Raw genomic sequence first — 228,501 nt, forward strand, 5'->3', positions numbered from 1 at the left:
TCATACAAACACATACCATGCGTACTTTGCAAACTACCTGGATATCTTCTAGACTTTCAATAGCTTTACTGTGCCATTTACTCAGAGATTTAGTTTTGGGTGCCTCTATAATGAGTGACATCGGCAATCATCAAGTTAAAAAAAAAACAAGTGAACCAAGTATTTTATCTTATAGTCAATCTATCCTGGTTAGTTCTATCTGGTCAGAAAGAAATCGAAATGTTCAAGATTGTCTTTGGCAAACATGAAGACATCTAACATAAAATAACTATATCAATAATAAGCTATTTTTATATGCAATTTGATATTAAAAGTGAAGATTATTTGGCCCTCTCCTTGCCCCCTCCAAAGCTACCCATTCGAAAACATACTAGAGAGAAAGAGGAAAACTTCCATTTTCAACTAAGATTTATATAATATGTGGACATTTCCTACCTATATAATTTTTAAAAATTTTTAATTGCAATAAAATTCCTGTCATGTTTCATGTAAGCAGGAATGAATTTAGAAACGAGCTACTACATAAAGGAGAAGCAATGTAAACAAGCTAACCTACACTATGTGAGGTAGTTGGTGCTGCTTTCCAAATTAATATACCAGGAACTAGAGAAGATCCAGGACTTGCGTAGGACAACATGAGAGAGCAGACGAAGAGTCAGGGAGCCCATTAGCTCGACTCAGTCCACCCACCAATCGGCAAAGTATATTCTCAGTGCCAGGGCCTTGACCCAGTGCCCACTCCCTCCCTGTCCACATGATTAAATTCATCTGCAGTCTAACGGGAACCCATTAAACATTATACATATGTATTGTCCTTGACAACTAAAAAAAAGGATACTGACATACTTAACAAAAATGTGGTCTTGATTCACATGCTCAGGAAATTCAAAACTCTGGTAGAAAAATGACAAGCCTGACTCTATACTACAGCAAAAAGGTGGTTTTTTCTTCAGCAGTCTAATTGCCAAAAAAACAATATTTTTTATTTAGATGAGTGTCTGACTACAAACTCTATTAAAACTACTTCAAAGGCTTCTCATTCCACCTAACAATAACAAACATGCTACAAAATATTCACTTACTAAACCTGCCTTCTCCTGTAAGAATCTCGCCTTATCTTCCTCCAGGAAAACCTGAGCCACAGTTACTCAGACACATCTTCAGAGATTCAGAAGCAGACAGCAAATGCAGCCTGAACTCCCAGGCCATTTTTCCCTTGTAGAATACTTTCCAGAACTCATACAGTTTTCAGTTTCTTTAAATACAGCTTTTGGTCTTTGTAGGTATAAAAACTGTCACATCTCTTACTACATTCTGAAATTTAGGCTAGAAAAAAAATTTGGTCCCCAAACTTAGTTTTTTAAGTGAAAATTCTTCTTCCAACAGAGTTCATAATCCAGGTTAATTATATGACATAGGTAGGAAGTGATCTCCATCTTCTCTAGGCTTCTGGTCAGTTTCAAAATACAAGTTTTGATTAAAGTTCTTCCCTTCCGTAAAAAAAAAGAAAAAAGAAAGAAAGAAAAGAATTAATGGAAAAGGCAAGGATGCCCTAAAATGCACTTTTGTTGTAATACATCACCAAGCTATGTTCCTAAGATCACCAACACTTTCTATTTTCTTTCTTGGCAGGGAAGTTGTCCTGTGCTTTGCTGAATTAAAAAAACAAACAAGACAAACAAAAACAAGAAAAGAAACTCCACTCTGTCAAGACCATGTCATGCTTTTATGAATTCTAAATCAAGCCTACTAACATTTTCTTGGGCTACTCATAGACGAAAATGCTGAGACTAAGTGAAATTGAAAATGTCATATGGACTGCATACCTAACATTTTTTCAATGCTGTCTTCCCTCAGTGAACATCCTTCTTAGGGTTACAGTGTCTGTGTGGACTTTCTTTTGTTTCACTGGATCTTCTTGTTTAAATCTTCTTTATTACATGGATTTATTTATTTATTTTATTTTTTGTATATTTCAATGGCAGTTACCATAAGGAACTGTAGCATGTAGTTAATCTGTGTGTCCCTAATTAGGCTCTCCTGAATCCTTTCTTTGGATGTCTTAGTCTAGGTGAAATGCATTTTTAATTTGGGGAACACATTCAAGCAGGTGGCTCTAAGGGGCTTAGAAAGAGTCTTAGGAAACATCACTCATGTTCTTTCTATTGGATAACACTGAAATGAAGCCACAGGTCATCTGCTGGCTGGAGATGCAGGGAGGAGTAGGAGACCTGGTCTTCAAAAGGCAGACTCCCAGTATTACTGCTCTAACAGCATTCAGCAAGGTTGACAGCACCTCCCATGGACCAAGTCAGATGTTCAGAGATTTTTAAAGGAGTCTCCACCATGTACTTGGAATTTAAAAAGCATCTTCTTCAGGGGCGCCTGGGTGGCTCAGTCGTTAAGCATCTGCCTTCGGCTCAGGTCATGATCCCAGTGTGCTGGGATCGAGCCCTGCGTCAGGCTCCCTGCTCCGCACGGAGTCTGCTTCTCCCTCTCCCACTCCCCCTGCTTGTGTTCCCTCTCTCGCTGTGTCTCTCTCTGTCAAATAAATAAATAAAATCTTAAAAAAAAAAAAAAAAAAAAGCATCTTCTTCAGTTTCCTTAGGTTCCAATTAATCAGAGAAGAACCATGAGTGAGGGGCTGCCTATCGGAACAAAGGGATTCAGAGCAATGGGGCAGTGGCTCCCATCAGAGCCATGTGTGATCATGACCCTTCATCAATTTCTTCTGCAAGCATGCAGGAATTGCTCTGGTTTTTCTCTTCTAAAAGCCAGGTGAAGATATCTGGTGTCAGTGGAACCCATCCATGATGAAGTACCTTTTTGAGGGCAGCAGGACCAAATATCAAAGCCAAATTATATCTCACCCAATATACTCAATTAATGTCCATAATGGTCTCTTTACAAGATAGTTTATTTTTGTAACCTAAGTCTGGTTATGGATTCTGGGGAACAAAGAAAAATAGTTACAGACACTTGCCCAAAATGCATGCTGAGAAAAGCAAATGGAAAGAGAGTGAAATGTAAGATGAACTTGATAAAGGCAAGAGATACACCTTAATGAGATTTGTGTAATTCAAAGCATACTGACAAGTGTCTACAAAGATGGAAATGGAAGGATACATCAAAATATGTGAGGATTTATGGCTCAAGTGCTTTTCATAGGAACTGTCTATGAAAAAGATTGTATAGCATTAATCATAGGTGATAACTGTGGTGAAAGAGAGAAAATATGGCACAGTCCAGGAATCTCTAGGCCAGAACAGATAGTGTCTTAGTTTTAAATCTTCTTTGCCATTTGCTATCATTATGGTCTTAAGTCCCTTCGTCTCTCTGAGGTTTCCTCTCCTCATTTATAAAATATACAGGGGCGCCTGGGTGGCTCAGTCGGTTAAGCATCTGCCTTCAGCTCAGGTCATGATCCCGGGGTCCTGGGATTGAGCCCCATATTGGGTTCCCTGCTGAGCGGGGAGTCTGCTTCTCCCTCTGCCCCTCCCCCATCTCATGTGCGCTCTCTCCCTCCCTCCCTGCCTCCCTCTCTCTCTCAAATAAACCAATAAAATCTTTTTTAAAATTTAAATACAAAACATTCAACTTAAAAAGCCATTATGAAGAATAAATGAAGTAATCTGTGTGGAAGCATATGAACTGTAAAGAACTCAACAAACATTGGTTATCACCAGAACCCATGCCATGTGGACGGGAATTATGTACTCACGCTAGTGCTTCTACTCTAAGGCACCCTGTTAGGAACCTGAGGAGGAGGCTGTAGCAAAAGCTTACATTTGATGTTCTCTCACAAAAGCTACAAATTCAGGATCACTGGCATACAGCTCCAATATTCTCATTCTTTCTTGAATTTCCTTAGAAAAGAAAAAGAGACCATACATTGTATTAGAAAAACCTTCTGGGCTATTCAGGGGAGAGCTATAGGAAAGAATGGCCTTTTCAGAGAAATGGGAGGTTTGGATATTGCAGGAATCACTCTGAAAAACCCAGACATATATTCCTAAGGAAGGGAGGGAGGAGAGAGAAAGCATTTGCTAATAATGGAAAAAGAAACCACTAGGTGGAAAATGAGGTACAGCTCAGAATTATATACCTTCTGCGTACCACATTGCCTGGGAGATATCATGAGGAAAAAAAAACTGATAATGAAATATTTTTCATCCTTTCTTGAAGCCCATGTACATGCACGTGCATGCATGTGTGCATGCACACACACACGCGTGCACACACGAGTGCACACACACGCATGCACACACGCGTGCACACACACACACACCAGCAGCAGCAGCAGAGCAGCAACAAAAAAAGCAAAGTCTCCTACCTCACTGGAAAGCTCACTGTTCTCATACATTTGCCTGATTTCTTCCCTGCTCAGACCACCAATCATCTCTCCACCTGCAGAACTAGAGAAGGGGTGCTGAGGATAGGGTTTCTCATGCTGCTTGGGTCCGGCCACATGGCTTTCATACACAGGATTGTATTTAATAGCATTTTCAATGGATGCAAGGCTGTCGGGCTGCCTGCTGGAGTCACAAAAAAAAAAAAAGTATGGTTGGTTCAGGTTCTTCAGATGCTCAACTACTTAGAAGACTGTTTACCTGCAGCAAGATTTCTGTTGGGCAAGAAAAAGAGGTGGACTGGATACAAATGTGGGAAGGTGACTATGAAAAATCCAGATCAGGTGTTATCATGATCATCTCCCCAACTACATGGCAAGTACACTATGGAATTACTGTTTCATGTCTCATTCATCTTTATTTGCCCCACAATGATTATCAATAAATGTTGATGGGGAAATATGTCTGTCAATAGATAGTATTTCATTAAATGAATATGGCTCTATCATTCCCAGAGTATGCAAATCAAAATCAGTATGTAACCGTGTAACCGCACAGAGAATCTGATAGAAAATATATAGGGAGACCTCGGTGAAATTCAATTCAGATCTACAAATATTTACTGAGCATTGATTACATGCCTAGGATTATCCTCGATGCTGATGACACAAAGAGTTTGTTGGAACCCTGAATGAGATTACACTCTAATGCAAAGTCAGAGTCAATAAAAAGTGTAAGAACAATGATGAAAGTATATCCTGGGTGCTGTAGGACCTAGGAGAGGTGACTCCTTAGCCACGCCAGAGGGTGAGGGAAGGTAACCTGAACCCGAAGCATAGCTCTTATAGACTCTAGAAGCACAGAAGCAGAGTACAAACAGGGATCACAAACACATAATAACTAAAAAGTCTTTGAATCCCTAGCCTACTAAGTTGAGCAGGTTTTATTTCCCCCATTAATGAAGCTACTAAACAGAGAACCAGATTTCAGTTCTTGTCAGATTCTTACCCAGATTTAAAATCTAGCTAATTACAGGGCACCTGGATGGCTCAGTCATTTGAGTCTCTGACCCTTGGTTTCAGCTCAGGTCATGATCTCATGGGTGGTGAGATCAAGCCCCACAGCGGTCTCTGTGCTCAGCGGGGAGTCTGTTTAAGGATTCTCTCCCTCTGCTCCTCTACCCAGTCACACACGCGTGCATGCACGTTCTCTCTCAAATAAATAAATAAATCTTTTTTTAAAAATAAATAAATAAATAAATTGAAATCTGGCTAATTACACTGGAATGAGCCAAAAGGGACAAATTAACAGATCTGGTCCTTACACAAGGGCCTCACCTCATGTCCATCATACTTCTAACCATTCCCCATCACAAAACAAGCATTTTGACCACATTCAACGATGCCATTCCTTCAGTGTGCCCATTGAGATTCATGGATGCCTCCCTGACTTTGCTCATGCTCATTCAATTAGCCACCCCCAGAGCAAACATCTACTCTTGTGTCCAGCTAAATATTATAACCATCATTAAAACTTCTAAGACTCTCTTCCCAGGCAAAACAAATTTATCACTCATCTTATTCATACTGCTGCTTATGTTTGTTTCCAATCTGACATCCTTTAAGGACAGGGACCATGTTTTTATTCAACTTTATAGCTCTCCCCCACCCAGATCCTTATCCAATATTTGGGATATAATAAGTACAAAATAAATGAGTAAAAGGAACACTTTATTCCATTACAGAGCAATTTTTCTTATTTACCTGATGGGCCTCTCTATTTCTCTCCTAACATAATGAGCCTGAAGAGTCCTGACAAGGAAGAAGACAAGAGCCGAAGAGATGAGGACAAGTCCAACCACGGAGGCAATGGTGATGCCTATGACCAAGGGCTCAGACACAAACTCCTCACAGTGTTCACCTCGGTACCACCAGTTCTCACCCACCCGGCATCTGTAATGAGAAGTGACAAAGTCTAAAAACAGAATCACTGTGTTGAAAACAACAGTGGCAGAACCTTCAGCGGGACTGGGGAAAGGTAGCATAATACATGCTGACCAAGTGAAGCTTCAGTAAAGAAGTGAACATAGAGGGGCGCCTGGGTGGCTCAGTTAAGCGTCTGCCTTCAGCTCAGGTCATGATCCCAGGGTCCTGGGATCGAGTCCGCATCAGGCTCTCTGCTCAGTGGGGAACCTGCTTCTCCCTCTCCCTCTGCCTACTTGTGATCTCTCTCTGTCTGTCAAATAAATAAAATCTTTAAAAATAATAATAATAATTTTTTAAAAAAAAGAAGTGAACATAACAGGTTCAATGATCACACAATTTAAGGTTGTGATTAGTGCCTGGTACAGACCCAGTAGGTCCTCCCTGACTATTTGTAAATGACTACATAAAAGACTGACTAGACTTAAAGTGTTCTATTTAACTTCCTTATTTATAATTAACAAAAAAACAGACCTAGGAAGGAAATTGACTGAGATCACACAATTAGTCAGCAACAGATCTGGGTCTAGAACCCAGGTCTCCAGACTCCTAGTGTCCTTTCACCACACTGCATAGATGTTCCCTACCCCCCAGGCTCCAGACTTGTGCAAAAGTGTCTTCAATTCCAACAGCAGCAAGGAAATGACTGCTTTTCAAAATATTATTAATTTCTCTGAAAATCAAAAGACTATTTTTCTTCCAAGTTTTCTAGCTGAACTTTATACTTTTTCACACAGAAGAGTCTGGATCATTCCCCCCTATATCCTCTGTGTCTGGCATCTATAACATTTGCCCATCTTGACATTCATAAACCATCCTCTTATTCATTTTTCTCTGCTTATTCTCAGCATTCTCTCCTTTTACACCCACGTGACTAGTTATTGTGTGGTTCAGAAGTTGATTTGTTCTGTTTTGTTCAAGGAAAATGAGCAGGGGAAAATGGTTAGGCTACCTGAATCTGCTCATCTGTCTAATGGAGTTTCTTTGGTTCTGCCTTGTTAAAAAATGGATCTTAGGTACTTAAAATATATTTGTCACAATTTCAAAGACTTTAAATACTTGCTTTTCTTTATTTTCGAACACTCAGTAGGACCAAGGGAAAGCCACAGGCATTAAGAACATATCCAAGTAGACAACAAAGTTTCAGTGTGAAGTATTACTCTTAGCCTAAACCTAATTTGAGCACCAATTGCCTTATCATCACCACTAAGAACCAACACAAAGATCTCCACCTACTCTAATTAAGACACATTTAAATAATGTTTTTCTTACAGCATCTTGAAAGTATAAAATAAAATAACCAATTGAACTGGATATAATTCAGCTCTATTAATTGACCCAGTCTTCACATGAGAACTAGATGGTATCCATCTATTGCCTAGATATAACTTCTATAATAAATTTTTCTGTGATTATCCTAAAGTCATAGGTGTAGACCCATCTTCTTCCGAGGAAGTATTTATAACATTGGGAAACCAAAATCTCTAACTACAACATACCTACAAATGGCCCCATGTCCAGGCATAATGTCACATTTTCCATCATTCAAGCAGAAGTCAGGCTGTAGGTCACAGAGACTCTGACAGGGTAGTTCTTCCACACTCAAGTACCCAGGGTAGCATCTGCACTCTGCTTCTCCAGTCCAAGGGTTGACTAAACACTCAGAAAATTCATTGCATGCCTGAAACTTGCAAGGGTTGGCTTGATCACCTAAAACATAAAAACAAAACAAAACAAAACAAGACAAAAACCTAGAGAATCATACAAGAAAAGGCAAAACATAGGAACTGGGGTGCATGAAGCCCCTCCAGAAACACTTCCCCCACCTTCAAAGTACCAAGGGACAGCCCCCTTCCTGAACCATAAAATACACCATCACCACTTGGATTGAAGAGCTTTTGTCAAATCTCTCTGAAACCCAGAGCCAAAGCACAAAACCCAATGACCTGGGTAAGCTTTTTCATTTAGGGAGCATTTAGACACTTTAAAACCCATGCCATGTAATCGTCAATCTAAATTCAACACAGTTTTCATGTACTATTCATTTGCACCAACCCTAACCTACTATAGGCTACCTCTGTTCTATACATGAAGGTAAATGCCTTATCCCACAGTGAGAACAAATAGGAGACAGAGTCCAGAGAACTGATAGGAGCCTCAGGAGTGGGTATAACACAATCAGAGCAGCTAAGAACATGTGAGATTTGTGGAAGGCAATGTTAGAAAAATAAATCGGCCCTGTACCTCCTCAGGCTATTCCTAATAATATTTTGACTTCAGTAACTTTATTTTTCTTTGATTAGGTAAGAAAAAAATAAAAATTTTAAATAATTAGGATAATAACCAGTCAAAAATGATATAAGACATTGACCATGATGGGTCTTTCATCCCACTTGGTTCCACTATATGTTGTTCACTGGCGAATGGCAATCTGTGAATGGCAAATGATGACATAGATATGAAAGACAGATGAAATAGGTGGAAATAATCCATAGACTCATCTAGATGAAAAAGCATGATGTTCAGCCAAAAGGCTAAGGGGAGTTAAAAAGAAAAAAATAAAGAGTCTCTTTCCAGAGAATCTAATATGGTTTTGAGAATCACTGATTTCCTTGCTACTCTGGAGATTAAAAATACTTTGCACAAAGGCTTTAAGGCAAGAAAAGTTTCTTGAATCTGAGGAAGTAAAAACAAGCTAATCTGACTACAATATGATGAGCAAAGAAGTTAGTTTCATTGGATGACACTGGGGGGGAAATAGGGACCAGACCTTGTGGCTGTTGAACCAGGAAGCCAACTGAAGTATTTCAAGCAGGAAAGTGAAATAATCTGATGTTTTAGGCAGAGCACCCTGGCTGCTGTCTGGGAGAGGGGTAGCGGAGAGGTAGTAGGGAAACTGGTTCAAATGAGGGGTGATGAATGCTTGGCCTAGACTAGCAGCAGTGGAAAAAGAGAAGTACACAGATTTGAGATATATTTAGAATATTCAGAATCAACATAAGTTTGGGGGTAATGGAAACAGGTATCAGAATGGACTTCCCAGGTTTCTGACTTAATTAGCTGAGTGGACATGGCTTTAATTTCTCAAGATGGTGAAGCTGACAGAAGGATTAGATTTAGTTAAAAGAGGGGGAGATATGGAAAACAAGAGCTCATTCTTAGATATCTTAAGTTTGATATACATAGGATACATCCAAATTGAGATCATCAAATACATAGTTAGATTTTGATTCTGGAGCTCAGAAGATTTGCATATAAAAAATGTGGAGAATTACTGACATTTACATAAGACTTACAATAATGGAAATGGGTAAAACAGATTAGGAAAATAATATAGAAGGAAAGAGAGTCCAAAATCATTTGGACTTGGCAACTTAAGAGATGCAGCCAGAGCAGATCCAGTGGATAAGTAAAAGAGAGAGCTAGAGCTAGATGGAATAGGTAGAAAAGGGAATGGGAGGTGAACAAGATAATGCGTGTGAACAACCCTTTTAAAAAGAGAATGATATTGATGTCCTATGAAGAGATCATTTAATAATTAGCAAGATGTGGAGATTTTGCCTGACATAGTACCCTTTTTCCTTCAAGTAATTAATTCACCTTGACTCAGTATAGAAGAAAATACACAAGAATATTCACTGGATTCCACTAAGAAACCATCATAGTATTCAATACCATTACCTGATTCCACATCAAGGGAGTATTTATCAATAGCCAAGTTCATGGTCTGGTAGGCAGTGGTGCAAAAGTCTTCCAGAATCATGTATACAGCATTGTTGACATTAGGAGGGACAGACTTCACGAACTTCATTCGGCTGTTTACCACAATACTGCCATTTCTAAAGTTCAGGATTTCTAAATTCTGGAACCCTGTGAGATTTGACTGGAGATAGGGAACCAGCTACAATAATGAAAAGTAGTCAGTTTATTTACAAGGTTTTGCATTTTGTTCAAAATATACCAACCCCCACCCAAAAAAAACAAGGATGAGCCCCTCCCCCATTTTTCCAAACTGTATTCTATTTACATTATTTAAACTGTTAATCAATAAAAGTATAAATTTTGAATTATTTGAGAGTCAAGAGATTTTCATGGTGATATTTAGGAACCCATGGAACTCAGACAGTTTTAGATAGCCAGGGAGTTTATTCTCTCTGTTTCACTAAAGAATCACAACAGTGAAGGTATCATAAGTACCTACCAAAACACTGGTCTCACAGTAACATGTGAAAAGAAATTTTAAACTTGTTTCAGTCCCATAATTGATGGAATACAATCTTCAGTATCTAAGTTAGTACATCACCCTCATACCATATTTGTGTTTTCCATTTCTTATATCTATCTGTCTTATTGTTTTCCTACCAAAGCTAGGCCATGACACTATTTGTAAATGAAATGTCCACAACAGACCACATTTTCATTGGCTCAGATCTTACGTGTTTAGGGGAAAGAGGGTTAGTTCATACATGATTATTCACTGATGCCCATGTTTCACTTCTAGTGCTTACCAGTTCCAAAAATCTTTGCTCCAGTGCTTTATATTCCAAAGAGTTTTTATTAAACAGATCTTCTGAAAACAGCATGTTTGTCACTCGGAGGCTGAAGAAAACCAACAAAGCTCCTGCAGTCTGGGTATGACTCAAGTCACCTCCTTCCGTGGGCTGCACCACAATAGCCCTCTCTGTGGAGTGAACATTTGTAGACATTTCCACATAACTACCAACCTTGCCATTTTCCTCCGGGATTAGCTCAGGCTGATTGAAATCTGTGCCTGTCCAGTCCAGTTCTAATGAAATATCCTGAACACCCATAATTACTTCATCCTCTAGCAGGGTGGAGCTTGTGGTTGGAGACAATTTGGTAGACTGTGTCATGGAAGATTTCAACCAGAGCTTGTCAGTACTCTGTGGTGTACTTGCCAATGTGTCTCTAGACAATTTCCCTAGGGAAGAAGTTCCTGCCCAAAATACCTCTGATTCTGGCAATATGGTCCCCAAATGTTGCATATCTGGCTTCATTACTGAAACCTCGTTGTCAAACCATTCGTGCTTGGATGACTCTGTAGTTTGTTCCATATCCTCCTTTAGAAATGGTAGCTCTGGTTTATCAGTAGAAGCAGAGATTGCTATAGATGTCAGTAGAAGAGGTGCATTGGTAACTGAGTAATAATCTATGTCAGGTACCTCTGATATTTCCTTGGAGAGAATTAGAGATGCAGATTGAGTTGTGGTCTCTGCAAAGATGGGCATAGTAGGTCCACCAATGAGCTCTTCCTCTGCAAACTTTGTGGATCTATCAAAATGCCCATATTTTAAATAGTCAATACTTTGCCCTGTAGAATCTATTTTGTCATCTATAACTAATTTCTCATCTATACCCTCAGTTGGCGAAAGCGACTCCTGATCTTCAAGCCATGACTTAGACAGTGGTTCAGAACTCTTCTCTAATGAAGTCTCACTCCATGGCCAAGTAATCTGATCTACCTTTTGCCCAGACCCTGAACCTAAACCACTCTCATATATAAACTCTTTTTCTATGGATGTGTCTGGCATCAGAGTGTTCACTTCTAATTGGTCTTTGACTTTGGAGGCCAAAGAGTCCAAGCCAGAAGGTATAGTTACTTCTTTAGCAAGAAGATCTACAGTGACAGATGAGGTCAGATATGGTGAGGATGTCAAAGACACTCCAGAGTCTTCCACAGATGGTATTGTTTCCTTTGGCACCGGGTGAGTGAATGGACTTGAAGGCAATTGATGAACAGAAAGAAAATCTTCTGACCCTTCAACTTTGATTAATCCTAAAAATAAAGTTTTCCATTAATTAATCTACAGAGTTGTCAAAATGTATTCCTAGTCCTCCTAATAAAGCCAGCTACTTATGTTTTTTCTCATTAAGTTAGGAGATACAGTTGCTGATTTTTACTCTGATAAATTAGCAAGCAAGAACTCATTATGTTTTTGTGATATGGTACAACCACTCATGAATATACCCCTCTTCCCTGAGGATAATAAGATCTCAGCTATTGAACTAATTCATCTTCAAACACTTGATTTTTTCATTCCATGGAAATAAAGAACTGTTGGTAACCATATTGACAACAAAGACTGAATCTAGTGGAAACTAAGGGAGGAAATTTTGTCTTTGAATTCCCATTTCCTAATTATGTTTATTGCCCATCATCCTTCAAATTCACCCAATGTTTAAAATCTTGGACTCATTATTTATATCTTTGTTCAACTTCCTCTTTCACTATATACTCCATTCATAAGTCACATTGACTTTTCCTTTCCTCCACAACATCTAAATCATCTACTTGATTTTCATTTCTTAATCTCTGCTGTAGCTACCCTAGTTCAGTTCTCCCTTTCTCAAGCCTAACGCAAGCTAAAATCTCTATACTTGGCCCCCACAATCAATCCTATTAAAAGCTACTATAATAATCTTCTTTGATGTTATCACTATAATATTCAAGTAAATAAAGTAGTTCTTCAATAGTAATTTAATTATGTATTCTTTAATAGGATGTTCAAAATATCTATTAATTGATCCCCATCCCAGCCCACCAAGTTCATTTCTTATTATTTACCTATTTGGAATCTCCATTCCAATGAATTAAATCTGACCATTCCCTCTCTCACATGGCTTTCTCAAGACGTTTCCTCCTAATAGATGCTACCATGCTTTTCTATTAACCCTAGTCTTTCTCTCTTCAAAACCCTGTCATCTGATACAATAAAGTAAAAAAGTATGAAAAGTAATTAGAATCCCTTACCATCTTCTAGTATGTGAGATCCAGAAGTCTTTTCCTTAGAAACCACAGGCAAGCCAGTCTGAAGCACTGCTGGGGTGACAGAATGAAGAGTCAAGCTGCTAACGTCTAAAACCTCTGGGGAAGAACTGAGGCCCACCTTCGAGGGAAAGGCTAATTTGAGTGTAGACACTAAATCACCCAAAGGGCTTTCTGACCAGAGTTCCCTGCCAGTGGTTGAGGGAGGACCAGAGCTGAAATCAAGTGGTGAAATACTGCTGGTGGTAGATTCATCTGCTGAGGGCCATTCAGCTTGAACGGTATTATCCTGGGGGGAAAAAAAGGCTAAATCATATCATACATAAAAGAAACACATAAAAAATGATTTCAAATATCACCTATGTATACACATTCCTGGATTTTCTAGGGACACAGAGACAATGTAATATTGGTGGGGAAGAGGGTGGGAACATGGGCTCTAGAAACAAACAGAGCTCTCATCAAATCCCTATTCAACCCATATACTAGTTTAAAAATCTAGAGAAAAGTCATGTACCTCTTGAATCGCATCTGTAAATTGGGGAGAGATGAGATAATATATTCAAAAGATTCTTTGTGGGAAAAAACTTATCTTGTTTTAGACAGTCCCTTATTCTGTCTTATTAGCTTAAATACTCTAAATACATAATTACTAATATCTATAATTTGATGTCAAAGACCTAAGCACATTGCCCCAGCAGGAAAGAACAATTAGCAATTTATTAATCATTCTGAAAGGTATTTAAGTACTTAAGGTTTTTCCTTTTGGTAAGAAATGTCACCACATCAAAATATGGTCTGGCTACCTCAAAGGAATAGCAACATCTATGAAATGGCATCACACTTACAAAATACAATTTTCTCTTTCTAGTGACTTTTTACTAATATAGTAATATAGTACTAATCCTACCTTAAAATTTAACTTCAGGAATAGAAAAGTAGACAGAAACACAATCCTTGAACATGCTAATTATTTAATCATATGAAGACAAGTCTACACAAAAAAGTTTAGTGGTGATCCTAATAGGTAAAATGGCCATGGAATTTGGTGAGAGTTTATATACTTCAATCTATGTTGAGTTATAAGTAACAAAAAATAAAAAGTGCCATATGTAAAGAAGAAATTCATAAAATATTTCCTGGGTGAAAACTGAAAAAGGAAAATAGAAAAGAACAATCATTCTTTACCTTAATAGCATTAAAACCACATGGAAGCTTTTTAAAAACACCAATGTCCAAGCCTCACACCCCAGAGATCCTCTTAATTGCTTGTGGGTAGGACCCAGACATGGTACTTTTAAAATACCCCCATAGAGGATACAGGCTGATCGTGTTCTGCCTATAGTATTACAGGCTGGGTTTCTAAAATACTTCTTTAGTTGTTGAATTGTTATATTTTCTGTTAGGTAGACCCTTTAAGAAATCTCCTGGTGTTGGGTCTAAGATGTCGACATAGGAAAATACTGAACACACCTCCTCCTACTGACACAACAAATCTACAGCTACATATGGAATAATTTCCTCTGAAAAAAATCTTAAAAACTAGATGAACAGCATCTCCACAACAAAAAATAAAAGAGCCACACTGATTTTGGTAGGAGAGGCAGAGATATGCTCTCACCAAAAACCCCACCCAAAGAGTTGCAATCCACAATCAGAATGAAATCTCAAAAACATGGAACTCTTCCCTGAGGAGCAAGGAGTTTGTGCCCCACATTAGGCACCTCAACCCTTGGATCTGGCACCTGAGAGACCAGCCCCTAAAACATAAAACCATCAGGGATTATGTCCAGAACTGTAGGGAATGGAGAACCTGCCCTTAAAGGACTTACTTACAGACTTGCTTGCCCTAGGACCCAGTGCAAAAGCAGCAATATGTTTGTTCGTTTGTTTCAGAGAGAGTTTTTGATCTTTTTTTTAATTGAAGTATAGTTAACAAACAATATTATGTTAGTTTTAGGTGTAAAACATAGTGATTCTACAACTCTATACATTATGCTATGTTCACAAGTGTAGCTACCATATGTCACCACACAATGCTATTAAAATATCATTAACTATATTCCCTATACTGTACCTTTCATCCTCATGACTTATTCATTCCATAGCTGGAAGCCTTCCTTCTCTCTGATAACCACCCATAGCCCTACCATCCTCCCCTCTGATAGCTACCAGTTTGTTCTCTGTATTTATGGGTCTGTTTCTGTTTTTTTGTTGTTGTTGTTTATTTATTCATTTGCATGTGTGTGTATGTGTCCATTTAGATTCCACATAAAGTGAAATCACATGGTATTTGTCTTTCTCTGTCTGACTTACTTCACTTAGCATAATACCCTTTAGGTCCAACCATGTTGTTGCAAACGGCAAGATCTCACTCTTTTTATGCTGAATAATATTCTGCAGCATATATATACACCACATCTTTTTATTCATCTTTTGATGGACACTTAGGTTGCCTCCATATCTTGGCTATTGGAAATAATGCTTCTATAAACATGGGGGTGCATATATCTTTTTGAATTAGTGTTTTCATTTTCTTTGAGTAAATACCCAGTAGTGGATTTTATGGTATTAAAAGCAGAAGTTTGAAAAGTGCCTAGATGATATGTGAAGGAGACACACTAACCCTAAAGCGAATGCCAAAAAGGAAGGAACTTGTTAGGGCTTTCTCTAAAGACAGAAGCACTGGTAGATATAATTTTTGCAATTTCACTCTACCTACCAATGCTGGTGCTGGTGAGTGCCATTTTGGCAATCTCCCCCTCCAACCTGCTAGCACATGTGGGGCTCTCATTCCACATCACAGCACATCACAGCCAGCCAGGCAAGCACCACCCCACACCCCATGCCACAGCCAAGCCATAGCCAGCCAGCCAAGTGCCACATCCTCCCCAACCCCCCATCCCTGCCAAAAATATATCTCAGCCTGGGCAAGAACCCCACCCAACCACTCCCACTACAGCTCAGCCACACCACAGTCAGAGGGTGCACACAGCCCACACAGGGGAAACCCAGAGAGCACCTGGCTCTGGTGGCCAGAGGGGGATTGTGTTTCTGGCCCCCATGGGTCATCCCCTACATAAGACCACTCCAACAAGACTCATATAGGGGAGGTAGTTGTTTCATCTAATGCATAGAAACAAACACAAAGTGGGCGCCTGGGTGGCTCAGTCGTTAAGCGGCTGCCTTCGGCTCAGGTCATGATCCCGGAGTCCTGGGATCGAGTCCCACATCAGGCTCCCTGCTCAGCGGGAAGCCTGCTTCTCCCTCTCCCACTCCCCCTGCTTGTGTTCCTGCTCTCGCTGTCTCTGTCAAATAAATAAATAAAATCTTTAAAAAAAAAAAAAAAAAAAGAAACAAACACAAAGAATCAGATAAAATGAGGAGGTAGAGGAATATGTTCCGAATGAAAGAACAAGACAAAACCTCAGAAAAAGATCTTAATGAAATGAAGATAAGTAATCTACCTGATAAAGAGTTCAAAATAATATTCATAAAGATGCTTACCAAACTCAGAAGAATGGATGTGCACAGAAAGAACTTCAACAGAGACAAAACATAAGAAAGTACCAAACATAAGTCATAGAACTGAAAAATACAATAACTACACTGAAAAGTACATTACAGGAGTTCAGCAACAGCAAACTGGAAGAAGCAGAAAAACAGATCAGCAAGATAGAAAACAAAGCAATGGAACTCACCCAAACAGAGCAACAAAAAGAAAAAATAATTTTAACAAGTGAAAATCCCTTAAAGGACCTATGGGACAATATCAAATGGAATAATATACACATTATACAGGCCCCAGAAAGAAAAGAGAGAGAAAAAGAGGTAGAAAACTTATTTGAATAAATAATGGCTGAAAAATTCTCTACTCTAGGAAGGAAACAGACATTTAGGTCCAGGAAGCCAGAGAATTCCAAAAAAGATAAATCCAAAGAGCTCTACACCAAGACACACTATAATTGAAATGTCAAAAGATAAAGATAAAAAAAGACTCCTAAGTGCAGCATAAGAAAAAAGAACTTACTACATGCAAGGGAAACCCTATAAGGCTATCAACAGAGATTTTAGCAGCAACTTTGCAAGCCAGAAAGTGGTAGCATGAAATTCTCAAAGTACTTTAAGGAAAGAATATTCACCCACAGTGAGATTATTATTCAGAACAGAGGTAAAGAAAAGAGTTCTCCAGATAAGCAAAAGCTAAAGGAGTTTATCACCACTAAACAGGTCTTACAAGAAATATTAAAGAGACTTCTTTTAGCTGAAAAGAAATGACACTGATTAATAACAAGAAATCATGCAAAAGTAAAAATCTCATAGGAAAAGTTAAACATATTATAAAAGTAATGGATTAATCACTTATAAAGCTAGTATAAGGGACAAAAGTAGTAAAATTAACTAAAACTACAATAATTAGTTAAGGGATACATAAAATAAAAAGATGTAAATGTGGCATCAAAAACATAAAACATGGGGGAGGTTAAAAATGTAGAGTGTTGAAAGTATTCAAATTTAAGTTGCTATCAACTTAAAATAGACTGTTTTATATATATATATGTTATATATATAACATATATATATAACATTTATATATATAACATATATATATAACATTTATATATATATATATATATATAACATTTATATATATAGAATGATACATGTGAACCTCATAGTAATCACAAAGCAAAAATTTATACTAAGTACACAAAAGAAAATTAGAAAGGAATCTATTTGGCTATAAGTATAGTCGAAATAATTTGTTAATGAATACAATATAAAAAGAGGTAAACTGTAACATCAAAAACCAAAAGCGGGGAAGGGAGTAAAAGGATAGTTTTTGTATGCCATTGAAGTTAAGTTAATAGACTGTTATAACTCTAAGATGCTCTATGTAAGCCTCATGGTCACCACAAAGCAAAAACCTATAGTAGATACACAAAAGAAAAAGAAAAGAGAATCAAAGCATACACTATGGAAAACAATCAATTCACAGAGGAAAACACCAAGACAGAAACAAAGAAACAAGGGAATTACAAAAGGGCCAGAAAACAATAAGACGGTAGAAATAAGTCCTTACTTATCAAGTTACTCTGAATGTAAATGGATTAAATTCCCCCTTCAAAGGGCAGAAATTGACTAAAAGTATAAAAAATAAGACCCAACTATATGCTGTTTACAACAGACTTACTTCAGTTAAAGATACATAAAGGCTCAAAGTGAAGGGATAAAAAAAAAATATTCCATACAAATAGAAAACAAACCAGCAGTAGCTATACTCATATCATACAAAATAGACTTTAATTCAAAAACTGTAACAAGAGACCAATAAGGTCATTATGTAATAATAAAGAGCTCAATTCATCAAGAGGACATAACAATTGTAAATATAATGGCACCCAACATTGGAGCATTTAAATATATAAAGCAAATATGAACAGATCTGAAAGTAGGGATGGATAACAATACAATAATAGGGGACTTCAACATCCCCACTTTGAACAATGGCTAGATAATCCAGAGAGAAAATCAATAAGAAAATGATGGACTTGTGCGCTCGAGAAGAATGAGTATTCTGTTGTTTTAGGGTGGAATGTTCTGTAAATATCTATGAGGTCCATCTGGTCCAGTGTGTCATTCAAAGCTCTTGTTTCTTTGTTGATTTTCTGCTTAGATGATCTGTCTATCACTGAAAGTGGAGTATTGAGGTCTCCTACAATTAACGTATTGTTATCAATATGACTCTTTATTTTGGTTAATAGTTGGCTTATGTAGTTGGCTGCTCCCATGTTGGGGGCACAGATATTTACAACTGTTAGATCTTCTTGTTGGATAGATCCTTTAAGAATGATATAGTGTCCTTCTGTATCTCTAACTACAGTCTTTAGCTTAAAATCTAGTTTGTCTGATACAAGGATTGTTACCCCAGCTTTCTTTGGAGGTCCATTGGCATGGAAGATGGCTCTCCATCCCTTCATTTTCAGTCTGGATGTATCTTTAGGTTTGAAATGAGTCTCTTGTAGACTCATATGGATATGGATGGGTCCTGTCTTTTTAGCCAATCTGCAACCCTTAGCTGTTTTATGGGAGCATTTAGGCCGTTCACGTTGAGAGTGATTATTGAAAGATATGAATTTATTGTCATCATGTTGCCTGTGAAGTTCTTGTTTCTATAGATTGTCTCTGTAAATTTCTGTTCTACATCACTCTTAGGTTCTTTCTCCTTTTATAGAACCCCCTTTAATATTTCTTGCAGGGCTGGCTTAGTGGTCACATATTCTTTCAGTTTCTGCTGGTCTTGGAAGTTCTGTACCTCTCCATCCATTCTAAATGACAGCCTTGCCAGATAAAGTATTCTTGGCTGCATGTTCTTCTCATTTAGTACCCTGAATATGTCTTATCAGCCCTTTCTGGGGGCTCTGTGGATAAGTCTGACATTATTCTGATGTTCCTCCCTCTGTACATAAGGAATCTCTTCCCCCTAACTGCCCTTAAGATGGTTTCTTTGGTTCTAAGATTTGTGAGTTTTACTATTACATGCCAAGGCGTTTGTCTGTTTTCCTTGATCTTGGGAGGGGTCCTCTCTGCCTCTAGGACACGAATGTTTATTTCATTCCCCAGATTAGGGAAGTTCTCAGCTATGATTTGCTCAAATATATCTTCTAGTCCTCTGTCTCTCTCCACCTCCTCAGGGATCCCAATAATTCTGACATTGGGACGTTTCATGGCATCACTTATTTCTCTAATTATTTTTTCATGGATTATAAGCTGTTTTTCCCAGGCCTCCATTTTCCTTCTTTTCTATCAATTGATCTTCTAGATCACTAATTCGTTCTTCTGCCTCGTTTACCCTAGCTGTTAGAGTATTTAGATTAGATTGGATCTCATTGATAGCATTTTTTTTTTGCATTTAAATTTTTTTATTGTTATGTTAATCCCCATACATTACATCATTAGTTTTAGATATAGTGTTCCATGATTCATTGTTTGTGCATTGATAGCATTTTTAAGTTCTGCCAGTTCAGCTTTCATTTCTGCCCTTAGAGACTCTATGTTGCCATTAATTGATTTCTCCATTCTACCTATTGTCTTCATAACTGTTACCCTGAAGTCCATTTCTGACATCTTGGTTATATCTGTATCCATTTGTAAATCTGTGGCAGAAGTCACAGTCTCTGAGTCTTTTCTATTTTGGGGGTTCCTCCTCCTAGTCATTCTGTTGAGGGGTGGTTGAGGGAATGTACAGAGTCCAAATTATTGACCACAACCCAAGGTAGATGCTCCTGTTTCGTAGGAACCTTAGGGTTGTCGGCCTCTAATAGAGCTACCCTATAACCCAGGAATTGCACTACTGGGTATTTACCCCAAAGACACAGATGTAGCAAAAAGAAGGGCCATATGCACCCCAATGTTCATGGCAGCAATGTCCACAATAGCCAAACTGTGGAAAGAGCTGAGATGCCCTTCAACAGACAAATGGATAAAGAAGATGTGGTCCATATATACAATGGACTATTACTCAGCCATCAGAAAGGATGAATACCCAACTTCTACATCAACATGGATGGGACTGGAGGAGATTATGCTAAGTGAAATAAGTCAAGCAGAGAAAGTCAATTATCATATGGTTTCACTTATTTGTGGAACATAAGGAATAGCATGGAGGACATTAGGAGAAGGAAGGGAAAAATGAAGGGGGGGGGGGATCAGAGGGGGAGAGGAACCATGAGAGACTATGGACTCCGAGAAACAAAATGAGGGTTTTAGAGGGCCAGCAGGGGGAGGGGGTTAGCCCGGTGATGGGTATTAAGGAGGGCACGTATTGCATGGAGCACTGGGTGTTATTCGAAAACAATGAATCATGGAACACTACATAAAAACTAATGATGTACTGTATGGGAACTAACATAACATAATAAAATTAAATTAAATTTAAAAAAAAAGGAAAAGAAAATGATGGACTTGAACTATACTTTAGACCAAATGGACCTAACAATATACAGGACCAGATGGTTTCACTGGTAATTCTACCAAACATTTAAAGAAAAACTAATGCCAGTCCTTCTCAAACTCTTCCCAAAAATCAAGCAGGAGTGAACACTCCCAAACTTATTCTACAAAGCTAGCATTACCCTGATAGCAAAACCAGACAAAGATACTACAAGAAAGTAAAATGATAGACCAATATCCCTGATTAATATAATGCTAAAATTGCCAACAAAATATTAGCAAACTGAATTCAAAGCAAATTAGAAGAAACATCCACAAGGATCAGGGGAGGACTTATCCCTGGGATATAAGGACAATTCAACATATACAAATCAATAAATGTGATATACCACATTAATAAAATGAAGAATAAAAAATCATATAATCATCTCCATAGATACAGGAAAGTATTTAACAAAATTCAGCATCCTTTCATAAAAACCCTCAACAAATTGGGTACAGAAGCAACATATCTCAACATAATAAAGGCCACGTACGACAAACACACAGCAAATATCATAACTCAATTGTGAAAGGCTGAAGCTTTCCTGCTAAGATGAAGAATAAGACAAGGGTTCTCACTGTTACCATCTTATTTAGTATAAGACTAGAAGTCCCAGCCAAGGCAATTAGGCAAGAAAAATAAATAAAAGTCATTCAAATCAGAAAGGAAGAGGTAAAATGGTCTGCTCCAGATGGCATGATCCTATGTATATAAAATCCTTAAAAAATCAAAACACTGTTAGAACTGGGGCTTCTAGGTGGCTCAGTTGGTTAAGCATCTGACTCTTGATTTCAGCTGGGGTCATGATTTCAGGGTTGTGAGATTGAGCCCTACAACAGGCTCTGTAGAGATCGAGCCCCACAATGGGCTCTGCACTCAGCAGGGAGTCTGCTTGAGATTTTCTCCCTCCCCTGCTGCTTCTCCCCGCACTCATGCTCTCTCTAAAATAAATAAATAAATCTTTTTAAAAAACTGTTAGAACTAATCAACGAATTAAGTAAAGTTACAGGATACAGCAGGATCAACATACAGACGCCAATTATATTTCTGTACATTAACAACAAACTATTTGTAAAAGAAAAATAATCTCTTCTATAATAGCATCTAAAACAATAACAACCTGAGGAATAAATTTAACCAAGGAGGTAACAGATCCACATAGTGAAAACTGTAAGACTTTGATGAAAGATTGAAAACGACACACATAAATGGAAGCATATGCTGTATTCATGGATTTGAAAAATTAATATTGTCAAAATGTCCCTACGAGGGCGCCTGCATTGCTCAGTCAGTTAAGCGTCTGCCTTCGGCCCAGGTCATGATCCCAGAGGCCCCGGAATCGAGACCCACATTGGGCTCCCTGCTCAGCAGGGAGTCTGCTTCTCTCTCTGCCTCTCACCCCACTCTCGTGCTCTATCTCTCTCATTCTCTCTCTGTCTCTCTCAAATAAAAATAAAATCTTAAAAAAAAAGTCCATACTAGCCAAAGACATCTTCAGATTCAATGCAATCCCTACTAAAACTCCAATGGCATTTTAGAAAGAGAAAAAACAATCCTAATATTCATAAGGAACTACAAAAGACCCTGAATATCCAAAGCAATTCTGAGAAAGAAGAACAAAACCAAAGGCTATTACACTTCCAATTTTAAACTACATTATGAAGCAACTATATTACAAAGCAACAGAACATATTGGCATAAAAACAGACACACAGACCAAAGGGACAGAATTTAGAGCCCATAAATAAACACAAACATATACAGTCAACTAATATTACAAGAAAACACCAATGGGAACACCCAATGAGGAAAGGATTGTCTCCTCAATAAATGGCATTGGGAAAACTGGATAATTATACACAAAAGAATGAAAGTGGAGCCCTATCTTACACCACTCACAAAAATTAATTCAAAATGGAAAAAAGACTTAAAAATAAGACCTTAAACTGTAAAACTCATAGAAGAAAACAAAGGAAAAAAAGCTTAGTCTTGGAAGTGATTTTTGGATATGACATCAAAAGCAAAGGCAACAAGCAAAAATTAATAAGTGGGACTACATCAAACTGAAATGCTTCTGCACAGCAAAAGAAATAATCAACAAAATGAAAAGGCAACATGCAGAATCAGAGAAAATATTGGCAAATTTTATCTGATAAGAGGTTAATATCCCCAAAATATTAGGAACTCATACAACTCAATAGTAAAAACAAATAATCTGATTAAAAATGGGCAGAGGATCTGAATAGATATTTTTCCAAAAAAGACATACAAATGGCCATAAGTATATAAAAAGATGTTCAAAGATGCTAATCATCAGGGAAGTGCAAATCAAAACCACAATGAGTATCACCTCATACCTATCAGAATTGCTATTATCAAAAAGACAAGAGATAACGGGTGTGGCAATGATGTGGGGAAAAGGGAGCCCTGTTCATATTGGTAGAAATATAAACTAGTACAGCCATTATGGAAAACAATACAGAGTTTCCTCAAAAAATTAAAGATAAAACCACCATATGATTGAGCAATCCCCATTTCTGGGTACATACACAAAGGAAATGAAATCAGTATATCAAAGCAATATCTACACCCCTATGTTCATACCAGCATTATTCACAATAGCTAAGATATGGAAACAACATAAGTGTCTATCAAAGGATGAATGGATAATAGAAGATGTGGTGTGTGTAACACACACACACACACACACACACACACACACACACACACACAATGGAATACTTTTCAGCCATGGGAAAGAAGGAAATCCTGCTCTTTGTAACAACATGGATGGATCTTAAGGACATTATGCTAAGGGATATGAACTAGACAGAGAAACAAATACTGCCTGATATGACTTATATGTGGAACCTAAAAAAGCTGAACTTTCATAAATAGAGACAAGAATGATTATTTCCAGGGGCGGGGGGTTGGGGAAATGAGATGTTGGTCACAAGGTACAAATATCCAGTGATAAGATGAATAAGTTCTGGAGATCTAAAGTTAAACATGGTGACTATAATTAATGATGTTGTATTACATACTTGAAAATTGCTAAAAGAGATCTTAAATGTTTTTACCACACACACACAAAAAAAATGGTAATCATGTGAGGTGATGGTAATCATTTCCCAATATATAAGTGTATGAAATCATCACGTACACCTTAAACTTATATAATGTTATGTCAATTATATCTCAGTAAACCTGGGAAGAAAAAAAAGAATGGTCCAGATGGAGAGAGCAAGAGTTCAATTCCAGATAAATGAAAAGTAAACAAATTGAAGTCCAGAGTGTGAAAGGAAAACAAATTAAGTAAAATTACCAACTTTCGTCTTGCCAAAAGCTCACATGCTTAAAAGACCTTCCTTTGGTTTATAAATCTTATGTTAGGAAAAGAGGTATGATATTGTAATTTATTAAAAAAATACATATATCTGCTTAGTGTCCACAATTCCTGGCTCACAGATCCCAAAACGCTCGGAACTGCCTAAGTGTTGAGAGTTATTAAAGTGTCTTCTGTTATGTTAATGGGGTGACTTTTAGAGGGCACCTATGGATGGGTACTTGTTGCCAATAAAGCCAACCTTGTGATTAGGGGTTGGAACTTTCAATCCCATCTCATGACCTCCAGGGAGGGGAGAGGGGCTAGAGGTTGAATCAGTTACCAATGGCTAATGATTTAATCGATCACACCTATCTAATGAAGCCTCCATAAAAACCCAAAAGGATAGGGTCCAAAGAGCTGGGTTAGTGAACACCTGGAGATTTGAGGAGAGCCACATACCTGGTGAGGGCTTGGAAGCTCTGCGTCCCTTCGCACATACCCTGCCCTATGCATCTCTTCCATCAGGCTGTTCCTGAATTTTATCTTTTTATAACAAATCAGTAATCTAGTAAGTAAAATGTTTGAGTTCTGTGAGCCATCCTAGCAAATTAACCAAGCTTGAGGAAGAGGTCATGGGAACCTGTGATTTATAGCTGGTTGGTCAGAAACACAGGTAGCAACCTAGGCTTGCAACAACTGATGTCTGAAGTGGAAGTGGGCAGGGGGTGGGGAGGCAGTCTTGTAGAACTGAGCCCTTAACCTGTGGAATCTGATGCTATCTCTGGGTAGATAGTGTCAGAATTGAGTTGAATCCTTGAACACCCAGCTGGTGTCTGGAGAATTATGTGGTGCTGTGTGGGAACACTCCCCCTTCACATATTGGAAACTGAGTCTCAGAACCATTTTAGGGGGGTGAGCGTGTGCATGTGTGTGAATAAAACAGAAGTATCAAATTTTAGAATAGGACTCTTGAATCATGTAGTCTAATCTTGCCTATTAAAGATAAGAAACTGAGTCTCATAGACGTGAAATGCCCACAGTCACAGAAAATAGAGAAAAAAATCAGAACTACACCCCTGAGTTTCTAGAGTTCTCAGTCCCAGTGCTTTGCCCACTATACCAGACTGTTCATTGAGAGATATGTATAAGTATCCATAACCAGATGCAAAAGGATTCCAAGAGGAGAAACTAGAACTAACAGCCTTGGCAGTCCATTCTCATTCAGGTTAGCCTATGTCCACAGGTCTGTAAGACCCAGGTAAACAGAGCAAAGAGAGAGAGGAAAGCCCATTTTCTAGTATGTAAATATCTGCTATGTTGAATATGGAGGTTGTTTGTATAGACAGAAAAGTTTCTTCCTTTCCCATTTCTTTTTCTATTATCTAAAACCATACATGCATTCAAGGAGAAGCAAGAAGGTCATTTGCTCAATGCCAAGTTTGTTTCTCAAAAAAGTAGTTAGGATGATGACCATCAAACCATACCAGGAATTCACTTTTTTCCCTCTTAATTATCTAAAACCACTTCTAAAGATGTGTTAAAGCTACATATTCATCCAGCTGAGTCAGACATATTTATACCCTTGCAAATTCTACATGTGAATTTTTTCAAAATGCCAAGTGAAATGGCTTAAGCTCTTTAACCCATGCTGAAAAAATTGAGTTTTATCAGACAGAACCTATGACCTGACACACATTAGGAAAACAGCTCAATCCTTAATGAAAAAGAAATCCTCAAACAATATATATAATTTTAGTATATCTACAAATTAAATGCCTTTTCATTCCATAAAATTAAAACAATACAGAATATCTCTGATAAAAGTCAAGTCACAAATGGGCCACATAAAAAGTGAAAGTAAACAACTTGACTTTTTTTTTTTAAGATTTTATTTACTTATTTTGAGAGAAAGACAGCACGAGTAGGGGGAGGGGCAAAGGCCGAGGGAGAGACAGGAATCTCAAGCAGACTCCTCCACGCTGAGTGGGAGCTTGAGGGGGGGCTGGATCTCACGACCCTGAGACTGTGAAACCGAGCCGAAATCAAGAGTCAAATGCTTAACCGACTGAGCCACCCAGGCGACCCACCATTTGACTTTTTAAATAAGGAGACCATCTACTCCAAATAAGTGCCACCTAAAAAATGGCATGGCAATGAAGCTTTGTCATACGTTGTGAAAGGTAGAACATCTACATGCCAGTAATAGCACTTCATTTATTTTTATAGGAATAGATGTTCCCATAGTAACAAATTCAACTCAAGAATTCTTTTAGTTCAATGTAGCATATTAACTTATACTGGCCCAGTTTCACTTCTGTGAATGCCAACTGAAAAGCTTGCTAGCGCTATAGAAAGCACACTGTGCAACATGTGATTTTCCAAGTTAGGATGCCAAAACGTGTCAAATTCAATATCCCAACATTCTACCTCTAAAATAATTTCTAAAAATTAAGTCTGTAAAAAAAATTTTTAATCTCATTCCTATAAAAGAACAAAATCTTGTTAACAGTTTGCCCCCCAAAAAGAAGGAAAACCAATAACCACACACTTCTAATCAATCATTCTTCTTTTCATGCCTTATTATCATCCATTAACAATCCTACTGTCTCCTCAAATTGTTAACTTAATGCCCCCACAGTTATCACTATTCAAAAAACTGAGGGGTTAGCTTTAATGCAAATGGAACCACGTTACAGGCACCATGTGTGCCCAGTTAGTCAGTGTTTATCAGCATTAAAGGGGCAGCCCCTTTCAGCCAAACCCTAACCACTTTCTGCAACAGGGGACCTGGACCTAAGGATATCAGATCTTCCTGGTTTTCAAAAGAAGTTGGAAATCTACATTTTCCTGCAAAAATATCCTAATTGTTAAATGTTAGCTTCTTTAAAAATTTGGCCCCAAACACATGCCTACAGCTGGATCCAGCTGGCTGGTTTCCAGCTTGCAACCTCTGGCTCATATAAAAATTCCTATCTTTACAACATCGTTCTAAATATCATCACAGTTCTATGGTTAGAGAAGCCCAAGATGAATAGGATTAGAAGGACTGAAGACTAGTGGTGCGATGTTCACTGTGAATCACCATCCTCTGCCACTGCATCCTGAATGGACTTCTATGACAGCATCACTGTATCTGTGGAAAAGTCTGTCTACCAGACTGGAAACTTCTTGAGGGCAAGCCCATACCCTTATTCATCTTAGTTTTCCCAGTACTTGGCACATGAAAAGCACGCAATAAATATATTTGAATGAATGAATAAATAAACACCAAATAATGTAATCTCTAGTGTCAATCCCCCCTAACTTTTTTTCTCCAATATGGAACTCAGTGAGAAGAGTATTTCCAATGACACCACATTTCAAAACTGAGCTGCTCTATAACGGAGTATAAGAAATGGCTGCATATATTAATGGCTAAGTGAATTTGGGTCAGACTTTGTAAATGTTCACTGCAGGGTTAAAGTCAAGAAACAAGTATTTCAAGAAGCTTCTATGAGGCAGAAAAGTCTGAGGAGAGTAGGAGTCTCAGGGAATGTAGAAGGGAGTCCCCCTACTCTATGTGATAACAAAAGATTCATGGATGCTTTGTAACCGGGTGGCCTCCAGGGGTGCTGTGGTTGTAGGTGGCACTGCTGTTGTTTCAACTATAGTCAAGGAAGCCACTTTCTTTTCTATTAGATGCCTCTCTATGGGTGAAGTGGCAAGTGGAGGGGTTTAGAGGGGATAGAGGATCGCCCAGGGGAGTTGGGTGGTAAGAACAAAAAGGAACATTCTTCGATGATGTGTCTGTGCAAATGGGAATGTTTTCAGTCCAGGTTAAAAGGAGGCCTGATTTTGAGTCCCTGTCATTTGTCAGTTAGCTGTTATTTTTATTCTTCTTTCTCTCTCTCTCCTGTACACACGCTATTCTATATGCTTTGGAATCTAACATTTTTCTTCACTACAATCCTTGGAACACAAATCTATACTCTGTACCTATGTACATCAATTTATAGTCTTGGCTATAAAAACTACTTCTGAGTAACTTTCAGAGAACAACTCACTGGGCACTTATAGCTTAATTATTACCAAACAAGTATAAACCATAAGTAAGTTTTATACCACATGTAGAGCTTGGCAATTAACCAGCACAGACTTCATTTAACCACTGCAGAAGGCTTAAATTTTCTGAACCAATACTTGGGACTCCGGAGCTGACAACTGTGAATAATGTTCCAAGGATGATGTAAGAAAATATTTGAAATAGAAACAGCTCAGGAAATTCATGACGCTAAAGTAAGCAGGTAAGTGTATAAAGAAGAGAAGTTTGAGGGCCTGATTCCAGGCATAAAACACACAAACATACTTACCAGAATGGATGGTGGAGTTGACTGAAGACTTGAACTTTGGGTGTTCCAAATTAGGTCTTCAGTTTCAGAAAGTAAAACTCCTCTCACTGAAGAAAGAACATTTTTAGTTGAGACACTATTATATTTGAGGTTCAGGGACAACTAAAAATCAGGTTGTTCCTTTTAATAGTTTAGATCTTGGCACAACAGATAAGGGAGACTTGCTTAGAAAATGTTTGTTACTTTATTCAGATATTTTGCCTATATTGAGATAGGGAAACCGAAAGACTCCATAAAAATCTGCTTTTTGCTCTTTTTCCTGCTTCTATTCTTACTAGGACCTGTACCCTCACTTTACACATGCCTCATAGAACAAACAGTTAATGTCCTCCTTGTAAGGGACAAGAAGTTAATGACTTTTTTAGAGTCTTCCAGCACAACAGATAACATTGAAGGAAGGGCCATGGGAGAATGATGTGACGAGGCCATCATATGCGTATTCCAGACCACGGGCACTAAACATCTCAATGTCAAGACTGCCTGGCTCCAAGGAATAAGTGGCTTAGGAAGGACACCTGGACCATTGTCCTTGTTCTAGCTGGTTCCTGGATGCCTGAGAGGACATGTACACCAGACCACAATCCTCATTAAAAACCCCAGACCCCAAGCAAAGACACAACTCTCTCCTTTTCTTTACCAAGTCTCCCAGATACTCTGTCTGTATCTGCTCTCTCTATATATATCTTCAATAAACTCTGCTCTCTCCCTTCCTGCTGGCTTGTGCTTGATTTCTATCCTGTGTGTCACCAAGGACCTTCTTGGCTGGTCCTGTGGGACCCTCTCTGGGTCCTCAGACCTGGCCTGCCAGCATCAGTAGTAACACAATCTATCTGATTTATAAGACTCCAACATAAAATATTCTCCTCATTATTACATTTAAGACATTCCTATATTATTTCTTTTTCTCCTTTTAAGCAGTTTACTCTTTTCAAGATTCCTGTGAAGCAGATATTTTTAAACTGATTTTTTTTTCATTTTAATAAGGAAGTTAAACTGAAATTCCAATGCATTTGGTTGATGCTAAGAATGGAGAAAATTACGAAAAATGATTTCCTCTTTGGCAGAAAGTATCTTTGAAAAATGGTTAGGACACGAGAGAGTTTACTGCTATACCATATTAAAGAGAAATAAAGGTAAGACAATAGATTGTATAATGTAATTCAACAAAGCCTTACTGAATCCTTGCTAGTTACTACAGACTTTGATAAAGTTGAGACTATAAACATTAATAAAGCCAAGTTTCTCCTATGCAAGTATTCCCTATGTCAGAGAGATAAACACAAATTATAAAATGATGTGAGGGGCATATATACAATGTGTGGGATACAAAGAAGAAATTGATTTTGCCTGAAGGGGAGAGGGAATCTATAAAAGCTAAAGAAAAAAAAAGGATTGCCACAATTTGATCTGGTGCATGCACCAAAAATAGAAGCAGAATCTCTCTTTATTCACCTGTTACCACTGGCCTGACATAAAGGGATCAATGAGAAGCCAAAAACCCTATTTGATTTAAGTATTTTCCAAAACTCTTTTTCAATTGTGTATACGGTTATCTCATCTTCTACGGAAAATAAGCACCATGGATCAAGGATGATCTATCTTTAAGAAATGATGACCAGGTTACGTAGAAAGCTACATCCATTCAGAATTCTGAGTTGGCAGGACAATAGAAATAGATTTTAGAGACCAAATTTTGTGCAATTGAAACATACATCTAATGAAAGATCAAAGCATCCGAATTAGTTTCTCCTGTATATCCTAAAGCTTTTGTTAAATTTGCTTAGAAATTCTCAGTTGTTAAACTCCTTTTCAGGACACCTCGGAGGTAGGCTACAACCAGGCTCCACATAAAAGGAAGACCTTCCTATGCTGTTTGTGGATTTAGTTTCCTAAACAATCTCACTTTGCCTGTTGCAAACCTTAATCTCCATGTCCTTCTTCCACTACCCTCGTTATTAACCTTGGTGTTTGTACTTTCTGCTCAGTTTAGGTTCCCATCCCCTTCAGGTGACCTCTTAGCTATATTTTTTTCTCAGATCCCAATATCCAGATTCCTGGGACCTTCTGCCTATTTGCTGTCCACATAGGTAGCCCCCAGCTAGTCTATACCAGCCTTGCCAAAAGGACTTCAGCAATCTGAGATTATAACAGGCTTCTTCTCTTTTCACTATTTTATCTGGCTCAGGTATTCCAACAAGATATAACAACGAAAAAGGAGTATATGAGACAGTAAGCCCAGGATACCTGCACTGCTCCAAAATACAAAGGTTCTCTCGTGTTTTAGAACTGATAGCCTAATATCACTATCACCTACGAAGAAAGAGTTTCTCCACTTTAGGAGAGCCTCAGTGGTGCAGTTGGTTAAGCTTTGGACTCTTGGTTTCTGTTCAGGTCGTGATCTCTGGTGGTGAGATGGAGCCCCACACTCAGCAGGGAGTCTGCTTCAGATTCTCTCTCCTCTCCTTCTGCCCCTCCCCCCCACTTATGCTCTCTCCCTAAAATAAATAAATCAATCTCTAAAATAATAAATAAATAAACAGTTTCTCCACTTTAAAGTCCTATATAACCCATATGAAGTCCAAGCCACTTTGTGGCCCTGTCTTAGCACACTGTCATTTTAAGGAAACATCAGTCTAGCAGCCAAAATAATTGAAAAGCAATTTAAAGTTTTAGTGAAGCCCTCAAAAAATATCTTCTTTAGGAAGTAAGGAATTACATATAGTAAAATTTCGTTAAAGTTTTTTTCTCTCTTTTCTCTCTCTCTCATGTGTATTTGTGTTTATTTACATACACACACATGTGCACACACACACACACACAAGGCCTAGGTGATAACTGCCTGAAAAGATACAGACTCTTGGGCATCTGGGTGGCTCAGATGGTTAAGTGTCTGCCTTCAGCTCAGGTCATGATCCCAGGGTCCTGGGATCGAGTCCCGCATCGGGCTCCCTGTTCCTTGGGAGCCTGCTTCTCCCTCTGCTTCTCTCTCTCTCTATATATATATATATCTCATGAATAAATAAATAAAATCTTTAAAAAAAAAAAAGATACAGACTCTTTTCTCTTAAGAAAATGTGGGAATTGAAGAGGCTATAAAACTGCATCATTGTTAGTATTGCCTCTCATTCATGAATTTTCCAGTTTGGCATCTGGTACTTTTCCCATGCAATCATGTCAGTAAAATATACTCCATGGACATCTTAAAAGCTAAACCACCCATGAGAGAAGAAATCATAAACAAGTAAACATGAAGAAGTAATTTAACAGGACACCATGTCCCTGATGAGTTAAACTGTTGTAACACCAGTAACCAGATTCTTAGTAAACTTTAGTCTGAGATTAACTAGGCCACTCTTTCACCTCTAAATCCAAAGTAGTCAACCCCTCCTTGATGATCCCAGATCCACCTGTTGATTTCAGATCATAACTGGATCTCTCCAGCTATCTAAATTAAAACTTAGCACTGGATTCTCTGGGATTCTGCTTATCACCCAGTATCAGTTCTTCTTTGACCAAGATCCTCCCTGAACTTTCCTGAGCTACTCTTTGTCTTCTGCTCTCTGGCTTTTAAGTCTTTACACCAGTCGATTTGCCTGTGGAGAATTATTGTGTTGGTTGCCCCAGCTGCACTATTACCTGTTCCATTTCATGCTTGCAGGTTCCACTTCCCTTTTTCCTATATTTTGCTCCCATTTCCTAAACTATTTCTAAATGTCATGCTGTTCTCCACTTTCCCTACTTTTTTTTTTAAGATTTTATTTATTTAGGGGCGCCTGGGTGGCTCAGTCGTTAAGCGTCTGCCTTCGGCTCAGGTCATGATCCCAGAGTCCTGGGATTGAGCCCCGCATCGGGCTCCCTGCTCTGCCAGGAGCCTGCTTCTCCCTCTCCCACTCCACCTGCTTGTGTTCCCTCTCTAGCTGTCTCTCTCTCTCTCTCTGTCAAATAAATAAAAAATAAAATCTTAAAAAAAAAAAAAAGATTTTATTTATTTATTTGACAGAGAGAGAGATAGCACAAGTAGGCAGAGTGGCAGGGAGAGGGAGAAGCAGACTCCCCGCCAAGCAGGGAGCCCAACATGGGGCTTGATCCCAGGACCCTGGGATCATAACCTGAGCTGAAGGCAGATGCTTAACTGACTGAGCCACCCAGGCACCCCACTTTCCCCACTCTTTGTGGCTTTTTGTCTACCAATACTCCTAAGAGCTCCCGACTGATCTATCCCAAATAGCTACGTGGCTAAAGCTCCATTCGAACCAGGATGGCTCCTCTCTCATGCAGTCAAGAGAATGCTAAAAACCACAGATATTTAAGGAAATTAGTTTTCACCAGAGTATATTGAAAAAGAAACTAAAGCTGTACAAGGACTTTAGGATGGATATCAACTCACCATTGATAAGTTGAAGGGAGTCAGGATCTGGATTCAAAGAGGAGTTCCCCAACAAAAAATTCTGATGCAGTATCTCAGCAATATAATCTCTGAAGTTACTAATTGCATAAACGGCAGTGGGTTTATCATCCAGTTCCACAAGACCATGGTTTTCCACCTTGTTGGAATGAAGGCTAATTAGGTCCCAGGTGGTATTGCTGATGGCCTCACCATTGAAGGTAACTGCATAATGAACATCTATGCCACTATGGACGAAAACAGAGAACAAATTAGACCCTGCTAAGGAAACACAAAGAAAGGAGCTTTGAACCCATGGAGCACAAACACTACACCTGGGGGAAGGGGGTAAAGATGGGGGGTCTCAAAAAGCATGGATTCCACCACCATTCTCTGCTGACTCTGGACAACCTTTTGCCATCCCCTCCTGCTTCCTAGAGAACAGAGGTTCATAGCTCTAAGAACATGGAAAATGTTCTAAGGAGGCCAGAGAGGCAACTCTACAGAATATGTGAGCACGCTCTTCCCCACCATTCTCACCCCTTCTTTCCTCCATCAGAGCCAACAGCTCCTCTCCACTATCTGCCAGCTTCCTTCTTTCCCTATTAGCATTTCTCCTCCCTGATTTAAAAAAAACGAAACAAAACAAAACCTTCTAACTCCACCCAACAGTGGGTAATTCTCTCATCTCTCTTTCTTATTGTTATTGGACAGATTATGTACTCCACAATGGAAGGGGGGTAGTGAAGCAATAAAGAAGCTTAATTACTATGAACTAAAGCATAGTTATTGGGAACGGAAAATATGAAATACTTGAAAATAAAGCAAATTGATGACTTGTGATTTTTTTTAATATCATGCTAGAATATTTTCTGATATGACAGTTATCTAAGTCTCTCAGGAGATGTAATTTTGTTTGATAGTCCAGACGATTTACAGTCCTATAAAGTTTGAAACTAAACTGTAATAAAACTATTAAAATGTGATCGGGTTTTTTTTTTTTGGCCTGGTAGCAATGATGACTCCAAAGTTTATGATTTTACTACCCTAAACCTTTCCCAAATTGACTATATAAATTTCTGTTTTTCAAATGCTCTACAAACTAGCATTCATTTTTGAACTGGCTCCTTCATTAATGAGTTGAATAAAAACTTAATGAGCTAACAAAGAACTGTCTGAGATTGGGCTTTTTTACTATCTACCTTTCCATAAGCAAACAAAGAGAAGATTTCTTAGAATAAAGGGTAGACTAAAAATATATAAATAGTAGTTGACATGTCATTTGATATTTTCTTAAATAATCATTTTGGAGAAATAACACCAGATTATAAAATTTTGAAGCCAATAAAAATACTCCTTCTAGACTCTAACTCGTATTTCTCTAACAACTAAAAGCTAACATTTTAAAAGTGCTTATGATGTGACAGTTATTTCATATGCTTTATCTCATATAATTTTCATAATAACCCCGTGAAGGTTTTATTATCTTCAGATTATTATTGAAGAAACTGAGCTTTAAAGAAGTTAGAAGGCTTGCCTAAAATTTTGAAACACGTATGTGGTAGAGTCTAGATTCAAACACAGATCTGCCTGACTCCAGCATCTGAATTCTGAACTACTATGCTATACTCTCAGTAGCTTTAATTAAACTACTACCCAAAAAAGTCATTATGAGACAGCTTTGCTCTCGTCATCACTCTGGCTTCCCCCAGTCTATGAGACACAGCCATCAGAAGCAGGACCCAGCAAGTCACACCAAGATCCTTCCAGAGGAAAGGAGAACGCTATCTTCCCAAAGATAAAACACTCAAGAGAGACAGGCAATGGAAACAATTTGCCTCCTTCTGACATTCTGTAGGACCAAAATGACTCCCAAATCAAAGCATACAAATAATTTAAGCACTTCCCCCTCTGAACTTACTTATATATCATTATATATTCTTTGATTACAGCTTTTGTGGTTTTGTAAAAATATTTTGTTTAGTGACTGCCTTTCAGTCTCTCCTTGAGTTTCTATCCCCAGTGTTCAGCATGATCCCTGGCACTGAGGGCCCCCCAGTGCCTACTAAATAAAGAGAAATCTAAACTTGTCTGAATATAAAAAAAAAAACAAACTACAGTCTAATCAAGGTATTCACATATCTAAACAAAAAGTATCAACATAATGAGAATGATCTCATGGAGTCTAGAAAAAGGGAGTAGTCAACTAATTTATTTCACTATTGTGGCTTCCTTGTAAAAATAGATCCCTAAATTGGAGACAGCCACAACATAGCTAGCATGGCTTGATGATACTGGTCATTAAAATCACCCAACTTCCAGGTGCCTGGGTGACTTAGTTATGCAGTTAAGCTTCTGCCTTCAGCTCAGGTCATGATCCCAGGGATCCTGGGATTGAGCCCCTGCTCAGTGGGGAGCCTGCTTCTCTCTCAAAAATGGGTAAATAAAATCTTTAAAAAAAAAAAAAGTCACCCAACTTCCTTTCTCTTCTTTCAAGCTTGCAAAGGGATCTTTTGATTATAACTCCCTACAGATTTTCCTATGGGGAAAGAATGCATGAGCCAGACAATGCAATAATTGGTCAGTTGGCAGATCTCTTGCTTTAAATAAATCAATTGGCATCCTAGACAATGCATCACATCTTATGATTTAGTAAGCATGAATTGGTCTTAAGAGACCTGTCCTTCCTGGTAGTACAGGCAGTTCTGGACCTGTCCTGAGCCTGCTTCCCACAGATTCATACCCTGAACTATAGGGGACACCATGAAAGTGACATCCCTCACCTGCCATACAAGTTGCCAGGCCTCTTTGATGTTTTTGTTCCATCCTTAACTTCCATAAGGTTTTCCTCCCAGATCTGATAAGCTTCCACTTCTAATGGGGTGGTTTAGGGTGTTTTAATCAGTAACTGAGTATTTTGACATCCTGATGCTCTACAAAATGGTAAGACATCAGCTTGTTGTCTAGAACTTCTTTCAGTCTCTTTTTTTTTCATGTCAGACTATATTGATTCATGGGTAATTCCTGATATTCTTTTGTCAATAAATAAATTCAGTAAAATATGCTAAAATAACCAAATGATGGCCCTGAGGTAGAATAAAACAGTAAGAGGGACACCTACTGGTCAGAACTCACCACACAGTATGTGTCCCAGGGATTTAGCACAATGCTTGGCTCATAGTAGTTCAATAAATACTTTTGAAAATAATAAAAGAGCAAATGGTCAATTTTATTGACTAATGCAGGCATATAAGACAACTAAATTTGTGTTACTTAAATGACAGAATGATACTCCCTATTTAATCTGAAGAATTTTGTCTCTAAATATGAAAGTCTCTAAAGTTTTCACCCTAAAATTATCTTCATACATTTGTGTCTTCTGAGCAATCATTTTTAAAAATATTTTATTTATTTATTTGAGAGAGGGAGAGAGAGAATGAGCAGAGGGAGGGACAAAGGGAGAGGGAGAAGAAGACTCCCTGCTAAGTAGGGAGCCTGGTCGGGGGGCTGGATCCCAGGACCCTGAGATCATGACTTGAGCCAAAGGCAGTTGCTTAACCAACTGAGCCACCCTGGCGCCCCATGAGTAATCATTTTAGAGATATTACTTCACCTCCACAACCCAACCCTGAGGAAATGCATGCTCTTTCCAAACTCAATGGGATAGACCATGACTACATCTCCTGAAAGGTGAGCTTCTTTGGGTCTTTGCACAACCTATTTCATATTCAGACAGAAAGCAGTGATAATGAAAAAATGGAGGAAAAAAGACTGTACCTATTAGCACTTGAGTTCATTCCTATGCTATGCAGAAAATCAGACAAGAAGAATCAAAGCTTCACTGAGAGTCTACCATGTGCCTTGCATGACTTTTAAATATCATAGAGAGATGATCAAGAGAAATGTTCCTGGATCAAGAAATTTGTGCAGGGGCGCCTGGGTGGCTCAGTTGGTTAAGCGACTGCCTTCGGCTCAGGTCATGATCCTGGAGTCCCTGGATCGAGTCCCGCATCGGGCTCCCTGCTCGGCAGGGAGTCTGCTTCGTCCTCTGACCCTATCCCCTCTCATGTGTTCTCTCTCTCTCATTCTCTCTCTCTCAAATAAATAAATAAAATCTTTAAAAAAAAAAAAAAAGAAATTTGTGCAAATCAAGCAGTCTGGGGCAGATTACTGGCCTTATTCTTTGTTGACAAAATATAATTTGTCTCCCAACATTTCCCTTGGACATATAAAAATAACACTTCTATTATAGTCTACCTTGTCTAGCGAGGATAAATTCATTAAAGAAGATAAAATGCCTTAAAATGCAAATCAAGCAGTCTGGGGCAGATTACTGGCCTTATTCTTTGTTGACAAAATATAATTTGTCTCCAACATTTCCCTTGGACATATAAAAATAACACTTCTATTATAGTCTACCTTGTCTAGCGAGGATAAATTCATTAAAGAAGATAAAATGCCTCAGAGATATGTTGCAATTCATTACCATGTTTTTGTCCTGGAAAGAGAACTCAAAGAAATGCTTAAGGTATCAGGAAACCATCTATTCTCGGAGCCGAGAATGTCACTATGACCCAAAACAGACTGAGTTCTGGCATGGTAAATGTAGCAGAGAGACGTCTCAGGATGAGGGACAGAATAAAAGAAAGCCAAGAGGCCAAGGGAGTACATAAGAAGCAGAATGCACATTGGAAGACAAAACATGATCTGATTGAAGAAAGCTGTGCTGGCTCTCCGCACTTAGCACCTCCGAGTTAACCAGCCACCCCTGTATTACCATCTTTCATCTTCTAAGCTAGACTAACACAGCTGCTATACAAAGGAAAGTTTCTCTTTCTGACAGCTATTTCCAGAAACATCAATCATGTGGTGGTGAAATTTATCCTTTCTTATTCTCTTACCTCAAATGCCCTGATTGGCTGTTTGACATGTGCAGATGTTCAACATAAGAAATCACAGTACCATTTCTCGTTAAGATCAACCAAAATAAAGATATTTCAGAGAAATTCAGACATCCTATAAAATTTCTTCCATTAGAAAGAAGGCACACACTTATGAAGCCTGGAGCTGAAGTTTGGAAGTATACCAGGCACATATATTATTGACTCACTTCAAATGGGTAATCTACTAACTTAAAACAATGTGTGCACCTGGACAGATACAAAGCAAATAGAAAATTTCACATGGATATAAATGTTTATGGAGAGAGACAAAGAAAGAGAATGGTTATATATTATATAAACGGACTATTTCTGTGCCACACATTTATTCATCCACGGTTCAGAATACAAGTATACCAAAAAGTTATGAATCAATTCCATCAACGGGCTAATACCTGACAATACTGAACAATTTTGGAAATTGTACCTAGGTTAACAATTCTATCATAAAATCTAATGGCTTCATACTGGTTTCTGTGTCCCTATAGAGGACTTAGCACTCAGTAACTGGATATCATTCTTTTGGTCATAGGGTTAACATGGTAACATTAGAATTTGGGTTGTTTTAATATTTTAATCATGCCAAGAGGGCAACAACTAAACAATCAGGCCTTTTGGTTGAGAACTGATCATCAAAACATATACCTGTAATATATACACACAGGACAGTTCACATCTACTTAGAGTACAGAAACCAAAATTCTGATTACCTTGGTCAAAATATCTGATATCTCCTACTTATATAACTTACAGCAAATCAGTTTGTCTGTCTCAGGCAAAATATCCTCACTTCCAGAAGGAGAATGAATGTTAATCCTCATTTTCACTATCTCAAAGGAATATTAAGAAAATAAAATGAAAAAATAAAAAAGAACCAGTAATTTGACATATCTCTAAAAGCACTTTTCATTAGATTGTGTGTTCCTAAAAGAAATAAACCAAGAGTTATTAATTTTTGTAGGCACAGGGTTTGTCCAATTAGTAGGCACTTAGTAAACACCTGCTTAAATAATATAAATGAAAATGGAGTCAGAAAGCTCTTTTCAAATATAAAATATTACAATAAAGTAGTATTACTGTATGTCTAAACGTCCATAATTAACACATGAATTTGCTTCATAAATTCTATTTATACTTATCAATCTTGCAAGAGAAAATGAATTTTAAATAAATTTGAATCCAAAAGCAAAAAATGACAAGCAACCTCCACAAAGGGTATTGACTATGTTTTTATATTATGCTTCTTCTAAGAAATTCCAGAGAGCAGCTGTTTTTGCAAATGAACTATTATAGAGATTGGCTTTCTCCCCTTCATTTACAACTTAAAGTGACACTTGATTATATTACTGAATGACATAGTATACTTGAAACTGTTTACATTAATGGCGGGTTTTATTCCCATTTTAAATTAAGTGTAACTCAACATTTAAAAGTACTTGACAGTCAACAGTCTATGACAGGGGTCTGTAAAGCTAAATCCAGCCCAGTATCAATGAGTTCATAGATTTTACATTTTTAAGTAGTTGAAAAAATCAAAACAAGAACAATATTTTGTGACATGTGAAAATTACATGAATTTCAGATTTCAGTTTCCATAAATTAAGTTTTATTAGAATATAGCCATGCTTATTCATTTTCAGTGTATTATCTATATCTACATTCATCTGATGGCTGAGTTAAGTAGTTGCAACAGAGAAAGTACAGCCTGAAAAGCTTAAAATATTTACTAACTGACCCTTAGGTAAAAAAGTTTGCCAATCCCCAATCTGTAAGGAGATGGACACTAATATTAGAAGTTATAAAAGAATTGAGCCATGCTACCTTGGACCTAGGGCTACCAAATTTTCTAAACTACCTTTTCAATCAGTGGACTGTATAAAAAGTGCCAAAAAGTACTCTACCTGCCATTTTCCTTGGGGGACCTGAAAATAAAAATTGAAAGTGTTAAGTAGAGTTTAAGACAGTTATAATTGTCACATCATTCATTAAAGTTGCAAGTTCTTAATATATTTCCTCTAAAATATTTCCTTAAATCAAAATGTTTGCATAGTATTAGATGTGGACAAACCCATGTAGATTGAAGGAAGCAAACAAAGGGTGAGAAAAGATTCTGTTTTAAAACTGACAATATTGGGGCACCTGGGTGGCTCAGTCGTTAAGCGTCTGCCTTCGGCTCAGGTTATGATCCCAGAGTCCTGGGATCGATTCCTGCATCGGGCTCCCTGCTCAGCCAGGAGCCTGCTTCTCCCTCTCCCATTCCCCCTGCTTGTGATCCTTCTTTCACTGTGTCTCTCTCTGTCAAATAAATAAAATCTTAAAAAAAAAAAAAAAAACTGACAATATTTACTATCTTTAGACTGTATTTAAAATACTTTTTAAACCATTCATATAAGGTTTTCTCTTTATAAATAAGGTTTTTTCAGTATATCAGCAGAGGACTCCAGTTGCTGGCATTTAGCAAAATTGGGAAACATTTTTTTGGTACACAATGTGTTATGTAATTTAAAATAAATGAAGAGAAAATCGGATGTTATACAGAAAGATGCTAAGGGATTGGGAAAGGTCAGGACGGACCCACAGGATATTGCATGGCCTTTAATATTTATTTATTTTATGTAACAGACACTTAATAGATAGTCCCATGTGCCAGAAAACTGTGCTGAGTGTTTTACAAAAATCAATTCATTTAATCCTCATTAAGATTGTTAAGGACTATTAGAATCCCCATTTTACAGGTAAAGAAACTGAGGAACAAGGAAGCTACATAATTTACCCAAAGTATTTCAAAAGTATTTTTAATAAAGCAGAATTAATAGTAAATTCTCTTTTTTATACAAATAGGACATTAAAACTGGATAGTTTATCTAAAATCAGCCAGCCAGAAGTGCCAAAAGCAGATTTGAACCCAGGGAAGTTGGTTCCAAAGGCCATGTTGCTTTTCGTGTGCTGCCAAATGAGAGAGGTCTTCAAAGGCCTCACGTTCCTAGCTTCTCATATGAGCTTTAGTCACAGCTGGAGGTGGTATTCTATGAGAAGTGCTAAGGTTGAACTGGGGAGACTGGTTATGGTGTGAGAGTAGGTGGTGGGTCAATTTACCATGCTTGCCCTCTCCCCTGCACAGATAACTAGCTGAGTGTCTTTGGGTAAATTACTGAAATTCCCTGTGCCTTATCAGAAAGGTGTCCTTATTAGAAAAAAAAAAAAATGAGGAAATTAACTATCTCATAGCATGGCTGTGGGAATAAATGAGTTATATAGATATGAAGCCTGGCACACTGTAAATGCTATGTAAGTGCCTGCTATTATTTCTGGTAAACCCAGAAGTTGTGATAAGAGAATATGCCAAAGTTAAGATGCTGGTCCTATTGATTATGTTGTGAAGTTACATATACCCCTACTCATGGTCCCCTGCATCAAACAGCTGGGCCACAACTATCCTCCAAATGCTCCAAACCTTCAGAAAGTACTGAGTCTAGCATGGGATTTAAGTGTAAGAGCTGTAAAGTCAGCCACCCGGTTTCAAAATCCCTCTTCCACCGCTAATTTACAAGCTCTCTGACTTTGGGCTAATACTTCATCCTTCTAAACCTGTTTGCTCTCTGCAAAATGAGTATTAATAATAATATTTATTCTGATTAAGTTAGCTCAGGAAAATCAAGTCCCCAATATAAAGTATTCACTCAGTAAATACTCTTTTTTTTTTTTTTTGACAGAGAGACACAGCGAGAGAGGGAACACAAGCAGGGGGAGTGGGAGAGGGAGAAGCAGGCTTCCCGCAGAGCAGGAAGCCAGATGCAGGGCTCGATCCCAGGACCCTGGGATTATGACCTGAGCCGAAAGCAGCCGCTTAATTGACTGAGCCACCCAGGTGCCCCCAGTAAATATTCTTTTTAAGAAGAAATGTTTTAAAGAGAGATCAGTGATTTACTTAGAACTGTTATGTCTGAAATGAAGACAAATGCATCCCCTCCAGAATGGCCTTACAGTAAGATGTCAAAGTCACCTTGGTAGAACATTGACAAGATTTAGTGGGAAGCCAAGATCATATCTAATGTGACTTCAGGCTACCCTCAGTGCCAAGTAAAAGCAGTGTAACTTATCAGCAGCAAGCTGGGGACATGAATTCCTAAGTTCTTATCTGCCTAACTACAGATCTAGTATGTCTCCTTGAATATATTCTTTTGCCTTTTTCTAACTCTCCTGAAAAACTATCATTAAGAATACATATTTACCAGAAATAGTATTGAATTACAGCACTCAAATCATTTGTTTTTAGAGCATACATAATAAACACAAAAAGATATTACATTGAAATAAAGAGTGCTACTGAACATGTACATTTTTAGAGTCTATTTACCTAAAATCAAGTACACGAATGTCCTTATAGCCTGGTAACCCAGTAAATGCATTCTCAACCTGTCAAAAATAAAAATAAAATTTATAGCTATGTAGAAATGTGAAAAAGTACATAGAAAATACTGCTTTTAAGAGTTGAATATAAAGTGCACTATTTATAACTAGTAGAAGCTTATACATGTATACGGATACATAGTGGTCAGAAAGTTACGTAAGAAAATTATAATAGTTAACAATGTTAGAAGATAGTTTTAACACAACACTGTCACATTTTTCTTTTTAAATTTTGTCTTTTTAGGTTTTAAAATATTTTAATGTTAATTTTTTTCCAAATTATGAAAAGCAACTTCTTACTGACAAAGCACTGTTTTTTCCCCTTGTAGGATAAAATGTAGAAAAAAGCATTAGTTTCAAAAAATAAAGCTATAATAACATTTTTAAGTGTAATTGTTTGGATTAGAAATCTGGCTGCAGCATACACACTGACAAACAGTCAAGCATTCGTTTTCTGTAAGTGTGAAGTGTCTGATGGCATCTGTTTCCTGTTCCTACAATACAAGGGAACTGTGAACAAAGTCAACATTAGAAACTAGTCCACAAGCTGAAGTTCAGCCCCCTGGAGACAGGCCCTATTGACCGGGTGTCATGAAGGGGGTTATGAAGCAGTGACCAGGTAACTTAACTGGTCTAAAGATCAATTTATGAAACATCTACAGGAACCAGTTTTATCACTGAATCTTTAAAATCCAGCCATGTAAATCAAGATGAGTTTAGTGACTGGAGGGAGGGAAAGAATGCTAACTGGACTAAAAATCTAAAAATAGTCAGGTGATGTATAAATACATATTTTAACATTGAACATTTAACCCACATTTCAGAAGGTACCAGTCTCAGTAGATAAGTCACTATGGAGCCAACACCAGAATAAGCCAACACCAGAATTGTTAGTGGACTTTGGAGACATCTCTGGGAATCCACTTTTAAAACTCAGTCTTAGTATAATCAAGAGAGTGGGATTTTTAAAAAATCATGGTTCATGAAGATCTCAATGCCTTAAGGATAAAGAATCCAAACCCAAGTAACTCTATACCTATGATAATTTGCCTTGTTTTATTCTCTTAGAGGAAAGACAGAAATGCCATAATTCTTGTAGGATAAAAGTGGAGATGGAATCTTGCAGGATAGGAGTCCAAAAATGAGTTCATCTCAGCTGTTTCTGCTGGCAAAGTAACTGTATACAAGCCTTATTTTATAGAACTCATACTGCCCTGCCCATCAACCATATTGGCTTTCATGAGATTAAAATGAATGTACCTAAAAGTATTCCATTAATTGCAAAATGTTATACAACTGTATGTAATTGTTATTGCTAGACCCATCTCATTTTGAGTTTTGTCATCTCTTGAGTCTAACCACGTACAAGTATTCTAATTCATCACATCTAGTTAGCTACTGTACAGGTTTCCAGTTGAAAAATCATTCCACTTTATTAACATCAAGATTAATAATAGGTATAATTTATTGAACGACTTCTATGTGCCTGATGCTTTACAATATTACTTCTAATCTTTGCAACAATGTCAAGAGATACATATTTTCCCGATTTTATATATGGGAAAATTGAGATGTCAACTAACTTACCCAGGGTCATGCATTTGGCAAGTGACTAAATTAGAATTTATTTAACCTTAAATCTCTCCAATACCAAAGCCCATATTCTTCCCAATGAATTACATGCCTTTTCTTCCCCCCTGCCTCATGACAAAAATGTTATAGAATTGAGACCAGGACTGGGAAAACTGTGAAGCTCACTTTAACTTTTCATCTGAACTAAAATTAAGCTGATTCTATATGGTATAAAGGAAGGAACACTTTGAAGGGAAGGAGGAGACTTGATTTTCCCTTCTACCCCTAAAGGTTGAAATGACTATGAACAATTTACTTGGCTGCCTGGGCCTCAGCTGTAAAATGGCGATGCTCATCCACTTGGTTGCTGTGAACTAACAGACTTAAAGCTGCCTGCAGAACACAAGGCGCTGTGCAAGGACACTGTGTTGATACTGTAGCTATCTTCAGGTATCCGTGCTCCCAACGCTATAATGCTTACCTTTCTCTCTCTGATACTTGATGTTGTCCCAAGCTTATCTTACTCTTCTCATAAAAAAAAAGAATTCCTCCTGAACCTCAATCCTCTCCAATCAGGCTTTCCTTTTCCTTAAATACCTTCCCATATTATTACCTAGGAAATAATATCAAAGGAACAATCCCTGCGACTGTGCCCTGAAGGGAGAGAGCTAGAGGGGCCCCCTTCAATTTGCATTAAACACAGTGACAGAACCTTTCAGAGACACAACCTCTAACTCTGCTGCTTCACACAAGGAAGTGGCTGTTGGTAGACATCTCAGTGCAGGTAAGGGGACGGGGCTGAAGAGATACTCCAGAGAAGAAACCACTTCATGGTAGGTCCAGACCCTTCCTCACCCCCAAATCACCTCAAGCCAAGAGCCATCTACCCATAAAGTCTCTGTTGGAGATGTTTTTCAGAATGTTTATTAGACTTCTAGACTTTCTAAATATGCAGTCATTTAGTGCAATTGTTTATCTAAACACTCAGGCCTACCAAGTTTCCTCACTCCAAGAGCAGAGAGAACCAGACAGCTGGTCCAAGACACTATCTGATGCCAGGTGGCCACTGGCCTGGCTGACATTTCTTCTACATACCATACAGCCTTGCAACTTGGCCACACAGATAGGAAAAATAATCATCTGGCTTACACTCCCCACGTCAGATGGCTACAATGATGCTGTTTGGCTGAGAGATGCACATTTCTTTTTCTCCTCTAGACATAGTGTCTAGGGAAGGAAATGAGTCCAACATAATGGAATTGAAAAACTTGGGCAAGGAGAACCCCATCAAGAGGGATGGAAAAGAAATAAACAGGAAGGAATTGATGTGCCCTGACACTGGACAGAAAGGGGAGATGGGCACTCAATGCCTTACCACACAAGAGGAAAGGCACACAAGAAGGGGGCCACCTATGGATCATTTTTGACTGAAAGAATCTTGAGTTCAAGTTCTATATAGAATTCTTCTGCAAATTAAAGTTGCAGGAGAGTCTAATGCATGATTCTTTTAAAAAAGAAAAAGAAAAACCACCTTTTAAAAAATACCTCCAACCAAGGGACAGAGATAGGAGGGAAATTTACTTTTCACTGGACACCCTTTTGTCCTTTTGAACATGGTACTATGTACTACTTAAGTGTTAACTACCCCAAATTTTTCAGTTTAGAAAAAGAATATTAAATAGGAAATTAAAAGAAATTAAATTTAATGTTCCTCCAAGAAAAACAATACACTGTATGTAGTTTCTTAAAGATACTCATTTCTCCAAATACTGTCAAGTTAAAACCATCCCATTGAATACATTCTTCTTTGGCTGTGCAGCAAAAGTTTGGAAATAGTATTTATTTGTTAGCAGATGGTAAAGGTGTGTCAGATTTTGCTTCAATTAAATAAACTCATCTATCTTTCTGTGATCTTTTTACAGAGTTTTCTGAAGAAGTGGCTAAGTCACAGCCCTCTGAACCAAAGAGAAGAAGAGCTTGATTCCTTAATCTACCTTTAACCAGTTTTGTGAATATGGGAAATTTACAATCCAAGGAAAATGTCTTGTTAGTTAAAAAAGAAAGAAAGAAAGAAAGAAAGAAAGAAAGAAAGAAAGAAAGAAAGAAAGAAGGAAAGAGAGAGAGAGAGAAAGAAGGAAGGAAGGAAGGAAGAAAGAAAGAAAAAGGAAGAGGAAGGGAAAGGGAAAGGGAAAGAAAAGAAAAGAAAAGAAAAGATGAAAAACAAACCAAAAAATCACCCACCTCCGAAATAAACTCTTCTACAAGGTGCTGGTGGTGGAAGTTGGAGGGATCCTGTAGTTCTTCCCTATATTGTTCTCCCAAAAGGTGGATACTGAATTCTGCAATCTGCTCAGTTGCTGGTTTTGTGGATTCTTCTATCACATTCTCAATTTCATTGCTAATCTGGATTTTTAGAGAAAAAAAACAATAAATGTCAACGTTTACTCATACAACCAACAAGTATCTCCTGATTGGTACATATCAGACACTATGTCAAAAGAAACTTCTAATGATGACCTTTTATACAGTATCTGACTTTGGAACTAATTGGGTGGACTTTAAGACACAGGCTAACATTAAAATTACTATGCATTTGTACATTCCTTTGAGCACACAATGACTGCTTCAGGGAAAGACAGAAAATTTTCCACAGATAACCACCAAAGTTGACCATCTTCTATCACATCATCTGTGAGTTTAAAAAGAGTTGACTATGCTAATAGTATCATCTAAAAATAGCCTAGAAGTGTTGTTCTCAAACTTTTTGGTCTTAGGGCCCATTTAAACTCTTAAAAATCATTAAGAAACACAAAGAAATTTGGTTTTTATGGGTTGTATCTATAGATATTTACCAGACAAAAAATTAAAGGGGAAATTTTTAAGAATATTTCTTAATTCATTTAAAAATAATAAACTCTTTATGCTGTAAAAAGGAATAACATTTTGCAAAATAAAAAATGAATGAAAAGAGTAACATTGTTTATATTTTTATAAATTCTTTAATTTGGTTGGCTTCAGACGAAGACAGTGGATTCTCATATCTGTTTCTGCATTCAATCAGTAATATGTTGCTTTAGTTGAAATACATGAATAAAAGTATTAGGGAAGGGAGAATTATATTAACAGCCTTTTCAGATAATTGTGGAGATTCTTTTTGTATACTATAACAAACTCAACAAGGGGTAGTTTCTTAAAGATTAGTGACTACATGGAATCTGAAACTGTATCAATGAACTTTTTGTACTCTGTAACAGTAAAATCCAGGTCTTCCAGTCCAAAGCTGCAACAATTTGAAAAACAAAATAAATAATGGATTATAATCCAAAGAATAAAATAAATATCCATGAGTCCATATTGATGGAAATAAATGATTTAATAAATAAATGAGAAGTGACAATAGTGTCTTACAGAAGAATTCCAATAGTAAATGTAGAATGAGGGAAAGAAAATATCACTACTACAATGCTACGGTAAGAAGTGCTACACAGAAGATACACTTGAGCTCATCCATCTAAGTCCCTCCATTGTGATACACAAGAGAAGGGGTTGGAATGGAAGAATGGCTAGCCTAAGGGCTCCCAGCAAGCCAATGGCAGAGTCAGGAAGAGACTACAGAGGCTTTCCTTCAGTGTACCATTTTTCATCCGTGATAGATCATATAATCAGAGACCTTCAAAATCTCAGAATAGGAAAGTACCTCAAAGATCCCACTATCCCTCTGGATGCCTGAATTCTCTCTACAATATCCCTGACAAATGGTTGCTCATCCTCAGTTTAAATGGCCTGATGAGAAAGAGTCATGATTTTCAAAGGCAAACCATCACATTTCAAAAAAAAAAAAAAGAAAAAAAAAAAAAGCTCTCGGGGCACCTGGGTGGCTCAGCCGGTTAAGCATCTGCGTTGGCTCAGGTCATGGTCCTGGGGTCCTGGGATGGAGCCCCACATCAGACTCCCTGCTCAGTGGGAATTCTGTTTCTCCCTCTCCCTCTGCCTCTGTCACCTCCTTGTGCTCTCTCTCTCTCTCTCTCTCTCAAATAAATAAATAAATAAATCTTAAAAAAAAAAAAGCTCTCATGTTTGGGAAGTTCTTTAATTTTTTTTCTTTCTTCTTTGCCCTCCACAACTTGGTTCCTGCTTCCCTTTTCCAGCCCCATCTCCCTTTCCCCCACCTTTCACTATCCACTCCAGCCATGCTAAATTCCTATTTGCAGACCTAGGAATATGCTAATTCTCTCTGGCCTAAGCAGTGCTACTCCTTTGTTTTGAGACCTCATGCCAAGACCTTTCCCCTGTCTCTTCTTCTGGTAACTTATATTCATCCTCAATTCAGACCTCACCCCGACCAGAAAATTTCTCAGAACTGCCCCTCAAAACTGACCCAATGCTCCTAATGCTCTCCTATTTCATTCTGCATTTACCCTATCATAGCACATACCACAAGGTAATTACACTGTATGTTTACTTCTCAGTATGCCTCCTGAAACAGTAACTGGCACATATCAGGAGCTCATATTTTTTGGCATTTTTTATTAAGGTATAATGGACATAAAACATATATTAGTTTCAGGTGTACAATGTAATGATTCCATATTTGTATGTATTGCAAGATGATCATCACAGTAAGTCCAGTTAACATCCATCACCCTACACAGTTACAAATTTCTTTTTCTTGTGATGAGAACTTTCAAGATCCACTCTCCTAAATACTTTCAAATATGCAACACAGTACTATTAACTATAGTCACCATCATGTACATTACATTCCCATGACTTACTCATTTCTTAACTAGAAATTTATATCTTTTGACTCCCTTTACCCATTTCATCCACTTCTACCCAAAGTTCTTAATATTAAGCCCAAATATATTTCCCTGTAAGCTCTACCACTGATCTCAGTTCTGTAATCTAGGACATATATAAAAACTGTAGTCACCAGAGAGCCCTTCAAATGAGTACAAACAGCTATCATGACTTCCCTGACTTCCCTAGATCTTCTCCTCCAGACATTTCTCAGGCCCTTAATACCTTCCTTAGAGTATGGTATACACAAATCAGATCTGATCAATTAAAATATGATAGGATACCACCACCTCTCTTATAATAGATTCTGTATTCTACAAATACAACCTAAAATTACACTAGCTTTTACTAGTTTCACCCCAGTAACTGCATCATACTACTGATTCATACAGAGACTAACATCAACAAAAACTCTTAGTCTTAAGGAATTTTATATAAAACTTTGCATTTTTGATATTAAATTTTATCTTGCTAAATTTGGACAGAGACTTCCATTTCCAGTACTATTATAAAAGAAATATCCTTAGTAATCTTGCTGCTACAGAATGCCTTAAGTGATGAATAAATATTTTTAAAAGTTTTTAATGCATAGCTGGTTTGCAAGAAAGTAAAGAAAATGCCAAGGGGTCAGGAAAAACAGGTTAGAAAAATCCAGAGAGGTGAATCAGTGTTGTGTGAGTACATGGTTATATCCTCTGATACTTTGTAACCTAGGCTTGAGTTTTAAATACCACAAAGGGATAGGATAAAAAGTAAAAGGTGTGTACATGTTGAAAGGTCAGATCAAAGATTCCCACACACTAGTAAAGATGATAGCTGCACTTGTAGTGAGGATAGTATAAGGACATTCTTGTCAAATCACTATGCCATACACCTGAAACTAATGTGACATTGTGTGTCAACTATACTTCAATTAAAAAAAAAAAAAAGACTCCCACATAAAGCAAAGATTCTAAAAACTCAACAGACAATTTGAACAACCAATTAAACTAAGCTGAAGGAAGAATTAGTAAACTGGAACACATACCTAATTCTAACCCAGAGAGACAAAGAAATGGAAATTATTAAAGAGTGGTTAACAAACATGAAGGATAAAAGGAGGAGGTCAGAGGTTCAGTCACACAAGATAATAGCTGAGAATTTCTCCTATATCCATATTTGTTAAACTGCAGAATGCCAAATACCATATAGTATACTACTATATGTATTTATAGTATATATATATATATATATATATACTTACAGTATATATACTATAGTATATACTATAGTATACTTATGTATATAAAAGTGTATACATATATGTGTGTGTGTATATAGTAGTATACTATATAGTATTTCACAAAAAATGGGTATAGGAGTATATTTATTTATTTTGCTTTGGATCTGTTGTACTTCCTTAATGTAAAGCCTTACGGATATCATAAATTCTGAGAAATTTTGAGCTGTTATGTCTTATGATTAGATGTGTATGGATAGATAGAGATATATAGAGAGGAGATAGAGATATATCTTAAAAGTACACAAAGAAAACAGCCAGAGGAATACAACTGAACTGATACACAAGTGAAAAACAACTGAACTGACAGTTCTCAGTATTAACAACAAAAGTTAGAATATAGTGAAATAAAACCTTGACCAGAAAAAAAAAAAAAACCCTCACTCTAGAATTTAGTACAGATTTAAATTTTTTCTATAATAAGGAGATAATAAAGAAATTTTCAGATGATCAAAAACTCAAAATGAACAAATGAGAGACTCTTACTAAAGTAATATCAGGAGCATATATTTCAAAAAGAAAATTATCCTAGAAGAGAGATCTAAAAGGCAATAAAGAATTTTAAGAAAATAAAATAATAAACTTCCAGGTAGATGTAAAACAAACTTTATCAAAAACAAATATAATACAGTCTAAAAAAAAAGAAGAACAAATACAGGGGCGCCGGGTGGCTCAGTTGGTTGAGCATCCGACTCTTGATTTCGGTTCAGGTCATGACATCAGGGTCTTGGGATCTGTCCCCATGTTGGGCTCTGGGCTCAGTGAAGAGTCTGCTTGTCCCTCTCCCTCTGTTCCTCTCCCCCTTCTCTCTCTCTCTCTCAAATAAATAAATAAAATATTTTTTTTAATTTCTTAAAAAAGAACAAATATAATACAGTCTAATTTGTGGGATTGAAAAAAGAGAACTAAAAGAGAGAAAGAAAGAACAAAAATATCAAAAAATAGAATATAAATCAGTAGGGTGATTATTTGAATTACAATGTTCTAATATTCCTGCTTTGCCTAAGACAAGGATCAAGATTCTGAAAAACTTAAATTTTGCTAGATTATACATTATAACTTAGGAGGTAACTTATAGGGTTTATATATTTTATACATATAATATAAATATTATAAATGCTATACATAATAACATATATTATGTAACTTATAGGAAAACTACTGACAAAACAGAAATAAAGTATATAATTTCTATAACAGTAGATGGAAAATGTATTAGGAAAAAAATTGAACTGTAAAAGTGAAACTTCAGGCTTCATTTTGAACTAGAAGTACAAGCAATCTAATTCTTATTAGGTATCTCTATACTGCTTTGTTTTCTTACTCTATAAATTGGCTTCAAATAGTCTTTTCTTTGGATATTAATGTTCCAATTGATTATACATAAATCCTTCATTTCTATTATAGAGAATTCTATCTCATTCTATGAATGTTTCTAGACCTAAACCCACAACTATTCTGCTTCAAGTTCAGAACCACAGTATCACTTTTTATTCATTCATTCACAAATATTTATTTAATGACAATATTTCCCAGCACCACCTACTCTGGACAAAGTTGTACGGAGGGTGAATGTATTGATTCCAGCTTCCACTCACGGATCCCACATTACTACCAGCCTTGTTCAGTGACAGGGAAAGTGGTGGGGCAGAGTAGGGAGACTTAACATGATTTCATATAAATTAAAATGTCCAAGCTGGGAAGAAAAGGTACAAGGTAACTAAATTACACCTTTCTAGTGAATATGTTCAGTCAGAGTTTACACTATATTAAGTAATCTAGGATTTATGAACCCTCAAATTTTAAAAATTCATATTTAACAAAATTTCTAACAAAATATTTCTATCTTCCTGGGCAGTCTATGTACTTTTTTTTTTTAACCTGAATGTTATTGAAAGTAAACTTAATATTGTTTGGTGGACAGGTTACTGTTAATAATGATGCATTTAAAAACCATGGTATTTCTTGATTTTTTAACTACATAAAATCTACATCCTTTCCCTCTGAAGAAGAGAAGACTAAGTCCTGATCTATTATGGGATAGAAGAACATAGGCAAAACCCCCACAGTAAATTATTTCACATAGCCCACAAGAGACCATGAGTTTACCATGATGACAATTACCCAGGCTCCAAGTCATTTCATTTACAACTTGAAGCTCTCTCTTGCAAAAGCAGATTGACTCAGCTCTCCAAGGAATCTTAGATTCTTTTTAATACACTGGTTTTAGAATCCACAATACCTCCATGAAGGAAACCACATGAAGTCTTGTGTAGTTTGGCAATGGAATATAAGTCTCTCTTAACCCCTGTTCTTCATGTTAGAAACTAAATAACAAAACACAGCATCACTCACACTCTCCTCAGGCCTCTCCTTGATGTTCTCTGAGGTACCTTCATAGGAGGTCACCCCTGGATATGGAACACTGAGAGTAGCACCTAAGTAGAAAAACAAAATCATGTATGTGAATTCAGAATCATATCAGGAAATAACAAACTGACTTCAAAACAATTCCTGTAAGTCATTTGTTTTTCCATCCTGAAAATTCAGTATATTCTAACCTTAAGACACATTTGCATAGATCTTTCTAGAACAGAAAATAATTATAACTCATTCATTCATTTATTCAACAGCATTTAATGAGCATCTACTTATGCCAGCCACTATGCAAGATGCTAAGGATACAGACAAAATTTTTATCCTTAAGGAGCTATCTAGTAAAGAGGACAGATACTGAAAAAAGTAATACTACCAGACAGGAAAAGTGGGTGAAGGTTGGAGACTGGCTATGAACTGATCATTGTTGAAGCTGGGCCTCATTGTGCAATTCTTATTTTTTGTATATGTTTGAAATTTCCAATAAACAAAAAAATTAAAAATAAATAAAGCAACACCAATTCATAGGAGACACAGAGATCAAAGGAACATCTTAAAGTATACCAGAAGGCAATCAGAAAATCCTTACTCTGAGAAACTCTTGCAAGGCAAATGACAAATGGTGGAACTAGAAAGGTTCTACCTGTTGACATAAGTAGTGGTTACAGACTGTTTGCCTTAAAGTAATTCTTTAGGTCGTACTTTTTTTTAAGTAGCTTTCTGATTTTTATTAGACTTAATAATTAAAGATCTTTAAGTACCCACAACATAATGCCATACAATTAATGAAAACACAATCACTTCTTCTTGAGACTCTTGAACAACACATAAGGAAAGAGAAACCTGATATTTGTTAAATGTGAGCTGAAATGTGTGCTTGCTCACAAGATCATCTTAAGGCATAAATAATTTAAAAAGAAAAGTGAATAAGTGCACAAGAGCATACCTCCTGATGTTGAGGTATCACCAACAGGAAACGGAGATGACAATTCAGGGCTAAGGTTAAAAAAGATGTTTAAAGTTAATAAAGATGATAGAAATATGTGCATATATTTTGAGGTTTGTTTTCCAAAAAGGAATTCACTAGGTCTCCAAACAGGGTTCCCAAACCCAAGTAAGTACTGATTTAACAAAGTTTAAAAAATAATAGTCTTCATAATTCATTTTACATTTGTTAGTTTTTGCTCAAGTAGAATCACACTAAAGTACTCCTCTACTTACTATTCCATCAGCCTCTGTTGATTTCTTCTCAGTTTTATCAGTATGTGAAATTATTTGTTGATTTATTTATCTCCTTTTTTATCTCTGTCTCCAATCTCTTAATCCTCTAGAATGGCATTGTCATGGTAGTCATTGGATATATGTGCTAATTTAAATTAACTAAAATTAAATAAAGTTTAAAATTCTGATCCTCATTCACACTAGCCACATTTCAAAAGCTCCATAGTCACATGTGCCTAATGGCTACCATATTGGACAGCACAGTAAAGAACATTTCCATCATCACAGAAAGTTCTATTAAACAGGACTGCCATAACAATATAAATTCTATGAGATTAGGAACCTTGCCTGCCATATTCTTACTCTATCGCCAGCCTAAAATAGTACCTGCCATTTAGTACACACTAAATAGTTATTTTTAGAATAAAAGAATAAACAAATATTATTAGCCAGGGAGTGAACAAGACATCTGGCATATAGCTGTGGATAAACACACATGATCTATTAAAGTTACAGTCTTACAGAAAATAGATGGCAAATAAATGATTACAAATGTAACACGTAGTACAGGTAGGAGAGTACTTGCTGCTAAGGAAAAAAATATAAGCACAGATCTCATCTCATTGGACAGATCATAGAAATCATAAAATTTTTTTATATAAAGAAAGTCGAGCTTAGAGAAATGACTTGCTGTAGGCCACACTGCTAACAGGCTGCAAGTCACCCAGCTATCCTTTAACCATGCCACTTTGCAACGACAAGAGAAGATCAAAAGGTAATCTGAGTGGCACCTGGGTGGTTCAGTCGGTTAAGTGTCTGCCTTTGGCTCAGGTCATGATCCCAGAGTACTGGGATCAAATCCTGGGATTGAGTCCCAAGTCAGGCTCCCTGCTCAGTGGGGAGTCTGCTTCTCCCTCCCCCTCTGCCCCTCCCCCTCAAATAAATAAATAAATATACAATCTTTATTTTAAAAAGATAGTCTGAGAAGTCCCTCCTCTAAAGGAAAGAAAGTGGGTTTCTGCAAGTCCAAATTTCCACATACCCCAAAAATATAAAATTTAAACTACTACTATACTTTTAGAAAGTCTCATTTATTTGTTTTAAAGTTTTATTTATTTAAGTAATCTCTGCACTCAATGTGGGGCTCAAACTCATGACCCCAAGATCAAGAGTCACATGCTCTTCTGACTAAGCCAGGCAGGCACCCCTTAGGAAGTTTTAGAACTTTAAAGTTTGTATATGGATATGTCCTAAGGGAAAAGGGATGTTACGTTAACCTTTGACAAAGGAGTTCAAAGGTGATTACACCTGTTGGATGGTGATTACATTACTGTTAAGGGTTGAAAACTGTGTTCAACTTTATACAAGTGAGCTTCCTAAGGTGATTCAATTATAGTCAAAAATGTCTCCCTCACAGACTTGCCAATGTGCCAGTGAGTCTCATCTTCAGACAACTCCTTTAGATTGCACTATTGCTCTAAATTAGGTCATGGTGGTGGGACAGGGGGTTACTCAAAGCCACCAGATAAACATGGCAGACATCTTGAAGCATCAATATTACTTGAAGCATAGGCAGGTGGGGAACTAAGTAAGAATTGATGTGTAATTCAAAATATTTTAATATTAAAACAAATATGGCTACATTGTGAAATTGAATATAAAGTTAAAATTAAAATTAAGATATTAAATATGATAATTCAAAGATATTTCATGACTGGAACTCCAGTGGGGGAGTCAACTAGGGCCATGTTCCCTAAACTCCCAGGCTTTGGTAGAAAATTTGAGAAACTGGGGCACCCGGCTGGCTCAGTTGGTGGAGCATGCAACTCTTGATCTCAGGGCTGTAAGTTCAAGCCACACAGTGGGTGTAGAGATTACTTAAAAAATTAAAACATCTTTAAAAAAAAAAAGAAGAAGAAAGAAAATTTGAGAAACTGAGTTTTTAAAAATCTCATAAAGATTTTTCTGCTTTTTAAAAATACCATCTAGAAAGAATAACATTTTAAACCATTACACCAAACCCATCACTTTCGGTTATTTAGAAGCATTTGCAGGAAATTGCTTCTCAGTGAGCTGTCTGTCATCTAGAAGAACCTAAAGAATACAACATCTGGATAAGTCATTATGATGAGTGATGAGCGGAGAAAGGGCCTAGGTGATGAGAAAGCATCAAGAGGCTTCTTGGGTTGCAGGGAGTAGAGCTAAAACAAGTAAGATTCAAATGATTTGGGGACAGATATTAACATAATCAGGCCTGAATAGGGTCTGTCAGTTGTCCACAAGGCAGAACACCTTGCCAATACCTTCATTTTATAGAGGAAAAAACGAAGTCCAAATGAATAAAGCAATTTTTCCTGGGTGACACAATGACTTATATGGCCCAAGGTCATACCTAAAATTCCTAACCATATCTAGTTCCCTTTTCAATAATAACAACAGCAAGAATGAGTACCACTAAGTTTATCATGTGTCAAGTACTGTGTTAAGTGTTTCATCTTGCTTAACTCATTTAATTCTGGCAACAATCTTAAAAGGAAGATACTATTATCCCCATTTATACATATGAGGAGACTAATACTAGAGGAGGTTAAGAATTTGCTCAGAGTCACACAGCTAGACAATGGAGGAACTATGATGTAAAACAGGCCCACCTGATTCCAGAAACCTCTCTCTCACTCATCTTAATTCCTCACAACATGGCCTTTCTGCGAGCCATATTGACTAGAAGGGCAACCAAGATGGTTTCACTTGGTTGTAATAATGGCCTACATTAACTTAACAACCTAAAAGTCAAGGTGTATAAGGTCCCATAAAAAGGAAGGGAAACCCAATCAAAGTTGGAGAGCTATGGAGAGGAACCAGGCATGAAGAACAAAGAGGTCAAAGTAAGACAGAGGGGGCCAAAGCACAACACAAGTAACTAGAACAGGAAGTTGGAATGACATGGCAAAGTAACCAGACCTCACCTGGTTTCAGTCAAATTATCCCCCACATCAAGATCACATTTGATAAATAAGTCACAGGGATAAAGATGATTAATAGGAAATATAGTCAATAATATAACAATAACTTTGTATGGTAACAGATGGTAATTACACTTATAGTGGTAAGCATTTTGTAATGTATATAATTGTTGAATAGTTAACTATGTTGCTCACCTGAAACTAACATAATATTGTATGTCAACTATACTTCAATTAAAAATAAAATTTTTTTTAAATTTAAAAAGAGAAGTATTGGAACTAAAAAATAAGTAAATAAATTAGATCTAAGCTAATTCTCTAGGAAAGTATTCACAACAGAGAAGTTTGTTTACTTCAGTAGAACTAGATTTCACTTACTGAATTCAAAATAACATTTTAAAGATGGTAAGTAGGCAATGCTCAGTAATTCAAATCTCTTGTCCAACACTCCAATGCTTAATCCCTCATTTTCCCACTCTCCTTTCAAAAAACAGAGAAAAAAAACCACTTAACAACAAGAATCCTTTCAACATGTTCTCATTAGGTATGCCTCCTGCAGGGATCCCCTAAAATATCACAACAGAATAGAACACAGAGTTGTATTGAGTTTGGAGACAGAAATACTACTTTCATTTCTAGGCCAAACCACAAATGTGAAATCGTTCAGCTAAGACCTTTAGCTTAATACCAGCAGTGAACAACCTCCTACTTTCTCATTTCCTCAGCTCATCCAGCACATAATTTATTACTCACCTCTACTGCCTCATCCTATCAGAATTCAGGTGAGATTGTACCAAAAGATATCAGAGACACATGGAGTATAAGTTTAAAAACAAGCCAAGCATAATTTCCTATCTAGATTACTACTCCCCTTGACAATTTTCTATACTTTGCTTTGCTCTTGAATCTGTTAACTATGATCAGCACAGGACAACAAAAGAACTCAAGGCACAGGGCCAGGAATCCTGGGTGCTAGTCCCAGAAGTATCATTAACTTTGTTATGCCTTAGAGAAATATCTCAGTTGCTCTGAGCCACAAGAACTTAATCTCCAAAACAGGAATACCTCCTTACACTATCTATTTCCCAAAGGTATAATGAAAGCTAAATAAGATATTATATATGCAGAAGCATTATAAAAATAGGAGATGCTTAACAAATATAAAACAGAGGGTAATGGAAGAGGGACACGTGTCCCAAACAGAATAAAATATTTGCTAAAAAAAAATGTATATTTGGCTTTGTGATCTATGATAGGCATCCTCAATGACAAATGTAAGTTAATTGAGGTACAAAAAAAAAAAAAAATGCCAAAGAACAGTCCTTACACCAAGAATATTACCAGAGACCTGATAATAAACTTGAGTAATTGAGCAGAAACTCAGTTATTCATTTAACAACTATTTGGTGAGCACATATTCCAGGTGGGGTTTTGTACTGGCTATTGAGACTTCACAGTAAGTCCAGAAGGCAGGTGGTTAAGCACTGAGTGGAGCTAAGTGGAGATGCTTTCAAGATACCCAGCTATAATGGGTATAAAGGGCTGGAGGAAAGCCTTTTGGTAACATGGGCGAGACTTGAGTATGTTCAAATGCTAATAAGGAGTTAGTAATGGGAGAAGCTGAAGACTCAGGAGAGACAAAGAAACAATAGTAGGAAGATGTGTAAGAGTTAAGATGGGATGTGAGATCCTAAGTAAGGCAGAAAAAAATTTTTTTTAAAGACACAGAGCAAATGATTGTAGGGGAAGCTTAAAGTGATACGAACAGAGTATTTGGTGCAAGTCATATGTCAGCACGTTAGGTTTGAGTTCACATAGAAGCAGCAATTTAAGTCACAGAAAAGAAGTTTGATAAGTAGAATAGCGGCCCCTCAAAGTCATCCACATCCTATTCCCCTGAATCTGTGAATATGTTAAGTTACATACTAAGGGGAATGCTAATCAGCTGGCCTTAAAATAGGGAGTATAACCAGGTTTGTCCAGGTGGATCCAGTATAATCATTAGGATCCTTAAATGTGGAAGAAGGAGGCAGAAGAGTGTCAGAGTGATAAAATGTGAGAAAGACTTGACCGGCCATTACTAGCTTTGAAGATGGAAGGGGGTGATGAGCCAAGCAATCTGGGTAGTTTCTAGAAGCTGGAAAAGGTAAGAAAACAGTTTCTCCCTTAGATCTTCCAGAAAGGAGTGTAAACCTGGCAACACCTTAAGGCCCATGTCAGATTTCTGAATGACATAACTGCAGGACAAATTTGTGTTGTTTTAAACTACCAACGTTTGTGGTAATTTGCTACAGCAGCAATAAAACCTAACACAAGAATCTCAACAGAGAGAATACAAGACTAACCTCAAAAAAAATCATAAAAATAAATTTGAATATAGAAAAATGGTGGGCAAATTAAGGGTTTCAGTGGATCACTACAGTACTCAAGTGGGAGAAAGATGGCTCCGAGAATTCTTAGGCCCCTCCCAGGGTTTCGCCCCCAGGTCACCAACCCCAGGTCACCACTTTCAGCAACTACTACAGTTGGCAGTTCTCACCCCACCCCAACCTGGGCTGCTCTAGTTACATGGGAAAGAAGCTTTAAACTTTAAAATTCTCAAAATTCACTTATATTTTCATGTGTTTTTATTTTTATACATAATTATTTTCTAAGAATGGTAAATAGTATTTTGAGTCCCTATTATACCTACTAGAGACAGTGCCTTAGCAATAAAAATATATAATCCAGTCAGTCCTGCTATGATGCTTATTTGTGAATTTGTCCCAGTGTGATTAATACAGTAGGAGACAACTGGCCACAGTGCAAACTTTCTTTACTTATACATAATCTCATTCTAAGCTAGGTAGCTGTGGAAAACTGCACCCAGTTGAAGTGAGTCCCACAGAAAGACATAAAACATACACACACTACACCTTAAACACCTTCCAGCTACCTACTGTGTGACGAGCCACAACCAGCCTCATATGGTGTTACAACTGTCCATCCTACTTCAGATAACCCTCCTTCCACCACTTTATAATAATCCACAAGCTATACACTTGCTTACGTCCACTTCCCAAGTAAACTTCAGAGCTTCTTCCAGGTTAAATGCCATGAGTACTACGGTATTTACAAGCTTCTTAACCATATAAGATGTGGAAAAGGTGCTATCATTTTCATTAGGTACGACCATGAAGATTACTAGGACTGGTGGGACTTAGCGGAGTATTTAGTTCACTGCCTGTGTGTTGAATAGCAATCACAAGGAACTTCCAAGCTCTGTTCTAGGTGGTGAAGAGCCCACACCCAAGAAACCACGTGGCCCAACATCTAAATGGGTGCTCAATCCCAGTCCCAAGCAGAGACTCAGTGGTAACATTAGCTGTATGAATAAGTGAGACCACACAAAGTCCCCTTCCCTCCTGTTTACTCATGTTTGATTTGAAACCTACACATACCCCACTAGCACTCACATGTGTACTCCAACTCTGCTTTTGCCTGGACTCTGCCGCCCAGTTTGGATCTCTAGACACTGACTCACTTAACTGGTTTTTCAGCCTGTCTTTTTTTCTAATTTGAAGCAAAATTCTGGACTCTGACCTGGATTTTATGCCCTAATGGTGTTTTTCTATATAATTACCCACATACTGGCATAATCTAGATACTCTGAGTATGGACAGAATTGAAATCTTTAATCCTTACACACTCAAAATCCCTCACCTTCCACAAGCAGCTTTGTACTGCTATTGCTCAGGAGCCAGAAATGACCTTAATCCTAAAACTAAAGGCCAGTAGAGCCAAGAATCCTAATATTGGAGGATTCATCAAGGTTGTGTTATTCCTATATTTCGAGCTCATAATCATCATTTCTCAGTAAAGTGATCCATACCACCAACCATCATTTAATAAACTGCCACTAAGATGTACCATTTCATAACATTTTTACTCTTAGCCCATAAGCCTCAACAAAAGTAGATCATTCCATATTCCATTTCCAGAAATCTATTTTCTCACCCAAGAGAAAGGAACAAGTCTGCCTCCTGGCAAGGTTAGAAAGTAAACAAGCACAGTGGCTGTGATGGTAGTCTTGAAAGGGAAGTGGCCTCAACAGGAGGAAAAGCATTTGGGACCAACCCACAGCCCTGGTCATTGCCAGAAGCAGCAAGAAAATAGAAAGGGGCCATTAAATTTGGTGTGAGTCTTGGAATAGGTATTACATGTCTCTGTTGCCAAAATAAAATTAGGGGGAAAAAAGACACTCACCTGCTTACAGTGTCCTTTGTATATGTCAGTTTCTAAGGAAAACAAAGATAAAAATGACTCTGAGTTAATGACAGTTATTAAGCAGTAAATGAAATTTATTGCATAGAAAACACTAATGCCCTAACATTATATTGTTCTTTTATAAATCTATGCTGTTATTTTCTATGGTTAGACAAATAGTTAAAGCAAGGTACTAACAATGCCAAGTTTGTTTGGGGACCGTGGGAATGTCCTGGCACTCAGTCTCTGTTTATGTTTCCAAAAGTTCTTGAGCTTTTTTTTAATGGGCACAGATTAACAGACTTTACTTGTTAATCATTTCAAAAAGACCTACAAATTGGAGACTGGTAGAGTTCTACTTTAACCTTCCATGGACTGAGAATCAAAGTTTTTTGTGATCTAACATATTTATAGAAACTCTTATACTAGAATAATATAAACATGTGGATAAAATAAATGCTAAATCCATTTCTCCAGAATTCAGGCAAAAAAGATACACTGTACCAATAATTGGATTATTCCTCTGGGGCATTCCAAAGCAAATTGTTTCTAAGTTTCCTCTAAATTAGTGGTTTTATTTTGAGACCAATATAATAAAAAGAACACTAACTTAGAAGACCTAGTTTCAAGTCCTATTTTCTCTTGCTTGGTAATGGAGGCAAAACCCAAAATCCTTCACTTTCTCATCTGTAAAACGGAGAAAGTATTATTCTAAATAACTCTCACGATATTTATAAATAACTCACTGCTCTTACAAACTCTCCTAGAATAATCTCAGCCACTCTAAATGCTTTCAATTACTACCTCAAGCCTGGTGACTCCTACAAGCTATATTTATAACTCAGACCACTCTCCTTGGATTCATACCTAAATTCCAGGCAATTCACATTTCACAGGTGGCTCAAAACACATTCAAAAGTGAACTCAATCTCCCGCCTACATATACAAATCTGCTTCTCTGCCTGAGTTCTTGTTCTTAGTCATCCAAACTAGAAACAGGGAGGTTTCCCAGGCCATTTCCTCAACCTCTCACACTCCCATTCAACCTATCACAGAGTCCTGCTCATCTTTTTCCCTATTTGTATCCCTCATGCTTCCTTTCTGTATCTCATGTCTAGTTAGGACCCTCAATTCCTCAGGCATGGAGTAGTAACTAGTCTCCCTGATCCCTCTAATCCACCCCATAGTGTATAGAAACCATAATGACCTTTTTAAAATCCAAAACTGTCCAATCAGTCCATGACTCACCTACTTACAACCCCTCAGTGATTTCCTATCATCCACAGAGTTATCTACTCTTACAGTCTGATCTCCTGTCACTTCTAATCTACCCTTCTGGTATGTTGGCCCAAGTCATTCCCTACAAACATTTGGCTTATGCTGTCCCCTCTGCCTGGACTGTTCCTCCCAAACTCCTCCTCATTCAGCTAACTTGTACTTGTTATTTAAGGCTCAATCCAGGTGACATATCACCCCCTTTGTCTGCATGTTGTACTAATATATCACTGAAAGTATACTTCCAATGCCTTCTAATCTTACCTTCTTAAAATTTCTGCTTGTGAAAAATACCTTCCAATGTAACATCACAAGAAACTGTTGTGTATCAGGGAACGCTACATCAAAAACTAATGATGTAAAAAAAAAAAAAAAAACTAATGATGTACTGTATGGTGACTTAACATAACATAATAAAAAAAAAAAAGAAGCTGTTGTATGGTAATACTAACTCTATATCACGTGTATTTGTTGCTCTGTCAGCTAATCCTTTATTATGGACACAACTGAGATGGACAACACTGATATAAATGTAAATGTGTGTGTGTGTAGATATGTGTATGTGTATTTTTTTTTCACTGAATAGCTATTCCATATTAGCAAATTTAGCAATATTCCATATTAGCAAATTTAGCAGTTTGCAAAGGTGGCAATGACTGAGAAGGGAGGCCCAATGGTAAATGGGAAAAAACATAAACTTTTTAAAAAAGAAAAGTGGGTTTGAATTTAAGCTCCAGCCCATCTGGTTTTGTAATCTAGAATAAGGAATAACTCTGATGCTTAATGTCCTTATCTATAAATTGGGGATATTAGTACCTCCTTGTAGGTTTGTTGTTTATTAAATATAATGTTTTAATGGGCTTACTATGTGGCCTGGTACATGGAATATACTAAATAACTGGTAGCTATTCTCATAATTATTAATATTGAACAGTTAAAAATGTGACAGAAGACTCTCTCTCAAATAAATAAATAAATAAAAATCTTTAAAAAAATGTGACAGAATTGGGGCATCTGGGTGGCTCAGTCATTAAGCATCTGCCTTCAGCTCAGGTCATAATCCCACGGTCCTGGGATTGAGCCCCGCATCGGGCTCTCTGTTCAGCGGGAAGCCTGCTTCTCCCTCTCCCACTCCCCCTGCTTGTGTTCCCTTGCTCACTGTCTCTGTCAAATAAATAAAATCTTAAAAAACATTAAATAAATTTAAAAAATTTTAAATGTGACGAAAAGAAGAAAAAAATGTAACACTTTGGCTTAAAATGTGAGTTACTATGATTAAAAGTTGAATACATATTAAAACACACAAAAACCGAAATAAGTCAGTCAGAGAAAGACATGTATCATATGATCTCACTGATATGAGGAATTCTTAATCTCAGGAAACAAACTGAGGGTTGCTGGAGTGGTGGGGAGTGGGAGGGATGGGGTGGCTGGGTGATAGACATTGGGGAGGGTATGTGCTATGGTGAGCACTGTGAATTGTGTAAGACTGTTGAATCACAGACCTGTACCTCTGAAACAAATAATACATTATATGTTAAAAAAAAAAAAAAGAAGATAGTAGGAAGGGAAAAATGAAGGGGGGGACATCAGAGGGGAAGACGAATCATGAGAGACTATGGACTCTGAGAAACAAACTGAGGGTTCTAGAGGGGAAGGGGTGGGGGGGAGGGATTAGCCTGGTGATGGGTATTAAAGAGGGTACGTACTGAATGGAGCACTGGGTGTTATACACAAACTATGAATCATGGAACACTACATCAAAAACTAATGATTTAATGTATGGTGATTAACATAACATAATAAAAATTTTTAAAAAACACAAAAACCTGCACAACTTCAAAATGTTTATAACCCTGCAAAATTTGTCTTGGGTCCACCCATATTTATCAGACCATATTTCTCTCCCCAGTTTGCCTCTAGTTAATAAGATCATCCCAATGTAGGGCCAAATGTTGAAAGAAATTAATAGCATGCCTCTACTAGAAATAAAATTTTCAAAGTAGAAAGAATCAGATGATATACTGTATTACTTTAAGATGTACTAATCTAATTCTATTAGACTCAAAATAAAAGCTCAGAGTTATTCAGTCAATAATTCTTCCCTTAGTCTCTCTAAGGTATATAATACTTAAAACAAGTATTTAAGATAATATTTGTAAAAGTTTCTAAATTGCAGCAAATAGGAAAAAGACATTGCAATTATTGCTTATATACTTTATTTCAACAAATATCTATTACATATTTACTTATCACAGGAAGGCAAAATGACAAATCATGACATAATCCTTGCTCTTCAGCTCATAGTCTAGTAGAAGAAGTCACACACACAACTAATAATAATAAAATGCAAGTGGTACAACATTAAAGAATTATGGGAGCTCAAAGAATTATGGGAGTTAAATCTGTGAGACTGGGGGTTGATTCCTCATAAGGAAGGTTACATCTGAGCTGAAGACATTTAGGACTCAAACAGACGGACAAGGATATATACAGGGCATATCAGACGGCACGAGCAATTTGCCACATGTATCTAAACAGCTTCATTTTCTTATCATGAATACGTGCATGCTACATGAATACATACGTACTACATGAAAAGGGGAAGGTCCTGGGTGGCTTAGTCAGTTAAGGGTCTGACTCTTGATTTTGGCTCAGGTCATAATCTCGGGATCGTGGGATCCAGCCCAAGTGGGGCTCCGCGCTCAGTGAGGAGTCTGTTTGGGATTCCCTCCCTCCCCTTCTCCCTCTGCCCCTCCTCCCACTTGTGCTCTCTCTCTCTAAAATAAATAAATAAATCTTAAAAAAAAAAAGAAAAGGAGAAGGTAGGTAGGCAGGTAATTTGTCTATATGCATGCTTATTTATCCTTTGCTAAGAACAAACTAAGTCTAAAAGAAGGAGAAGAAGCAAGCAAATTCACTAATTAGAATTATATTTATACTTTACTAAACATTTATTCAATGAACTACAACTTCTATCCTAACTAGTGTCATTGATAGCTACTCTGAATTGATAATATGCAAAATTTTGGCAAGAATGCTCGAATCTCACAGATTTATATTCTTAGCCTAAACCATTGCTGAGTATTATTTCCAAATATTTACATTTATAAACATAAGCGTGAGGCTCTTACTGGGTTAACAATGTTTATTATAATAGCCAGAGCTAGGGATATAAAGACTAGGCTATGCCCTATGGCAGCTCACTCAAATAGCCGAATTTAACAACAAAAAGTAATGTAGGGATTTGGCATTTGTTCTTTCTACCTTCAGGCTTTAACTGTCTATAGGTGCTCCTACAATAGTCCAGCAATTCTTCCCTTGTTAGTACCCTTACCTTCATAATTAAACTTCTATGTTCCACAGACTGACTAAAATTTGTGCCCATGTCAAATATAGTTGTGATTCCATCCTCACACAAATTCATCCAGTAACGATATTCCTCACGCCCAGGAAGTCGATCCCAAAATGTCCTGAAGGCTTCCCAGACAGCTTCCTGGCACACTGGAAAAGAGACAGAGAAGTATTTTATGGAAAGTTAATGCACTTTGAGGTTCTCACAATGATCATGAACCTGTTTATTCAGATTCCCAAGACACTTTTGCCCTTAGTGTCCTTTCTGGAGGATCATGGGAATGATTCTCAGTCAAAGCTCTTCTGTTGATGTATGTCCAGTTTAAACTTTTCAGATGTGAAGAGAATTTGTATTCCCCACTCCTTGCCCTTACAGAGGGAATTAATTCACTTCCTAGTAGGCAGGGTATTTTTCCCATCTCTCAAAAAACAAACAAACAAAAAACAATCCATGTTTATGCTTTATAAAAGTGGAGCAGATGTCGAGAATACTTCAATAGGTGAAAGAATAAACAAGCTATGATACATCCATATGATGGAATATTATTCAGTGATAAAAAGAAATGAGGTTTCAAGCTATGAAAAGACACAGTGAAGACTTAAAAGCATATTGCTAAGTAAAGGAAGCCAATCTGAAAAAGCTACATACTATATGATTCCTATGATATGACATTCTGGAAAAGGCAAAACTATGAAAATTGTAAAAAGATCAGTGGTTCCCAGGGGTCGTAGGGAGGGAGAGATGAAGACATGGAGCACAGTGGTTTTCTTAGGACAAAGAAGCCATTCTGTAGGACACCGTAATAGTGGATACATGCCATTATTCATTTCTCAAAACCTATAGATTATACAACACAATGACTGAGCATAAACTCCACATAAACTATGAGCTTCAGTTAAGAATGATGTGTCAATGGTTGGTGGGAATGCAAGCTGGTGCAGCCACTCTGGAAAACAGTATGTAGGTTCCTCAAAAAGTTGAAAACAGTTATCCTACGACCCAGCAATTGCACTACTGGGTATTCACCCCAAAGATATAAATGTAGTGATCTGAAGGGGCACGAGCACCCCAGTGTTTATAGCAGCAATGTCCACAATGGCCAAACTATGGAAAGAGCCTAGATGTCCATCAATAGATGAATGGATAAAGAAGATGTGGTTTATACATATACAATAGAATATTATGCAGCCATCAAAAAAAATGATATCTTGCCATCTGCAATGACATGGATGGAACTAGAGGGTATTATGCTAAGCGAAATAAGTCAATCAGAGAAAGACAAGTAAGATCTTACTGATATGAGGAACTTGAGAAACAAGACAGAGGATCAGAGGGGATGGGAAGGCAAAATGAAACAAGATGAAACCAGAGAGGGAGACAAACCATAAGAGACACTTAATCTCAGGAAACAAACTGAGGGTTGCTGGAGTGGAGGAGGGTGGGAGGGATGGGGTGGCTGGGTGATGGACACTGGGGAGGCTGTGTGTTGTGTAAGACTGATGAATCACAGACCTGTACCCCTGAAACAAATAATACATTATATGTTTAAAAAAAAAAAAGAATGATGTGTCAAGGTCCTCTGGGTGGCTCAGTCAGTTAAGCGTCCTCCTTTGGCTCAGGTCATGATCCTAGGGTCCTGGGATAGAGCCCCGAGTTGGGCTCCCTACTTTTCCCTCTCCTCCCTGCTTGTGCTCTCTATTGCTATCTCTGTCTGTCTCTCTCAAATAAATAAATAAAATCTTAAAAAAAAAAGAATGATGTGTCAATATTGGCTCATCAATTGTAACAAATGTACTACACTAACACAAAATGCTAATGAGAGGGTAAAATGTGTGTGTAGAAGAGTGACAGTATAGGTAACTCTCTGGACTTTCTGCTCAATTTTTCTGTAAACCTGAAACTTCTCTAAAAATTAAAATCTATTAACTAAAAAAAAAAAAAAAGACAAGAGTAGAGAATAAACTGGTGGTTGCCAGAGCAGTAGGTGGTAAGGGGATGAACAAAATGGGTGAAGGGGAGTGAGAGATACAGGGTTCCAGCTATGGGATGAATAAGTCACAGGAATAAAAGGAACAGTATTAGGAACACAGCCAATGGTATTATAATAGTATTGTATGGTAACAGATAGTAGCTACACTTCTGGTGAGCACAGCATAATGTAGAATCTTGTGGAATCACTATGTCGTACACCTGAAACTAATGTAACATTGTGTGTCAATTACATTTAAAAGAAATTTTTTTAAAGATAGGAGAACTAAAAAACAAAACAAAACAAAAAACTGTGATATTCCAGAGAAATGTACTGCTATATCAAAATAAAAACTAATTCAATCTATCTGCTAAATTATTCCACAGGATCAAATCTGAAAGGATGCTAAACAGGCTGTCTGCACATTTTGTATAGCACTAAGTGTATTGCTATCCTGCAACCATTTCATTGGCCATTTGCCAGACACTGTGGACAATAGATAGACTGAGATGGACGGGAAGAGGAACAGAGTGCTGAGGGAGAAAGATGGATGCAAATGCACAGAAATCAAGACCATTATTTTTCATCTCAAGAAAACTGAATGCTTATCCAGTAGCATATTGAGGTGGAGCCCCTAAACTCACAGAGTCGGAAGACCTAACTAAATTCTAGCCCTAGCCTTACCATATACTATGGTATATATACTAGCTTCATAACCACAGGTAACTTACCTATCCATTCAATGCTTCAATGTACTCATCTCTCTTATTTAACTGGATGAATCATTACTGACTTACCAACTACCTGTGAGAGTATTTTATAAACTCCTTAGTGCTACATGAATATCAATGTCATCATCATAATGGATTCTGGTTGTCTCACAGTTGTTTGATGGAAGAAGACAGTCTAAGCCAAAAAACAAGCCTTAAGCTTTAACAGAGAGGAAAATATATGAATATTTAAAGTTTCTCTATCAATTGATTTTTCAGGGTTAAAATGAACCTTTGGTTGCAAACTTAGTTTTCTCTTTCAGTGAACTAACTGCATCCTTATCATTGCTCTTCAGAACTTCTGATCCTACAGCATACAGAAGAATCCAGCCAAGGTTGACTGCGGCAGAGTTGACCACCTATAGATTCAGAATTCTTCCTTGCTTCTTTTTTTTTTTTTAAGATTTTATTTATTTATTTATTTGACAGAGAGACAGCGAGAGAGGGAACACAAGCAGGGGAGTGGGAGAGGGAGAAGCAGGCTTCCCGCTGAGCAGGGAGCCTGACATGGGGCTCGATCCCAGGACCCTGGGATCATGACCTGAGCCAAAGGCAGACACTTAACGACTGAGCCACCCAGACACCCCTCTTCCTTGCTTCTTAAAACTTCTACATGAAAATTTAGTGCCCATCAGAAGACAATGCAAAGGTGAAAACTGGAGTTGGTAAAAACAAACAAAAAATGAATGTCTCTAAGGTCTAGTTATGAAAAAGGTGATTCAAAGAAATTATAAAAAATATTATAAGACTGAATAACTATATATCTATAAAGAAAGAAAAATAAATCTCAATAACTTATTTACAATATATACAAAAAGTAATTTGAAATATGTAAGCTAATATTATAGAGGTTCTGAAAGAAAACACAGAAGAATATCTGTATAACTTGAGCACAGGCAAAGATTTCACAGACAGAACATAGAAAGCAACAACTACAAAAGAAAAAAAAATTAGAATTTATCAAAACTAACAACTACTCATGAAAGATACTATTAATAAAAAATGGATAGGCAAGTCACACTTCTGGCAGAAAATATTCAAAATACATATAACTGGTATTTAGGATAAAAAATTTCTACAACTCTAATGAAAAGGCAAACAATCCAATTTTTAAAACATATAAAAGACTGGAACAAACACTTTACAAAGGAAGTTTATGTATATGTGAAAAAGTGCTATCATTCATCTTCAGACAAATGCAAATTAAAGCATCTGCACATGAATCATTAACATTGTTAAAATGGTAGTATCTCCAAATTGATCTACAGATCCAATGCAATCCTATCTGAACACTGGTTGACTTCTTTATAGAAATTGACAAGCTAATTCTAAAATTCATATGGAATTACAATGAACCTAGAATAACCAAAACAATTTTGAAAAAGAACAAATAGATAAGCTGGACTTTATCCAAATCAAAAACTTTAGTGCATGGAAGACACCATCAAGAAAGTGAAAAGACAACCCACAGAATGAGAAAAAATACTTTCAAATCATTTTCTGTTAAGAAACTTGTATCTAGAATATATAAAGAACTGTTACAACTCAATAATAAAAAAAATGATAAATAGGGAAGGATCTAAAGATATTCTTGGAAAGAAGATATTCAAATGACCAAAGAGCAAATAAAAAGATGTTCAGTGTTACTAATCATTAAAGAAACGTAAATCAAAACCAGGGGATATGATTTCACACCTACTAGGATGGTTGTGATTTTTGCTTTTAAAGGAAAGTCATAGTTCTAGCAAAGATGTAAAGAAATCAGAATCTCACGTACTGCTGTTAGGAATTTAAGGTGGTACAGCTACTTTAGAAAGTAGTATCTGGCAGTTCCTCATATGGTTAAACATAGTTACCATATAACCCAGAAATTCTACTCCTAGGTATATACCCAAATAATTGAAAACATCCCAAATGTCCAACAACTGACAAATGGATAAACGAAACGTGTATCCATATAAGAAAATATTATTATTTGGCCATAAAAAAATAAACTACTGATGCATACTACAACATCAATGAATGTTGAAAACATTATGCAAAGTGAAAGAAGCCAGTCACAAAAGACCACGTATTATATTATCTCATTTATCTGACATATCCATAATAGATAACTCTATAGAAATAAAAAGTAGATTCGTGGTTGCTTAGGCCTGGGGAGAGGCATAGAGGAAATAGAGGGATAAGAGAGTGATGACTAAAGGGTGTGAGGTTTCTTTTTGAGGTGATGAAATGTTCTTAAACTCAATGTGATAATGGTTGCACATTTCTGTGAATATACTAGAAAACCATTGAATTCTATACATTAAATGGATGAATTGTATGGTATGTGAATTATGTCTCAATAAAATTGAAAAAGTAATTCTGTCCAGAAAGGTAATACATCCTTATTCAACCAATGGCTTTCCAGATGGGAGCTATCTGACAAGAACAACCAATTAACTAATGTGGAATACAGAATTCAGAACACGTACATTTTAATAGAGGAGGAGAATTGGTGGGGCTGGCGGGGGAGCCTGGAGCCCTCATGCAGCTCAGAGAGGGAAAACCTAGATAGGACACTGCAGCCAGTAGAGAAAAGAGTAAAATCAGCACGATCCCAAGGAAAGAGGTACTAGGAAGGGCAAAAACTCCACCAGAGACAATTGCCACATACTTCACTATGGCCTAGAAGTAGACCTGTTCTGAAATCCCAACCTTGTCAAACAATTTTTATATAGCCTTTAGTGACTGTTGAAGATTTTTGAGACGATAGGTGATCTACGAATGCCTCTCTGTGGCAGAGAAAACCTGCCCTGCAAACTGCTGGAGGAAGGCAAGATGTGATGACAATATTCTGAAGAAAGCAATGCCTGTATTTAATCTGTCTTTAATCCTGTTCCTAAGGCTCAGGCTGTGCGTATTATCCAGTACATAAAAATCCAGTATGGAACAAAGTCTTTTTTTAGGGTATTTTCCTCTCAAAATCATGGTGCGCAAAGCATATGGAACAATTTGGTGCAATAAGGCAAGAAATAAAAGGCATAAAAATTGGAAGATGAGAAGTAAAATTATCTTTATTTGCAAATAAAATAATCACCTATGTAGAAAACCTTAAGGAATACACAAAAAAGCTACTAGAACTAATAAGTGAATTTAGCATGTTACAGAATAAAAGGTCAATATACAAAAAGCAGTTGTATGCCTATATACTAGGAAGGAATAATTAGAAATTGAAATAACATTAACAATGGCATGAAAAAAAGTAAAATAGATAAATCTGATTTAAAAAAAGACATGTTAGACCTATACACTGAAAATTAAAAAACGCTGCCAAGAGAAATTGAAGAAGACCTAAATAAATGGAGGGATATATCATGTTTATAGATTAGAACACTATAATATTGTTAAGATGACAATTCTTCCCAAATTGACCAACAGATTCAACACAATTCCAATCAAAATTCCCAGCAGCCCTTTTTGTAGAAGATGGCAAGCTGATTCTAATATTGATATGAAAAACAAAGGACCTAGCATAACCAAGCAAATCTGAAAAAAAGAAGAACAAAGTTGAAGAACTTTCCCTATGAAAAACGTATTGTAATCAAGACAGTATGGTATTGGCATAAAAATAGACAAAGAGATCACTGGAAGAGAATGAAGAGTGAAGAAGCAGACCCACCATATACAGAAGACCGGTTTCCAACAAACGTGCAAAGGCAAGAAAGGATCTTCTTTTTAAGATTTTTTTATTTATTTAGAGAGAGAGCACACGAGCAGGGGAATGGGCAGAGGGAGAGACAGAATCTCAAGCAGACTCCATGCCCAGCACGGAGCCGGAGTGGGGCTCAATTCCACAACCCTGAGATCATGACCTGAACTTAAATCAAGAGTCAGATGCCTAACTGACTGAGCCACCCAGATGCCCCAAGGATAATCTTTTTTAATAAGTGGTGCTGGAACAATTGGCTAAGCATATGCAAAAATTTAACTTTGATCCATATACACCATATATAAAAATTAACTCAAAGTAGATCATAGACCTAAATATAAAACCTAAAAATTATAAAATTTCTACAGGAAAAGATAGATGAAAATACTTGTCACTTTGGGTTAGGCAAACTTAGATATAACACCGAAGGCAAGCGTGATCCCCCCCCAAAAAAAGATAAGTTGGATTTCATCAAAATTTAAAATTTTTGTTCCTCAAAAGACATTATTAAGAAAATAAAAAGGCACACACTGGCTGAAATTGTATGCAAAACATATATCTGACGAAGAACTTGTATTTAGAATACATTAAGAACTCTTACAATTCTGTAAGACAAATGACTCAATTATTTTTTTAATGCGCAAAATATTTGAACTTGTCTCCAAAAAAGATATACAAATGGTGAATGAGCACATGAAAAAAGTGCTCAACATCATTAGCCATTAGCCATTAAGAAAATGCATATTAAAATCACAATAAGATATCACTTAATATTCACTAGAATGGTTACATTTTAAAAAGACTGACTATACTGAATATTGCAAGAATGTGGAAAAACTGGAACCTAATACATTGCACGTGGTACAGCCACATTGGAAAACAGTTTAGCGGGGCGCCTGGGTGGCTCAGTCATTGGGCGTCTGCCTTCGGCTCAGGTCGTGATCCCAGGGTCCTGGGATCTAGCCCCACATCGGGCTCCCTGCACCGCGGGGAAGCCTGCTTCTCCCTCTCCTACTCCCCCTGCTTGTGTTCCCTCTCTCGCTATGTCTCTCTCTGTCAAATAAATAAATAAAATCTTAAAAAAAAAAAAGGAAACAGTTTAGCAACTTCACAAAAAGTTAAACATACACCTATAATGAGGCCCAGCCATTCCACTCTTATTAACCAACAGAAAGAAAGCGTTATGTTCACAGAAAAACTTAAACACAAATGTTCATAACAGCTTTCTTTATAATCACCAACAACTGAAAACAAACCAAATATCCCAAAATGTGCTATATCCCTAAAATAGACTACTCAACAATAAAAGGTAACAAACTACTGATACACAAAAAAATCATAGAGGAGTCTCAAAATAATTACACTGAGCGAGAAGCCAGATAAAAAAGTATATATATATACATATATATACGCACATATATATGTGTGTATATATATATAGTGATTACATTTATATATAAAAGTATAGAAAATGCAAACAATTCATAGTGATAAAAACCAGATTAGTGGTTGCCTCAGTACCAGGATAAAGAGAAGTGCTAAGGGAGGGAGAGATTACAAAGGCAAATGAGAAAATGTTTGGAGGTGACTAATAAATTCATTATCTTAAATGCATGATGATTTTAAGGGTAAATACATTTATCAAAACTAATCAAATAGTATAATTTAAATACGCAGCTCATAATCCATCAAAGTATACATTAGTAAAGCTATATTTTAAAAGCCCAACTACAAATGTAATTTTTTAAGTGGGAGGATACTACTAACTGCATTCAATTCCAAGTACCCTAAATATCTGTTTAATTTTACAAATCATTAGGTTAAATGCAGTTGCTTCTTACTTAAACGAAGATATTTTTCAAATTTGTTATTTTTCAAATCTGGCAACTGAAGCCAGATCCTCTATGAAGGAAAAATTGGGCAAACCATTAAATTGAATCAGCTTGGTAAGAAGAACTAAGATCCTTGGTTGGACATTGAATAAATCTCTCCGTCTAATTTCCAAACATTTGGGTCCAAGGGCATAATCCAATTACGTCTATAAAATCTCTTCATAACCTATGCTGAAATATTCATGATCTTTCCTAATTTTCAAAAACACATTTACTCTTTATAACTGACAGTAGTAGCTGTATCAACACTGTTACCATCTTGATGTGCTTGTGCCAACCCTTTTAGCTCTGTGAGGTCCCTTTCCAATGATCTCATTCATAGCATCTGTATTTTAAAATCAATTATTTAGGAATGCTTTTCTTTTTGTTGGCTTCTTTTTCAATACAATCTCTTGAATTTATAAAGACAAGAGCAAAGAAATTAAAAAATATAACATTTTTTTTCTGATCTGTTCCTATTTTTTTATTTTATTTAAATTCAATTAACATATAGTATATTACTAGTTTCAGAAGTAGAGTTCAGTGATTCATCAGTTGCATATAACACTCAGTGCTCATTACATCAATGCCCTCCTTAATGCCCATCACCCATTTACACCATCCCCCCACCCTCCTCCCCTCCAGCAACCCTTAGTTTGTTTCCTATTGTTAAGAGTCTCTTATGGTTTTCCCCCCCTCTCTGATTTCATCTTATTTTTCTCTCCCTTCCCCTATGGTCCTCTGTTTTGTTTCTTAAATCCCACATATGACTGAAATCATATGATAATTGTCTTCCTCTGACTGACTTATTTCACTCAGCATAATACCCTCTAGTTTCATCTACATTGTTGCAAATGGTAAGATTTCATTTTTTGATGGCTGAGTAATATTCCATTGTGTGTATGTATGTGTATGTGTGTGTGTGTGTGTGTGTATATATATATATCACATCACATCTTCTTTATCTGTTCATCTGTCCATGGACATCTGGGCTCTTTCCATAGTTTGGCTATTGTGGACATTGCTGCTATAAACATTGGGATGCAGGTGCCCCTTTGGATCACTATGTTTGTATCCTTTGGGTAAATACCCAGTAGTGCAAATGCTGGGTCCTAGGGTAGCTCTATTTTTAACTTTTTGAAGAACCTTCATACTCTTTTCCAGAGTGGCTGTACCAGCTTGCATTCCCACCAGCAGTGTAAGACGGTTCCTCTTTCTCCACATCCTCGCCAACATTTGTTGTTTCCTGACTTGATATAACCACATTTTTTTAAAGATTTGTCAGAGAGACAGAGAGCAAAGAGAGAGCACAACAGCACTAGCAGGGGGGAGCAGCAGGCAGAGGGAGAAGCAGACTCCCCACTGAGCAAGAAGCCTAATGTGGGACTCGATCCCAGGACCCCAGGATCATGACCTGAGTGGAAGGCAGACGCTCAACCGACTGAGCCACCCAGGCATCCCTATAACCACATTTCTTAAATGGTTATTTCCTTTTCACTATTTAACCAACAGATATCTAGATATTCTGATCTATTTATTTTGAAAGTAAAAATCCAGGTAGTAGAAATCATATTTTGATAAGTTATAAACTGTCATTCTCATTCATCTTTAGTCCTTTATTCTCTTCCCACTCTCTTTAGAATTTGCCACTTCTGGCACATGCCCCATACACAAAAGTCACAGTCAATGGATTTCCATTAAAAAAGTAAAAGGAAAGCTTATTGCTTAGTAATGTCTGATAGTCCCAAAATAAAATCAAGCGATATAAATACCCACTTTAAAAAAGGTGCGAAGAGAGTGCCACTTTAATAAACAAACAAAAAATCAAATATATAAATATATGTAATATATGGTATATTTTTTTATTTTAAAGATTTTATTTATTTATTTGAGAGAGAGAATAAGAGAGAGAGAGAGAGCACGAGGCGGGGGAGGGTCAGAGGGAGAAGCAAACTCCCCGCTAAGCGGGGAGCCCGATGCGGGATTTGATCCCAGGACTCTAGGATCATGACCTGAGCTGAAGGCAGTCGCTTAACCAACTGAGCCACCCAGGCGCCCTATTTTTTTAATTTTAAAAACACTTGCTTAGAGAGTATTATGCTAAGCGAAATAAGTCAGTCAAACAAATACCATATGATTTCACTCATATGTGGAATTTAAGAAACAAAACAAATGAGCAAAGGTTAAAAAAGAGAGAGGCCAACCAAGAAACACTCTTAACTAGAAAGAATAAACTGAGGGTTGCTGGAGGGGAAGTGGGGGGGAATGGGTTAAATAGATGATGGGGATTAAGGAGTGCACTTGTTCTGATGAGCACCAGGTGCTGCATATAAGTGTTGAATCACTTAAATCGTACACTTGAAACTAATATTGCACTGTATGTTGACTAACTGGAATTTAAATAAAAACTTAAAAAAAAACTTGCTTTGAAAAAATAAAAATAAAAACACTCATTTTGGTGAGGGAGGAGGAGAAGGACAAGAGGGAGGAAGGTAAAAAGGAGAAGATAAAGTAGCAGCTTAGACTAAAGATCCATATAGCCCAGGGCATGGAAAATTTAACTGTCCAATAAACATTTGTTGAATAAATACACAAATGAGCAAGTCTGATTTCACTACCATCTAATCATCTAATCTAAGTAGAGGTAGCTCTACTCTAGTTTACTACATCTTATGGCTTTTTAATGTCTCTTGAGCAGCAAAAAGCGAAGTTTGAGATTCCTTCGAATATAAGGGACATATTATGGTCAATTAAGCAATTTTGGTTAGTAAATTTAAGAAATAGAAAATGAATTCACATAATAAAAAGGAATTCGATCAAGGATAATTGTTTAGTTAAAAATAAAATCCTGGGGGCACCTGGGTGGCGCAGTCAGTTAAGCATCCCACAGACTCTTGATGGTTTTGGCTCAGGTTGTGATCGCAGGGTCATGAGATCGAGCCCTGCATTGGGCTCCGGCTCAGTGTGGAGTCTGCTTGAGACTTTCTCCCCCTCTCCCTCTGCCTGTCCTCCCCCCAACCCCTACCCCCCACCCCTGCATGCTCATGCGCTCTCTCTCTCTCTAAAATAAATAAAATCTTAAAAAACTAACTAAATAAATAAATAAAATCCTAGTTCTGTTGTTTTCGGGTCGGTTGTGCGAAGGGCGATCATTTTAGACATAATAAGGTTTGTGTGTACCAACCAGAGACTAGTCATCATGAATCTGCCGAATGTCCGAACTATAAAATATAGAAATTTATTATATTTTCATGTATGTAAAGTAACTAATTACCCAAATAGGTAAGTATACCATGGAAAATATATTTTGTGGGTATATTTAGCCAAATTACTTAATGATGAAGTAAAAAATAATTAAATCTTCCAGTAACATAAACTGGTATTTTTGACGTGCTTAAAAGATTTAAGCCATTTCCGCTCTTAAACTTGCCTCTGAAGCTACATAAATACTATGCTTTTAGCAAGTCCTTTTCCCATAGCTAATACAAAGAAAATATTTGGCTCAGTGTCTGTCTAAATTATCACAAACTTTGAATTTTCACAAGATATAACACACGTTAGAACTATGTTTGAATTGCATCATGAAGCCCCAAGGTTTGGATGTTCACTTACCTCGTACTTTAAAATATTTTACATGGTTTGCCACAGCCTCTGTCACACTTTCACCCGGACAGGTTTTCACACCATTAGGAAGCAGAATAGATCGTCTTCTTCTCAGCAACCACTGTTTCTCAGTTTCTCTGTGGTCCAGAGGTAGTTTCTTTTCAGTAGAAAGAGAAGTATCTGTGGATTCTGAGTCAGTCAGGAAAAAAGGAACTGCACTCTTGGGTTCCTGGATATCTTCTAAAGACATGTAGGTTTGTGCTACAGAGTGAAAGCATAGACAAGTCTTTGGATAATGAAGATACAGTAAGAAAGGTAACAAAGAAAAACTGACTTTTGTGCCACATTTTGATTTTAAAGTCATTGCTCAGATTATAGACAGGCATGCCTAGAGGCGTAGGAGTGAGCAATTTTTCCTCCATCTACTCCTTTATTTCAAGATTCTTAGTTATTGAAAAAACTATATAACCAATTGCAACACAAGAAATGAGAGGAAGTAAGTCTGAAGTAGAAATTACTAAAGAAGAAAACCAAAATTATTGAAGAGATTTTAAAAGTTTAAATGAAGCAATACCAAAGACTAATAGAATAGCATTTGATTCAACTTCTTACAACAGTCATAACAAATAATGTTATTTTTAAAGAAAATATACTACAAATATAAGGAAAAATAACAATATAGATTTTTAAATACCTGTTAATGATGTAAGGTTTCCTTCTATCATGACAAATATCAAAATACCCAGAGAAATCTTCCCAAAATGAGGAAACATAATCATTTGGGCCAAAATCAAAGGAATGAGGAGAAGCCAAAATCCTTAACTTGAGCACCCGAAAAGACTTGAAACTTCCAGTAACAAATTATTATAGGAAAGGTCTAACATTTAAGAGTTTATGTTTGAGAACTGACAAACATTCTAAAACCATTATAAATTAGCTTAAATAAAAATGGTGTCCTTTCAAAATACCTCTCACTTCTTTTCTGAAATAACTAGCACAGCTATGAAAGCAGAAGAGATAAGCTAATTAGAACAGATGGGGAGAGACAATTTCTTTATTCTAATCTAGCCAGCTAAGCTCTTTACGGACGCTTTCTTTGCCTTTAACAAGCAGTCCACTTAAAAACAATGTTTCACATATAATTCACAGAGTTTTCCAATTTTTCTGAATCTATTAGTTGAACCTGATAGATTCACAAGTTCTCTGGGTTCTTCTAGGGCCTTTGATTTTTTTTTTTTAAGATTTATTTATTTATTTTGGGGGGGCGGTGGCAGACGGAGAGAGAGTCTCAAGCAGACTCCATGCTGAGTGCAGAGCCCAACGCAGGGCTCAATCTCACAACCCTGAGATCACGACCTGAGCCAAAACTATGAGTCAGGAGCTCAACTGACTATGACACTCAGGTGCCCCTAGGGCCTATGATTTGTAAGCATAAGATTTATAAGCCCAGACTATACCTATCTACTTCAGAAATACAGAGCTAGGTACAAAACTAGCTCTAGCTAGTTTTCCTGGAGCTATTTCTTTTTTGGCATATTTACTGTCATGTAAATTTCTCTCCTTGATAAAAAATTTGAAAATCAGGGACGTCTGGGTGGCCCAGTCGGTTAAGCATCTGCCTTCGGCCCAGGTCATGATCCCAGGGTCCTGGGATCGAGTCCCGCATCGGCCTCCCTGCTCAGCAGGAAGCCTGCTTCTCCCTCTCCCTCTCCCTCTGCCTGCCGCTCCCCCTGCTTGTGCTCTGACAAATAAAATCTATAAAAAAAATAAATTTGAAAATCTTTGGTTATAACCACTTAATGTCTTCTTCCTTATATATAAAATGGGATAGGAATAGTAAAGCTAACTCATGATAGAGCTGTTGTGAGGATTGAATTAGTTAATACACAGAAAATGCTTAGAATAGTACCTGGTACATACTAAGCATACAATAAAAATGATAGCCACATGGTAACTATGTTGTTTAATTAGCTATTAAACATGAGGTCTGGTGTATTTATGTATATGAGGAACTCTTAACCAAGAAAGTATATCTTTTACCACAATGGGACCAGATAAAATTCTTTGTATTAGGACAGCTGTTTTTAATCAAATAAACCTAGTAGAAAGCAATTAAATTAGTCAAAGTTTCTGGGAAAACTAGGATTTACTATCAAATAGCACTGGATTTTACATCTTATGTACCTCTAGTGAAGTTCTCTGGAAAAAAAAAAAAGTTTTGTAAAGATCTATAAAGCACATTTCTCTTGAGGATCCTAAAATAGTCCCGACCCCAATTTCTTCAGCCCCCAAAAGGGATGCACTCAGTTGTAAGAGAAGAGACTAGCTGGGTGGGTGTAGACCATACCAGCATAAGGAAGCCTTATACCCACAAAAGCTTGTCTTTTAATGGCCTCTGAGCAAAGTTTCCAAATTTCCACAAGGACAAGTTCAGTTAAAAGAGACTCTACAGAAGGAAGGAAAAGCCTATGTTTTCCAATAAAGTTTTATATAGTTCTGGTCAAGCAGGCCTTCAGAGTATGCATGTCTACTCACAGTTCTCCCGGACCATAGTTCAACAATTAGAGATCATTTTCACAATTAAAAAAAATACTGAATACAAATGACATTCCACATTTATTTTAGCTCAGTACATTTCCAAAGAAACATTATTGAAAGAAAGAAAACCCTAGATAATTTGCTATGAAGGAAAGGCTTAAGCTTGGTGTTAAGCCAAAAGCAATTACAGCATAAATGAACAATTTTATATGATTAAAAAGTAGGTGACACTGGAAAGATGAGGACAGCACACAGATTGGAACCAGATTAGAAAGGGCTCTGTATGACAAGAGCCCTATTTTTTCCCATAACATAAAAGGAAAACAAGCCGATTATAAGAGGCATTAAACTTTTTCTAAGTCCTACTTAAGTGATTGGATAGGAATCAAAAAAAAAACTTACTACTTTTTTTATCCCAAGAATCGTAAATTAAAAATAGTATTATCTTCTCTGGGAAGACTTTCCCTGTCCAGTGACAACTCTCTTACTACCTTTTTACCACCTCTCACTCACACATACACACAGCTAGGATGAACTCCCTCCTGAGCTCCCAAGAAACTCTATTACAGTTTTAACCAGGAATATTAAAACTATTCATATGTCCATTTCTCCCACTAGGCTAAAAATGACTCAAGAATAAAAGCTGCAGTTCATTTTTTTGTACCTAGCAAACTGCTTATTAATAGATGCTCCAAAAATGTTTCCTGAATGAACAAATTAACTATATGCCTGCTAAAGTAAAAAGAAAAATTAATCTAAGCATCAGTTATGAGATATGAACTGGAAATCATAAATCTGAAAATTTATTTCTAAGAATGGCTCATGTTTCTTAAGAAAAGAAAATTACACCTCAATTTAATGAATTGGAAACGTGTTTAATATAAAATGTTGATATTCAACACATTATTTCCACATGAATTTAGGAAAATGAATTTTAAACAATCTTCAAAACATGATAAAGGACAGTGGTACCTTTGAAAAACATACAAACAAAAAAGTTAAGAAGTCACAAGAAGATGTATTACATACTTGCTTTCCCAAAATTAGATGTACAAAATAATTAATAGTCATTTTAAAAAGTCCCCTCCCATACACACACAAATTGGGAATGAAAACATGTAATTGTAACCATCTTTATAAGAAATCTCCAAAAGACAAATATCTTTAACAATATAAAGATGGTGACAAGATTAACAAAAACTCAAAAACACTGAGGCTTAACTGACAACCTCAAATTCACATGATTTTGAAATAAAATGTGCCAATTTTTACCTTTATCTTAAATTGCCTTTGCTTCACTGCTTTATATACAGTTAACAATGTAAATCCAAGAGATGCTTAAATCAGAAGATCAAAATAATACTCTTAGAAAACATGTTTCTTATCTGAGAAAATACAGTATCATTGTCCCCTCAAAATTTTCCCGGTAACATTAAAAGGTTGTAAAGTCCTTAATCATATAATACCACCATCATCACATGAATTCAAAACTGTTACCTGAACATTTAATAAAAACTTATGCTCCATAGGGATGATAGGTCTCTAAAAACTACCATTTAAAAATATAAAAGCAATTCTAGCAATCTGGCTTTTCAGATGAATACCGGGTAAACAGAGCTAGCTATAAAATTATATATTTAGTTCTAACAATTAATAAATAAGATTTTGAGGGTGTTTTTTAATTAAAGTTATGAGGACACCAATTTTATCTTCTGTACTTACAGAAACTGTGTATATACATTCTAAGATATCAGAATAGGATAGAAGTCAATATTGATAAAGCTATACCTCAAACTAAGTTGAGCTACATATGTAATTTTTAAAAACCTATTTTGGACAGTTAACATTTTTTTGTTCCAAATTTCATTCTGAATGAATGAACTAAATTCTCAGATTCCCACATATGACATCAAAAGAAAAAGAGAACATATAACAATTACAGCAGAGTAACAGTTCCATTTAGCAACTGAGAAAAATAAGCTGCGCTTTGAAAGAGTCAATTTTTATCATCTCCTAACATCATGTCCTCTTTTACACTATACAGAAGGGATGCCGTAAATGGCATTTTCTGAAGCCTTAATACTAAATTCTTCTTTAAAAAAATACACAGTATTCATACTGCATGCTTGAGCTGCGAAGAATAGAATTACAATATAATGTGACTTGTCAACAAACTTGACAAGCACTGGGGCTGGCACCAGGGAGGACCAAACTCCCCTCAACTCCCATTTATATGGAAGTACAGATCATATAGTTTTATTATCTACAAAAACATTCCCACATTTACATATGCTATTGCATAATCAGAAGCATATTTAATCAGAAAAATATCAAATATTTATGAAATTTTAATTTCTATCTAATAAGTTTATATCACCCCCATTTTCCACTGCATCTATGAGATTTCAACAATCTAATAATATCTTATATATTTTAGATACTGTTCAATGACTTATAAAACTACCACAAGTTATTTTCTTCTCTGTGAGCTAACACAAATGCTGTAAGCGGCTTTCCAGTAATCTTATAGAACATCTGTGTCATGTTTGTACAGATTAACTAGCTACTGCTGCCCTTCTGTTGCTGTAAATGAAGTTTCAAAATGAGCTCTCGAATATCTTCCCGCTTGGTCTTTATTACATGACGAGGAAACCATTTCTCCAAATGAATTGGAAGTTCAAAATTAACAATAGGATCCTAATGAAAGAAAAGAAAGAATGCAATCACTTTAGCAGTACAATTCAAATGTTTTAATTTCATTTTTTTTTAAGATTTTATTTATTTATTTGACAGAGAGAGACACAGTGAGAGAGGGAACACAAGCAGGGGGAGTGGGAGAGGGAGAAGCAGGCTTCCCACAGAGCAGGGAGCCCGATGCGGGGCTCGATCCCAGGACCCTGGGATCATGACCTGAGCTGAAGGCAGACACTTAACAACTGAGCCACCCAGGCGCCCCTGTTTTAATTTCATCTTACAAGAAATGAGAAACTGCTAACTTTTTAAAATAACAGCTTTACTGAGATATAATTCATATACTATATAATTCACCTAAAACTATGTATTATCATTCCTTCCCAATTATACCAAAAGTTCTAACTGTATACTATAACCCTTATATGCTAAAAGTACCTTTGGTACTAGTCAAAAAAACCCTACTCCTAGACCCATTTTCATAACACCACACCAAAAAATGGGGCTGGTTGCCAAGACAACCAACAATTCAATTAGACGGTTGGAACTTTCAGTCTCACCCACCCCTGACCTCCAGAGAGGGGAGAGGGGCTTCACAAATAATGTTGGTAATGACTGAAGTAATGAGTGGACAGTTTAAAAAGCAAAGAGTGATTCCTCGCTTTTAAAATTTCTTCCGGGGCACCTGGGTGGCTCAGTCATTAAGCGTCTGCTTTCGGCTCAGGTCATGATCCCACGGTCTTGGGATCAAGCCCTGCATCAGGCTCCCTGCTCGGCGGGAAGCCTGCTTCTCCCTCTCCACTCCCCCTGCTTGTGTTCCCTCTCTAGCTCTCTCTCTCTCTCTCTCTGTGTCAAATAAATAGAGAAATCTCTAATAAAATAAAATAAAATTTCTTCCTTATTACTGTTACCTATAGTATCACTGATGAGCTAGAAAGTAACACTCATGCTTATTATTGTATTTATCTAGCTTATGGTTTTCTGAGCCTCTTGAATATATGTGTCTTTTTTTTTTTAAGATTTTATTTATTTGAGAGAGAGAGAGAATGAGTGCTCACACAGAAGGAGAGTGAGAGGGAGAAGCAGACTCCCTGCTGAGCAAGGAGCCCAATATGGGACTCAATCCCAGGACCCTGAAATCATGACATGAGCCAAAGGCAGATACTCAACCGACTGAGCCACCCAGGTGCCCCCTATATATGGGTCTTTTAGTTTTGAAATTTTTTCTTCAAATTTTTGTCTGCCTTTCTCTTTCTCCCAACCTAATCCTTCTGGAACTCTAATTACATGCAAATTAAACTTTTTGACTTGTATCACACTTGTCTCTTATATTCTGTTCTTTATGTTCTTTTTTTCTCTTTAAAATACAGTGGAATTCCTTCTATTGCCCTTTTTCTTTTTCCAAGTTCTAATCTGTCTTGTGCTGAATCCAAGTCTGCTATTAAACCCAACCAATAAGTTCATTTTTCTTTTTCTTCTAAGTTTTTATTTATATTCCACTTAGTTAACATACAGTATAATATTAGTTTCAGGTGTAGGATTTAGGGATTCATCACACATATACAACACCCAATGCTCATCACAACAAACGTCAATAAATTCTTAATTTCAGATACATCATGCATTTTCAGCTCTAGAATGTTCACTTGATTTTTTTTAGTAGATTCCATCTCTATCCATTTTGTTCATCTTTGACTATTTTTCTCTAACATATTATTCAAATAATTTTAAAGTTCTTATCTGTTAAATAACTCCAATATCTGGATTATATGTGGTTTTATTTTTTTTTCTTTCTTGATTACCTGTAATATTTCCTTGCTTCTTTGCTCACCCAGTAATTTGTGATTATATGCTGGTAATTGTGAATAAAAAATTTATTTTCATCTTTACATACCTTAAAGAAGCTCTCCACATATTGCAGTAAATATACTCCACAATCACTGCTGTTATCTTGTTTAGGAACTTTAGGGCATAGGTCCACCATGTTTGTTTTGCTGAATTCACGATGAGTTTTTCGTTTAACTTCCCACTCTACCTCTAAATACCTTGAATCATCAAAAAGTAGAGTGATTTTAGTAGAAATCCCTTTACTATTATTCAACACAAAGATGGAAAAACATCTGCTGCCAGATGTGTTGCCTCAAGCCAAATTTAACAGTACGAATTACAGTATGTGAGGCTTCAAGGGTTACTACTTAAAAGAAAATCATCTGAGTTTTAAACTAAAATCTAGACTTTTTTCAACAACTCAACTTCATAACTCACACAAACTCATTTATATCATGAAGTAAACTGATAAATTATTTTAAAACTTTAGTTGCTAGCTATTTCCAGATACTAAATTACAAAATTACACTCACACACAATAAAAATGTGAAAAAGTTCTTACTTTTTCTAAAATGATACTTCTGATAACCACTAATATCTGCAATGCTCCTTTGTAAAATTATACTTATTGTTCAGTTATGAATACAAATACTGAATTTGCTTTCAATATATACAAGTTAATATTTGAGAAATATTAATACTTGAATATTAACATATAATAGGGAATATTTATTATTGATTAGATTTGTAGACCTCATCTAAATATATAATAAAATATAATTCCTGATATAGTCTTTTCAGTAATTCTTATAGTAGCTTCAAAATTATTGAGATTTTAGATAACAGAGTGAGGGTAAAATTGTCATTACTTACTCTCGTAAATTCTGAACTGTGTTTTGTATAGAAGCAGCTTTCAAGGAATCTAGTATGAGAATGCATGGTCTATGAAAAGCAAAAAAGAAATCAAGGTGTACATAACTCCATAGAGAATAAATTTAAATATCTGAAAAAACTATTATAACAGCATGTACCTACCTTTTACACATTTTCTTTGGTATTGATGTATTCGTCTCAGTACTCTGAAATAACAGGAATTTTTATGACTTTGCAATTAAAACCAGTTTGAATAAATTAATATGCAGTTACTCTTTAAAATGTTTGAAATACTCTGAAATTAAAATTTCAAGTAAGAGCTCTTTTCATCATCTAAAGTGAGCCAACATCATTTTTTCAGAGATTCACTGATTTATTTTCTTATACTGACCTTATACACTTACATGTGGCCTCAAGAAGTTATGGCACTTTAACACAGCCTAAAAACAACCTAGAATTTTAATTACTTCTATTCAGAGTTACCATCTTAAGCAAAGATAAACAAGTTAATTTAACCTACCCTTACATACATTTTCTAACTCAACATATGATGTTGGTGGAGACAAATTTGAGAAACAACAGATCAAATTTAAGCAGATTTCTTTTATGAAAAACTTCTCAATACCTTTATTATTCTAATGTAACAGTGAATCTTTAAGAGAGAATAAGACACAGGGTTTACCCAACTTAACTGACCTTACAATCCTTTTATCATAATCTGCACCTTAGAACAAGTGTTCCAAGGAACCTAATCTGGAAGCCTGTTTCTTTTTTTTTTTTTTTAAGATTTTATTTATTTATTTGACAGAGAGAGAGAGAGACTGTGAAGTGTGAGGTGGAAGGCAGAGGGAGAAGGAAAAGCAGGCTCCCTGCTGAGCAAGGAGCCCGACACAGGGCTCCATCCCAGGATGCTGGGATTGTGACCCGAGCCGAAGGTAGACGCTTAACCAACTGAACCACCCAGGAACCCCTGGGAAGCCTGTTTCTATAAGCAAGAAGAAACTCCCCTATTGTGTCACTGTTAGAGCAGAAAAGGAAACTTCCTTCCTTCTGCCCACCCTATACCAGTAACAGTAAAGAAATAAGCCTATGCCAGGATAGGAAGGCTGCTGCTCTCTGTACCTACAAAAAAAAAAAAAAGAAATCACTAGGTGGCTACCTTAGTCAATTAAGACACCAAATCTAGACCATGCATACCAGCTTGGAGGTCCATAAAAGAAAAGTTAATGAAACACAAAAATGTGAAGGCTAAACAACATACTACTAAATAACTGTGTCAACAAAGAACTCAAAGAGGAAATTAAAAAAATACATGGAGACAAATGAAAATGAAAACACAATAGTCAAAAATCTTTGGGAGGCTATTAGTTTATAGCGATATATGTCTACCTCAAAAAACAAGAAAAATCTCAAATAAACAATCTAACTTTACACCTAAAGAAACTAGAAAAGAAAGCTCCAACAAAGCCCAAAGCTAGAAGAAAGGAAATAATAAAGCTCAGGTTGAAAATAAATGAAACAAAAACTAAAAAGAAAAACAACAGAAAAGATTAATGAAACCAAGAGCTGGGTCTTTGAAAATATAAACAAAATGATAAACCTATACCCAGACTCATCAAGAAAAAAGACAAGAGGACTCAAATAAAACCAGAAATGAAAGATGAGAAATAACAACACCCAAGAAATACAAAGGATTATAAAAACTACTAGGAAAACTTAAATGCCAAAAAACTGGACAACCTAGAAGAAATGAATAAATTCCTAGAAACACACAATCTTCCAAAAATGAATCAGAAAGAAAGAGAAAATCTAAACAGACCAATTACTAATAATGAAACTGAATCAGTAATCAAAAAACAAGCAAAAAGTCGATGACCAGATAGATTCATAGATGATTCTACGGAACATTTAAAGAAGAGTTAGGGGGTGCCTGGGTGGTTCAGTCAGTTAAACAACCAGCTCTTGGTTTTGGCTCAGGTCATGATCTCAGGATCATGAGATCAAGCCCCACATTGGGCTCTGCACTCAGTGTGGAGTCTGTTTGTCCCTCTCCCTCTGCTCCCTCTCTCTCTCTCAAAAATAAATAAATATTTTTTAAAAAAAATAAAGAAGAGTTAGTATCTATTCTCCTCAAACTATTCCAAAAAAATAGAAGGGAAGCTTCCAAACTCATTCTAGAAGGCCAGCATTACTCTGATACTGAAACCAGACAAAGACACTAAAAAAAAAAAGAAAACTGTAAGCCAGTATCTCTGATGAACACAGATGCAAAAATCATCAACAAAATATTAACAAACTGAATTCAACACTACATTAAAAGAATCATTCACCTCAATTAAGTGGGATTTATTCCCGGTATGCAAGGATGGTTCGGTATCCACAAATCAACCAATGTGACACATCACATTAACAAATTAAAAGATAAAAACTATATGATCATCTTAATAGATGCAGAAAAAGCACTGGACAAAATTCAACATCCATTCATGATGAACACTTTCAACATAGAGGGAACATAGCTCAACAACATCATAAAGTTCATGTATGACAGCCCATAGCTAACATCATACTTATGGGAGAAAGCTAAAAGCTTCTCCTCTAAGACCAGGAACAAAGATGTCCACTCTCACCACTTTTATTCAACATAGTATTGGAAGTCCAGCAATCAGACAAGACAAGAAATAAAAAGCAACCAAACTGGGGCGCCTGGGTGGCTCAGTCGTTAAGCGTCTGCCTTCGGCTCAGGTCATGATCCCAGATTCCTGGGATCGAGCCCCGCATCGGGCTCCCTGCTCCACAGGAAGCCTGCTTCTCCCTCTCCCTCTCGCCCTGCTTGTGTTCCCTCTCTCGCTGTGTCTCTCTCTGTCAAATAAATAAATAAAATCTTTAAAAAAAAAAAAAAAGCAACCAAACTGGTAAGGTGAAAGTAAAACTGTCACTATATGCAGATGACACACTATATATAGAAAACCCTAAAGACTGCACCAAAAACTATTATAATTGATAAATGAAATCAGTAAAGTTGCAAGATACAAAATTAATATACAGAAATCTGCTGCATTTCTATACAAATCTAATCAATAGAAATAGAAACTAAGAAAACAATCCCATTTACAATTATACCAAAACAACAACAACAACAAAAACCTAGGAATAAACAATCTAGGAGGTGAAAGATCTGTACTCGGAAAATGTAAAATACTGATGAAAGAAATTGAAGACAAATAAACAAATGGAAAGATATACCATGTTCATGGATTTGGAGAATTAACATTGTTAAAATGTCCATACCACACAAAGTAATCTACAGATTCAATGCAATTCCTATCAAAATACCAACAGTATTTTTCACAGAACTAGTAAAAATAATCCTAAAATTTGTATGGAGCCAAAAAAGAACCCAAATAGCCAAAGCAATCTTGAGAAAGAAGAACAAAGCTGGAGGTATCTCAACCTCAGATTTTAAGCTATACTACAAAGCTAGAGTAATCAAAACAGTATGGTTCTGCCACAAAAAGAGACACACAGATCAATGGAACAGGATAGAGAGCACAGGAATAAACCCACACCTACATGGTCAATTAATCTACAACAAAGGAGGCAAGAATATACAATGGGGAAAAGACAATCTCTTCAATTAAACAGTTCAGGAAAACTGGACAGCAAAAGAATGAAACTGGACCACTTTCTTACACCATACACAAAATTCAACTTAAAATTAAAGACCTAAATGTGAGACCTGAAACCATAAACCTACTTCAAGAAAACATGGGCAGTACTCTTGGACATCAGCCTTAGCAACATTTTTCGAGATTTATCTCCTTAGGCAAGGGAAACAAAAACAAATATAAACTATTGTGACTACATCAAAATAAAAAGCTTTTGCACAGCAAAAGAAACCATCAACAAAATGAAAAGGCAATCTAGTGAATGGGAGAAGATATTTGCCAAAGATATATCTCATAAGGGTTAATATCCAAAATACATAAAGAGCTTATACAATTCAACACACACACAAAAATCCAATTAAAGATGGGCAGAGGATCTGAATAGACATAAGAAGACCTACAGATGGCCAACAAACACATGAAAAAATGTTCAACATCACTAATCATCAGGGAAATGCAAATCAAAACCACAACGAAATACCACCTTACACCTGCCAGAAATCAAAAAAGACAAAAAATAACAAGCGTTGGTGAGAATGTGAAGAAAAAGCAATCCTCATAAACTATTGGTGAGAATGTAAATTGGTTTTCTACAACCACTGTGGAAAACAATATGGAGTTTCCTCAAAAAATTAAAAAGAGAAATACCATACGATCCAATAATTCACCACTCAGTATTTACCCAAAGAAAGTGAAAACACTAATTTGAAAAGATATGTGCACCATTATGTTTACTGCAGCATTATTTACAATGGCCAAGATATGGAAGCAGTCCAAGTGCCCATCAATAGACGAATGGATAAAGAAGATGTGCTGTGTGTGTGTACACACATACACAAACACACCCACACATACACACGGAGAGGAGTATTACTCAGCCATAAAAACGAATGAAATCTTGTCATTTGCAATGACATGGATGGAGCTAGAGGGTACTATGCTAAGTGAAATAACTCAGGCTGAGAAAGACAAATACTGTAAGATTTTACTCATATGTGAAATCTAAAAAAACAAATGAATAAACAAAAAAAAGCATAATCAGACCTATAAATACAGAGAACAAACTGATGGTTGCCAGAGGGGAGGAGGGTCAGGGGATGGGCAAAATGGGTGAAGGGGAGTGGGAGATACAGGCTTCTAGTTATGGAATAAATAAACCACAGGAATAAAAGTCACAGCATAAGGAATATGGTCAATGATACTCTAATAGCACTATATGGTGACAGATGGTGGCTACATCTGTGGTAAGCATAGCATAACATTTAAACTTGTCAAATCACTATGTTGTACACCTGAAACTAATGTTAACAGTGTATGTCAACTACACTCAAATAAAAAGAATTTTTAAATATATATTAAATATTTTTATATTTATATTAATTATTTTATATTTATATTAATTATATTATTTTATAATATATTGATTATATTAATATAAATATATTAAATATTTTATATATATATATGGTTGTTTAGGTTACTAATTACACTAGCTAAAAAGAAATGCTGACATAATGAAGAATAAAAGTACATCTGAAAAGGAACCAACCAAAATGACCAAGTAACTAAATAAACAAATGAAAAAAGTTAAAGTAAGCTAAACAAATGCAAGAAGAATGATAATTTCTCTTCTTCTCTTTCCTATCCCCATAAAATACATCAAAGAACCATAAAACAGCACAATTTATTATGGTCCAACATCCATCCTCACTATGCCCTATTTTACAGATAAAATTACATTCAAGAGTTTTCCTTCTAAAAGAACATACTTACTTGGGAATCCTCTGTGCCCAAAGACAGTGTTGAAGTAGTATGTAGATCATTATCTAGTTAGAAATAATAAAGCCATTATGAGTGTTTATTTTATGTTTAATGCAAAGTATTTAGATGTGGTTTGCGCCAGTATTAATGATAATGGCTATTAATAATTCTGCTTACTGTTTAGACTACAGCTATAAAACACTTAATTTTCATTTTTTTTTCCTCAAAAAAGTAGGCTTATTTGCTTACTTAATTAAGATTTGGGCTGTAACATAAGAAAAATCATGGAAGAATTTTAAGAGATCTGATATTACCTACCCAATTTACTAGCGTCAACAAGAACTGTGTTCATTTATGTTAAGAAAAAAATGCGAGATTTCACCACCAAAAAACTCTTAAAATAAATGAATTCAGTAAAGTTGCAGGACACAAAATTAATATACAGAAATTTGTTGCAGTTCTATACATTAATAACAAGTAGCAGAAAGAGAAATTAAGAAAACAATTCCATTTACAATTGCACCAAAAAGAATAAAATACGCAAGAATAAATTTAACCAAGGAGGCAAAAGACCTGAACTGGTCTATGCCTGCAGATCCATAACATGAATTCTTAGTTGTGTTACCAAGATTATAAAAAGTGCTACAATAAAACTTGACATAACAGTATAACTTAAGAATTACATCTGGCTGTACATGAGTTTGGGCATCTATCATGAAAATTTCAGATTTCTTATTCTTTCTTCTAATAAGCTTCATAATAAAAACTATACTATCTTTTAACTTCATATTGTTCACTATAATCATTTTACTGTTGTCATCATTATTAAAAACACTATCTACATTAAGTTTATCACCTATTGTTTTGTTATCATGTTGAGACTGCTGGACTTGGGAGTGCTGGGACAGAGTTTGTGGAAAATCTTCATATATAGCTTCTTCTAACCATGGAAAACAAATGACTGCAAGGTACCAGTGAGAGCTGTTGAAAAGAAATAGAATCTTAATAACAAAATCTAAACAATGCAGAGGAATGTGTTCTAGACCTACAGCTGAGAAAGTGGGTATGACAAACTTCATATCAATTTTGAAGAAGCACATTGTAATATCTGACACAATATGGAATACACATTCCAAAAGTAATTAAATAAGCAGTAAGACTACTTAGGGTAAAATCTGAGTTATTTCAAATTTATTTACTTTCATCCAATCAGTGCTTCCTATTGAGGAACTGCTTTAATAAACAGACTGACAGCATCACCTTTTTTTCTATTTGTGCTTAAAGAGCTTGTTCTCTTAAATATTTTAAGATTCATCCTAAAATCTTTTGATCTTTTATTCAAAAAATCTTTTGAGTCCTAGAAAGAAAACCTCAATGTCTCAGTCATTATAGTCTTGTGGGTATTTGTCATTTTATTTTTTCACTATATTTACAATATAACCACTGTCAAACCAAAATCTAAGATATGTAACTCATAGTTTTAGCCATTTCTTTGGAAAAAATTAAAAATGATACCTGGAATTTACATACCAATACTTTTTACTGATTATTAATCTAAAAACACACAAAATATTTTTTTCTGTACTTTCCAATTTTGTGTTTAAATAATCTAAAATACTCACGACTCATTTACAGGCACAAAAATGTAATCTTTGTTAAAGATGTTTATGTGACGAGTCCATGTTCTTACTCTTTTATGTCTTCTCTGTGCCATTCTGAGAATATGAAAGATATTTTACATATATAAAATTTTAAATTTAAGATACAGATATCAAGAGTCATTTTTATACACTGAAAAATGCTAGGTTCAGTTTACTTAACCATCCTCTCTAAGATATATAATATTTAACACACATTAAGATATATATTATTCACCTCTTTTCATTAACTCCTGTTTGTTCTTAAACCTAATCACTATTTATAAACAATAATGTCATAGAATAAAAGCAATTTATAAAATGTTTTACAGATTCCAAAAGTGGTTCAGCAACTAAATATAAACAGTTATTCCTATTTACTCAGTTTAGCTCCATGTGGACATGATAAAAACCTTAAGAGAATCATCTAAATGTTTTATCTGTGATGAGGGAGGTGTTAAAACTTAACGGAAGAGGAGGAATGAGGCATATATTCTTAGATTTTTTTAAAGATGACATTCATCTCCTTTCATTTCATATATAAGGAAATTATAAGATAATGAGTTAAATATACCCACCATTCATCCACCTTTCATTTTATTTCTTCAACAAATGTTTGGTTCCTATGAACAATTAATAAAAATCACCCACACCACCTTTAAGGAATTTACAAAATAATCAGGGCAGAAAACAACTACAAGTAACTAAAATATAAGTGTCACAAGGAATATAAAGGAATTATGTTACAGCATTTAGAAAAGCTACCTAGAAAAGAATTGGGATGCAGAAATAATTATCTTTTCTTTATTTAATCAGGAAAACTAAGGAAGGAAGATATCAAACCAAGTCTGAATATCAAAAAAAGTTTTAGGAGAGGGGTGGTATTTAACAGTGACATAAAAGAGATGGTATGTGACTTCTGGCTCAGTCCCTTCAAGAACCTCTTTTTTATGCACAGAATGAAACAAATCATTAAGTTCTTTTATATTTATTTTTTTAAGTTCCAAGTAATATAGGAAACAGACATCTCTGCCCCATCCCTGTTCATCTGAATATCTAACCAAACTCACAGGGATAAATATTAGGAAGAAGATGAAATCTAGAATGAGCTGAAAAAAAGTGGTAGAAATTAGACACTATGTAGATTAACTTTATAAAATAATCAGAAGTCCTATGTTTACTGAATTTTATTTCAGAATGACCCAACCATTTCAGTGATTATAAACAATTATTTTCAACTAGTGCATAGCCTATTAATTTGTTTTTCCATCTGAAAATCTTAAAGATAGGGGCGCCTGGGTGGCTCAGTCAGTTAAGCATCTGACTTCAGCTCAGGTCATGATCTCAGGGCTCTGGGATTGAGTCCCACTTCACGTCCAGCTCCTCACTCAGCAGGCAGTCTGCTTGTCCCTCTGCCCCTCCCTCTGCTCGTGCTCTTTCTCTAATAAATTAATAAAATCTTAAAAAAAAACACACAAAGAAAATCTTAAACACCTGGTTTTCTTTTGTTATGTTGGTGCTTGATTTCCTGATTATGCTAACCTTATTTGATTGGTAACATATGAGACACTGGATGGGGCAAGAAGAACGGGAGAGAATACGGGGAACACAATATAATCTCTTATTCTCAGTTCCTAACTCTTTGGAAAATCTTCAATTAAATGTCTAACAGTTCTCTCCCCATTCAGTAAGATACATGATTAGTCTCTTGAGTTCCTAGTATGTTCCAAGCACCGAGCAAAAGGCACTGGGGATAGAGTAGAAAATAAGACAGATGAAGTTCATGACCTCATGAAGCTTAACTACAGGACAAGCAAACAAACAAATAAGTGATTAGAGATCATGTTATGAAACAAAAAAGTGCCAGGAGAAGAAATTTCATCAGAAAATAGGAAAGAGCTTCGCATATTTGCAAACTGAAAGGAGGTAGGTTGAGCTGAATGAAGTAGGGTAAGTGAGGGGAAAGAATGTCATGAGATGTGTTTAGGGAGATGGACAGAAGCCAGATCTGTCAGCATCTCATAATCCATAGTAATGAGTTTGTGAATCATTTAGTCTGCAATTTCCTAACACTGGTAGTTTGAGCCTCTTTATCAGGGATTTATTTACCATTAAGGTTTATATCCCTTACCACTTTGATTCTGGGCTTTTTTATTTTTTTTACTGATTTATAGAAATTCTTCGTGTGAATACTAATTACATATATCTCAGGCCAAGCATTAGGATGAGTTTTTGTCTGTGAGAGACACACACACAAACACACAGTTGACCCTTGAACAATGAAAGGGTTAGTGGCACTGACCCCCCCAATGGAGTTGAAAACCCATGTATATAACTTTTGACTCCCCAAAACCTTAACCACTAATGGCCTCCTGTTGGTCAGAAGCCTTACTGATAACATAAAATCAATTAACATATATTTTGTATGTTATATGTATTATATCATGTATTATATAATGTATTATAAAAATTATACAGTAAGCTAAAGAAAATAATAAAAATAATAAATAAGTAAATAGATGGTATACAAAAAAAGTTATTAAGAAAATCATAAGGAAAATACATTTACAGTATTTACAGTAAATACATGTACTGTATTTATTTAAAAAAATCTGCATGTAAGTGCACCCCCATGTTTCAAACCCATGTTGTTCCAGGGTCAACTGTGTGTGTGTGTGTGTGTGTGTGTGTGTGTGTGTGTCTATAAGATACTAAAGTATAGTATCTAAGCATAGTATCATATATATGTATTACCCTGGAATATGCCACTTATGTATCTTTGTTTTATATTACTTTTATATATGATCGAACATATAATATTAAATTTTAATTTTAAAAATTATTTTAAAATTTAAAACTACAGATTCGGGGCACCTGGGTGGCTCAGATGGTTAAGCGTCTGCCTTCGGCTCAGGTCATGATCCCAGGGTCCTAGGATCAAGCCCCACATCGGGCTCCTGGCTCAGTGGGGAGCCTGCTTCTCCCTCTCCCTCTGCCTCTCTCCCTGCTCATGCTCTCTCTCTCTGTATCTCTGTGTCTCAAATGAATAAATAAAATCTTTAAAAAATAAATAAAAATAAATAAAAATAAAAATAAAACTACAGCAGATTCTATCTGCTTTCATTTCGTCAGTTTCTAGGTGGTTATGCCAAGCACTGACTAGTAATCTTAAAACAAAATGTAAGATTAAATGCAAGGTACTAACCATCAATTTCCATATATATAAAATAGAAAAGGAAGGCATCAAAAAAATTAAATATCAGATTTATTTAAGATATCTTCCCCTTCCATATATCCCTCCCCATTAATTCTGATTATAAGCTAAATTATGCGAACATAGTATTTTGTATAATTTACAGTAGCTTAACTAAAAAGTAGTATTTTGGTGACAGTCTGACAAGAAAATCAAAAGACACCCTATATTTTAAGACAGATAAAATGTAATGGAGAGAATTGGCTACAGTGATGATAGGGAAAGTGCAAAGCCAAAAAAGGGAGCAGAGAGGTAACCAGAGATTAGCATAGGAGGAAACCGCTACACCCCTACACTAAAGGGCAAAGGGGAAGAAGCAGTAATACCTCTAGATAGGAGCTGGCACTCTTACAGATCTGTCCAGTGAAAGACACAACCCACAGAGGAAAAAAAGCCATTGCCAAAATCACTGCCTAAGGCAAAGGGGATAACCTGACTTTTTCCTTCCTTGCCCTCCAACCTCCAGTGTCCCCCACAGAACATGCACTTGGAAATACAGCCTGCAAGAATCAACCTCCTGTGATAGGGAACAGAACAGTGGAAGGGTGAGAAGTAGATCTTAGAGCAAAAAAGCCTGCACAAGTGGTAATACTGCTCACTCCAGGAAATACTGTAAGAAGTTTTTTCACTTAGAAACATCAAAATAGCATATTTTCCTCTTAAAACTTATGTACATTGAAAGAATGACTTACGAAAGATTTGGATTATCTTCTGTTAAATTATTTTCCTTTCTTGTCAAGCATTTATAGAAAAAGCTACTAAAAATGTGACTTCGTTCAACAAGTTCATCTGATGCCTTCTCCAATATAAGATACCTGTAAAACAGCAACACCACAAAAGTAAGTTATTTTTAGATTTTACCTGGTCTTCTCCTAGTTATCTTATGTATTCTGGAAATCTTTGTTTTTATGGCCTATTAGATTCAAAGCAATCTTGCAATTTGCTCTGATTTCAGTTTTTTTGGTTCTTTATTTACCTCACCCTCCATCAAGATATTTAAAACAGAAATTGCCCGCTTATTCTTTCACTTACTTAACAAGTATTTATCAAATTCCTAACATGCCACCAAGCACCATTTTTACACTAAGATATAAAATAAGAGGGAGGAAAAGAGTACCTGCCACCATATAGCTTACAATCCAGAGGAGTGAGTATAGAAGGAAAGATTAATCAAATACTGAAACCATGACACTCCTACAATAAATTTAGAAAAATTTTAATTACTATGAGATATGCCTAACCTATAAATCCTTAGTCCATTTCTACTAAAACAATTCTTCAACATAAGCTTATAACTCAATGATTTAGTACTTAAACCCTTCATAATTAGAGAACTCTGCTATTCTTAATAGTTTATGCAGGTTCAAAAATGACCTTGTAATTGCTTTTTAAAAAAAAAAGCATAAAAAACAAACACAACTTGAAATTTTTTTAATGTGGTTATGGGGAGGCTTTGCTACATGGAAGGAGACAAAAAGGATGCTTCTGGTGTGCTGGAAATGGTATCTTGATCTGAATGATGATTATATGAGTGCATATATATGAGAACATTCATTAGCTGTACACTTACAATTTATGTACTTTATTACTTGAAAGTTATTCATTAATTTAATAAATAGAAAGTAATTAAAAAAGTTAGAATCCCCTCTGAAAAGAAGTCAATGAGACAGAGATACAGGCAATTCAGTGAAAAGGTAGTACAGAAAAGTACTACTGGAAATAAATTAGGAATAAAATTGTATTAGTGAATTCCAATAAAACATACAAAAACTAACAATATGATCCAGTTCATCTCACCAAATATAAATTTGACACTATTATAGGAATACAAAAGTAGGTAAGATATAAGATGCGTAACCTTTAGAAGGAGAATGATCATAATACCACCAACTAACTTTAAAATCAGGCAAAATATTATAAGTACTATAAAAGAGATGCAATGAAGTATTATGGGAGTTAATAGTATCTGTTTAGAAGATCAGGAAAAGTTTCAAGAAGGTACCAGTTCAGAGAAACCTTCAAAGAGGAATAAAACTTCAACAGATTGAGATAAAGAGGAAAGTCTTCCGGAATCAAGACAAACAGGGCATTAAGGGAGAAGAGTGAATAAGAATGGGCTTTGTTTAGTAAATTATTTATAATTCAATTTTGCTGGACTTTGTAATACATACAGGGTTATTAGTAGATGGCTGAAAAGATAGTGTCAATATCAAGACTCTCAAATGTCAGAGTGTCTGAACTCATTTGACAGGTAATAAGAGATTAATGGAAGTTTCTAATGGGAATTGCATTCATAAAGTAGTTTAAGAAGAATAGTGGTGGTCGTAATATACTTAATGGATAGAAAAATAGAGATAAAGGATACAAGGAGACTCGTTAGAAGGACAGAATAACAAGTCAGATAAGAAGTACTAGAAAATCATGATGACAGAAGAAAAAGAATAAATGAATCTGAGAGACAGAATCTATTAAAATTGGCAACTGAAATGAAACAAGACGAAACCAGAGAGGGAGACAAACCATAAGAGACTCTTAATCTCAGGAATACTGAGAGTTGCTGGAGTGGAGGGGGGTGGGAGGGATGGGGTGGGTAGGTGACGAACACTGGGGAGGGTATGTGTTGTGGTGAGGGCTATGTATTGTATAAGACTGAAGAATCACAGATGTGTACCCCTGAAACAAATGATATATGTTAATAATAAAAAAAGAAGAAGAAAAAATTGGCAACTGACTATGTAGAGAGGGAAGGGAGGGTAAAGAGTCAATGATAATGGAGACTTCTGCTTCCAGCCAAGATGGAATAATAGAGGCCAGATTTATCCTCCTGGATGAAAGAAGCAAAAGATCAGACAAAATATATATGAATCACTAGTTTTCAAAACACTGGACATCAGGCAACAAAGAACAGTGATCCTTGAGAAATGGGAAATAAACAAGGTGAGCTTTCCAGGCTGCAGCATGGGATGGAGTAACCCAGGTGGCAGACTACAAGTTGAGGAGACATTGAAAGTCAGTAGAGACCAAGGCAGCTAGAATTTGCAGATCAGAATACTGAAACGGGAAGAGCTGTAGATAAAGAAAACTCCAGACACCTGCAGAGAATGCTCCTTAAGTATTCAGAAGAATTTTGATCACCACATGCATGTGAGGAAAAGGCTGGGGAGAGAACTACTTGAAAAGATGAGAGGGAATGGTAGCCAGCAGCAAGAATAGTGCCTGTTCTTACCAGACAGACTGGAAAACCTCATAATTCATGAGGCCCCAGCTAAAAGATATTTAAAAAGACCCAAATCAATTCTAGAAATCAAATGTAAAGTATTGAGATGAAGAGTAAATGCTAAAGAGAGATTTAGAGCCTGAGTGACTGGAATAAGGCTAGTATTACTAGTTAAACAAGAGGGTTCAGGTAAGATGAGGACTAGAAACTTTGCATGAAAGTTTATAAAACTTTCCTATCTATTCCTTCAGCTTGGCTATACAAAAAGTTGAAAATTATTTTTTAATGGAATCGTGGTATGGGTTTTTTAAATAACAGGTAACTCTTATAGTGCTTAAAGACACAAGAGATAACTACAGAGTTGCTTCTTTTCCTTTCCCAAAGTGATCTGTAATTTTTTTAAGTACTTCCTTCACCACAGTAATATAAACAGTCAAGAACTATAAATCAAAAGTAAACAAATAAACAGAAACTAAAACAAAAAACAGTAACTCTTCTAAAGTATATAGCATCTATAGGAGGTAAAGGAATGAAACTGAAGTCAACTACAGAAAACCCTGGTAGGCAAAAATCTTTGAATTCTTGGCAGATTACTTTTAGCTAGAGTTAACAAAACTTCAGTGATAGACATGCAATTTAAGATTCACATTAAAACGGATAAATGAGAAGATCATTTATCATTGTACTTACTTAAGGTAGAAATCAATGATTACATCATTAAGAAACTCTCCTTCTTCTAAGCATTCCAGATCTTCATTAGTTACTCCTAATCCCCCTTTTGTAGGTGGTGGAGGATATACAATCAACCTTAAAAAGTAAAACTAAAGTTAAAACATACTGGTAGTGAAAATTCTAGTATCAAAGAGATTTGTTATATGTAACACTAATAGGGCAATATATTCAATAACTAAAATGTACAGAGTAAAAGTACTTAACAGGATATAAGCAATTATATTTTCCTTTATTTTCACAAGGTACTAACAGTACTCTCATTATCTTTTCATTTCCAATCCCATGTGGGTTAGTATCATATTTGTCTAATCAATACCTTATATCTCACAATCAGTTATAATACTATCAAAGATCTCTCTCTTCTGTACAATTTTTAACTTTCAACAAACTGATGTAATAAACCATAAAAGATTTTCCTATGCTCCACTTTCCAACTCTAAGTTTGAATCCCCAAGACTAGTTCCTTTCCATTTAGAAGAGCCAACAGTCAAAAACTATGTTCTCCTACTGGTGGCTAGTCCACAGCAACAGCTGAGCAATAAAGAAATAACATGGGATGAGAGAAGGCAAGTTTCCTATAACAAAGTGCATGTAATGTAAATCTTAAGAGAATATAAAGAAAACAAGTGATTATAACACAAGCAGAAAGAAGTAGAAAACAGATAACCACTAATTAGGCATCTTTTTTCTGGCACCTTCTCTAAAATCTCAGAAATAAGGGCAGTTCTGAGTTTCTAGCTATAATCTTGGGATACACATGACGGTCCTCATTGCATGAATATAGTCAATAATAAAGGTATAATAATATGTACTTCTTAAACCAGAAAGATTCAAGAAGATGAAGTCATCTGCAATTGATTTAATTGTGGCAAACAAAGCACCTAAATCAAATAAAAATATGTGAAATTTTAAATGCTAATATGATAGTTACTATTTTATGGGCTATTTTCTATCCTGTTTTTTCATTTGTTTTTTGTTTGTTTGTTTGTTTGTTTTAACAGAAACATACAGAGGAAGAGAAATCACTCTCAAATGCACAGACTCCCTATTCTGCCTGGCCACCATGAGGAGACAAAATATGAATAAAGTAGCAACTTCTGAAAAAGAAGTTCTAATAAACTCCAAAGTACCTTAAATTGAGGCACACTTCAGTTAAGTAACCCCACTTTTCCTACCATATATCCAGATATGGAATTATATAATCATAAAAACCATACACTGCTACTCGGGTATGTTCAACAAATACTTCAATCTTACTCAGTTTGACATTTTGGTTACCATTTATGTCTTACTGACATAAAACTAAGTAAAATGGCACCAACTGTTTTCTTAATAAATTTTTTTAACTTTCTAAAAAACAAAAAAATTATTATTTCTATTACTAACCATCAGTGTAAGAGCAAAACTCAACACATTTAAAAAGGTAAACTATTGTCAAATCACTATGTTGTATACCTGCAACTAATGTAATATTTATTGTGTGTCAATTACACCTCAGTTAAAAAGAAAAAGCTAAACTACTTAAAATCAGCAACATGAATGAAAACTACTAATGTGTCCACCTATTACAAACAGGATATGACACAGTACATACTTCTGAACAGGTCCAGTGTGCCTGACTTCTCGCCATTCTTCATCTGGATTAGATGTAATAGAAAGTGAGTAGCAACCACTACTTTGCTTCTGCAGGAAGGTGTAAGTAGGCTTGGCTGTATCTATATTTGAAGGCTGACAGAAAATGGCAAAGAAAAAAGTTTCCTTATAGATACATAAATACACATTAACTCTCAAAAGGATAAAGTCAAAACCTAGACTTTCAAGAGAAAATGTGACTAAAAGAAATCAGTATCAATGAGTTATATCTATACATTTAGAATTTCTCCAAAGATATTGTGAAATCAAAATAATACTTTTGATCAAAAGATACTATACATACGGGGGGCACCTGGGCGGCTCAGTCGGTTAAGCGTCCGACTCTTGATTTCAACTCAGGTCATGATCTCAGGGTCATGAGAGCGAACCCCTTGTTGAGCTCCACGCTCAGCAGGGAGTCTGCTTGAGATTCTTTCTCTCCCTCTGCCCCTCCCCATACTTACATGCACTCTCTCTCTCAAATAAATAAATAAATCTTAAAAAAAAAGATATTGTACATACAGTGGTCAAAGCTTAACTTGATACTTACAGATATGGGCTTTATAATTAAAGAAAAACGTGAAAACTTGTCAGTTCAAAATGAACAAAAGATATAACAGCTAGGACAAAATAAAATTTAAAAGACCAAAAGTTTTTATTTGCCATAGACAAACTTTGAAAAACTTTTCTTTCTAGATGTATTTGACAGAGATATACAAGCCTCTCCCAGATTCCCCCAATATTAACATCTTGTATAACCACAGTTACAACTATCAAAACTAAGAAATTAACATTGGTATAATATTATAAACTATAGACTTTATTCTGATATCACTAGTGTTTCCACCAATAACTTTTTTCTGTATGAGGATCCTACAATTCCTGTCTTTCCTTGTCTTTCATGACCTTGATATTTTCAAGAGTATTGGTCAGTTATTTTGTAACTGGGTTTGTCTGATTCTTCTCATAATTAGATTGAGGTTACACAATATTGGGAAGAATACCAGAGAAGTCATGTACCCTTCTCAGTGCATGATGTGACTGTCTCTTATTCCTGGTGATGTCTGCCACATTTCTCCACTGTAAAGTTATTACTTTTCTTTTTATAATTAATAAATATTTTGGCTGAGAGACTTTGAGATTATGCACATTTCCTGTTTCTCCAAGTTCACACCTATTGGTGGACCTTGCCTGCAACAACCATTAACTATGGTGGCTTTGTATTTCTTATTCCTTTTACATTTATTAATTGAAATACTTTTCTAAGAAAGAACTGTCAATTATCCACCATCGGTATTTATTTTTCATTCATTAATTCAGGTATTTATTTGTATTAATATAGATTTATGGGTATTTATTTTATTCTTTGGTAATAATCACATGTTATCATTACTGATTTTATTGATCCAACTGTTCTAGCTTTGGGGCGCTTGGCTGGCTCAGTTGGTGGAGCATGCAACTCTTGATCTCAGCGTTGAGAGCGAACCCCATATTGGGTGTCAAGTTTACTTTAAAATAAAATAAAATAAAAATAAAACTGTTCTAGCTTTGGTATTGGGAGTTCTTTCAGGTTGGCTCCTGTACCGTTCTGACAAAACATAGCATTTTTCACATCACTCTATTTTCAGTGAAAAAATTTTTACGAAACCTCGCCAATTATATTAATCATACGCTAACCTGAGATACTGATTTCATCTTCATTTCTTCAGCAGCAACAGCAGGAAAAGAACAAGTTGAAGCACAATAATAATGAATAAAAGAACTTTCTTTTGAAGAGAGGTTCTGAAATAAAGGAAGTGCCTGAACCCAAGATAATGGATAAGAAAGCTCTAATTCTCCATTGGTTGTACTTATTTCTGTCATAATATCTTTCAATTTCAATTCTTCTCTTTGTGAAATAGGACTGTGTAGCTCAAGGAAAATGAATTCACTGGATTTTGCTATAAAAGAAAAAAGAAACCAATTTTTATTAATAGTGAAAAATATTTCAAGGGGATTATAATTAAAATAATTTAATTATTAATAACAGTATTTTGTATGTTAGTTAATAACCCAGGCAAATTAAATCCCAAAATAGGCCATTAGTAACAGCGATTCAAAACTCACAAATTTTAACTCTTCCTGCATTAAAAGAGAAACTCTACAATAGTACTAGTTGCTGTATCTCTACTATCTGGCATTTAGTAGGTATTAGTAAACATTTATTAATGAATTTATGAATAAATGAATGAATGATAACTAAGCATTTAATTATTTTTCTCTTGCCTCCTCCATGTATCAAATCTACCAATTAAAAAAGTATTCTGATCAAACAATTCCTTCAAAATCATTGTGTTTCATCAATCATTTCAATAATGGTCTCAGATGACATTCACTCCCCAATTTCCCTATTTAATCATGAATTTTCCCAATTAATTTGGAGTAGGACAGCAAAATAACCATAGTAGTCCTCCCTTATCCATGGTTTCATTATCCACAGTTACAGTCACCCATGGTCAACCACTGCAGTCCAGGAGCAGATGATCTTCCTTCTGGCCTACTGCCATCAGGTCAATAGTAGGCTATCACTACATCAAAATGCCTACGTCATTTACCTCATTTCATCTTCTCACATCATCATCATAAGAAAGGTAAGTACAGTATAATAAGATATTTTGAGAAAGACCACATTCACGTAACTTTTTATTACAGTGTATTGTTATAATTATTGTATTTTATTCTTAGTTATTATTGTTAATCTCTTACTGTACCTAACATATATTAAATTTCATCATAGGTATGTATATACAGGGAAAAAACATAGTATATATAGAGTTCAGTACTATTTGTGGTTTCAGGCATCTGTGGGGGGGGTCTTGGAACATATCCTCTATGGATAAAGGGAGGGACTACTGTAATATTAAAAGTATAAAATTTAGTTTACTACCTACCACGTTTAAATGCAAGGGAGTACAGAGGGCAAGGTAGAGAGATCAAAGAGGTAAGAAAGAACCTTACTAATCTGATTTATGCAATTCTAAACTAGATTCTTTAGGAGTTGAAAACTAAGCAAAATTGGGAGATATTTAAGATACATTTAAATAGACCAGTTTGGGGAGCATTCTCCCAAAAATATTCAATCCAGTCTTAGAAAAATGATATATTTAAGTAAACTGAGTTTTTTTAAAAACTCAAGAATAATGTTGAAGGTAAAGACTTCTATATTTTATTTAACACTGCCACTGATTAGCTGTCACTATTTATTATGAAACAAGGGCAAGAAACTCGTAAGAAAGATAGCCAAGGATGCCAACTGATTTAAGGATAAAGTATTCCTTTTTTTTTTAGAAGATAATTTCTCTTGGTTGAGTAAAATTATCATAAGAAATTATGTAGAAAAAATAATTTATCTTGCATAACATTAAGGGTTAAAATTATTTTTAATCCAATGAACTTCATTTCAATTCAATGAAATGATTACATTCTATTAAATTACTTTAGAAGAAAACTATTTACATGACTTCTTAGGTTATTCCAAAATTTAGAAGTCATTTCATACTCACATTGCTGGCTTAATATGGAGTTTTCTAGTTGGGTCTGAATCTCTTGAAGATAATTTGCAGAGACCCAGAGGAAAAGGATAGCATGACTCCTTTTACTGTGATCATCATCCTTATTTTTCCATAACCCAAACCTCTTTAAATGTGTGGTATCCACTAGCAATGAAACCTCATTCAAGGACACTAAAACCAAATAAAAAGATAACATTAAGAATACAACACTTACACACTATATGCCTCTTCTTTAATACACGATGTTTTTCAAAAAGAATGATTGGCAAAATTTTACAAAAGTATTATTTCCAGTACAGAAAAAAAGCAAAGAAGAAGAAAGAAGATGACAACGATGACAACTATCTGATCTATGCAGAAAACTAAGCATAGTATAACTTAGAAAATTATATATTTCTATTTTGTCAATACTATCAACCAAGACCCCAAATGTTACCATAAGCCAATTTATTCCTATGTTTCTTCTCCCAAAATATGTGTATTCCACTATACAGACTAGCCACTATCAAAAGACTCTCAAAGATATTATGAGCTTTTGAATGGTCTAAGATAGTATTTCTTATAAAATTCTTCCAGGTTTAAAAAAAATGAATAAATAAAATTCTTCCAGGTTTTACTTCTCAAAGCCTCTAGGTAATCACTCAAAATTATGGGTCTTTCTCCTAGTAAGCTAGAAGAACCTTCTTTGAGGATTTTTTTTTAATTCATATAAACATAGAAAACTAGTGTAAAGAAGTCCTGAAGGTCATCCAGTCCAACTTTAAGAAAATAAGCATCTGAACTAGGAATACAAGTATCAGTTAAGTACAAACTCAAGAAGAATACCTATTTGAAACAAATCTCTTAGTACTCCTTCCCCCCATTATCTCCTAGCACCTTGCTACTCAAAATCTAGTTCTCAGCCTGGGATCATATCAGAGCCTGTTAGAAATGCAGAACTGTACTCTAGATGTACTGAATCAGAATTTTGGGCTTACCAAAAAAAACCCAAAACACAAAAAACCCAGGTGATTCATATCACTCAAGCATTTTACAATAAGCATTCAAATACTTAGTCACCTTAATGTTCCCACGCTAGACATTCTATTTTTTTTAACTTTTTCTTATAATCAATTGATCCATTTTAAACATCTTGTCTTTATTTCTTTCATATCTCCTTCTTTCATTCATTCTTTCCTTCCCTTATTCCATTTCTTCATGTCTTTCTTGCTCCTTTTCTGTATTCCTATTCCTCCTCTGTGCCTGTTTGCATGCTTGCCTGCCTACTTACACTATTTCACTGCTCCTTTTAAAAACATTTTACATAACTTCCTTCTCTAACTCTGTTTCTACCTTTTATTTATTGGCATTTTCCTGGATAATCCTTTTTAAAATCACTTCTATCTAGTTATCAATCTATATCTATCCATCTATCACCTATCTATGGATCTATTTATGTTTTATATCTACTCCTCACATACCTACCTACCTTCTATCTAGCTGTCACCATTCATCAATCCTATTTTACTGTAGTATTTTAACTGAGTTCTTTTTAGATTTCTTTCCCCACTATTCCACAATTGTACTTAATTTTCTTACTACCTCCTCTTTTCAAACCCTTCTTTCTATTTCTTACTCCCACATTCTTTATTTCTTTTGTATTTACTCTTTCCTACAGACTCATCACTTACACTTCTCTTTCTTTCCTCTACTTCCTATCTTGGTCCCTTCCTTTTTCTTTTCTCTTTGATAGCTTTCTCTTTTTTCAGTCCAATTCATTCACTGTCCTTTTCTTTCCCTATTCTTAACTTGCCTGTATCCTGCCTGTCTTCCTTTCTTCTTACTTCCTTTTTTTCCATCCTTCTGTCCTTCATCTCTTTATCTCTCCCTTCCTCTTTCCTTTTTCATTCCTCCTTCTCTCTCCTTCGTCCTTCCATTCTTTCCTTACTTGTATTTTTAAACATTTTTCTTTTCATCACTCTTGTTTTCTTTCTCTTTGCATCTATTTCATCCAGTCTTTCCTACTGGCTTGCCTTCTAAAGTCTGTTCTGTCTCTCCCTATCTCCATCTCTCGCTCTACCTAGCTATCCTACTTTATTTTACTGTCTTTTTTTTACACGGACTATGACTTTTCATTTTTTTCCAGCTTTATTGAGATACAATTATCATATAACACTGTGTAAGTTTAAGCTAACGTTAATTTGATACACTTACTTACTGCAAAACAATTACCATCGAAGCATTAGCTAACATCTCAACTACCATTTCATTTTCAGGTTGAAAACATGTAAGATCGACTCTCTTAGCAATTTTCAAGTATATAATACAGTATTATTAACTGTAATCACCATTCTGTACAATATTCATCTTATACCTGGAAGTCTACACTCTCTGACCAACATCTTCCCATTTCCCCCATGTCCCAGCCCCTGGTAACCACACCATGCTAGTCTCTGTTTCTGAGAGTCAACTTTTTTTTTTTTTTTTAAAGAGTTTATTTATTTATTCATGAGAGACAGAGAGAGAGAGAGAGAGAGAGGCAGAGGGAGAAGCAGGCTCCCAGGGAGCAGAGAGCCCGATGTGGGACTCGATCCCAGGACCCTGGGATCATGACCTGAGCTGAAGGCAGACGCTTAACCATCTGAGCCACCCAGGCGCCGAGAGTCAACTTTTTTAGATTCCACATATAAGCATACCATGCAATATTTGTCTTTCTCTGACTTTTCTCAAATAGTATAATGCCCTCAATGTCCATCTATGTTCTCACAAATGGCAAGATTACATTCTTTCTCAAGACTAATATTCCATTGTATATGTAAATCACACTTTTATCCATCCATCAACAGACACTTAGGTGGTTTCCTTATTTTGGCTACTGTAGATAATGCAGGGTGCATATATCTCTTCAATACCCTGTTTTCATTTCTTTTGGATATATACCCAGAAGTGAGATTGCTGGATCATATAGCAGTTCTAATTTTAATTTATTGAGGAACCTACAGAGCGTTTTCCACAGGAACTACAGCAGTTTACAGTATCACTGACAACGTACAAGGTTCCCCTTTTCTCCAAATCCTTACCAACACTTGCTGATTTCTTGTCATCCTGATGATAGCCATTCTAACAGGTATGAGGGGATATCTCATTGTGGTTTTCATTTGCATTTTTGTGATGATTAGTGATGGTGAGCATCTTTTTATGTGCTTATTCGCCATTTGTATGTCTTCTTTGGACAAAATGTGTATTCACTTCCTCTGCCCAATTTTTAATCAGACTTTTGCTATTGAGTTCTCTGAGTTCTTTATATATTTTGGATACTGACTCTTTACTAGATATGTGGTTTGCAAATATTTTCTCCTATTCCACAGGATGCTTGTTCATTTTGCTGATGGTTTCCTTTGCTATGCAGAAGCTGATGCTCCACTTGTTTATTTTAGCTTCTGCTGCCTCTGCTTTTAGAGTCAAATCCAAAAAAATCATTGCCAAGACTGATGGGAAAAAGCTTACCCCCTAATGTTTGTTTTTTTTTTTTCCTAAGAGTTTTATGGTTTCAGATCTTACATTTAAGGCTTTAATCCATTTTAAGTTGACTTTTGTATATAGTAAAGATGGGAGTCCAGTTTCATTCTTTTGCTTGTGGCTGTCCAGCCTTCCCAACACCATTTATTGAGGAGACTATTCTTTCCCCACTGTATATACTTGGCTCCTTTGTTGAAAAGTAACTGACCACATATGCATGGATTTACTTCTGGGGCTCTCAATTCTGTTCCACTGTTCTATGTGTCTGTTTTTATGCCAGTACAAAATTGTTTTGATTACTATAGCTTTGTAATATAGTCTGAAACCAGGAAGTGTGATGACTCCAGCCATGTTGTCAGGACTGTTATGGCTATTTGGGGTCTTTTGTTGTTCCAGACAGATTTTAGAATTGTTTCTATTTCTATAAAAAATGTAATTGAAATTTTGATAGGTATTAACAATGAATCTGCAGATCACTTTGGGTAGTATGGACATTTTAATAACATTAATTCTTCTAATCCATGGGCACTATAACTCCCTCATTCCGAAAACTGTCAGTGAAACTAGTAGCAAAGACAAACAGACTAAATTACAGGAGTAAGAACCTTCAGAAAACTCCTCAGCATTTCTTCCTCATGCAGCTCACAGTCCCAAATAATTGATACTACTTCTGTGAAATCTAGAAAATTACTACTAATCCAAATGTACCAACCATAATTTTCTTTAGAAAGACTGCTTTAAAAAGTTTCCCTTTAAAAAAAAAGGAGATTTAACACCATCATCAAGGAAAATATACCTCACTACCAAATTTTCCCCAATATTTGGTTTATTTTGTTACAGGACTATGGAAGAAACTGAAAGTGGAAGTTGTCTATCATTTTTCCTAACCACTATTAGGGATCTTAGTAATAGAACCCTAATTTTATTTAGGAGGCAAGATACTTAGCTTTTAGAAACTCTATTTTCCTAGCTTCCTTTGCAAGTAGATGTGTGATCATATGACTATATTCTACCTAAGAAAATGTAAGTAGAAGAGGTTAGGTGGCATGCACATCCAAGGAGGCTCCTTAAAAAGGCAAGAGATAGGTGGTATGTATGCTTTTTACCATTTTTCCCCTTCCTCCTGCTTTCTACCTAGAACACAAACGTGATGACTGAAATATAAGCAGCCAGTTGTCCATGAGACAAACTTAAGGATGAAAGACATAGGTCAGGAATGACACAGTAAAAAAACAAAAGAGACTGGGCCTCTGAAGACCAAAGAAAACCATATCAGCCCTGTTTACCCTACCTCTGGATTTCTTCTTCATGAAGGAAAAATAAATTATTTTCTTTAAGTCACAGCCAAACATAATTAACAGCTAATATAAATATGAAAACTAGTATTTCCCTCAACTACTGTAGAAAAAGAATAAGCATTTAGACTTCTACGTTCCTCATCTATTAAAACCTTTCATATGCATGCCTTGTTTTTAAAAGATTTTTATGGGGTGCCTGGGTGGCTCAGTCTGTTAAGTGTCTGACTTTGGCTCAGGGTCATGATCTCAGGGGTCCTGAGATGGAGCCCCGTGTTGGGCTCTGCACTCAGCAAGGAATCTGCTTGTCCCTCTCCCTCTGCCTCCTCCCCCCATTCATGCTCTGAAATAAGTCAGACAGAGAAAGACAAATACCGCATGATCACTTACGTGTAAAATTAAAAAACAAACAAACAAACCACAAGCTCATGGATAGAGAGATCAGATTACTGGTTGCCAAAAGCAGGGGATGGGTGGGCAAAATGGGTAAAGGGGACAAAAGGTACAAACTTACAGTTACAAATAAGTCATGGGGATATAATCTACAACATGGTGACTATAGCTACTAATACTGTATTACACATGTGAAAGTCACTAAGTGAGATCTTAAAAGTCATCAATCACCACAATAGGGAAAAAAAAAAAAACCTTTTGCAACTATGTATGGGGAAAGATGTTAACTAAACATACAGTAGGGATCATCGTGCAATATATACAAATAACAAATCATTATGTTGTATACCTAAAACCAATATCATGTTACATGTCAATTATACCTCAATTAAATAAAAGGATATGGGAGGAGCGTTGTTACATAGGTATTTAACTATAGATTACTGTACTTTCTTTAGGAAATTATTATTTTCTTTTAAATCACAGGTCTTTGTTTCTTCTAAATGGTTCATGTTACATTATTCCATAATAACTTATTAAAATATCCTAATTAGGAATATCAATATATTTATTCTATGCCTTGCCTTATACATTCTTACTACTTATAGTAGCTTCCTAATTACTAGATTATCATAATATATAGTTGTGGATTCTGCACATGGCTATGCGGGGAGTCCAATTAAAGTTACTTTGATCACATCTTCAGTCTTAGAACAGAAGCTTCCTCTCTTCCCTAGTCAACTTGTGAAGTGTTATCTGTGTCTATTTTTCTTCCTCATTCTTTTCATAATTCATTCTCTACAGAGACTATTCTCTATTGCTTCTTATTTGTCTTCTTAGTGTCATTATTATTCTGAAAGGATTTTAGTTGGGCAGAAAATAAGAAAATGGTCTGAGTCTCTGTATATTGCAGGTATAGTTTCCAATCTGCTTTGCCTTACTCAGATAAGAAATAGTATAAAAAAATTTCTCCTAACCTCTATACGAAACCATTTTACAAGTTTGTGGGCAACATTATAAATTTTCCTTACAGTTCCTATTTTCATACATTTCATCATACCAAAATCTTGCTATCAAAACTTTATTTCTGCTACTTTGAGTCCCTTAATATTACTGCTTATTAAAACAATAGTTATAAAATATATTAAAACAGTCTTATAAAATATTTTAACTCCTTTTAAAGCTGCTAAAAAAAGTGTTAACTTGAAATACATTATTAATCTTAGTTTTACTTAATTTCTATACTGGAAAAAACTGTGGAAAGTTGGCTGCAGAAAGATTTCAAGAGTTTTTGCTATTTTATGTGCAAAATTACAGTGAAAAGAAATCATAAGACAATGACAGCTTACCTTGAAATGGGATCTTAACATACTTTGTCGTGAACTAAAGGAAAGGAAATATAAAAAAGCAAAAAATGAGCTACCACTCAATATAAGTTACTATTCAAAATTTTCAGTTCTTTTTCTTTCTCAAACCACAAACATGTATTCAAAGTCTATACTAAAAGTTCTCAAGGGGCGCCTGGCTTGCTCAGTCCATACAGCATGCAACTCTTGATCTTGGGGTTGTGAGTTCGAGCCCCATGTTAGGTGTAGAAATAAATTTAAATTTTATTTTAAAATAAAATCTTCAAAAAAAAGTGCTCAAGCCTTTTTATGAATAAACCAAGAAAATGTCTCACTGTAAAGACTTAGTTGGAGTTTTTTTGGTAAAGACCTAATTTTACGGAAGAACCCTGTGCATATAATTTAACTCTCAATATACTCATTTATAAAAACCAGTAAGACTTTATATTGTTTTTCAAAAACGTTTCCTGAATATTTATGGAAGAAATAAGACAAAGTCCCAAGAAAATGCCAAGAGAACCCCAAGGTGTCAGTGACTTTGGTAAATAAACCACAAAACAGGGTTTGATTCTTGGCTTTGTTGACATTCCCACCATTCATCTTTCCATGTTACAAATTCCTTCTGACTGAAGTTGCAGCAAAGTTTTTGTTCTTTCTGTTCCTTCTGTGCCAGGACACTTATTTTCTCTAGGAATGTTCTGTATACATCTGACCTTAAGTGTTGCTTTTATAACAAACTCTCAAGGTCATGGAGCACCTAAAATCTTAAATGTTCCATCTAAAATAGGCTCTTAAATTCATTTTTCCATTAATATCAAATGAATTCATGGCTATTTATTTATTCTTCAGTTAGGTTTCACTTTTGATCAATACATTTATGAAACTTTTTACCAAATCAGAGGTATAGTCTGTGAGCACAAAACAAAATTAAAAACGATGTTGGTACATGGGTACCTAAATTAACTACCAACAGAATTCCAAATAAGTAGAAAACAATGTCCACTGAAGTCACAGGTTTATTGTGACTCATTTCTTTTTCTAATTTAAAAATTATTTCATATTGTAGTTTCACAAATATAAAATTGGTATTTCAGAGTCTAAATCAGCCACTAAAGCAAAATTCAGGCAAAAGGCCATATGAATTAAAAGCTGAGCTTGGGGTTCAAATCCTGTCTCTACCACTTATACAAACAGTAAGTAGGTAAATTTAGGTTACTTACTGAACCTCTGTCAGCTTTAGATAAGAGCCTTAATCAAAAGGAACTATTATCATTAGGCACTACCATCTGATTAAGTATATTATCTAATTTAATTTAGTCAAATACACCTTATCATTCTGTCACTTTCACACAACTGCTTTATATATTTGGTGTATATTTTCCCTTGCCAAATTCTGACATATTTCACCAGGTCTTTAATCTCATAAAATATATCTTAGCAAATGTAAATAATTAGTTACAGAAAATGAATATAAGGATTTTGCTTTTGAGATTTTATAGACATTACTACAAAATTATGAACTAGAAGTAGTGAATCTATGTATCTTGGCCTCTACTTTGTCATTATTCTCTCATTCTTCCACAATAAGCACTCTTGTCCTTTATCGAATCTTTCAGCATGGCAATGATCTGATAATCATTTATACCTTTGTATGATGACTAAGCCAACACGTAACCTCTCCCAAAAGCAAAGCCCTATTCCCAGCAAAAATTTAATCCCCAGTTGGGAAAATAAGACAGATATTTTTGTGAGAGTTAAGATAAACCCAGTTCTCTGAAATCATACCATACCTATTTTATAACTTCTTACAATAGCCAGTACAGTTCTCTAACACAATGTGTATTTAATAAACATCTGTCCTACTATCAACAAAGCTGAGAAACAAAAAATGAAGTGTTCACATCTATTGCAACATTCTCTACATTAAAAAAATAATAGTAGTAAAGGTCCAACTATAAGAAAATGAGCTCTAATTTATGTAAATAGTTTCCCAATATGGATATTTTTCTAGTTTAGCTAAAATGTAACTATCATGAGAGTGAGAACAGTATCTCCAGTTAATCTACAACAACACATTAGTAGAGACTCGTTAAACATCTGGAAAATGACTGAGTTTAATTCTCTTATTTACTCCCCCACAAAAAAGTTCTTTAATTTCTAAGTTACAAAGCATTATGAACTGTGTCTGAAAAAAGAATATATAAAAAGTCTTTTGAATCCTTGAAAGTTTTAAGACTTTTACGTCTTTCTTTCCCCATTTCATGTTATTATTTTTAAATTTTAAAATTGCTTATACTCTCTCCTTACTAACATACTGCTTTAATATTTACAGAATTCCTCAGCCTTTCTTCATATACATATATTTTACCTGTATATATTTGCTTTGATTTACTAAATCACTTCCCTTTAATTAGACAATTAAGTTTTTATTTCAATTAGAAGTGTTCCAACAAAGGTGAAACAAATTTTAAAACCTACTTTATGATATTTATTGAATATTTGCACTCCCCTACTACTTGTAATGGCAAATACTGGGACAACCAAAATGTTCCAACAGTCAGGAATTAAGGACAACCCAAATACCCCAAAATAGATACGTGAACTAACTTAGCATAATAATGGTTAAGTTATAAAAGAGCATATACGTCATATACTTTTGATTTAAACATATATGTGCATCTAATATGAAGAATATGGAATGATATACACTGTAGAATTAATGTCAAATGTTTCTGGATAAGTAAGATTACAGATATTCTTTAAATTGTTTCTTAAAATAAAATAGTTTCTTTACTCAATTATAATTTTTTGTTTGGTCTTATTTTTTTGCCCATAACAAGTCCACCTAACTATAATACACAATTAATATATTAACTAATGAAAACCCATTGCTGAATGTTTATGTTGGATTTTCCTCCCCTACTAAATTATTATCATATATTTATATTATCCAATTTTTTACCATTACAAACAACTCAACAGAAAAAAAATGATTAAACTCAATTTAAAATAAAAAAGTAAAATGGGAGGGGCAGGGGGGAAAGATTATAAAAAATGAATGAAATTCCTTAAAGAAAAAAATTGTAAAATCATCCCAGGCATGCCAAAATCATTAGTATCTAAAAACTACTGATCAAAGAATATTAAACAAAATTGTTCTTGTGTTTTCAATCAAAGCAATTTTAACTATATCACAAGCTACCACTATTTGTAGATCCCAGATTTTGCTGGATTTATTCATGAAATTAGGCCATACTCCTGCAGAGTCACCAAGTAAACATCTACTTTATGTCTTAAATCATATGCTGTCTTCTCTGTGAAGTCTTCCTGGATTCCTCCAGACATATATTCCCATATGCACCCTTCTTGTACATATTTCCATTTTGCATTTTATCATAATGTAAATTATGTGTCTGTCTTTTCCATTAGACTACAAGTTCCATGAAAGGAGAGAGTGTGCCTTACGATTTTATTTTTCCCTGCCCTACCCCTAACACAGTTATTAATAAAACTTTTGGGAGAATATGTGAGTTATAATCTGACATGGCCAATGCAATTCAACTAACATTTGAAGTGCCTATTTAGGATGGAACCATTTATGGAAGGTGTAAAAGCAAATAAAAGCATGGCTCTTCACCACAAGATGCTTAAAGGCTAATGGAGAGGTTTAGGCAAAAATATAAACAATTATAAACCCATAGAATAAATCTTACAACAGATGTACAAAGTGCTATAAGTACACAGTAAAGGGAGAAGTTACTTCTGGCTAGAAAAGAGAGATCGGGAAAGGTTTCCTAGAAGAGGATATATTTCAGACAAGCCTTAAAAGATGGTTAGAATTTTAACAGGCAGAAATAGTAAGAAAATATAGAGAACTGAGTAAAATCCAGTCTAGGAACTACTCCTGGAGATCTTTAAAGAAATTTAGGTATTTGAAGAATTCAGTTTATAATCTAAACCAGCAAAATAAGATCTCTTCTTTTTGCTCTCAACTATTCCCTGAATAAAAATGGACTTTGCCACCAAGTAAGTTTAAGAGCCCAAAGAATATCAGTACTACATGTGATCTTTTTTCATACATGATCTTCATTAGAATAGTCAGATCAAAGATATAATTTTAGGATATCCCCTGTGATTTTAGAATTCCCCCCCAATTAAAGACATGTCTCAAAGTAGGTATAATGACATATTCAAAGTGTCCCATATAAAATTAATCTCAATTGTACTGTCATTTGTATTTAAAAAAAAGAATCTGTAAATGCCTTGTCCTTAATCCAAAACTGAAAAAACAAAAACACAAATTAAATATACTTACTGTAACACAACCTTTAGAAGCTCCTTTTATTTTACCAATATAAACAGAAGTAAATATAAAATCCAGTTGTAGATCCATCTCATTACTAGGTATAATACAGGAAATGTTTTCCATGACAGGATTATATGGACATAATTCAGATGAAGCCTAACAAGGAATAAATTATAAAACGCATATAACCCTAAGTATTACACAAATGTTGACAATGATTTTCAAAGTCAAATATTTCTTTAAATTGCTATTAATGAATTTGTGAAGGATTTTATACTGTTCTTATTGTGAAGAAATAATTACTAGATTTGTTTTTCTTAAAAAGCGTATGATTTACCTTGAGAAAATTACTCTTAATAGTTGAATCTTAAATTAATTACATAGGCCTAAGCTCTAGAAATATATCTTCCTCTGCATCAAAGCCATGATTTCAAATTTAATATTCCCTAATAGGTTTTATTCATTTTTAGTTCAACAGAAATAAATTAAGATTTATATAGTACCTTAGTTTAAAATGAGTTTCTAAATACATTATCTCTTTTAATCACCACAACCACCCTGTGAGGTAGTTTGGGTTTTTTTTTTCCATTTCATAAGTAAAACCGATAGATATTTGGATTGGTTAAGTGACTTGCCGAAGGTCATGAAGTTAGTTGAAGCAAAGTTAAGTCAAATCCAGGTTTCTATCCCCAGGTCAAGGGTTATTTCAACCACATAAAATTGCTTCATAAACCAAGATGATGCTCTTACGTAATGTGCTTGAAGGCATATAAGTGCCTAAGAACCATCTGCTCTATCAAATCTGTTTTACTCTATGTCCTATGTCTGAAAATAGCCAACTAGTTACCTAAAACCTCAAAAATCATACCACTTCCACTCAAACATTACTGAACTCATGCTTTTAAATTAAAATACACTACCAAGAAGTATTAGCAGCAGCTGCTTCCTACATCTCTTCTGAATTTTAAACTGCTTTCAAATGACTTTTTCAACTATACATTTGCCTAGCCTTTGTACATTATTCCTCTTTAACCCTAACATCACTAACGACCAAATAAATTACCACTAGAGCAACTATGCATGTGTACTAACTCTCCTTCTACCTCTAGAAAATGTGATTAATCCTCATCTGAAACATATGTAGTACTCATTATTCTTAACCCAGTTCACAATGCCATTTATCTACTTTATAAAAAATCTTTATCATTCTCATCTTTTATTGCTCACTCTAATATTCCTCTTATCCCTTAAAGTATAGGTAACAAATCAACTACAGGGATTCTAATCAGTCAGACAAATAACTGTGTGTGTTTTAAGTGATAAAATGAGAAGATGGGATAAAAAGAATTTCTTATTGGGGCCTCATATTTTGCAAAGACTAAACTAAGTGCCTCCTAAAAATGGCCAACCCATGTTTCTCATAACTTCATTTAAAACTGGAAACAAGGAAAGGTGTGGAGATGTTAAGGTATGCTGCCCTATAGATCTTAGTAGGTCTTCACATTATTTTCTGCTTAGGTTGTAATCATACTCCATCAGTTCTACAAAAAATGTTATTTTCTTATAATATGATCATTTCATACTGCATTATCAACTTATATGCTACCAAGGAAACTATAATTCATTGAGAAGTTTGAATTCATTATCAATAATGACATGGTTTTCATTACAAATACAACTAAGCCATCAAGTAAGCTACTGGCCCAATCAAGCAAAAATGGTTACTAAGGTGCTAAGGTGATCTCTATATAGAGCACCAATGCAATAAAAACACCAGCAAAACAATAATCAGAACACCAGACTTTTTTATAGAACTGACCCAATTCTTCATCACACCTTAGAGAATAACAGCCTCTGACATTATTAAAAAATAAACCAACAAAAGTTTTACCATAATTCTACACTGGTGGTTACTAATAATCATTTCTTTATAATAGGATAATAAGAGGCTGATAATAAGGATACTGACAATAAATGATTTGAACCTCACTTTAGAACTATACTTTTTAAAGTACTATGTCAAAACACAACCAGCTGACATTAAACTGAGACACTTCCATTTATTATTTTCTGTAAGAAGGAAAAGACAAAGGACTTACCAAACTGCTAAGTTTGTGACACTATTCTAAATGCTTTCATACGTTACTTCATTTAATACTCAAAATAATCTTGTGAGGTAGGTATTATCATCCTCATTTAACATATGAGTTAACTCAGGCTTAAAGAAGTGACTTGCCCAAATGACAGAGCCGGGATTTGAACACAGGTCTGTAATCTCCAGAAACCATGTTCTTTTCCCTACATCATGCTGCCTTAATTGCGTGTGAGGAAAAGGAATAATTCCAAGTAGCTACACTACTGGAAGATCAGACATATAAATACCGGAAACTGTTTAATTCTAGGAAATGTTTTGATAAAGTAGTTAAATGTCCAATGAGAATCATTTTTTAAAAAAAGAAAAAAGTATTCAAGTCATAGAATATTTAGACTGAAAAAAATATAAATGACCAAAAAAAAAATAATTCTTTCACTTCAATAAAGACAATTACATTATTTCCTTCAAACTAATATGAAAATTATCTCAAAATTCAAACTAGGAAAATTTGTAATTTTTATAATAATATTCTGCTTGATGAAAGAAACCGTCATTAATCAATAGCGTATATTTCACTGTTAATTATGAGAAAGCAGAAATAAATTACCTGTACAGATTCACATGTAATCAATGGTAGTTCTGACAATGCTGATTCAGAAGTACTCTCATTTTCATTAGTGATGACATGGTCTTGCTTAGGTTGTAATTTAAGAATTTCTGAACTTTTATGTTCAACAGGTCCTTCTTCATCACTGGAAACAACAACTAAAAAGGAAAAATTATTTTTTAAATATGTCACAATAATCACACATTGAAAAGAAAAAGAAAACTTTCTAATTCATGCAATATACTTTTAATAATCCCATGAAAATTTAATCTAACTTTGTCCAACTTAGAAACTGGACTATCATTATCTGATTTATACTAGTTATATACAATATTTCCCTATCAGTGCTATTCTTTATCAGTTACCTGCAACCTTACCTTCTGGGGGATAGAGACATTTAAAAATGGATAAAGTCATGAGAACTTAGGAACAAGTTCTAGCTAGAATAATAAAAATGTATTGTGCCATCACTCTAAATTGTACTTAAAAAAAATTAAGTTTAAGATTAAAATTTAAAAAAATAAATTGTAGTTGCCTCCAGGAGGAAGCAGTGGATGCCTGAGAAGATGTGGGAGACTATTCCCTGTGTATCCTTTAAAACCTTTTTTTGTACCATATGAGTGTATCAAATACTTGAACATTAATTAAATCAAAATTAATGACAATTATTATATAGCACTTAAACTCCACACTTCAGCGTCATCAACCAAAATGTCAATAATAATGGTCCTTCCAGAATCCTTTTAAAAACTACTAAGATGAGGGACTCCTGGGTGGCTCAGTTGGCTCAGTGCCCGGCTATTGGTTTTGGCTCAGGTCATGATCTTTTGGGTCATGGTATCGAGCCCCTCAGTGGCCTCCATGCTCAGGGGGGAGTCTGCTTTAAGATTCTCTCCCTCTGCCCCTCCCCCAACGTGTGGGCACACACATGTACAAGCATGCTCTCTCTCTCTCTCTAAAATAAATAAATAAATCTTTAAAAAAAAAAAAACTGGGATGAATTACAGCTCACAATTCTAAAAAAAAAAAAACCAAAAAACCCTGCTTTCAAGTAATCTATTGTTTACCTAAATCATTATTACAAAATTTATGAACAAAGTCCCAAAACCCCAAGTTTTCTTTTTCTAAAGTTAATATATTCCACAGTGATGTCATAAACAGCTATTGCCTCAGCAAAATTTGAGAGGAGAAACAGAACAACTAAGTAAAGCAGAGAAAATTAAAAAACATTATTATCCTACTGTTACTTACTTGGTTCAACTGATATCAAAGATTGGTTCCCCTCACTGTGTTCACTTAAAGCAGGCTTTTCTATTACATTCAATTCATTCTCATCCTTTTCTAGCAGGGTAGAATTCCCCACAGTATCAGTGGAAATAGAGCTCTCAAAAGTTTCAGTGGTTGAACAGTCAGAGGTACTTTTGGGAGCAGCACTCAAAGCCAACTCCTGACTATTAAGCGAGGATAGTTTAGCAATATCGCTTTCTATAGGTTCAGGTGTAATTTCCTCAAGCACTTTTGAGTCTTGATGATAGTTTTCACTTGACTTTTTAAATTCAGCAGATGCTGTTGAGTCATTTTCTTGTCTTTTCTGAACATAAATGCATACAGAAAATTAGCATTAGTTAAATTTGGCTAAAGAATTTTTTTAAAGTTTAAATTCCTAAAGAAGAATATAAAAGTAAAAATATTGTATCATTTCTATAAATACAGGGATAGAAAACTACACAATTATACTGTATGACTCTTGCTAGGGTCTCCCAAGTAAAAAGACAGAATTTGATCTGTCCAATCAGATATCCAAATATTTTTTTAAAAGGCTGCAATGTGGAAACTCCCATATTTACAAGTGGTTCAGGTGGTTTCCCACAACCTAAGTCAACTTTAGAGTAAGAAGAAGTCTTTTTTTTACAGTTTTATTTTGTAAAAGTAATGAGGCCAAATGACGTCATGTGACTTTATTAACAAAGACAAAAAATTAAAAACTTAAAGAGGATAACAATTTGAAAAAATATCAAATCAATCACTGACTTCACATCTCTATTACCGTTTAAATCTTAACCATATTTATAACTCAAAGCTACTAAAAAGTCCTAAAAGACCTTGTGAATTAAAGGAGTAAAAAATTCTCTTTACTTTTATTAACTGTACACTAAGTTTTGAAAATAGGTAGTATGTGCATGAAGTATGGTAATTCTTCACTTTCAACAGATTCCCTAAACCCGAGGTAGAGAGTCTTAAAGAAGTTGGTAAGTAAATTACTACTGATAAAAGAAATCTGGTAATAATTTTACACAGCATATGAAAAAGCAATTGACTGGACAATATGAATAGAGTATTAATAATATCTGGTTAAAATAAGGGAAAATAAAAGAGAACAAGTCCAATGGATATATACCAAAGTAAGGAGTGCTATCAGAGAAGGAGCATTTTTAACTTTTTTACTTGTTCATAAATTTTGAAATTTGTTCCAAATGCTATATTACTAAAAAACATTTAAGTTATTTTTTAAAAATCAAACAGAGAATCAAAAAAATAAGCAAACAAAAGAAAGAAATCTAATGATAAAAGCAGACAGTTATAAGAACATCATCTGGCCACAGTAAATTCATTTTTATGATAGAATAAATTATTTCATATAATATCTAAATACCTCTACTTACTATCTGTCCTGCTGATTCATACAACGCAGAAGAAGAATTATGAGAATCAGGTAAATTACTTCTAAGCCTTTTCTTTCTCTTCCTGGGAGTCAGAGCAGGTTCCATTTTTGAATCAGAAAATATATCATCCTTATTTCTGCTCCCTTCTTCAAGATTATCACAACCTCTACTTCCACTACTGAGGTCTTAAAAAACAAGAGAAACATAAATATGGCCAAAAAGTACAGAAAGAATCCCTTTTAGAAGAGCTCAAATAAACATCATCAAAATTGCTGTACAACTTCCAAAACTAATCTAAAAAAAAGTTCACTGTTACATTCTCATACTGACATGGATGAATATAAAGAAATACCCTATTTTAAGCTGCATACACAAAGTAAACGTTCATTGTACAATAAATGAGAAAATATATAAAAAGAGAGTATTCTTTAGTAACCAAAGCAATGCAATCAAACTGTTTTTCCTTTTCCTATAATTACATTTGATTGTAATATAAAAAGAATGGGGAGTGTTAATAAAATTTGGAAAATTCACATTTTAAAATGTCTTGATAATTCATTGTGACTCTAGAAATTAGTCGTCTTTTTAAAATTTAAGTGTTACATACATGTATGTATTTTTTTAAGTGAAAAGAGACAATAATTATGAGTGTTAATCACTGCTCTTTTAAAAGGAGCCAAAGGACGCCTGGGTGGCTCAATTGGTTAAGAGTCTGCCTTCGGCTCAGGTCATGTCCTGGGATTGAGTCCCGCATCCGGCTCCTTGCTCATCAGGGAGCCTGCTTCTCCCTCTGCCTGCCACTCCCCCTGCTTGTTCTCTCTTTCTCTCTTTCTCTGACAAATAAATAAAAGCTTTAAATAAATAAATAAATAAATAAATAAATAAAGTGAGCCAAAATATTTTACCTCAGCAGCAGACTATAATATGTGATCATTCACAAAGCTATCAATTTGGTTCAGTTTGTTTCTTCTTTTTAAAAATCAAGATCTCATTTCAAGTATCGAATAAATCTATTCCCCTACAGATAAAGAAATGTTCCCTTTTTTAAATCAACAAAGCATTATTTGAAACCCACGTCAATTACTAAAAATGCTTAGTATTTCAGTTATCAAATATATGTACTATACAAAAATACCTTCCAAAAGGTTCTACCTAACTGAAGTTTATCCTGAATTATATTGCTTTCTGAATCTACATAAGTACCAACTCAAAGTTTATGTAAACAAAATCCCAAAGCAGCTTCCTTGAATTCATAACTTATAATTCATGTAACACTTACTGGCCTGACCTCTTCATTCATTCAAAGTTCTTCAATACTACCCACCTTCTCTTCAAACTATTCTTGCCCTTATTCTTGCTTCATAGGCACCTAATAACTAACATTCATAATATCTCTTTGTCATTCCTTAAAAGGCAGGCATTGGGACAGGACTGAGGGCAAAATTCCAAGATGGTCAACAGTCTTCCAATTTCCAAAGAAAATACTCTTTACTCTATCCCCCAGAAAAATAAAATCTCCCCTAAATCATCAACATAGTATTTTGGACAGCACAATAGCTTTTTTTTTTTTTTTTTTTGGTAACTTTGTAAACCGGAAAGGTAGTCGAATACAATTTCTACATATAAGTGCTATGTCAAATTACAATTTCTAAACATAAATACTATAGCAAAAAGACTGAGGAAAGGAAAGGGGCTTGAGAAAAACCCTATTATACAGGAGTTTTCCTCAAACAGTTTATTTACTATTCACACATCAGCCAAGACTATCTCATGGAAAACAAGAATAAATTTATTAGATAGAGCTTGCCGTTATAAAAATAGGATTCTACCTACATAATATATACAATTTAATGCACAAATTTTACTAGTATATAAAATTAAAGAAGTGACAAATTCTTATAAACAAAAGAGTATTAAATATTTCCAATACAGGGGTGCCTGGGTGGCTCACACAGTACAGCATACGACTCTTGATCTCGGGGTTGTGAATTTGAGCCCCACGTTGGGTACAGAAATTACTTAAAAAAAAAAATCTTTAAAACATATATATATATATATATATATATATATTTCCAATATATCATTTTCATAAAAGTAAATTCCACAACACAAACTTAATGTACTACAAAAGAATGGTACACTTGGGAGTTGAATTCAGAATTCCTATTAATTTATGGGCTTATGTTAAAAAACTAGTATTGGGGGATGCCTGGGTGGCTGTCAGTTAAGTGTCCAACTCTTGATTTTGGCTCAGGGTCGTAAGACTGAGCCCCACATCAGGCTCCACACTGGGCATGCAGCCTGCTTAAGATTCTCTCTCTTCCTCTCCCCCTACTTGCTCTCTCTCAAAAAAAAAAAAAAAAATTTAGTAAAAAATTAATTAAAAAAAGACTCTCCCTCTCCCTCTTTGCCTCCCCACCTCTTTCCTTCTCTAAAAAACAAAACAAAACAAAAACTGGTATTGGACACAATTATCCATAAGATGGAAACATAGTGAGTTTCAATCAAGTTTCAATAGCTACTTTTCTTAAAAACATTTTATCTCTGAAGAGAACCTTCAAGGGTACTAAGGAACTATAAAGTGTTTCTTTTATCAAGCATTTTTTTCCCTGCTAAGTCTAAAATTCCACTGTGACTTTGAAGTAATACTGAAGGGTACAAATCAGAACTTTTTATTCAACTATTCCTACTCTATCCAGGAAATCAGTAGAATGTGAGGGTTTAACAGTGGTGTCTAGATAGTATGTGAACGGAGACCACTTGTAAAAATACTTTTTATTTGGTAATTAATGAAAATTATTTGTGGAAAAAGTACAATTCATAAGAAAATAAATGTCTTTTATTATGTGTAGCTAGGGCTTAGTGACCAATTGAAAGATTATGTATACAATTACACTGCTCTCTCTAGATTGCTCTAGTAAGAGTTGAAGCTGGTTATTAGTCTAGTTTCTTTTTAAGTTTTCCTCTTCTGAAAAAAGGCTACTAAAAATTGTAAATAGCTGTGTTTCAAATGAAGTACAAAGAATTTTTGCATAGTATCATTAAAGAACCATCTTTTCCAGTGAATAATTTATAAAATCATTCAGAAAACAAAGTATCTCAACTAGTTTCAAGCAATCAGTAATCCAAGAGACCCCTGAAGATGTTAGTTCCATATCTGACTAATGTAGTAAATTGTTTTGGTGCAAATTTTTGTAAATTATTTTAAAATCTTAAAAGAAAGACAAAAAGGAGAAAAGTCAATTCATTAACCCTACATGCAAGGAGGCCTAAAAAGAATTTTCAGAAGTCTGGGATGTATTTACCTTTAAATTTGCTAATAGTGGCTTGTACTGGCATCCTCCTAGAGTTGAGAGAAATTCTAATGAATAAAGAATGTATGTCATAGGAGGATAGACAGTGGGAAGCTAAGAATAATAACTGAGTTAGCAGCAATATCAATTACCAGAAATATCCATGGAAACAACACTTACAAACAACTAAACTAACATTCTAACTGTATAGCTGTATACCCAGCCCCAACAACAACAAAAGAAATAATATTCAAATTTAAATTATAGACTTAGTAAATAAATCAAGAAATGTATGCCATAGTGTACAAATAACAAATTTAGCAATTTTCTTTGTGTTGCTAAATAACCTCCCTTTACTTCCACAAATCCTTTTAATGAAAGATTAAATAAAGTTAACCATAACTTAAAAATTATTAGAAATGCAAAAGATAAAAATTCAAATGACAACAAATTTCTAAGGTTCACAAACCTTTAGGTTGAGCATCAGATACTACAAGAGAAATGCCATCATCATCTCTTTGCTTTTCTTTAGTGTGTGAAGCCTGCTTTGCATAATTATTATCTACTGTCTTACTTGGTTGGGAAACCCTGCAAAAGAAAATAATATTATATTCAACTCTCCTATATCCAAATGAATTAAGAAGCCAGTTGATTTATATTGAAGATAAAACCCAGTTTTACAGGTTACAAATACAGTCCCATATAGCAGTGTATATGATCTGAACAGAAAAAAGAATATTGAACTAAGATTTGAGAAATAAGTTCTCATCCCTATTCTACCATTAAACTCTCCCTATTTCTTTGGAGGGTAAAAAGATATGGACACCACAGGATTGGGTACAGGCAAATGAGCAAAAGAATGATACAGGTATTAAATACATCAAAGAGGCTTAAAAAGTAAAAATTCCATGAACAAAAGTACATGATAAGCACATCTATACGTAATCAAAAAATAATAACCCAAAGGTAATTGTTAATATGTTTCAAGCATGGTTCACATATTAAAAATTAAGTACAAAATAAAGTTTGGAGTGTGGTAACAAATTTTACCTACAGAAGGAATAATTTATATTATAAGGTACTCATTAAATTTATAAAATATAAGGTTGTATGAAAAACAAGTTTTGACATGATGACCACAATATTACTATAAATGAAAACTTAATACAATATTAGTAGGGAACTTCAGCACCCCACTTTGAGCAATGGATAAATTATCCAGACCCCCCCCCAAAAAAACAAAAAAAATCAACAAGAAAACATTGGTCTAAAACCGTACATTAGACTAACTGGACCTAACATGCATTTATAGAACATGCCATCCAATAGCACCGAAATACACAATTCTTTTCAAGTGCATATGGAACATTCATAATCATATGATAACCATAAATCATATGATAGACTACAAAAAACGAGTCTTAGCAAATAAATAAGACTGAAATCATACCAACTATCGTTAACCACAATAATATTAAACTAAAAATCAGTAACAGGAGAAAGCTAGAATATTCACAAATATATGGAGATTAAACAATATGCTCCTGAATAAGTTGTCAAAGAAGAAATCAAAAAGGAGATCAAAAAAATACCTTGAAGCAAATACAAATTTAAGTACAGCATATCAAAGCTTACTAAATACTGCAAAAAACAATTCTAAGAAGGAAATTTATAGTGATAAATGCCTACATTAAGAAACAAAAACTCCAATAAACAACCTCACTTTACACCTCATGGAACTAGAAAAAGAACTAAGCCCAAAGATAGCAGAAAGAAGGAAATAACAAAGATCAGAGCAGAAATAACAAAAACAAGAAAAATGATAGAAAAGATCAAAATAGGGGTGCTTGGGTGGCTCAGCTGGTTAAGCGTCTGACTCTTGGTTTTGGCTCAGGTCATGATCTCATGGGTTGTAGGATCAAGCCCCACACTGGGCTCCATGCTCAGTGGGGAATCTGCTTGAGATTCTCTCCCTCTGCTCCTTTCCCCACTTGAGCACACTCTCTCTCAAAAAATAAATCTTTAAAAATACATATTTAAAAAAAAGATCAACACAAGTAAGACCCAGTTTTTTGAAAAGATAAACAAAACTGCCACACTTCCTGGTTTCAAACTATATTACAAAGCTATAGCAATTAAAATAGTATGGTATGGCATAAAAAGAGACTCCCAGGTCAAAGGAACAGAATTGAGAGCCAGAAATAAATCCACACATATATGGTCAATTAATTTATGGCAAAGGAGACAAGAATACACAATAGGGAAAGGAGAATCTCTTCAATTAATAGTGTTGGGAAAACTAGACAGTCACATGCAAAAGAATGAAACTGGATCCCTGCCTTACACCATACATAAAAATCATTTCAAAATGAGTTAAAAACTTAAAACATAAGACCTGAAGCCATATAACACCTAGAAGAAAACATGGTAGTAAGCTCATTAACATCAGTCTTGGCGATGATAAAACAGAGGTCACAAAAGCACAATGAACAAGTGAGACTACATCAAACTGAATAAGGAACAGGCAAGGTTAGGCAGGAAGAGACAGGCAGGGGGCTACATAATCAGGCTCACAGAAATCCCAGATTTGGAGAAATGTTGTAGATGAGATATTAACCAGGGAGAAGGGAACACCTTCTTTGTTCTAAATAGAGACAGAATATGCTCATGATATTTACCAATCCACCATGTTGGTTCTAAACATAGACAGGATATTCTCATGATACTTACAAATCCACCATGTATTGACAAGAAATTTACCAAGTTCCCTGGTCAGTTTTCTATAAAAGACTGACCTTAAGAGCCCTCAGGGGCAACCGTTGCAGACCCTTCTCCCTCTAGAGAGATTTTTTCTTTCCTTTCTATTCTCACCTTCACTTAATAAATCTTCACCTCACTTCACTTCACCCTTTTGTGTCCCCAAGATTCATTTTCGACTGCATGAGACAAGAACCCTGCAACCCTGCAACAAAACTAAAAAGCTTCTGCACAGCAAATGAACCCATCACTAAAATGAAAAAGCAATACATGGAATGGGAGAAGATATTTACAAACCATATCTCTAATAAGGGGTTAATATCCAAAACATACAAAGAACTCATACAACTCAATAGAAAACTTTCTATTAAAAAGTGGGCAGAGGGTGCCTGGGTAGCTCAGTTGGTTAAGCATCTGACTCTTGATCTCAGCTTGGGTCTTGATCTTGGGGTGGTGAGTTCAAGCCCCACGTTGGGCTCTATGCTGGGCTTGGAGCCTACTTAAAAAAAAAAAAAAATGGGCAGAGGAACTGAATAGACAGTTTTCCAAAGAAGACATACAAATGGCCAACTGGTACATGGAAAGGAGTGCAACATCATTAATCATCAGGGAAATGTAAATTAAAACCACAATGAGATATTACATCATACCCATCAGAATGATTATTATCAAAACAAAACAAAACACTGATAGCACATGTTGCAAAAATGTAGAGAAAAGGGAACCCCTGAGCACTCTTCATGGGAATGTAAATTGGTGCAGCCATTGTGAAAAATACTATGGAGGTTTCTCAAAAAATAAAAAATAGATCTGCCATATGATCCAGCTCTTCCACTTCTGAGTATTTATGCTCAGGAAACAAAATCATTATCTCAAAAAGATATCTGCACCTTGATGTTCAGTGCAACACTATTACAAGAGCCAACACATGGAAACAACCTAAGTGTCCACTGACAGATGAATGAAGAAAATATGACACATACACACACAAATATTATTCAACCACAAAAAAAGAGACAAATCCTGCCATTTGCAAGAACATGGATAGACCTTGAAGGCATTATGCTAAGTGAAATAAGTCAGAAAGAAAAAGACAAATACTGTATGACCTGACTTATATGTGAGATTTACAAAACAAAAACAAAAACAAAACAAAAAACACCAGGGAGTGGCCAACAGCCTGCAGAGCAATATGCCTAAGTCTTATTGTAACCGGCACAACACATACCTCATCCATGACTCTCCATCTGTCAGAAAAACACAGTACAGTGGTAGGAAACACAAAGAGAATGTGAAAGACTACTATCAGAAATGGATGGAAGAGCAGGCTCAGAGCCTGATCAATAAAACAACTGCTACATTTTCAACATTTCAACTGCTATGTTTCATGAAACCTCTTAGGCAATTCTTTGCTCCTCCTCCTGTAGGAGCAATGATCCCACTTCTCCCCAGTCTCCTGGGTCCTCCTCAGCCTGGTATGATGCCAACACCCAATAGGCGGTCCCTCCCATAAAGCCAATGATGGACCCTCCTCCTCCTTGGATGATGCCAATGGACCTGCTTCTGTAATGAGGCCACTTCTGGGAAGCCACATGCCAATCATGCCTGGGCCCCCAGTGATAAGACTTCCTACCCATCCCACGACGGTGCCCACTTGGCCAGGAATGACTCAACCAGACAGATAAGGAGAGATGGGAACCTCTTTACATCCATTTTATACTACTTTTTCTACTTCACCAGGAGATCATGGTGCTGTGACTTTGGGTGTTTTCTAACAGCATGACAAGGAAGACTTGCTCCCCCTTCCTATCAAAGACAGAATAGTTTTTGCAGGGGAGTTAGTATGAACAACAACAACAACAAAAGTAGTTTTCATTTGTATTGTGAAATGTGAAAATAAAATTGTCCACTGTTTTAGTTCAAAAAAACAACACTTAAATACAGTCAACAGATTGGTAGTTGCAGGGGATGGGGAGGTTGGAGAGAAGTGTGTGCAAATGGGTGAAGGTGGTAAAAAGGTACAAGTTTCTAGTTTTAAGACAAGTTAAGTGCTAGGGTATAATGTACATGCAGCATGGTGACTATAGTTAATAGCGTATTGTACGTTTAAATGTTGCTAAGACAGTAGACCTTAGAAGTTCTCATTACAAGAAGAAAAGTAACTATGCACGCTGATGGATGTTAACTAGATTTACTGTGTTAATAATTTCACAATATAGACATATATCAAACTGTTATGTTGTACACCTAAACCTAATACAGTGTTCTATCAATAATATATCAAAAAAATTAATTTTTAAAAATAAATTGATAGGGGCACCTGGGTGGCTCAGATGGTTAAGCGTCTGCCTTCAGCTCAGGTCATGATCCCAGAGTCCTGGGATCGAGTCCCACATCAGGCTCCCTGCTCCTTGGGAGCCTGCTTCTCCCTCTGCCTCTCTCTCTCTCTCTCTCTGTCTGTCATGAATAAATAAATAAAATCTTTAAAAAAAAAAAATTGATAGAAACAATTGGGAAGACAATTTAGTACTAATTAAAATAGCCAAAGAATGAATGAAATCTTTACATACAATACTCTTATTCATAATAATTTTTTTCTTTTTCTTTTTTATAATAATTTTTAATAAAACAACTCATTATGGTAGTAAAGTAGGCAAAAATTGTGAAGTAAAAAACTATATAAAATTACTAGCCTATATCATTCTCTCAGAACACATTATATAGTAATTACTGCATTTTCAGACCTATTTAACAATATGGAAATTTTTACACCATTTATTAGCATTAAAAAAATCAGATACCAAGAATAAATCAAGGATCCCTGTAAACTATAAAACATATACAAATGACCACAGGAAGATTGTGGAGTAGGAAGCACCTACCATCTTGCCAACTAGACAACAGCACACTAGTAGAATCTGTCTGATATAACTATTTTGGAATTCTGGAGTCTACTAAAGGCTGCAACTACTAGTCAAAAAGTTCAACAGTAAATTGCAGTTAATTTCAGTCAATTTGAGCTCCAAAGGTAGTAGCAGTGACCCAGTCACCTACCTCTAGGAACAAAGCAAGCAGCAAAGCCCAAGTTCCTAAAACAGTTTGCACAGCTTACAATTACCAAGGTAAGCAAGAAGGACCTTATTCTCCACAAATATTGGGAATCTGTATTCTGATCACCGATGGCTGTTTCTGCTCATGGATGAGCAGACATAGAGAAAGACAGCCATTGTTGCAACAACCACCACCAATGTCACAACATTTTTCCCATTCAGCTAAAACGACTTCCGGGAGACTTATAGGGTTAGCATCTATTTTGTTTTATCCTCCCCCGCTTCATTTTTCCCATTTTCTCCTTTTGGGAACCAAATATTTAAGGACTGCGTATTAGAAAATAATCACATATACAAGGGAATTCAAAAAGTCACAAAAATTACTAGGGAAAGGCATAAGCTCAGGAAAGACCTGGGAAGATCTATGTTTACATATCAAGCTGATGTGCGGAACAGAGACAATTAAAAACAACAATTAAAAGGCAACAATTAAAAAAAAAGGAAAGAAAGAAAAAAAAACAGCAAACCCTGGGGAAGGGGAAGAATCTGATTTCCAGACTTACTATAAGATTCAAGTGCTGTGTTTTCAACAACAATAACAACAACCAAAAAATCACAAGGCATACAAACAAACAGGAAATCATGGATGATTCAAAGAGAAAAAAAATAAACCAAAAGAACATGCCCCTGGGAAAAAATCCAGAAAGTAGACTCAATAGACAAAGACATTATAACAACTATCTTAAAGATTCTCAAAAAGCTAAAAAAAAAAAGTCTTGGACAAAGTCAAGAAAATGATCTATGGGTAAGTGAAAATATCAAGAGATGAAATGTATTAATAAATCAAAAGGAAATTATGGAGCTAAAAAGTATAGTAACTAAAATGAAAAATTCACATGGGTCACCTGGCTGGGTCAGTTGGGAGAGCATGCAACTCTTGATTTTGGGGTCGTGAGTTCAAACCCCATGTTGGGTATAGAGATTACTTAAACTTAAAAAAAAAAAATTAAATTAAATTAAAAATTCATTACAGGGACTCAAAAACAGATTTGAACAGGCAAAAGAAACAGTCCATCATCAGTACTGGATTTAGGGAAGGGAAAGGGAAAAGAAATAAAGAAAGATAACTTGATGATCATAGAAATTATCAAATCTGAGAGACAAAAAAATTTGAGAAAGTCAACAGAGCCTAAGGGACCTGTGGGACACCAACAAGTGGACCAATATATGCAACATTGGTATCTCAGAAGGAGAAAAAATAAAGGAGCAGAGAAATCACTGAAATAAATAATCACCAAAAAATTTCCAAATTTGATGAAAGACATGAATATAAACATCCAAGAAGCCCAAGGGACTACAAGCAGAATAAACTCAATGAGACCTGTACCAAGAAATGTTAATAATCAAGTTGTCAGAAAACAAAGGCAAAGAAAATCTTGAAGGTACCAAGGAAGAAGGAACTCTTCACATACCAACGATACTCCATGAGATTTCTCATCAGTAACCATAGTGGCCAGAAAGCATGGAGTTGGTATATTCAAAGTACTGAAGGACAAAACTGTCAACCAGAAATCCTGTACCTGGCAAAACTATCCTTCTTTTTCCAGTTCCTTAAGTTATAAAGTTAGGTTGATGATTTTAGATATTTCTTCTTTTTTAATGTAAGCATCTACAGCTATATATTTCTCCTTTAGCGTTGCTTTTGCTGCATCCCATGTTTTCATTTTCATTCATTCCTAAGCATTTTTTAATTTCCTTGTGATTTCTTCTTGGACCCACTGGTTGCTTTAAGTGTGTTAATTTCCACCAATTTTTGAGTTTTCCAGTTTTCCTTCCATTAATGATTTCTAACTTCATACCATATGGTCAGAGAAGATCAGAGAAAATATTTGAAAATCATATTTCTGATAAGATATTAATATTCAGAATATACAGAGAACTCCTAAAACTCAAAAGTAAAACACAGCATGATTCATCAAAGGGCAAAGGACTTGAATAGACATTTCTCCAAAGAACATACATGAATGGCCAACAAGCACATGAAAAGATGTTCAGCATCACTAATCATTAGGGAAATCTGTATCAAAACCACAATGAGATATCACATCACACCCATTAGGATGGCTATTATGGAAAAAAAAATAAAGGAAAATAACAAGTTTTAACAAGGATGTGGAGAAACTGGGACCCTTATGCACTGCTAATGGCAATGCAAAATGGTATGGCTGCTATAGAGAACAGTACAGTGGTTCCTCAAAAAATTACTAAGAGAATTACCGTATAATCCAGAAATTCCACTTTTGGGTAGATATGCAAAAGAACTGAAAGTAGAGATAAAGACACTTGCACACCAATGTTTGTAACAGTATTATACACAACAGCCAAAAGGTGAAAGCACCCCAACCACCCAAAGACATTTATACCAGACTACAGACAGGCAAAAAACGAATCAGAACTTCATTTAGGAAAGTAATCTCTAGACAGTTGTTCTGAATATGATATCTCATATAAATCACAAATTAAAACACCACTTAACTCACCTATTTCTATACCTGGGACCGAAGAAGTCTTTCCAAGGATAAACTAACATATTTTACAAAATAAAATTTTAAGTTTACATACTACAGAAGATACTATAAACAAAGTGAAGTTGACAAATAGGAAACTTAAAAAAATTTTTTGCAACACAAATAACAAAGAGTTAATACCTTTAATAAGAGTTCTTACAGTCAATAACAGATGGAACACCCCAATACATACAAAGACTAAGAGAAAATACAAAATCCATCTTCACTAAAAATAAAAAATGACTGAAATGAAAGCAATTTCATGTAAAGTTGTATTTATTTTTGCCAACAGGTTATCAAAAATTTTTTCAATGAAAACACTTAATTCTGGTTAGAATATAAAAGAATGGCACAGGATTTATAAAAATACACAAACTTACTGTAGCAATGCTATACAAAGAAAAATGAAAAATATCCTAAATGTCCACTCATAAGGAAGCACATATTTGTAAAAGGAGATATATCTCTATGTATTGATTGGCAAACTATCAAGTTACAAGAGAAAAGCAAATTTTCTCATTTACTCTCCAGCATACCTAGGCATTATTATGTTATTTTACAGATGAGGTAAACTGAGGCATAGAGAAAGAAGTTAAACAAATAGACTGAGATAAAATTCAACCCCGTACTAAATAAGTTAGTACAGGTATAGCATTTATCACAGTGTAATATCATAATAAAGACTTAATAAATATTAGTTAAGTTTTTAAAGGAGTAATAGAAAGCTTAATAAATTTCTGTATTTTCAAATAATAAGTTGCCATCTAGAAAAAACAAATATGCTACTTCAAAGAGACCATTTTAATTCAAACTCCTTTTCACCCTTGGTGTTTTCTTACGATTCCTTTATTTTTGGTATAAAATACAGTATTTTTTTCCTGCATAAATTCTATTCGAGTTGTCATTATAGTAATAATAACAGTTCTGAACACTAAAGATAGGCTAAGGCTAAAATAAGACTTTTAGCCTTTATAAAACATTTTTCCATAGGTTTTATCAAGGGCATAAGTGCTAGATTTTCAGAGAAAACTTCCTTTCAGTCATAACCCCCATTCTCCTACCCACCAATTTTTAGTTGTTAATTGACATTATAACTTTGTAACAAAGAGTTGGCATATTTACCACATTCTTCGCAATAACGACAATAACAATAATGTCAGAATATCACGTCTTCTCACAAGATCTAAATAATTTCTATTTACTCTTCCTGATTTTAAGATAGGCAGGCTGGGAGGAGGCTGGTTACAGCAAGAATCCCATCCTTGAGCCTACCCTGTGTTCATGCTATATTCAGTTTTAATCAGGCACATCTACTGAAGTCATGGTATGGCCATACTTGCAATTTATTTCCATGAGGCACTCTGGATTCTCCCCAAAATGAATTCATTTTAAGGGAAGAGAGAATCAAACTAATACTAGTATGGCTGTGACAATTGCCTTGGCAATACTGGTAATAGTGACAGGGGTAGCAGAGATCTCAGGATCAGACGCTGGCATCCTCACCATAGAAGACTTCAGGAGCATCAACTACAGCACCAGTAATAGTACTTTTGATAGCAGCATCAATAAGAGAAACACAAAAATAATGACTAACATTTATTAATCATTTACTAAGTTTCTGACATTATATTAAGAACTTCACATAGTTATCTCCTTAAATCTGCACAATAATCTTATAAGATGTGTGTTACTACCTCTGTTTTAAAGATAAAATAAGTAACTTGCCCAAGGTAAATCAGCACATTTGCAATACTGCTAAGATCTGAATCCAGATGTCTGACTCCAAAGTCTATGCCTATTCTAAATATAACAGTCAAAAAAATTACCACCAAGAGAATGAATTTTCAGAGCCCACATCAAATACCACCTGGAAATTTCATAACCATTTAGAAAGGACTTGAGGAAAGCTAGCATTCTCACTGAACAGATTTTAACAACACCCAGAAATTTTAGACCTCTTATTATGAGAACACCCAGAAATTTTAGACCTCTTATTATTAAATCTTGGCCCCAAATTGGTATAAAGCCTGTACAGTACAGATTACAATTTGATAGCTCCATAGAATCCTCATGATAATGCTATTTTTCCTAACAGTATGAATGTGCACTGATGTCTTTTGAATTCCATGGTGACAGTACATAATAAGTGACTTTTTCTATAGAAAGTATCATCAATTAACATTTTTATTTGTATGATACTTTATGTGCACAAAGAATTCTCACATGTGATATTTAATTAAAAGAGAATAAACAATTTTGTGATGTAAAAAGGTTATTTCTCTTCCTACAACTCAGAAAACCAAAACTCAAGATTAAATGACACGAACATTTACCCAAGTGCACAAAATTAAAATATATATTGAGCTAAGCACTGGGTATAAATGCAATTAAGACATGCTGTCTCTCCTTAAGGAGCTCATGGTCTAGTAGAGGAGGCAGAAATAAATACCTATAGTACAAACTGATTAAGCATGTCTAACATTTCTAATTACACATTAATTTACACAGTAAATACATTAGTAACTGAATAATGCCACTGAAACTCTGGCAAATTCAGAAAAAGACCTAATAAAGTATAAAGTCAAAACTGTCAACGAGGATTCACTAGGTAGAGGTGATGTGAAACATAAAATATTCTCCAAAGGGAGAAAAATTTTGTAAAATATTTAAGTTCATATCAAATAAACAGTTTAGTTTAAAACTAAAGTGTGTTAGAAATATAAGAAATTTGTTACAGATCTTTAAAAAGGCAGCTATAATACTCTTTAACATAATTAGGCTTACAAGAGAAATACAAAACAGAAGCTACTTGTGGATGATTGAGAGCAAATTAAAAAAAATAAATAAGAATGGATCAATAATGTTTCACTCAGATCAAAACTATTTATTGTACTGGCTGAAGGCAGAAAATTAAAAAGAAAAGTTCATGGTAAATGAAAGTTAAAAGATTTAGTAGTACTTACTAACTAACTAACTTAGCTTTACCCACAATTTCTTTTTTATTTACAGTCCCTACCTGAGCATCTCCTACAGCTTAAAACAAAAGCAACTTCAGATTTCCATTTCTCTTACTGGCTCAGTAAGCTATAGTTGTTAATAGAATTCACTATCTCAAACCATTTTTGTGAGGAACACATTCAGCCATTCAATCAGAAAATAGCTCCTGAGTACTAGGTGCCAAATACAATTCTAGAATCTAGACATAAAAACAGTGAATACAACAAGATGGAGCGATAGATGAATGGATGGATAGACTGACAGATGGCCAGACAGATAAACAGGACAGAGGAGGAAGAGGAACTTAAAAATTTCAGAGGAATAGATTTCAATTATATCAAATAAACTGAAATACTGAAATAGGTAACTCAATTTTCCTTAAAAGTCTACATCTATTTTCCCAAAACACAAGTACAGTGTACTTTTTGAAACTGATTATTATCCACAGACTGCTGGTTCCAACAGCCATCTCAAGCCACCGGGGGACAAAAGTCATACTAGCCATCAGAGCACATTTGCCCTCACTTTTTGCAATAACGCATCTATGGGGGAAGAATAGAGGCTCATTAGAATAAGTATAATATTTATTTTGAGTAAAGTTATCACTAAACATACCTTTCAGTTAAAAAGGAGCTCTTGTGAGGATTTAGATTTTGACAAGATTCTAGGCTGCCATCAGATGATGAAGAAAGCTGCTCTGATTGCAAGTTGTCTGTATCACCCAAACTGGCCTCAGTTACAGATGAGGTCTTTATGTATTTTCTTCCTAACTCCGTTCCCAGGACATTCGTCAATATAACTCTGGGTATCCTGTCACACAAAATAACAAACACTGTACTGTACTGAGGTTTGCAGTAAAAAATGTATTCTAGGAAGTTGACTTTTCAAACATTTTCATCTTTGCACAAGTAAGCTATTAGAACTATATCAGTCTAGAAATCAGCCCATAAATATGCTGTAGGAACACATTCTTTTTATGTTTCTAGAAGTACTTGTGTCTTACAAATTGGCACAGATTAGCCTGCCACAATAATGGTTTAACTGTACTAATGGATGCTACTGGGGTGCTTAAAATTTTAACCAATTTTTCTCAAAAATTCTTTTTCTTTTCCAGTATTTATTAACAACACAGATTACTACAAACAAATTCAAGAAATCTTTATTCTTCTCATTCAACAGAAAGTTCTTGATAAATAATTACATACTTGTAATTGGCAAATGAGAAATGCTAAATCCAAAAGGAAAGAAATCATTCAGAATGCACCTGTGGTAATGATAGATTCCATAAGTGAAACAGCACACATACCGGTGGTAATATATATGCTTTATATAACAGCACCAAGGAAAGAGCCAATAAATCAAATGTGTAGAAAATTAAAGTGTATTTTTAAAGCTCCAAATTTTTTAAAATTAGTGGGGTTCACATCGAATGTACTATATAAAAGCCTGATATCTTCTTAAACAGAAGAGGATAAATATAATCTTTTCTTGGTTAGCCAATTGTTATTATGAACAACTGACATACTTTGCCACACAGCAATGATGCCCTACGGCAATTATTTGGCCCTGAACTGACCAACCCAAACCAAATTATAATGTTCTTAGTTCTTGTTACTGTATTTTTAAAGTTTTCCTATCTCCTCTTCATCAGATAGTCTCCTTGACTGTTACCAGTGTCATTTGCAGCACTTTACTGACCATTTGTGAGAGACAACAGAAAACATTTAGAAAGAGCCTGAGTACTTCCATTTAAATGAAACCTGAGCGTCCCTGTACTGTTACATTTGCTGTAGTACCTAGAGGTTTTCCCTTATTTTTACTGCATAGAGGCATTATGTTCTTTTCACACTATGTTCCAGACAGAATGGGATTTCAGATCTTAGGAAAACTTTAAAATAATTTCAGTCTGCTCTTTATTTTAAACACGAAGAACTCAAAGCTCAGAAAAGTTAAATGGCTGAAGGTACAACTCTTCTAGTAGAAGAACCTGGGCCTATTATCTTTTGGTTTCTTAATTTTATTCCATTACACATATCCTTAATACTAAGTTGTCAAAGGATCCAGACAACTGAGCTTTCCTATAGATCCTGCAGGAAATCTTTGAAAATATGCTTTTCCAGCACAACCTCCACAAAAAAAGTATTGCAATGATTAAGTAGTATATATGATGTAAAAGCAAAGGCTAGTCATAAATACAACTCTCTAAACTCAGAGTTTGAGTGAAGAAAGAAGGGGAAGGAAGTCTGTCATCTAGTACAACCACTAATTGTGAGGGAGGGCAGAGATATTTTTCTACTTTCTCATAAGATTTAAATCTCTAAGGATCCTAGTTATTACAGTCTGCTTTGTGTATTTGATGCCTGAGAGAAACCTCTTTAAAATCCTTGATTTGAAGTGGGAATGGAGGCAATATAGGACCAGAAAGGAGTCTCAAGATTTCTTTTAACTGACCTCACACTAGAAATTGCTATGAAATAAATCACTAAAAAAAACTTCAACTAGGGGCACCTGGGTGGATCAGTCGTTAAGCATCTGCCTTTGGCTCAGGTCATGATCCCAGGGTCCTGGGATCGAGCCCCGCATTGGGCTCCCTGCTCGGCGGGAAGCCTGCTTCTCCCTCTCCCACTCCCCCTGCTTGTGTTCCCTCTCTCGCTGTGTCTCTCTCTGTCAAATAAGTAAATAAAATCTTTAAAAAAAAACAAAAAACAAAAAACTTCAACTATAGTTCAATGAAAACTCATCTGTGTTTCTCAATACTTTAGGGGAAGTACAGAAATAGTAGCAGATATAATTTTATTCAGGTTAGAATTATCTCTTTTCAGATAAATACCTTAATGTAAATAAATTTTACTTACTTTTAAGATATGAGAGAATCTGAAAAATTGATAACTCATTTTAAGAATTGATAATATACTCTTTTTATGGTCCCCTATCATTACTGAATTCTAAAATGTGGTTTATAATAAAAATAATATAAAAACTGTAGCATTTCAGTAAAGAGAAAATTTAGGGCACATAAGGAAACACATCAAAGAAATGTCAGCTCTCATTTAGTATCTGTTTAAATGCCTGACTATAATATGTTTAAGTATGTTTTAAAATGTTGAGTCCCTAAAAAAAGCTGTCTCTACAAATAGAAGAGATGGATGCCATAAAAGATTACTTCTGTACAAAGTGTTGAAGACAATAATCAACAACAACAAAAAGTACAAATATCAGCAAGCAAATTGTAAATTTTAAAGATCGGAATTCTCTTCTCAGTAATAAATGATCACCATATTCTTGTATAGTTTATTTTGCCACTAGATTTAAAGAAAGCAAAAAGCAAAGAAGATATGAAAAAAGAATCTTGGAGGATAAATAAAACCTTTTAAGTTAAACAAACAGCTGAAAGTCTGTCCTAAAAGAGAAAAATATCAAAATTGACCCAAAAGCCATGTGAAAAGATTATATACCAAACTGCAGTAGAACCTGCATCTCTAAAGCACAAGAACCCTAGAGGGCCTTTTAAGCTATCAGAAGGTCAAGGCACTATCTCAGCAGCAGTATACCTTTCAATGAGATAGCATTCTTAGAATGTGAACAAAATGCCACAAGAAAAAAATTAAAGAATAAGTAGAATATTTAAAGGTCAATAATTTAGATATCATAGAAAATATGTCATAAAGTCCAATTCCTGCTTTACTTATGAAAAAAGTAAATTTTCTAAATTTCGGAAGAGTGAAAAGCACTGTGGTACAGGAATCAAGAACAATGACTCTAGAGTCAGACAAAAATAGGATCAGGTTCTGATTTCAGCACCTAATAATATAACTTAGTCAAGTTATTTACCATAATTTTTCCTCTTAGCATTGATCTTCTCATCTCTAAAATTAGGAGAAAATCTACCTTACAAAGTTAAAATGAAATGAGATATTAGATGTAAAGCAGTTAGTACAAGTCCTGGCACATAGTAAATACATAGTAAAAGGAAACTCGCTTTTATTTTCCTATTATTGAAGTCTTCCTCAAAGTTATAAATTATCCTTTCAAATGGTCCTTAATTGTCCTAATTTATCATACTCTGCAATCTTGATGAAAACATCTTATTAGAAAAGTACATAACTCGGGGCGCCTGGGTGGTTCAGTCGTTAGGCGTCTGCCTTGGGCTCAGGTCATGATCCTGGGGGTCCTGGGATTGAGCCCCGCATCGGGCTCCCTGCTCGGCGGCTCCCTGCTCAGTGGGAAGCCTGCTTCTCCCTCTCCCACTCCCCCTGCTTGTGTTCCCTCTCTCGCTATGTCTCTCTCTGTCAAATAAATAAATAAAATCTTAAAAAAAAAAAAAAGTACATAACTAAATAGTTAGCAATGCCTATAGTACACCACGGCCATATCCCAAACATCTTTCATCAACTATTTGCAACTCATGTAATTTGGGTACCTTGAAGAAACAGAGTTCTGTGTGAGAGCCTTAGAGAATACAAATCTTTATACTGATGACTAAGTTCATAATACCTAAGCCATCTTTTGGTATACGACTATTTAAGTTAGCATTGCCATGGAAATTTCATGGCTAGTCAGAATTTCAAAAGATTCTGAATTTTCACAAGAAATATATAAAGGTATATATTTCATCTTTCACACTAACTCAATATGGAAGAAAGGACCAAAAAACTGTCCTTTCACAGACTATCCAATTTTTTTTCCTGAGTATGTAAGTAATAACAGTAAGTAAAATAAAATGGCATTTATTTAAGTTTATTTACTAATATTATGAAATCACATTTCAAAATATAATATGCTAAACCAAAGCAGAAACAAATTTTGCAATGCAGTGAGATGAAGCAGAAAGTATACTGGCCTGAGAATTAATGCCATTTATTGATTATTTCTCTGCATGGTTATTTTCTCTGATTCTTAATTTTTTCAATTATAAATTGTGGAGTCCTTACCAGCATAAGTAGCAAGGTAAATGTAAGGTTCAAATAATTTAATAAATGAGAAAAATTGGTAGGAGCTATTAATATAAACTTCATGTTAAAAGCAAATTTTTAAAGAGATGCAACGCTTGTTGAAAGACAACATAATTGTATCTGGTAATAAAGCTACAGCAAGCAAAAAATTACAGTACTAATTTAGTTTTCATTTTGTTTTCATTTAGATGAATGCCTTTCTAAAACTGTATTATGTGACATTTTATAGGGTTCTCATAAATCCATTCTTATCTCAATGATATAATTCAAAACATACTTTCTAAATCAGTTTAAGCTATGTAGAGAAAACAATTTTAATTGCTCAATAATTCTTAAAAGTGATTCACAGATTTTCTAAATTTGCTCTTTTCTTTTACTAAGCTAAATTTTAAGTGAATAAATTGTCACTCAACTAAAATTACACTGGCTTAAAGAAATCTTAAGGTGCCAGAAATACTATAGTATCCAAAAAGTCTTACCATCACAATAACTAAATTATGTAATTTTTAAAAACTTCAAACATGTGTAAATTTAAGAGAAAAATGAATAAATATAATTAGGGATATTCCAAGAACTGGGACCTAACTCTTCTTAATGAAAGATGGGTACACTGTCTCCATATTTCTCTAATAATTTCCTGGTGCCAACTGATGAAAAGAGGAGAAAGACAGTTTATCTTCTCAAAAGCCTTGTATATGTGTCCCAGTAGGTTCTTTCTTGCCTAATGACCAAGGTTTATAAATGTCTGAAAGTTATGTCTCAGGAAAATAGATGTGAATCACATATGGAAATAAAATATACACTAAAATACTGTTTACTTATTTAAACAGAAATTTGTACATTCCACATACTGCTACTTTGGTATTTCTAAAACTCTTGACCCTTTTCTTCATTATTTAAGAAGATGGATTTGGATTATGTTTTCTGTTTTTCTTCTCAATGTCACCAAGAAATTAAAAGGCTAAATTGTCCTGACATAAAAGGACCATCTAAAATGGTTTAGGGGCGCCTGGGTGGCTCAGTTGGTTAAGCAACTGCCTTCGGCTCAGGTCATGATCCTGGAGTCCCTGGATCGAGTCCCGCATCGGGCTCCCTGCTCGGCAGGGAGTCTGCTTCTCCCTCTGACCCTCCTCCCTCTCATGCTCTCTGTCTCTCATTCTCTCTCTCTCAAATAAATAAATAAAATCTTTAAAAAAAAAAAAAATAAAAAAAAAAAAATAAAATGGTTTAGATCCTAAAATGCAAATAAAATTTCTAAAAAAAAAAATGTCATTTTGGTGACTGAATGAGTAATTTTGGTTTACTTAATAGTTTAATTTAGGATGAAATTAAAAGCCAAAAATAAATTTTCCTCCCTTTCATCTCTCTGAAATGAGGTCCTACCTAAGTAAAACTGAAAATAAGACAAAAAGCATCATGTTAAAGTTAAGCAAAGACTGAAGAAAGAATAAGTCTCCTATTCCACATAGCAAGTCCTATACAGAAAACATTACCCAAACCTATACCTTTAAACTGTTCTCCAATGTTCTTATTTGAAGCTTGTAATATCTCTTTTTCTGGTTGTCACCAAAATTACAGAACAAATAACTGGTTCTAATGGATGAAAATACATTTCAGTCAAAGAGACAGGAGATGTAATTCTGCTGAGAAGCAACCTCTTCCTTGAATTCAGCAAAAATTGATTGGGTATTCAGTTATGCACCCAGCAATGTGCCCAGGTATTAGTATCAGAGTAAAAATAATAAAATGTAGTTGCTGCCCTTGTGAAGCTTACTGTCAGGGAGGCAGAGAAACTAAATAGTGTGATAAGTGCTATGATATATGACCAGGCTGCTTAACAAGAGAAAAAACAGGATTAAACACAAATTAGGGTGTGGAATCAAGGAAACTATCCCAAAAAGATGGCATATGAATTCAATGTTGAAGACTAAAAGATGTCCGTAAAAGGGAAAAGGAGAATTGTTTCCAAAATAAGAGAACAAACAGCATGAGCTCAAAGGTATAAAACACGACATTCACTGAGCTACCACTAGTTCCCTAGAGACTAAAGCCCAGTTATGAATGTGGAAGAGACAGACACAAAGCTAGAGATAGACAAAGGTGAGATCATTAAGGGCCTTGTATGCTAAGCTAAGGAGTTTGAGCTTTATCCTGGAGGTTATATGGAGCCACAGAAAGACAGATGTTAAACTAGAGAGCAAAAAGTAACATCTGCCTTTCAGAATGAATAACTTAGCAACAATATAGAGAAATATTCAAGAAAAAAAAAAAAAACACCAAACACAGGAAGCCCAATACTATCATAGTAATAAAGGCACAGTTATCACAGCTTGACTGGGGCAGTGGCAATAAAAATGGAGAAGAGATCATTTCAAGACAGATTTAGGAGGCAAAAATAACTACACATGAAAAATGACTGGATAGGGCGCCTGGGTGGCTCAGTTGGTTAAGCGACTGCCTTCGGCTCAGGTCATGATCCTGGAGTCCCTGGATCGAGTCCCGCATCGGGCTCCCTGCTCGGCAGGGAGTCTGCTTCGCCCTCTGACCCTATCCCCTCTCATGTGTTCTTTCTCTCTCATTCTCTCTCTCAAATAAATAAATAAAATCTTTAAAAAAAAAAAAGAAAGAAAAAAAAAGAAAAATGACTGGATATAAAGGATATGAGAGAAAGAGGAGTCATATACTCAGACAGAGAGGGGATACAGAAATAGGAATAAGTCTAAGAACAAAGATAATGCATTCACTTTGGAACAAGTTCAATTTAGGACCCCTGGAGCTGCGAGAAAAGGTCTGGACTAGCTGGTAGTTCACCCCAGGAAGTGAAAGGAAAACATACAAACACACACACACACAAACACATACACACACACACACACACACAAACACACACACACAGTAAAAACCAAATTAGAATCTTATTGGGACTTTTAACTTCATACTACATTTCAGTTTCATGAACATATAATCCAGCCCCTACCTGACTGACTCTAAGATTTAGGGTGCCTTAGACAGTTAAATTTATATCAGGTATGATCTAATAAGGAAATTCATTTTCTTAGCTTTTTGTTTTGGCCTTTTTTTAAAGAAGTGTCCTCCTTTAAAATTAATATACAGCTATCTACTTTTATTTTTTAAATAACTGTGTGGAAAGTTAGCAGTTTTTATCTGGACTTGGCTTAAAGCACTTATATACTACCATTTAGATTACACACCATATATAACCAAAGCACTACCTAGCTAATGACAAGTTATTCTAATTGAAAGCAAAGTACTTTCCTCAAAACATATTCATTTAAGGGTTAAAACTGTAAATGACACATTAAAAATATTATGTTACAGATCACAAATTCCCAGAGCTAATTCCAGACTCCATACACAATTCCTTTAAAAAATATAAAATAAAACTGGTCTTATTTTCTAAATTAAACTGTATATTTATTATTAAAAATCTGGGGTAATATTTCAATATCAGCTCCTTTTTTTAAAAATGCACGTAAAATACAAGAAAGCTCACAAAGTCAAAAGTGGCAAGGACTTAAATAATATTTAATAGGTATGCTAAAGATGCAGAAAATAAAAATGAACTATTAATTCTGTAAACTCTGTCAAGACATAAATAGATAAGTATATATACTTTTCTTTATTTTCTCCATTCTAGCATACCTTTCATGTTATTTAAACTGGGTCCTTACTTATCTATCTATATATGTATCTTCATTTTATATCATAAATGAATCTCTAAAAATATGTATATGTGAATCACATTATAAAGTAAGTTAAATGTACTAAGATACTTGGCTTTAAAAATAATTTTATGTCAACTTAATGAAGTGCAAAACTATCATTAACTTTGTAAATTGAGATTGTCAGCTTTAAGATTAGAGTGGGGCATACCTGTATATGCAGATTTTCTTAAAAATCATTTCCAACAATCTTAACAATTTTAAGATTATTGGACTTCTACTATTTCAATGTGGTAGGTTGAACAAAATCAATACTGAACAACATACCTTTTAGATAAATTAAGGCTTTGGTGAAGAGGTTCTAATTTTTGACATGTCTCTAGGCTGTCAACAGATGTCGAAGGCAATGAGTCTGATTGCACCTTGTTGGCATCACATAAATTAGCATCGTTTCTAGGTAGGGTCTTTCTGAATTTTCGTCCTAAATCCGTCCATAGGACATTCGTCAACACAACTTTGAGTTGCCTGTTACACACATAAATAATTAAAACATAAAGTACTAAACATTGTATAATACATGAAGTAATCACAAACTATACCAAAAGAAAACCTCCAGAAATTCTCGATTTCAGTTCTTCAATCAATTAACTAGAGTAATAAATAAGTAAAATATTTGCTTAACCATTCTCAAATATATATTAAAAAGTAAAGTCTATTTTACTTAAACTGTAATTTTCTTCAGAATTCTGTCTGGTATACTACAACTGTGGCCACACACATGTATAGCTGCTGGGATTCACGATAACCCATCTGTGCCTATTTATACTTTCAGTGAAACAACAATACACATCTGCATAACTCACCACAGGAGGCAACCACTTTCTGCACTATAATTGTGTTCTTAGTATTTGTTGATTAGGAAAGCATTATTAAAAGTAAAGGTGAGGGGCGCCTAGGTGGCTCAGTTGGTTAAGCGTCTGACTCTTGATTTTGCCTCAGGTCATGATCTCAAGGTCATGAAATCAAGCCCCGCATGGGGCTCCGCACTCAGTGCAAGTCTGCTTGAGATTTTCTAGCTCTCCTTCTGTCCCTCACCCTGCTCACACGTGCTCACGCTCTCTCTCTAAAAATAAAATCTTTAAAACTAAAGGTGAAACATTATATCATCTACAGTCTCAGTAAGTCTACACAGTCTTATGTCTTCATAGTCTTAAGATATAGACTTAATTTTACCTTATTTCTACAAATAGGTCAATTTAAAACATTTACTTTTACTGTACCTATACCCTTTTCAAAACTAAAACTGATAAATGCAAGCAGCTTCAGCTTTTTGCCTCACTACATTTTGGCCATTATTCATTCAATATATCTTTTGCTGATAATACTTGAAGAACTGTGTTCAGTTCTGGAACCAGAGAATAATAGTTCTTGCATTAGTGTGCACAGGCTACCAAATGGACTCAAAACAATGTCAAAGGAGAAATGTCTGAATTGGACATGTTTAATCAGAAGAGTGTCTATTCTATTGCCTGGGCCCCATTTTAGCATTGTTTCTTTAACAAATGTAAGAATATTAAAAAACAGGAGTGCCTGGCTGGCTCAGCTGGTGGAATATGTGACTCTTGATCTCAGGGTTATGAGTTTGAGTCCCATTGGGTGTAAAGATTACTTAAAAATCGTAAAAAAAAAAAAAAAGAAAGAAAGAATATTAAGAAACAGAAAGCAAAGTGCTCATATATTTTAAAGATAAAACAGATCTTGGGGTGCCTGGCTGGCTCAGTTGGTAAAGCATGCAACTCCTGATTTTGGGGTCATGAGTTCAAGCCCCCCGTTGGGCCTAGAGCTTACTTAAAAAATAAATAAAAGATAAACTAAGTCTCAAAGACATCACTTGTTTGCAGCTGCCACTTTGGGCTATCTTCAGACCATCTGGAAGGAGGCAGTATAAGTCTTCAGGAAAACCTCCATAGAATGCACTGAAACTCCAAATATTTTGAGTTAAAAATATTGTTTTTTAATCTATAGATTTTAGAATTATCATTAAATAATAAAGAGATAAGTGACATGTCTATGAATAAATAATTCATTCTTCATTCAACAAATACTTACCAAATACCTTCTAGCAAAACAACTGTACTAGCAGAATCTAGAGATTCAGCAACAAACAAGATGGTTGCAGTGCCTGCCTTCATGGAGCTTACATTCCAGAGAAGAACCACCCAATTAATTACTTAATTACAATTGTGATGAGTGATATGAAGTTAAAGTACAGAGACTGCACTTCTTCTAAACTAGGTCAAGGAAGATTTTACCTAAAATATGACCTTTGAGCTGAAGCTAGACACTATCCAAAAGAAACAGGTGGAAAATAAAGAGCAGTCCAAAAAGGGGGACAAAATACAAATGATCTGATATGAGTAAAGCTTGTTGAAGAAAATCAAAGGACTTACCTGGCTCAACTGCTTAGACTGAAGAGGAAATTTGTACAAGATAAGGATGGACAGTTAGGCAGGACCGATGAACTATATTAATGATTTGAGATTTTATGTCAAGAACAATAGAAATTCACTAGTTTTAACAAAAGAATGATGAGCTCACAGCTGCATTATTAAAAGATCACTTTGATGTCTTATGAAGAATGAAATGGAAGCACTAAGGTTAAGCATTATAAAAATGAATTTAGAGAGGTAACAATGACTTTATCAGGGGCAGTTTAGTGGAATGGTGGGAGCAGAAACAGAATACAGTGGGATGAATAAATGGAAAAGGAGGAAAGGGATATAGCAAACGTAGGCAGTTGACATATGACTGAAAGGGGGATACAGAACAAGAGCTCAAGACAAACGTGAGATGCAGGAAAAGTTTTCTTAGTAATTGGTTCATTAGTTAGTTAGCTTAAGCCAGAAGACATCTCTGTAAGTTTAAGTGCCTAGGGAAGAGGTCAACAGAATAGGAGAGGCTGAAGATAAAAAGACAGAATAATTAACACAGTAAATTTCTTAAGAAATGGTAAGAGCTAATATTTTTTTAACATACACTATATACCAGTTACTATGCTAACCATTTTCCAATGATTTACTTCATTTAAACCTCACAACTACTCTGTGAGGTACAATGGTAATTCTTCTGCAATTAAGACCAAGATAGAACGATTAATAACTAAGCCCAAAGTAAAATGGGTGAGTAGTGAAAGTAGGATCCAAAACCATACACTCTCAACTCTACTGCCAGCACTTTTAACTTCTCCACTATGCTAATTTATGATGGAAGAAGAGGCATCCCCATTCCTTCCTCCAGGAAGTAAAAGGAACAAAGATCACCTTTTCAAAGTGATAGGAAAGGTAAAGGAACAAAGGCTTGAGAAGAAAAAGATTTCAAATCATCACTGTGGAGAGGGAGAATACAAGCAGATTAGAGAAACACAGTAGGACTATCTTGCAGTTTAGGCATCCAGTGAGATTAATAACCATGAATTTATAATGCCACAAATATACTCTGTTTTGTGATTTTTTTTCCACCACTGCTCAGCCACCTTTGTGTCAGCCCAATGCAAAAAAAAGATAATTAGGTTCACAGGTGATTATTAACTACAAAAGAGAAAGGCACCTTTATAAGAAATCTGACAGCTACCACCTTAACCAATGATCAAATGTAGAATCATCAACAGGGGGACAAGCAAACCTTATGTATCCTCTGATATGATGCAATAAGCAAATGACATCAGCTATGAAGTATTTTTGCCAAAAATTTAAGGTGAATCTATCTAATCCATGAGGACGAACCCAGATAAATCATAAAAGTCTAGAATATAGGACATTAGACAAGACAACTGGCCTAAACTCTTCAAAAAAGTCAATGTCATGATTTTTAATAAACAAGACAGAAAGGGTTATTCTAAGATTAAGAGCCTAATGAGACTTAATAACCAAAATATATGATGCATACACTTCAATTTGATCCTATATTTTAAAAAGTAATAAAATAGGGGTGCCTGGGTGGCTCCGTCAGTTAAGCATCCGACTCTTGATTTCAGCTCAGGTCATGATCTCAGGGCTGTGAGACTGAGCCCTGCATTGGGATCCACACTGAGAATGGAGCCTGCTTAAGATTCTCTTTCCCTCTCCCTCTACCCTTCCTCCCACCCCTCTCTCTTCTCTCCCTCTCTAAAAAAAATAGTAATAATTTTTTTAAAAAAGTAATAAAAAATATTTTGGGGACATTTAGGAAATTCTGATTAATTCTAGACTCTATATTAGATAACAAAATGAAATTACTATTAAATTTCTTCATAATATACTGTGGTAATATTTAAGAAAATGTCCTTGTTCTTAGGAAATGCAGGTTGAAATTCTACTTTCAAATGTTTCTAGGAAAAATGTATATTTTTATCTCTACATGTGTATATGTGATATGCACTTACATGCATGTATGAAGAGACTAAAAGAAGGCAAGTGTGGATTAAAGTTAACAACTGGGGGGCACCTGGGTGGCTCAGACGGTTAAGTGTCTGCCTTTGGCTCAGGTCATGATCCCGGGGTCCTAGGATCGAGCCCCACATAGGGCTCCCTGCCGAGCAGGGAGCCTTCTTCTCCCTCTCCCTCTGCCTGCCGCTCCCCCTGCTTGTACTCTCTCCCTGTCTAATAAAAAAATTAAAAGTCTTTAAAAAAAAAAAAGTTAACAACTGGGGAATCTAGATGAGGGATGCATAGGAGTGTTTATTATACTCTTGACAAAATAATCCCATGTCTGGAATCCTATGTCAAGAAAAGTATGAAATACAGGGGAAAAATTTATGCACAGAGATATTCATCATGGTATAATTTATAAAAGCAGCAAATGAAAAGCAACCTTCAATGCCAAGAAACAGCAGAATGGTTAATTAAACCAAGGTAAAGCCACTTTAGCAAATGTTACTTATTAGTCTCTTAAAATCTTCTACTTTAAATTTTAAGGTAGCTAGCTATCTCTGTGTTATTTTCTTTTTTCTACTTGTCTTCATTTGTTTTCTTTTTTTTTTTTTTAAGATTTATTTATTTAGGGGTGCCTGGGTGGCTCAGTCGGTGAAGCGTCTGCCTTCGGCTCAGGTCATGATCCCAGTGTCCTGGGATCGAGTCCCGCGCATCAGGCTCCCTGCTCAGAGGGAAGCCTGCTTCTCCCTCTCCCACTCCCCTTGCTTGTGTTTCCTCTCTTGCTGTGTCTCTCTCTGTCAAATAAAAAATATTTATTTGAGAGAAAGAGAGAGAGCGGGAAGGACAGAGGGAAAGGAAGAAAGAATCTCAAGCAGACTCCTGCTGAGCCCAGAGCCCAATGTGGAGCTTGATCTCACCACCCTGAGATCAGGACCTAAGTGAAAACCAAGAGTAGGAAGCATAACAGGTTGTGCCACCCAGGCACCCCTTTATTTCTATTTTCTATACAAAGCAAGCACTATTCATATGAAAAGAAATGTCAACTAATTAACTTTATCTTAAAGAATGGTCAAGAGTTAGGTTTACCTAGCGAAAAACTATCGCTTCACTAGTGAATATGTATTTTTTACATTTAGGAAATTAGACTATTCATTTAAAAGATTTTGCAACAGCGTGGAGGGATGGAGTAACTAGGTAATGGACATTAAGGAGGGCATGTGATATAATGAGCACTGGATCTTATATAAGACTAATGAATCACAGACCCGCACCTCTGAAACCAATCATACATTACATGTTAATTTAAAAAAATAAAATAAAATAAAAATAAAAGATTTTGCAAGAGGGGTGTCTGGGTGGCTCAGTCCATTAAGCGGCTGACTCTTGATTCTGGCTCAGGTCATGATCTCAGGGTGGTGAGACTGAGCCCCGCATCCGGCTCTGCACTGGGAGTAGAGCCTGCTTAAGATTCTCTCTCCCTCTCCTTCTGCCCCTCCCTCCCCGCTTGTGCATGCTCTCGCTCTCTAAAAAAAAAAGTAAATAAATAAATAAAAGCTTTTACAAGGGTACAGCTTAAAATTCTAAGTGATAAAATAAAAATATTTATAAAATCTTAAGGATATATATGGCATACTTTTGGTCTAACAGGAAAACTAGTGAAAATTAGTAATTTGCTAAATTATTTGGAAAATTATCTTAATGGTAATTTTAACAATTTTAAATATGAAAATATCCAATGTTGGAAAAAGCCATTTTTCTATTCACCCAGACCAATTAAGAATTTATGTTGGAGGGGTACCAGGGTGGTTCAGTCGGTTGAGTGACCGACTCTTGGTTTCGGCTCAGGTCAGGATCTCATGGGTCAAGAAATCGAGCCCCTGTGATTCTGAACTCCTTGCTCAATGGGAGTCTGCTTGAGATTTTCTCTTCCCAATCCCTCTGCCCCTCCCTCCACTCACTCTAAAATAGATAAATAAATCTCTCTCTCTCTTAAATAAATAAATCTTTTTTTTAAAAAAAGAATTTATGTTGGAAAATAATAAACCATTGCTCATTTTACTGATTGTTCTAATAATGTGACTCTAAATGAAAAAGACAATTGAGATTCTCTGGGGAAAATATTTATTTCATGTTTATATATTTGGCTTTATTGTATAATTGTAATTTGGCTGACTAGTAACACCCTAAAGCACAAGTCAGAACACTTTTTTAAAAATTAAACATTTTTACCTTAATATTTTCTTTTTTCCCCAAAATATTAAGATAAAAAATGTTTAATTTCTACATTTAAATACCATAAGATTTCTATGGATACTGGAATAGAAATTAAGGGTGAAGGACAACATTCAAATCATACAAAATAAAACCTAAACTTTATATTTTGGAAACCACACTTAAGTAGAAATACTATACAAAAAAAAAGGTAAGAAATTCAGGAGACAGGTTGATTTTATTTTTTTAAGATTTTATTTACTTATTTGTCACACAGAGAGAGAGAGAGAGCACAAGCAGGGGAAGCGGCAGGCAGAGGGAGAAGCAGGCTCCCCACTGAGTAAGGAGCCTGATGTGGGACTCGATCCCAGGACCCTGGGATCATGACCTGAGCTGAAGGCAGACGTTTAACTGATTGAGCCACCCAGGCATCCCAACAGGTTGATTTTAAAGGAGAGAAAAGCAGTTATAACTGCAAAGACACAAGAAAAGTTCTGTGGTAGTTTTCTATTCTGTAGTGGTAGTTACCAAAGTATATTTGCCTTATATAAAATTTTAAATTATAATAAATAATTTATTGTTTTCCTTTTATTTATCTTTTTGGTAGGTGCATTACATTTTGCAGTGTAAATAAAGAATAGAGAACAGCTAAACAGAGAACTCCACCTAACCCAACATTCTATATACCATTCCTGCTAAAGTACTTGCCTAGGCTTTTTAAAAGTATCCAATTATCTACTTTAGGAAATATCCCTCTCTAAGCTCTCAACCATTATACTACTATTAATTTACAGTTGACCTTTGAACAACATGGGTTTGAATTGTGCAGGTCTACTTATATAAAGACTTTTTTGGATGAATACAGTACAGTACTCTAATTGTATTTTTCCTTTCCTTATGATTTAACAACATTGTCTTTTCTCAAGCTTACTTTAAGAATACAGTATATAATACATAGATCATACAAAATATATGTTAACTGTTTATGTTTTTGGTCAACAATTGGCTAATAGTAGTTCAGTTTTTGGAGTTGGAAGTTAAATGCAGGTTTTCTACTGAGCAAAGGGGTTGGCACCACTAAACCCCACGTTGTTCAAGGATCCAATCTAATTTCATTTACAAGGGAAATAATTACTGATCTATGCATTCAGAGTCTAAAAAATATTACTCCTAGAAATAAAAAAAAACACTATATTTTTTCTAGAGTACTATTTTATACATTTGAAAACCTCTAATTATAGGAAAATTCAGCATAACTACAGCAGAAAAAATCAATTATTTTTGCCTATGAACAAAACACATATTCTAGGTTTTCTTAAAAAGTACAAATTTTGGGGGGCACCTGGGTGCCTCAGTCACTTAAGCACCTGACAACAGCTCAGGTCATGATCTCAGGGTCCTGGGATCAAGTCCCTGAGCCTCTCTCTCTCTCTCTCTCTCTCTCTCTGCCCCTCCCGTCCACTCCTGCTCTCTCTCTCTAATAAATAAATAAAATCTTTTTTAAAAAATTTCAAAAATTTTAATTATGATTTTTAACAAAAGCAGTTTACTCAATGAATATATAAATATGAGTTAACTATATAACTTGGCTAAAAAAAAATGAGAAATCAGAAAAAACAATCATTTCTCAAAACTTGGAGTCCTCTATTTTTTGGTTCTGGAAACTAGCCAGAATAAAAGCAGTGTTTTAATTTCTTTTTTCATAATTTGAGAGCATTTCTTGTCCTTCAAAAACAATGGGTGTAGGATATCAGAATATGCCACCCCAAAATGTGTCACTTTGGCACAAGGACTGTTTTGAACTGAAGACAACTGAGAAACAGCAAATGCCAAAAAAAAAATCTTTGTCCACGCACCACTTGCCTAAATGCTATTCATCACTAGAAATTCTTAGGAGCTCAGAGATGGAATCTACATAACAAGCCTAAACTTTATTTTCCATTAGTTTCCTCCATATATTTACTTTCCCATAGTTTGCCATCGTTGGAAGTCTCAAAACTTTTTCCTTTGTCTTGTCACTTCTCTAGAAATCTATTATTCACTGTTAGACACTACATAAGCCCAAGTTGTATCTACCCCTTTGAGTTATTCATCACAGAATATCTACCTCATAGATGCACATTGCATGTGTTAGTAAACTCTGTTTTTGTCTAATAAATCTGTATTTTGTCAGTCTAACTTGCAGGGCCTCAGCCAGAGAACTGAGAAGGGCAGAGGAAAAAGGTTTTTTCTCTACATGGACAACATATTTGAACACCTCACAAGAAAAAGACGTATGAGGAAGGTATGTGCTATGGTGAGCGCTGTGAATTGTGTAAGACTGATGAATCACAGAGCTGTACCCCTGAAACAAATAATACATCATATGTTAATAAAAAAAATAAAAAGAAGAGAAAAGAAAAAGACATATTAATGGCCAACATGCATATGAAAAGATGCTCAGTATTATTTATCTTATCTTTCTGAGCTTAGAAAACCGGGGAAGAGAGCAAAAAATTTCTATAGACAGTTGGAGAAGATACAAAAGGCCAATAAGTATAAGAAAATATGCTCAATATTGTTATTCACCAAGCAAAAGTGATTAAAACCACAATAAGATACCACTGCACACCTATAACAAGGGAGAGGCTGAATTTTCCTATAATTCCCACTGGTGGGAATATAAAATGGACGATCACTTTCGGAAAACAGTTGGCAGTTTCTTACAAAATTAAAAATGCACTTTCAATGACTCAGCAATCCAGCTCCTAGGTATTTACCCCAAAGAAATGAAAACATACCCACACAGGCATTTGTAAATGAATATTCACAGCAGCTTTATTCATAGTAGGAAAAAACTGGAAACAATCCAAATGTCCACCAAGAGCTGAATGGATCTGAAAGGGCTAAAAACATGTCACCCCTAAAATATGCCACATTGGCATATAATTTTGAACTGAAGCCACTTGAGAAATAGCAAGTGCAGGAAAGGCTCTTTGACCTCCCCTTTCTACCTGAAGGCAGGTCCTAAAATTTCCCATGAGAAAGGTGCCTTTTCTATACCAGGAAGACATTCTTATCACTGCAGACTGAGAGTAGACACCAAAATGGATCTGTACAAACAAACCTACTAAAATAACCCTTATCTTCCATTAGTTTCCCCCATATACTTCTCGTCGCTTTCCCACAATTTGTGCACCTAGAAACACAAACCCTTTTCTTTTGTCTTGTCACTTCACAAATTTATTGTTCTTTGTTAAAAAGATATATAGGATGTCAGTCCTAACCATGTCTTTAGGTCTTCATATTTCCTAAGAGCTTCCATGTGCACTTTTAAAAACTCAAATAATATTTGTATGTTCTTTTCCTGTTGATCTGTCTTACCAGCTTAATTCAAAAGCCCAGCCAAAGAACCTAAGAGGGTAATATAGACAAATCTCCAAAACATGTTCAGTGAAAAAAAACAGACATTGGGGTGCCTGGCTGGCTCAGTCAGTAGAGCATGCCACTCTTGATCTAAGGATTGTAAATTCAAGCCCCATGTTGGGTGTAGAGATTACTTAAAAATAAAATATTAAAAAAAAAAACTGATACAAACGAATATACATACTTTGTTTTCATATATTCCCAACTCTAGAAAGACAAACCTAATCTATAGTGACAGCAGATCAGTAACTAGGATTGGAGGTGGGTGGGCTTGGGGAATAAGTGGGAAAGGGCACATGGAAAGTCTCTGGGGAAGTAGGTATGTTCACAGATTGTGGTGGTAGTGCTAACATGGGTATAAAAATGTGTTAAAATTCATCAAAACAGGGGCGCTCAGGTGGTGCAGTCGGTTAAGCATGACTCTTGGTTTCCGCTCAGGTCATGATCTTAGGGTTGTGAGATAGAGCCCCGAGTGGGGCTCCATGCTCAGCGCAGTCTGCTTGGGATTCTCTCTTCCTCTTCCCCTGCCCCTCCAACACCGCCCCCCCCACCACATGCATTCTCTCTAAATAAATAAATAAATCTTTTTCTTGAAATTTCATCAAAATATACACATAAGATGTGTGTACTTTATTAGATATAAAATATACATCAATAAAGGTGATCAAAAGTCATTAAGAGGGGCGCCTGGATGGCTCGGTCGGTTAAATGTCTGCCTTCAGCTGGGGTCGTGATTCTCAGGGTCCTGGGAACAAGCCCTGAGTCGGACTCCCTGCTCGGCAGGTGGGAGGGGTGGTCTGCTTCTCCCTCTGAGCCCTCTGCCTCTGCCTCCTCTCCCCTGCTCATGCTCTGCCTCTGTCTCTCTCTCTCTCAAATAAATAAAATCGTAAAAGAAAAAATAAGTCATTAAGAATATGCAAATTTATATTGCTTTAGAAAATGAGTCTACCTATTTCGTTTTCCTTATCAAAACCCAAATTAAATGAACTAAATAAGTAACATTTTTATTAATTTATACATGTATACTTTGCAAAATTTGGATTGAAAAATTCATTAGAATAAGTTCAAGGGCTCTAAAAGATCATCATCACTACAGTATGCCTTGGATGCCACCTTTCCAGTACGTGAATTTGTTACCTGGCAATTGGCCAAGTGCCTTAGCAAGCATCTTTTGAATAAGAAAGGTACTTAAGCTGATTCTTTGAAATTAAAACACCAGTCCAAATGGCCAACAGACACATGAAAAAGTGCTCAACATCACTCGGCATCAGGGAAATCCAAATCAAAACCTCAATGAGATACCACCTCACACCAGTCAGAATGGCTAAAATTAACAAGTCAGGAAACGACAGATGTTGGCGGGGATGCGGAGAAAGGGGAACCCTCCTACACTGTTGGTGGGAATGCAAGCTGGTGCAGGCACTCTGGAAAACAGTATGGAGGTTCCTCAAAAAGTTGAAAATAGAGCTACCATATGATCCAGCAATTGCACTACTGGGTATTGACCCCAAAGATACAAATGTAGGGATCCGAAGGGGTACATGCACCCCAATGTTTATAGCAGCAATGTCCACAATAGCCAAACTATGGAAAGAGCCAAGATGTCCATCGACAGATGGATAAAGAAGATGTGGTATATATATACAATGGAATATTATGCAGCCATCAATAGGAATGAGATCTTGCCATTTGCAACGACGTGGATGGAACTGGAGGGTATTATGCTGAGCAAAATAAGTCAAACAGAGAAAGACATGTATCATATGACCTCACTGATATGAGGAATTCTTAATCTCAGGAAACAAACTGAGGGTTGCCAGAGTGGGGGGTGGGGTGGGAGGGATGGGGTGACTGGGTGATAGACACTGGGGAGGGTATGTGCTCTGGTAAGCACTGTGAATTGTGCAAGACTGTTGAATCTCAGATCTGTACCTCTGAAACAAATAATGCAATATATGTTAAGAAAAAAAAAAGAAGAAGATAGCAGGAGGGGAAGAATGAAGGGGGCGAAATCGGAGGGGGAGACGAACCATGAGAGATGATGGACTCTGAAAAACAAACTGAGGGTTCTAGAGGGGTGGAGGGTGGGAGGATGGGTTAGCCTGGTGATGGGTATTAAAGAGGGCACGTTCTGCATGGAGCACTGGGTGTTACGCACAAACAATGAATCATGGAACACTACATCTAAAACTAATGATGTAATATATGGTGATTAACATAACAATAAAAAATTAAAAAAAAAAACACCAGTACTTAACACACATATAGGACTACACTGATTTGGACTTTGAGGAAACCACAGTTGACAGAATAATTTTAATCTATAATCCAGATAGTTAACACAATGAATTGCATGCCTCTGCCACATTCCCCTTTCTTACTCTTAGTCCATTCCAGGTCCTTTAACAAAAAAACCATTGACTGGGTGGCTTAACAACAAACAAGTATTTCTCACAGTTCTGGAGGCTGGGGAATCTAAGATCAAGGCACTGGCAGATTCAATCTGTGGTAAAAGCGTCCTGGTTCCCAGATGGCCACCTTTTCACTGTATCTTGGTAGAAGGGATGAGAGAACTCCTGGGGGTCTCTTTTAAAAGGGTACTAATCCTATTCGTGAGGGCTCCACCCTCATCACCCAATTACCTCCCAAAGGCTTCCCATCTCCTAACACATTACATTAGAGATTAGGATTTTAACATAGATTTTGGGGGGATACAAACATTCGATCCGTAACATATACTTAATGTCAGCCATACTTTAAGTTTCTTTAATCACCTATTGATGATAAATCTTTTTTCCCTGAGGCTGCTCTTAGTAAACATTTCCATCTTATTTCACTTGCATCCAGCACCAGCTTCACAGACATGCAACCTGCACAGCATAGACCCCACGCTTGTTCTAAATGTCTCCCATTGCTATCTTGAAATTCTTGATAATTTTATCTTTGAACCTGTATTTTGTAAGTGAAAGTCACAAAACAATAGTGCATGCACATGAGCAGAGAAAATATTCATCATATGCATGTCCAACCATTCCTGGCTGCTCCATTCACATATAATATTTGAGATGTCCATGAGCAAAAAATTCTGGTGGATTCACCATATGTGGGAGTTCCATGAGATTCAAAGTGAGAAAAAGGCAAGCAGAGGCACTAAAAGTCCTGAGAGGCCACATTTTTTTCATTCAAACAAGTAAATGACTCCAGGAGAAAAAGGAATAAAAAAAAAAGAATCGCATCTAAGAAACACAAATGACTAAGGTGCCCTATTGTATCCTTTCTTACTTGTGTTACTTCCCTATATTAGCCAACCACTTATACTGAAAATGGTGATACAACAGGAAAATGAATGATAGGGCAACTCTTAGTTCCTTTTTTACTTTCATTCATTCTTTTTTTTAATTAATTTTTTATTGTTATGTTAATCACCATACATTACATTACATTACAAAGATGTATCATTAGTTTTAGATGTAGTGTTCCATGATTCATTGTTTGTGCATAACACCCAGTGCTCCATGCAGAACGTGCCCTCTTTAATACCCATCACCAGGCTAACCCATCCTCCCACACCCCTCCCCTCTAGAACCCTCAGTTTGTTTTTCAGAGTCCATCGTCTCTCATGGTTCGTCTCCCCCTCCGATTTCGCCCCCTTCATTCTTCCCCTCCTGCTATCTTCTTCTTCTTTTTTTTTTTCTTAACATATATTGCATTATTTGTTTCAGAGGTACAGATCTGAGATTCAACAGTCTTGCACAATTCACAGTGCCTACCAGAGCACATACCCTCCCCAGTGTCTATCACCCAGTCACCCCATCCCTCCCACCCTACCCCCCACTCCAGCAACCCTCAGTTTGTTTCCTGAGATTAAGAATTCCTCATATCAGTGAGGTCATATGATACATGTCTTTCTCTGTTTGACTTATTTCGCTCAGCAGAATACCCTCCAGTTCCATCCACGTCGTTGCAAATGGCAAGATCTCATTCCTTTTGATGGCTGCATAATATTCCATTGTAGAAGATGTGGTATATACATACAATGGAATATTATGCAGTCATTCATTCTTTATACAGCATTATGCCAAAGACAAAGTTTTGGTAGAATGTAGATGTATCAAAAAGTGATATAAAAGCTGTTAAGTTTAGTTTTGTGCAGCATTTCCACTCTTCTGGTAAGAACAAAATATGTATATAAATAAACTGTGAAATATAAATTGTATAATTTCAGTAATTGTGCATACTGGTTCAATGCTCATATCTGCATTTAAAAAGAGTTAAACAGTATAAAGGTGAACAGTAAAATTCATCCTAATAATTTAAATTTTTTCTTTTTCTTTAGTTAGAACAACATATAGATATAAATAAAAGACACTATAGGAAGTTGAGAAAGAGACAACAAAAGAAAGGAAAATATTTTATAGTTTTAGCACTGTGATATAACAGGAAATATACATTTGGTCTTTTTTCTCTGGTAAATACATCAAGGTGCAGGGAGGGTGACATACCTAAAGAGGTCATGGAACTCCACACCCCCATCCCATACCCTGCCCTATAGACCTCTTCTTTTTGGCTGTTCTTGTGTTGTATCCTTTAAAATAAACCTATAAATGTAAATTAAATGTTGTCTTGAGTTTTGTGAGCCATTCTAACACATTATCAAACCTGAAAAGGAAGTCATGGAAATGCCCAATTTATAGCCAGCCAGTCAGAAATACAGTGACAACCTGAGACTTTCAGCTGGCATATGAAATGAATGCAGTCTTGTGGGACGGAGCCCTTAAATTGTGAGATCTGATGCTAACTCACCACAGAGCGTCAGAACTGAATAGCACTACACCCAGTTGGTGCCTGGAAAGTTGGAAAATGGTATTCGAAAAGACACATGCATTTTGGTGTGAGAAGTGTTGTGAGTAAAAACAGTTCATAAGTACCTTTATTCAATAGCATTTTCTCTATTTTTTTAAACAAGGGACCCTCACTTTCATTTTGTCCAAGGTGCTAAAAGCTGTAGCTGGTCTTACTTGCATAACAATGCTGACAGAAGAAAAGAACCCAGACAGGACCATTGTTCCAGGCCCCACAGCTTTCCAGATGACATCAAAATCAAGACACCCATAGAGATAGCTCTAAAATAATTAAATAATAATTCTAATGTAAATATCATCTGTTTTATTAGGAGTTATTAGAGATCTGATTTAAATTGTCTCATTGAATCTGTTTTGCTGCTAGACCTACTGTAATACTTAATAACAAACTCATAATGTTGGAGAATAGAGCAAACCTTTGGCATAAGGATTATTTTAACCAAAGACAACTGAGAAGAAGCAGATGGGAGAAAAGCTCTCTGTATTACCCTGATACCAAAATTAGACAAAGACACTACAAAAAAAGAAAAATACAGGCCAATATCTCTGATGAACATAGATACAAAAATCCTCAACAAAATATTAACAAATCACATTTGACAATACATTAAAAGGATCATTCACTATTCAAGTGGGGTTTATTCCAGGGATGCAAGGAAGGTTCAATAATTGCAAACCCATCAATGTGATACATCACATTACTGTGGTATCTCTCCCAATCAGATGGGAGCCCCCAAATGTGGGGCGACTGGGTGGAAACTGGTGGCACAGCCAGTGAAGGGATTCACCTGAGGCAGAACAAAGGAGATAGAAGTTTACTGAATACGAAAAGCAAGGGAGCCACAGGCAGGACAGCAAATCAGAGACTGTCTGCAATGAGGCAGTGGGAGAGGGCTATATTTACAGGCAGAAAGCGGGGGCGCCTGGGTGGCTCAGTCGTTAAGCCTCTGCCTTCGGCTCAGGTCATGATCCCATGGTCCCTGGGATCAAGCCCCTGGGATCAAACCCCACGTCGGGCTCCCTGCTCAGCGGGAAGCCTGCTTCTCCCTCTCCCACTCCTCCTGCTTGTGTTCCTGCTCTCACTATGCTTGTGTTCCTGCTCTCGCTATCTCTCTCTCTGTCAAATAAATAAAATCTTTTTTAAAAAAATTAAATAAATAAATAAATGAAGGCTGAAAGTCACTCATCTGCCTTCTGCTCAGATCATGATCCTGGAGTCCTAGGATCAAGCCCCATATCAGGAGTCCCTGCTTGGTGGGGAGTCTGCTTCTCCCTCTGCCCCCTTATCCCACTTAGGCTCGCTCGCTCTCTCTCTCACACTTTCTCTCAAATAATCTTTTTAAAAAATAATAAATAAAAATAAAAAATAAGTAAAGGCAGAAAGTAAGGAGGTATGAGGATGTATGGAATTTTCCCTTTTTTGTTACCTGTGCCTGGTTGTAAGTAGCCCATTGGCTAGTTAGGGCCTACGGATATTTTGAGGTGGATCAAGTGATAGGCCTGTCTATATTCACCTAGGGAGCTGGGGTCACTATGGGCCCTTCTGCCTTGATCAAGTTTTCATAGCTCAAGCCTGTTATCTAAAAGTGGCCTCTATAAGTATTACAAAAGGAAAATAAAAACCATATGATCACTTCAATAGATGCAGGAAAAGCATTTGACAAATACAACACCCATTCATAATAAAAACTCTCAACAAAACTGGTATAGAAAAAACATACCTCAACAAATTAAAGACCATATATAAAAAAACACAGCTAACATCATATTCAATGGTGAAAAACCAGAAGTTTTTCCTCTAAAATTAGGAATAAGATAAGAATGCCCACTCTCACTGCTTTAATTCAACATACTACTGCAAGTCCTAGCTGCAACAATCAGAGAAGAAATAAGAGGCATCCAAATTGGTAAGGAAGAAGTTAAACTTTCATTATTTGAAGCTGATATGATACTATATAGAGAAATCCCTAAAGACTCCATCAAAAAACTATTAGAACTGATAAATTCAGTCAAGTTGCAGGATACAAAATCAACACACAGGAATCTGTTGTGTTTCTATACACTAATAACAAAGTAGAAAAAAGAGAAATTAAGAAAACAATCCCATTTCCAACTATACCAAAAAGAATTAAATACTTAGAATAAACTTAACCAAGTAGGTGAAAGACCTGTACTTTGAAAACTATAAGATGCTGATTAAAGAAATTGAAGACAACACAAACAAATGGAAAGATATACCGTGCTCATGGACTGGAAGAATTAATATTGTTAAATTGTCCATACTACCCAAAGCAATCTACAGATTCAATGCATCCCTATCAAAAACCAGTAATATTTTTCACAGAACTGGAACAAATAGTCCTAAAATTTGTATAGAACTACAAAAAAACCTCTAAAAGACAAACCAACCTTGAAAAGAACACAGCTCAAGTATTACAAGCTCAGATTTCAAGATATACTATACAAAGCTACAATAATCAAAACAATATGGTTCTGGCACAAAAACAGACACATAGATCCATGAAATAGCATATAAAGCCCAGAAACAAGCCCATGCCTATATGGTCAATTAATCTATGACAAAGGAGACAAGAATATACAATGGGGGTAAAAAAGTCTTTGTACTAAATGGTGCTGGGGAAACTGGACACTTTCTTACACCACACACAAAAATAAACTCAAAATGGATTAAAGATCTAAACGTGAGACCTGAAACCATAAAACTCTTGCAAGAAAACATAGGCAGTAATATTTTGGACATCGGCCTTAGCAACCTATTTATGGATATGTCTCCTCAGGCAAGGAAAACAAAAGCAAAAATAAACAATTGGGACTGCACCAAAATAAAAAACTTTTGCACAACAAAGAAAACCATCAACAAAACAAAAAAGCAATCTACTGAATGGGAGAAGATATTTGCATCTATCTGATAAGGAGTTAACATTCAACATATGTAAGTAAGCTATACAACTCAACAACAAAAAATAATCCAATTTAAAAATGAGCAAAGGGGGGCATTTGGGTGGCTCCGTCAGTTAAGCATTCGTCAGTTCAGCTCAGGTCATGATCTCAGGGTCCTGGGATCAAGCTACGCATCAGGCTCCCCACTTGGCAGGGAGTCTGCTTGTCCCTCTCCCTCTGCCCCTCGCCCTGCTAATGTTCTCTTTCTCAAATAAATAAATAATTTTTTTTTTAAATGAGCAGATGACCTAGACAGACACTTTTTCCTAAGAAGCCATACAGATGGCAGACACATGCAGAGATACTCAACATCACTAATCATCAAAGAAATGCAAATCAAAACCACAATGAGAGCACCTCACACCAGTCAGAATGGCTAGCAACAAAAAGACAGGTAAGTAATAAGCGTTGGTGAAGATGTAGAGAAAAGGGAACCCTCGTGCACTGTTGATAGGAATGGATATTATTGCAACCACTGTGGAAAACAGTATGGAGGGTCCTCAAAAAATTAAAAATAGAAATACCATATGATTCAGTAATTCTACCACTGGGTATTCCCCAAAGAAAATGAATTTGAAAAGATATATGCACCCCTATGTTTACTGCAGCATTATTTACAAAAGCCAAGATATGAAAGCAACCCAAGTGTCCACTGATAGATGAATGGATAAAGAAGATGTGGTATATATATATATATATATATATATATATATATATATATATATATGCAATGGAATATTACTCAGCCATAGAAAAGAATGAGAGCTTGCTATTTGCGACAATATGAATGAACTTAGAGCATATTATGCTACATGAAATAAGTCAAAGACAGATCAATACTATATGATTTCACTTACATGTTGAATCTAAAAAACAAAACCAATAAACAGACTCTAAAATACAAAGAACAAACTGGTGGTTGCCAAAGGGGAAGTGGGGTGGAAGATAAGTAAAACAGATGAAGGGGATTAAGAGGTACAAACTTCAGCTATAAAATAAGTAAGTCACAGAGAAGAAAATACAGCCTAGAAAACATAGTCATAATAATACTGTAATAACACTGTATGGTGACTACACTTATTGTGGTGAGCACTGGAAAAAAATAATAATAAAGAAAAGCTCTCTGCCATCCCCCTACTTGCCTAAAAACAGGACATAATTTATTAAGGTATCTCCCTCTCCTGTACCAGGAAAGGCAGAACTCTTAATCACCAAAAGACGATTCTAGATTCTTGCCAGCGCAGAGACAGATAACCAAGAGCTACCTACATAATAAACCTTACCAAATAAGCTTTATCTTCCATTTGTTCCCCCCATATATTTACCTTCCCATTTATTTTATGTAGGGGCTTATAGCCCCTAAAAGCCTAAACCTCTTTTACTTTGTCCTACTGTTCTTTGTTAAAACCCTATATAAACCTCAAATTCTGACCACCCCTGTGATTTACTCATTGAGTTCTTCCACATGTATGGTGATGCATATGTTAATAAACTCTGTTTCCCTCCCATTTTTTTAAAAAGATTTTATTTATTCATTTGACAGAGACAGAGAGCACAAGTAGGCAGAGTACAGGCAGAGGGAGAGGGAGAAGCAGGCTCCCTCTAAGCAGAGAGCCCGATGTGGGGCTGGATCCCAGGATCCCGAGATCATGACCCGAGCTGAAGGCAGATCTTTAACCGACTGAGCCACCCAGGCATCCTGTTTCCCTCCCATTAATCTCTCTTTTCTCAGTTTATTTGCAGGCCCAGCCACTGAATCTAAGTTGCTACAGGAATTTTTCCTCCCCTAAACTTCATACAGAATTAACTGAACTGCGTGTCTCCACTGATCTATAGGAACATAATTCTTGTTAACCAAACTGTGGTTACATTTGTCAACTTTGCCCCAGACCAATGAATTTTGACCTCGTCTCAGCCTGAGCCAGCATACAACCCCTGCCTAGAATAGACTGACCTCAAGCTAAAACATTTTTTGATGTACTGTGCTATCTCAATGGTTGCTCATTCTACTTCCCCAAACCCAGTATTTCAAGCCTTGTTTACTTCTCCCTAAAAAAGAAAAGCCTTTTTCTGGCTGACTTGTGAGATACTTGAAGATCTTATGGTCAGTGTGTTCTCCCTATTACAAAAGTCCCTTTCCTTCTCTTGGAATTATCCCTTTATTTTTCAATCATGTGTCATTTTGTTTCTCAGGGGAAGTTCTCTTATCTTTCACATGGTACCACAGCAATATCTGTGTAGGAAAAAAATGTATTTACATATCTTAATTACAAAATTACATGCCTTCCCTGAATATCACATGTAAAAGAAGATCATTCAAGTCTGGCTTTCACTGCCTTGTAGTCCAGGTGCTGCTTTACTTATACCAGTAACTATTATTTTCTTTCTCCCCAAAAAGTGCTACATATATAAAATGTTGTGTAATTTAAATAGGTAATCCCAGATATATCACTGAGGAAATAAATCTCAGATTTCAATTAGCCTAAAATGCCTTCATTACGTCCCCTAAACAGAGTTTTCTAACATAACTGTTGATTTGATTTCCTTCACATGAATGACAAATTCTTATTATAGAATTCATGTTCAAACAATCCACTTCCCCATGCTTCTCTACTCCCCAATGAAGCCATTTTTTAAAATTTCTACTATTTTTCCTACTAATTACTGACACTGATCTTTTCTTTTAAACAAATCCACTAATAGAATATGAGCATTTTACAATTTTGTTCCAATATGACCCCTTCCATCCAATAAATTCCCAATATACTTACATCAGAAATTATGTTTCAATCTGCAGTGTTTAATCCTTATGTGAGTATTCTTCAAAGCTGAACCACATATCCACTGTAGTTACATTTCCTTTCCTGAACAATATTTTGTTTTTCTAGGAGTTAATTACCTAAATTTTTATTCAATTTTCCTTCTTTTCCACATAACATCACTTATGTTTCACTGATAACCATTAACAAAATATACAGAAATCCAAAACCAAAGTATCAGGTAGCCTATCATCTCCAAAAGGAGAATATGGGACGGAGACTGTGGCCCACACAGCCTGAATTATTTACTACCTGGCTCTCTGCAAAAAAAATGTCTGTCCTTTTACATGCTCATTTTAGTGAAGCATATCATAAAGGAGCTTCCTAAGAAAGTATATATGGCAGGTGATTTTTTTGAGAACCTCTGTGTCTAAAAACGTATTGAATCTACTCTTACACTTGATGAGTTGAATACAGAACAAAAGACTGGAAATAATTTTCTCTTTGAATTTTGAAGACATTGCTTCATAATTTTCTACCATCCAGAGCAGCTAAGAATTTCAATGCCATTATAATTCCTGATCCTTGTAGGTGACTTTTTTTTTTTTTTTTGGTCTCTGAAAGCTATTAAGATTTCTTCTTTACCTCTGATATTCTGAAATCTCATTATGTGCTAAAGTGAAGGTTTCTCTTTTTCCTTTTTCCCCCCTCGACACAGTGCTAACATTCATTAAGGCTTTTCAAACTGGAAACTTATTTTTCAGATGTTGGAGATGTCTTTTAATTTTTTCTTGATAATTCTTCTCTCTACTTTCTCTATTTGATATTCCTAGTACTTAGATGTTTTACTACCCAGTTTGATTCTCTATTTTTCTTTTCTACTATCTCTATCTATTTATTCTATTTAATAGGGGAATATTTTAGCTATATCTTCTACTAGATATTCTTTATTGCTTCAATCATATTTGTAATTTCCAAGGGCTTTTTCTTATTCTCTATATGTCACTTTTTATAGTTGACTATCTATTCTTCATGAATGTGATATCAGTCTGTAAAGACAAAAACAAACAAGATAGTAGGTCTCCAGTTTTCCCCTTGCTTTTCGCTTTTGCCCTTTTCTTTTTTTGTACCTACCTCTACCACCCAGAGAATAGCTGATCTACAAGGTTTACAAAGACAATCCTGAAAAATATTGTAGTGATGGGTATCTGGACCCTAAGTAAGGGCACAAAAATAGGAATGACCTATAGGAATAGTAAAGAAAACAAAGATAAATCTACATATTCAATCACTATATCTAACTGGAAGTGGTTAGATTCCTTTGTTATTTGGCTGTGTCTTGAATTTCCCATCCCACTTTCCTTACATAACAGGCAAAAGAAAAACAGTAAGAATTTTTTAAAGAATTATCAATCTTTAAGAAAAATAAGACAACATGCAGAAAAAAAAATGCTCCAACCTTTCACTGTTCCTTTACTCCTGTTCTCCTTCACAGTTATTGCCTTATTTTGTCTCTAAATTGCACTAAGTCTTGTGTTGTTTTTTTGACTCCTCCATTTTAATATAGTTTTTCCCTGGTTGGCAAATTTTACTTCTAAGTTTTTACTGATGGTAGAAAAAAGACGGAGTTTGGAAAAGAGGACAAAGAGATAAACAGAAACTGTTGAAATTTAATGTGAACGCCATACATTTACAATAAATATTCAAAAGAATACTCCTTTCCTCACATCTTAAAAAGCAATACAAAGAGGATTCTGATTCTGGGAAGATGGTGGAGTAGGACCCAGCAAGAATCACTCTCCCAACCTACAGAACAACTACACTAGCAAAATCTGTCTGATAGAACTATTTTGGAAATCTGGAGTTTACTGAAGAGTAACTTCAGAGAAAGGCTTAGGCAGTAAAATGTCATTAATTTTGGTCAATTTTAGTTCTTAGCAGCAATTTTAGTTCTTAGCTACCCACCCCAAACCTCCAGCCCCTTGGCAACAGCTGGGCACATGTTACAGGAACAGCTTGCACTCAGCACTGTCCAAACCAGAGTGGAAAAAAAGGATCCTATCGGGACGCCTGGGTGGCTCAGTCGGTTAAACGTCTGCCTTCGGCTCAGGTCATGATCCCAGGGTCCTGGGATCGAGTCCCGCATCGGGCTCCCTGCTCCACGGGGAGCCTGCTTCTCCCTCTGCCTCTGCCTCTCTCTCTCTCTATAAATAAATAAAATCTTTAAAAAAAAAAAGGATCCTATCTTCCAAATATTACAGATTTGTGCTCTAATCACTGATTACTGCTTCTAATGTCAAAGGTGCAGAAAAAGAGGCCAAAAGTCATTGTGGTTGTACCTCCCCCCACTATTACAAGCCCCATCCTATCTAGGAAAAGTGACTTCCAGGGAACTTAAAAGGCTAATGCTCCTTTTTTCCTCTCTTCATTTTTCCCTGCTTGGGAGCCAGACATTAAAGACTAGGCCATTCAAAAGTAAATGCATTAAAGGATGAAATTAGAAAGTTACCACATATACATAGGGAAAGGCACAGGCTCAACTAAAACCTGAAAAAAACTTAAATTTATAGCTCACAATGAACTTTGTCAAAGAGACAGCATACAACAATAAAAAAATAAATAAAATAAAAAACAAAAACAGCAAACCCTGGGAAAGGGAGAGAATCTGATTTCCAAACTTATCACATTATTAGATTCAAATGTCCAGTTTTCAACAACAAAAATCATAATGCATAGAAAGAAACAGGAAAGTAGGACCCATTCAAAGGAAAAAAAATTAATCAATAAAGCTGTCCCTGAATGAGACCTGATGGCAGATGTACTAAACAAAGTCTTTTAAAACAAATGTCTTGGGGCGCCTGGGTGGCTCAGTTGTTAAGCGTCTGCCTTCGGCTTAGGTCATGATCCCAGGTCCTGGGATCGAGCCCCGCATCAGGCTCCCTGCTCGGCGGGAAGTCTGCTTCTCCCTCTCCCACTCCCCCTGCTTCTGCTCTCTCACTCCCTCTCTGTGTCAAATAAATAAATAAAATCTTTTTTAAAAATTGCAAAATACCACAAAAGCACTTAATTCTAAGAGGTATTTTTTAGCTATAAATGCTTACCTTATAAAAAATAAAGACCTCAAATCAACAACTTAACTTTACAATTGTAGAAACTAGAAGAAAAAATTAAAATCAAAGCTAACAGAAAAAAGAAATAATAAAAAGCCAAGCAAATGACATATAGAATAGAAAAATAGAGAAGATTAATGAAACCAGAAGTTGGCTCTTTAAAAAAAAATTAATAAACATGGCAAATTTTAGTTAGATGAGTGAAGGAAAAAAGAGAGAAGATGCAAATTTATCAAAATCAAAAATTAAAGTGGGGACATTACTAATGATTCCACAAAAATAAAAAGGATTATTATTGAGTACTATGAACTGTATGTCAACAAACTGGATCATCTAGATGAAACGGACAAATTCCTAAAACTAAAAAACCTAGACTGAATCACAAAGAAACAGAAAATCTGACTTGACCTAAAATTAGTAAGAGGATTGAATCAGTAATCAAAAACCTCCCAACAAAGAAAAGTCCTCGTCCTGATGGTTTCACTGGTAAATTCCAAAATTTTATGAATAACAGCAATCATTCTCAAACTTTTCCAAAAATGGAAGCAAAAAGAACAATTTCTAACTTATTCTATGAGGCCAGCATTACCCTGATACTGAAGCCAGACAAAGACACCACAAGGAAAGAAAACTAAAGACCATTATCCTTTATGAACATTGATTTTAAAATCCTCAACAAAATATTAACAAACCAATTTCGGTAGCAAATTAAAAACATTATACACCATGACCAAGTGGGATTTATTCCTGTAATGCAAGAATGGTTCAACATACAAAAATCGGTCAATATAAAGACCACAGTAACAGAATGAATAGAAAAAAGATAAGTGATTATCCCAACTGACACAAAAAAATTTTGGCAAAGCTCAATATCTTTTTATGAGATATCTTAAAAAAGATATCAATATCTTTTTTATGACAAAAACACTCAACCAGGGATGGAAGGAAACTACTTCAACATAATAAAAGTCATACATGAAAAACCCAAGCAAACATCATACTTACTGGTAAAAGACTAAAATCTTTTCCTGTAAGATCAGGAACAAGAAAAGGATGCCCATTTTTGCCATTTCTCCTCAACACAGTACATAGCCAATGAGACCAAAAAAAGAAAGAAAAAAGGCATCAAAATTGAAAAAGAATAAGTAAAAAGACCTCTATTCAGAGACGGTATAGAAAACCCTAAGGATTCCACAAAAAGACTGTTACACAAATGAACTGAACAAGGTGGCAGGATACAAACTCAACACAAAAATCAGCTGCATATACATTTAACAATGAAAAATCTGAAAGGAAATTATGAAAACAATTCTATTTATAATAGCATCAAAAAGAAGAAAACACTTAAGGAATTAACTTAACCAAAGAGGCAAAAGACATAAAATGAAAACTACAAAACACGGCTAGAAGAAATTAAAGACATGAATAAACATAATCACATCCCATGTTCATGAACTGGAAGGCTAAATGTTAAGATGTCAATACTACTCAAAGCAATCTATAGATTTAATGCAACTGTATCAAAATCATGTTTTTTCCAAAAATAAAAAAACCTATCCCAAAACTCATATGGAACTTTAGGGACTCTCAATGGCCAAAACAATCTTGAAAAAGAAGAACAAAACTGGAGGACTCACACTTCTTTATTTCAAAACTCACTATAAAGTTACAGTAATCAAAACAGTGTGGTATTGGCATATGAAACACACAGATCAACAGAACATAACAGAGAAAGTAAATTCTTACATAGTAAATGATTTTAATCTTTTTTTTAAGTAGGCTCCACACCCAGCATGGAGCCCAATGTGGGGCCTGAACTGACAACCCTGAGATCAAGACCTGAGATGAGATCAAGACTCAGATGCTTAACTGACTGAGCCATACAGGCACCCCTATATAGTAAATGTTTTTTAGCAAGAGTACCAAGACCATTCAATGGGGAAAGGACAGCATTTTCAAGAATGGTGCTGGGAAAACTGGATATCCACATGCCAAAGAATGAAGTTGGACTTCTACTCAATATATACAAACATTAACTCAAAATGGATCAAAGAACTAAATGCAAGAGCTAAAATTATAAAATTTATATAAGAAAACATACGGGAAAATCTTCGTGACCATGACACTGAACTTGGCATTGATTTCTTGGATATAACATCAAAAGCACAGGAAACAAACTACTTTACGAAGATTAAAGGATTTTAAGCATCTCAAGATACTAATAACAGAGTAGAAAGGCAACCCACAAAATGGGATAAAATATTTGCAAGTCATGTATCTGATAAGGGATTAATATTCTGAATATATAGACAACTAAAACTCAACAACAACAAAAAACCTGCCCAATTCAAAAGTGGGCAAAAGGGGTGCCTGGGTGGCTCAGTAGTTAAGCGTCTGGCTTCAGCTCAGGTCATGATCCCAGGGTCCTGCAATCGAACCCCGCATCAGGCTCCCTGCTTGCGGGAAGCCTGCTTCTCCCTCTTCCACTCCTCCTGCTTGTGTTCCCACTCTCGCTGTGTCTCTCTCTGTCAAATAAATAAATAAGAGGGGCGCCTGGGTGGCTCAGTCGTTAAGCGTCTGCCTTTGGCTCAGGTCATGATCCCAGGGTCCTGGGATTGAGCCCCGCGTCAGGCTCCCTGCTCTGCGGGGAGCCTGCTTCTCCCTCTCCCACTGACCCCGCTTGTGTTCCCTCTCTCGCTGTGTCTCTGTCAAATAAATAAATAAATAAATAAATAAGATCTTTAAAAAAAAAAAAAGTGAGCAAAAAACTGGAATAAACAGGGGCGCCTGGGTGGCTCAGTCCTTAAGTGTCTGCCTTCGGCTCAGGTCATGATCCCAGGGTCCTGGGATCGAGCCCCACATCGGGCTCCCTGCTCTGCAGGGAAGCCTGCTTCTCCCTCTCCTACTCCCCTTGCTTGTGTTCCCTCTCTCGCTGTGTCTCTCTCTGTTAAATAAATAAATAAAATCTTAAAAAAAAAAAACTGGAATAAACATTTTTCCAAGAAGATATACAAATGGCCAATAAGCACATGAAAAGATATTTAACATCACTAATTATTAGGGAAACACAAATCAAAAACAAAACCACCTATTACTTCACACCCATTAGGATGGCTATTATGAAAAAAAAAGTGTTGATGAAGATGCAGAGAAAGTGGAACCCTTACATACTACTAGTGGCAATGTAAAACGGTGCAGCTGCTATAAAAAAAGTATAGTGATCCTCAAAAATAAAAAACAGAATTACCATATTGCAGCTCAGTTGGGTAAGCATCTGCCTTCGGCTCAGGTCACAATCCCAGGGTCCTGGGATCGATTTCCATGTGAAGCTCCCTGCTCAGCATGGAGTCTGCTTCTCACTCTGCCCCTCCCCCTGCTCATACTCTCTCTCTCTCCCTTTCTCTCTTTCTCAAATAAATAAATAAAATCTTTTTAAAAAATTTACAAGAAAGGAAATCATACAAAATGTTGTCAGACCACAGTGAAATTCAATTAAAAATTAACAACAGATAACTCAGTCATGGGAACTACTATACAGCACGGTGACTATAGTTAATAACACTGTACTGTATATTTGAAAATGGCTAAGAGAGTGAGAGTAAATCTTAAAAGTTCTCATCACAAGAAAAAAAAATGTATAACTATGCATAGTGACAGACCAACTAGACTTACTGTGGTGATCATTTCTCAATATATACAAATACTAAATCATTACATTCTATACGTGAAAATGATATAATGTTATGTCAATTATATCTCAATAAAAAATTAATAGAAGAAAATCTTTGAAATTTAAAAATATGCAGAAATTAAATTATACACACTTTCATAACGAATGGGTCAAAAAAATCTTACCAATCAGAAAATACTTTCGAGATTAATGAAAAGAATATCACAATATACCCAAATTATGAGATGTAGCTAATATAGCTCAGGGGAAATTTAAAACTATAAATGTCTATGGTAGAAAACAAGACAGATCTCAAATCAATAACCTTACTATACACCTTAAGATTTAGAAAAAGAAGCAAAAACTATTTCCAAAACAAGAACAAGGAAAAAAAAGATTATAGTGGAAATAAATGAAATAGAAAACCAATAGGGAGAACTGATGAAATCAAAAGTTGGTTCTTTGAAAAGATCAACAAAATTAACAAATCTTTAGGGAGACTGAACAGAAAAAGAGAGAGAAGATGCAAATTAGTAAATCAGGAATGAAAAAGAGATCACTAACAATATTACAGTAATTAAAAAGATTATGGGGGCGCCTGGGTGGCTCAGTTGGTTAAGCGACTGCCTTCGGCTCAGGTCATGATCCTGGAGTCCCGGGATCGGGTCCCACATCGGGCTCCCTGCTCAGTGGGGAGTCTGCTTCTCCCTCTGACCCTCCCCCCCTCACGCTCTATCTCATTCTCTCTCTCAAATAAATAAATAAAATCTTTAAAAAAAAAAAAAAAGATTATGAGAGAATATTTTGAACAAACATATGCCAACAAATTAGATAACTTATAAAATGAACAAATTCCTAGAAAGGCAAAAGCTAGCAAAACTGACTCATAAAAAAATAGAAAATCTGAATAGAGCTATAACAAATAAAAATTTACATTTGTAACATGAAAACTTCAGACCCACACACACATGCAAAATGCTAATGACCAGATGGCTCACTGGTGCACTTCATCAAACATTCAAAGAAAAACTAGGGCACCTGGCTGGCTCAGACAGTAGAGCATGTGACTACTGATCTCAGGGCTGTGAGTTCAAGTTCCATGTTGGGTGCAGAGAATACATAAAAATACAGTCTTAGGGATGCCTGGATGGCTCAGTCAGTTGAGCAGATGCCTTCAGCTCAGGTCATCATCCTGGGGTCCTGGGATTGAGTCCCCCATCAGGCTCCTTGCTTGGCAGGGAGCCTGCTTCTCCCTCTGCCTGCCACTCTGCCTGCTTGTGCTCTCTCTCTCTCTCTGTCTCTCTGACAAATAAATAAAATATTTTTAAAAATTTAAATTAAAAAAAATAAAATCTTAAAAACAAAAATATTTAAAGAAAAATTAATATTGACCTTCCAAAAATTCTTCCTGAAAAACAAAGGAAGAGAGAACACTTTTCAACTCATTCTTCAAGGCCAATATTAACCTGACTCCAAAGCCAGACAAAGACAACCTAAGAAAACAGCAGATGAATTTCTCTTCTTAATGCAAATGTAAATATACTCAACAAAATCCTAGCAAACTGAATCCAGCAACATATAAATGGGATCATAAATCAGGATCAAGTGGGATTTATCCCAGGAATCAAAGTTGGTTTAAGATTTAAAAATCAAGTTATGTAATATATTATATTAATAAAGGATACAAATTACATAATATGAATGCAGAAAAGGGATTTGATAAAATCCAACACAGATTCATGATAAAAAACCTCCAACAAATTAGGAATAGAAAGGAACTTCCTGTGGCACCTGGGTGGCTCAGTCCTTAAGCATCTGCCTTCGGCTCAGGTCATGATCCCAGAGTCCTGGGATCGAGCCCCGCATCGGATTCTCTGCTCAGTGGGAAGCCTGCTTCTCACTCTCCCACTCCCCCTGCTTGTGTTCCCTCTCTCGCTGTCTCTCTCTGTCAAATAAATAAATAAAATCTTAAAAAAAAAAAAAAAGGAACTTCCTTATCATGAAAAAGGATATGTCTTAGTCTATCTGAGTTACTATAACAAAATACCATAAAGTGGGTGGCTTACAAACAACATTCATTTCTCATGGTTCTGGAGACTGCTAAGTCTCAGATCAGGGTAACAGCCAGCATGTCAGGCTCTGGTGAAGGCCCTCTTCTAGACTGCAGACTGCCAACTTCTCATTGTGTCCACACAGGTGGAAGAAACTAAGAAGCTCCGTGAGGTTTCTTATTTAGGCAATAATCCCATTCGTGAGGGCTCCGCCCTCATGACTTAAACAACCTCCTAAGGGAACCCACCTCCAAATGCCATCACACTGGGCATTAGAATTTCAACATAAACATTTTGAGGGGACACAAACATTCAAACCATAGCAAAGCATCTATGAAAAACCTAGCTAATGTGATACTTAATGGTAAAATACTGACTGCTTTCCCTCTGAGAGTGGGGAAAAAACAAAGATGTCCATTCTCACCACTTCTATTCCACATTGTACTAGATGTTCTAGACAGGACAATAAAGCAAAGAGAGAAAATTAAAGGCATCCAGTTGGAAAGAAAGAAGTAAAACTGTCTTTGTGAACAAAACTCCAAGAAATCTACTAAAAACTTCTATAACTAGTAAGACTTAAACAAGGTCACAGCATATTATGTCAACATATATAAATCAGTTCCCATACACTAACAATGAACAGTCTGAAAATAAAATTAAGAAAACAATTCCAGTCACAGTAGCATCAAAAAGAAGAAAATAAATTACCAAACACTGTTGAAAGAAATTAAAAAGGATCTAAATAAATGGAAAGATATCTCATGCCCATGAAATCAGAGGACTTTTAAATATTAAGATGGTCAAAATCCCCAAATTAGTCTACAGATTCAACACATCCTCTGTCAAAATCCTTGTTGGCTTTTTTTATTAAAATTGACAAACTGATTCTAAAATTCAACTGAAAATGCAAGGAACCCAGAACAACCAAAATAATCTCAAAAAAATAATAAAGTTGGAAGACTCTCACTTCCCAATTTCAAAACTTAATGCCAAGCTGTAGTAATCAAGACACAGTGGTACTAGCATAAGGACAGACATATAGCTCAATGAAATATAATTCCAAATCCAGCAATAAACCTTTATATTTATAGTCAATTGATTTTCAACAAAAGTACCCAAAAAAATTGATACCTTTTCAACCAATGGTGCTGGGACAACTGCATATTCACAAAAATATAAATTTGGATGCCTATCTCATATCATATCCAAAAATTAACTCTAAATGGATAAAAGACCTAAATCTAATAGTTAGAACCTTAAAACTCTTAGAAGAAAACTCAAGATAAATCACTGTAATGTCAGATTAGGCAACAGTTTCTTAGGACAACAAAAGCACAGCAACAAAAGAAAAATAGATAAATCGTACTTCATCAAAATGAAAAAACTTCTGTGCTTCAAAAGACAACATCAACATCAAGAAAGTGAAACGCTGAATGGGAGAAAATATTTGCAAATCATATATCTGATACAGACTTGTATATAGAATATAAAAAGAATTCTTACAACTCAACAAAAACAGAAACAACACAATTTTAAAATGGCAAAGGATCTAAATAGACTATTCTCCAAAGAAGATATAAAAATGACCAACAACCACATAAAAAGATAATGTTATTAGAAAATGCTATCAAAACCACAATGAGGCACCATTTCACACCCACAGGGACATCTATGGAAGGAAGGAAGGGAGAGAGGGAGGGAGAGAACTAAATATTGGTAATGATATGGAATCATCAATATGTTTTTCATTTCCTACAGACAATTTACTTGAAAAGGGAGAATAAGACTAAGTACCTTATAAAATGCTCTGGCATAAATTTAAGAACTCCAATTAGTCTTCTAATTCATGTGATCTCCCAGTAACCGTAATTTTTACTTTGTTACTCATTTTTTCATTCATTCACTATTCAAAAAAAGAAAATTCAATGCCCTTTTGTACAATAACAACTTTTTAGTCATTTATGGATGTCCAATCCTGAAATGCTCTAAATTTTTTCTGATAATTTCAATTTCAATCCTCCATATATTTAATTCTAGTATAACCATAATTCACTAATATTATGACTAGCCCCACAGTTGCTAAATTGAGCATCCTTCTTACTGCAGACCACAAATGATGAATCAAGCATTATAATCAGTCTATATGTAACTCTTGTTTTACCAGCTAAAGATTATCAAGATGTTTCAAATGCATAAAAAAGGCGGGGGGGGCGGGAGTTAAAATGACTTAGAATCACAAAAAGTTCAAGCTTGGAAGGAACCTTAGAATTGAATCTTGAATTCAGTCTTTGTATTTCAAAAGTATGGTAACTAAGACCCAAAGAGGCTAGATGAATCACCCATGATCACACTATTTATAAACAGTGTAAGCCCATCCTATGTCATACACACATATATCTTACCTTTCTGGTGATGTTTTAGAAGTGACAGGACGTCCACGGACAATTTTCCTACTTTTATGGTCTAGAGAGAGGACCTTATTTCTCAGGCTTCTTTTCCACTGGGGGGGGAAAAATGGAATTTAATACTAAATATAACAACATGACAATTAAAAGGCACTTAAATTTGTTTTTATTTAGAAATTCAAGATAAACAGCCAAATTCATAGGTCACAGAAGAAAAAAAGTGCAACTACAAAACCACCTCGCTCTTTTGCTAGTGCAGAAATATAAGCCCACCAAAAAAATAGAAGGAAGATATTTTAAAATGTCGAGGTAACTTTAGTTAGGAAATCAACAGTTTGAGACTCCAAAGCTTACATAGTCATACAATTTTTGTAAGACTAAAGGAAATAAAAATCATTATATACCAAGTTAAACAGGGTCTGTGATTTTGAAGTAACTGCATTTATAACAATTGGAAGGGATTACAACTTGTTCCCTATGAATTGCTACATGGAAAATTTTAGGAAAGTCAGATATCTTACTAACAGGGTTTAGATTTAATCTGACTAAACACAAAAGTTAAAATTATTTAACACAAAAGAGTATGAATCTAGACAAGTAAATTATTTATCTTCTCTGCATTAGTTTCCTTATCATTAAAATGGACATAATAGTAGCTCTCTCACAAGGATATAAGATGACTATATATGTAATAAGTTTAAAACACTGTTTTCCTTAAAGAGATCTGTATACCTGTGTTTATAGCAGCATGTTCACAAAAGCTAAAAGGTAGAAGTAATTCAAGTGTCCCATCAATAAAAGAAAGAATAAACAAAATGTGGTATATACAATGAAATATCATTCAGTCTTAAAAAGTTAATTTTGACATATGCCACAACATGGATGATCCCTGATGACTGTGGAAGAACAAAAAATATATATATTGGTCTCTGCCCCCAGTTCCTGGCACAGAGCTCCTAAAACCCTTGTAATTTCCTGGATTGATAAGAGCATCTTTTGTTACAATATTTGATCTTTGATCCCCATTCCTAACAAAGGGCTCCTGAAACCCTTGTAATTTCCTGTGTGATAGGAGTGTCTTTTGTACTAATGAGGTGACTCTGGATGGGCTCCTGGAAGGCTCCTGGATGAGCACTGGTCACCAGAAAGACTAAGCCATAATTAGAAGCTTGGAATTTTTAGTCCCACCCTCCATTCTCTAGAGAGGGGGAAAAGAGCTGAAAACAGACTGAATAAGTTATACCTACATGTGGAAACTTCCATTAAAAATCCCAACAGTATGGGGTTCAGAGAGCTCTCAGGTTGGTGAACACATCTACATACTACACATGGGAACTCCAAAGGACAGAGGCTCCTGCACTGGAGACCCTCCCAGACCTCGCCCTATGTATCTCTTCATCTAGCTGTTCAGTGGTATCCTTTATCGTATCCTTTAATAAACTGATAAATTTAAGTATTTAAGTTTCCTTATCCTTAAGGAACCTGATGGGGTAGCTGTGGGAACCTCAGATTTATAGCCACTCGATCACAAGCACAGGTGACAGCTGGACTTGTGACTGGCATCTGAAGTGGGATGGGAGGACTCTTACAGGACTGAGCCCTTAACTTGTGGGGTCTGACACTATTTCCAAGTAGTGTCAGAATTGAATTAAATTGTAAACTACACAGCTGGTGTCACATAGCACTGCTTGGTAGGGGAAAACCCACACATATCTGGTGTCAAAAGTACTGTAAATATGATAGTAGTGTGAGAGTAAATGAGAAGCAAAGGAGGAAGACTCGGTTTTTCCCAACACAATGACATTATGCTAAGTGACTTATCAGTAACAAAAAGACAAATACTATATGATTCAAGTTATACAAAGTATCTAAAGTAGTCAAATTCATAAAGATAGAAAGTAGAATGGTGGTTGCCTGGGGCTGGGAGAGGGGGAAATGGAGAAGTATTGTTTAATGGGTAGAGTGTTTCAGGTTTTCAAGATATAAAGAGTTCTGGAGATAGATGGTGGTAATGGTTGCACAACAATGTGAATGTACTTCATGCCAGTGAATTGCACCCTTAAAAATGGTTAAAATGATAAATTTAATGTTATGTATATTTTACCACAATTTAAAATAAAATTTTAAAAGATAAAAAAAATTTAAGTAATGAAAAACAAGAACATGACAGCCCTCGATAAACATCCTTTTTAATTCTCTAGAAATTATGTTATCTCATTATCACCAAAGCCCTGCATGGTATAAAACACATTTTATCAGAGGAAAGTGAAGTTTGACCAATGAACCCAAGCCTATCTCCTTTCCAATGCTTTAATTCTAAATTATACAAATTCTCAGAAATCCCCCATCAAGATATCAACTTTAAACACATTTGTCACTCCCATTTCACTACAAAATGTACATCTATCAAAATAACAAGATTAAAACTACATCTTCTCTCCATTTTCACTATCACTGTCTTACCTCTTCTTACCACTGTCTGCCTCTTCTTATTTCTGACCTGGACTCTTAACAATGTTATCCTAATGGGATTCCCTGCCAATGGTCTCTAACCCCTCTAATCTAGCATCTGCTCCATCATGAAAGTTAAATCTTTCAAAAATGCAAATCTGATGTCACTCTCCTGCTTAAATTCTTAAGTGTTTCTGACTACCTAAAGGAGGAAAAAAATAATAATAATAATAATTGTGTTTTCATTTCTCACTTCAGCTTCCCATGCATCTTGTATTCTGACCATACTAAACTATCTGTAATTCCCTGAAAGTGCTATGCAGTTTCATCCTTCAACATGTTTCCTTACTAGAATATGCTTTACCCTCCCTAGTTCTCTTTGTCCAGTAAGCTTTAATCTAGTACCACCACCAAGAAACCTTCCTCACCCTCTAGCAGACTAAATCAATCTCTTCTACAATACCATTATAAGTTTTGCATATCTCTATTATTGATAACAATTCTCACAATGAATTATATTACCTATTTACATCCAACTGCAACCAGGACTGGAAATGATTTGGCTTAAGGGTTGAACTCTCAGAACTACTGGCCAACTAGTTCCCTGTAATTGTTCCACTAATCTCACAGTAAATGCAACCTTCGCATTTTATGTTATTGAATTTTTTGTATCCCACTAATCATTCTGTAATCTGGTTTGCCTATATGTGCAAAATGATGAAAGTACTAGTCTTTGAGCCTCAGATTCTATACAGAGAAAACAACATTATTCCCACCAAAGAGGGGGCAAAAAAGAATGAGAGCTTTTTGGGGTTTTAAGATTTTATTTATTTACTTGAGAGAGAAAGAGCAAGAGAGAGAGAGCATGAGCAGGGGAAGGAGCAGAGGGAGAGGGAGAGGGAGAAGCAGACTCCCTGCCGAGAAGGAAGCCCCGATGCAGGGCTCCCATCGATCCCAGGACCCTGGGATCATGACCCCAGCCAAAGGCAGACGCTTAACTGACTGAGTGACCCAGGCACCCAAAAGAACGAGAGTTTTAAACTATTACAAAAATAAGATGAACTCATGGAGACAAACTGGAGATAACTTTAATAGGAGGGAGATTGATTAAAATGGCATTAACTCTAAATTCTTGAATCCTACCATATCCAAGGGTAACCTGAAGTATATCCAGAGATGTTATCAAATTAAAATAAAATTCACTTAGACTTTGATCACTTGTTTCTTATAGTTAATATCACATTAAAATATTTACATATTTTCTCTTTAAAAATTAGTTAAGAATTGTAGGCTGGGTTAATAATTTGTATTTTTCACAGTTATGATTTGTTTTTCTTTTAGTCTATGAACCTATTATATGCTATCTCTGAAAAATAAAAATCAGGTAACAAAGAATTCTCCTATAAACTGATTATGAATGGGAATTTATTCACATACATAATCTGAAAGCTACCTGACCACAAATAGGAAAGTTAAGATAGCATGAATAATTTTATTTTAAATATGAAAAATGCTTTTAGAAGAAAAAAAGACTTTGTTTACAGACAGGATTAAAGCATTCAGTTACATCATTTTATCCCTCTCATTCTGGCAAGGACACCAAAATAAATACTATGCTAATTAAAATAAAACAGTCCACAGTAACTACTAAAATTTTTCTTGGACAAAATCAACTCTACATGCATTCTAAGTGGTGTGGGGTTCACAATCTCAACTGAGTGCTTCCTTAGATGCTAAAAAGGAACCAAAGCTGTATCTTGAGGAAAATGGTGACTTTGTTCACAACTACTCACCCCTGTCACAGCTTACTGTAATAAAAATGCATGATGACTTTCCAACCAATTGAGATTATTGGTCTGCATTTAACTTTGTATCAGAATTTCAACTCTATTGGTTCTTCATCCAGTTTCCAAAGTAAGTAACATGTAATGCCAACAATGAAAACACTTACCAAAAACATAACCTGAAATTATTTGCTAGCCAGTATCTATTGAGCCACTAGATGAATTATGGGGGAAGGTCTGGGGAATCCTGCATACTCTTCAACCACTTTTCCCCAATGTTTTCCCCAAACACCCTACATGACTACAGAAAAATATATAACCAGGTAATTAACAATGAGACAATTCATGACCTTATTAAGATTTCACCTGTTTTATATGCACACATTTGGTATGAGTGCATTTTTAGTTTAGTGCTATTTTATCATATGTGCACATCTGTGTGACCACAACCAAAGTCAAAACATAGAAAAGTTGGGTCACACAAATCCTTTCTGCTCCCTTTTTATAAACACTGCTGCCACCCTCCCTTCCACTAACTCCTAGCCTCTAAAGGCCCTGAGAGTTTTCCTAGCAAATCAGACATTTAAGAAAATGAATTCTACACTCTCTATTCCATTAACTAGAATTCCCATTCTATAATGTAAGCATTGCACTGAAACTGAACCCATATAATGTCAGTAAAAGAAGAAAAAAACCTAACGTCCAACATCTCTGGTAAGCATAAACAAAAACACTCAACAAAAAAATTAGCAGATCGGGGGTGCCTGGGTGGCTCAGTTGGTTAAGCACCTGCCTTCAGCTCAGGTCATGATCTCAGGGTCCTAGGATCGAGCCCCACATCGGCCTCCCTGCTCAGCGGGGAGCCTGCTTCTCCCCCTCCTCCCCACTTGTGCTCTCTGTCTCTCTCTCTGTCCAATAAATAAATAAAATCTTTAAAAAAAATTAGATCAAAACAAGTAATATGTGAAAAGAATAATACAATACAGGAAATTAGGGTTTATTCCAGGGCAGAAAGGTCGTTCAATATTCAAAGATCAAACCAAAAAAAAAGACCCAACTGTACACTGAACACAGTATGAAAAGTCAAGGGATAAAGATATGCCATTCTAACACAGATCAAAAGAAAGTTAGAATAGCTATACTGATTTCAGACTCAACAAACTTCAGAAAAAGAAAAATTACCAATTTGGAGGGATATAGGGATAAAGAAAAATACTACATAATGATAAAGGGATCAATTCTCCAAGAAGACATAAGAATCTTTAATATTTATGTGCTCAACAATAAAGCACCAACATACATAAGGCAAAAATTGATAAAAATACAAGGACAAATAGAATCAATAATTTTAGTTGAAGACTTCAAAACTGCTCCATCAGAAACAGACAGATCCAGCAGGCAGATTATCAGTAAAGACAGACTTAAACTGAACAACACCATCAATCAACTGTATCCAAGTAACACTTATAGAATACTTCATCTAAGGTGGCGCCTGGGTGGCTCAGTCGTTAAGCGTCTGCCTTCGGCTCAGGTCATGATCCCAGGGTCCTAGGATCGAGCCCCGCATCGGGCTTCCTGCTCTGCAGGAGGCCTGCTTCTCCCTCTCCCACTCCCCCTGCTTGTGTTCTCTCTCTCGGTGTATCTCGCTCTGTCAAATAAATAAAATCTTTAAAAAAAAAAAATACTTCATCTAAAAACAGAAGAATACACATACTCAAGCTCATACGCTAAGTGGGGAATTCATCGCATTGGATGTAGCTATTTAAAAAAAGAGACAGGGGTGCCTGAGTGGCTCAGTCGTTGAGCGTCTGCCTTCGGCTCAGGTCATGATCCCAGGGTCCTGGGATCGAGCCCCACATCGGGCTCCCCACTCAGCGGGAGGCCTGCTTCTCCCACTCCCCCTGCTTGTGTTCCCTCTCTGGCTGTGTCCCTCTCTGCCAAATAAATAAATAACAATCTTTAAAAAAAAATAAAATAAAATAAAAAATAAAAAAATAAAAAAAGAGACAATTCAGGCAGCCTGGATGGCTCACTGGGTTAAGCAGCTGCCTTCGGCTCAGGACATGCTCCCAGGGTCCTGGGATTGAGTCCCACATCGGGCTCCCTACTCAGCGGGGAGTCTGCTTCTCCCCCTGCCCCTCCCCCTACTTGTGCATGCACACTCTCTCTCTCTCTAATAAATAAAATAAAATCTTAAAAAAACAAAATAAATTTTAAAAAGAGACAATTCTAAAATCAATAATCTAAACTTCTTGCTTTGGAAACTAAAAAACAAAGAGCAAAATTATTCCAAAGTAGCAGATAAAAAGAAAAATAGAGCAGAAATCGATGAAATTGAAAATAAGAAATCAATAGAGAAAAATCGACAAAACCAAAAACTGCTTCTTTAAAAAGAACAATAAAATTGACAAACCTCAACCCAGGTTAACTAAGAAAAAAAGATAAAACACTAATTACTAATATGAGAAATGAAAGACAGGTAATCACTACTAATCCCATGGACACTATATAAAAATAATAAAAAATGCTATAAACAACTCTACTCTCACATGTTTGATAACCTAGATGAAATGAGCTAATACCTTGAAAGACACAATCTACCAAAACTTGCACAATGAGAAATACATAATCTGAATAGGCTCATATCTATTAAAGAAATTGAATCAATATTTAATACCTTCCAAAACAGACAGCACTGGGCCCAGATTGGTTCACTGATGAATTCTACCAAACATTTAAGCAACCACTTATACCAATTCTCAACAATTTCTTCCAGAAAACAGAAGCAGAGGAACACTTCCAAACTCATTCTATGAGGACAGCATTACCTTAACATCAAAACCAGAAAAATATATTATAAGACAGTGAAACTACACAATCTCTCTTAGAAACACAGATGCAAAAATCTCAAAAGAATCAAATCCAACAATGTACAAAAAGAATTATACAGGGGCGCCTGGGTGGCTCAGTCGTTAAGCGTGTGCCTTCGGCTCAGGTCATGATCCCAGGCTCCTGGGATCGAGCCCAGCATTGGGCTCCCTGCTCGGTGGGAAGCCTGCTTCTCCCTCTCCCACTCCCCCGCTTGTGTTCCCTCTCTCACTGTGTCTCTCTCTGTTAAATAAATAAATAAAATCTTTAAAAAAAAAAAAAGAAGTATACATCATGAACAAGTGAGATTTATTTCAAATATGCAATGCTGGATAATGGATTGGAAAATCCATTAAGGACAACAAGCCAAATAAGAAAAATCCAATGATCATATCAATAGATGCAGAAAAAAAGCATCTGACAAACTCTAAAAGCCATTTATGATTTTTTTTTAAAGAAAATTCTCAGCAAAGTAGCAATAGAGGGGAATGTTCTCAATCTAATAAAGAACATCTGCAGTAAACCTACAGAAAATATACTTAATAGTGAGAAATCAAATGCTTCCACACTAAGATAAAAAACAAAGCAAGGATGCACCTTTTCATCACTCCTATTCAGCCTCATACTAAAGTCCTAGATAATGTTGTAAGATAAGAAAAGGAAATAAAAAGTATACAGATTGGGGGGAAAAAAATAAAATTTTATTTAAGGTGACATAATTGTCTATGTAGAAAATCCCAAAGAATCAATTAAAAAAAAAAAAAAAAACTCCTTCAACAAATAAGCCATTATAGCAATGGTGCAGGAAACAATATATTTATACAAAAGTCAATTACTTTCTTCTTTGAAACTAATTTACAATGAGGGGCGCCTGGGTGGCTCAGTTGGTTAAGCGTCTGCCTTCAGCTCAGGTCATGGTCCCAGAGTCCTGGGACCAAATCCCGCATCAGGTTCCCTGCTCTGTGGGAAGCCTGCTTCTCTCTCTCCCTCTGCCTGCCTCTCTGCCTACTTGTGCTCTCTATCTCTGTGTCAAGTAAATAAATAAATAAATAATCTTTAAAAGTAATTTACATTGGAATTTGAAAAACAGTACTATCTACATTAGCACAAAAAAACATTTATGGACAAATCAAATAAAATACATATAAAATCTATATGACAAAAATCACAAAACTGTGTTAAAAGGTAATCAAAGTTCTAAATAGATATTTCACATACATGGATAGGAAGACTCAATATTCCAACGATGTCTTCCCAACGTGATCTATAGTCAACACAATTAAATATCCCAGAAAGTTAGTTTGTGGATGTTGACAAAGTGATTCTAAATTTTAAATAGAAAGCCAAAGACCCAGAATAGCCAATACAATATTGAAGAAAAACAAACTCAGAAAACTTACACTCCTAATGTCAAGACTTACTAGTCTTATTAGTTACTGTAGACTTAAAGCTGCAGTAACCAAGATAGCTTGGCATGGACAAAAGAACAAACAAATAGATCAATGGAACAGAATAAATAGCTGAGAAATAGATCCACATAATGCAATCAACTGATCTATGACGTAGGCTAGTATTTTCAACAAATGGTGCTGCTATCCCTGTAGAAAGATACAGAGACGTAAGTCTTACATCTTTCAAAAAATTAATGCAAAATGGGCCACAGATCTAAATATAAAATGCAAAACTATAAAATTCCTAAAAGGTTTTCTCATCAGAGAAAACTTAGGTGACCTTGGGTTAGGCAGTTACTTCTTAGATATAATACCTAAAGCACTATCCATGAAGAAAAAAAATGATAATTTGGGCTTCACTGAAATTAAAACTTCTGCTTTGTGAAAGACCATTAAGGAAATGAAAAGATAACACAAAGACTAGGGGAAAAAAACTTTGCAAAACACATATCTGATAAAAAGACTGGTATCCAAATGTACAATGGACTCTTAAAACTCAAAAATAAGAAAACAATCCAATTTTTTTTTTTTTTTTTTTAAGATTTTATTTATTTGACAGAGAGAGACACAGCGAGAGAGGGAACACAAGCAGGGGGGAGTGGGAGAGGGAGAAGCAGGTTTCCCGCTGAGCAGGGAGCCCGATGTGGGGCTCGATCCCAGGACCCTGGGATCATGACCTGAGCCAAAGGCAGACGCTTAACGACTGAGCCACCCAGGCGCCCCGAAAACAATCCAATTTTAAAAAGAGCCAAAGATCTGAAGGCACACTTCACCAAAGAAAATACACAGCTGGCAAATATACATATGAAAAGAAACTCAAGAAAATATGTCATCAGAGAACTGCAAGTTAAAACAAGATACCACTGTACAGCCTATTAGAATGGCTAAAACACAAAACATTGACAATACCAAATGTCAACTAGAATGTGGAGCATCAGGAAATCCCATTAGATGCTGGTGGGAATGCAATATGGTACAACCATTTTGGAAGACAGTTTAGCAGTTCCCAACAAAACTAAACCTACCCTTAACATACAACCCAACAACTGCAATCCTTAGTATTTAGTGAAATAAGTCAGAAACGTGTCCACACAAAAACATGCACATGAATGTTTACTGTAGCTTTATTCATAACTGCCAAAACTTGGAAGCAACCAAGATGTCTTTCAACAGGTGATGGATAAATAAACTGTGCTACATCCATTTAACAGAATATTATTCAGCAATAAAAACAAATAAATAGTGGGGAAGGCTGTGCGTGTGTGGAGGCAGGGGACATATGGAAACTACTTTCTGCCCAATTTTGCTGCAAACCTAAAGCTGCTCTAAAAAATAGTCTTGTAAAAATTCTTTGTTTTTTAAGTATTTATTTATTTTAGAGAGAGAGATGGAGAGCATGCATGAGTGGGCAGAAAGGCAGAGGGAAAAGGAGCAAAGAAGCAGACTCCCTGCTGAATGGAGAGCCTGATGCAGGGCTTGATCTCAGGACCCTGAGATCATGACCTGAGCCAAAAAAAAAAAATTGGATGCTTAACTGACTGAGCCACTCAGACGCCCACCAAAAATTCTTTTTTTTTTTTTTAAAGAAATGAGCTATCAAGCCCAAAAAAGACATGAATGTAAAAGCATATTGCTACACGGAAGAAGACAATCTGAAAAAGCTGCATGATTCCATGTGACATTATTGAAAAAGTAAAACTGGAGATAATAAAAAGATCAGTGGAGCACAAAGATTTTTTTAACAGTGAAATTATTCTGTATCACATTGTAATGGTAGATACATGCCATTATACACTTGTCAAAACAAAGAATATACCAGACAAAACATGAACCCTAATGTAAACTATGGACTTCAACTAACAATAATCTACCAGGGATAATTCCAGTTAAAGATGACAATGTAGTAGGCTCCTGAAATCACTTCCTCCCACAGACATACCAAATCTACAGTTACATACAGAACAATTCCCTCTGAAAAAATCCAGAAACTAGCTGAAAAACTCCTCTAAATATCACAGGAATGAGAAAAAAAAAAAAACACTGGAACATGTGGGAGAAGCTGAGATAATCTTGCCATAACCACACTACCAGCAAAATGGAACACAACCAGGAGGAAACTGACAACTCCCAGCTTCTGCCTAAGGTACAAAGGATCTGGACCCCACATCTGGCACCCTGACCTTTATGATTATCACCAAGAGACAGGCTACTAAAACATCTAGCTTTGAAAGCCAATGGGGCTTGCATCCATGAGACTCACAAGGCTATAGCAAACCAAGAGACAGTTCTTAAAAGGCTCACATGGACTCACCATGGCTAACACTCCAGGACCCATCATAGAGGTAGCAGACTAAAACACACCCAGAAAGAGGTCTGTTTATCTTAGAAGCTGCAGCCTGAGGACAGGCTTCTAATTTAACACGCATTTAGAGGCCAACTACAATTCTCTCCAGAGACTATGGAGGCAAGCAGATGCCATCTCTATGTCTCCCTCTGCTTCACTCCAGAATGCCACTATCTCCTGAAAAGGAGCTTATGCACAAGTCTGACATGCTGGTTTTTGCAGCTGCTATCTACGGGATGCCCCTTGATCACATGGCTGTGGTGGCCAGTGGGGAATATGCTCATGGATTCCACAGGACTGAAACAAACAGAGAAACAGTTCTTAACACCAGCTATCCCCCAGGGCACACAGCACAAAGGGAGCAGACTCATCTACCAGTCTTCCCCTGGAAGAGGTATCTTTGCATACTTTTAAAGCTGCTGCCTGAGGATCCAGCTTCCAATCAGCCTGACTAAGATCACCCCTTAGAGACACTGACAGGTCTTGGCACACCCTAAACTATCGGGAGCCACTAAAGAACAAAGAAGTCAGCTTGGACAGTCCCAAAGGTTTGAGAGACAACAAGAGCTAAGATAGAGTTCAACTCCTATACAAGATCACACCTTCAAGACTAGGAAGTGGCTGTTTCATATACTGCACAGAAACCAACTAGAGTGGAGGAAAATGAAGCAAAGGAATATGTTCCAAACAAAAGAACAATATAAAATCTCAAAAAAAGACCTTAATGAAATGGAGAAAGTGACTTAACCTGATAAATAGTTCAAAATAACTGTTATAAAGATGCTCACTAACATCAGGAGAACAATGCATAGACAAAGTGAAAATGTCAACAAAGAGAATATATTAAGTACCAAACAGAAATCACAGAGCTGAAGATTACAATAACAGAACTGAAAACTTCAATTAGAGAGATTCAACAGTAGACTAAATGAAGTAGAAGAAAGGACCAGCAAACTCAAAGACAGGGCACTAGAATTCACCCATTCAGAAGACCAAAAAGGAAAAGAAATTAACAAGAGTGAAGATATATTAAGGGATTTATGGAACATCAGGTAGACCAATATTCACATTATAGGGGTCCCAGAAGAAGAGAGAGAGAAGCGCCAGAAAATTATCTGAAGAAATAATGGGGAGGAAACAGACATTCAAATCCAGGAAGCCCAGAAAGTTCCAAAATAGATGTTCCAAATTAGATCTCCAAAGAGATTCACACCAAGACACATTATAGTTAAATTGCAAAAAATTAAACACAAGGAGAATATAAAAAGCAACAAGAGAAAAACAACTTGTTATACACAAGGAAACCCCCTCCCAAAAGATTACTAGCAGATTTTTCAGCAGAAACTTTGCAGGCCAGAAAAAAGTGCCATTATGTATTAAAAGTGATGAAACAGGGGCACCTGGCTGACTGTTGGTAGAGCATGCAACACTTGATCTCAGGGGGTCATGAATTTGAGCCCCACAATGGGGATAGAGATCACTTAAAAATAAATAAACTTTAAAAAAAAAAAAAAGGTACTCAAACAACCAACCAAAAACAAGAATAAAATCACCAAAGGTGTCTTTCAGAATTGAAGGAGAGATAGAGTTTTCCAGACAAGCAGAAGGTAAAGGACCTTATCACCACTAGACTAGCTTTATAAGAAATGTTGTAGGGACTTCCTTAACCAAAAACAAAAGGATGCTAATTAGTAAGAAGAAAACATGAAAGTATGAATCTCACTAGTAAAGGCAAATATATAAATTCAGAATAATCTAATATAATTGTGGTGGGCTAACCAGTTCTAAGTATAATATGAAGGCTAAAAGAAAAATGTAAAAAAAAAAAAAAAACATAACTCTAACTATAGTAATTCATTAATGGATACACAAAATACAAACTGTGACATCAAAAACAAAATGGGCAGTGGATAAAAATGTAGAGCTTTAGAATGAATTCAAGTTTAAGTGGTTACCAACTTAAAATATACTGCTATAAAAATGTATGTAAGCCTCATGGTAAACACAAGCAAAAATCTCCAGTAGATACACAAAAGATAAAGGGAAAGGTATCAAACAATATCACTACAGAAGATCATCAAATCACAAAGGAATAGAGCAAGAGAAAGGAAAGAAATAAGGGAATTACAAAACAGTCAAAAACCAATTAACAAAATGGCAGTAAGTCCATACCTATCAATAATTCTTTAAATGTAAATGGAATAAATTCCCTAATCAAAAGACAGAATGATTAAATGGATTAAAAAAAAAAAACAACTATATACTGCCTACAAGAGACTCACCTCACCTTTAAAAACACACATAAGTTAAAAAAGAAGGGATGGGAAAAGATATTCCTTACAAAGGGAAACCAAAAAAAGCTGGGGTAAGTATGCTTAATGAGACAAAATACACTTTAAAACAGAAACTGCAATAATTGACAAAGTAGGTCATGATATAATGATAAAGGGGCCAATCCAACAAGAGTATATAACATTTATAAGTATTTATGAACCCAATATAGGAACATCTAAATATGTAAAGCAAATACTAAGAAATCTAAAGGGAGAAATAAACAATACAATAATAGTAAGAGATTCAATACCCCACTTTCACCAATGGATAGATCATCCAGACAGAAAATCAGTAAGGAAGGATTGGACTTAAACAGCACATTAGACCAGATGGACTTAAAAGACATTTATAGAACATTCTTCTCAAGCATACATGGAACATTCTCTGGGACATTTCATACATTAGGCCACAAAACAAGTCTTAATAAAATTAAGAAGATTGGTGGGGGGTGCCTGGGTAGCTCAGTGAGTTAAGCATCTGACTCTTGATTTCAGTTCAGGTCATGATCTCAGGATCGTGAAATCAAGCCCAGCATTGGGCTCAACACTGGGCATGGAGACTGCTCAAGATTCTCTCTCTCCCTCTACCCCCCCCCCAAAAAAAAGATTGGTGGGGAGAATGGGAGTGGGTGGGTGGTGATGGTAAAAAATTAAAAAAAATTTTAACCTAAAAATGTTTTAAATAAATAAATATAAGAAGATTGATATCATACCAAGCATCTTTTTCAAACACAATGGTATGAAACTACACATCAATCACAAGAAGAACACTGAAAAACTCACAAATATGTGAAGATTAAACAATATGCTCCTGAACAACCAATTGGTCAAAGAAGAAATCAAAAGAAAAATAAAAAATATCTTGAGACATATGAAAATGGCAATATATAAAAACTTATGGGATGCAGCAAAAGCAGTACTAAGAGAAAAGTTCATAGCAATAAACATCTACATTAAGAAACAAAAAGATCTGAAATGTGACTTTACACTTCAAGGGATTAGAAAAAGTACAAACTAAGCCCCTAAGTTACTGGAATGAAGGAAGTAACAAAGATCAGAGTGGAAACTGAGACTAAAGAGACAACAGAAAAGATTAATGAAACTAAGAGCTGGTATTTTGAAAAAATAAACAAAACTGACAAATCTTTAGCTAGACTCGCCAAGAAAAAGAGAGAGAATTCAATAAGTAAAAACCGAAATGAAAGAGGAGACATTATCAATGATACCACCAAACTACAAAAAATCATAAGAGGCTACTATGAAAAATTAATTAAACAACACCACTCAGGACAACCTAGAAGAAATAGGTAAATTCCTAGAAACATGACCTACCAAGAATGAATCATGAAGAAACAGAAAATCTGAACAGCCTGATTACTAGTAAGGAGATTGAATCAGTAATCAAAAACCACCCAACAAATAAAAGTACAGGACAGAGAGTTTCCCTGGTGAAGTGTACCCAACATTTAAATAAGAATTATTATCAATTTTTCTCAAACTCCTCCAAAACATAGAAGAGGAATCACTCCCAAACTTATTCTACGGGCCTTCAATACTCTAATACCAAAATCAGACAAGGACACTCAAGAAAATTATAGACCAGAGGCGTGCCTGGGTGGCTCAGTCGGTTACGAGTCTGCCTTCAGCTCAGGTCATGATCTCGGGGTCCCGGGATTGAGCCCTGTGTCGGACTCCCTGCTCAGTGGGGAGTTTGCTTCTCCCTTTCCCACTGCCCCTCCCCACCACTCATGCTCTCTCTGTCTCTCACACACACTCTCTCTCTCAAATAAATAAAATCTTTAAAAAAAAAAAAATTACAGACCAATATCACTGATGAAAATAGCTACAAAAATCCTCAATAAAATATTAGCAAATCCAATTCAACAATACAAAAGAATCATACACCAGGATCAAATAGGACTTATTCCAGGGGCGCCTGGGTGGCTCAGTCATTAAGCATCTGCCTTCAGCTCAGGTCATGATCCCAGGGTCCTGGGATCGAGCCCCGCATCAGGCTCCCTGCTTGGCGGGGAGCCTGCTTCTCCTTCTCCCACTCCCCTCCTCGTGTCCCCTCTCTCGCTGTGTCTCTCTCTGTCAAATAAATAAATAAAATGTTCAAAAAAAAAAAAAATAGGATTTATTCCAGGGATGCAAGTAAGGTTCAGCACCCACCAATCAATCAATGTGAAAGAATAAAAGTAAAACATATCATCATCTCAACAGATGCAAAAAAGCATCTGATAAAATTCAACATCCATTCATAATAAAAACTCTCAACAAAGTAAATATATATGGAATGTACCTAAATATAATAAAGATCATATATCACAGCCCACAGTGCCTATCATACTCAATCATGAAAAGCTGAAAGTTTTTCCTCTAAAATCAGGAAGAAGACAAGGTTTCCAACTCTCCCCACTTTTCTTTAACTGAATACTAGAAGTCCAAAGAAATCTCACAATTAGGCAAAAAATAAATAAATAAAAGACAACCAAATCAAAAAGAAGTAAAATTGTCTCTATTTACAGATGACATGATATTATATATAGAAAAGCTTAAATATGCCACCAGAAACTTAGAACTAATCAACAATTTCAGTAAAGTTGCAGGATACAAAAATCAATGTCATTTCCATATACTAACAACAAACTATCAGAGATATTAAGAAAACAATCCCATATAAAGCAAAAAAAAAAAAAAAAAAACCCACAAAACAAAACAAAACAAACCATCTAGGAATAAATTCAACCAAGAAGATGAAAGTCTGGTACATTGAAAACTGTAAGACACTGACAAAAGAAACTGAAAAAGACATAAATAAATGAAAAAATATTCTGTGCTCATGGATTAGAAGAATATTGATAAAATGTCCACACTACTCAAAGTAAACTACAAATTCAATGCAATCCCTATCAACATTCCAACAGCACTTTTCACAGAAATAGAACAAATAATCCTAAAATTTGTATGCAACAACAAAAGAGCCTGAATAGTCAAAGCAATCTTAAGAAGAAAAAGTTAGAGGCATCATACTCCCTCATTTGAAACTACATTACAAAGCTATAGTAATCAAAACAGTATGGCATTGGCATAAAAACAGACCTAAGATCAATGGAAAAAAAAAAAAGAGAGAGATCAATGGAACAGAACAGAGCCCAGAAATAAACCCATGCATATATATTCAATTAATAAATAAAAGGAACAAAAAACATACAATGGGGAAAGAATACTCTCTTCAATAAATGGTGCTGGAAAACTGGACAGCCTTATATGAAATAGTGAAATTGGACCACTATCTTACACCACATAAAAAAGTCAACTTAAAATGGATTAAAAACTTGAACATAAGACCTGAAACCATAAAGCTCCTAGAAGATGGCAAGTTCCTTGATGTTGGTCTTAGCAATGATTTTTTGAATCTGACACATAAGCAAAGGCAACAAAGACAGAAATAAATAAGTGGGACTATATCAAACTAAAAAGCTTCTGTACAGCAAAATGAAAAGGCGGGCGCCTGGGTGGCTCAGTTGTTTAAGCGACTGCCTTCGGCTCAGGTCATGATCCTGGAGTCCCGGGATCGAGTCCCGCATCGGGCTCCCTGCTCGGCGGGGAGTTTGCTTCTCCCTCTGATTCTCCCCCTCTCATGCTCTCTCTCTATCACTGTCTCTCTCAATAAATAAATAAAAATCTTTAAAAAAAAAAAAAAAAAAAAATGAAAAGGCAACCTACAGAATGTAGAAATTATTTGCAAATCACATATCTAATAAGAGGTTAATATCCAAAATATATAAAGAACTCATACAACTCAATAGCATTAAAAAAAATCCAATTTAAAAATGGGTAGAAAGGGGTGCTTGGGTGGCTCAGTCAGTTAAGCATCTGCCTAGGGCTCAGGTCATGATCCCAGGGTCCTGGGATCCAGCCCCACACTAGGCTCCCTGCTCAGCAGGGAGTCTGCTTCTCCCTCTGCCTTCTCCCCCTGCTTGTGCTCACTCGCTCGCTCTCTCTCTGTGTCAAATAAATAAAATTTTAAAAATTAAAAAATTAATTAATTAAAAAAATAAAAAATAAAAATGGGCAGAGGGTCAGGGCACTTGGGTGGCTCAGTTGGTTAAGCGTCTACATTTGGCTCAGGTCATGATCCAGGGTCCTGGGATCAAGCCCCCCATCAGGAGCCTGCTTCTCCCTCTCCCTCTGCCTCTCCCTCTCCCTCTGTCCCCTCCCCCTGCTGATGCTTTCTCTCTCTATCTCACACTCTCTCTCTAATAAATAAAATCTTGAAAAAAAATAAAATGGGCAGAGGGTCTGAATAGATATTTTTCCAAAGAAGACATACAAATGGGCAATACCTACATGAAAAGGTGCTCAACATCACTAATCATCAGAGAAATGCAAATCAAAACCACAGTGAGCTATCACGTCATACCTGTTAGAACAGACATTATCATAAAGACAGACATAACAAGTGTTGATGAGGATGTGGAGAAAAGGGAATCCTTGTGCACTGTTGGTGGGAATGTAAATTGGTACAACCAATATGGAAAACAGTATGAAGCTTCCTCAAAAAATTAAAAATAGAGGGGCGCCTGGGTGGCTCAGTCGTTGTGCGTCTGCCTTCAGCTCAGGTCATGATCCCAGGGTCCTGGGATTGAGCCCCGCATCGGCTCCCTGCTCCGCAGGAAGCCTGCTTCTCCCTCTCCCACTCCCCCAGCTTGTGTTCCCTCTCTCCCTCTCCCACTCCCCCTGCTTGTGTTCCCTCTTTCACTGTGTCTCTCTGTCAAATAAATAAATAAAATCTTAAAAAAAAAAATTAAAAATAGAACTACCATATAACCCAGCAATTCTACTTCCACTTCTGGGTATTTGTCCTTAGGAAATGAAATCACCATTTCAAAAAGATATCTGCAACCCCATATTCATTGCAGCATTATTTACAATAACCAAGAGATGGAAACAATGTGTCTGTCAATAGATGAATGGAAAAAGAAAATGTGGTATACAAACACAATGGAAAATTATTCAACGATAAAAAAAAATCTTGCCATTTGCACAACATGGATGGGCCCTGAGGGCCTAATGCTAACTGAAATAAGTCAGAAAAAGAAACAAATACTGTATGATCTCACTTATAGGAGGAATCTAAGGGAAAAAAAGAAAATCTGAACTCATAAAAAGAACAAATTTGTAGTTGCCAGAGGTGGGAAGTGAGCAAAGTGGGTGAAGGGGGTCAAAAGGTATAAACTTTTAGTTACAAGATAAATAAGTCCTGGGAATGTGATATACAGCATGGTGATTTACTTAACGATATTGATTATTTATCTGAAGTTGTTAAGAAACTAGATCTTAAAAGTCTCATCATAAGAAAACTATTACTATGTGTGCTAATGGATGTTAATTAAACTACTGTGCTGGGGCGCCTGGGTGGCTCAGATGGTGAAGCGTCTGCCTTCAGCTCAGGTCATGATCCCAGGGTCCTGGGATCGAGCCCCACGTTGGGCTCCTGGCTCAGCGGGGAGCCTACTTCTCCCTCTCCGTCTGCCTCTCCCCCTGCTCATGCTCTCTCTTTCTGTCTGTATCTCTGTGTCTCAAATGAATAAATAAAATCTGTAAAAAAATAAATAAATAAACTACTGTGCTAATCATTCTGCAATATATAAATATATCAAAATATTATGCTGTACACCTAAAACTAATACAATGTTATATGTCAGTTATATCCAATAAATAATAATAATAATTTATCAGTATTGGCTTATCAACTGTAACAAATGTACCACACTGATACAAAGATATTAATAAAGGAAATTGTGTGGGGGTAACAGGGAGGGGGAACTGAGGGGTATATAGGTACTGCCAGTACCATCCCTTCAATTTTTTTGTAAACCTAATATTACTCTAAAAAATAAAATCCGTTAATTAAAAAAACAAACAAACTGGCAATATCAAGTGCTAAGAAAGATACAAAGCACCCAGAACTCTCCATACATTGCTGCTGGAAATGCAAAAATGGTACAACCACTCTGGAAATCAGTTTGGCAGTTAATATACACTTATCATATGACCCAGGAATCCCACTCCTAAATATTTACCCTAGAGAAATTAAAATTTATGCTCACAAAAAACCATGTATGCAAATATTTATAGCAACTTTATTCTTAATGGCCAAAACCAGGAAACAACCCATATGTCCTTCAATGGGGAGAACAGAAAAACTACTGATACACACAAAAACATGAATGAATTTCAATGGCATTATGCTAAGTAAAAAGTCATTCTCAAAACATTACACACTCTATGATTCCATTTATGTGACATTCTGGAAAATGTAGAGGTATAGCTACAGAAAACAATGTTACCAGGGGTTAAAAGTGGGGACAAAGTATAATTACAAAGGGGACAGCACCAGGGAATTTTTTGGAGTAATGGAACAGTACAATATCTTCATTGTCATGATACTTATATGAGTCTATACTGATCTTGTAACTCAGAACTGTACACTGAGAAAAAAAACTACAAATACACACACACACACACACCTTTATTATGGTGGTGGTTGCAAAAGCATATACATTTGTCAAAGTCAGAGAAGAATTAAAATGGATTAATTTAACTGTATATAAATTAATTCTCAATAAAACTTATTTTTAAAAGGGCAAAAAAATTGAATACACACTTCACAAAAAAAGATATACAATAGCCAATCAACATATGAAAATGTCTTAACACCATTAGTCATCAGAAAAATGCAAATTAAAACCAAGTCAAAAACTCCATCAACAGAAGAATTAAATAAACAAAATGTGTTATAGCCACAAAATGGAATATTACTTAGCAATAAAAAGGAACAAACCACTGATAGATGCAAAACAGAGATGAATTTCAACATTTTACTGAGTAAAGGAAGCAAAACATAAAAGAGTAGTGTATGAACAGGCAAAACTACCCTACAGAAATAGAAATCAGAAAAGTGGTTCCAGTAGTGGGGTGGGGGTTGGGACAGCAGGCAAAGCTAAGATACAATGGAAAGGGAGACAAGGGAACTTTCAAGGCTCATGACAATGCTCTATTCCTTTGGAAACAATGGGACAGTGAACATCACTTTTCATATTATAGGGAACCATTTTTTTTTTTTAAAGGTTTTATTTATTTATTTGACAGAGAGAAAGACAGCCAGAGAGGGAACACAAGCAGGGGGAGTGGGAGAGGGAGAAGCAGGCCTCCCGCGGAGCAGGGAGCCGGATGCGGGGCTCGATCCCAGGACCCTGGGATCATGACCTGAGCCGAAGGCAGACGCTTAACAACTGAGCCACCCAGGCGCCCCTAAAGGGAACCATTTTTGAGTGGGATTGGTTACATATGTCACATTAGTCAATATTCATCCAGTTATATACCTAAGACCTGTGGAACCTATTTCATGAAATAATATCTCAATAAAAACCACAAATAAGTAAACAAATGAGTTAAAATTCTGCTAAAGACTATGCAAAGTTATCTTTGTCATTCACAGAAACCCACTAAAAACAATTTAAAAAGGGTGTGTGGGGAGTGCCTGGCTGGCTCAGTCAGTAAAGCATGGGACTTTTGATCTCAGGGTTGTAAATTCAAGTCCCACAATTGGTGTAGAGATTACTTTAAAAAAAAAAATAAATCTTAAAAAAAGGTATGTGAGAGAAACTACGCAAGATACTGGTACAACCTCAAACTCTACAAACTATGAAGCATACTTAGCAAAACCTGTGAAGTCTAAAGAAACAAAAGAGCATAGCAATGCTGACACATGTATCACTTTAAATCTCAAACGGGATACAGATTTCCAAAACCTTAAGTATCACTATCTTCAGGAAGACATCCAACGGGTGGGAAACTAGGCCTAGGAAAAGAAAATATGTCTCTGAAGACACCCTGTTTTATTCAGTGGGTTAGAGGGAACTAGAAGAAAGTAAATGGTTAGCTTCTCAGGAAAAGGAGACTGCTGAAATAGAGAGTTAAGGGAAAAGAGAAGACAGAAGATTATAACACAATGACTTAATACTTAAAGAGCTCTCAGGTAATCCACATCTGCCTCTTGAAGGCCAAAAACTAAAAGATATGTATGACCCAAGAGTAAAGGAAAAAACACATTTAGTGAGATACCGCTTAAGAAAATTAAGCCTATGGCTACTTCCAAGAGAGAGAGAGAGAGAGAGAGAGAGAGAGAGTGTGTGTGTGTGTGTGTGTGTGTGTGTGTTTAAAATTATTTAGGGGCACCTGGGTGGCTCAGTTGGCTAAGCGTCTGCCTTCGGTTCAGGTCATGATCCCGGGGTCCTGGGATCGAGCCCCGCATCAGGCTCCCTGCTCAGCAGGGAAGTCTGCTTCTCCCTCTGCCCCTCCCCTGACTCGTGTGCTCTCTCTCTCTCTCAAATAAAAAATAAAATCTTAAAAAAAAATAAAATAAAATTATATATATTGTACATATGTTTATTCCACAATAAATTCAATATCCTAAGACAGAATACATAAATGCAAAGAGACCAAATTTTCTTAAAATAATGTTTTTTTCTTCCTATTAAATTGGCAACAATTTTACTGTATGATAATATCCAGTGCCAGTAAGTTTCTAGAAAAATGGGAGCTCTCATTGGTGACAATACAAATTGTGCATATTTTCTGAGAGACAATTTTGTAATGTTCATTAAAATTTCATATATAAATTCCCTTCAACCTAGTAATTCTGCTCAAAAATGGTTTTCTACATATGAAAAACGATGTGTAAAAAAAAAGGAAAAAACTTGTTCACTGCAGCATTGTTTCCATTCGCAAAACTCTAGAAACAACTAATACCAGTGAACTAAGTGGATTATGTATATGGTGACAGATGATAGCTACACTTGTGAGCATAGCATAACATAAAGGGAAGCTGAATCACCATGTTGTATACCTGAAACTAATGTAATATTGTGTGTCAATTTTACTAAAAAAAAATTTTTTTTAATTATGGTATATTGTAAATTTTTACAGTACTACAAAGCCAACAAAAATAAATAAAAGAAGTAGATCTAAATGTATTAAAATAGGGAAACCTGGATGGCTCAGTCAGTAGAGCATGTGATTCTTGATCTCAGGGTTGTGAGTTCAAGCCCCACGTTAAGTGCAGAGATTACTTAAATAAATAAATCTTTATTTATTTATTTTAGGTTTTATTTATATATTTGAGAGAGAGGGCGAGAAAGTGAGGGAGAACACAAGTAGGGAGGAGGGATAAAGGGGAGAGGAAGAAGCAGACTCCCTGCTAAGCAAGGAGCCTGATTCAGGACCCCCAGGACCCTGGGATCATGACCTGAGCAAAGGTAGATGCTTAACCAACTGAGCCACCCAGGCACCCAATAAATAAATCTTTAAAAATAAAAAAAATGTGTTAAAACAGAAAAAAAAATTTTAGCATCTATTAAATGAAAACAAAGCACAGAACAGTATATATTTCATGATCTCTGTTCTGTAACAATTAAAAAATAATACAAATTATTATTTATGTAGGCATATGTATTTTTTTTCTTGAAAGGAATGAAAAAAAAAGTATTAATGGTGGTTGCCTTTAGGAAAAAGGAACAGAGAAAGATTATTTATTTCACCTGTACCTTTCTTTACATCCCAAATTTTCTAACCTTATGCAAATTTTTTTTATGTCAGCAGAAGTCATCTTGTCTCATTTATTATTTCCCTTTTTTGTACCTTGTATATAAAACAAACAAATGTATTATTTGATAGTTAAATTTTTAAAAAATGTTAAAGCAACTAATATTAATGACAAATCTCTCCTCTGAGAACAAGTTATAATAAATGGTTAACTTTTCTTGTCTGTAACATAAAAACATTCAACATGACTTAAAATTTGTTATCCTAAAATGCTAATCTTATGAACTGAATTGTGCTTCCCCCTGCCAATTTCATATGTTAAAGTCCTCACCATCAATATGACCATATGGGGAGATGGGGCGTTTACAAAGATAATTAAGTTTAAATGAGGTCATAAGGGTAGGGACCTAATCCAACAGGGCTAGCGTCCTTATAAGAGGAGAAGCACCAGGGATGCGGGTACACAGAAAAAAAGGTCATAGGAAGAAACAGCAAGAAGATGGCCATCTATAAGCCAAGGAGAAAGGCCTTAGAAAAACCAACCCTGCATGCACCTTGATCTTGGACTTCAGCCTCCAGAACTGTTAGAAAAGAAATTTCTGTTGTTTAAGCCACGCAATCTGTGGTATTTTGTTATGTTAGCCTAGCAGACTAATACAGGCTCAAATGGATAAACTGGAAAATCTGAGAAAAATTCTATTTTTAAAAATTGACTGTGAGTTATACCAGGCATGAGGAAAAAAATAATACTTAAAATGTGTCATCTTGGGGCGCCTGGGTGGCTCAGTCGGTTAAGTGTCTGCCTTTGACTTAGGTCATGATCCCAGGGTCCTGGGATCGAGACCCACGTTGGGCTCCCGACTCAGCGGGAAGCCTGCTCCTCCCTCTCCTGCTCCCCCTGCCTGTGCACTCTCTCCCTCTCCCTCTCTCTCTCTCTAATAAATAAAATCTTTAAAAAAAAAAAAAAGTGCCATCTTAAGCCTTATTCATGAAAGCTCCATAATATACCATATACCTTTTAAAGTACAGTTGTGTCACATTTTAAGATATACCCTCTTAAATTTACAAAACAAGAGCAAAAGAGCAAATGATTCTAATAAGCTTAATATGCTCATAAATTTAAAATATCTTTTATAATAACGAGATTTAAATTTCAAGAAAACAATCATATAAAATAAGGTATATTTAAACTAAAGGAGACCCCAACCTCAAAGCATCACTTCAACAAATACCAGAAATAAACTAATTAAAAACCTGCATATAGGGGCGCCTGGGTGGCTCAGTCGGTTAAGCAGCTGCCTTCGGCTCAGGTCATGATCCTGGGGTTCTGGGATCAAGCCCCACGTCCAGCTCCCTGCTCAGCAGAGAGCCTGCTTCTCCCTCTCCCCCTGCCTGCCACTCTGCCTACTTGTGCTCTCTATCTCTCTGTCAAATAAATAAATAAAATCTTTTAAAAAAATAAAAAATAAATAAAAATAAAAACCTGCATATAACACAAAAAACCCAAGCAACGATATATAAGAAAATGAAAATTCAGTTTTATTTAAATATTTTAAACACACCAAACAACACTATGAACTTAAAAGAAATTAGTTTTTATTTACCCCCTGCAAAGGGAGATCCCAGTGTTCTGAGCTTCTGAGTTTGGACAGTGGGGACTGAACACGAACATCTTCCGGTTTTGCATTTAACATTTTTGTTATCTGAAATCAGAATGAGAAAATAATCAGTTTAACTGAAATATAAATAAGAACTGAATCATATTAACCGAACTAACAGAACCATTATATTAACCTGCCTTAATACTTTGCTATTAGTTTTTTGGGTTTTTTGATTTTTTAAAATAAGCTTTACACCTAACATGAGGCTTGAACTCATGACCCTCAGATCAAGAGTCACATGCTCTACTGACTGAGCCAACCATGCGCCCCATTTTGCAATTAGTTTTAAAGAGTTTTAAATTCAGTGCTTAGGGGCCCCTGGGTGGCTTAGTCGGTTAAGCATCTGCCTTCGGCTCAGGTCATGATCCCAGGGTCCTGGGATCCAGCCCCGCATGGGGTTCCCTGCTTAGCGGGGAGCCTGCTTCTCCCTCTCCCTGCTGCTCTGCCTGCTTGTGTGCTCTCTCTCTCTTTCTCTCTGCCAAATAAATAAAATCTTTAAAAAAATAAATAAATTCAGTGCTTAATTTACAGGCAGTTAAATATAATTTATTTAAAAAACCTCTCATTCAGCATTAAGGTAGATAAATTAAGTATCACAATAGCCTCCTAACTATTCTCTTACCCGCAGTCTCTACCTCTTCTAATCTTTCAAACACTATCCCCATAGTTCTCTAATACACAAACCTACTGATCGCTACAATATTTAACATACAACGGCACCCACTACTCAAAGATAAAACTCTTAACAATCTGGGTTCCTTAACATCAGCCACACATCACTGACTCTACACCCCAACCGCACCATTTACTCAACTTCCTTCAAACACGTATTATTATTTTATATCTCTAGACCTTTGTATGTACTGTTCCCTTTGTATGTATGTATGAATGCCCTTCCCTCTACTTTTCCCTTGTGAAATACTTCAAATTCTGCTCAAAATTATTCTCCTATCCACACAACTGTCACTCCCGCAACCAAGGCATTCTTTTCTCTCAGTATTAGTACTTGGTACATTTTTATTATGTTATTTATATTACATGTATCAAACTGTATTATAAATATTTGTCTACATGTCTGTCTTCTCCAGGCTATGGAGGTCTTTAAAGAGAGTACCCTGTGTGCCTGGGTGGCTCAGTCAGTTAAGTGTCTGCCTTCAGCTCGGGTTGTGATCCCACAGTCCTGGAATCAAGTTCAGCATCTGGCTCCCTGCTCAGTGGGGAGTCTCCTTCTCCCTCTGCCTCTGTCCGCCCCTTCCCCCCCACCCCCCCGCTGCTCATGCTCTCTCTCTCACTCACTCTCACTCTCTCTCAAATAAATAAAATCTTTTTAAAAAATTAAAAAATAAAATAAAGAGAGTACCCTGACTTAGTCGCCTTTATATATCCGAAGTATATGGCTCATGATGTGCTGAATGAGTGTATGGATTGTAACCACAAGTTTGAAATCACTTGTTTGGAACTTAAAATACCTTAAATTTCACATTAAGAGAAAGTTATAAACAATAGTTAAGCATCAAATTCAGCCTATAAAATATAACATACAATAAGTACTATATCAACTACAACTAGCAACAATCCATAAAATGATTTCAGTGAGAGTAGAGCAAAAGTCAGGAGGATAGAATAAATTTGAAGAAAGGATACCTCAACTCTTATATCACTAGCACCTCTGAGTTGATCCTCTTAGGTACTAATAACTTCTTAATTATTTATATCTAATCTGTATTAAAAGGTATCTCTTCATAATTCTTCATCTGCAAAAGACAATTTTATCTCTAAATCATTTCCTTTGGGGGCGCCGGTGTGGCTCAGTCGGTTAAGCGTCTGCCTTCAGCTCAGGTCATGATCCCAGGGTCCTGGGATTGAGCCCTGCATCAGGCTACCTGCTCAGCAGGGAGCCTGCTTCTCCCTCTCCCTCTGCCTGTCGCTCCCCTTGCTTGCGCTCTCTCTGTCAAATAAAGAAATAAAATCTTTAAAAATAATAATAATAAAATAAATCATTTCCTTTATATTCTTAATTAGGGAACAACAATTGCTTCCTCAAAGGGTAAAGGTAAGGGCTTCAGGCTGTTCACACCCATGGATCCTCTGTGAGCAGGTTATTTAGCCTACACTGGATTTTGCGGCATACTATATTTTCCAAAAATGGCCACAATATTCCACATCCCACATGCTCTTCTTACGATGTGACACTGACAGTCCTCCAACACCAGGGCACTCTACATTCCTTCCCCTTGAATCTGGGCAGAACTGTGACTTCCAAGGCTAAATCATTAAAGGCATTATTTATATTGCTTCAGCCTGCCTCTCACATTCCTGTGTGTCCTCCCTCCCTTCCTTTTTTTTTTTTCCCCTTCTCTTTCTCTCAGTATACATTCCTCAGGAGACCTGAACCACTAAGTAAAAAATCTTGGACACCATTAAGCAGCTATACTGGAAGATACTGACTCTTCTCAGCACAGATATCAAGATAAGTGAGTGAGCAACCTTTACAGGCCCTAGCCTCCAAGCCAACCTAGCTAACTCCCACGTAAAACAAAGAAGAGTTATCTTCAATTGAACCCTGCCCAGACTGCAGATTCCTGAGCAAAGTAAGTTCAAGCCACTAAGTTTGGGGGTAATTTGTTACATGGCCCTAGTAATAACCTAAAAAGTTACTCAGTTCAAACTTGAAGGACAGGGGCGCCTGGGAGGCTCACTCAGTTAAGTGTCTGACTTCAACTCAGGTCATGATCTCAGGGTCCTCGGATGGAGAACCGTGTGGGACTCCCCACTCTGCGGGAAATCTGCTTCTTCCTCTCCTGCTGGCTCTGCCCCTCTTCCCACTCATGCGCATTCACACGCGCTCTCTCTCTCTCTCTCTCTCAAAAAAAATAAATAAAATCTTTAAAAAAAAAATCTAAAAAAAAAAAACTTGAAGGACAGCAACTAAGATGTGGAAAAAGTAAGAGTTGGTTATGCATGTTGAGTATATTGTAAAATTAGTTTCTTATAAAATACTGCTGATGTCTTCCATGGAAGATTTTGTATTCCTTTTTCACAGTAATTAGTTTTCAATCACTTTACCTACGAATGGTTTAGACTCAGTATTAATGAATTATTTACACTAATAAATATTCATGCATACTTCCATTAGGATGGACACAAATCGTAATCTATTCTATTTTCAAAAAGGGCAGTTCTCTATTCCTCCAAAGTATAGACACATGAAATCAGGATGTTTATTAAAACTCTATCCATTAGGGGGCGCCTGGGTGGCTCAGTTGGTTAAGCGACTGCCTTCGGCTCAGGTCATGATCCTGGAGTCCCTGGATCGAGTCCCGCATCGGGCTCCCTGCTCGGCAGGGAGTCTGCTTCTCCCTCTGACCCTCCCCCCTCTCATGTGCCTGCTCTCTCTCATTCTCTCTCTCTCTCTCAAATAAATAAATAAAAAATCTTTAAAAAAAAAAAAAAACTCTATCCATTAGCATCAAAAGCTTTAAAAATCGAAGTATATATAAATATTTATGAACAGGGATATAGACTCCATATTACTTTTAATATAGAAAAACTAGAAACAATAATAAAAGAATAATTAAACAGAATTATGGCAAAACTAAACCAAATGAGATACTATTCGGTTGTTATTAAATAACATGTTCCTGAAGATTAATGATATTAAGAAATTATTTTGGGAGCTCAGTCAGAAGAGCATGCAACTCTTGATCTCAGGGTCATGAGTCTGAGCCCCATACCTGGTGTAGAGATTACTAAAAAATATAAATAAACTTAAATTTAAAAAAAGAAATTATTTTGAATATAAGTATAAAAGAAAAAATACAGAATCTTTCTTTTTTTTTTTTTTTAAAGATTTTATTTATTAATTTGAAAGAGAGAGACACAGCAAGAGAGGGAACACAAGCAGGGGGAGTGGGAGAGGGAGAAGCAGGCTCCCCGTGGAGCAGGGAGCCCGATGCAGGGCTCGATCCTAGGAGCCTGGGATCATAACCTGAGCCGAAGGCAGACGCTTAACGACTGAGCCACCCAGGCGCCCCGTTTTACTTATTTTTTAATAGGAATACAATGCAATTATAAAAGGAAAGGGAAAAAAATATTAACATTTAAAGCTCCAGAAAAACCTCTCCTGTAGCTTCCTGATTAATAACTTATAGATTTCAATCTCTCACTCTAATATTGTATATGAGTATAGGACAAGCAGATTTCAGGTACAACTAACTACTCTACTGTCAATTTTTTCTACACTAACTTCATGTGCATATTATGGTTGAACAAATAAGTAAATATATGGTAGATAATGACAGAAAAAAAGTTAAAAATAAAAAAAAGGGAAAAGGCTAGGATAAGCTCTGTGGTGTTGGACTGGAATCAGAAGTATCAGTATTGGGGCACCTGGGTGGCTCAGTTGGTTAAGCGTCTGCCTTCAGCTCAGGTCATGATCCCAGTGTCCTGGGATCGAGCCCCGCATCGGGCTCCCTGCTCAGCCAGGAGTCTGCTTCTCCCTCTCCCTCTGCCTGCTGCTCTGCCTACGTGTGCTCTCTCTCTGTCAAATAAATAAAATCTTTTAAAAAAAAGAAGTATCAGTACTAAACTCATGGTTTCTCATAGATGTACAGATAGAGAAATATAGAGATGTGTGTATGTGTATGGGTTAGCATAGAAAAATTTTTCTAGGGGCACCTGCGTGGCTCAGTCGTTAAGCGTCTGCCTTCGGCTCAGGTCATGATCCCAGGCTCCTGGGATCAAGCCCCACATCGGGCTCCCTGCTCGGCGGGAAGCCTGCTTCTCCCTCTCCCACTCCCCCTGCTTGTGTTCCCTCTCTCGCTGTCGCTCTCTCTGTGTCAAATAAATAAAATCTTTAAAAACAAACAAAAAAAAATTTTCTAGTCTTCTCTAGTGAGAGCCTAGAAACAATGACACCCCAAGAGCAATGAGCACACCTAGGTGCACCCAGACCTAGATTTCTAAATACTACTCTTCAATAAAAGAACCAGGGCTCCTTAAAAAGTATCTTGGAGTACCAGAAATAAGTGCTAAAAAAAGGAGCATGTTAAAAGGGCATAGGATCCAAACTGAAAGATCTTCTAATAGCTAAGCTAAACATTTCGTTTCAATCAAAAAAGCCAATAATGCTGTAATAAATTATAACCCATAGAATACTCTTGAGTCCATATTAATAAAAATAAGTAATTGAATAAATAAATAAGGAGAAAAGAGGGGTAGCTCTCCCTTACAGAAGAACTTCAATTAATAAATGTAGAGGGAATGAGGGAAAAAGAAAATCACCAATAGAATATCATATACACAAATGTTGCACACCAGATCCACTGCTAGATGGTAAAACAGTGGGTGAAAGTTTAAGAAACAGTATATTTGCATAGATTCAAAGTATCTCTCCCACGATATCTACTTACTACAAAGTGAAGGAGTAACTTTACAATGGAATAACCAGGTAGAAGCCATCTTAAGCAGGTAGTCAAGACTGACATCACCAGTAATAAGACGTATCATTATTGTGTATTGTGTACTCCTGACAGGATACACTAAGAAGGGCATATCATGTGATATTCTTCCCAAAAAGCCATAACTTTTATCTAATCATAAGAAACCTGAGACAGGGGCACCTGGCTGGCTCAGTCGGAAGAGCATGCAACTCCTGATCTCAAGGTTTTGAGTTCAAGCCCCACATTGGGTGTAGAGATTACTTAAAAATAAAATCTTTTAAAAAAGAAAAGAAACCTGAGACAAACTGAAACTGAGGAATTCAACAAAATACTGACAAAATCATAGTACTCTAAAAATGTCATGATCATGAAAGAACAAAGACTGAAGAACTGTCACAGAATCAAGGAAATCAAGGAGACATGACACCTAAATGCAACGTGGGATCCTGGAATGGAAAAACGACATTATTTAAAAAAAAAGCTGAAGATATCCAAGTAATGTCTGTAGCTTAAAGTATTGTACCAAAGTTAATTTTTAAATTTTGGTCATTGTACTGTGGTTATATAAGATATTAACACTAGGGGAAGCTGAATGAAGGGTAGATGAGAACTCTGTAGTATTTCTGTAAATTTTCTATAAATCTAAAGTTACTTGAAAATAAAAAGTTAAATACGGCCGTACATCTAAAAATAACAAAGAGAAATGCATTTACTCAATATTAGGAATTTCTCCACTGATACATCAGAAAGAGAGAGTTCAACTGAAATATCATCTAATGGTGGACTTTCAACTGCATGAAGCAGCAACCGAAAACAGCATTTCACTTCACTGGAAGTATTAAACACAAAAGAAATAGTAGTCAATACAGAGGTATTTAAAGCTGGGTATGGCAGTGTAAGAATTTATTTTTAACCCCCTCATTTACGCCATGTAAGCCAAATCCAGAATTTTAAAAGAAATCATACCCACAAATGTAAAGTAAGCCAAGGTGGAAGAGTATCTAAAGCCATGCTCTCTATTTGGTCTTGTCTGTGTACTCTTGATTCCCTCTCAGAGCCCTCGTTATGATTTCTTCTCCAGCTTTGTTCCATGAAATGTACCAAATTAAAGTTCTCTGTGCCAAATTAAAAGTCCTCTGTGCATAATTTGGAATGCTTCAGAAAAAAGTATCTAATAAATTATATGTATAATGAATATCAGGGTACTACTGTGTTTAAGTCACAAAATTCTAGAGGAAAAAAAGATTATCTTTCTAAAAAGAAATTAAATTTTTGAAACACTTCCTACATAGGTAGAAACTTCATTTTGCTTCTTTTGCTACTCTTGGCTTACACAGAAGAAATAAAATAAAATAAAGTAAAATAAATAAATAAATTTTAATAGGAAATATTTCAAATAGTAATTTTCAGCACATGACTTGAGCACAACCTCTCTATATCTACAGTATTACAATTAATGAATGTGAGGTATGCTAATATATTCAGTTATCAAAGAAATGCTGGGTTATGTTTCATATAAAATCTAAAATAAGGCCTAGAAAGTATACTGATACATCTTACAATGATTTAAACAAGGCAGATCCCAGAAAGTGTTTCTTTCTTGGTTAACCTTTGAATTAATTAGGATATACCATTCCCTGCAAAACAGTAATTAGTTATGGTTTTATAATATTTTCTTTAAATTTTTATTAAAAAGAAAAATAGCAAAATACTTTCAATATTGGTAACTCTAAAGATAATGAATAGATTAAAAGCAAAACTAATGCATACCTTATGTAACTCAGAAGATGAAGACTTTTTCCTTTTTCCTTCTGTGATAATTTCTACAAAGACATGGTAAAAATTATCATTTAACATCTAAATGAAATAAACAATGTGATAAAACAAATCCTTTCACAGCCATCCTTTGTTTTAAATTAACTTGCTAGGGTCAGAATTTGTACTGATACATTTTACAAAACCTAACAGACTAAACATAAAGGTCAAAAAATAATCAGAAGAATAGCAAATTCTCACAAAATGCCTTCATTAAATAACATGTATGATGACAATAGAAAAAAGAAGAAAACTTGGCTCTAGGAACTAAATAAGATATTCCCTGGCAAAAGTCCAACAGGTATTCAATAAATGCTGGTTGAACCATATGACCAGATAAACGTTGATAATAGGGGAAGCTGGGGGGAGGGGGGGTGAAGCAAAAGGTGAGAGGTATGTTTGGAATATTCTACAAAAACACTTCCAGTTCTACTACATATTTAAGCATCTCTGCAACTAGGAACAGTTTAACTGTCTCCTCACCAACATTTTTCAGACTTCCTGTGGATTTTTCCTTTATGATTCTTTCATTCAATCAGCAAATATTTACTGAATGTCTATCATGTGCCTGGCATGTTAGGCAGTAGGGATAGTGTAGTAAGCAAATTAAACACAGTCTAAGCTTTTCAGGAACTTACAATTTACTGGAATATATCAAAGATTTCACAATAAAAAGTAATAGTAGAAATCCACACATATGTGGTCACTTATTTATAAAAAGATATCACTACAATTAGGTAAGAAAGAGATGATCTTTACACTAATGTTGAAGCAATCTGATAACCAAAAGGGAAAATAAATAAACCTTGACCTCTACCTCACGCTATAAACATAAGTTAATTGGATCATAGATTTTAATGTCAAAGCTTCTAGAGTAAAAAGGAGGGGAATAACTTCATGACCTCAGGGTAGGCAAAAATTTCTCAACCAAGACACAATTAGTACTAACCATAAAGGAAAAGATTAATAAACTCAACTTCATTAAAATTCATCAAACTTCATCATTAAGAGAGTAAGAAGGCAAACCACAGACCGGAAGATTATTATTTATATTTATTATTTATAATACATTTATCTATGTACAGTATGGTGACAGTTAATACTGTATAATACATACATCTGTCAAAGGACTCAGACCAGAATATATAAAGAACTCCTACAAAGCAAGACAACCCAATCTTCAAATGGGCAAAAGCCTTGAATTAGGAGTACCTGAGGAGAGAAGGAATACTGACTAGAACAGGATACAAGTAAGCCTTCTGAGATGCTGGAAGTGTTTTATATCTTGATTTAGCTGATTGTTACACAAGTGTATTTTTATACAAGTACAAAAAGTTATCAAACTATACTAAAGATATGCATACCATGCTGTAATACTTCAACTTAAAAACAAAACAAAAAAAGCTTTAAAAACAACAATTATAACAAACGGACTATACCTTATTCAAAAATCTATATAGCTGAAATAATTTCTCTAAGTTCATAATACATAGCAGTAATTTCACTACAGGTATACATCGGAGATACCATAATAAAGTAAATATCACAATAAAGTGAGTAGTTTCCTATTCCATATAAGTTATGTTTACACTCCACTGAAGTCTATTAAGTTTGCAACAGCACTATGTCTAAAATAACCATATACATATCTTAATTAAAAATATCTAATTGCTAAAAAATGCTAACCATCATCTGACCTTTCAGCATGTCTCAGGGAATAGGGAGGCCCAAGGAGAAGAAGAGAGACAGGGAACAGCCAGTCAGTAGAGCAATCAGAACACACACATTTATTAAGTTTGCTGTCTTATACGGGTGTGGTTTGTGGCACCCTAAAACAATTTACAAAAGTAACATCAAAGATCACTGATCACCAATCACCATAACAAATATAATAATGAAAGCTTGAAATATTGCAAGAATTTCCAAAATGTGACACAGAGACATGAAGCAAGCAAATGCTATTGGAAAAATTGTGCCACGAACTTTCAATTTGTAAAAAACACATTATCTGCAAAGCACAATAAAACAAGACATGCCTGTATATGCATTTATACCTCTATACTTAAGCTTTTGATAAATTCAAACAATTTTCAATAAAGTAGCATTCCTTAGACTACCAAAAATAAAAATTTTTAAATAAATGGTAAGAAAGCCCTTACCTTATATTCACTTTTATGTGTATTTTAAATTTAATAAAATGTTTTAAAAAGTATCAGTTGCCCAAATTGTAATTTATAGATTAATATTCCCAAACTGACTCATGAGTTAAAAATGCACCTATCCTGTTTTACAGCATGTTTCCCTATTTCCTTTAAAATTAATATTCTTGTGACTTCCCAAAATTTTAGGGGTTTTTATAATTGAGCTATTCCATTTTATACTACATTGGCTTTGGGTCATTTAAATAAACATATGATGTGCCTCTTCTTGTGATTATCTGGTATATTGTGGTGCTCAAAAGTTAATGATTTTAAAGCTCGACAACCTAAATTTCTATTCTGGCTTACTTGTGACTTCTGAGACTAAGACAAGAGAGAATATCCAGCTTTTCAATTAAGATTAAAATGAGATAGCCTATATTATTTAGCATTATGTCTGGCATATAGTTAGTGCAAAATAAATGGTAACTATTATTTTAATAGTTTATATTGAAATATTACTCTTCAAGAGACCTCAGTATATTAGTATTAGCACACAGGAAAATCTAATTATTCTCATTCTAAATACATGAGTCAAACGATTGAAAGACATGACTTTTTCCCAAGTAGCTTGTGGAATCACTCACTCATTTACTCCATAAACATTTCTTTAAGATGATGATTACCACGGCCAGCCACTAGGCGAAGTACACAAATTATTTTTATTTAGTCTTTACAAAAGCCTTATGAGATCAGTAACAGTATTATCACCATTTTACAGATGAAAAATTTAGATTTGAGGAATCCAAATAACTTTCCCAAAGTCACCATGTTGATTCATCACTGGTCTAATACCAGAGGTAGCTTTCTTAACCAGTACACTCCAGGCATGCTATGGGATATAAGATTAATAAGATAGTCCCTGTGTCAATGTCAATAGTATAACAGAACAGATTAAACAATTTAGGAAGCTAGAATATATGATGGAATCTGATATAAATATCATGTAAGAAGTGCTAAGACCCATGGAAGTTCAGAAATAGATTATGATCTGTTTTGAGTTAATTAGGAGATAGTTCTTGGAAAGGCACAACTGAACTGAGCTTTGAAGTTTTAGATAATGAGCAAATTTTAGATAGGCAGAAATGGATGAAAGGACAGTTCAGTGCCAGGTGCACTCAAGAGGTGAGTTATCATTATAAGTATATGCAAAGTAGGATAAAGCAGCCCATATTTGCCAGCCTTCTAAATTATTAAAGACTCCTATTAGAGTTTATCCACCTAGAAAGCAGTTTTGAGACAGCACCATAATAACAAACTTCCGATCTGGATCTTTGAAGCTACTCAATCCTATCCATAACCCATTCCCTGTTTTACCATTCTCTCTAATCTACTTTCCAATTCTCTGTCTTCCATCATCAGACCTGGGAATCACATTCACCACCCTAGATGCCAATCCCCACAGCCTATTATCTTGCTAGTCTCTCACGTTTTATGTAATTCGACTCTACCCCTTCATCCACATTCTTCTCCATCTCTTCCCTAGCCCACTAAATTCCTTTCCAGAGTCAGTACAATGTTCTTCAATTCTGAATCTTTTCCTGGAACATTTCCTCCACCTTAGTTTAACTGAATCCTAGCTTTTTATTGACTACATTATTTTTTTTAAGGTTTTCTCAAGATTCTTCTCTCACTTATAAAATCAGGAGTAGGGATTAACAATCTCCTCCTCCCACTACCACTTCCAATTAATATTTTATCTTTATTGCATAATCCCTTCTTTAAAATTCCCATAAGTTGGATATATTACTTCACCATATTTGTGATTGCCATGCACTGACCCAATACCCTCTCCAACATTCCTAGAATTCTGATACTTGATTCATAGTTTTCTTCTCTATCTCTAAAATTTACCATCATTGTGAAGCTCTAAAACTTCCGTAAGTCAACTCACTTAAAACAGCGGACTCACTCCAACACACTTCTACACATCCCCATTTCAGCAACATACATTTGTCAATGGATTTAAGGAATACTGTTGCACTTCTCAAGTTCTCAAAAGTGAACTTTTCATTCTACAACCCACAGTTCTTTGACCCTTTCATTTCTTCACTCACACTGAACCCATTTTTTGCCTCCATATCTTGTCCTACCCTTCAACCTTAAGTAAAACTAAATTCATTTTTTTCCAAATTCTTGCTGCTAGACTGCTTAGCACTGCTGAACAAAGTCACATAATAGTAACTGCAACAACTATGACTACTACTACTACAAAACTCGCACTTGTTTTAATGACTTTCAAAATTACTTAACAATTCTTTTATTCATGCCTAATTGACCACCTAGTGCATTTTGAGCTATCAATACCACTTGAAAGTCCTTTTACCAAAGATGATCTTTCCTTACTTTGTGTAGAAGCTATGACTGCAATATCCTTACCTTCTCAAAATTTATCTATATCTTTATCCATCTTCCCTCCTTTCTGCACATCTCAAGAAACTATCTTTTGATTCCAATCTCCCCCGTTTCTTCTGAAACCTCACCCCATCAATTATCTCCTACTTAGTATCTTTCTCTCTCCACTCACCCCTTTGCCACTCACCTGATTTAAGTCTCAAAGTCTAATGAAAAAAAAAATTCCTTACTACCTTATTTACTTCTCCAACTTGTTTCAGAAATCTTTTTACATCTCATTTTCCTTGTTTCATTCAGCCTCTTGAAATCTGGCTTTTGGGACGCCTGGGTGGCTCAGTTGGTTAAGCGTCCACCTTCGGCTCAGGTCATGATCCCAGGGTCCTGGGATCGAGTTCAACATCAGGCTCCCTGCTCAGCGGGGAGTCTGCTTCTCCCTCTGCCTGCCTCTCCCCCTGCTTGTTCTTGCTCTCTCTGGCAAATAAATAAATAAAATCTTAAAAAAAAAAAGAACGAACGAAATCTGGCTTTTGTCCCTACTAAAACCAGTGGTAAAAGTGACCTCCTAATTGCCAAATTCAGCACCCTCATACTATTTTAACTCTAATCTACATTGCTTATCACTCTCCTCCCTTGCTTCCCAAACCTTTCTTTCCTAATTTGCCTATCTGCCTACCAATGTTTCTTCCTTCCTACTTTGAAATTAAATGTGATTCATGACTTTTCTCACTCTATACCTTCTGTGGTGATTCCATTCATTCCAATGGCTTCAGCTAATGTCTAGGCAGATAAGGTAGTTTTATCATGATTAATTGCAGATTCTGATTTTGAACTTCAATCATGGTTCATTACACTTACAATGCAAAATATGCAGACATCACCTGAGCCTACTGAAAAAATAAAGTTGTATCATCATGGGACACTAGAGCCTCAAGATGAAAACTAGGGGGAGGGAAGAGTTTCAAAATCAAGCAAGTGTGAATAACACTGCATTCTCAGCTACTCTCCTGAAGAGGCACAATGTACAACAGCAAAAGGCTCTAAAACTCCTGCAATAAATAAAATTTTCTTATAATTACAGTTCTCATACTTATTTGTCCATAGAAACTTATTTTTCCCAAGTAAGACTCACTAATGTCCTGTGACAGTAAAAGAAGTTTAAATTATGTATTTTGTAATCAGAAAGACCAGATTTTGAATCCTAGCTATTTCTTACTTGCTACTGCTAAAGTTGCTTACCCTCCCTAAATCCCAGTTTCCTCATCTGTAGATCAGAAATAATAACTACCTCATAGGGCTTTTGAAAGAATTAAAGTCTGTAAAATTTTTAGTACACTGCTTAGTACTGAAGTTCTCAAAAAAACATGTATCCTTAACTTAAATGAGAGTGAACACAGATTTCCAAGGATGATGCCTGAAGCAATCAGCTGAAAACCTGAAATTCACTTGAACTATCCTGTTTAATTCAAAGATTCATTTGAAAACTGTTATCAAGGACTTTATCTGTTATACTTTTGTTGTTGTTAAACATTTCTAATGGTCATTCTCCCTTGAATGACCCATGCATTTAATTATTATTTCATTCAACTGTTAGTGGGCCGGTCTCTGGTGCCAGATATTTTTTAATCTGTGTCCCATTTAATTTACTGCTTTTGATATGTGGTGAACTTGGAAGTAAGGAATTCATGCTCATTGGGGTTACAAATAATTTTAAAATATAGATTCAATATACTCTAAAGAAAAGCCTGAGAAGCTTCTCACGAGTGAACTTTAACATACAGACTGTGTAATTTCTCCTCTCACTGCTCAGAGGTATTTTTTGCTTAATTCCTGATTCATGGCCACATTCCAGAAAAGTAAGGTAATCAGAGCTTTGGTGATTTTTTTTTTTTAAGATTTCATTTACTTATTTGACAGAGACACAGCGAGAGAGGGAACACAAGCTTTACTTATGAAATTTTTCCTTTAATTTTAAAATATTTACCAATTCATTTAAAAACAATAAACTCATTGCATGTTAACATGGCTAAAGTACTTTATGAAAAATAACTATTTTTTAAAAAATACTAAGAAGAGGGGTGCCTGGGTGGCTCAGTCGTTAAGCGTCTGCCTTCGGCTCAGGTCATGATCTCAGGGTCCTGGGATCGAGCCCCACATCGGGCTCCCTGCTAGGTGGGAAGCCTGCTTCTCCCTCTCCCACTCCCCCTGCTTGTGTTCCCTCTCTCGCTGTGCCTCTCTCTGTCAAATAAATAAATAAAATCTTTAAAAAAAAAAAAATACTAAGAAGAATGGCAATATTTTACCTATTTGCAAATCTCTTTAATGTCTGGCTTAATAAAAGACAACTGTTTTGGGACACCTGGGTGGCTCAGTGGGTTAAGCAACCGCCTTAGGCTCAGGTCATGATCCCAGGGTCTTGGGTTCCTTGCTCTGTCTGCCTCTCCCCTCATTCCACTCTTACAGTTATCAGTTACATAAGTCCATAAATTCTTGTTTTGTGTGTAGCTTAAACCAGTTGGAACTGGGTTTCTGCTACTCGCAACTAAAAGAGTTCTGAGCAATACACTATACAACCCTTCACAGTTCTTCCTTATTTAGAACATTCAGGGAAACCTAATGCAGTCTCACAGAGGAAACTTCAAAACTTCATGTTTTTTCTTTCTACTGCTATCCACATTCTACTTCTAACTTAGAAATCTTCCTGTTTTATTAATCAAATTCCCCTCTTTGAGTATTATGAAATCCTGATGACCATAAATGTCACTTCCAGTCATGAGTTCAAGTTAGCAACCACTCCTAATGAAATGACAAATATATGCACATAAATGTCACACAGAACCCAGAATCCCTTCAAACCAACTGATTAGTTTTATTTGATAATTTATGTAAAAATTAAATATACACTATTCAGAATCATTCTTAAAAACTAATATTCATCTCTTTTTTATTTATTTGAGTGAGAGAGCACGAACAGGAGGGAGGGCAGAGGCAGAGGGAGAAGCAGACTCCCCGCGGAGCAGGGAGCCCGATGTGGGACTCAATCCCAGGACTCTGGGATCATGACCTGAGCCAAAGGCAGACACCCAACCAACTGAGCCACCCAGGCGCCCTAATATTCATCTCTTAAAACCAGATGAATACAGGAGAACAGCTAGGTAATATTAGATTTGAGAATGGGTTTTATACAATAACAATTACTTTTGAGAAAGGACAGCTCCAAAAGGAAGGTCTTCGGGGGTAAAAAAAAAAAAAACTTCTCCAGAGGGATAGCTAATATAAATATCAATGTCTTTTAAGAAATAACAGCTTCATTATCAAATTTTACTTCCCACAACCACTTGCATCAAATTAAATGTAATAAATAACTCTAAGTGTAACAAGGGAAAGAAGAGGCGATTTGCTGAAGGACAGTGTTAATATCTTGCTGCCCCCCCAAAAAAAATGTATTAAGCCAAGATGAAATGCACTTATTGAAAAAAAGGCTGTGCATCTTAAACTGAGGAATAACTCCTAAAGTTCTATTAGAAAGCACAGAAAAGATACCATATAAACAATGTGCATTTTCTTAACGTGTAAATTTTACATTAAGGTCTTAGAGGAGAAAAAAAAGTATGTTAAAACAAACATTGATAGGGCGCCTGGGTGGCTCAGTCAGTTGGGCATCTGCCTTTGGCTGGGGTCACGATCCCAGCATCCTGGATCTAGCCCCAGGTCGGGCTCCCTGCTCAGTGGGGAGCCTGCTTCTCCCTCCCCATCTGCCTCTCCCCGTGCTTGTGCTCTCTCTCGCTCTCTCTCAAATAAATAAATAAAATCTTTAAAAAAAAAAAAAAACACTGATCTATTGGAGGCCTATATTTATATATGTACCCCATGTACTTTCAAAGGCAAAGAGTATCCCTAGGATACACACACACACACACACACACACACACACAAATGGTAACAATAGTTGCTTATGAAAAGGGATTCAGGTTTTTAACTGCTTCGAGCAATGTCCCATAAATCCTGTCCACTTCTCCTTTGCAAAGAAGGCAGAAAAATGCTTGAGATGCACTGCCACAAGGGACTCCTAATAAATTTGGAATTGTTAAGACTGTCTCTGCAAATGATACGGTAAGAAGGGAGAAAATGAAACGAAATAATTGATTCATTGGGTGTTAGTTTGTGTACTAGACTGTAAGCTTATTAAAGATAGAGTCCTCCCCCTCTCCTCCTCTGGTTCGTCCACAGGACTTAACACGAGGAATTGAGGTACTCTTAGTGGATGAGATCTTTGACAAAAACTTGTTACTGGGAGGAGCTCTACCTCATGTCTTATAACTCCACTTTTGTGTTTCCGAGATGTAGTACCCCAAACTGAAGATAGTCATTTAAACCGTAAAGCAATTTCAAAAATAAAAATATGCTGAGATTAAAAACACAATGGAAGCCCGGCTTCAAATCCTTTGTTCGACTTTTTAATCACTTCTGGAAGAAGCAGCAAGAGGCTGGAAAAGAAAAAGGTTATTAAGAGGGTCTGTTCAGAAGAACGAAACCCCGTTACAGCAATTATCAGAGGGACGAAGTATCAATTAGCAAGCCCCGCCGTTCTCTCTTTGCAGCCGCTTCTCCCTGCCCCGAGATGAGGGGGTGAGAAAGAGGCTAAGTGGAGAATCAAAGGAAAAGAGAAAAAGTGGGGTCAGGCGAGGGAAGTGAAACTGGTACATTAGTGGAATTAAAGGAAGGCGTGGCAGGACACCGGCAAGCCAACCGGCAAGATCCATGGGCCGATGAGACTCAAGCAGGGTGTTTGCGGGAAGAGGGGAAAACTGGAAGGGGTGCTGGGGTGGAAAGCGGCCAAGGCTTCGATGACAGCTTGGACTTGGTCTACGACTCGCAGGGGTGGGGGCGACCCGGGAGTCTTCCATTGTGCGCGCCCCTCCGCTCCTGCCTTCCCCTCCCCTCCCTGCACGAGCCGGAGTCGGAGCTCGAGCCCGAGCCCGAGCGGGAGCCCGAGCCCTCACAGCTCTGGGCCGTAGCACCCGTCGCCTCCTGTGCCTCCCATTTGCCCAAGGTAGAAGAGAATAGGCTCAGCCCTCCTCTGACCCTTTCTCACCGGATGAAGATCGACGTCGCCCGGTCTTCCCCTTGTCCATCTTCTCCTCCTCCTGCTGGAGTCGCAGTTGCAGTCGCTGTCACCTCAAGACCCCTCAGGCTGGGGGAGGGAGGGGGAGGGGAAAGGGAGAAAAAAAAAAAAAGCCAGGAAAGTGCGAACAGCGCTTGCGCAAGAGCCGTCGCCTGCCCTCAGACCGGAAATCAGCCGCCCCTCCCACCTCACCCGGAAATCACTTCCTGGGACTTGTTTTCTCTGCTGCTTGCACCTCGAGTGCTTATTTAGTGGAGCCAATCTTATTATCTGTGCACCTATGGGAAAGTGAGGTTGCGTGTATGGTTTTAGCCCGAGATCGTCAGAGGCTTTGTTTACTTTGAAGACTGGGTAGACCGAAAATTGAAAGAGGGGAAACTAGGAATTCCTGTAGTTTAGTGGCTCTCGCGAGGTGACCCAGAAAAATGAGAATAAAACGTTACTTCTAAAATTAAGTTAAATTAAAATGTTACCCTTTCTGCAGTATTACTTTACTCACGATCTCTCATATACTTGTCCTCAAGGAGCGTCCCCAAACTCAGTAAAGTCACCTGTTAGCCTAGCTATCGGTTTAGCATTCGGAGTGGAAATGTATTTGGTCAGCTGAGGAAAAGATGTCATAGTAACAGAGGATCTTTTTTTAAAATTCAAATTCGTCATTTTTAAAGGCCCAGAAAAAAAGAAAAACTAGACCTCAATTTTTTAAAACAAAATGCTGAGGTGATAGAAAGTAGATGGCTGTAAATTGAAATTCGTTCAACTAGCATTTATTACAGTACTTCAGGAGCAAGACCAGTCCTCAATGAACGCAGTCTAGTATTTTTAGACTGATTTTTTTTTTTTAGGTCTTTCAAAGGGCCCATCAGTTTAGCAAATTGTCCTATTTGTCGGCCATGATGTACATATTTGAGTAATTTTTTTAATGTGTAAGCTGTAATCACAATAAGTTAAAAAAAATTCAGCAGAGCGGTTTAATCAAAGGCAAAGTGGTATTGGAATGTTCCAAGCCAAAAGGGATCCTGGAGCTTAACATCCGATCCCCTCCCCCCATTTTACCAAGGCCAAAAAAGGGACTTGCCCAACTCACCACTAGAGCCCAGTCTCGTGCTTCTTGAGTCAAATTTGGCCTCTTAATTACTGTGTGGTCTGTGCTGAGGTATAGGTAAGCCTCCAGGTGCAAAAGCCTATTTGGGCTCAGAGAAGTGTTTTACAGGGAAAGAATGGTTGAAAAACAGGAATATTTCAGGGCTTGATGAGATTGACATTCACTACAACGGTTTCATTTGGAGACCCTACTTTATTTCTGTTTAACAAATCAAAACACTGCTTACAGAAAAATATCTCAATTTTAAGTTTCTTTACAAATCAACTTTTTTTTTAAAGATTTTTCTTATTTTTATTTTTAAGTAATCTCTATACCCAACGTGGGGCTGGAATTTACAACCCTGAGATCAAGAGTCCTATGCTCTACTGACTGAGCCAGCCAGGTGCCCCATAAATCAACTTTTTTAATTGAGCAATTTAACTCCGGAATCAAACCAGCTTAATTCATTTGCCAATATTGTAGGAAACAAATTAACTGCAAAAGATGGAAATAGAGCTGAGACATGGGAACATAATAAAGGAAAGTGTAAGTAGGCCTTATCCATTTTCACCCAAATTAGCAGCTTCCCTATAAGTAAGTGGTTTTAAAGTTTAGCAGTAAGAAGTTAACTTATAAGAAATGAAATTATAAGAAGTTAATCAACTTATTCACCTTGCAAATATATTGTTTAAACTTGTTGAACCAAATATACCATTCCTGCTAATGAAGATTTAGAAAGCCAGTTTGTTTCTTTGAATTAGAACTTGTTTTGAATAACATGTGAAGATAGATGAACTTGAAGCTCAAGAATTTCAAATTTGCTTTTTAACCAGTATTTTTATTGTTATAGTATTCATCTCTGCCTTATAGTTAACTACATTGCAAACAACTAAAGGACTAAAAGTTTACTTCGTACTTTTTAGCGAGTCATTTAACAACTTCATTTTGTTTTTTATGAAAGACTGATTAAGTGATCTTTTATAGTGTTTTATTATGCTCGGGTGAAAGTTTCCTCATTTTAAAAATGTAAAAGACGCCCCCTCCCCCCAAAAAAATGGTTGTCCTAGTATGTTTGGGAATAATGTCATTTCTCTTTTGTACATCGAGCTCACACTGTATAGAGCCTTTCAAATTAAAATCATTTGAGATTAGAAATTCATCAGCCCAGTATTTTATAAGAGAGAATGGACAGGTTTTATCTCAATGGGTATGGTTCTTTATTAAGTGTTAAAAGTGCATATAAAGTTATTAAATTAGGTATTCGTTGTATTTTTGTTCTAAGCAATGGGTATAGTGGGTATCGTTTTAATAGTTTCAAGACAAAGTGGCAGTGTGAAATTGATCAACCCTTTATTTTACCCCTTGATAAACAATTTCTTGGAAGAGAACTTAATAAAATTTGCAAAAGGCCCTTTCTCATCACAAGTGAATTAACTTTAAGTACAATATGAATGTAAAGAGGTTTATTTTTTTTAAGATTTTTTATTTATTTGAGAGAGAGAGAGAGACCGAGTGGGGGGTGGGGTGGAGGAAAAGGAGAAGCAGACTCCCCACTGAGCAGAGAGCCCAACTTGGGGCTCAATCCTAACCTGAGCTGAAGACAGACACTCAACTGACTGAGCCACCCAGGCACCCCTGTGAAGAAGTTTAGATGGGCACTGTGAACATCTTGACTTCCTGTTTTAAAAACTAAAATAAACAATCTGGAACTTCTTACCACGGGTGCCAGGAAAACCTAGATTTTGCAAAGATATATGGAGCACTGTATTATGTTGCTATTTACTTCATTTTCATTGGTAATTGATTCTTTTCTTTAAAATGCTGAGAATTCTGTGAAGGAAGTTTTTATTCCACATATAAATGAAGTTACCTGTGAATCATGAAAAGACACATATAGGTTGTTCCGTTTTAAAGACATCTTCCTTTTTAAGATAATCAATTGTAACTGCCTTGCAGTGGAATAGCCTGTTTCCAGAAGTTATGAAAACCTGCAGTAATTCTAGGTATTCAAGCAGCAGATGGATAATCTTTTGTCCAAAAAGCTATAGAAGGAATGTATGCACAAACCTTTAACTGAAGATCCCTAAATTGTCATGCCCTGGGGCTGAACCCAAGGTATCTTGTACATATACCACTAATTTCTTTGAAGTGTTCTTTTTTTTTTTTTTAAAGATTTTATTTATTAATTTGACAGAGAGAGACACAGCGAGAGAGGGAACACAAGCAGGGGGAGTGGGAGAGGGAGAAGTAGGCTTCCCGCAGAGCGGGGAGCCCGATGCAGGGCTCGATCCCAGGCCCCTGGGACCATGACCTGAGCCGAAGGCAGACGCTTAACGACTGAGCCACCCAAGCACCCCTGGAGTGTTCTATCTTAAAATGAAATGTTTAGTCAGCATTTCTGTGCCTTAATACATTTGGTTAGTTTCAAGAGAAAAATTTCATTTTATGTTACTATTTAGTAAAATTGAGGCTTTAGGTAGTCTCGTCTTCTTTAGCCTTTAACAGTTTGGTACCCACTTACCTCTGAATAATCCAAATCAAAAAACATAGTGTCTAGGATTGGACAAAGTCCATAAATCCAAAAATCTAGTTTTCAAAATTACTTGGGAGCATCTTTTCTTACACTATCTCTAGGCCCCACCTCAAACCTTTTAAATCAGAATCTCCTAGAAGTGGAACCTAATAACCTGTATGTTTAAAATTTTTCCCAGGAAGACGTATCAAGTATTTTTTTAAGTACAAAACTGAACTACTAAACAATAATTTCCAGGGCTGTACACTTAGGAGATAAAACCATAAAGAAATGCAAAGCAGTGATTTCTATAAAAGTCCAGAGTGGTTACTTTTGGAGAGAGGGATAAGCGTTTGAAGGGACGTAAGGAATGGCTGGCATGGCCCATGGTGGTTAGAGGATGTTTCTCTTTATAATTGTTCACTAAACTTTTTTTTTAACTTTCCTAGAAAATTCTGTTGCATACTCAAATTTGGGAAACCCAGGATTTGGTGACATCTGATATATTTTTTTTTTTCTTTCTACCTCTAAAATCCTGTTTTCTCTGTCTTTGCCTCAGGTAGATTAAATTCAGCTATTTTAGTCTTTGCTGGGGAGAGATAGGTAGGGAGAAGGAATACTAAGAGGAAGGGATTTAGTTTGCTTTTTTTGAACCTTCTACATAATGTCATTTCATAAGCTTTATCATTTTCTACTATTTTCTATAATTTACTAAATGGAGTTGTATACAGAAATAATTTTAGTAAAAAACTTCATAATTGCATTCTGTGTTTAGAAAATAATGTTGCTTTTGTACCAAATAGTCATTCTTTTCTTAAAATATGTTTTAAAGGATTCTTTGTTTTATTTTCTAGAAAAACAAATAAATAAAATAATGTTCATTGTAAAAAAAAGTATTTAGATAGTTTTAGCATCCTTCATTCTGTGCTTCTTAATGGCATAGGATATACAAAAGGAACTCTTAAGTATACCAAAGGACTATAATTACTATAATAAGGTATTATTGTGTAATCAGGAGTTAGGCCCTGACTTCTCAGATTTAAATTTATATTTTCTTTCCTCTCTCTCTCTCTCTCTTTTTTTTTTTTTTTGATGTTGAAACCCAGGAACAAAGTAAAATTATGTTTTCATAAAAGCTTACTATTCACCTGTGAAGAATGTAAAATATTGTTAAGTATACTTTATGATCCTAAAAAGGAAAGGAGTTCCTTAAAATCAAGCTAATTAAAATTATTTGCATCTGTGATTCTGTTGCCCCATCTACTCTCAAGTAGAGAGTCAAGTTCATAGAAAGTAGAACGGTGCTGGGGCAAAGGGGAAATGAGGAGTTATCCCTTAATGGTTACCAAGTTAGAGTTTTGTAAGATGAAAAATGTTCTGTGGGTGGATAACAGTAATGGTTGCACAACAATGTGAATGTACTTAATTCACAACTAACTATACAACTAAAAATGGTTAAAATGGTAAATTTTAGTATATTATACCACAATTTTTTAAATAAATAAAAACAATAGCCATCCCTAGAACAAAAAATAACAGCTGTGTCAACCACTTATTCCAAGTCTCTAGAAAGACCTAATTTAAAATTCTCACTAATGATTATATACTATTCTCTATTATTCCATTTAATGTAAAATGACTAGGCTATGGGATATAAGACACTAAGTGTCTAACAAATGCCTTCACTAAATTTTTGGTGGATGAATGAAATAAACAGTTAAATATTATGCATTTATAAGATCACTGATAAAAATGAATCTTCTCTCAGGTTCCTAGAACTGCCTGAATCACTTTGAGCATGTCATTTTACCTTTGAAAGCCTCACTTCTCTATAAAATAAACATACTAAGAATATCAATAACGTGCTTTGCAGCTCTAACAATCTTATTCCTAAAACTAAGCTATCTTATTCCAATCCATTCTTTCAAAAACTAGAAAGTTTGATTTCTCTCCTTTATTTTAATGGACCATCTTGATTTGTAAAAGAGAAAACATATAGATGCATAGGATATTCTCTAAAAATGATTATTAAATTGACATTGATTAACTTTAAAATTATACAAGAAGCCTCTATAATTTTTAAAAAGCTTTGTATGCATCTTTCTCCTGTATATACAGCTAGAGGACTTTTGTTCTTTACTTCGTTATGCCCTTAGCAAAATCATAAAATCCTAACAACAATATTTAAGCCTAGAATTCAGGCATTTTCCAAGAACTGGAGATAGAGTAGTGAACAAAACAAAGCCTTTGTCCCTGCTCTCATGGAACTTCTATTCTAATGCAAGAATGGGGGAGGACGGACAATAAGTATATGTCAGCTGGTAGGTAGTAAGTGCTTAAGAGAGAGAGAGAGGCAGCAGAGAGAAGAAAAGAAAAAAAGAGAGAGAGGGAGGGAAAGAAAGAGAGAAAAAAAGAAGAATCATAGGGGAATGAGGAAGAATTGGAGAGGATTGCCCTTTGAGATAGAATGCTCAGATCTCTGATCAGATAACAAGTGGGCAGAAACTTGAAGGAAATAAAGCCCTACAGATATCTAGGGGAAGAGTGTTCCAAGCTGTAGGCATAGCAAGGGGGAATGCCCTTAAACAGGAGCTTGCTTCATAGGTTGGAGGCAAAAAGGCCAGGTGTGGCTAGGGTGAAGTAAGCAAGAGCTTGGTGGGAAATGCACCTGAGAAAGAGCTAAGAGCCAGATCATGCAGCTAGATGAGTAAGCAAGTAAGAAAATGGAAGGAAATGACATTGAAGAGCTAAGGGCCATGTGGGACCTTGTAGGTGACGATAAGGACCTAGGCTTTTTTTTTTTTAAGATTTTATTTACTTATTTGTCAGGAAGAGAGAGAGAGAGCACAAGCAGGGGGAGCTGCAGGCAGAGGGAGAAGCAGGCTCCCCACTGAGCAAGGATATGGGGCTCGATCCCAGGATCCTGGGATCATGACCTGAGCTGAAGGCAGATGCTTAACTGACTGAGCCACCCAGGTGTCCCAGGACCTAGGCTTTTATTCTGAGAGGGGAAACCATTGAGAATTTTGAACAGGGGTGTGAGATCCAATTTAGAGGTTTTGAAAAGATCATTCTAGCTGCTATGTGGAAAACGGACTGCAGGGTGATAAGAGTTTATGCCAAGAGATTGCACAGGAGACTTGATAATGAAGGTGAGAGTTGTTGGTGACTTGGACTAGGGTGGTAGAGGTGGAGGGATGATAAGTGATTCAATGACAGATATATTTCAAATAACAGAACCTAAAGATTTACTGATTGATTGGGTTGAGTGTAAAAGAGAAGGAAAGTTTGCAACATGAGTAACTGAAAGAATAAAGTTGCCATTTACTAAGGTAGTAAAGAGTAGAGAGAGAGTAGATTGAAGGAAGGGTTTTGGACATGTTAAGCTTGAGATGGCTATTTGACATCTAAGTAAATATGTCGAATAGACAGCTGGATATGAATTCAGGGGAGAGTTACAGGTTGGAGTATATTAACCAAGCAAAATGTGCTAAAATAAATTCTAAAGAATTGTCTCGCTTTTCGTTCTGCAAGGTAACTGTCTACTTTGCTCTTGGTCACCCCATCTCCACCTGTCCTTTTTATATCTGTGTGCCATTTGGTTATTCTAGTTTGCAAACTCTCATTCATTACCCCTGAGAATTGCCTCTCAAACAACTAAGTACACACTTAACAAAAGTGGAAAAGAATAATTAAATGTTGTACTATATGCTATTAGAAAATACCGATTTTGTTTATTTTACTCTGTGATTAAAAGAAAAGTTAAATCACTAGCTAACAAGATTCTTGGTTCAGTTCACTGAGTTTTAAATATACTGGATCTTTCTCTTTATTTCAGTACAGAAAAAGGCAGTTTTCAGCCCAGCACCTGAATAAACAGGGTATTTTTTTAAAAGTTTAAGTAATCTACCCCCAACATGGGGCTTGAACTCTTCACGCTGAGATCAAGAGTTGCATGCTCTGGGCGCCTGGGTGGCTCAGATGGTTAAGCGTCTGCCTTCGGCTCAGGTCATGATCCCAGGGTCCTGGGATCGAGTCCCGCATCGGGCTCTCTGCTCCTTGGGAGCCTGCTTCTCCCTCTGCCTCTCTCTATCTCTGTCTCTCATGAATAAATAAATAAAATCTTAAAAAAAAAAAAAAAAAGAGTTGCAAGCTCTTACGACTGAACCAGCCAGGCACCCCTAAATACTATATTAGATCTAACAGACTACTGCTTTTCTATGCAAACCATGCCAAATTATAAAATAGACCTTCCTTTTTAGAGAGCAATCTGGCAATCAATATCTGGTAAAGTGGAAGATGCTGATACAATCTAGAAATTCCACTTTCAAGTATATTGCCTAGGGAAATTCTTGATATGTGTACAAAAATATAGCTATAAAAATGTTCATCGCAGCTTTGTTTATAATAGTGAAAAAAGAGTAACCTAAATGTTCTTCAACAAGAAAATAGTTAAACTATGGCATATTCAAAGGCATATTCAAACAATGGAACACCATAAACAGACAAATGAACAACCTAGGACTACATTTATCAATATGGATAAATATCACAATGTTAAAGTGAAAAAGGAAGACTGGAAAGATATATATATATATATGGTTTTTTATTTCACATCTCAAAAAGGAATATCATCCTGTCTAATTTCACAGAACCTTTCATGTGTGAGACACTGTGTAAGATGGTTTTTACCTACATTAGTTAATTTTTCACAACAGCCTTGTGAAACAAATAATGTTATACCTATTTTACATTTATTTATTCAAAAAATATTAATGTAATATGTGCCAGAGGGCATTCTAAGTATCGAAGATATAGTAGTTAAATGAAATTTCATGGGGTGCCTGGGTGGCTCAGTCGGTTAAGCATTTGCCTTCAGCTCAGGTCATGTTCCCAGGGTCCTGGGAAGGAGCCCCACATCAGACTCCCTGATCAGCAGGGAGACTGCTTCCTCCTCTCCCTCTGCCTGCCGCTCCCCCTGCTTGTGCTCTCTCACTCTCTCTTCTGTCAGATAAATAAATAAAATCTTTAAAAACAAAACAAACAAAATTTCTGTTCTGCTAGAGCTTTTTCCAGTGAAGGAAGACATATAATTTAAAAATATGCGAGCAAGGGGTGCCTGGGTGGCTCAGTCAGTTTAGTGTCCAATTCTTGATTTCGGCTCAGGTCATGATCTCAGGGTCATGAGATCAGGCTTTGTGCTGGGCCTGGAGCCTGCTTAAGATTCTCTCTCTCTCAGTTATTAGTTAAGTCCTGGCTGTTTAGTGCCAGTTGTAGCAGAGGTTATTGTTTAGCTTCCTGGATTGTCACTAGAGGTAGTGGTCTGACTTCCTACAACTCTGACTTGTAGCAGGCTGGCTTTCTGGGCTGTTTATTGGGGTTGGCTTCCTGGACAAGATACTATGGGTTCTGTCATTATATATGGTCTGGCCATTGTCCCTTACTTCACTGTGCCTTACTACTTTGCATAATTCACAATTATTTTGAGTTAAAGTCTTTAGCATAAAAGGGTAATGTCTTAGTGAAGTGCTTAATTTTAGCATGATTTCCCACAGGAATAATTTAACAAGCTGAAAATTTTATTTTTTCTACCAATGACATACTATTGCTTTTTACTTTCAGTGGTTACCAGTGACTCAGGAGCTGAGCTTCCAGAAATTTATTGAACAATCTGACTTACTAGAAGAACTTAAATATGACTTCAATGAAAAAGCTGAATTGAGACACACTGAGACACAAAGGCCTTTTGTCTTTAACTATTATAAAAATGTCCTTGAGAGGAATAGCAAGCGCTACCAGGCCCTTGGCCATTTGCTTGCACAATACATTTATGAGCTTTTGGAGAAAGTATGCAAATTACAAAAAGTGTATATCCCACCAGAGGCTGATAAGGAACCAAGAAGCTTCTTTTTCATGAGTGAGAGAGCATTAACAAGTCATCATTCTGTTCTTCTTGTCCTTCTTCAAGACCATGGGGTCTTTAGAGCTGGTCAGTGGAGTCAGCAAGCAATAATACATCATGGTCTCCAACATGGAAGTCAGATACCGTGTATTCAAATGGCATTGCAAGCACATTATGATGTAATTGTGCTAAACCCCAATGACAATTTTGTGGACCTAAAGATGGAAAAAGAGTGGAAAGACCTTTTAACACAAAATATTGGGTCCTCTTCCCTAAAAATGGTTCAGGCAGAGAATTTTTTATCTCTCCAGCAACCTCTCCAGTGCATCCCTAAAAGATGCAGCAACACCCCTGAAGAACACATGGCTTACATTTGGGATTACTTCATTTCAAAGACTGAAGGCAAAGATGTTGCTTTCATTGTACATGGTTATGGAGGTTTGGTTTTTATGGACTTACTTGTTCGTAGAAAGTGGGAAGTGATGAACAAAGTATATGCTGTTGCACTTATTGACTCTGAACATCATGTAGGACACCAGCTGGGAAGTGATGTGCAGTTATTAGCCTGGATAAAGCACCACTGCCGTGAATGGGTGACAAGTCCTAAGCCTTTGGATAAACCTGCAGCTACTGTTTTAAAAAAGGAGTTTCCTATTGTTTCTGCTGGTACAGAAAAACACAACTTAGCCCCTTCCTCTAGCCTTCAGTCAATTTTTAAATACTTTAAAAGAGCTTTGAAAGCCAAAACAACTATTAATTTCTCTCGAGTGCCAATAGTAACGAGAAGCTCCACAAAAAGAAAGCAAAGTGCTTAAGTTGCTTTTTTGTCATCTAAGATTTTTTTTTTGTCTCACTGAAATGTTGCTAATGTAGATGCTAGAAGAAAAAGAATACTTTGCAGTATTATATTATGAAAAGAATATACACAGTGTTATATTCTGGCTTGAGGTTTGATTTGTTACTTTCTTTGAAAAGTGAATTTGTTCTCTTTTGTAGCCCTATTGATGAACAGTCAATACCATCATTAATATTTTACAGTATTATTCAAGTTAGAGGATCTTTTGAAAAGCTCTCTTATGATTTAATAGAATGTAGTTGATACAGATTAAATCCTAAGTCTTTGGTTTCTATGTTGTTAATGCCATATTAAAACTATAAGTGAACATAAAAATTATCATAAACTCTATTTTTATATGTTTGTGTTCTTTTGCTTAAATTTATTAGTCTTCTGTTCAAATGTATTGAAGGTATTTACTCACACCTTCAGCTAATATTTGAGTGTCTACTAT

General features: G+C 35.9%; 3 protein-coding genes, 1 non-coding gene and 1 pseudogene across 9 annotated transcripts; 2 read left to right on the forward strand and 3 right to left on the reverse strand.

Annotated features, from left to right (window-relative positions):
- Window positions 1–3,611: 3,611 nt before the first annotated feature.
- Window positions 3,612–77,804, reverse strand: IMPG2 (interphotoreceptor matrix proteoglycan 2). Its single transcript, XM_036108925.2, has 17 exons — window positions 77,564–77,804; window positions 65,633–65,799; window positions 61,021–61,052; window positions 53,538–53,587; window positions 52,571–52,653; window positions 46,378–46,539; window positions 42,512–42,570; window positions 40,056–40,076; window positions 33,218–33,462; window positions 28,792–28,877; window positions 13,104–13,407; window positions 10,840–12,128; window positions 10,013–10,232; window positions 7,831–8,041; window positions 6,113–6,301; window positions 4,334–4,535; window positions 3,612–3,866 (listed from the first exon to the last, which is right to left on the reverse strand). Exons 1-17 carry the CDS (start codon window positions 77,802–77,804, stop codon window positions 3,783–3,785), a joined length of 3,645 nt encoding a protein of 1,214 aa, XP_035964818.2. The 3' UTR covers window positions 3,612–3,782.
- Window positions 77,805–80,153: 2,349 nt separating this feature from the next.
- SENP7 (SUMO specific peptidase 7) lies at window positions 80,154–217,877 on the reverse strand. 6 transcript variants are annotated; one of them, XM_078065001.1, is made up of 25 exons: window positions 217,685–217,877; window positions 207,995–208,047; window positions 202,428–202,731; window positions 200,727–200,825; window positions 176,277–176,374; window positions 144,764–144,961; window positions 136,417–136,611; window positions 124,900–125,018; window positions 121,138–121,322; window positions 119,726–120,065; window positions 118,475–118,632; window positions 115,782–115,928; window positions 111,470–111,503; window positions 104,926–105,105; window positions 103,061–103,323; window positions 101,346–101,479; window positions 99,710–99,826; window positions 96,495–96,617; window positions 92,535–92,627; window positions 91,769–91,893; window positions 90,925–90,977; window positions 85,646–85,689; window positions 85,484–85,552; window positions 84,678–84,828; window positions 80,154–82,789 (listed from the first exon to the last, which is right to left on the reverse strand). In XM_078065001.1, exons 4-25 carry the CDS (start codon window positions 200,814–200,816, stop codon window positions 82,652–82,654), a joined length of 3,054 nt encoding a protein of 1,017 aa, XP_077921127.1. In that variant the 5' UTR covers window positions 200,817–200,825; window positions 202,428–202,731; window positions 207,995–208,047; window positions 217,685–217,877; the 3' UTR covers window positions 80,154–82,651. The 6 variants fall into 6 exon arrangements, with proteins under 6 accessions (XP_077921127.1, XP_035964829.2, XP_035964843.1 ...); XM_036108936.2 differs by lacking the exon at window positions 202,428–202,731 and having other exon boundaries at window positions 217,685–217,876; XM_036108950.2 differs by lacking the exons at window positions 202,428–202,731; window positions 207,995–208,047.
- LOC118546288 (U1 small nuclear ribonucleoprotein C pseudogene) lies at window positions 128,149–128,872 on the forward strand (annotated as a pseudogene).
- LOC118546312 (small nucleolar RNA SNORD26) lies at window positions 206,933–207,001 on the reverse strand. The gene has a single exon (XR_004922533.1). It is a non-coding gene; the product is annotated as a small nucleolar RNA SNORD26 (small nucleolar RNA).
- Window positions 217,878–224,727: 6,850 nt separating the features above from the next.
- On the forward strand, window positions 224,728–228,027 carry LOC118546204 (putative protein ARB2BP). The gene is made up of 2 exons (XM_036108872.1): window positions 224,728–224,844; window positions 226,933–228,027. Exons 1-2 carry the CDS (start codon window positions 224,728–224,730, stop codon window positions 228,025–228,027), a joined length of 1,212 nt encoding a protein of 403 aa, XP_035964765.1.
- Window positions 228,028–228,501: the final 474 nt, after the last annotated feature.

Source organism: Halichoerus grypus, chromosome 1, assembly GCF_964656455.1.
Source record: "Halichoerus grypus chromosome 1, mHalGry1.hap1.1, whole genome shotgun sequence".
Lineage (NCBI taxonomy): Eukaryota > Metazoa > Chordata > Mammalia > Carnivora > Phocidae > Halichoerus > Halichoerus grypus.

Coding starts and splice junctions, on each gene's coding strand:
- LOC118546204 (XM_036108872.1), top strand. CDS start 224,728: ATGTCGAATAGACAGCTGGATATGAATTCAGGGGAGAGTTACAGGTTG. Junction 224,845..226,932: donor CTCGCTTTTCGTTCTGCAAG/GTAACTGTCTAC, acceptor TTTTACTTTCAG/TGGTTACCAGTGACTCAGGA.
- IMPG2 (XM_036108925.2), bottom strand. CDS start 77,804: ATGTCTTTAGAAGATATCCAGGAACCCAAGAGTGCAGTTCCTTTTTTC. Junction 40,077..42,511: donor ATTCGTGTACTTGATTTTAG/GTAAATAGACTC, acceptor TTTTATTTTCAG/GTCCCCCAAGGAAAATGGCA. Junction 12,129..13,103: donor ATCTCACATACTAGAAGATG/GTAAGGGATTCT, acceptor CTTTATTTTTAG/GATTAATCAAAGTTGAAGGG.
- SENP7 (XM_036108936.2), bottom strand. CDS start 217,724: ATGGACAAGGGGAAGACCGGGCGACGTCGATCTTCATCCG. Junction 121,323..124,899: donor ATCTGATGCTCAACCTAAAG/GTTTGTGAACCT, acceptor TTGTTTTTTAAG/ACCTCAGTAGTGGAAGTAGA. Junction 115,929..118,474: donor TTACATGTGAATCTGTACAG/GTAATTTATTTC, acceptor ATTCCTTGTTAG/GCTTCATCTGAATTATGTCC.